Source organism: Astatotilapia calliptera, chromosome 15 (genome assembly GCF_964374335.1).
Source record: "Astatotilapia calliptera chromosome 15, fAstCal68.1, whole genome shotgun sequence".
NCBI classification, from domain to species: domain Eukaryota; kingdom Metazoa; phylum Chordata; class Actinopteri; order Cichliformes; family Cichlidae; genus Astatotilapia; species Astatotilapia calliptera.
In genome coordinates, this window is record NC_137436.1 from 3,072,396 (window position 1) to 3,359,775 (window position 287,380).

At 42.6% G+C, this 287,380-nt stretch overlaps 11 protein-coding genes and 2 long non-coding RNA genes across 23 annotated transcripts; 8 read left to right on the top strand and 5 right to left on the bottom strand.

Annotated features, from left to right (window-relative positions):
• The first annotated feature begins 1,662 nt into the window (after nt 1-1,662).
• On the top strand, nt 1,663-8,288 carry LOC145420569 (cholesterol 24-hydroxylase-like). Its single transcript, XM_080289895.1, has 15 exons — nt 1,663-2,014; nt 2,085-2,162; nt 2,445-2,526; nt 2,863-2,936; nt 3,455-3,541; nt 3,701-3,839; nt 4,003-4,113; nt 4,205-4,367; nt 4,565-4,630; nt 5,172-5,244; nt 5,854-5,938; nt 6,806-6,916; nt 7,105-7,193; nt 7,319-7,385; nt 7,473-8,288. Exons 1-15 carry the CDS (start codon nt 1,866-1,868, stop codon nt 7,629-7,631), a joined length of 1,533 nt encoding a protein of 510 aa, XP_080146021.1. The 5' UTR covers nt 1,663-1,865; the 3' UTR covers nt 7,632-8,288.
• An 8,149-nt stretch (nt 8,289-16,437) lies between these two features.
• LOC145420570 (cholesterol 24-hydroxylase-like) lies at nt 16,438-23,050 on the top strand. The gene is made up of 15 exons (XM_080289896.1): nt 16,438-16,789; nt 16,860-16,937; nt 17,220-17,301; nt 17,626-17,699; nt 18,218-18,304; nt 18,464-18,602; nt 18,766-18,876; nt 18,968-19,130; nt 19,328-19,393; nt 19,935-20,007; nt 20,617-20,701; nt 21,569-21,679; nt 21,868-21,956; nt 22,082-22,148; nt 22,236-23,050. The coding sequence occupies exons 1-15, from the start codon at nt 16,641-16,643 to the stop codon at nt 22,392-22,394; spliced, it is 1,533 nt and encodes a 510-aa protein (XP_080146022.1). The 5' UTR covers nt 16,438-16,640; the 3' UTR covers nt 22,395-23,050.
• Nucleotides 23,051-27,592: 4,542 nt separating this feature from the next.
• LOC145420622 (cholesterol 24-hydroxylase-like) lies at nt 27,593-28,414 on the top strand. The gene is made up of 4 exons (XM_080290027.1): nt 27,593-27,769; nt 27,953-28,041; nt 28,158-28,224; nt 28,307-28,414. The coding sequence occupies exons 1-4, from the start codon at nt 27,608-27,610 to the stop codon at nt 28,412-28,414; spliced, it is 426 nt and encodes a 141-aa protein (XP_080146153.1). The 5' UTR covers nt 27,593-27,607.
• A 654-nt stretch (nt 28,415-29,068) lies between these two features.
• Nucleotides 29,069-34,139, bottom strand: LOC113021038 (uncharacterized). The gene has a single exon (XM_080290028.1). It carries the CDS (start codon nt 34,137-34,139, stop codon nt 29,208-29,210), a length of 4,932 nt encoding a protein of 1,643 aa, XP_080146154.1. The 3' UTR covers nt 29,069-29,207.
• A 4,486-nt stretch (nt 34,140-38,625) lies between these two features.
• LOC113037510 (cholesterol 24-hydroxylase-like) lies at nt 38,626-45,098 on the top strand. The gene is made up of 15 exons (XM_026194695.2): nt 38,626-38,743; nt 38,814-38,891; nt 39,174-39,255; nt 39,580-39,653; nt 40,172-40,258; nt 40,418-40,556; nt 40,720-40,830; nt 40,922-41,084; nt 41,282-41,347; nt 41,889-41,961; nt 42,571-42,655; nt 43,515-43,625; nt 43,814-43,902; nt 44,028-44,094; nt 44,182-45,098. The coding sequence occupies exons 1-15, from the start codon at nt 38,706-38,708 to the stop codon at nt 44,338-44,340; spliced, it is 1,422 nt and encodes a 473-aa protein (XP_026050480.2). The 5' UTR covers nt 38,626-38,705; the 3' UTR covers nt 44,341-45,098.
• Nucleotides 45,099-47,550: 2,452 nt separating this feature from the next.
• Nucleotides 47,551-53,318, top strand: LOC113037513 (cholesterol 24-hydroxylase-like). The gene is made up of 15 exons (XM_026194698.2): nt 47,551-47,782; nt 47,863-47,940; nt 48,041-48,122; nt 48,257-48,330; nt 48,829-48,915; nt 49,091-49,229; nt 49,310-49,420; nt 49,521-49,683; nt 50,185-50,250; nt 51,897-51,969; nt 52,053-52,137; nt 52,365-52,475; nt 52,654-52,742; nt 52,859-52,925; nt 53,008-53,318. Exons 1-15 carry the CDS (start codon nt 47,634-47,636, stop codon nt 53,146-53,148), a joined length of 1,515 nt encoding a protein of 504 aa, XP_026050483.1. The 5' UTR covers nt 47,551-47,633; the 3' UTR covers nt 53,149-53,318.
• A 469-nt stretch (nt 53,319-53,787) lies between these two features.
• LOC113037511 (cholesterol 24-hydroxylase-like) lies at nt 53,788-63,993 on the top strand. Its single transcript, XM_026194696.2, has 15 exons — nt 53,788-54,234; nt 54,305-54,382; nt 54,660-54,741; nt 55,039-55,112; nt 55,594-55,680; nt 55,752-55,890; nt 56,039-56,149; nt 56,241-56,403; nt 56,601-56,666; nt 60,361-60,433; nt 60,940-61,024; nt 61,109-61,219; nt 62,724-62,812; nt 62,937-63,003; nt 63,092-63,993. Exons 1-15 carry the CDS (start codon nt 54,086-54,088, stop codon nt 63,248-63,250), a joined length of 1,533 nt encoding a protein of 510 aa, XP_026050481.2. The 5' UTR covers nt 53,788-54,085; the 3' UTR covers nt 63,251-63,993.
• Nucleotides 63,994-64,130: 137 nt separating this feature from the next.
• ccdc85cb (coiled-coil domain containing 85C, b) lies at nt 64,131-111,726 on the top strand. Of its 5 annotated transcripts, none has more exons than XM_026194064.2 (7): nt 64,131-65,598; nt 96,550-96,629; nt 97,800-97,841; nt 103,798-103,902; nt 108,239-108,331; nt 108,765-108,863; nt 110,663-111,726. In XM_026194064.2, the coding sequence occupies exons 1-7, from the start codon at nt 64,884-64,886 to the stop codon at nt 110,750-110,752; spliced, it is 1,224 nt and encodes a 407-aa protein (XP_026049849.1). In that variant the 5' UTR covers nt 64,131-64,883; the 3' UTR covers nt 110,753-111,726. The 5 variants fall into 5 exon arrangements, with proteins under 5 accessions (XP_026049849.1, XP_026049850.1, XP_026049851.1 ...); XM_026194065.2 differs by having other exon boundaries at nt 103,801-103,902; XM_026194066.2 differs by lacking the exon at nt 97,800-97,841.
• Nucleotides 111,727-115,864: 4,138 nt separating this feature from the next.
• On the bottom strand, nt 115,865-124,328 carry ccnk (cyclin K). 2 transcript variants are annotated; one of them, XM_026143129.2, is made up of 11 exons: nt 124,176-124,328; nt 123,179-123,414; nt 122,206-122,287; nt 121,977-122,108; nt 120,421-120,526; nt 118,731-118,788; nt 118,426-118,595; nt 118,123-118,331; nt 118,005-118,035; nt 117,689-117,760; nt 115,865-117,229 (listed from the first exon to the last, which is right to left on the bottom strand). In XM_026143129.2, exons 1-11 carry the CDS (start codon nt 124,182-124,184, stop codon nt 116,715-116,717), a joined length of 1,620 nt encoding a protein of 539 aa, XP_025998914.1. In that variant the 5' UTR covers nt 124,185-124,328; the 3' UTR covers nt 115,865-116,714. The 2 variants fall into 2 exon arrangements, with proteins under 2 accessions (XP_025998914.1, XP_025998915.1); XM_026143130.2 differs by having other exon boundaries at nt 123,179-123,411; nt 124,176-124,314.
• Nucleotides 124,329-128,066: 3,738 nt separating this feature from the next.
• On the top strand, nt 128,067-165,243 carry bcl11bb (BCL11 transcription factor B b). Of its 3 annotated transcripts, XM_026194448.2 has the most exons (4): nt 128,067-129,011; nt 136,195-136,578; nt 159,944-161,880; nt 162,251-165,243. In XM_026194448.2, exons 1-4 carry the CDS (start codon nt 128,948-128,950, stop codon nt 162,287-162,289), a joined length of 2,424 nt encoding a protein of 807 aa, XP_026050233.1. In that variant the 5' UTR covers nt 128,067-128,947; the 3' UTR covers nt 162,290-165,243. The 3 variants fall into 3 exon arrangements, with proteins under 3 accessions (XP_026050233.1, XP_026050231.1, XP_026050232.1); XM_026194446.2 differs by having other exon boundaries at nt 159,944-165,243; XM_026194447.2 differs by having other exon boundaries at nt 136,198-136,578; nt 159,944-165,243.
• LOC145420297 (uncharacterized) lies at nt 164,745-171,309 on the bottom strand. Of its 2 annotated transcripts, none has more exons than XR_013901592.1 (2): nt 170,975-171,309; nt 164,745-165,379 (listed from the first exon to the last, which is right to left on the bottom strand). It is a non-coding gene; the product is annotated as an uncharacterized LOC145420297 (long non-coding RNA). The 2 variants fall into 2 exon arrangements; XR_013901593.1 differs by lacking the exon at nt 164,745-165,379 and adding an exon at nt 168,500-169,642.
• Nucleotides 171,310-173,011: 1,702 nt separating this feature from the next.
• Nucleotides 173,012-174,046, bottom strand: LOC145420686 (uncharacterized). Of its 3 annotated transcripts, none has more exons than XM_080290128.1 (4): nt 173,945-174,046; nt 173,810-173,865; nt 173,458-173,724; nt 173,012-173,277 (listed from the first exon to the last, which is right to left on the bottom strand). In XM_080290128.1, the coding sequence occupies exons 1-4, from the start codon at nt 173,968-173,970 to the stop codon at nt 173,243-173,245; spliced, it is 384 nt and encodes a 127-aa protein (XP_080146254.1). In that variant the 5' UTR covers nt 173,971-174,046; the 3' UTR covers nt 173,012-173,242. The 3 variants fall into 3 exon arrangements, with proteins under 3 accessions (XP_080146254.1, XP_080146252.1, XP_080146253.1); XM_080290126.1 differs by having other exon boundaries at nt 173,012-173,372; nt 173,945-174,045; XM_080290127.1 differs by having other exon boundaries at nt 173,012-173,372; nt 173,458-173,601; nt 173,945-174,002.
• Nucleotides 174,047-199,703: 25,657 nt separating this feature from the next.
• LOC145420632 (uncharacterized) lies at nt 199,704-208,267 on the bottom strand. The gene is made up of 2 exons (XR_013901953.1): nt 206,113-208,267; nt 199,704-200,085 (listed from the first exon to the last, which is right to left on the bottom strand). It is a non-coding gene; the product is annotated as an uncharacterized LOC145420632 (long non-coding RNA).
• Nucleotides 208,268-287,380: the final 79,113 nt, after the last annotated feature.

Below are 287,380 nucleotides of genomic sequence, written 5' to 3' on the forward strand. Positions count from 1 at the left end.
GATACAACATTTATTTACATCACCAACCACAAGGCGCCAAACTATTTACAACGGGGGGATCGCAACCATGACATACAGAAACACAGGGCTTAAATACATAGAAGGAGCAATTAGGGAATGGACCACAGGAGGGAAACACAGCTGGGGCAAATTAGACCTGACGAGACAAGGAAACGTAAACTGAACACTAAGATAACACAGACTTTCAAAGTAAAACAGGAAACACATAACAGTCACGCCAAAACAAAACGCCTAAAACAATACACTGCCAACGCCGAACCGTAACATACGCCCCCACCCAAAAAAACAAACATTTAAAACATACAACCCCGACGAAAAATGTTTGTTCCATGTCCAGCCCATACGGCACCGGCCGCCGTCCCGCAGGCGACGCTGATGGCCGGACGGGTCCTCCAGTGGAAACGGAAAACTGGAGTGTTGTGCACTTTGAGTCACAGGGATTACAAAAATAAGGCAACATCACATAAGTGGTAGTAGACCATAGAAGAAAATGGGTTACTCTTTACTAATGTAAACAAAAAAAACTCTAAAAGCATTAATGTGATTGTAATTTGATATAATATAATAAAAAAAAACAATAATGAATATTGAATTTTATTATATATTTTTTGATGATCACTGACTTTAATATTCTCTTTACTTTAATGTAGCTCTGTCATTGCTTTTTCATGACTACAACAGGACTTTTAATGCCTGTAACATTAACTTAAAACTCTGACGTCCAGAATTATTAAGTAAAGTTAAAATGAATTAAAAATGTCTCTAAGTCAGATTTTATTTGTGTTAATGGCATTACTGACATCAACAAAAACCAAACCTTCATGGTGAAAAGTACATCAAACACAACTCTATTTAAAATAGAATCATATTTGTGTTCAGCTTTTTGAACAATAAATCACTTGTGAATTACAAGTGAAACAGTATAGAGTGAAAATGTGGAAACAAAATGTTTCATTAAAAAGTGTTTTATGCAGTAATAATAAAAATTTGCAAAAAGTGAATTTACTGAGCACTTTTCAAAATCTGTTCTGTAAATAAGTTGCAAACAGTTCACAAGATTTAATGTCCTTTTACATGGTGAATATCAGAGAGAGAATGAATAGGACTCTAAATCAATAGCAGCACAGAGCTCACCGATGGTCTCGCCTGGATGAATCAGGACAACATCTGTCAATTATCTCATCAGGAGCTCATAATATAATGCTGCCAGCAGTGACACGGGCACCAGCAAAACCAGCCCTTTAAAACCTGAACCATGAAATAACTGCCAGAAATCTTTATTTTTCTGATAATGGAGTGTATGTTGAACCTTTAGACGACATGTATAAAAAATATATAAAATTATAATCTGCATATGTGTTTAAATTGTATCACATTTGCTACATTAGCCATATTTTTGCAACTTAGTCATTAAAATTTGTCATGCAATTTGTATCATTTTTTTGAGGGTAAATAAAGGTCACACAAATAAAACTCACAAAACCACATGTATCAAATACGATACGCTTAGCTTTAAAGGGACTGGGATCGATGAGGAGTGCATTGCAGAGGTCCAGCTGAAAAGCCAGGTTTTCTTGTTGCAGCTCCAATGAACCTCTTGTTGCTTTATTTGCACCAAAGCAGCTGAACTGGAAGCACTATGGTTTCTGCGTCCTAACATATCGATATTCCTGAAGTTTAAGTGGGATACTGTGATGGAGTGTCGTGTTAATGATCTGAACTGCGTAGGCTACTTCAGTCTGAAGAGTCACTGATAACAGGCTCGCTGCTTTTATCTGGCCGTGGACTTTCTAACTGAAAGGACAACCAGCTTTAACACGGACGTCTCCGGGACATTTTCCAGGATGGCACTTTCCAGCCTGCTTCTGAGCCTGGCTGCTCGGGCACTTACGTTTCTCTTCTTTCTGCTCGTCATTGCGTTTCTTGGCTACTGCTTGTACATTAAATACATTCATATGAAGTATGACCACATCCCCGGGCCGCCGAGGGACAGGTAGGAAAGGTCGTCGGCTGAAGCAGTTATGCGGACGTTACTTGAGAGTAACTCGCTGTTTCCTCCTCAGTTTTTTCTTCGGACACTCACCAACGATGTTGAAGGCGATGAAAAATGACGGAATTATACACGACAAATTTCTGGAGTGGTAAGTTTAGCGCAAACAAAGTTTTTATGCGGAAAAAACAACACGTCAAACCATTAAGCTAACACAATATGTAGGTCAGTGTTTGGGACTGCTGCCAGCCAATGCTAGCTAGCCTGGCTGTATTGAACTGACGCAGTTTCCTTTTTCACAGCATATTTTGCCGCTAATTGCCTGTTAATTTCTGCCTATATAACAAATACATTGCAGTTCTTACTGTACTCTTTGTATTACAGTATTAATATCATTCGCCTTTAAAAGATCTAATTAAGATGTCACCTGCAGGGCCGAGAAGTATGGACCTGTTTACAGGATAAATATGTTTCACTACGTTTCACTGTGTACGTACTGTCCAGAGGCCACCAAGGTAAACACTTGTTACTTGACTGTTTTCACATCAGTACACAGGTGTCATTAATAAAGGGTCTATTTCTGTAAATCTGTGAATTATTGTGATTAGCAGTACCTGTGTATCTCTACTGTTTCAGTTTAAAATGACTACAGTGCAACAAACCTGTTGTGTGTGAAAGTGCACCCATCAATCCTGTTGGCAGAGGTCCCTGCTAATAAACAGCGCCAGCTACTGGCCTTTTGGGGACTTGTTCACATTTAAAGCCTTCTTCTTCTTCTTCTTCTTCTTCTTCTTCTTCTTCTTCTTCTTCTTCGTCGTCACACTTTTGTGTCATTTTGTTTCTGATTTCAGGAAATCCTGATGTCCCCAAAGTACCTTAAAGAGAAGTTTGCCTATAAAAGACTCTTCAACCTGTTTGGTCAAAGGTGATGTATCAGATTATCTGTTTCTTTTAGTTATATTGTTGTGGTCAGACTTTCATTCCGTCATCATGGGCATGAATGTCATGGTAATTTTGGGCTTTTGTATTTATATATCCATCCGTTATCGTTCCAACTAAATGAAACTCAGCAATATAAGCTATAGCTCTTTTGCACACATCTGTTTCAAATCTCCATATTTTGTCTCCGTTTCTGTCTTCAGCTATTTATTTGTACTATTTGTATTTATATGTTCTATTTCTATTGTATATATTAATCGGCATCTGTGGGTGGACAGCAAAGAAAGAATTTCATTGCACAAAGAAATGCCTTTCTCTTGTGACACATGACAATAAACACTTTGAATCTTGAAGTATCTTACCATGTTGTGTACCTATGCTAGCAGTAATATAACTGTGAAAATAATAGAAAGCATGCTTTGTGACAGTGTTATGAGTGAAAATCATATTTTGCTATGTTTAATTCTCCTGTTGGTGATTTTTTTTTTTTTGGGTGGGTTTCAGGTTCTTTGGAAATGGTCTGATAACAGCACGAGATCATGAGCAGTGGTACAAACAGCGACGCATCATGGACCCTGCGTTCAGCAGCCTGTGAGTTATGAAATTCTAGCAACGTGTCAGAAAGAAGTGTCTGCTGAGCTACCTGTTTATGTTATGTTCATCCATTATTTACAGTCATACTGGATATAAATCAGTGTTGTTGATAATCCTTTAGTCGCTGTTCCTCTGTCTCAAACTTTTTTTTTCCAGGTATCTGAGAGGTCTAATGGGAACCTTCAATGAGACAGCAGATAAACTGATGGATAAACTTGCAGAGCTTGCTGACAATAAAACAGAAGCTAATATGCTCCATCTTCTCAACTGTGTCACCCTGGATGTTATTAGTAAGGTATCATAGTCAGTTTTACAGATGCAACGTGGGTTTTTTTTGTTGTTTTTTTCATAATTCTGATGAAGGCACAAGCTTTTACGTTTGTTTTAATTTACTGTTAAAAAGTTTCTAAGCGTGTTGTAAGTGTGAGTGCAGGTCCATCCGTGTCTTGATATTTCAGGTTGCCTTCGGGGTGGACTTGGACCTCTTGAAGAATAGTTCACCTTTCCCTAAAGCCATTGAGACATGTCTGAAAGGAATGGTTACCTATGTTAGAGACATATTTTTTGAGGTATTACTTCAGCGTTTGTTGTTATGAAGTATGTCTGCCAACAACATTGTTATCAGGATGCCAGGCTAAACCCTTCAGTCTGCCATTCCAGTACAATCCAAAGAACAGACGATACGTCAATGAGGTGAGGGAAGCGTGCCGCCTGCTCCGTACAACTGGAGCCAAGTGGATCAGTGAGAGAAAGGCCGCCATGCAAAACGGTGACGAGGTCCCCAAAGACATCCTGACACAAATCATCAAAACTGCAAGCCAAGGTTGGAGTCCCCAAATTTCACATTAGACTAGACTAGAGCAATATTTTATTCTCTTTGTGACGAGACAAAGTGAATAGAACAAATGTGACCCACAGTTTTTGATGCCTTCTCAGTTCGGTGCATGTGGTTTGTAAGTAATGTTGGAAACCAGGAGAAGTTAAATATCGATGTATCTGTCCATTCTCTCCTCATTTCAGAGGAAAACATGACTGAAGAAGATGAAGAATTTATGCTGGACAATTTTGTGACATTTTTCATTGCAGGTGAGTCTCTGTTGTTTCAGCTTTGATGTGTGAAATGCAGCTGGAAGCTCCTTTGTAGCGTCAGACGAAGCTCACTGCACTGAAGAGTGTGTTTTATTTTCAGTTTTACACAATGTGGCCACTGTTGTCTGTGAATTGTTGTCACGTGTTCACTTAGCATGGACAAAACTGTCCTTTCTTATCCAGAGGGGCTGCATAATATCTGCACACACACACTGTGTCACAAAACTCTAGTTCCTGTGTTACTGACTGTTTGTCTCAAATGTTTTTAAAAATTACATATTTATTACTCTTTTCAATCTTTATTTGTGACCGGGACCATAACATTTGCAAATAAGTAAAATATCAATCAAGAAAAAGAAACATATGATCTGTTTTTCTTACATAATGATATTATTGATTTTAAGTTAACTAGGCTTTTTAAGACTCAAAGAGTTGTGATGTAGAAATTAGGATTACAACTTCTTGATTAAGAGTTGCATGGCTGTTTCCTTTTGACGTAATATTCTGACACATTATTGACAAACTGGTAACATTTTAGGCCAAGAAACAACAGCCAATCAGCTGTCTTTTTGCGTCATGGAGCTCGGAAGACATCCTGAAATACTGGAGAAGTAAGAAGTCAAACACAACTTCACAATTTACACTTTTCATTTAATTTTTTATTTTAATTTTGATTTGTAATTATTTTATTTCATTTTCTGTATTTCTGCATGAATATAACCTGAAACATCAGCTGACTGAACCTATAAGGTCCTACAAGTAAAGAGGACTTAAACAAAAGTCTGTGAGATCTTCAGAAAGCTTCTTGCTGTGACACACTTGTTGTACAGTCAGTCTGATAGATCCAGTTCTTACAATCAGTGTGTGCCTCAGATCTGACTGTCAACCCATTGTGTGAAAACAACTTCTTCTAATTTGAGCCATCCAAATATCAAACATCAAAAATATTCACAATCCTGAGATTATGATTATATATAGCTATAGATATATAGATATATATAGAAACATATATAGATATGAGAGAGATAGACATAGATGTATAAAATATCAAATGCAATGTCTTTCTCTCATCTGCTTAATTGGGTTCTAGTTTTTTACCCATACGACTTGTGTTAAACTCTAAAGATGTTTTAGGCAATATTTATGCTGTTCTTATTACTGTGTAATATATAGAGAGAATTTTGGTTTTCTAAAATTTTCTAAATATTTTTATTCCTTAGAGCAAAGAAAGAGGTCGATGACGTCATTGGGATGAAATGTGACATAAGCTATGATGACTTAGGAGAGCTGGTCTACCTGTCACAGGTACCTGTTTGTTTATTAAATAATTATTATACCACTCAGCCAGAACACTGATGGCGTGTTGTCGTTGGGCTCACAACTTTGTGAGTACAATAATTTGAGAAAGAAGTCTCTGAGGATTTGCAAATTGATGCCGTGGATCTATCAGGAATTCAAAATTTAGTGACTCTGACCTCAAGGTAAAGGTCAGAGGTCAAGTTTGTTAAGAATCTCGTAAACACAAAAGCTCGAGGAGGTGGTCAACTCAAGAACAGCACTGACTCAAACGGTGCATAGACGTTAATATTATCGATTATCTGTTACCAGTTACAAATACGGAGAGTTGATGTTTATTAAGGATCTTTGACCAAATAAGTATAAACTCTGTTAGGTCGTCTGTATTGTCATGAAAATGTAGGTAAGAATACACTGTGATTAAGAGAGGATTGATACAGTAAGGCCTAAAATATCATGTTTGATTCTGCTGACACAGGTGTTTCAGGGGTCACCCGTCTGGCAGGGAAGCGGTTTATTTATGTATTCAATTATTTATTTATTTATTTTTTGTAAGACATAAGCAGTTTTTAAGTGACTATGAAGGCTGCTTAGTTTGTGAATTAAAAATGATTATTCTTTCCCTAAACTCATCAGTGTCATGTCAAAATCATTTCCTTATGGGAGTGAAAGGACATATTTTAATGTTCCTGCATGCACTAATAAACATGTCAGTCACAGTGAACAGAAAATGATGTGTTGTGGGACTTCCAGGGGATTTCTGCGAGCTAAAAAGTCCACTGGCAGGCGGCTGAGCGGTACCACTGGCCTCTGCCAGTATTTCTTTTAAAACATACCCAACCAAAGTGTGCACCGCTCATTGTGATCTTCCTTCAGGTACTAAAAGAGACTCTGAGAATTTACCCCACAGCTGTGGGCACATCTCGTGATGTTGCTGAAGACATGGTCATTGATGGTGTCCACATACCTGGAGGAGTCGGCGTTTTTGTGAGTTATTTTTCTTCTTAACATGTTTGTAACTCTAAAAGAGAAACTGAGTTTCAGGTTTATATGTATAAAAGGAATTGGCCACAAAAATATTACAAAACAGGTCAACTGTTATTCAACTGTTTCAAATGATTGCAAACAAATACACTTATGATTAAAATGCAAAAATGTAATCTTTTCATGTTTAGTTCAACTCCTATGTGAGCGGGAGACTGGAGAGATTCTTCAAGGATCCACTGAGATTTGATCCAGACAGATTTCACCCAGATGCTCCCAAGTAAGGAACACATTGTTTCACTATGCTGACTTTACATACATTTAATATTTGCACACACTTTATTATCTCAGACTAAATGAGTGAAACGGTTCACAGTAACTGAGGCTGTCTCTTATCTGTTCAAGGCCTTATTACTGCTACTACCCCTTTGCCCTCGGTCCTCGCTCGTGTCTGGGACAGAACTTTGCTCAGGTGAGGATGACAGCGTAAGTCAACATGAAGACCCGCTCACCTATAAACACACTGACTCATCTCTGTGGGCGCTGTTGTGTTTTTTAGATGGAGGCTAAAGTGGTGATGGCCAAACTGCTCCAGAGGTTTGACTTCACTCTCGTCCCGGGACAGACCTTTGACATCCTGGATGCTGGCACACTCAGACCAAAGAGTGGAGTGTTGTGCACTTTGAGTCACAGGGATTACAAAAATAAAGGATCTTAAAGTACTTTACATAAAAAGTGGTCTATTTTTGGTCCCTGAGATATATTAATATAGGGAAAAAGAAAGTACAGCTTCAACACTATGTCTCAGTTTTGCTACATGATTTAGAAATGCTTCTTTAGTAACTGAAATCAGCACAACTCTTTGAGTCTAAATTGTAGAAATAAATGTGTAAAAAGATCCTTGTCAAGAACAGAATGGATTTTCTCTTCTTTTTTAAAATTTTATTTCATTGCCGTAATATTAATGGCCGTGGGCCAATTTGGCCCCCGGGCCTCATGTTTGACACCTCTGGTTTAAAGGGTAAAACTGATTTGATTTTTATTCCTGTCTAAAACTTGTGATTTAAAAAAAAAAAAAAGAATTTAAAGAACAAATTGTGTCATGTATGAACTACACTGTAAATTCATATGAAATGAATGTAATCATGCTTATGTCTTCATTATGATAATATATATGGTAACATCATGGGGAGTGCTGGTATAATAACGTTTGCACTTAGCATTTTAATCTTGCACAAAATCATCACATAGTTTGATGTGACTTTTTTTAATAACCAGTGAGCAAAGGAACCTTTTGTGCCTGCATAGCATCCAAGATTTTCATAAAAGTGCTGCATGTTATGAAAATGAAAATAAATTTTGAGATCCCACAGAATTTTTTTTGTTTAAGTCTGCATGCTTCCAAGATGCTGTGCCATCCTGCTACAAATCACATCATCCCAGCGCCAAAGAAACCCTCAGTCACCTGCTTAAGTGACTATAGCCTTGACATGATGACACGATTGTTCCACAGATTTTTGTATAAATCCTATTAACCCTTTAAGAACTACCATAGAACCAAGTCCGCCAGAGCTTATATTATATTTTTACATGCTGTGGAGCCATTTCTGGGAGCATTTCAAGTTGATATACATCAATACAACCATTATAGCCCAAATTATAATAATATGCATGCATTAAGTGCATTACATAAATTGCAAAAAAGTGCAATAAACTACAAAAAATTTGAAAATTGTTTTTGTTTTTTTAACATATATTTCTAGTTAGAGAAATTTATGAGGCTTATCCCTCAAAACTGCAGATACAATAAAGTTGCACAAAATAGTTTCCCACCACAGGAAATTTATTTTAAATGTCTTCATATTTTTATTTTTGAAATACACCAATTTTTATATACTGCAGGAAAAATGAAAATGAATATTATAATGCAAATTTACAAAAAAAAAAAAGCATATGCATCAAAATAAACTATTTTCAGCAGTGCACCTAACCCTAACCCTAAGCATCCCAGAAACGACACAGAAAGTCATAAAGTCAAACATAACTTTTAAAAACACCATTATAGGCTCATAAAGCCCTGATGGTAAAAAAAAAACTACATTTCCGCAAAATAACGTCACTTCCGGTCTTAGGCAAGTCATGGCGGACATGCGATAGTTCGCGCTGATGGACATAGGAAGTGTTACAAACAGCTGATCTGATCGGCAAAGCGTGTTTCTGGAATATTATGTTTTTGTTGCTGCAAGTGCTTTTTATGCAGTTTTTGCAAAGCTTTATGTGGAAGGAAACTGTGACCGAGGACAAGCTGATGTAAGTACAACTCCTCTTTTAATTTTAACTTTGTTTTATCGTTCGTTTATTGAGTCTGTTTTATCCTTTTGTTTGGTGGCATGGTTTGGTCAGACCTCTGTCACAGAGAAAAACTCTCTAAATCAGATAGTGAGATGGTCCAGTCGTCTGATAGGTGAGCCACAGTCTTGTTTAGCCTCCCTGTACTCCAAGCAGGTACAGAGGATGGCTTTATCAATCCTTAAAAATGGTTCCCATCCGCTAAGGGGTGAATTTCAGCTTCTTTCCTCAGGACGGAGGTTTCTATTTCCGAGATGTAGGACAAAGCATTATAAAAATAGCTTTGTCCCCGTTGCTGTCTTTGAATTAAATAAAAACTGTTTTTGATTCGAAATATTAAATTACTATATATGTGCTACAGGGAGGTTTATATCTTTATTGGGTATGTGTGTTTTTGAAGGGATGCTAAATGCTATCATTTTTTTTTTTTTTTTTTTTTTTGGCCTGTCCCGTTTGGCTCTTTTGCCATCAGAATTGTTGTCTAAAGGCAAAGAAAGATGCCCAACGGATTTACTTTACCAAACTGACCATCCCAGCCTTGCCGTAATGGTCCATTTGATTCACCTTTTATTGTTTATTTTATTTTCACTTACTGAATACGGGACAGACTTGACTGGGGGAAAGAAGGGGAGAAAGAAAGAGGGAAAGAGAAACAGCTGAGAAGAGGGACAGGGGAGAAGGGCAAAAGACAAAAACCAACAGAATGAGCAGAAAAAAAAAGAAGGAAAAAAATGCATATATCAATCACCTGGATCACCTGCTGAGAAAGAAAAAAGAAAACAAGCAGAAGAGAACAAGAGTAATAGAATAAACAACATCACAATGATATATGGGAATATGACAGTAAATACTAAATATTAAACATTATTGTGCAGCACATAAGATCAACAGAACACAGTGTGCTTTGAGGTAGGAGCCAAAAAGGGTGTAGTTTGTGGGTGTGATCACCCGTGTGTACACCTGTGAGCATGGACGCGCTTGTTTTTTTTTTTTTAAAAGGTTCCTTCATGTAATGATCTGCTAGAGGGTGTGGGGGGGCACAGCCCCGTCCTCCAGGGCATGAAGCAGGTATGGAGGAGATCAAAACTCCAGACATCCAGAGGCCCCCAGAACACAAGAGACCAAGGAAGACCAACAGAGGGGCAGCCGCGCCACTGTCCCAGAAAGAGCTGAGGAGAGTCCCAGATGAGGGCTCACTCAGCAGCCGCGGAGCAGAAGCCAGGGGGACTTGCAGTGACGCGCCCGTGAGCTCCGCCGGCAGCCAGCCGTGCCTGAGTGACCGAGCCCCAGGCCGAGAGGCCGGGGGCACCCCACCTCCGAAGTGGCCCGAGCGAGCCCCAGGCTCCAGGCCCCGATAAGCGGCCGCCAAGGAGTGAGCCGGTGTGTACCTGGACGCCCATCCCCGGACACAAAGAACCACCAACGCACCGATGTCTGAGGGAGTCCGCCACCGGCAGGGGAAGTGGTGGTGGGTGGAGATAGGCCTCCAAACCTTGGAGGGCCTGAGATGTCCCCAGAGAGGTGGCGCCTGACACCCAACCTGACATATAGACACAGACATACAGGCACACACAGACACAAACATCCATTCCCACCCTCATGCTCTCATATGCACTTACTCCACACTCAACCAACGTGGAGACAGACATAAAGAGACGTTGTACACACGATCACACTCCCCAAGCGTACTCTACAAACCGGGTCTAGGTACCCTTGCCCCTGGAGGGGGGAACTGCACCCAGACCCAGGTGGTGTTACCCTTTTCCCTGCGGTGGGGGGAGGCAGACCGCCCCGACTCCGCAGCAGCAGGGAGGCCCCACACTCCAGACCGCAGTCGGATGGCCAACTCCTCCTCCTAGTCCCCCCGCTCCAGCAGGTCGCAGAGAACGGGGGTGAGAGAAGACTCCAAACCTCCCTCCACCCGCTCATTGTAGTGTTGATGCATGTGTGTTCTAAGGTGCATTTAAAACCCAGGAGGGCATGGAGCTACCTGCCAGAGAGCAGCAGGTAAGCGCATGGTCCCTCCTGCTAGCCCTCAATGTCTATGTGTATTTAAAATTGAGAGGTGGGCAACGACGCCAGGGGTGGGGTGTACACCCTGATGGTACTTTGGATTCCGTGTATCGTGCCCACCCCCAAGATCCTATATGTATGTGTAATGAGAGTGTGAGTAATGTGAATGTCTAAGTACCTCTCCTGTATCTCCCCCTCCTGCAGAGAGAGCCCCTGAGGAGAGGAAAGCTCCTGCAAGATGTGACAATCTTCCCCACCAGTTGAAGAGCCCCCCAGGTGGCTCGATGCACCGGCGGCACCCTGCTCCAGGGCTGGGCAAGTTTACCTTGCCTATGGGTATAAATAAAGTTACCTTGACCTTGACCTCTGGTTTCATATGCAAAAAAAAAATATTGCGCTAGCTTACGTGGTTGCAGTGCTACCGGGATTTAAAAATAGTTATGCAAAACAGAGCGTGCCCGATCCGACCGGCTTTAAAGGGTTAACTACACTGTGAATACAACAGCCGTGGGTCTGATCCAGGACAGCGATGAGAGATAGTGGAGCTTTTCACAGTGTGGATCAGCAACAACAACTTTCTCCTGAATGTGAATGAAACCAAGAAACTGGTGACTGACTACAGGAAGAAACCCCTCGTTCAGACTGCTCTACATCAACGACACCGCAGCAGAGAGCATGGAGCACATGAACTTCCTGGGAGTTGATGTGATGTATGGTCTGTCCCTGCACACCACCTCACTGATCAAGAAAGGCTGAAAAGGTCACATCTGAGTCCAGATGTTCTCACCACCTCCTAAAGAGGCACCGCTGAGAGTGTGCTGACAAGCAGCATATCTCTAGCATGAGAACGAGGACAAGTGGAGCCACCCTGCCATCTATTTAGGGCCTGGCCCAACAACGCTGCAAAAAACCTTATCAGGGACACCTCACACCCCGACCACGGTCTGTTCTCACTCCTGCTTTCAGGCAGACAGTAACGTAGAGGTGCAGGTCATTGCAGTTCTGTGGAAGCTTCTTTGCAACCACCATCAGACTGTTGCACAGCTCAAACAGCTGCTATTTTGTAGATTATTATACTCTACAAATCTGTCAAGAAAGAATTTCCAGTGCAATCAGCTCATCGGCTCTCTTGTGCAATAATTGAATCATTTTTATTTGTGTTTTCAAATATGCAGCACTGTTTTTTGTTATTTTACATTTATTTATGTCTCACACTTGCCTCTTTTTAAACATCGCAATGAGGTTTTTTGTGTTTTTATTTGAGCTCATGCCACATATTTTTGTTCTGCATCGCTTTCCTGAGGTAGTGCTGAATGACAGTAAAATGAGTTTTGAACCCTGAATCCCTCTGAGTCAGTCTTGAGACCCCTGAAGTAACCAGCGTGATGGAGAACTGCTACTTTTCTTTCTTTCTTTTAACTTTGTGGTAATGTTTTCAGTGTGAATCCATGAGATTAAAAATCAAAGTTTGTCAACTAACAATCAAAGGCTGCATCTCGTGTGTTATGACACAAGACCAGTTTACAGGCAGGGATAGCTCAGTAGTCAGTGGCTGCCCACTGCTTCACTGGGTTAAATGCAGACTAACACATACACATTACACGTATTCCTTGTAATCTTCCCCCAGGTGTTAAAAGAGACTCTGAGAATGTACCCCACAGCTCCGGGCACATCTCGTCATATTGCTGAAGACATGGTGATTGATGGGATCCACATACCTGGAGGATTTGTTGCTCTTGTAAGTTGTGAAGATTTTAAATATGTTTTAATACCTTTTGGTTTGAAGATGGGTGTGTGTATGCGTGTATGCTTCTAATCATTTACTCAAACAGAACCCAAACAGCCCCCCCACCAGCTTAAGTCCTTTAAAAAAAAAAGTTACCTGGAATCGAGATAAATAATAAACTGTTCTAATGTTTAGTTCAGCTCCTATGCGAGTGGGAGACTGGAGAGATTCTTCAAGGATCCACTGAGATTTGATCCAGACAGATTTCACCCAGATGCTCCCAAGTAAGAAACACACTGTTTCACCATGCTGACATGTTTTATTCTTGTTTTCGGTCATTATTACCTAATGAGAAAAATGGTTCACAGTAACTGAGGCTGTCTCTTGTCTGTTCAACAAGGCCTTATTACTGCTACTACCCTTTTTCCCTCGGTCCTCGTGCGTGCCTGGGAAAGAACTTTGCTCAGGTGAGGATGGCTAAATAATGTGAAGACCCGCTCACCTATAAACACACTGACTCATCTCTGTGGGCGCTGTTGTGTTTTTTAGATGGAGGCTAAAGTGGTGATGGCCAAACTGCTCCAAAGGTTTGACTTCACTCTCGTCCCGGGACAGACCTTTGACATCCTGGATGCTGGCTGTTACACCCCGGCCTAGGCAACCGGGGTGCAACGCAGGAAAAATAAAAATAAGGCAAAAACACACGAGACAAAACTAATACGGGCTTCCACAAAAATCATCCCAAAACGAAAGTATCGACCACTATTTTCTTTAAAGCAAAATATGATATTTATTTACATCACAACACAAGGCGCCAAACTATTTACAACGGGGGGGAAGATCGCGACCATGACACACTGAAACACAGGGTTTAAATACCTAGAGGGAGCAATCAGGAAAATGGACAACAAGAGGGAAACACAGCTGGGGCAACTCAGAACTGACGAGACAGGGAAACGCAAACTGAAAACACTAAGATAACACAGACTTTCAAAGTAAGACAGGAAACACATAACAGTCACGCCAAAAACAACACACTGCCAACGCCGAACCGTAACATACGCCCCCACCCAAAGATCAAACATTTAACACCAAGTGAAAAGTTTGATCCAGACAGACGAAGCCGATGAAGGCTGGAGCGGTCCCACTGACCCTCCAGCAGACGACGAAGGCTGGAGCAGTCCCACGGACCCTCCAGCGAAGGCGGATGAAGGCTGGAGCGGTCCCACGGACCCTCCAGCGACGACAAAGGCTGGGGCGGTCCCACGGACCCTCCCCTCAGCGAAGGCAGACGAAGCTGATGAAGGCTGGAGCGGTCCCACTGACCCTCCAGCGACGACGAAGGCTGGAGCGGTCCCACGGACCCTCCAGCGAAGGCGGATGAAGGCTGGAGCGGTCCCACGGACCCTCCAGCGACGACAAAGGCTGGGGCGGTCCCACGGACCCTCCCCTCAGCGAAGGCAGACGAAGCTGATGAAGGCTGGAGCGGTCCCACTGACCCTCCAGCAGACGACGAAGGCTGCAGCGGTCCCTCGGACCCTCCAACGAAGGCGGATGAAGGCTGGAGCGGTCCCACGGACCCTCCAGCGACGACAAAGGCTGGGGCGGTCCCCGGACCCCCCAGCGAAGGCAATCCCGGACGAGCCCCCATATGTTACACCCCGGCCTAGGCAACCGGGGTGCAACGCAGGAAAATAAAAATAAGGCAAAAACACACGAGAAAAAACTAATACGGGCTTCCACAAAAATAATCCCAAAACGAGATTTAAAGCAAGATACAACATTTATTTACATCACCAACCACAAGGCGCCAAACTATTTACAACGGGGGGATCGCAACCATGACATACAGAAACACAGGGCTTAAATACATAGAAGGAGCAATTAGGGAATGGACCACAGGAGGGAAACACAGCTGGGGCAAATTAGACCTGACGAGACAAGGAAACGTAAACTGAACACTAAGATAACACAGACTTTCAAAGTAAAACAGGAAACACATAACAGTCACGCCAAAACAAAACGCCTAAAACAATACACTGCCAACGCCGAACCGTAACATACGCCCCCACCCAAAAAAACAAACATTTAAAACATACAACCCCGACGAAAAATGTTTGTTCCATGTCCAGCCCATACGGCACCGGCCGCCGTCCCGCAGGCGACGCTGATGGCCGGACGGGTCCTCCAGTGGAAACGGAAAACTGGAGTGTTGTGCACTTTGAGTCACAGGGATTACAAAAATAAGGCAACATCACATAAGTGGTAGTAGACCATAGAAGAAAATGGGTTACTCTTTACTAATGTAAACAAAAAAAACTCTAAAAGCATTAATGTGATTGTAATTTGATATAATATAATAAAAAAAAACAATAATGAATATTGAATTTTATTATATATTTTTTGATGATCACTGACTTTAATATTCTCTTTACTTTAATGTAGCTCTGTCATTGCTTTTTCATGACTACAACAGGACTTTTAATGCCTGTAACATTAACTTAAAACTCTGACGTCCAGAATTATTAAGTAAAGTTAAAATGAATTAAAAATGTCTCTAAGTCAGATTTTATTTGTGTTAATGGCATTACTGACATCAACAAAAACCAAACCTTCATGGTGAAAAGTACATCAAACACAACTCTATTTAAAATAGAATCATATTTGTGTTCAGCTTTTTGAACAATAAATCACTTGTGAATTACAAGTGAAACAGTATAGAGTGAAAATGTGGAAACAAAATGTTTCATTAAAAAGTGTTTTATGCAGTAATAATAAAAATTTGCAAAAAGTGAATTTACTGAGCACTTTTCAAAATCTGTTCTGTAAATAAGTTGCAAACAGTTCACAAGATTTAATGTCCTTTTACATGGTGAATATCAGAGAGAGAATGAATAGGACTCTAAATCAATAGCAGCACAGAGCTCACCGATGGTCTCGCCTGGATGAATCAGGACAACATCTGTCAATTATCTCATCAGGAGCTCATAATATAATGCTGCCAGCAGTGACACGGGCACCAGCAAAACCAGCCCTTTAAAACCTGAACCATGAAATAACTGCCAGAAATCTTTATTTTTCTGATAATGGAGTGTATGTTGAACCTTTAGACGACATGTATAAAAAATATATAAAATTATAATCTGCATATGTGTTTAAATTGTATCACATTTGCTACATTAGCCATATTTTTGCAACTTAGTCATTAAAATTTGTCATGCAATTTGTATCATTTTTTTGAGGGTAAATAAAGGTCACACAAATAAAACTCACAAAACCACATGTATCAAATACGATACGCTTAGCTTTAAAGGGACTGGGATCGATGAGGAGTGCATTGCAGAGGTCCAGCTGAAAAGCCAGGTTTTCTTGTTGCAGCTCCAGTGAACCTCTTGTTGCTTTATTTGCACCAAAGCAGCTGAACTGGAAGCACTATGGTTTCTGCGTCCTAACATATCGATATTCCTGAAGTTTAAGTGGGATACTGTGATGGAGTGTCGTGTTAATGATCTGAACTGCGTAGGCTACTTCAGTCTGAAGAGTCACTGATAACAGGCTCGCTGCTTTTATCTGGCCGTGGACTTTCTAACTGAAAGGACAACCAGCTTTAACACGGACGTCTCCGGGACATTTTCCAGGATGGCACTTTCCAGCCTGCTTCTGAGCCTGGCTGCTCGGGCACTTACGTTTCTCTTCTTTCTGCTCGTCATTGCGTTTCTTGGCTACTGCTTGTACATTAAATACATTCATATGAAGTATGACCACATCCCCGGGCCGCCGAGGGACAGGTAGGAAAGGTCGTCGGCTGAAGCAGTTATGCGGACGTTACTTGAGAGTAACTCGCTGTTTCCTCCTCAGTTTTTTCTTCGGACACTCACCAACGATGTTGAAGGCGATGAAAAATGACGGAATTATACACGACAAATTTCTGGAGTGGTAAGTTTAGCGCAAACAAAGTTTTTATGCGGAAAAAACAACACGTCAAACCATTAAGCTAACACAATATGTAGGTCAGTGTTTGGGACTGCTGCCAGCCAATGCTAGCTAGCCTGGCTGTATTGAACTGACGCAGTTTCCTTTTTCACAGCATATTTTGCCGCTAATTGCCTGTTAATTTCTGCCTATATAACAAATACATTGCAGTTCTTACTGTACTCTTTGTATTACAGTATTAATATCATTCGCCTTTAAAAGATCTAATTAAGATGTCACCTGCAGGGCCGAGAAGTATGGACCTGTTTACAGGATAAATATGTTTCACTACGTTTCACTGTGTACGTACTGTCCAGAGGCCACCAAGGTAAACACTTGTTACTTGACTGTTTTCACATCAGTACACAGGTGTCATTAATAAAGGGTCTATTTCTGTAAATCTGTGAATTATTGTGATTAGCAGTACCTGTGTATCTCTACTGTTTCAGTTTAAAATGACTACAGTGCAACAAACCTGTTGTGTGTGAAAGTGCACCCATCAATCCTGTTGGCAGAGGTCCCTGCTAATAAACAGCGCCAGCTACTGGCCTTTTGGGGACTTGTTCACATTTAAAGCCTTCTTCTTCTTCTTCTTCTTCTTCTTCTTCTTCTTCGTCGTCACACTTTTGTGTCATTTTGTTTCTGATTTCAGGAAATCCTGATGTCCCCAAAGTACCTTAAAGAGAAGTTTGCCTATAAAAGACTCTTCAACCTGTTTGGTCAAAGGTGATGTATCAGATTATCTGTTTCTTTTAGTTATATTGTTGTGGTCAGACTTTCATTCCGTCATCATGGGCATGAATGTCATGGTAATTTTGGGCTTTTGTATTTATATATCCATCCGTTATCGTTCCAACTAAATGAAACTCAGCAATATAAGCTATAGCTCTTTTGCACACATCTGTTTCAAATCTCCATATTTTGTCTCCGTTTCTGTCTTCAGCTATTTATTTGTACTATTTGTATTTATATGTTCTATTTCTATTGTATATATTAATCGGCATCTGTGGGTGGACAGCAAAGAAAGAATTTCATTGCACAAAGAAATGCCTTTCTCTTGTGACACATGACAATAAACACTTTGAATCTTGAAGTATCTTACCATGTTGTGTACCTATGCTAGCAGTAATATAACTGTGAAAATAATAGAAAGCATGCTTTGTGACAGTGTTATGAGTGAAAATCATATTTTGCTATGTTTAATTCTCCTGTTGGTGATTTTTTTTTTTTTGGGTGGGTTTCAGGTTCTTTGGAAATGGTCTGATAACAGCACGAGATCATGAGCAGTGGTACAAACAGCGACGCATCATGGACCCTGCGTTCAGCAGCCTGTGAGTTATGAAATTCTAGCAACGTGCCAGAAAGAAGTGTCTGCTGAGCTACCTGTTTATGTTATGTTCATCCATTATTTACAGTCATACTGGATATAAATCAGTGTTGTTGATAATCCTTTAGTCGCTGTTCCTCTGTCTCAAACTTTTTTTTTCCAGGTATCTGAGAGGTCTAATGGGAACCTTCAATGAGACAGCAGATAAACTGATGGATAAACTTGCAGAGCTTGCTGACAATAAAACAGAAGCTAATATGCTCCATCTTCTCAACTGTGTCACCCTGGATGTTATTAGTAAGGTATCATAGTCAGTTTTACAGATGCAACGTGGGTTTTTTTTGTTGTTTTTTTCATAATTCTGATGAAGGCACAAGCTTTTACGTTTGTTTTAATTTACTGTTAAAAAGTTTCTAAGCGTGTTGTAAGTGTGAGTGCAGGTCCATCCGTGTCTTGATATTTCAGGTTGCCTTCGGGGTGGACTTGGACCTCTTGAAGAATAGTTCACCTTTCCCTAAAGCCATTGAGACATGTCTGAAAGGAATGGTTACCTATGTTAGAGACATATTTTTTGAGGTATTACTTCAGCGTTTGTTGTTATGAAGTATGTCTGCCAACAACATTGTTATCAGGATGCCAGGCTAAACCCTTCAGTCTGCCATTCCAGTACAATCCAAAGAACAGACGATACGTCAATGAGGTGAGGGAAGCGTGCCGCCTGCTCCGTACAACTGGAGCCAAGTGGATCAGTGAGAGAAAGGCCGCCATGCAAAACGGTGACGAGGTCCCCAAAGACATCCTGACACAAATCATCAAAACTGCAAGCCAAGGTTGGAGTCCCCAAATTTCACATTAGACTAGACTAGAGCAATATTTTATTCTCTTTGTGACGAGACAGAGTGAATAGAACAAATGTGACCCACAGTTTTTGATGCCTTCTCAGTTCGGTGCATGTGGTTTGTAAGTAATGTTGGAAACCAGGAGAAGTTAAATATCGATGTATCTGTCCATTCTCTCCTCATTTCAGAGGAAAACATGACTGAAGAAGATGAAGAATTTATGCTGGACAATTTTGTGACATTTTTCATTGCAGGTGAGTCTCTGTTGTTTCAGCTTTGATGTGTGAAATGCAGCTGGAAGCTCCTTTGTAGCGTCAGACGAAGCTCACTGCACTGAAGAGTGTGTTTTATTTTCAGTTTTACACAATGTGGCCACTGTTGTCTGTGAATTGTTGTCACGTGTTCACTTAGCATGGACAAAACTGTCCTTTCTTATCCAGAGGGGCTGCATAATATCTGCACACACACACTGTGTCACACAACTCTAGTTCCTGTGTTACTGACTGTTTGTCTCAAATGTTTTTAAAAATTACATATTTATTACTCTTTTCAATCTTTATTTGTGACCGGGACCATAACATTTGCAAATAAGTAAAATATCAATCAAGAAAAAGAAACATATGATCTGTTTTTCTTACATAATGATATTATTGATTTTAAGTTAACTAGGCTTTTTAAGACTCAAAGAGTTGTGATGTAGAAATTAGGATTACAACTTCTTGATTAAGAGTTGCATGGCTGTTTCCTTTTGACGTAATATTCTGACACATTATTGACAAACTGGTAACATTTTAGGCCAAGAAACAACAGCCAATCAGCTGTCTTTTTGCGTCATGGAGCTCGGAAGACATCCTGAAATACTGGAGAAGTAAGAAGTCAAACACAACTTCACAATTTACACTTTTCATTTAATTTTTTATTTTAATTTTGATTTGTAATTATTTTATTTCATTTTCTGTATTTCTGCATGAATATAACCTGAAACATCAGCTGACTGAACCTATAAGGTCCTACAAGTAAAGAGGACTTAAACAAAAGTCTGTGAGATCTTCAGAAAGCTTCTTGCTGTGACACACTTGTTGTACAGTCAGTCTGATAGATCCAGTTCTTACAATCAGTGTGTGCCTCAGATCTGACTGTCAACCCATTGTGTGAAAACAACTTCTTCTAATTTGAGCCATCCAAATATCAAACATCAAAAATATTCACAATCCTGAGATTATGATTATATATAGCTATAGATATATAGATATATATAGAAACATATATAGATATGAGAGAGATAGACATAGATGTATAAAATATCAAATGCAATGTCTTTCTCTCATCTGCTTAATTGGGTTCTAGTTTTTTACCCATACGACTTGTGTTAAACTCTAAAGATGTTTTAGGCAATATTTATGCTGTTCTTATTACTGTGTAATATATAGAGAGAATTTTGGTTTTCTAAAATTTTCTAAATATTTTTATTCCTTAGAGCAAAGAAAGAGGTCGATGACGTCATTGGGATGAAATGTGACATAAGCTATGATGACTTAGGAGAGCTGGTCTACCTGTCACAGGTACCTGTTTGTTTATTAAATAATTATTATACCACTCAGCCAGAACACTGATGGCGTGTTGTCGTTGGGCTCACAACTTTGTGAGTACAATAATTTGAGAAAGAAGTCTCTGAGGATTTGCAAATTGATGCCGTGGATCTATCAGGAATTCAAAATTTAGTGACTCTGACCTCAAGGTAAAGGTCAGAGGTCAAGTTTGTTAAGAATCTCGTAAACACAAAAGCTCGAGGAGGTGGTCAACTCAAGAACAGCACTGACTCAAACGGTGCATAGACGTTAATATTATCGATTATCTGTTACCAGTTACAAATACGGAGAGTTGATGTTTATTAAGGATCTTTGACCAAATAAGTATAAACTCTGTTAGGTCGTCTGTATTGTCATGAAAATGTAGGTAAGAATACACTGTGATTAAGAGAGGATTGATACAGTAAGGCCTAAAATATCATGTTTGATTCTGCTGACACAGGTGTTTCAGGGGTCACCCGTCTGGCAGGGAAGCGGTTTATTTATGTATTCAATTATTTATTTATTTATTTTTTGTAAGACATAAGCAGTTTTTAAGTGACTATGAAGGCTGCTTAGTTTGTGAATTAAAAATGATTATTCTTTCCCTAAACTCATCAGTGTCATGTCAAAATCATTTCCTTATGGGAGTGAAAGGACATATTTTAATGTTCCTGCATGCACTAATAAACATGTCAGTCACAGTGAACAGAAAATGATGTGTTGTGGGACTTCCAGGGGATTTCTGCGAGCTAAAAAGTCCACTGGCAGGCGGCTGAGCGGTACCACTGGCCTCTGCCAGTATTTCTTTTAAAACATACCCAACCAAAGTGTGCACCGCTCATTGTGATCTTCCTTCAGGTACTAAAAGAGACTCTGAGAATTTACCCCACAGCTGTGGGCACATCTCGTGATGTTGCTGAAGACATGGTCATTGATGGTGTCCACATACCTGGAGGAGTCGGCGTTTTTGTGAGTTATTTTTCTTCTTAACATGTTTGTAACTCTAAAAGAGAAACTGAGTTTCAGGTTTATATGTATAAAAGGAATTGGCCACAAAAATATTACAAAACAGGTCAACTGTTATTCAACTGTTTCAAATGATTGCAAACAAATACACTTATGATTAAAATGCAAAAATGTAATCTTTTCATGTTTAGTTCAACTCCTATGTGAGCGGGAGACTGGAGAGATTCTTCAAGGATCCACTGAGATTTGATCCAGACAGATTTCACCCAGATGCTCCCAAGTAAGGAACACATTGTTTCACTATGCTGACTTTACATACATTTAATATTTGCACACACTTTATTATCTCAGACTAAATGAGTGAAACGGTTCACAGTAACTGAGGCTGTCTCTTATCTGTTCAAGGCCTTATTACTGCTACTACCCCTTTGCCCTCGGTCCTCGCTCGTGTCTGGGACAGAACTTTGCTCAGGTGAGGATGACAGCGTAAGTCAACATGAAGACCCGCTCACCTATAAACACACTGACTCATCTCTGTGGGCGCTGTTGTGTTTTTTAGATGGAGGCTAAAGTGGTGATGGCCAAACTGCTCCAGAGGTTTGACTTCACTCTCGTCCCGGGACAGACCTTTGACATCCTGGATGCTGGCACACTCAGACCAAAGAGTGGAGTGTTGTGCACTTTGAGTCACAGGGATTACAAAAATAAAGGATCTTAAAGTACTTTACATAAAAAGTGGTCTATTTTTGGTCCCTGAGATATATTAATATAGGGAAAAAGAAAGTACAGCTTCAACACTATGTCTCAGTTTTGCTACATGATTTAGAAATGCTTCTTTAGTAAGTGAAATCAGCACAACTCTTTGAGTCTAAATTGTAGAAATAAATGTGTAAAAAGATCCTTGTCAAGAACAGAATGGATTTTCTCTTCTTTTTTAAAATTTTATTTCATTGCCGTAATATTAATGGCCGTGGGCCAATTTGGCCCCCGGGCCTCATGTTTGACACCTCTGGTTTAAAGGGTAAAACTGATTTGATTTTTATTCCTGTCTAAAACTTGTGATTTAAAAAAAAAAAAAGAATTTAAAGAACAAATTGTGTCATGTATGAACTACACTGTAAATTCATATGAAATGAATGTAATCATGCTTATGTCTTCATTATGATAATATATATGGTAACATCATGGGGAGTGCTGGTATAATAACGTTTGCACTTAGCATTTTAATCTTGCACAAAATCATCACATAGTTTGATGTGACTTTTTTTAATAACCAGTGAGCAAAGTAACCTTTTGTGCCTGCATAGCATCCAAGATTTTCATAAAAGTGCTGCATGTTATGAAAATGAAAATAAATTTTGAGATCCCACAGAATTTTTTTTGTTTAAGTCTGCATGCTTCCAAGATGCTGTGCCATCCTGCTACAAATCACATCATCCCAGCGCCAAAGAAACCCTCAGTCACCTGCTTAAGTGACTATAGCCTTGACATGATGACACGATTGTTCCACAGATTTTTGTATAAATCCTATTAACCCTTTAAGAACTACCATAGAACCAAGTCCGCCAGAGCTTATATTATATTTTTACATGCTGTGGAGCCATTTCTGGGAGCATTTCAAGTTGATATACATCAATACAACCATTATAGCCCAAATTATAATAATATGCATGCATTAAGTGCATTACATAAATTGCAAAAAAGTGCAATAAACTACAAAAAATTTGAAAATTGTTTTTGTTTTTTTAACATATATTTCTAGTTAGAGAAATTTATGAGGCTTATCCCTCAAAACTGCAAATACAATAAAGTTGCACAAAATAGTTTCCCACCACAGGAAATTTATTTTAAATGTCTTCATATTTTTATTTTTGAAATACACCAATTTTTATATACTGCAGGAAAAATGAAAATGAATATTATAATGCAAATTTACAAAAAAAAAAAAGCATATGCATCAAAATAAACTATTTTCAGCAGTGCACCTAACCCTAACCCTAAGCATCCCAGAAACGACACAGAAAGTCATAAAGTCAAACATAACTTTTAAAAACACCATTATAGGCTCATAAAGCCCTGATGGTAAAAAAAAAACTACATTTCCGCAAAATAACGTCACTTCCGGTCTTAGGCAAGTCATGGCGGACATGCGATAGTTCGCGCTGATGGACATAGGAAGTGTTACAAACAGCTGATCTGATCGGCAAAGCGTGTTTCTGGAATATTATGTTTTTGTTGCTGCAAGTGCTTTTTATGCAGTTTTTGCAAAGCTTTATGTGGAAGGAAACTGTGACCGAGGACAAGCTGATGTAAGTACAACTCCTCTTTTAATTTTAACTTTGTTTTATCGTTCGTTTATTGAGTCTGTTTTATCCTTTTGTTTGGTGGCATGGTTTGGTCAGACCTCTGTCACAGAGAAAAACTCTCTAAATCAGATAGTGAGATGGTCCAGTCGTCTGATAGGTGAGCCACAGTCTTGTTTAGCCTCCCTGTACTCCAAGCAGGTACAGAGGATGGCTTTATCAATCCTTAAAAATGGTTCCCATCCGCTAAGGGGTGAATTTCAGCTTCTTTCCTCAGGACGGAGGTTTCTATTTCCGAGATGTAGGACAAAGCATTATAAAAATAGCTTTGTCCCCGTTGCTGTCTTTGAATTAAATAAAAACTGTTTTTGATTCGAAATATTAAATTACTATATATGTGCTACAGGGAGGTTTATATCTTTATTGGGTATGTGTGTTTTTGAAGGGATGCTAAATGCTATCATTTTTTTTTTTTTTTTTGGCCTGTCCCGTTTGGCTCTTTTGCCATCAGAATTGTTGTCTAAAGGCAAAGAAAGATGCCCAACGGATTTACTTTACCAAATTGACCATCCCAGCCTTGCCGTAATGGTCCATTTGATTCACCTTTTATTGTTTATTTTATTTTCACTTACTGAATACGGGACAGACTTGACTGGGGGAAAGAAGGGGAGAAAGAAAGAGGGAAAGAGAAACAGCTGAGAAGAGGGACGGGGGAGAAGGGCAAAAGACAAAAACCAACAGAATGAGCAGAAAAAAAAAGAAGGAAAAAAATGCATATATCAATCACCTGGATCACCTGCTGAGAAAGAAAAAAGAAAACAAGCAGAAGAGAACAAGAGTAATAGAATAAACAACATCACAATGATATATGGGAATATGACAGTAAATACTAAATATTAAACATTATTGTGCAGCACATAAGATCAACAGAACACAGTGTGCTTTGAGGTAGGAGCCAAAAAGGGTGTAGTTTGTGGGTGTGATCACCCGTGTGTACACCTGTGAGCATGGACACGCTTGTTTTTTTTTTTTTAAAAGGTTCCTTCATGTAATGATCTGCTAGAGGGTGTGGGGGGGCACAGCCCCGTCCTCCAGGGCATGAAGCAGGTATGGAGGAGATCAAAACTCCAGACATCCAGAGGCCCCCAGAACACAAGAGACCAAGGAAGACCAACAGAGGGGCAGCCGCGCCACTGTCCCAGAAAGAGCTGAGGAGAGTCCCAGATGAGGGCTCACTCAGCAGCCGCGGAGCAGAAGCCAGGGGGACTTGCAGTGACGCGCCCGTGAGCTCCGCCGGCAGCCAGCCGTGCCTGAGTGACCGAGCCCCAGGCCGAGAGGCCGGGGGCACCCCACCTCCGAAGTGGCCCGAGCGAGCCCCAGGCTCCAGGCCCCGATAAGCGGCCGCCAAGGAGTGAGCCGGTGTGTACCTGGACGCCCATCCCCGGACACAAAGAACCACCAACGCACCGATGTCTGAGGGAGTCCGCCACCGGCAGGGGAAGTGGTGGTGGGTGGAGATAGGCCTCCAAACCTTGGAGGGCCTGAGATGTCCCCAGAGAGGTGGCGCCTGACACCCAACCTGACATATAGACACAGACATACAGGCACACACAGACACAAACATCCATTCCCACCCTCATGCTCTCATATGCACTTACTCCACACTCAACCAACGTGGAGACAGACATAAAGAGACGTTGTACACACGATCACACTCCCCAAGCGTACTCTACAAACCGGGTCTAGGTACCCTTGCCCCTGGAGGGGGGAACTGCACCCAGACCCAGGTGGTGTTACCCTTTTCCCTGCGGTGGGGGGAGGCAGACCGCCCCGACTCCGCAGCAGCAGGGAGGCCCCACACTCCAGACCGCAGTCGGATGGCCAACTCCTCCTCCTAGTCCCCCCGCTCCAGCAGGTCGCAGAGAACGGGGGTGAGAGAAGACTCCAAACCTCCCTCCACCCGCTCATTGTAGTGTTGATGCATGTGTGTTCTAAGGTGCATTTAAAACCCAGGAGGGCATGGAGCTACCTGCCAGAGAGCAGCAGGTAAGCGCATGGTCCCTCCTGCTAGCCCTCAATGTCTATGTGTATTTAAAATTGAGAGGTGGGCAACGACGCCAGGGGTGGGGTGTACACCCTGATGGTACTTTGGATTCCGTGTATCGTGCCCACCCCCAAGATCCTATATGTATGTGTAATGAGAGTGTGAGTAATGTGAATGTCTAAGTACCTCTCCTGTATCTCCCCCTCCTGCAGAGAGAGCCCCTGAGGAGAGGAAAGCTCCTGCAAGATGTGACAATCTTCCCCACCAGTTGAAGAGCCCCCCAGGTGGCTCGATGCACCGGCGGCACCCTGCTCCAGGGCTGGGCAAGTTTACCTTGCCTATGGGTATAAATAAAGTTACCTTGACCTTGACCTCTGGTTTCATATGCAAAAAAAAAATATTGCGCTAGCTTACGTGGTTGCAGTGCTACCGGGATTTAAAAATAGTTATGCAAAACAGAGCGTGCCCGATCCGACCAGCTTTAAAGGGTTAACTACACTGTGAATACAACAGCCGTGGGTCTGATCCAGGACAGCGATGAGAGATAGTGGAGCTTTTCACAGTGTGGATCAGCAACAACAACTTTCTCCTGAATGTGAATGAAACCAAGAAACTGGTGACTGACTACAGGAAGAAACCCCTCGTTCAGACTGCTCTACATCAACGACACCGCAGCAGAGAGCATGGAGCACATGAACTTCCTGGGAGTTGATGTGATGTATGGTCTGTCCCTGCACACCACCTCACTGATCAAGAAAGGCTGAAAAGGTCACATCTGAGTCCAGATGTTCTCACCACCTCCTAAAGAGGCACCGCTGAGAGTGTGCTGACAAGCAGCATATCTCTAGCATGAGAACGAGGACAAGTGGAGCCACCCTGCCATCTATTTAGGGCCTGGCCCAACAACGCTGCAAAAAACCTTATCAGGGACACCTCACACCCCGACCACGGTCTGTTCTCACTCCTGCTTTCAGGCAGACAGTAACGTAGAGGTGCAGGTCATTGCAGTTCTGTGGAAGCTTCTTTGCAACCACCATCAGACTGTTGCACAGCTCAAACAGCTGCTATTTTGTAGATTATTATACTCTACAAATCTGTCAAGAAAGAATTTCCAGTGCAATCAGCTCATCGGCTCTCTTGTGCAATAATTGAATCATTTTTATTTGTGTTTTCAAATATGCAGCACTGTTTTTTGTTATTTTACATTTATTTATGTCTCACACTTGCCTCTTTTTAAACATCGCAATGAGGTTTTTTGTGTTTTTATTTGAGCTCATGCCACATATTTTTGTTCTGCATCGCTTTCCTGAGGTAGTGCTGAATGACAGTAAAATGAGTTTTGAACCCTGAATCCCTCTGAGTCAGTCTTGAGACCCCTGAAGTAACCAGCGTGATGGAGAACTGCTACTTTTCTTTCTTTCTTTTAACTTTGTGGTAATGTTTTCAGTGTGAATCCATGAGATTAAAAATCAAAGTTTGTCAACTAACAATCAAAGGCTGCATCTCGTGTGTTATGACACAAGACCAGTTTACAGGCAGGGATAGCTCAGTAGTCAGTGGCTGCCCACTGCTTCACTGGGTTAAATGCAGACTAACACATACACATTACACGTATTCCTTGTAATCTTCCCCCAGGTGTTAAAAGAGACTCTGAGAATGTACCCCACAGCTCCGGGCACATCTCGTCATATTGCTGAAGACATGGTGATTGATGGGATCCACATACCTGGAGGATTTGTTGCTCTTGTAAGTTGTGAAGATTTTAAATATGTTTTAATACCTTTTGGTTTGAAGATGGGTGTGTGTATGCGTGTATGCTTCTAATCATTTACTCAAACAGAACCCAAACAGCCCCCCCACCAGCTTAAGTCCTTTAAAAAAAAAAGTTACCTGGAATCGAGATAAATAATAAACTGTTCTAATGTTTAGTTCAGCTCCTATGCGAGTGGGAGACTGGAGAGATTCTTCAAGGATCCACTGAGATTTGATCCAGACAGATTTCACCCAGATGCTCCCAAGTAAGAAACACACTGTTTCACCATGCTGACATGTTTTATTCTTGTTTTCGGTCATTATTACCTAATGAGAAAAATGGTTCACAGTAACTGAGGCTGTCTCTTGTCTGTTCAACAAGGCCTTATTACTGCTACTACCCTTTTTCCCTCGGTCCTCGTGCGTGCCTGGGAAAGAACTTTGCTCAGGTGAGGATGGCTAAATAATGTGAAGACCCACTCACCTATAAACACACTGACTCATCTCTGTGGGCGCTGTTGTGTTTTTTAGATGGAGGCTAAAGTGGTGATGGCCAAACTGCTCCAAAGGTTTGACTTCACTCTCGTCCCGGGACAGACCTTTGACATCCTGGATGCTGGCTGTTACACCCCGGCCTAGGCAACCGGGGTGCAACGCAGGAAAAATAAAAATAAGGCAAAAACACACGAGACAAAACTAATACGGGTGTAGCATCCCTGGCTGAATGATGGTCTCTTATACTGATGCTTCACAGAGGTTTTATTGGAAATGTTTTTATTGAAACATTCAGTGAAGACACCGTAAGAGCTAGGAGCAAAACAAAACCAGCAATATTAATACCATAAGATCAAAGGAAACAAATTTCTCCTGCTCACATATAGCATATACATCAAATTTACATCACTCAATTCATTGTATCACCTCACTAACTTACCACTACACATAAAGGTCAAGTTCAAGGTTAACAATATAAACTCTATTAAACGACATTTTGATTGCATGTAACTTATTCCGTTAAAGAAAACATTAACAAACCTTGTGCCACTGTCAGCCAGGTACTAATTGGCAAAGTAAACGTACATATTTTTCACTTTAAGGCACACTATTTATCATATCCTAAAAGAAACGTTACTAACAGCCCTTTAACGGTTTTGTGCCAGTTTCCTGTTTCAAAATAAAAGCATGGATTTCAAAATAAAACCGAAGTGCCTTTCAAACAAACGTAAAAATATTTACAAATTTAAAGGTCATTTACACTCCCACCAAATCATGAGTGTTTTAACAAAAGGGAGAACCATAACACGAATGATTTTTAAAAACGAATGACCTTAACCACAAGGCCTTTTACATAACGAAAACAAAGAATTATCCATGCATGAGCCTGCAGGTAATGTCCACAAGTCTTCATACAATAAAGGGTATGGTCGTTGTCTTAGACAGCCTCTAAAAGCAAGATCAGTTTCTGAATGGGCCGTTCAACAATGGATGGCTTGCCAGAACATTGACCCTCCCTTTTCATTTTCTGGTCTCCAAGACGAATCTTAACTTTCCTCACAAGCCCATCTTTATCAGCGACTGTTTCTTCAACTCTGGCTAATCTCCACTCGTTCCGTGGCAGATCATCCATCCTTTCGATGACTATGTCACCAACTTTCAGATTCCTTCTAGAAATATGCCAACGTTGTCTAGTGGCAATATTAGAGAGATACTCTCTTCTCCAGCGGTTCCAGAATTGCTCTGCTAGATACTGGATATGGCGCCATCTTTTACGAGCATACATGTCTTCTCTGATGAACGTCCCAGGAGGCGGTAAGGCTCCAGTCGGTTTCACAGTGAGTAGGTGATTAGGAGTCAGCGGTTCTGGACCATTTGGATCATTCAGGTTATCCACAGTGAGTGGACGGCTGTTCACAATAGACATTGCTTCGTAAAACAATGTCCTCAAACAGGCATCATCTAATCTTCCAGGTGAGAGTGAAAGAGTGGACCGAAGTACATTTCTTACTGTTCTGATCTGTCTCTCCCAGACACCTCCAACATGGCTTGAATGGGGAGCATTCATAATGAAGTCGCACTGCCTCTCAGCCAAGAATGCAGTCAGACGATTGACATCCATCTGTTTCAGCGCATTATACATTTCATTCTTAGCTCCAACAAAATTGCTTCCTTGGTCACATCTTATTTGTCGTACTGCTCCTCTTATGGAAACAAAACATCGGAGGCCATTAATGAAGGCATCTGCTGACATATCATTCACCATTTCAATGTGAATTGCTCTACAACAAAGGCATGTGAAAAGCAGACCATAACGCTTATTCACCTTACGCCCTTGCTTTGTAAAAAATGGCCCAAAACAGTCCATTCCGCAATAAGTGAAAGGTGGAGATGGATCCACCCGCTCAGATGGCAGGTCTGCCATTCGTTGCTCTTCCACTGATCCCCTGAGTTTCCTGCATTTGACACACTGATGCACATAAGATGCAACAGCTCTGTTCATTCCTGGGATCCAGTATCCATTTGATCTGATCTCGTTGATGGTTATACCCCTTCCTTGGTGTTTAACCTGTTCATGATGATGAGCTATTATCATCCTCGTTATGTGGTGGTCCTTTGGAATGATCATTGGATGTTTCTGAGAGGCAGGGAGAGATGCATTTTTCAGTCTTCCTCCCACCTTGAGGATTCCATCTTTGTCAAGAAAGGCATCCAATCGAAACAGTTTACTCTGCCGTGAAAGTTGTAAGCCATTACTAAGTAGCTGGATCTCATCTCGATACACTCGTTTCTGTAAATCTCTTATAATGATGCGCTGTGCATCCTCTCGCTCCTGAACTGTGCTGTGACTTGTTGACTTGTCACTCTTGGTTCGGCGAAGAAGTCGCGCAACAGCTTGTTTGACCTTACACCATGAAGAAAACTTTGACAAGCGGTCTGGAAGAGTCACTTGTTCTGCAGACTCCAAATTTAGTGCTTGAACCCTTTTAACTTCAGGGTCCCCAACTGGGATTTCTGGGATTACCTCTACCTCTGGTGATACCTCTTTCTCCCATAAGAACTTGGGTCCAGTAAACCAGTTCGATGTCAGAAGCTTGCTTGCACTAGAACCTCTCGAAGCAAGGTCTGCAGGATTCTTGTCAGTAGAAACATATCGCCACTGCTGAGGAGTTGTACTGAGATGTATTTTCTGAATCCTATTTGATACAAATGTGTGGAAGCGACGTGACTCGTTGTTAATGTACCCCAGTACAACCTTGGAGTCTGTCCAGAAGTATTCATCAATCCCTGAAATTCCCAGTTCTTCCTTTAGAGTATTGCTTGCTGCAACTGATACAACAGCAGCAGTCAGTTCTAACCTGGGGATGGTCACAGCTTTGATTGGAGCAACTCTGGACTTTGCCATAATCAGAGCACAATGAACAGTTCCATTTCCATTCACATGTCTCAAATATGAGCACTGGCCATAACCATACGTGCTTGCATCAGAGAAGTGATGTAGCTCTCTCTTTGTGACCTTTCCAAAGTCAGCTGGTACATAGCATCGGGGTATGGTGATTTTATCCAAATTTGCCAGATCACTCTTCCAGGATCTCCAGACTGGTTGCAGTTTACTGATGAGTGGGTCATCCCAACCTGTACCATGCCTACACATTTCTTGAAGAACCCTTTTCCCAGTTAGCAGGAAAGGAGCAATAAGCCCAAGTGGGTCATAAAGAGAGGCAACAGTGGATAGTATACCACGCCTGGTTTCTGGTTGGTCCTTCAAACGGGCATGAAACCTGAAACTGTCTGACTCAATGTGCCAGTGGATTCCTAAGGCTCTTTCCAGCGATGAATCACTAAAGGCAAGATCAAGAGCCTTTACTTCAGTGGCACGCTCAGATGGTGCTATACTCTCAAGCACCTTCGCATTGTTACACACAAATTTGTGTAGTCGCAGACCACCCATAGCACAGAGCCTTTGGGCTTCTTTTGCAAGCTGAATAGCCTCATCTACATCTGCTATGCTTGTGACACCATCATCCACATAGAAGTCCCTCATAATGAATTGGGAGCCCAGAGGAAACAGGCTCTCGTTCTCCTTAGCGAGATGTTTCAACCCATAGTTGGCACATCCCGGTGAAGATGCAGCACCGAAAAGGTGAACTTTCATACGGAATTCCTGTGGCTCCACACTGAAGTTCCCATCCTTCCACCACAGGAAACGTAGGTAGTCTCTATCCGCTTCGCGCACATGAAACTGATGAAACATCCTTTCGATGTCACACATCAGAGCAACATGGTTCTGTCGAAATCTGATAAGAACACCAGTTAGAGTATTTGTCAAATCTGGGCCCGACAGGAGATGATCATTTAGGCAAGTTCCCTTGTACTTAGCCGAGCAATCAAAAACCACTCTGAGCTTCTCTGGTTTTTTGGAATGATAAACTCCGTGGTGTGGAATATACCATGTTTCACCTTCCTTCTCTTCACAGAGAACTTCTTCAGCATCATTGTTTTTAATTACCTCATTCAAAAACGTTACGTAGTGAGTCTTGTAGTTCTTGTTGTTCAGCAGCTTTCGTTTGAGATGGTTGAGCCGGATGATAGCTAACTGCTTGTTGTTGGGAAGGTAGGGTCTCTCTTTAAAAGGGAGAGGCATCTCATAGTGACCATGGGCGTTCATGTAAATGCTTTCCTTTAGCATATTGAGGAAGAGGATGTCATCTTGAGACACTGTTCTGCTGTCCTTGCTGATGTCCTTAAAGTCAGACTCAAGTACTTTAATGGCATCGGATGGCGTCACTGGAGGAAGCTCTTTGACAGTTACTCTATGGCATATGTTGGCGACAGGAGGAGATTCAAGGTGAGGTGGTGAGCAGCCTATGATGCTCCATCCTAGGTCTGTGCGGACTGCATAAGGTTCATTATCTCTTCCTAGGATGACCTGTCTTGGTGCTAGTGCCTGTGAGCAGTTATAACCTATTAGAAGACCAACTTCACAGTCTAAATGTGGTGGAATATCATCTGCTATTGCTTTGAGATGATTCCAATGCCTCGCCGTTTCACTGGTAGGAATGTGCCTTCGATTCACTGGTATGCAGTCTTTGGTATAGGCAGGAGGGAGATCAATGTGATTTGTGGAGGTATAGCCACGCACTCTGAGACCTGAGACTCTTTCACTGTGTGTTACTGTGTCCTTTCCGATCATGGTGGTTAGCTTTAGCCTTACAGGATAGGTCTTGGTTGTCAAGCTACGACTAACATCTTCATCAATAAACACAGTGTCACTCTGGGTGTCAAGCAGAGCATAGACAAGCCTTTCTATTCCTGGGTTGTTGGAAGAGGAAACCCAGACTGGCAAAATCATGGATGTAGTCATAGATGTGTGCTCAGTCTCTGTATTGAGAGACAATGTCGTAACTGCTTCGTCTGTATTCTGATTAGAGGCTAACACAGCATTCATGTTGGAATATCTGTCGTCATGAAGGCAAGTTGGGTGTCGTCCCTTACAGATATCACATAAGTGTCTGTGGCGGCAGTCTTTAACATTATGGCCTGGTTTCAGACAACCATAGCAGAGTTTGTTTTCCCTTACATACTTTCTTTTCTCTTCCAGAGGCGTTCCTTTAAACTCTGGACAACTATGTAGGCGGTGTTTGTTATCATGACAGAATGTACAAGGGGGCTTTAAGCTTGTCTTGGATGGTACATTCTTCTCATTCTCTGTAAGTGTCTGTGTATGAAGAACAGTAGATTTATTTTTCCTTTCTTTCAGATGATGTTTCTCTGCAGGTAAGTCTGATAAACGTAATGCATGGAGGGAAGTTACTGGGTTACAGGCAATCTCTGCTTCTAATGACATGAAGTTGACAAAGTCCTGAAAGGCTGGAAATTCCTGTCTGTCCTTCATAAACTGGGTCACCTTGCGGTTCCACCTTGAAGCTGCCCACTCAGGTAACTTTTGGACCAGCTTTTGGTTCTCTTCACAGTCATTCAGAATGTCCAGCCCTTTAATATGAGGCATGGCTTGCTGACATGCATGTAGGAAGTCGGCGAATGCTCTGAGTTGTTCTGCATCCTTTGAGTGGATCTTTGGCCAGCTAGCTAGTTTTTCTCTGAAAGCTCTCTGCAAGACGAATGGTTGACCGTACCTGCTATTAAGGCGATCCCATGCATCCTTATACGCTTCATCATCCTCCCTGTAAAAGATACCATCAAGTGTCTTTCGTGCAGGACCTCCCACATATCTTCTCAAGTAATGCAGTTTGTCAGCTGAACATATGTTCCTTTTATCTATGAGGGATATGAATGAAGATTTCCATTCAATGAACTGGATTGGGTCGCCGGTGAATACAGGTGGCTCTGGCATTGGAAGTCTGTTCATGGCTATGCTGTCTTGTACTGCTTGAGCTAAGTGGGACACATCTGTCTGTGGAGGTGAAGCTGGAAATCTTATGAGATGCTGAACTGGAGCCAGAGACACAGCTTGATGTGGGTGCATATGTTCCTGGTTCCTTAGTTTGCTGTTAGCAGAGCACAAGCTGCCCTCCTGCATTACATCTTGGTTGTAAATTGACAATCTTGCTCGTGCTGCTCTTATATCCTTTTCAGCCCTTAGTCTTTCTAGTTCATGTTTTTGAGCTTCAAGATCCCTTTTCTGTTGCTCTACTAAGAGCTGGATCCTTTCCTTTTGTTTTCCTTCCGCCAATAACAACTCATATTCTGCTTCCTTTGCTGCTAATTCTGCTGCAGCATCTGCTCTTTTTACTGCGACAATGGAGTCTATAGTGTGTTGACTTGGAGGTGAAACTGTGGATCCATATATGGAATGAGCATAGTCTCTGTTAAGGAGCTCACGAAGGCGTTCTTTGACTGCTTCACTATCATAGTCTTCGTCTATGCCTGATATTCTTTCATATGCAATTTTAATAATGTCCTTTGTTACGGCCTCACATGCATCAACACGACGTCTCGTTTCACTGGATGGTGTGAGGTGATCTCTGATTTGTACATAAATGTCCGTAATATCATTCATGCATTTCTCTAAGATATCAATGAGAGCTGCGATTTCACTTTCTGGAATGTCTAGCTTTAGCTGATTTCTTGCCTTACGTGCCTGGATCTTCCATTGATCATAAAGGTGCATGAGCCGCTTCTCCCTTTTGTATGCCTCCTCTCTCTGAAATGTAAGCATCTTCTCCGTGGGATTTCTTGGGCGATCAGATCTGCGAAGTTCCTCATCCTTGCTTGCTTGACAGATGTCTTTTATTTGATCTGAGCCTTCTGCTTCTGCAGTTAATATCTGAGATGCTTCCATTTTGAGCGAGTGTCACATTTAGACCATCACAATGAATCCCTCTTCTTTCATCATAGACTTTGGCAGTCAGGTGAAACTCGTGAGGCTGAAGCTCTTACTGTAGCATCCCTGGCTGAATGATGGTCTCTTATACTGATGCTTCACAGAGGTTTTATTGGAAATGTTTTTATTGAAACATTCAGTGAAGACACCGTAAGAGCTAGGAGCAAAACAAAACCAGCAATATTAATACCATAAGATCAAAGGAAACAAATTTCTCCTGCTCACATATAGCATATACATCAAATTTACATCACTCAATTCATTGTATCACCTCACTAACTTACCACTACACATAAAGGTCAAGTTCAAGGTTAACAATATAAACTCTATTAAACGACATTTTGATTGCATGTAACTTATTCCGTTAAAGAAAACATTAACAAACCTTGTGCCACTGTCAGCCAGGTACTAATTGGCAAAGTAAACGTACATATTTTTCACTTTAAGGCACACTATTTATCATATCCTAAAAGAAACGTTACTAACAGCCCTTTAACGGTTTTGTGCCAGTTTCCTGTTTCAAAATAAAAGCATGGATTTCAAAATAAAACCGAAGTGCCTTTCAAACAAACGTAAAAATATTTACAAATTTAAAGGTCATTTACAACGGGCTTCCACAAAAATCATCCCAAAACGAAAGTATCGACCACTATTTTCTTTAAAGCAAAATATGATATTTATTTACATCACAACACAAGGCGCCAAACTATTTACAACGGGGGGGAAGATCGCGACCATGACACACTGAAACACAGGGTTTAAATACCTAGAGGGAGCAATCAGGAAAATGGACAACAAGAGGGAAACACAGCTGGGGCAACTCAGAACTGACGAGACAGGGAAACGCAAACTGAAAACACTAAGATAACACAGACTTTCAAAGTAAGACAGGAAACACATAACAGTCACGCCAAAAACAACACACTGCCAACGCCGAACCGTAACATACGCCCCCACCCAAAGATCAAACATTTAACACCAAGTGAAAAGTTTGATCCAGACAGACGAAGCCGATGAAGGCTGGAGCGGTCCCACTGACCCTCCAGCAGACGACGAAGGCTGGAGCAGTCCCACGGACCCTCCAGCGAAGGCGGATGAAGGCTGGAGCGGTCCCACGGACCCTCCAGCGACGACAAAGGCTGGGGCGGTCCCACGGACCCTCCCCTCAGCGAAGGCAGACGAAGCTGATGAAGGCTGGAGCGGTCCCACTGACCCTCCAGCGACGACGAAGGCTGGAGCGGTCCCACGGACCCTCCAGCGAAGGCGGATGAAGGCTGGAGCGGTCCCACGGACCCTCCAGCGACGACAAAGGCTGGGGCGGTCCCACGGACCCTCCCCTCAGCGAAGGCAGACGAAGCTGATGAAGGCTGGAGCGGTCCCACTGACCCTCCAGCAGACGACGAAGGCTGCAGCGGTCCCTCGGACCCTCCAACGAAGGCGGATGAAGGCTGGAGCGGTCCCACGGACCCTCCAGCGACGACAAAGGCTGGGGCGGTCCCCGGACCCCCCAGCGAAGGCAATCCCGGACGAGCCCCCATATGTTACACCCCGGCCTAGGCAACCGGGGTGCAACGCAGGAAAATAAAAATAAGGCAAAAACACACGAGAAAAAACTAATACGGGCTTCCACAAAAATAATCCCAAAACGAGATTTAAAGCAAGATACAACATTTATTTACATCACCAACCACAAGGCGCCAAACTATTTACAACGGGGGGATCGCAACCATGACATACAGAAACACAGGGCTTAAATACATAGAAGGAGCAATTAGGGAATGGACCACAGGAGGGAAACACAGCTGGGGCAAATTAGACCTGACGAGACAAGGAAACGTAAACTGAACACTAAGATAACACAGACTTTCAAAGTAAAACAGGAAACACATAACAGTCACGCCAAAACAAAACGCCTAAAACAATACACTGCCAACGCCGAACCGTAACATACGCCCCCACCCAAAAAAACAAACATTTAAAACATACAACCCCGACGAAAAATGTTTGTTCCATGTCCAGCCCATACGGCACCGGCCGCCGTCCCGCAGGCGACGCTGATGGCCGGACGGGTCCTCCAGTGGAAACGGAAAACTGGAGTGTTGTGCACTTTGAGTCACAGGGATTACAAAAATAAGGCAACATCACATAAGTGGTAGTAGACCATAGAAGAAAATGGGTTACTCTTTACTAATGTAAACAAAAAAAACTCTAAAAGCATTAATGTGATTGTAATTTGATATAATATAATAAAAAAAAACAATAATGAATATTGAATTTTATTATATATTTTTTGATGATCACTGACTTTAATATTCTCTTTACTTTAATGTAGCTCTGTCATTGCTTTTTCATGACTACAACAGGACTTTTAATGCCTGTAACATTAACTTAAAACTCTGACGTCCAGAATTATTAAGTAAAGTTAAAATGAATTAAAAATGTCTCTAAGTCAGATTTTATTTGTGTTAATGGCATTACTGACATCAACAAAAACCAAACCTTCATGGTGAAAAGTACATCAAACACAACTCTATTTAAAATAGAATCATATTTGTGTTCAGCTTTTTGAACAATAAATCACTTGTGAATTACAAGTGAAACAGTATAGAGTGAAAATGTGGAAACAAAATGTTTCATTAAAAAGTGTTTTATGCAGTAATAATAAAAATTTGCAAAAAGTGAATTTACTGAGCACTTTTCAAAATCTGTTCTGTAAATAAGTTGCAAACAGTTCACAAGATTTAATGTCCTTTTACATGGTGAATATCAGAGAGAGAATGAATAGGACTCTAAATCAATAGCAGCACAGAGCTCACCGATGGTCTCGCCTGGATGAATCAGGACAACATCTGTCAATTATCTCATCAGGAGCTCATAATATAATGCTGCCAGCAGTGACACGGGCACCAGCAAAACCAGCCCTTTAAAACCTGAACCATGAAATAACTGCCAGAAATCTTTATTTTTCTGATAATGGAGTGTATGTTGAACCTTTAGACGACATGTATAAAAAATATATAAAATTATAATCTGCATATGTGTTTAAATTGTATCACATTTGCTACATTAGCCATATTTTTGCAACTTAGTCATTAAAATTTGTCATGCAATTTGTATCATTTTTTTGAGGGTAAATAAAGGTCACACAAATAAAACTCACAAAACCACATGTATCAAATACGATACGCTTAGCTTTAAAGGGACTGGGATCGATGAGGAGTGCATTGCAGAGGTCCAGCTGAAAAGCCAGGTTTTCTTGTTGCAGCTCCAGTGAACCTCTTGTTGCTTTATTTGCACCAAAGCAGCTGAACTGGAAGCACTATGGTTTCTGCGTCCTAACATATCGATATTCCTGAAGTTTAAGTGGGATACTGTGATGGAGTGTCGTGTTAATGATCTGAACTGCGTAGGCTACTTCAGTCTGAAGAGTCACTGATAACAGGCTCGCTGCTTTTATCTGGCCGTGGACTTTCTAACTGAAAGGACAACCAGCTTTAACACGGACGCCTGGCTGCTCGGGCACTTACGTTTCTCTTCTTTCTGCTCGTCATTGCGTTTCTTGGCTACTGCTTGTACATTAAATACATTCATATGAAGTATGACCACATCCCCGGGCCGCCGAGGGACAGGTAGGAAAGGTCGTCGGCTGAAGCAGTTATGCGGACGTTACTTGAGAGTAACTCGCTGTTTCCTCCTCAGTTTTTTCTTCGGACACTCACCAACGATGTTGAAGGCGATGAAAAATGACGGAATTATACACGACAAATTTCTGGAGTGGTAAGTTTAGCGCAAACAAAGTTTTTATGCGGAAAAAACAACACGTCAAACCATTAAGCTAACACAATATGTAGGTCAGTGTTTGGGACTGCTGCCAGCCAATGCTAGCTAGCCTGGCTGTATTGAACTGACGCAGTTTCCTTTTTCACAGCATATTTTGCCGCTAATTGCCTGTTAATTTCTGCCTATATAACAAATACATTGCAGTTCTTACTGTACTCTTTGTATTACAGTATTAATATCATTCGCCTTTAAAAGATCTAATTAAGATGTCACCTGCAGGGCCGAGAAGTATGGACCTGTTTACAGGATAAATATGTTTCACTACGTTTCACTGTGTACGTACTGTCCAGAGGCCACCAAGGTAAACACTTGTTACTTGACTGTTTTCACATCAGTACACAGGTGTCATTAATAAAGGGTCTATTTCTGTAAATCTGTGAATTATTGTGATTAGCAGTACCTGTGTATCTCTACTGTTTCAGTTTAAAATGACTACAGTGCAACAAACCTGTTGTGTGTGAAAGTGCACCCATCAATCCTGTTGGCAGAGGTCCCTGCTAATAAACAGCGCCAGCTACTGGCCTTTTGGGGACTTGTTCACATTTAAAGCCTTCTTCTTCTTCTTCTTCTTCTTCTTCTTCTTCTTCGTCGTCACACTTTTGTGTCATTTTGTTTCTGATTTCAGGAAATCCTGATGTCCCCAAAGTACCTTAAAGAGAAGTTTGCCTATAAAAGACTCTTCAACCTGTTTGGTCAAAGGTGATGTATCAGATTATCTGTTTCTTTTAGTTATATTGTTGTGGTCAGACTTTCATTCCGTCATCATGGGCATGAATGTCATGGTAATTTTGGGCTTTTGTATTTATATATCCATCCGTTATCGTTCCAACTAAATGAAACTCAGCAATATAAGCTATAGCTCTTTTGCACACATCTGTTTCAAATCTCCATATTTTGTCTCCGTTTCTGTCTTCAGCTATTTATTTGTACTATTTGTATTTATATGTTCTATTTCTATTGTATATATTAATCGGCATCTGTGGGTGGACAGCAAAGAAAGAATTTCATTGCACAAAGAAATGCCTTTCTCTTGTGACACATGACAATAAACACTTTGAATCTTGAAGTATCTTACCATGTTGTGTACCTATGCTAGCAGTAATATAACTGTGAAAATAATAGAAAGCATGCTTTGTGACAGTGTTATGAGTGAAAATCATATTTTGCTATGTTTAATTCTCCTGTTGGTGATTTTTTTTTTTTTGGGTGGGTTTCAGGTTCTTTGGAAATGGTCTGATAACAGCACGAGATCATGAGCAGTGGTACAAACAGCGACGCATCATGGACCCTGCGTTCAGCAGCCTGTGAGTTATGAAATTCTAGCAACGTGCCAGAAAGAAGTGTCTGCTGAGCTACCTGTTTATGTTATGTTCATCCATTATTTACAGTCATACTGGATATAAATCAGTGTTGTTGATAATCCTTTAGTCGCTGTTCCTCTGTCTCAAACTTTTTTTTTCCAGGTATCTGAGAGGTCTAATGGGAACCTTCAATGAGACAGCAGAGAAACTGATGGATAAACTTGCAGAGCTTGCTGACAATAAAACAGAAGCTAATATGCTCCATCTTCTCAACTGTGTCACCCTGGATGTTATTAGTAAGGTATCATAGTCAGTTTTACAGATGCAACGTGGGTTTTTTTTTTTGTTTTTTTCATAATTCTGATGAAGGCACAAGCTTTTACGTTTGTTTTAATTTACTGTTAAAAAGTTTCTAAGCGTGTTGTAAGTGTGAGTGCAGGTCCATCCGTGTCTTGATATTTCAGGTTGCCTTCGGGGTGGACTTGGACCTCTTGAAGAATAGTTCACCTTTCCCTAAAGCCATTGAGACATGTCTGAAAGGAATGGTTACCTATGTTAGAGACATATTTTTTGAGGTATTACTTCAGCGTTTGTTGTTATGAAGTATGTCTGCCAACAACATTGTTATCAGGATGCCAGGCTAAACCCTTCAGTCTGCCATTCCAGTACAATCCAAAGAACAGACGATACGTCAATGAGGTGAGGGAAGCGTGCCGCCTGCTCCGTACAACTGGAGCCAAGTGGATCAGTGAGAGAAAGGCCGCCATGCAAAACGGTGACGAGGTCCCCAAAGACATCCTGACACAAATCATCAAAACTGCAAGCCAAGGTTGGAGTCCCCAAATTTCACATTAGACTAGACTAGAGCAATATTTTATTCTCTTTGTGACGAGACAAAGTGAATAGAACAAATGTGACCCACAGTTTTTGATGCCTTCTCAGTTCGGTGCATGTGGTTTGTAAGTAATGTTGGAAACCAGGAGAAGTTAAATATCGATGTATCTGTCCATTCTCTCCTCATTTCAGAGGAAAACATGACTGAAGAAGATGAAGAATTTATGCTGGACAATTTTGTGACATTTTTCATTGCAGGTGAGTCTCTGTTGTTTCAGCTTTGATGTGTGAAATGCAGCTGGAAGCTCCTTTGTAGCGTCAGACGAAGCTCACTGCACTGAAGAGTGTGTTTTATTTTCAGTTTTACACAATGTGGCCACTGTTGTCTGTGAATTGTTGTCACGTGTTCACTTAGCATGGACAAAACTGTCCTTTCTTATCCAGAGGGGCTGCATAATATCTGCACACACACACTGTGTCACACAACTCTAGTTCCTGTGTTACTGACTGTTTGTCTCAAATGTTTTTAAAAATTACATATTTATTACTCTTTTCAATCTTTATTTGTGACCGGGACCATAACATTTGCAAATAAGTAAAATATCAATCAAGAAAAAGAAACATATGATCTGTTTTTCTTACATAATGATATTATTGATTTTAAGTTAACTAGGCTTTTTAAGACTCAAAGAGTTGTGATGTAGAAATTAGGATTACAACTTCTTGATTAAGAGTTGCATGGCTGTTTCCTTTTGACGTAATATTCTGACACATTATTGACAAACTGGTAACATTTTAGGCCAAGAAACAACAGCCAATCAGCTGTCTTTTTGCGTCATGGAGCTCGGAAGACATCCTGAAATACTGGAGAAGTAAGAAGTCAAACACAACTTCACAATTTACACTTTTCATTTAATTTTTTATTTTAATTTTGATTTGTAATTATTTTATTTCATTTTCTGTATTTCTGCATGAATATAACCTGAAACATCAGCTGACTGAACCTATAAGGTCCTACAAGTAAAGAGGACTTAAACAAAAGTCTGTGAGATCTTCAGAAAGCTTCTTGCTGTGACACACTTGTTGTACAGTCAGTCTGATAGATCCAGTTCTTACAATCAGTGTGTGCCTCAGATCTGACTGTCAACCCATTGTGTGAAAACAACTTCTTCTAATTTGAGCCATCCAAATATCAAACATCAAAAATATTCACAATCCTGAGATTATGATTATATATAGCTATAGATATATAGATATATATAGAAACATATATAGATATGAGAGAGATAGACATAGATGTATAAAATATCAAATGCAATGTCTTTCTCTCATCTGCTTAATTGGGTTCTAGTTTTTTACCCATACGACTTGTGTTAAACTCTAAAGATGTTTTAGGCAATATTTATGCTGTTCTTATTACTGTGTAATATATAGAGAGAATTTTGGTTTTCTAAAATTTTCTAAATATTTTTATTCCTTAGAGCAAAGAAAGAGGTCGATGACGTCATTGGGATGAAATGTGACATAAGCTATGATGACTTAGGAGAGCTGGTCTACCTGTCACAGGTACCTGTTTGTTTATTAAATAATTATTATACCACTCAGCCAGAACACTGATGGCGTGTTGTCGTTGGGCTCACAACTTTGTGAGTACAATAATTTGAGAAAGAAGTCTCTGAGGATTTGCAAATTGATGCCGTGGATCTATCAGGAATTCAAAATTTAGTGACTCTGACCTCAAGGTAAAGGTCAGAGGTCAAGTTTGTTAAGAATCTCGTAAACACAAAAGCTCGAGGAGGTGGTCAACTCAAGAACAGCACTGACTCAAACGGTGCATAGACGTTAATATTATCGATTATCTGTTACCAGTTACAAATACGGAGAGTTGATGTTTATTAAGGATCTTTGACCAAATAAGTATAAACTCTGTTAGGTCGTCTGTATTGTCATGAAAATGTAGGTAAGAATACACTGTGATTAAGAGAGGATTGATACAGTAAGGCCTAAAATATCATGTTTGATTCTGCTGACACAGGTGTTTCAGGGGTCACCCGTCTGGCAGGGAAGCGGTTTATTTATTTATTTATTTATTTATTTTTTGTAAGACATAAGCAGTTTTTAAGTGACTATGAAGGCTGCTTAGTTTGTGAATTAAAAATGATTATTCTTTCCCTAAACTCATCAGTGTCATGTCAAAATCATTTCCTTATGGGAGTGAAAGGACATATTTTAATGTTCCTGCATGCACTAATAAACATGTCAGTCACAGTGAACAGAAAATGATGTGTTGTGGGACTTCCAGGGGATTTCTGCGAGCTAAAAAGTCCACTGGCAGGCGGCTGAGCGGTACCACTGGCCTCTGCCAGTATTTCTTTTAAAACATACCCAACCAAAGTGTGCACCGCTCATTGTGATCTTCCTTCAGGTACTAAAAGAGACTCTGAGAATTTACCCCACAGCTGTGGGCACATCTCGTGATGTTGCTGAAGACATGGTCATTGATGGTGTCCACATACCTGGAGGAGTCGGCGTTTTTGTGAGTTATTTTTCTTCTTAACATGTTTGTAACTCTAAAAGAGAAACTGAGTTTCAGGTTTATATGTATAAAAGGAATTGGCCACAAAAATATTACAAAACAGGTCAACTGTTATTCAACTGTTTCAAATGATTGCAAACAAATACACTTATGATTAAAATGCAAAAATGTAATCTTTTCATGTTTAGTTCAACTCCTATGTGAGCGGGAGACTGGAGAGATTCTTCAAGGATCCACTGAGATTTGATCCAGACAGATTTCACCCAGATGCTCCCAAGTAAGAAACACATTGTTTCACTATGCTGACTTTACATACATTTAATATTTGCACACACTTTATTATCTCAGACTAAATGAGTGAAACGGTTCACAGTAACTGAGGCTGTCTCTTATCTGTTCAAGGCCTTATTACTGCTACTACCCCTTTGCCCTCGGTCCTCGCTCGTGTCTGGGACAGAACTTTGCTCAGGTGAGGATGACAGCGTAAGTCAACATGAAGACCCGCTCACCTATAAACACACTGACTCATCTCTGTGGGCGCTGTTGTGTTTTTTAGATGGAGGCTAAAGTGGTGATGGCCAAACTGCTCCAGAGGTTTGACTTCACTCTCGTCCCGGGACAGACCTTTGACATCCTGGATGCTGGCACACTCAGACCAAAGAGTGGAGTGTTGTGCACTTTGAGTCACAGGGATTACAAAAATAAAGGATCTTAAAGGACTTTACATAAAAAGTGGTCTATTTTTGGTCCCTGAGATATATTAATATAGGGAAAAAGAAAGTACAGCTTCAACACTATGTCTCAGTTTTGCTACATGATTTAGAAATGCTTCTTTAGTAACTGAAATCAGCACAACTCTTTGAGTCTAAATTGTAGAAATAAATGTGTAAAAAGATCCTTGTCAAGAACAGAATGGATTTTCTCTTTTAAAAATGTTATTTTACTGAGGACTTTTTGTTTTTGTTGCTGTTTTTGTTTTTACAATAACAAAAACCCTAAACTTTCTGTAGTAGATGTTGAAAAATAGAAACTTTTCTGTCCTTAAATTGTTTACTTACTACTGAATTTCATTGCCGTAATATTAATGGCCGTGGGCCAATTTGGCCCACGGGCCTCATGTTTGACACCTCTGGTTTAAAGGGTAAAACTGATTTGATTTTTATTCCTGTCTAAAACTTGTGATTTAAAAAAAAAAAAAGAATTTAAAGAAAAAATTGTGTCATGTATGAACTACACTGTAAATTCATATGAAATGAATGTAATCATGCTTATGTCTTCATTATGATAATTTATATGGTATAATAACGTTTGCACTTAGCATTTTAATCTTGCACAAAATCATCACATAGTTTGATGTGACTTTTTTTAATAACCAGTGAGCAAAGTAACCTTTTGTGCCTGCATAGCATCCAAGATTTTCATAAAAGTGCTGCATGTTATGAAAATGAAAATAAATTTTGAGATCCCACAGAATTTTTTTTTGTTTAAGTCTGCATGCTTCCAAGATGCTGTGTCATCCTGCTACAAATCACATCATCCCAGCGCCAAAGAAACCCTCAGTCACCTGCTTAAGTGACTATAGCCTTGACATGATGACACGATTGTTCCACAGATTTTTGTATACTGTGAATACAACAGCCGTGGGTCTGATCCAGGACAGCGATGAGAGATAGTGGAGCTTTTCACAGTGTGGATCAGCAACAACAACTTTCTCCTGAATGTGAATGAAACCAAGAAACTGGTGACTGACTACAGGAAGAAACCCCTCGTTCAGACTGCTCTACATCAACGACACCGCAGCAGAGAGCATGGAGCACATGAACTTCCTGGGAGTTGATGTGATGTATGGTCTGTCCCTGCACACCACCTCACTGATCAAGAAAGGCTGAAAAGGTCACATCTGAGTCCAGATGTTCTCACCACCTCCTAAAGAGGCACCGCTGAGAGTGTGCTGACAAGCAGCATATCTCTAGCATGAGAACGAGGACAAGTGGAGCCACCCTGCCATCTATTTAGGGCCTGGCCCAACAACGCTGCAAAAACCTTATCAGGGACACCTCACACCCCGACCACGGTCTGTTCTCACTCCTGCTTTCAGGCAGACAGTAACGTAGAGGTGCAGGTCATTGCAGTTCTGTGGAAGCTTCTTTGCAACCACCATCAGACTGTTGCACAGCTCAAACAGCTGCTATTTTGTAGATTATTATACTCTACAAATCTGTCAAGAAGGAATTTCCAGTGCAATCAGCTCATCGGCTCTCTTGTGCAATAATTGAATCATTTTTATTTGTGTTTTCAAATATGCAGCACTGTTTTTTGTTATTTTACATTTATTTATGTCTCACACTTGCCTCTTTTTAAACATTGCAATGAGGTTTTTTGTGTTTTTATTTGAGCTCATGCCACATATTTTTGTTCTGCATCGCTTTCCTGAGGTAGTGCTGAATGACAGTAAAATGAGTTTTGAACCCTGAATCCCTCTGAGTCAGTCTTGAGACCCCTGAAGTAACCAGCGTGATGGAGAACTGCTACTTTTCTTCTTCTTCTTTTTTTTTAACTTGGCCTAAACTATAAACAAGTACTTTGATGGTGGGTTTCTGGGCAAAGGCTGAGGGAATGGAGAGACTTGCAGAAGGAATGAGAGAAATGGAGAGGACCAGGGGTGCAAAAAATAAAATGAAAACTGTAAATGCTATAATTTTCTACTTTTTTAGGCAGGCATGTATGCGCTTTTCTTAAATTGATATATTCCTTTTAACAGGATGAGCTAGATGACGTCACACAGGTTAAGAACACTGTTACACCCCGGCCTAGGCAACCGGAGTGCAACACGAAAAAAGTAAAAATAAAGAAAGAAAAACACACAAAAAAACCCCCACTAAAGCTCACCACCAAAATCCCAAAACGAAAGTATCGACAAATCTATTTACAGCTATTTACAACAAACTATTTCTTGACAACAAAACACCCAACTATTTACAACGGGGGGGAAGATCGCGACCATGACACACTGAAACACAAGGCTTAAATACATAGAAGGGGCAATCAGGGAATGGACCACAGGAGGGAAACACAGCTGGGGCAAATTAGACCTGACGAGACAGGGAAACGTAAACTGAAAACACTAAGATAACACAGACTTTCAAAGTAAAACAGGAAACACATAACAGTCACGCCAAAAGCAACACACCGACAACACCAAAACGTAACAAACACGCTCCATCAGGCCATGGAAAAACACTATTATCTACAGTTGTCGGCCCAGTGGGAAGCACACATTGTGAGAATGGCTCATTTCAAATGCATTTACTGCTGTGTTGCAGGAGCATGCCCTAGTGTAGTGACGAGGACCCTAAAACTAGAGAAAAGTCAGTCAGGAAAGATGAGGAGAGAGAAATGGACTGTATCCTTCACCCATTGTGGGGGTTGTCTTTCTGTTGCCTCTCCAGCGCACCTGTTCCCACTTCCATTTATTCCATAGCAGGTGACATGGAGACACAATCAGAGGTGCAGTACTATTTGTTTGAGCACCAGAGCACAGCTATTGTTGGAGCTGAGAGGAAGAAGAAGTAATTTGACAGCTTTGATCATTCGGTGTGTCTCTGTACACTGTCCTGCTTGAAGTGTGCTTTAGCAAGGAATTAATTAGAGTACATGTTTAAATATCCTACTTCCTCACTTTGAGGGAAAAAAAGTGGTTTCTATTTTCTGAATGAGTGATTTATATCCTTGAAAGTTACCTGACCTTGTGCCACAGTGCAATGATCAAGTGTTGCATTAACTGCTAGTCTTGGAGTGCTTGATGAACAGCTCATTGTTTACGCAGCAGTGGGTGGATCTGCATGTTTGATTTTGGCACAGATTTTACGCTGGATGCCCTTCTTGACACAACCTTCCTACTAAGAGTACATCAGCTTGTGACCCCCTGAGGCCCCTTTGTGTCGCCTTGTGGGACCTTTTGCGGCGTTATCTGCAGCGGACTTCCTAACAGAAAGGACAACCATCAGGATGGCAGTTTTCAGCACACTTCTGACTTTGGCACTTCAGGCTCTTACATTTCTCTTCTTTCTGCTTATCGTTGCGTTTCTTGCATACTGCTTGTACGTAAAACACATTCATATGAAATATGACCACGTACCCGGCCCACCGAGGGACAGGTAGGTAAAGTTGTTGGGTAAAACACTTGTGCTGACATTATGTGCGACTGATCTTGTTAATTTAAAGCTCTTCTCCCCAGTTTTCTCCTCGGACATTCACCAACGTTTTCAAGGATATTAAAAAATGGTGGAAATGTACATGAACAATTCCTAGAGTGGTAAGTTAAGTACAAACTATGTTTTTGTGCAGTTGAAAATAGCATTTCAGTGTCAATGATGTTTAAGTGTATCATTTAAATGACAGCATGTCGTTTACAGGGCAGAGGAGTATGGGCCTGTGTGCAGGATAAATGCTCTTCATTATGTTCTAGTGTCTGTGTCATATCCAGAAGCAACAAAGGTAAATCCCGCAGTTAACTTCAGAGTGTGAAATAATGAAGTTTGTTTTGTATCAAAAAGCATAACTCTCGATAAAATTGGCACGAAGTCCTCTTTCTGTTAAATGCTTTTCTGTCGTTTTGCTTCTGGCTTCAGGTAATCTTGATGTCCTCAAAGTACTCCAAGGATGCATTTTCTTACAAGAGACTTTCCAACCTGTTTGGTCAGAGGTAACACTGACTTATCAGTCTGCTTCATTCGCTTTTAATTTTTATAAGGATGCACTAATTCAAAAGCAGAGTTAGTAATAAAGACCTGGGTTTAAATCCAACATCTGTCCCGGCCTTTCTGCGTGGGGGTTGCATGTTCTCCATGTGTTTGCTTGGGTTCTGTCTGAGCACAGGTTAGATTAACAGGATGGTGACCTGTCCAGGGTAAATAACACGCTAACCCCCCCCACCACACGCACTTTTTTGAGTTTGGTAAGGCTGATATGAGCAGATACCAGTGTGCGACTTGCGTTCATTTACCAATATTTAGTGGTAGACGTGAGCTTTGTGATGCTGTGGTTAGTTCAATTCCTTTTACTAAGATTAAAACGGATATAATACTATCCTGTAATCTCAGTTTAACAAAGTAAAAATCAGCTGACAAATCCAAACTGTTTAAATCCTTATATTTTTTTTCAAATTTGTGAAAAAGTATTTTGTCAACTGTCTTCTTTGAAGGCTCTTAGGCAATGGGCTGGTAACAGCACGGGATCATGAGCAGTGGTACAAACAGCGCCGGATCATGGACCCTGCGTTCAGCAGCCTGTGAGTTTCAGTTATCACAAAAACACACAACGGTCTCCTTGATTAACCACTTGTTCAGGGTTGGAAACATTTCCCTTTTTTCTGTTGAACATTATCCTTTAATGAATTTCTGTGATGGTTTGTTGGGATGTCCTGGATGTGCTGCTTCTCTGTCTAAAGCTATCATTACTTCCAGGTATCTGAGAGGTCTAATGGGAACCTTCAATGAGAGGGCAGATAAACTGATGGATAAACTTGCAGAGCTTGCTGACAGTAAAACAGAAGCTAATATGCTCCATCTTGTCAACTGTGTCACTCTGGATGTTATTGCTAAGGTTTTATATTACAGTCAATTTTACAGTTTCTACAGGGTGAGTGTGTGTATACTTATATATTTTTTCTTGATAAATTTCAGGTTGCCTTTGGGGTGGACTTGGACCTCTTGAAGAATAGTTCACCTTTCCCTAAAGCCATTGAGACATGTCTGAAAGGAATGGTTACCTATATTAGAGACATATTTTTTGAGGTATTTGAGATGTAGATTCTTTTTTGTTTAGTATGAAGTATGTTTGACAAAAGCCTTGTTAACAGTGTGACATGTTAAATTGTTCAATCTGCAATTCCAGTTCAATCCAAAGAACAGATCATATATTAATGAGGTGAGGGAAGCGTGCCGCCTGCTCCGTACAACTGGAGCTCAGTGGATCCACGAGAGGAAGATCGCCATTGAAAACGGTGACGAGGTTCCCAAGGACATCCTGACACAAATCATCAAAACTGCCAACCAAGGTTGTAGCCCCTAAATCTGACATTTGATTAGACTGGATAAGAGCGATATTATAGATTCTTTGTGGTGGGAAAGAACAGATTTTAAACTGCTATCAATATTACACAAAGAGTAAAGAAATGCAATGAAGATGAATGAAAAGACATCGCATTCTCAGCGTGAGGGACGGCGCCATGCTGCATGGCAGCCTGCTGCATGGCAGCCTGCTGCAGTAGCTCTTGTGTTTTTGTTTGTTTGCTTAATCACTTACTCAGTTATTCTTAATTCTTAGTAAGTTTACTAGTAGTAGTATTTCAGCTGCTGGAACAAAAGAATCTCTAAAATATGCAATAAATTAAATATTTATCATCCTACCATCGTATTAGCCATGGAGGTTTTTGTTTATGTTTATGAATGGAGGCAGAATATAAATACCTGACTGATAATTTTAAAATGCGGGGTAAGTACAGGACAGACAAAGAAATCAAATATTAATTAACATGTCAATGTTCTTATTATTTCAGAGAAAAGCATGACTGAGGAAGATGACCAGTTTATGTTGGACAATTTGGTGACATTCATCATTGCTGGTGAGTTTCTATTTCAGCTTTAATGTTTAAAATGCTGTGTGACAGACCCGTCCCTCCTCCAGTGACGGGCTCCTGCAGCTCGCATAGTGACGTCATGGTCACAATCTTTAGTGTGAATTTTTATATAATTGTATTTATTGGCACGTTTTGCTCCAGTTATTCACAACATGCATATAATGCACACGAACATAAATTACTGACTAAATGAGCTGTGTACATTACAAGACTGTATATAAAAGATGGAAATTCAAGGAAGCGTTGTCATTCTCATCGCATGTTTACATTAGTTGCAACGATTTTATGTACCCACGGTCCCGGTTTTCCATTAACAAGTAATAAAATGGTATCAAATACTAGTAAACTATACAAGTAAGAGAAGTGCAGCAACCTGAGTAACAGTATGGAGTATAGATATAAATATTTTAGCAGCAAAGTATCCGTAGTGATTAAGGCGCTACAGTTGCAGTTTCTCGTCCATTATGTACCGAGAAGTCTCACAGCTTCTGGAATGAAGCCTGTTCTCAGTCTGGAGGTTTTGCATGTAATGCTCCTCAGCCTCCTGCCTGAGGGAGTGGGACAAAGAGTGTGCTGGGTGAGTGGGGTCCTTCATGATACAGGTGCCCCTCTTCCTGCATCAGGTGTATATTTCTGTGATGGTTGGTAGGCTGCCTCTGACAACTCTGTGCAGCCTTCACCTCCCTCTGTAGTTTTCCTCTCTGCCACAGTGCAGTTTCTGTGCCACACGTTGATGCCGGAGCACAGAACACTCTCCACCGCACTTCTGTAAAAGGAGATGTGGACTGAGCTCAAGTCTCTCACACCTCAACCGCCTCAGGAAGCAGAGCCTCTGGTGTGCCTTCCTGATCAGACAGGAAGTGTTGTTTTTCCAGGTGCATACCCAGGTACTTGTAGCTGAGTACTACTTCAACTGCAGAACCTGTGTCTTCCTCTCCTGAAGTCCACAATTTCCTTGGTGGTCTTCCCATTTAAGCAGTTGGTTTTTTTTTTTTTCTTTTTTTTTTTTTTTTTTTTCCTGCCCCAATCCTCCAAGTGCTCCACCTCCTTCCTGTTGCCGGTCTCCTCGTTGTTTGTGATGCATCCGCAAACCTTACAGTTTGACAGCCAGGGTGGTTTGGTGAGCAGTCATATGTAAGAATCGTGAACAGGAGGAGTCCTAGCACACAGCCCTGAGGGGAGCCAGTGCTGAGGAGCATGGAAGATGAGGAGACATTGTGGATCCTCACAGACTGCGGCCTGTTGGTCATGAAGTCCAGAACCCAGTTGGTCTATAAAGACTAAGTTTCTAGGTCTGAAAAGTGACACATGTATTGCAGTGCCTTAAAGCTACATTGTTTATAATGTTGTCTTTGTATAGACATGTATTTATGGTGTCTTTGGTCTTTTCCTCATGAATGTCCAGTGTTCTTGTTTACACTGTCAGATCTACATTCTGACTGACCTCTAGTTTCAAAACCGGTTAAGCAATGGAAAAACAGCAGCGTGTTTCATATATAGTTTGAAACTGCTTTCACTTGATTTTTCAATCAAAAGATTTGTTTCGATATTAAGAATACAAACGCTCGGGTGAGTTGGTTCATTTTAAGGTGGTATTGTGATTCGATTTTAAAGCATTTGTGCTATTTCAGGCCAAGAAACGACAGCCAATCAGCTGGCGTTTTGCATCATGGAACTTGGAAGACATCCTGATATACTGGAAAGGTAAGAACTCAAAATATAGCACATAACAGTTTCCATTAGAACAAGTGAACTTTGGTTTCTTATGGAGTTTTCTCATTTCTCAGAGTGAAGAAAGAAGTGGACGATGTTATTGGGATGAAACGTGAAATAAGCTACGATGACCTGGGCAAGTTGGTCTACCTGTCACAGGTACATGTGGCAATTTGAAAATTGTGGTAATGTTTTTAGTGTGAATCCATGAGATTAAAAATCAAAGTTTGTCAACTAACAATCAAAGGCTGCATCTCGTGTGTTATGACACAAGACCAGTTTACAGGCAGGGATAGCTCAGTAGTCAGTGGCTGCCCACTGCTTCACTGGGTTAAATGCAGACTAACACATACACATTACACGTATTCCTTGTAATCTTCCCCCAGGTGTTAAAAGAGACTCTGAGAATGTACCCCACAGCTCCGGGCACATCTCGTCATATTGCTGAAGACATGGTGATTGATGGGATCCACATACCTGGAGGATTTGTTGCTCTTGTAAGTTGTGAAGATTTTAAATATGTTTTAATACCTTTTGGTTTGAAGATGGGTGTGTGTATGCTTCTAATCATTTACTCAAACAGAACCCAAACAGCCCCCCCACCAGCTTAAGTCCTTTAAAAAAAAAAAAAGTTACCTGGAATCGAGATAAATAATAAACTGTTCTAATGTTTAGTTCAGCTCCTATGCGAGTGGGAGACTGGAGAGATTCTTCAAGGATCCACTGAGATTTGATCCAGACAGATTTCACCCAGATGCTCCCAAGTAAGAAACACACTGTTTCACCATGCTGACATGTTTTATTCTTGTTTTCGGTCATTATTACCTAATGAGAAAAACGGTTCACAGTAACTGAGGCTGTCTCTTGTCTGTTCAACAAGGCCTTATTACTGCTACTACCCTTTTTCCCTCGGTCCTCGTGCGTGCCTGGGAAAGAACTTTGCTCAGGTGAGGATGGCTAAATAATGTGAAGACCCGCTCACCTATAAACACACTGACTCATCTCTGTGGGCGCTGTTGTGTTTTTTAGATGGAGGCTAAAGTGGTGATGGCCAAACTGCTCCAGAGGTTTGACTTCACTCTCGTCCCGGGACAGACCTTTGACATCCTGGATGCTGGCACACTCAGACCAAAGAGTGGAGTGTTGTGCACTTTGATTCACAGGGATTAAAAATAAAATAAGGCAACATCACATAAGTGGTAGTAGACCATAGAAGAAAAATGGGTTACTCTTTACTAATGTAAACAAAAACAAATCTAAAAGCATTAATGTGATTGTACTTTGATATAATAAATCTATTTTTATTATAATAATAAATAAAAAAAACGATAATGAATACAGTTTTATATCTTTTTGATGATCACTGACTTTAATATTCTCTTTACTTTAATGTAGCTCTGTCATTGCTTTTTCATGACTACAACAGGACTTTTAATGCCTGTAACATTAACTCATGATGCTGCCAGCAGTGACACGGGCACCAGCAAAACCAGCCCTTTAAAACCTGAACCATGAAATAACTGCCAGAAATCTTTATTTTTCTGATAATGGAGTGTATGTTGAACCTTTAGACTACATGTATTAAAAAATATTTATATATAAAATTATAATCTGCACATGTGTTTAAATTGTATCACATTTGCTACATTAGCCATATTTTTGCAACTTAGTCATTAAAATTTGTCATGCAATTTGTATCATTTTTTTGAGGGTAAATAAAGGTCACACAAATAAAACTCACAAAACCACATGTATCAAATACGATACGCTTAGCTTTAAAGGGACTGGGATCGATGAGGAGTGCATTGCAGAGGTCCAGCTGAAAAGCCAGGTTTTCTTGTTGCAGCTCCAGTGAACCTCTTGTTGCTTTATTTGCACCAAAGCAGCTGAACTGGAAGCACTATGGTTTCTGCTTCCTAACATATCGATATTCCTGAAGTTTAAGTGGGATACTGTGATGGAGTGTCGTGTTAATGATCTGAACTGCGTAGGCTACTTCAGTCTGAAGAGTCACTGATAACAGGCTCGCTGCTTTTATCTGGCCGTGGACTTTCTAACTGAAAGGACAACCAGCTTTAACACGGACGTCTCCGGGACATTTTCCAGGATGGCACTTTCCAGCCTGCTTCTGAGCCTGGCTGCTCGGGCACTTACGTTTCTCTTCTTTCTGCTCGTCATTGCGTTTCTTGGCTACTGCTTGTACATTAAATACATTCATATGAAGTATGACCACATCCCCGGGCCGCCGAGGGACAGGTAGGAAAGGTCGTCGGCTGAAGCAGTTATGCGGACGTTACTTGAGAGTAACTCGCTGTTTCCTCCTCAGTTTTTTCTTCGGACACTCACCAACGATGTTGAAGGCGATGAAAAATGACGGATTTATACACGACAGATTTCTGGAGTGGTAAGTTTAGCGCAAACAAAGTTTTTATGCAGAAAACACGTCAAACCATTAAGCTAACACAATATGTAGGTCAGTGTTTGGGACTGCTGCCAGCCAATGCTAGCTAGCCTGGCTGTATTGAACTGACGCAGTTTCCTTTTTCACAGCATATTTTGCCGCTAATTGCCTGTTAATTTCTGCCTATATAACAAATACATTGCAGTTCTTACTGTACTCTTTGTATTACAGTATTAATATCATTCGCCTTTAAAAGATCTAATTAAGATGTCACCTGCAGGGCCGAGAAGTATGGACCTGTTTACAGGTTAAATGTGCTTCACTACGTTTCACTGTGTACGTACTGTCCAGAGGCCACCAAGGTAAACACTTGTTACTTGACTGTTTTCACATCAGTACACAGGTGTCATTAATAAAGGGTCTATTTCTGTAAATCTGTGAATTATTGTGATTAACAGTACCTGTGTATCTCTACTGTTTCAGTTTAAAATGACTACAGTGCAACAAACCTGTTGTGTGTGAAAGTGCACCCATCAATCCTGTTGGCAGAGGTCCCTGCTAATAAACAGTGCCAGCTACTGGCCTTTTGGGGACTTGTTCACATTTAAAGCCCTCTTCTTCTTCGTCACACTTTTGTGTCATTTTGTTTCTGGTTTCAGGAAATCCTGATGTCCCCAAAATACCTTAAACAGAAGTCTGTCTATAAAAGACTCTTCAACCTGTTTGGTCAAAGGTGATGTATCAGATTATCTGAGTCACTTTATTGTAGTTGTGTGTACATACCTTATTAGTCACAATGAATAGAACTTGATAGTATTACCATGTTGTGATACTTTCCTTGTGTCACATCTTAGCATTTTATTTAACTCCTGACCTCAGTGATCATATTATAGGAGCCATGTACGAATTTATGATGATGACATTTTCATGCTGTCTATCGTAATTTTTAACAGTGATGTTTGCAGGGTTGTTGTTGTTTTGAAACTCATTGCATAATACTTTTGTGGTTGGTTGGGACAGTGATTGCCAGTATCAGGCACCTGCCTGGCAGGAGAGAGGGTGAATGTGTTGCTATAATTTGTTTAATGTTTTTATTATTTCTTTATTGTCACTGAGTTTTGGATTCTTTTGCCCCTCAGCGACTTTTAGTTTGTTCTTGAAGTCACTTCACAGATTTTTTTTTTTTTTAAATCATTGTCTTAACTGTCTTCAAGGTTTTTAGGTGATGGTCTGATAACAGCACGGGATCATGAGCGGTGGTACAAACAGCGACGCATCATGGACCCTGCGTTCAGCAGCCTGTGAGTTATGAAATTATACATCCTAATCCTTTAGTCGCTGTTCCTCTGTCTCAAACTTTTGTTTTTTCCAGGTATCTGAGAGGTCTAATGGGAACCTTCAATGAGACAGCAGAGAAACTGATGGATAAACTTGCAGAGCTTGCTGACAGTAAAACAGAAGCTAATATGCTCCATCTCATCAACTGTGTCACCCTGGATGTTATTACTAAGGTTTTTAGAGCTTCCTTAACATGCTGTTTTTTTCTTAATACTGAAGAATAAAAAATATGTTTATTCTAACTTTTCTAACTTTTTATAAAGGCTACAATCATGTTCTAAGCGTGAGTGAATTGCTGTGCATGTCTTATCTTGATAACAGGTTGCCTTCGGGGTGGACTTGGACCTCTTGAAGAATAGTTCACCTTTCCCTAAAGCCATTGAGACATGTCTGAAAGGAATGGTTACCTACCTTAGAGACATATTTTTTGAGGTATTACTTCAGCGTTTGTTGTTATGAAGTATGTCTGCCAACAACATTGTTATCAGGATGCCAGGCTAAACCCTTCAGTCTGCCATTCCAGTACAATCCAAAGAACAGACGAAATGTTAATGAGGTGAGGGAAGCGTGCCGCCTGCTCCGTACAACTGGAGCCAAGTGGATCAGTGAGAGAAAGGCCGCCATGCAAAACGGTGACGAGGTCCCCAAAGACATCCTGACACAAATCATCAAAACTGCAAGCCAAGGTTGGAGTCCCCAAATTTCACATTAGACTAGACTAGAGCAATATTTTATTCTCTTTGTGACGAGACAAAGTGAATAGAACAAATGTGACCCACAGTTTTTGATGCCTTCTCAGTTCGGTGCATGTGGTTTGTAAGTAATGTTGGAAACCAGGAGAAGTTAAATATCGATGTATCTGTCCATTCTCTCCTCATTTCAGAGGAAAACATGACTGAAGAAGATGAAGAATTTATGCTGGACAATTTTGTGACATTTTTCATTGCAGGTGAGTCTCTGTTGTTTCAGCTTTGATGTGTGAAATGCAGCTGGAAGCTCCTTTGTAGCGTCAGACGAAGCTCACTGCACTGAAGAGTGTGTTTTATTTTCAGTTTTACACAATGTGGCCACTGTTGTCTGTGAATTGTTGTCACGTGTTCACTTAGCATGGACAAAACTGTCCTTTCTTATCCAGAGGGGCTGCATAATATCTGCACACACACACTGTGTCACACAACTCTAGTTCCTGTGTTACTGACTGTTTGTCCATCCATCCATCCATCTTCATCCGCTTTGTCCGGGGCCGGGTCGCGGGGGCAGCAGCCTAAGCAAAGAGGCCCAGGCCTCCCTCTCCCCAGCCACCTCCTCCAGCTTGTCCGGGGGAATACCAAGGCGTTCCCAGGCCAGCCGAGAGATATAATCTCTCCAGCATTTCCTGGGTCTGCCCCGGGGCCTCCTCCCGGTGGGACATGCCTGGAACACCTCACCCAGGAGGCGCCCAGGGGGCATCCTTGTCAGATGCCCGAACCACCTCAGCTGGCTCCTTTCGATGTGGAGCAGCAGCTGCTCTACTCTGAGCCCCTCCCGGATGGCCGAACTTCTCACCCTATCTCTAAGGGAGAGGCCAGCCACCCTTCGGAGGAAGCTCATTTCTGCCGCTTGTATCCACGATCTCGTTCTTTCGGTCACTACCCACAGCTCGTGGCCATAGGTGAGGGTAGGGACGTAGATCGACCGGTAAATTGAGAGCTTCGCTTTTACACTCAGCTCCCTCTTCACCACGACGGACCGGTGCAGCATTACTGCAGCCGCAGCCCCAATCCGTCTGTCGATATCCGGCTCCCTTCTCCCATCACTCATGAACAAGACTCCAAGATACTTGAACTCCTCCACTTGGGGCAGGAACTCATCCCCGACCCGGAGTAGGCACTCCACCCTTTTCCGGCTGAGAACCATGGCCTCAGATTTGGAGGTGCTGATCCTCATTCCCGCTGCTTCACACTCGGCTGCGAACCGTTCCAGTGCGAGCTGGAGGCCTTCACCCGATGAAGCCAACAGAACCACATCATCTGCAAAAATCAGAGATGAGATTCTGAGGCCACCAAAGCGAAAGCCCTCCGCCACTTGGCTGCGCCTAGAAATCCTGTCCATAAAAATTATGAACAGAACCGGAGACAAAGGGCAGCCCTGGCGAAGCCCATCACCCACCGGGAACGAGTCCGACTTATTGCCGGCAATGCGAACCAAGCTCTTGCAACGGTTGTATAGGGATCGAATGGCCCGTAGCAATGGGCCAGACACCCCATATTCCCGCAACACCTCCCACAGGACACCCCGAGGGACACGGTCGAATGCCTTCTCCAAGTCCACAAAACACATGTAGACTGGTTGGGCAAACTCCCATGCACCCTCAAGTATCCTGGAGAGGATAAAGAGCTGGTCCAGTGTTCCGCGACCAGGACGAAAACCGCATTGTTCCTCCTGTATCCGAGGTTCGACTAACGGACGAACTCTCCTTTCCAGCACCCTGGCATAGACTTTCCCAGGGAGGCTGAGGAGTGTGATCCCCCTGTAGTTGGAACACACCCTCCGGTCCCCTTTCTTAAAGATGGGGACCACCACCCCGGTCTGCCAGTCCACAGGTACTGCCCCTGATCTCCACGCAACATTGCAGAGGCGTGTCAACCAGGACAGCCCTACAACGTCCAGAGCCTTCAGGAACTCGGGGCGGACCTCATCAACACCAGGGGCTCTGCCACCAAGGAGTTGTTTAACTGCCTCAGTGACCTCGCCCCCGGAAATTGGCGGGTCATTCCCCTCATCCCCAGACTCTGCTTCCTCCTCGGAAGACGTGTCAGTGGGATTAAGGAGGTCCTCGAAGTATTCCTTCCACCGCCTGACAATTTTCTCAGTCGACGTCAGCAGCGCTCCGCCAGCACTATACACAGTGCAGGTAGAGCACCGCTTTCCCCTCCTGAGACGTCTGACGGTTTGCCAGAATCTCTTCGAGGCAGTCCGAAAGTCTTTTTCCATGGCCTCTCCGAACTCCTCCCACACCCGAGTTTTTGCTTCAGCCACTGCCCGAGCCGCATTCCGCTTGGCCTGTCGATACCTGTCGGCTGCCTCCGGAGTCCCACAGGCTAACCAAGCCCGATAGGACTCCTTCTTCAGCCTGGTGGCTCCCTTCACCTCTGGTGTCCACCATTTGGTTCGGGGATTACCACCACGGCAAGCACCCACCACCTTGCGGCCGCAGCTCAATGCAGCAGCTTCGGCAATGGAGACGCTGAACATGGTCCATTCGGACTCAATGTCCCCGGTCTCCCTCGGAATGCTGTTGAAGCTCTGCCGGAGGTGTGCGTTGAAGATCTCGCGGACTGGGGCCTCTGCTAGACGTTCCCAGCACACCCTCACTACGCGTTTAGGTGCACCAGGTCTGTCCAGCGTCCTCCCCCGCCACCTGATCCAACTCACCACCAGGTGGTGATCAGTTGACAGCTCAGCCCCTCTCTTTACCTGAATGTCCAGAACATATGGTCGCAGGTCTGCTGATACGATTACAAAATCGATCATCGACCTACGGCCTAGAGCGTCCTGGTGCCACGTGCACTTATGGACACTCTTATGTTCGAACAGGGTGTTCGTTATGGCCAAACTGTGGTTAGCACAGAAGTCCAATAACAGAGCACTGCTCGGGTTCAGATCAGGGAGGCCGTTCCTCCCAATCACGCCCCTCCAGGTCTCGCTGTCGTTTCCCACGTGAGCATTGAAGTCTCCCAGCAGGACAACAGAGTCTCCAGGTGGAGCACCCTCCAGCACCCCCCCCCCCAGGGACTCTAAGAAGGCTGGGTACTCTGAACTGCCACTCGGCGCATAAGCGCAGATGACAGTCAGGACCCGTTCCCCGACCCTAAGGCGCAGGGAACAAACCCTCTCGTCCACCGGGAAAAATCCCAACGTACCGGCAGCAAGCCGAGGGGATATTAGGATACCCACCCCAGCCCGCCGCCTCTCACCAGGGGCAACTCCAGACTGAGACAGAGTCCAGCCCCTCTCCAGGAGACTGGTTCCAGAGCCCAAGCCATGTGTAGAGGTGAGCCCGACTATATCTAGCCGGTACCTCTCAACCTCACGCACTAACTTAGGCTCCTTCCCCACCAGAGAGGTGACATTCCATGTCCCTATTGCCAGTCTTGGCAGCCGGGGGTCAGTCCGCCAGGGCCTCCGCTCCTGGCCGCCACCCGGCACACAATGCACCCGACCCCTATGGCGCCTCCTGCGGGTGGTGGGCCTGCGGGAGGATGGGCCCATGTCTCCTCTTCGGGCTGTGCCCGGCCGGGCCCCATGGACTAAGGCCCGGCCACCAGACGCTCGCCCTCGGGCACCCTCCCCGGGCCTGGCTCCAGGGCGGGGCCCCGGTAACCCTATCCCGGGCAGGGTAAACTTGTTTGTCTCAAATGTAAAAAAAAATACATATTTATTACTCTTTTCAATCTTGACCGGGACCATAACATTTGCAAATGAGTAAAATATCAATCAAGAAAAAGAAACATATGATCTGTTTTTGTTACATAATGATATTATTGATTTTGAGTTAACTAGGCTTTTTAAGACTCAAAGAGTTGTGATGTAGAAATTAGGATTACAACTTCTTGATTGAGGTAATATTCTGATGCATTATTGACAAACTGGCAACATTTTAGGCCAAGAAACAACAGCCAATCAACTGGGTTTTTGCATCATGGCGCTTGGAAGACATCCTGAAATACTGGAGAAGTAAGAAGTCAAACAGAACTCAACAATTTACACTTTCTATTTACAACTTTCTATATCTTTGCATGAATATAACCTGAAACATCATCTGATTGAACCTATAAGTAAAGAGGACTTAAACAAAAGTCTTTGAGATCTTCAGAAAGCTTCTTGCTGTGACACACTTGTTGTACAGTCAGTCTGATAGATCCAGTTCTTACAATCAGTGTGTCCCTCAGATCTGACTGTCAACCCGTTGTGTGAAAACAACTTCTTCTAATTTGATCCATCAAAATATCAAACATCAAAAATATTCCCAATCCTGAGATTATATAAGTCTCAAGCCCACAGACATTTATGTAGATGTGCATTTTTCTCTATAAAAAATGTAGTTTTACATCTGTTTCTACATATTTACTCCTATGACCTGTGTTAACCTCTAAAGATGATTTAGGTAATATTTCTGCAGTTATAACTGTGTAATATATAGAGTGAATTTTGGTTTTCTAAATTGTATTTTTATTTCTTAGAGCGAAGAAAGAGGTCGATGATGTCATTGGGATGAAACGTGACATAAGCTATGACGACTTAGGAGAGCTGGTCTACCTGTCACAGGTACATGTGGTAAATTTAGTTATTCATTTATTTATTTTAATAACTCACCCAAAGTGTGCACTTCTCATTGTAACCTTCCTTCAGGTGTTAAAAGAGACTCTAAGAATTTACCCCCCAGCTCCAGGCACGTCTCGTGATGTTGCTGAAGACATGGTGATTGACGGTATCCACATACCCGGGGGATTTAGCGTTGTTGTGAGTCATTTTCTTTTTAATATGTTTGTAAGTCTAAATGATAACTACATACTAAAGACAACAAATATATGAAGCAAGATATATGGAGTTATGTAGCGAAGAAAAAAAGATAAATAACTCTAAATATGTTTTATAGAGTCCTTCAAGTCCCTTAACTTTGTTGACAGCGCTGTAAACTCTTGGCCTTCTCTCAATGAGCTTCATGATGTAGGCACATGAAGTGGTTTCAATTCACAGGTCTGCCTTTGTCAGGGTTCATTTGTGGTATTTCTCTCCGCCTCAATAGAGTTGGGATAATCAGTTGTGTTGTGCAGAAGTCAGGTTGGTACACAGCTGACAGCCCTTATCTGATTGGTTCTCGCCATAATATGAATTCTAAGTAAAGAAAAAATGACAGTCCTTCATTATTTTAAGAACTGAAAGTCAGTCTGGAAAATTGCTTAAACTTTGGGGACACATTCAAAGATCAGCAAGTGCTACGACGAGACTGACTCACATGAGAACGGCACCAGGAAAGGAAGACCAACAGTCGCCTCTGCTGCTGAGGATCAACTCATCCATGTCACCAGCCTCAGAATTAGCAAGTTAACAGCAGCTCAGATTAGAGCTCAGATAGATGCACACAGAGTTCCAGTAGCAGACACATCTCTACATCAACTGTTCAGAGGAGACTGTGAATCAGGCCTTTATGGTCAAATAGCTGCTAAGAAACCAGGACTAAGGAAAAGCAACAAGCAGAAGAAATTTGTTTGGGCCAAGAAACACAACGAATGGACATCAGACCAGTGGAAATCTGTGCTTTGGTCTGATGAGTGCAAATTTGAGATCTTTGGTTCCACCTGCTGTGTCTTTGTGTGATGCACAAAATGTAACCGGATGGTCTCTACATGAATGGTTCCCACCATGAAGTATGGAGCAGGAGGTGTGATGGTGTGGGGGATTTATTCAGAATTGAAGGCACACTGAACCCCAAACACACCTCCAGGCTGTGTAAGGGCTATTTGACTAAGAAGTAGAGTGATGGTGTGCTGCACCAGATGTCACCTGACCAATGGAGATGGTTTGGGATGAGATGGACCGCAGAGTGAAGGCAAGAGAGTCAACAAGTGCTCAGCATCTCTCGGAACTCCTTCAAGACTGTTGGAAAAACATTTCAGGCGATGACTTCAAGAAGCTCATCAAGAGAATGCAAAGGGTGGCTATTTGGAAGAATCTAAAATATAAACATGTTTTGAGTTATTTCACATTTTTTGTTTACTACATAATGCCATATGTGTTGATTCACAGTTTTGATGTGTTCAGTGAGAATCTGCAATGTAAATAGTCATGAAAAAAAGAAAAACCCATAATAAAGAAAATAAGAAGATATGTCCAAGCCTTTGACTGGTAGCGTATGTATAAACAAAACTGTCACAAAGTTGCCAGAAAAACATAAAAAATGAGGTCTTATTCAAGCAAGAACAAATACATTTATGGTTAAAATGTGAAATTTTTTCCTATTTAGTTCAGCTCCTATGTGAGCGGGAGACTGGACAAATTCTTCGAGGATCCACTAAAATTTGATCCAGACAGATTTCACCCAGATGCTCCCAAGTAAGAAAAACACTGTTTCACCATGCTGACTTTATTACGTTTCATGTTTGCACACACTTTATTATCTCAGACTAAATGAGTGAAACGGTTCACAGTAACTGAGGCTGTCTCTTATCTGTTCAAGGCCTTATTACTGCTACTACCCCTTTGCCCTCGGTCCTCGCTCGTGTCTGGGACAGAACTTTGCTCAGGTGAGGATGACAGCGTAAGTCAACATGAAGACCCGCTCACCTATAAACACACTGACTCATCTCTGTGTGGCGCTGTTGTGTTTTTTAGATGGAGGCTAAAGTGGTGATGGCCAAACTGCTCCAGAGGTTTGACTTCACTCTCGTCCCGGGACAGACCTTTGACATCCTGGATGCTGGCACACTCAGACCAAAGAGTGGAGTGTTGTGCACTTTGAGTCACAGGGATTACAAAAATAAAGGATCTTAAAGGACTTTACATAAAAAGAAATCATAGTGGTCTGTAGGGTAAAACTGTTGATCTACTCCTGCCTAAAAGCTGTGATTAAAAAAATAAATCGTTATAATAAAAACAGTATCAGATATGAATTACATGGTAAAGCGAAATGAAATGATGGTGATAATTATATATTATATATTTTTTTCATTACAATATAATTTAATTTTTTTGAGGGGGACAGCTGGGTTAAATACCATTTGCACTTGTTTGTTAATCATGCACAAACTCATTATATAGCGGTGTGTAGTGTCTTTTTTTTCATAACCACAAACCTCTTTGTGCCTACAAAACTAATATGTGTGTAAATGGAAATCATTTGGAAACAAGCGTGTTTTATATTTCTTTACCCGATTTGCTGTCTTAATGCCTTTACGGACAGTGTCCACATGGGGGCGCTGAGATCTTGCAGAGATCTCTGACTTTTAAAAAGCTGTTTAAATTCAATGTTCAGAAAAAGAACTCTCCCAGAAGTTGTCTCTGGTTTAAACACAGATGATAATATTTTTTTAATCTTTAATCAAATATGCATGTAGCTAAAGCCTACTGTCATAGGTTAAAGTATTTTTGATTTTTAACTAAATGAATATTTTGGGGCTTCATTTCAGTAAACCAGCCCAGCTTTTTAATGCTCAAGTATTGTCAACGAAATCACGGCCATTAAAAGCACACAATACATCTGTGCTTCATTTAACAATAAAGAATAAAAGTCGTGAGGCGTAGTCTGATTTTTCTTCTTTAATGAATCCAGTGTGTTTTTACGGCGAGCGCGTCCTCCTGTACCTTTAAGAAGGCCGAGCCTGAGCTCTGCGAGGCTGCGCCGCACTTTTTCATCTACCTGCTGCCCACTTCTCTCGCGCGTCTTGATTGGTCGTCTCGAGCTGAATCCTCTTGAATGATTTCAAACCCGAGTGTTTGGACAAGAGGGAGGAGAGAGGCGGGGGGTCCACTGATAATTCCGAGGCTGCTGGGTGGAAAGGATTGAGTCGTCCGTCCACTATCACACCGCCTCACTGAAGACGCTTTTATCCGAGGAGACGGTGAAACACGTCCAAGAGGACTTTTCTTATAGGTTGCGCGTTTTACTCGAACATTCGCTGTTTTGCGCGAAATTAGGTTGAATTCACCTAAACATAAAGGAAGAAGCTGGCGGATTTCACGTTTTCCATCATGTGAATGTTGTGATGTCCAGCAGAGACTGTGCACACTGTTACGGGTCGCTGTGTTTTTGCCGACAGGACTCGGTGATCGGAAATCCCTGATAATCGATTTTATATCGCTTGTTTGTTTCTGACCGACTGTGACCACCAACTGTTGTTCCTGTGAGTATTTTTTATTTATTTTACCAGATCAGTGGTGTCATTTCTTTAAAAGCTCGGGTTGTGGAAGCATCACAGTCATATTTGTGTTGTTTATTCTTTCGGTTTTATTATCGGCCTGTTGAAGATCAGGGCATTATCGATACTTTTCAGATTTTTTTCCCCCCTTTTTGGACAATGTATTCATTTTTTAACACGATTCCGCAATTGAGGTTAGGTTAGTGAGTTTCTGAGAGTTAATTTTAAGCAGCTGCATAAACGAACTGAGACTCGCAGCCGCCACAGTCATGGCTAAAAATCCGTCCGAGGGGCCGAAGGATGACCTGAGCCAGCTGACGGACGACGAGCTGCTGCGGTGCAGCAAAGAGGAGCTGGTTAGGAAATTAAGGAGGGTTGACGGCGAGAAAATGAACTTGATGATCGAGCATGGCAACATGATGAAGGACATTAACCGGCGGCTGCAGGTGCACCTTCATGAAATCCGGAACCTGAAGGAAATCAACCAGAAGCTCCAAGATGACAACCACGAGCTCCGGGAACTCTGCTGCTTCCTGGACGACGACCGACAGAAGGGCAAGAAGCTGTCCCGGGAGTGGCAGCGTTTCGGCCGCTACACAGCCAGCGCCATGTGGAAGGAGGTGGGCACCTACATGATGAAGCTCAAGGAGCTGGAAGCCAACCAGGAGACTGTGCTGAGGGAGAACTCTGAACTGAAGGAGATCATCCTCATGCTGGATGAAGAGAGGAATGGGGCAGGGTCCCGGAGCTCCATAGATAGTCAGTCCAGCTTGACCAACCTGAACGGGGGCACCAGCACGGTCAGGGATGTTGGAGATGGGAGTAGCACGTCCAGCACAGGAAGTGCCGGTAGCCCCGATCACCACAATCACAACCACATGCACAAGCCCTCAGAGAACGGTAAGATGGGGACCACGATAAGAAGATCCATGGATGACCTATCAGCACCACATCATCACAGAAGCATCCCCAATGGACTGAATGGTGAGTACATGCACTTGTAAACACACCTGGATGCCACAGTCATCATGCACGCCCCACATTATGGGGTTTCTGTAGGGAAGTAGAGCAGTCGTCAACTAATCGGAATCTAAAAGTTCCTAAATAAAAACTTTGGTCCAATTCTTTCTTAAAACCATAGGTGTCAAACTCTGGCCCGCTGGCCAAATTTGGCCCGCAGCCTAATTACATTTGCCCCTCGAAGCCATACCAAGTTATTATTAGAGCTGGCCTACTGGTATTATACAGCTAATATATATTGTTTAGTATTAAGCTTTGCTTGTTCCATATTCAGTTTTTCAGCAAAACTTGTTTGAGTCCATAAGAAGAGATTCATTCTTAAATCTGGAGGAGATTTATTTTTCAATAAATATTAATGTTAGCCCGCGACCTTGTTCCAGTTTTGAATTTTGGCCCACTGTGTATTTGAGTTTGACACCCCTGCTTTAAACAATGGGGAATTGGCCCTTACACCTGTATTCCTGGGCTCTGCTGCTAATAGAGACACACTGTGTAGTTACTGCGCGTATGTGCTTGCTGTGGCCGCATATGCTGATCAGAACTGTTGGGATGGATTAACACCCATGGGGTCTTGGCTTAACCTCACTGTAAAGTCTTGATTGGGGTGATTATGAAACACACAGCATCTCTTAAGTGGCCTTTTCAGCCCCCACGCCAACCTGTCATTTATGTCTGCACTGATTTAGGTCACTGCACTTGTGCTTCTCAATGAAGGAGACTTATCTTAATAGCTTTCAAAAGGGGATCAAGCAGATTGATTTTTTTTTTTTCTCCTTGGGGTTGTTCACTGATTATCTTTGTTGTCTCTGGCTGTGGGAGAGGACTCATATCTGCTTAGGGCCCCCGGTTGAAATGCGTGGCTTGGGACCAGAAGTCAATGTCCCTGTTTTTAAGACCTAAATACATGACTGAAAGCTGCAAGTGGGGATGAAAAAGCCATGATGGAACAGGAGGACACTAAGCCTCGTTTAGCAAGCACACGGGCTCATAACCCACTGTGATCTGTTTTGTGAGAGGAATAAAGTCTGTTTCACGTGTGTGTGTTTGGGGGGGGGGGGTTGGACCTTATTTTACCCCGATTTACAAGGACAGGGCAACCGCAGCAGAATTTAGGCTCAAAGCAAGCAGCTTCAAATCAGATCACACCGGTCACATGTTATCCATTGGACATTCCTGGAATTGTGCGCTGAGAAAACCGTGAAGGTAACATAATATAAAAGAATGGTTGCATGCACGAGGGGCTCTTAATCCGCAAACACACACGCACGTATACTCGCACAACACGCAACATTTTGGTCTGTGCTCTGCTGTTATTATGTAACATCCACATTGTGTCTGCGGCAGCTTAGCGCCTCTCTCAGCCTTTATGTGCGAGTGTGTGTGTGACATTGTGCGCCCCTGAGTCTCGGGCTCTGTGTGTTCATCACTGACAATGATGTACACATTTCTAACAATACGCTGGCATGGGAAAGGGCCGCCTCATTTGAGAGGTTTATTATCTCATTGTTAAAACCTATGCATTTGTAATGAGACTGACGCTGCGTCGTCCCAAACAACCCTGAGAATCGCAAATTATTCTTGTGCTGTAAACAGCGCGGGTCTGGTAAGTAACAGAACAGCTATTGACATTTCCTAACATGTCAGGAAAAAGCAAGGCTACTCTCATAGGAAGCTGTTATTTACACACGTTAGATTGCTTTACCCAGAAGCGTGCCGGTCGAGCAGGTGTTTCATCGCTTCCACCCCGAGTAAATAATTCTTAAAACCTTGCTCGAATAGCAGCCTGGCTACCTGTTACATGCCAGAGCGAGGCTGAGGGGAGGGTGAGTAGAACGGGCTTCTTCACCGGCACAGATTTAGTCAGTTGGCTGGTTGAAATCCGAGCGGAGTGGCCATCTTTGCGAGGTCAGATCTGGACGTGGTGTGAGGTCTGCAGAGTGGCTTTTTATTTAATGCTGTCCAAATGCCAGTGGCTCCCCTGGGCATTTAGGAGACAAGCTCGAGGATTGCTGCACAAGTGCTAAATGAACAGCATCTGTCAGCTTGCCAGACACACACACACACACACACACACACACACACACACACACACACACACACACACACACACACAGAAAACAAAAAGAAGAGATTTTTTTTGTGTGTCTAAAACGAACAACTTTCTTTTTTTAGCCAAGTTGCCTTAAACTTTTTAATGTCAACTATTTAAATTCGTTTTTCCATCTTGGCTGTTGCACATCTTAAAGATTTTCATCTCCTTTGAGGCAAAAGAGACAACTGGGAAGAGGGTGGGGGGAGGTAGGGGGTGCATGAAAGGGAGCCCAGCAAAGGGTCCTCAGTGGGTCTTGGTGGTGTTGGGGGAGTGGCTGAATGGCGGTAAGGGGTTGGCTGGGAAGCTTGGGAGTGAAGCCGGGACTGTTGGAGGGCACATTGCGCTCAAAGGAGGTTGGGTTGTGGAGCTATCCCGCTGTCTGCTTAATTGAATTTCTTGTGCACTCACATGGCTCACCCCCACCCCGATTCACCCCACCCTACTCCCCCTACCAACTCTTCTTCTTTTGTGGATATAAGGACAATGTGTGTGTGAGACGGGGTGTGCGCCGTTAACTGTGAGGCTCCTGTTTAGAAGTCCTAGAAGAAAAAGCATTGGGGGTTGCTTTGAGTACAGCTCAGTTTTCTAATCTAAAACAGTGACTTATATTTCCAGACTTTTAACGTTTGCATTCGCTTCTGGTGGTCTGGAACTTAGTTCCAGTCAAAGACCGCCTGAAACATGATGCTGTCACAGAGGGCTCGCTTTAGGCTCCCCTACAGTGCCGCACAGATTGCCTGAGACTCACACAGCCACACTCGGTCTCCAAACGAGTCAGGGGGAAAGGCTGTCCAGATGAACTGATTAGGATCCTCTCTGCAGTAGTGCTTCTTTGACCTTTAGACATTCTTACACATTCCACTGACCTTTTAGCTGCCAGGGATTGTAAAGAGCAGTCTGTCGCACACAACGACGTTTACGCCTGATGTCCACAGTTTCCTGACTTTTGCAAGTGCTGCTGAGCACGTTTCAGTCTATAAACTTTAGACATGACACGCTGATAGGAACCATCAGTTTACGTGTCCTTCCTTTTCTGGGAAACAAACGCCTTGATGATGAATTAACTTGACTTGCATTTGCTGCATTCTTTGCAGCACTTATCAAGACTTCCAATCTAATAATCTGCTGAAACTCTCACCTGGACAGGAAATGTTTTCTGTTTTAAAACCGCCCCAGATAATAAGGTGTAAACATGCTACTTGCATGTGTTTGCTTGTAGCTTTAATTATTTTCTACCAGTTTCCACACTACTAATGAGCCAGTTTTGATTTGATAACTCAAACTGTCCGAGCTTTGCCATGTTTAAGGCGAGAGCCACATACTTGATTTAGCACAGAGTTTAAACTGGACGCTCTTCCCATTTTTCCAGGCTTGGGACTGGGTGTAAAGCAGATGTCAAACCACCATGCAGGTGCACACGAATGATCACTATGATAGGACGTGTTATTAGAGATGGAGATGGGTTTTAGTGAAAGTTGTTACTGTGGCTACGGCCCAGCTAACCCGGAGGATCAGGTTTCTCAGACTCAGTTGAAGAAAGAGAGAAATTTACGCTGTCATCGGCATATTTTTGGCCGCTTGTAACATTTTAAGATCTATCCGCAGTATCGCAGCCCCCGCTGTGCTGTGGATTTCACTTCTCATAAATTATTCCCATTCTACAAAAAATCTTCCCTTTCATTGGCTGACACTTGTGTACCAACACAGATGAATAAAACGTGTAGTAAATAAGACTCTGATTCAGTAAATACTTTTAATTGGGCTATGCAGGTGCAGCTGGTTAATCCATTACTTTCACACAGCCTAGTGCGAGTGTTTTCTTTGTAAATGTGTGCGTGCTTGGGGCCAGTGAAATTTGGAATAAAGCCCAATCATTGGTGACACCTGCAGAAGTATACCAAAATGCTGGTATACTTGATTATTAAAACTTTTCCCCTCCCTTTTCCCACAGGCTTGTTTTTACCAGTTCGTATTATTCTAGTCACACTGCTGCAGTGGGTGGGCTCATTTGCTATGAAAAAAAGAAGAAAATTCAGATTGGGTGAGCACCAAGCCATCCAGAGCTGACCTTTGAGCCCTACAGTCCAAAATTCAGGATGTTAGTTTGCTGTTTCACTATAAACATAAAAGTTTGCAGAGCGTTACAGGAAGGCAGAAAGCTGCAAGTATGGCTTCTGAATAAACAATGGGGACTTTGTCTTGCTAGTAGCTTAGTTAATGAGCTGGCTGGCGAGCAATTAGCAAGCTTGGATAGATTATTTTCCTTATTCAGTAAAAATGCTTGAGTGGAATAGTGTGCAAGCTTGAGAACAAAGGGGGGATAAAGTGCACATTGCAGAGAAGCCACAGTAGTGAGTGGCTGACATGTTAGCGACTGGCTCACTAGCTGACGTAGTTCGTCAGCTCTGCGATGAGTTTTCTTTCATTTATTTATTTAGAGTTTGTTACCGCCCAGTGTGTCAGCCCACTCAGCTGTGTGTGCTGCTCGCAGAAACCAGTCAGATAGGTTGGTGATTCACCAGAGATTAAGATGTGTCAAGATACTACTTTTGAATTTTGGTTTAGAGCGTCATGCAAAACACTTGTGCCGCCCGTCTTTTCTTTACGTTTTGGTTCCAGGAAACCAGATTTCTTTGTATATGTTTGTTTATTTGTTTAAAGTGATCTTGAGCAATAGTTCTCCTGGCTTTTGCTCTTTTTTTTTTTTCTTTGACATTGGCTACTTTTCGCTTCATTTGTAACTCAGTCCTTAGAGATAAACAAATAAATGTCAGGATTTAAAACTATCTGTAGCAGACGACCCGTATATGAACATCATGTTCTTAGGAAATAGAAAATGGCCCTCTACTGTTGAAGCATCACCAGAAATGGATTCATTGGAAGGGTGGCTGTCAAGACGCCATTCTTAAGGAAAGCAGGGGGAGAAAAATGCTGATGTGTTGGGTAATTACACCAAATTAGACGAGAACTGGACTGAAAATCAGTGGTGACAGGACTTGTGGAGTGATGAATCTAAACTGAGTGTATACAGAGGAAGTCAGGAGAGTGGGATAACAGTGACTGTCTACAACCATCTTCAAAACACGGAGGCTATCTCATGGTTCAGGGTGCCTTTCAGCCAGTGGTGTTGGAGTTATGAATGCAGATGAATCAGTCTATGTGGAACAGCTTCATTTTTCAGCCTCAAGAAACCTGGAGAACTATTCCTGAAGACTAAAAGAAATGACGAGAAATCTGGTCTAAGATGGTTCTTACTTTTATATACTGTATGTGCATGTATATCTATGTATGTTTGCACTCTATTCAAAACATAACAAAATGGAAAATACTAAGGAGTGGCTCAAACGTTTTCCCCAGTACTCTATATATTGAAGCGTGCCCCGATCTCCTGCAACTACTTTCCCGAGTAAAACGTTTTGTTCCTGAGAAGCTGTGCCTTAGTACAATATGTTTAGTCACTCGGCTGAGTCATCCACCAAACCAACCCACTCAGGCTGAAATTAGGTTCAAATTACTCCTAATTAACTGACTGAGAAGTCATAAAAATGCATGTTTAAACTGGGGTCTTTAGCACCTGCCGTTGCTACATGTATGTGTGCTTTAATGTATGAGGTGCCACAGTCGGTGTGAACTATTCCCCTCTCTCATGTAGCGATCTTCCTCTTTCACTCCGTTTTCATTTCCTTTTTCGTTACCCTTAGGGAGTGACATGACCTAAAAGCTCACAATAAAAGTGTAGAGCCAGCCGTCTTTGTTGGCCACCAGCGTGTGTTTGTATACTTCATCATACTAAAGAAAATTAGTCATGTCCACATTCATGTGTGACAGAAGCAGTTTTCTCTGCGTTATGATTGATCAGTTACTTTAAAAGCAAAGGATCAAGGATTATTTTCATCTCCTCACAGTAGTCCTGAACTAAAACACCCTTTATAGTCAGTTTTTATGGGGAAAATCAGTCTCTGCCTATTTTGTCTGCATTAGTTCAAAGTCTTCATACAGAAGAGTTTGTTACTTCTAAGGAAAGTTGGGTTTTTGAATGGTTCCCATGTTTTTCTTCACTATATCTCAGCCAGCGACTCTGTTTCTCTGTGTGAGCTCCTTTCTTGTTTCAAAGGAAACCGTAGGACCAGCAACACAATGGTGTTTTTCCTCTCTGCTGTCGTTTCAAGTCATTGTGTGGAAGTCTGTGTGGCAGAAAAAGGGCGTCTAAGCAGGAATAGGATGTTTCTGTCACCGATATCCTGTTTGTCCATGCTGAGATTCATGTTTCTGTGTTCCAAGACGCTGAGGTGGTTTCTTGTAACCTCTCCCCTGCTTAGTGGCGCTTTTTCTGGTAAAGATAAACACCTCCATGTTGCCTAGTCAAAACTTAGAGAGCAGCTGCTCTCTGCTGCTAAACTGAAACGGCAGTTTTGAGATCATCATAACTGCCAAAGTGAATAAAGGTTCACCACATCAAATTAAAACAAAACTATAAATCTACGTAAAATTGCCGTGGCTCGCCATTTCATAGTTTGCAAAATACCCCACAAAACATAATTAGACCCAGTGGTGACTTGGGTTGTGTCACATGTCGTGTCCCTGGAGTATAGCCAGCATCTGTGGCTTCTATTCCTCCAGCAAACTATCTGTGTGAAGCCTGCTGGGCTGATAACACAGATAATGGAGAAGAAACACAAACTCACTGATGTACGCAGGACAGGTTAAGAGAGAGAGAGCCTCAGTGGGGAAACTCTCAGCTGTTCACTGTCAATGAAAAGCCTGCCTGTCAGGACGTCCCACATTCCTGAACAAACAAAAGAGGAAGTGGGTCCCGTTCCTCTTTGTGACACAGCAGGAATGAGACTGCGCAGAGAGAGGAGCAGCAGGATGGAAAAAATCGAGGAAAGCGCGTGTCTCTAGGCCGCTTTTTGAACTTTTGCCTCCCCGTCTATTCTTACGTGACAGACTATTCCAGTCGTTGCCTCATCCCTCTCTCTGCCGATTTCTGTGAACCTGCTGTCTTATTCACTGTCCTTTCATTCCCGTCAGCGCAGCACCCGGCCGACAGAATGAGGTTACAGAGCCAGCGTGAGGCTCGCGCATACACACGGGCTGGCTCAGAGATCCAATGCGAGGCCTTTTAATAGAACAAAAAGTTTTACAACACGTCGTGATTGCTTTAATGTTCGTGTGGTCATCAGTGACACCCTGGAATCTATAAAAGTGCCGCTGATGTTGTGATTTAATATAATTAATAAAAGCACTTGGCTCTGTCGTCCTCACGCTGTGCCGCCGTTTTGCGACCGTGCCTATCTAAGAGGCTGTCCTTTTCTTCTGATCATTGGACAGCGGGCTGCTGGAGGGGCTTGGTTGCTCAGTTGCCAAGGCAACAAGCAGTGATCAGTGGGGCGAGTCGATGGCTCCCACGCCTAGCCTCAGAGTCACTGAAGCGGAGAGAGGTAAGGGGTTGGGGGGATGGGGCTTGGTTTGGGCATGGTTGGCCTCCATGGTGGTTGACCCGTGCACAATGATGCCAGCCCAGTGAGGTCAGCTCTGTCTGTGTGTGAGTTACTCGCTCACAATAGACAAGCAGGGCGTGGTTTGTGCGCTTACTCATCACCAGACCACGTTTTATGTGGGCACTGTCGTGTGAAGTTGAACAATATTTTGCGACAGCATTATACAGGTAAAACAGGTCACACTGTAACAATTAAATGTAGAATGCACTTTAAATTTCCTGACATAAACCCTTCCGAGATCATGTCCAAAATCTTTTTTCCTGCTTCTCTTCTAAAATAATGTGGCTAACTTGTCTCGAATGCAGTGCAGTTTAACTCACACCCTCATCATCCCTGGTTGGCGACCTCCTCTCGATTAAAGTCGAGGTAAGCGAAAGACGCTGTGCTCCTGGCGAGACCCTTATCGATTCACGCTTCACGTCAGATGGCACTAGATCCGATAACAAGCTGATTAGGATGCAAATGAGAGCAGCTGGACAGACCTCAATTGGTGCAATTGGCGCGGTGGCAAAAACTCGTCTGGGCCGCGCTGTAAAGTCACCATCAGCAATTTGATTTTGTCTACGCAACACCGCCAGTGACCTTCGAGAGTAGAACAGGTTGCCAAAAGTCAGCAGCTCGTAGATAGAACACTTCTTCATCAGCTCCTTTCGAGGGCCCGGGAGGAACGAGGCGTTTATCTGGATTTTCTGCCTGTCAGCTCTTCTGTTTTGGTCGCTGTGACATTGGAGTCAGCAGATGTCTTCGCCTTGCTTCAGTTTACACAGCGCTGTCACCTTACTCCAGCCTCCAGTCTTAACAGTTATAGATTGTGTTTTTGTGAGTGCTTGGGCTCTTTAAATGGGGCTTTTTCGTTTTGGAGCCAGGAGAATGAACTTTCTTCACTTCTTTGTGAAGAAGGAAAAAGAAAATTAAAGAATTATTGAAACGCTTGCTTTGTTGCTTGGATGAGAATAGCGTCACATTCCTAGTTGGATGTTCACTGGAGCACTTGTAAAATAGTGAAACTGGCCATTGGCCATCGAGATGGATGAGATGATGTGGAGGTCTGACTCTCGGCTAAAACATCTGGAATCAATCGTACAGTCTACAGCACTATTGCTCCATCCTGAGGAATTTTTTATTTTTTTTTTTAGATGGTTTCAGGTAACATTGCTTTGGTTTGCTCTGGAGGCTAATTTCCTCTTGCAGGCTGGGCTGCGTAACTTAAACATCTCTGTTGTGGTTTGGCACGACACTTGAGAAACACATTTCTCTCGGCTATTTCATGTTGGGCGCTGGAAAGAAAGTCCAATTGAAACCATTTGGTTATGCTTTAAAGTAGAGCTTTAATAGTGAAGTGGTCAAGTTGGACAATGACGCAAAGAACTGAACCACCAGGCTTATACATAAAGTCTAGGTGTGCTGGGAAATGCATGTCTGTTTTGAACTTGGATATATAAAGGGAAAAAGATCGTAAAGAGAAAGTTCAACAGATGAAAAGAAGGTAAGTCAGAACGTAGAAGGTCAGAGGTTGGCTTTGAAGCTGCAATACGCATCAAACGTCTTCCCAACACATTAAATATGTATTCATCTGTCTTTTACCACATCCCACTTCTCACCACAAATGCTCAGCGACAAATTGACAGCTGTCGACAGTCCATCAAAAAAGGTATTAAGACCACCCCACTTAACTGAGCTCGGCCTCAGATTATACAGCCTGATCAAAGTCATTATTTATTCAAACCGAGCCAAATGTAGGGCATTTGATTCCACCGTGACAATCGTAAAGAGCTTACATGAAAGCTGATAATCGGGCGAAAATGCAAGCTCACGGGAAGAAAAGGCGTTTACCTGACTAAATCGATGACTGGCAACAGAGGGAGAGTGATGCAGATGCTTTTTATCTGGCATGCGTTTGCCGTTTGTGCTGGTATTAACGGTTATGGACTAGCCGCCAGGGAAAGTCTGTGTGATTATCTGAAAATCTGGACATGTTCCTGGGTCTCCCTCCGATCCTCTTTGACTCCATCAGAGCTAGCTGTGGGTTCTGCAGATGCGCAGATAATGTCTGATTAAGCACAGGCTGCCTGGCTATGGTTGGCCACAATCATGGTTCTTAAAAGGATGTGAGACAATTTGGTTTAAAAGTGTTGCAGTGGGAAACGGAGGGGAAAGAAATCGCCCTCTCTTTTCCGTCTTTTCAAGCCTCTCTGTATAGAGACGGGTTTCGAGCTTGGTGTAAAGTTGGTAGGTGTCATATGAGGCAAATTGAGGCAGTTATTCATCTTCAGAGAGGCATCACACATCATATTTCAAATCTCTTCTAACTCACACACTGAGAGGAGATGACACTTATGACAGCCAATTATAGCCAGCCTATTTCTCCTCCCCAGCTCTGTGGCCTAGTTGGTTCTGATCTGTTCTCCTCGCCTGCTGGTTTTTGTTTTTTTCTTTCTTTTTGGGAAAGTTCAGCATCGGCACATTTTGAGTCAGACATCTGCTTGCAGGGCAAAAGAGGTTGGCTAGCACTTCATCTCGAGTGTTTCTCACAAGGCACCACAAGAACTCATCCTCATCAGGCTCTCGGTACGACTGAAACAGCGATTTCTAACCAGTGGCATAAGTGTGAGGTCCTGCTGCAATAGGAAGGGGGTATGTGGAAAGATTAACTTAGCTATTGCACCGAATGACTGAGCTAAACACATGTAAATGGTAAATGGCCTGCATTTGTATAGCGCTTTACTAGTCCCTAAGGACCCCAAAGTGCTTTACACATCCAGTCATCCACCCATTCACACACACATTCACACACTGGTGATGGCAGCTACATTGTAGCCACAGCCACCCTGGGGCGCACTGACAGAGGTGAGGCTGCCGGACACTGGCGCCACCGGGCCCTCTGACCACCACCAGTAGGCAACGGGTGAAGTGTCCCCCCCCCCCCCAAGAGAGCAAAAACTAGTTATACTGGTTGAAATGGAAAAGTAATTGTCACAAAGTAAATAAATAAGTGTTTGCAAAAGTGTTCTAAAAGTACAGCTATTTAAATGATTTACTAATTTAAAAAAGAAAAATGTAAACATTAGCTAAAAATAATGAATAAACCATTGAAATGGAGTAGCTAAAATTATGAGTAAAACTTTTTTGCTAAATATATGCCTGCAACTTCAAATAAATGTTAAAAAGCTAAAAGCAAACACTAGAAATGAATGTTAGTGAAACACGGGTAGATGTCTTAAAGAAGCAATTAGCTGCTGTAGCCAAAGCTAGCAGGCTAAATCAGTGGTTGCAAGAATAGGCTAATGGTTATCGATGGCTAACTAAGGGAATGATAAGCTGAATGTTATCCAAATTCAGTTAAAGTGAGTTGAGGCTTTTACACACCAGATGCGTAAATGCCGACCGTGTAATTTCACTGGAAAAATTTGCAGAATTTATTTGATTTTAACGCGTTAAGGCCGAGCACTTTGCAGATCTGAAGGTGGGTCCTCGTGTGTCTAAACAAGAAAAGGGTTCACCCATAGTGTTATTTTACAATTTATATATTCAGTACAGGTCGCCGTTTTGAGCTGTGAATGCACATTTAGTAAGACAGTTCTCCGATCAGTCAGATCTGTTTATTCGAGCTTGGTTTGGAAAAATATTTTCCTGAGCGGTACTTCTATTATTATTTTCTGTTTATTAAAAGCCAGTCAAGAATTTGGCGTAAAAGACAACATGTTTGTCACACATAACTCATAAATTTCAGTAACTGTTTAGAAGTCTCACATAAATTTAACGATGGCTTAAAGGTTTAACTTAAAATCAAAATGTGCCTAATCTCAAAGTGTCCAAAAAAAACATCCACAAGCAAAGATGTACTAAAACTAAATATGATATAATCTTCTTGAAATTTACGGAAACGTTGCAGCTGGGATATTTTCTACGCCGTCTGTCTGAGTGGACCGGTTGACCCCACACATCCTCATATGCAGATGCCACAGCACAGAAGGACACAAAGGGCGCTTGCAGAGTGTGTCCTTCACCAAGGCCAACGCTTTAGTTTGTGATTTTCAAGCAAAGTGACTCACCAGAACTGACTTCACTACCTCACCATCAAGTCCAGTCACACTTGGCCTATTAATTTTTGCCCACAAACAAACATCTCGTATTCTAAAACCGTCCTTTTTCTTGAGGAAGCCACTCTGACCCCGTGTCTGTCTTCGCAGACACCCGTCACTATATTTGTAGACGGAGTAGCAAAAGCAGCCTTGGGGAATTTCCAGAGACATTTCGCCCTACGTTATCTCCTGTATACCCACTCCTCTTTGCTAAATCTCCTCTCAGTCTGCAAAACATGGAAGTGGATTAAACCGCTTGATGTTGTAGCTGTGCCACGGATCTCAAACGTGGCAGAGGGTTTGGAGGGGAGGGCTTCTGTTTAAAAAGGATTTGAAGAGCAGGCTCCAGTGCTATATCTCTGCCCACCACTCTTTTGAATACGTGGCATGTAGCCCTGCGTATGATAGGCGCTGAATAAACCGATGCACTCTCTTAAACCCTTTAGATGACATAGCAGTGTTAAATGACATGTGTGCTTGATGAAAGTGCCCCTCACTGGGGTGCAATAGAGTGTCCTAACAGGAAGCGGAAGAATAGCGTATGAGAGAAGGGAGGGGGCTGCTGAGGGGGAACCTCTGTAAGAACGATGCAAGGTTGAAGATCCAGGAGCAACGGAGGACACTGCAGAGCAAGCAGTGTTCCCTTTTTGCCAGTTGCTAGGATACTATACCCTTTTTATTCAGCGTTATGGGGTGTGCTTTACAACGCTTTCTCCACAGAGAGGCACCTCTTTTGCTGTGCTCATTCCTGCCATACATCTCGCTGTACATCTTGACAAATTTCTCCTGTCAGCTTTAGTTATTTTTGTTTTTGGGGGGGGAACTTCTAAACAGGTTGAATCTTGCTGCAGAGGAATGTATCTCGATGGAGGCTGGTGACTTTAAATCAGGCCTCCCTTGAGCAGGAATGTGCGCTCCGTACCTGCGGGGGCCTCCTCGTAGTCAGCACATGTGCACTGAACAATAACTGGGCATTCAGCGGAAAGAGACGAAAAGGGAGGCTGTGCCATGTGGTAGCGGTTTGAGCTCAGTTAAGCTACGTAAGGTGGAGCATTTATACAACGTGTAACAAGATGAAAGATACAGTGTAAGCACTTTCCGTGCAGAAGTTTCATTCACTGTTTGGGAGAAATGCTGGATGAGATAACACTTTCATAGAAAGCCACAAAGTAAAATAAAAGCACAGACATGCAGCTCGCGGTGCAGCAAGCGAGTGGAAAGGCTGACAGAGGAGGTTTTCAGGGAGCTCACGTCAGTGACCATCAGCTGATGAGGGGAAATCTGAGAAATTCTAAAGCTTAAGAAAAATGTGCAAGAGGGAGAGAAGATCTGAGCACATGAACGTGGAAACATGAACAGGAGAGAAAACCAAAAGCATTAAAGGCGCCTAAATAAAGAAGAGACCAAATTATTGGTGGAGCTGATGGGAAGGACGAGGGACAAAGTATAAAAGAAAGAGAGGAAATATCTCACGGCTTTAAAAGAGACAAAACAGGCTATCCACAGTAACCTTAAGTGCTTCTGCTTAAAAAAACGTCTGAAGAAGACGCACAGAAAAAGACTAAGGAGCTAGAAACATCACTACACCTGCAGCGCACTGAACAATGCACATTACTAAGTGCTGAAAAAAGGACTTGGCACTGACTTAACATACTTTCATTTTCAGAGGAGTAAATATTTCACCAGAGGAAAGCCTTTTATCTCTGCTCCACAGCTCCCACTTTATCACTGTGTTTTACATTGGAGGTACAAAGTGCAAGTTACATTCTGCCCTGCATACCTTTTGAGTCACATAAGTGATTCCTAAAGCTCTTCTACCAAGCACCGAACACAGTAAAGTTTTTTTTTGTAAGGAATCTGATGAATCCGCTCAATTTTAATGTATTTTTTTTTTTGTTTTGTTTTTTTTCTACAATATTAGTAATTTAGGCCGGCCCTGCTGGGTGCTGATGATTGGGATTCCACACTGTTCACTTCTTTCCCGATATCAGCCACGCTGTAGGGGACTTGGCACTTCAAGAATTGAGAAACGAAAACTTGTAACACGAGTCGACAATCAGGTGATTGCATTGATGCGCGCACACGGCAGAGGCAGGCATATTTACGTGTTATCGTAGTAAAAATGCAGATGAGTTCTTCTCATATCTGTGCTTTGCATGGATGATCCTGAGACATTTGGCTCTCTGTGTTGATAACAAAGCTGTAAAGTTAATATAACCCAAGAGGGATAAAATAGCTTTAGAAACCTTATTTTTGGGCAGCTGCTTTAAGGTGTTTTTTTTTTTGTTTCTATATATAAAATTTGCCTTGAGATTTCACACATGCAGTTTTGGGTCCTGGTGACCACTGAAACTGTAGTTGTGGCTTTCTCTCCCAATTCATCTATCTCAGGGGTCGGCAACCTGCGGCTCTTTAGTCCTTATAGTGCGGCTCCGCCTGGTTTGGGAAATAAATTAGAAGTATTTAGCTGAAGTGTATTTTATTTATGTTAGTTGGTTTTTTTTTTTTAACTTGTAGTTCTAAATGGGAAGATTATTGTGACATTGAAATATAAAAATAAAATTTCATCGCTCAAAATAAGCGTCACACTCGCGGAAGCCGGTGTACCCGCCGAAACGCCGTGCATTTATCGAGACTTCCAACCCAGCTGTCAGCAGCTGTTCTCCACCGTGAACTATGTTAAAAACAAACACCGCTCACGCCTCACAGATGGCAGCTTACAGTCCTGCGTAAAGATGAAAGCCCTGATTTGCAGACGCTGTGCGCAGAGGTTCAGGAGCAGAAGTCCCGTTGTAAACATATCACGGCAGACCCGACGATGTTTCCATGAACACGCTTTTCAGCATCTCTTTATTGACCACTTTTCACACACGGTTGCTGTACGCATACAGCCGGCTGTATTTTTCAGCTCACAGCCCGACACACACCAACAACAGCATAGAGAGCACAGACGTTAAGGCGGCGAGGCGTGATTGCGGGTGCCGCTCAGGTGCGTCCCCTCCCCTGCAGCGGTGCTGCGACCGCACCCGACCACACACATTAACCTGGTAAAATACTCATTTTTCAGCAGCATCGTGCTTTTTTTTTTTCCCAATTATTTTTTTTTAAAAGTCAGGTCAAGGCTCCAAAAGCCCAAAGGCGATATGAGGGTGGTGGCTCCCAACAGTTTTTGTTTGCTACATGGATCATTTTAGTTCAGCTTTCCTTTGGTTATATTTCTTTAAGAGTTCAAAATGTGTTAATTACATAAATAAAATGTAATTTTCTCTGTAGCACTTCATGGATTTCATAAGCAACACACCTTAGTTGCTCACACAAAGCATAAAGGTAAAAAACAATATATACAGTGTTATCTTATTTTAGATGTCAAAAAGTATTTGCGGCTCAGTGTTTTCGTTTGCGTGGAAACCGGCTCCAAATGGCTCTTTGGGTCTTAAAGGTTGCAGACCCCTGAGCTAGCACCTTCAAAATAACTGCCCGGATAGCTGCCTGGAGGCATTAGCAAGATTAGCTCCCTAATGCTCACTAACCAGTCATTGGAGGCCAGTGTCCCACCGCACAGCTTGTCAGGGTTTGACAGCACTTTGTGAGTGGCGTTACCCTCGGTCTCAGCGATGATTGGCTTATTAAAAGTGCTCCCACGACGCTGATTTGAATGATTGATGCTTTTTAAAGGGCTGGCTTGTACACTCCCCTTTTCACATTCCAGCCTTTAGCGTAATCCACCAAATGCAACGCTATGCAAATCTCTTTTGTAGCCAGGCTTTCATAAACTTGCATATCGCCATCAGTGTGTTTCACAACTGATCCAGCTTGGAGCGGATCCAACTTCTTAACTGCTCTGTCACCATCAGACGTCTCCGTGGTGGTCTGAAGTTCGCTTATTTACATGTTTTTTATAATGTGAATTATGGCTTTCACTGTAAAATATGGAATGTGAACTTGTGATTGCTGCAAGGCCGCAGATGTTAATGGCTCTCGGGTGGGGCCTCTTTGACTCTTTACATTTCTGTGGGAAGTCAATAAGAATGGCGTGCTGACAGGAACTTGGATGAAAGGTGCAGTGAGTGCAGTCTATTGTTGTTACGCTGTTTAAAAAACAAACAGGTGAGTAACGTAACTCTGTGTCTGTGAAGATGCCTTTTTGCTGAGCTGCCTCGTGGGATTCCACATGCGGAAAGAAAAATGTGACAGAAGAGGTCATATTCCACCAGGTGGGAAGGCAAATCGGCCGCTTTGCCTTAATGTCGTCATTTTAATTTCCGTGCTGTGTGAGAGCGTTGAGAATTTTATGCACGGATTCGTTTTTTTTCCACTAGGTTGGCAAGGAAACATTAGAAATGTACGTTAAACTAACTTTTAAACTGGTGAAGACACAGCAGCTGACATCAGTTTGTCAGCCTGCAGCGGTTTAAGTTTTCATTTTTGCGCGTCTTTTTGGTCTCTGTGCGGACACCTCATGGACTGAACACCATCCCATCCATCCCGTCCTGTGCAGCATTGCTTGAAGCTTTCCCGACGCACACTCTGAAGTGAAAGGCCAGGCTGTCACAGGGCTGACACAGACAAGAAGGCCAAGACGCTCACAGCCTGCGTGTTTTTAAACTGAGAGGAAATCTGAAGACGCAGAGCATGAGAACAAAGGAAGAAGAGGGGGGGAAAAAAATCTCCCAACAGGAGAAGCTTCCTCTCGCTGAACACGTTGGATTAAGTGGAATTTTTAAACGGAGACAGACATGAGAATATTGTCAAGGACAAAAAAAAAGCTAACATATGTTCCTGTTTGCTAATCTGGAGCTTTTACAGTAAGATGATTAGAGGTTTGAAAAGCCTCCATTTAAAAATGAAACACAAAAACGCTGAGGGCTGAGTCCAGTTAGAAAGATTTACCTCCCGCTTATGTTTTGGAACTCCTATATACTCTGTTCATCTGTAAGTGTGTGCAAATTTGTTTGCCCCCAGCCTGATCCTCCGTTTTCCTTTTGACACACTAACGTTTTTCCCAACTGGATTCTGTTGGAGATTTACTGCTCACCACCCTCTGTTTTTACTGTAGGCCTGTTAGTACAATCAGTGGAGTCAGAGACCACCTGGTGACCGCTGTCTTGTTCTGATCTGTGTCACTCACTGCTAATCTGAGCTGACACGGCGACTCCCAGAGGACAGCTGGCTCCGCAAACGACAATGGAGGCCAAGCAGCGCGTGACCCAACCGTGCTCGCCGAGATAAAGTTAGCCCCGCTTTTGTTCTTGACTGGTGTCTGGTGCCTTTTGCCTCCCCAGTAGTTCAAACCTTCTGCTTAACAGCGGCGGCCAATCAGGAGAAGAACGGCTAATGGGCTTAATGGGAGAGTTTGCTCCAGATAGCCGATGAACTCGCTGATCAACGTAGCTCGATTTTGTCAACTGAAGTAGGTCGACCGTTCGGTGTGGAGGTGACGCTTCTGTTTAAGCCTGTAAAGTTGTTACTTTTGGACAAGCTGAAATAGTTTTTGCATGAAGTTTCTGGAGACGTTTTGAGGCATTCGTGAAATAAAAATCCAATCCTGGTCGTTAAAATTATTATCCCAGTCCAGTGCATATTTCACTCAACCACCTTCTAAAGTTCAGCGGCTTCAGCAGCCAGCGGCAGCTCCTGCCACACTTATAACTTCCCAGTGAAAAATGGTCCCCTCACATTTTTTTTTCTTCTTCTACATTTTATTTATGACAGCCAGACCCCAAAAAAACATCTTCAAAGATTGCATCTGTCAGATTGACATAAAACGGGCTTCAGATCCTGCCCCCATCAGAGGCTTCAAACCAAACAGCCTGTGTAACCACCCCGCTGTGCGAACGATAGCCATGCATCACGCAGAGAGAAAGTGTGACTTGACGACCAGACGATGGGGTGCCAGGGAGGTCTTGTATAATAAAATTACCAACTGATGAGTTTCCATTAAGCTTTATGAGGCATTTATGTGTGTGTGTCTGTATGTGTGTCTTTTACTGTAGGCTGATTCAAGGCAGGTTAACCATCTGGCCATAAACCTCTACTCTTACTCGCTAATGGAATTTTTTCCTGGGATTCTGAACTCATGCGTGTATGTGTGCGCGTGAACAAGCTACACTAATAAACCTAATGACTGTAAAGTCAGAGGCAGGGTTTAGGCCTATTAAAAGCATGGAGCGCTTCACTGCTACACTGGCACTTATGGAATTGGGACCCTTGTGATGTACCACCGCATGGTGTGTGCGATGGGATTTTAAACTCTCCCTATATGCTGGGTTACAGTTATCTATAATGCTTTAATCCACTCCATTATCCGATTGAATCTAAAGCTCTAAATTTTAGGGTCGGCCGACACGGGTGGCGGCACCGGTGGTCGGCTGGAAGTAGAGTTAATGTTTGCAACGGCACTGCTTCCACGAAGCCGTTCATTAGCTTCATTAGTTAAGTGTTTACTCGTATAATTAATCACCCTCACATGATTGGAGCTGCTTACTTTATTGATTGGGCTTCTTTACAAAGTATTTAAACCTCTGCCAGTACAGAGCGCCGCTCGGGTATTTGTCACCACGGGCTCCATTTCTCTTTAACTTTTTCATTTTAGCATTGAAACAAATCGTTATTGGCATATTGGAATAATATGAAAGCAGTTGTTCTCAACCGGGGGGGGGGTCCGCACTCAATTTATGAGAGAGAGAAAAGGAGCAAATTTCAGTGTTCGCTCAATTCGGCACAGGGATTTTACTAAAGATGCCACTGAAGCAGAGCTATGAAGAGACTAGTGGTCCATCTTGAAGGACACTGGCTCTAGATCAGTTTTAGCTGCACACATTTGGACTGATCAGGCACCTCAGGAAAGCTTAGCAGGCCTGGGCGAGGCCTCAGTGCTGCCCTGCTCTCTCAGGCCTGCCACGTGACCAAAATAACCAGGAGTGGAGCCTAATGTGTGCTTGTCACAACTCGTAATACTTTCTTCCTCAAAGGTCGCCGGCATTTACGCTCACTTGACTCCTCTTCTCCCTCAGGTTTCACACCTTTGACTTTATCTTTCATGCACTTAAATATTAGATGAAGAAGTCTTTTGTTTGTATCCATCTGGAACAGCTAGGTGTCATCTTGCCATCAAAGGGAAAAGGAGGACTTGTTCGCTTCGATTAAATTGTTACTTTGCTGCAGGAACCTCACGTCGGGGAGAGGTTAAACACATCCTGTGTCTGCAAATGTGTTTATTAGCAGCGCGCCCCTGTTTGGACTTGTTATGAACGCTTCTCCTGCAGAAAAGGATGCAGACGTTTCAAAGCTAGACAGACTGGCCAGTTTTACTTGGAGCTAAAAACAACAAAATTGAGGGGATAATATCAGTGGCGTGGATAATGATTCCTGGCTTGTGTTGTTTTCCTCTGTAGTGGAGACTTCAGTCCAGCCAGCTCTAACCATTCATAATGGAGGCTATAATAGAATTCCCTTTGTTATTATGCCTGTTTCTGTCCTGCCTGCACAGTGTCTCCTGTCTCCCTACTGTACGCCTTGCTGTCATTCTCCTGTTTCCTTTCTAATGGCCCTCTTTCCTGACGACTGCAGAGTATAAGTGCTGTCGCCTTCGCTTAGCTTCACCGTTTCTCAAATCACTGTTATGGGAGCGAACTCGGATCCAGCATCAATCCAATTTTAAGCTGTGGTTTGGATGAGATACTGTCTATCTGAACAGCTCTTACATAAGACCTTTTTTCTCTTTGTGGCAGTAACTGTGCCAATAGCCCCTTTTGGTACATCTCCAGATGACTCCAGCGCATGGACAGGCTTTTATGTTCGTTTGTGAGAATTGTCCTCATGCTGTTACAAAACTCTCGACTAGTTGTGCAATTAGAAATGGAGCCCGACTGATGTAGGATGTTTAAGACCGATATCGATACATGCCTAAAAAAGTATGCGTTTAAAAATAATTTAGTTTTTTCATCGCAGGAAGTCATGGATGACTTTGATGCCGTCAGTGACTACTCGAATCAGCTGGTTGATGTTTGCGGTGTTGCGAGCTCACTTTGCAGAGCGTCCTCTGGTGAACAAACGATGCAACGTTAACACTCATAGAAAGTTTGAGTGGTGTTTCCCCGTCTCTGATATCGACTGATAGGACCCATATATTGGTCGAAAACTTTTTCTGACCAGACGCTAAACCGTAAGCGTTGGACAAACTTTCTTGCTTCTTTCTGTCCTTGCACCGGCAGCAGTGAGAGCTGCACCTATACGACTCTGCATTAAGTTAACTTACCCCTTCTTACTTTTATTCTTATGCAAAGTCATTTTCGGGATTTCCTACATGTTGTCACATGTAATTCTTTGTTTTGAGATGTAGTCGACATAAATACCGTCCATGTCGACACATAGCAAGACAGATGTTGTCGGCTCATAGATTAAATAGCGCAGTCACAAGCTGAATCTTGCCCTCATTTTTTTTTCCCGTTTGTTTTCTCCGATTTACATTGCAGTGAAATCACTGGCGGTTGATATTGGCATCAACAGTAATGAAACCTCCGCATGATGTCACTGGAAATGTTATTTTCACAGGATTGGAAGAAAAAGCCCCGCTTTGCGGATTGCATCAGAACCCACACGGGAGATGGGATTTTCAGAGGCCGATAATAAAGGGGTTTCAGTGTTGAACGTCCCCTGTATTTACCATCTAACTGCTCGCTCTTAGACTCTGCTTACATAAGCACAACCTTTGCCAGCTCAGCAGTCAGTCAGACAGGCTTTTAAAAGAATGCAGATTTATGCAAATGAGGCTGCTATTGGGTTTGCGGTGCTGAAACCGTGGTAACGGGAGAGGAATGAGGTTAAATAGGGCCGTGGGCTCTGGGGGGACGTTCTCTACCCACAATGCCCTCTGGTGTTTGTTTACACACTGCGGTGGGTTGTGGGTTGTGCGAGGTAAAGCCAGCCATCTCTTAAGCCTCTTCTGCAAAGCCTTCCGTGGGCACTGTGGGGTTTCACGTTGATGACATCCACATGTTTACAGGCAACATATCTTTGAATCTGTCGTCCAGACTCACGTGTTAAATTGTTGTTTTCGCTGACATTTCCAAAAATGTTCTTTTTATTATTATTTTTTCATTTTATTTTGTTGGCTAAAACATGATTTAACTCAACAAGTAAATATTCATAAAGCACTCCTAATCCCCCGAACAAATCATCCCATCTAAATGGCTGCATTGTACTGGAATGTATTCAGACAAAGGGGATTGTGCAGTTTTGTGTGCTGTTATTTAAAATAAATACACAGAAATGCACTAATTCCACCATCGTCATCTTCTGCGCCAGCAGAAAATGGTTGCTGATCTAGAGGAAGGACGCGTCCCGTCCCCGAGTCAGTCAAGAGTTATGACCCTTGACCTTCATTGTCGAGGGCCTTGAGTGCTGCCGAGCGTGAGATATCGGTAAAGCCTTTTTTGGTCCTTGGAATCAGCATAGACTGAACAGAATATATGGCTCACCCCTGAAAGCTTTAGCGAGCCCTTGACAGCTTCTTAAATTAGTACTGGAGCGCTTTTAATGTCCATTTATCTTGTAGTTTGGCTCCTGACCTTGATCGGCCAGTAAACCAAGGAGTAAAGGATGATTTTAAAAAGGTTTATCTGCTAAATAACAGAACTTACGCGCTGTGCAGGAGTAGGCTGAAGGGTTTCGGGACGGCAGTGTGAAGGCAAACAATAGCTACCAGCTAATCCATCTACAAAATGTCACTAATCTTTTTCTGTTTTGTCTCGCAGTGAATAGCCATCACACACACACGGACAGTAAGGGTGCGGACTAAATTAAGCCCACAGCTTTGATTTCACAGGATTGAACTCAACTAGCTGCCTGATTGCCTTTCTTTTAGCCTAATCAAAAGATTAAGAGCATGGGGCAGTAGTCTGAGAAGTGGCCTAGTACTGTAGAGCACTTAAGCAATGCAAGCGCTAAACCATATGTATTGATTTTTGACAGCCTTGCTAGCAGTCACCCTGGAGATCTCCCATAAAAAAAACATACAAAAATGTCTGTGCGTTAATGTGTGGCCTCATACCGTGTACGTAATCAGTGACGCACACGGATATCACACGTACTGTATTGCAGCCGTATTTTCAGCCCGACGCCCGTAGGTGCAGACGTGCAAAGGCATCCGCTGACCCTGCAAGGGTGGTGATGACGAGCTGAGGAGACAGCGGAGGGAGGCATCACTTTGTCGGGCAGGATGTGCGATGGGAACAAGGCGTGCGTCAGCGTCGCTGTCTGTTGGAGTACCTATAAATAAATCGGGCTTCTCTCCCTCTTTCTCTGCCACCGTCGAAGCAGACAGAGCGATCGATCGTTGGACGTCAGAGAATTAGTTTTCAATTTCCACTCAATGGAAGCGAATAACCTCTGACATTATGAAGAGCCCCAGCTGACCTGTGCGTAACTGTGAATGTCTGAAATTGTCATGATTAGATGCATAACAGGATATGATTACCGTGGGGAATTGGACAAAGTCGATAGGGATTCGATGCCAGCATCCGTTTGTTTATCCAGACAGATTGATCTGCGTTGGAAAATATGAGGCCAGACGAGGATGCAAGAAGCAGGAAACAAGTGGAAAGCCTATGTTGTAATGTGTTTAGACTTCTGGACTGAGAGAACCTTTCCAACTGACAGAGGCCTGTTAGTGTACTTGAAGAGCAGTTTGGGTGTCCCACTGCTTTTCTCTCCAAACTTGTTTTTAACAAGGTTCGGAGGGCCGGCCTTTCCATATGTTTTTATTTATTTGTGAGTTTTGTCCTTCTTTTAACACACAAATATTTTTATGTTTTACTTTGAAAAACTTGATTTTGAAAGTTTTGGTCTTTATTTTGAAATCAGAGAAAAGGGGACGCTGTATTCTGCTGTGATTCGGTGCTTTCACTTTTAGGCATGTGACTTTTTAAAAATTTTTATGTTGTTTTTCTGTCAGGATGGGACACTGAACCAAACTCCATCTTCCATAGGAAGAAAACTGTCCAGAAAACGGCGTGTAAACCAAATATTAACCTTGTAATTGCCGATTTAATTTACTGATGGTCAGATTCATTTCTCTCTTCACAAGTCCTGAAAGTTAATGCTTAGCAGAGAGGAAGACCTGCTGTTACTCTTAAACCGAGAACACAAAGCTTGTTTATTCAGTATTTTTATTGTGGTCAAGGTCCAAGGTGCACTTTACATCCATTCAACTGTCTACTTTCCACTGCATGCCCGCACAATGCTTCGTAAGGCCACGTTATTCATGTGATACACCAAAGTGCGTGAAATATTTATGCCACCCAAAACTCCCCGAGGCAAAAACCTCCTCTAGTAGTTTCTCTCTGCGCTGAAGCCGCGCTGAGCTGTTGGTGTTTGGTTTTGTTTCCAACTGATAAGCAGCAAATGATTAAAGAGCCGATCTCACCTGGTCAGTGTTTAAGCTGTCGACGCGCACGAGCCTTCCCTCTGGAGCTCATTTGACAATTTTAACTTTCACGCTAGTCACTCGGCAGGGGTCGTCTCCCCTCGAGCGTAAAGCAACGCTGCACTGTTGTCACACGCGAAGACACACTTTCACATTTTCATGCACATGACAGAAAACAAAAAAACAAAACATGTTTCGCTTCTCTCCGCAGCACATTCTCCCACGTACACATGCACGGACTCGCGCACGGGGGAGTGCGTGGGGAGGTGAGGCGCTCTCGCTCCCTTGGAGTGGGTGCCATGTCTTGTCAGATGGGGTTAGCTCCCCGCCGGCTGATGAGCCAGTTGAGGCTTTGAAGACCTTCCAGGAGCCCGTGGTTTACGTGGTTGGGTTGCCAGGTTTTGCCATCCCCCTCATTAATGCAGCATGGTTGCACACTTAACTTGTTCTTCTCTGTTCCCTTGGCCAGTTCACCCTGGCTATGACCGATTACTGTGCATCCAAGCAAAGGAACTAACTGGCCAAGTGCATGCCTGTATTTGTGGATTGCAGAATGCAGCACATGAAATGTTAGCTTGTTTTTATTGCAGCTTTTATAAACGTAATTGATAAATTAAAACTGTTCATCTAGAAAGGAAAGCCTGAAACCCTGTTTCTTTGGGTTCCTCAGCCACTCCGGGCTAAAATGTCACAGGAAAAAATAAATAAATCTCAAACATTTAATTTCTTCACTTTTGACACAAATGCACATCAGTAATCAAAAATTCTTTCTTGGACATAACTCTTATAGCTCAACTTTTCCATCTTCAATCTGACATTCCTGACCATTCTAACCAGTCTCCTTAGGGAAGGATTTTCCCAACTAATCTGCCTGAATTGAACATCTAGTTGAGCTGACAGTACACAGTACTACATTATGGAGCACAGAAAGGCTCTGCAGGCAAATGTCACTGAATACTTTTCCTTTTTGTTTCTTTGTTTGTTGAACACAGTTTCCTTTTCCATCATCTTGATGAACTGGCCAATGAATGTTTAATGAAAGTTTCATTTTTACGCAAGGGCGGAGGTTTGTTAGACTTGCAACATCAAGACAAAAAGAAAGCAACGCTGTGAAATGAATGTACCGTCTGTTTGTCATCTTTGCTATCTTAATGTTTGGAAGCCAAAAATGGAAAAAAGCTAATTTCACAATTTTTTTTACATTTTCTTTTTTAATCAACAAATATAGCCACTGGTATCACTCTTAAAAATGCTTTATCAGTCATGCTGCACTCCTCGCCGTTCAAGTGCTACATGGAAAGTTGGAGGCAGCGAGACCCCATCGCAGAAAAGTGAGAGCATCAGTCACGACAGATACACCATTTATTAAGCCAGAAGATGCATTATGAGAAGAGACTGTGGTGAACGGGTGTGTAGCTTGGTATGGGCTAGCATTAATGGTGCCTTCACACCAAACCTGTTTTCGTCATGCTTGATTTCATACAAAGCCTATGTAATCAACTGAGTTGATGCAAATTTGCACCTGGCAACGCAAATGGAGGCTAATCTGTATTCACAGGTTAAAATTTAGCATCTTGTTTTGTGCACACTGTTTAAGAGCAGCTGAAGGTGCTTGAAAAGCCACTTTTAATGTGGCATGTTATGCAAGCAATGCATTTCCAACAGTTACAACACCGTGACTGGAGGTGGTGACTGTACTTCACACACCTTATGGTGACGCACTCATGTAAGCTCCATCCTCACTGGGTTTAAGGGTAAGTTCAGCAATTAATGGGTTTTTACAAAAGCAATAAAGTGATGGAACAATAATTCAAGGAATTACTTTTGCAGCTACTTAGACAAACATTACATTTAAATGTTTACTGCTGCTCTGACTGCTGGCTGGAGGGAGTGGCGTCTCTCCATGTCTTTGATTCTCTTCTGTCTTTGCTCTTTTCCACCCCCTTTTTCAGCTTTTAAGGTGGACCTCTTTCAGATTCCCACCATGAATACGGCTCGTTCCAAACTGAGATTTTTAAAGTTGCCGGTTAATAAAGCTATTTTAGTATAACGATTTAAGCTTTATGTAACCAGTGGAACTGATTTGACCACTGACTCGGGTGTAAGTGTAGAAAAAAGCAGAAACAGTCCATACTGTTTCACTTTCTTCAACATCTTGAGGTAATTGACCCAACCTATTCCCGCCTTGAACACATGTGTATACACACACACACACACACACACACACACACACACACACACACACACACACACACACACACACACACACACACACACACACACACGGGTTAAAAAAAATCCCCTTTCTCGCTCGAACCCTCTCACTCATCCTTTCACCCTCCCACATGAGCTCACACTGTCAGCTTAGACACCCATACAGCCCACATGCATTCCCTGTCTTCAAAATGTTGTGCATAAGCACTCATACATGCTACACACACACAGACACGCACGTCGCTGAGAGAATATACATGTCTCTGCACTAAAACACTGAGATACAGCTGTGAATAGGAGATGAAAGCCAGAGCCGAGCCAGGAATAATAAAAGCAGAGTGATTTCAATGCACTGCAGGCTTTCTAAACAGCCCTGGGATCTGACTTGAAAACATAAGGGGATTCCAAAGCCTGGTCCTTTTTAACCATACTGCTTTACCAAAGCTACTTTGATGTAACAAAGACCTCGGAGGCTGGTTTTTGTAACATTCCCACCACTATCTGCCCAATGTCGATTGTAAATGTATATGTGTGGTCTAATTTTAAGACTCGTCAATATAATTGTTGAAACCCCCTCTTCTGCCGTGACCTCCGATAACATCAGGCGTACCTTTTTGTTCCACTCGGGGGTTTGAAACATATGCACCGAGGGTGTGACAGAGAAAAAGAACTAATAAAGAGATGGAAAAGCAGGCTACAGATTTAAGGAGGAGAATGATATTATACATACGCTATCCATCACAGTGACACTAATTCTGCCATTTCTTGTGGATGATACATTATCATTATGAGGTGATTCAGTGCAGGCTATATAAATCATCCTGGAAGGTAACAGTACTCAAACAGAAACTAAAGGAACTCTCTGGAGGTTTGGCCAGTTGTAGCGCGGCGGAGCACGGTTTTATGAGAGGGTTCACGTTTGTTTGTATTGTGAAATGCTGCAATGTTCCCACCTTGTCCTGCTAATCAGCAGTGTAACGTACAAAATCTCACACTTACTGAAAAGTCTTAAAACTCAGACTGTATATAAAAGATGCACACACACTAACATCACCCATTGGTTTGTGGACTTTTGCTATGAAGCCTAAAGTTGGCTGTTGCTAACTTGTTTTTGTTTGTTTTTATTTATTTGTTTCTAAACCAGATGTTCCACAATTGGGCAAAAGGTTTGGCGTAATTGTTAGCTAGCATTAGCTTTATTAGTTAGCTGCTTAGCTTAAGTTAAAATCACTTACTGACTGAAGTGGACAGCCAGCTTCTTAGATGTCTTCTGGTAGCGACCTGTTTAACTGTTGCTCAAAGTGGCCAAACAACTACCAATTTAAGCCTTAATATATCATTTAAATGGCCAGCATTGACCACCATACTGTTGTTGCAAAAGGAGAAAAATGCAACACCTTTTTTCTTAGAGTTTAAAAGTTTTACAAACTTGTATAAAAAGTTTATAAACTTGTTTATTTGTGCTGTAAAGTTGGTCTTTTAAACATAAGGAGTCTATGCTTGAGTGACTTGTATTTGGAGACGCTCTCAAACGGCTATTTGAAGAACTGCAGTTTTTGGCACGAGTGCACTGGCTGCAGGTTTCAGCCTCGGAGGTTCCAACATTTAAATTATTTTAAAGGTCTTTATTTTTTCATGGCGACAGAAGTCCATTCAACACTGAATAGACATTATGCATTAAATTTCATACTATGAAATGTTACAGTGCGTTACAGTTCATACTATAACACAGCGGTCCCCAACCCCCGGGCCTCGGACCGGTTCCAGTCCGTGAGTCGTTTGGTACCGGGCTGCGAGAGTTGAGGCTCAGGTGTGAAATGTATGGTTTTCAGGGTTTTTATCGGTTTTCAGCGTTATTTTGTTATCCTTAACTCGGTTTTCCTGGGTCTTTTCACGTGTGTTATGAATAAATCGTCTTTTTTTTCAATACCGGTACTAGTTTTATTTTGTTGTATTTATCCGTGACACCTTAAAGGCCGGTCCGTGAAAATATTGTCGGACATAAACCGGTCCGTGGCGCAAAAAAGGTTGGGGACCGCTGCTATAACACATACACTGTCTTGTGCAGTATTAAATTCCACACTTGTTTCACTTGTGATTTGGCTCGCAGATATTTTTGTCTGCTAGAGGCGTGCAGCAAAGACAGCAAGATGGGCTGTTATAGACAGATGGGCATAGGCTGCTTGGAGCCTTGTAGCAACCAAACGGGAGCTAGTGGAGCCCAGACCCTTTTAAAACGGGGTCACAACAACTTTTTGTAACTCTATTTTCAGTCAGATTAACGGCCTCATATGTGTTTTTATTGTTGTGACATAATATCAGGTCAGTCTCTTCAAAACTGCCTCTTTTTTCTTTTTTCTTTCAGAGCAGCAAAAGAGCTGTAATGGAGAGAGTCGTTAAAGTAATGGGATGTAGTGAAATGGAGGGAAAAGTGGGAGTGGAGTGGAGGTAAGGAGGGGAGTGGCTGCTGGAAGTGGGTCACAGTGGCACTGACGTGATAAAAAGCGACGCGCTGAAAGGGGGGATGGACTCGTGCCGCCGTCTGCGTCACCTTTTGTCCGGCGCGCACACAGATATATACAGTCTCACATCAGCTCAGTTCAGCGGGTAAACATCAGTAGCACAGATATAAAAATAGCTCACGTAAAGGCCGGATTTTCCTCTCTCTGTCAGGGCCTCCGGCATTCTCATGCTGCATTGTTTACAGCCTAGTTGGAAATATTTCACTGCTTCACAGCATCTTCTACTCGCTTATTCACCTGTTTAAGATTGCATTCAGGCTGTGCATAAATAATAACAGCCTCTCCCATGATCCTGTTTTTGTTGGGCTGTGTGTGCATGAAAGAGCAGATGCACAGAGCTGGGGTTTGAAAGGCGGTTATTTTGGCTCTGCTGTGTGATCTCTGTATGATCTGTAGCGTTTCCTTGTGGACGAGTGATGCAGGGGAGAGGATGTGTTGCTGGAGGGGCTGCGGGGATGAAAGGATGAAGGAGTGGCAGGGGAGCCAGGGAGCAGTTTAATTGCCTGACCCTTCTCCCACCAGGATGACTCCGGAGCTGGGTGTTAAAGAGAGAGGGTGACGGCTGGATTCCACGAGCAGATCCCCGCAGCTCTGAGCGTGTGTGTGTGTGTGTGTGTGTGTGTGTGTGTGTGTGTGTGTGTGTGTGTGTGTGTGTGTGTGTGTGTGTGTGTTCTTGTGAATTTTCTCACAGCAGATCTGCACATATTTGAGAAAGACAACTTAATCATGCCGTGCGTGATGCTGAAGGGATGCACTTTGAGATTTAGCCTCCTATAACACATCAAAGGCTTGTGGGGAGTAGAAGGGGAGGGATGGTGCTGTGTTATGTGAAGAAGCTGTTCATGCTCGCGTCTGTGGAACCCATCACTTAGGGCCAATTCTGTTTTTGTTTTGTTTTTCTAGTTAAAATGGAAAACTGCATCAATATTTACCTTCGACTGTACATCTTTACATCTTATTGTTATTTATTTGGTCTTAAGAAGATAAAAAATACGAGTTTGTTCGAACACTGATGGTTTAATCTTAATCCCTGTGAATAATCTCAACATACACAACAGTGGGGGAGAAAAGCAGCAGTTAACATCCATTTTCTGCCCCCCCCCTCCCCTTTCAGAGTCTTCTTCGTTTGTTGTTTGCTGACTGAACGCTGAGGAACCTTCATCCTAATCAGCTTGAGATCTGGCTGCAGGTCAGGCAAGCAGATGAATACAGATTAGAGTGTCACAAGGCAGTAAGAGAGGATTACCAGATCTGGCCAGCGTCCCACTGTGGCCTCCTGTAGGTGTCCAGTCACTGGCTAACAAGTGTTGTCTGCACTGGCCCTTCTTAAAAAAAAAAGTCATGGGGTTAGACCGATTGGACTTGGCTCTGTCTGCTTTCAAGTTGTGGGAAAAGATTGATGATCCCGTGGGTTTTTAAAATAGGATATATTTCCCTTTCTTCATACTTGTTTCACATTATTACACAAAGAAAAATGATGCAAAAGAAGATAAAAGACAACAGTAGTTGAATGAAAGACAACGAGGGCTTTACCACTGCTGTTCTGGTAAAGTGCATTTAATACAGAGCACCAATTCTGACATGAGAACACTTACAGGCTCCAGATTCAGTTCTGAAAATGTTGTTCTGCATCTATAATGTAAGGTAGATTTAGGACACCAGTTAAGCATAAGCTTGACCAAAACTTCATGGATCTGCAGACAGCTGAGTGTGTATGCTGTCTGACGTGTTTATGCAAACAGCAGGAGGTTTCTAAAGTATGTCTGAAACTGATAGCATCTGTGGCTGTGTGCATGTAACTGCAAACCTGCTGAATCCAGGTTGGCGTTCGAGTGGGCTGATTTGTGAACAGTGGTGCCCCCTGCTTGCAAAGTGCTTGTCGACTTGCTTAAATGCCTGTTGGACTTGTGAGGGTCATTTAAGTCGAGGCAAACTAAGACGAGAGTTGCCAAACAGATGCGAGAAGCTTTGTTTCATTTGCGTGTGCGGCACCCTGCAGCTGTGAGTCCTCATGTGCATCTTGTTAAACCTCAACCCATCATTTTCATCAGCAGCTTCCCCGCCGTCGCCGCTCTCAGCCTCTCTGTAATTCCACTTAGAAAACAAAACACAATAAAGCCGTGCGTGCGGTGTTGTGCTCCCGAGTAGCTACCAGAGCGCGGCTCCTGTGCGTAACTCGGCTTTGATCTCTCTCTGTAAATTAAACATGCCTTTTTAGATAACAGGCTCCCTGGCACCTGCAGAGTCAAACTGTACCTCCGCGCTTCACATCCGCTCCCGTCCCTGATTTGAACTCGGTAAAGTTGATTCAAGTCAGCACAGTGCCGCTTTATTGGGATCAACCTTGGTTGTGTAAACCTCTGTGGGATAATTAGGCTGCAGTTAGACTGTCAGATGTGCAGATTACAGACAGTTCTGTGACGAATCTCAAATATGACAGTTGACTCTCTTTCATACAGAGAACAGGAGAAATGTGCACCAAGTTGGGAAAGGAAAAAGCGGTCGAGTATGGGGTCAAAAAATGGGTCAGCGTGAACACTGTGCTTGACCTTTGACATCAGCTGCAAGAACTTATTTTGCAAAGCGACCAATAGGCTTGAATTTGAGGATGGAACCAATACTTGGATCAACTAAAATTACTAAAAAATTAAAATTAGGGATGAAATCTTTACTACTATTACAACAATTTTTTTAGCCGTCTAAAAGCTGATGCCATCTTTCTTTTTATGCCAATGTAAGTCACCAGATAAATACCTGATATAAGCCCATACCAACATTTGCATCCATAGTGCATAAATGTAAAAGGTGGGAGAATTTGTACCTTTTGTCTTTTGTTTGGGTGCCAATTTAATATTTTTAGATCTTTGAGTGTCAGAGCTAGCATATTAGCTAATATTAGCTAATATTATAATGCTCTTTCACAAGGATATGATGTGCATCTCAAACTGCACGGCAACCTTTGGAGCTCTCTGTGGTCCTTCTGCCTCAGTGGCCCTGCCTGCCCGTTTTCCGCTTGAGGTCTTTGAAATGCTAATCACTTCTCCTCTTCTCTTTTTTTTCCTCTTCATCTCTCCTCCAGATTCTTCCACCAACTACATCAGGCAGCTGGAGACGAAAGTGCGGATACTGGAAGACGATAACAATAAGCTCCTCTCACAGGTGAGGCTTGCACAAGGACACACACACAGGCACATGTGCCATGCCGCAATTAGCCCACTTGAGTTTCCGTCTAAACTTATACCCTCGCTAAACTCCTCTTGTGCGAATTTTTAACTCATCCTCAACGCATGACAGGAAGCTGCGATGACATAAAATCGTTGCCTAATGCTTCTGTGAAGCTACCCCTTGCAACAGGCTCCCTGTTAGTTGGGGAATATGTTTATCCATGTTTAATTCATAGGGAGTCAGTAAGCTTCAGTAGCGTGCACTGATGTTAGCCCCCGAGGCGAACTGTGGGAGCGGAGCAGAGATGAGAGGAGGAAAAAGAAGGGGAAAGAGGCATTAAGTGACAGTGACAGAGTAAAGGATTTATCCCCAAAGCTGACCTTGCTCTGACTTCTCCCAAATTTGGAGGATGGAGGGCTCGGTGAGGGAGGGGGTGTGTGCAAAAACGGGGTGGGGTGTGTGTGGAATGCTGGTGTGGTTCACCAGAAGGTCACATGTCAGTCTGCGGAGGTGTGTTTACCCAGTCGAGCACAAACAGCAGATGACGAAATCGAAGCACACTAATCTGGTCACGTGAGGGGAAATCTGATTCATGAAGTGTTCGACTAATTATTGGCAACAAAAAAAAACAGCTCAGGCTTTAAGTTTATAATTTGGCCTCTTTAATTTTATCGCATCATTTTATGGTGCGAGTCGGTTCGTTTAATGCAAATCAGGTTGCACAGAGACGAGGCTGAATTTCACACTATAATTTGAAGTCTTCTTTCCCACTTATATCCCAGCAGATTCATGTGTAGGCAGAGTGTAGGCTGTTATCACTGACATGAAACCTAAACGATCCTCATAATTATCTCTTACGCGCTACAGTTAGGTGTTACACATTGTCTCGCAGCAGTCCAAGCATAGAATATGAACTCCCGTCTTATAGTTTTTGTTCACGTTGTTTTCTGCAGACGTGATGTTGGGATATGAATGCGTTCAAGTGCAGTGCAAAATGTGAAACTGTTGAGACTGATTTATTTATTTATTTTTAACAAATACATTACCTTAATTTTATGTGTTTAAATCCATCAGCAAAACAGTTGCTTCCATTGCTGTTCACGGCTCCTCACAGAGCGAAACAACATAATAAACCATTCCACCATTATGTTTTTCTCTCCCTAGGCTTATAGCCGCTATAGCTTATCGCAAATACAGACGAGAAAGGTAATCTTCTGTGATGTCTGTGTTTGTTGGCTCTTCTGCTGGCCGGTTGGTTCAGTCTGTTTGGCCCTTTCACTCTTTTTACTCGTTTGGTGGTGGGACTTTTCACATCTTTGAGCTTCTTGCTTTCTCTTCTGTAGAGGGCTGACACTATCAAAGCAGCAGCTGTACAAGGCAAGGTGACTCTTTGCAGTAATGTTTTATGTTGTGCCTTTCAGACAAGGAATCACCTCTGTGGTAATGTTTAAAGGGTAGGAATATGATGATTTGTTCCCTTGATGGGATTAAGTTATTATGACGCAACAGCCTGTAGTGTTTTTTAGCTTAGCATAAAGGCTAGACGCTAGCTAGACTGCGGCAAAGATCGGGACTGTGACATCATCCACTGGCTTCTGAAGAAACCATTTCCACTTTGGTTAAAGAAATAAATCTAATATGACGAGGAGGGGTGGGTCTGACCGTCAAACCACTTGCTCATCGGCTATGAATTTGTCAATATCAAATCGTTAGCTAATGAGCATACCGCAGATAATCCTCCAGTTTGAAACCTATTAGGACCAGGATTTATGAAATACACTTAATTTTCATGACCAAAAATGAGCGACTGAGCCCATAAACGCAGCTGGAAAGTATTTAAAAAAGTCAACTCAGAAATCCATTTTCACATAAATTACAGGACCTGAAATCATTTTGTTTTTAAGCAAAAACTACAGTGGAACTGAGAGGTCAAACGGACTGCAACTTAAGAAAACCCCAGCAATAAGAAAAACGCTACAAAAGCACACAAAACACAACGGAAATATGAAAAAACTGATTTCCAAAAGCACAAGGGAAGTGTTTCTGGGGAGACAATAACCCGACGGACTATTTGCAGGAAACAAAATATGCCAATAATTTTGCCGATAAACACTTAAAAGAAGTGGAGGATCTATTAGTTTTGTGAGAAAAGAAAAGATGAGAGGTAAGTGTGTTAGCTTAACTATTAGCCTAAAAATCCGTCATCAGTATTTTATGAATCATGAGATTAAAACACACTTACTTAGCATGTTTTGGTTCCTGTAACTCAGGGCTGCCCAATCCCAGTCCTCGAGAGCTACTATCCTGCAGCTTTTAGATGCATCCCTACTCCAACACAGCTGAATCAAATGAATGGCTTGTTATCAGGCCTTTGCCAAACACGATGGCATGCTGAAGAGGTAATCAAACCATTTGATTCAGCTGTGTTGGAGTAGGGATTAGGGCTGGGCGATATATCGAGTTTTTTAAAAATATCGATATATTTTCATACAAGATATAAGATGTGACAATATCGTTTATATCGATATAGTCTATGTTACGTTATAATTATACTTGTGGAGCCGCAGGTTTGCCTCTCTTTCGTCCACTTTTGTCTCTACGCAACGTTACTCGACCTCGCCTCTCCTTCACTGAACACAACTCCGCCTCCCCCATAGCTTCACCTGCAGGCAATGACAAGATGAAAGCGGAAAATCTCCGTTAGCGAGTTACCGTGCGTGGGGCTGGACGGCGTCAACGTGTTAGCGAGCTAACCGCGCTAATGAGCTAACCGCGCTAACGACATGCAGCCAGGAGGGGCTGCACGGCCTAAAATCCTTTCATTTTCTCAAAACTCGACAGTGCGCCTTATGTATGAATTCTGGTTGTGCTTACTGACCGCGAACCGATTTTATGTGGTACACAGCGCTCGGCAATCTGTCAAAAAATGTTTTAATATGACTTTGCTAAGCTACGGAGCTGCACCGCTTGATGGATTGTCTTGGAGGATTAGGGCTACCGGGGAGGAGCCTCGCGGAGTGATACGTACTGTGCTTCAACGTAATATTACCGTACTGTGTGTGTATAAGGACCACAAACGGCACCTGTTCAGAGACGTGGTGCAGCTGTGAAATCTGTCTCTTTGTTACTATGCTCAGCGTCTATTAGTTTACATTTTGACTGCACAATTGTGAGCTTTTTGTTATGCACAAAAAAACATTGTTTTCTTTTATTTATGGACCATGATTATTTAATAAATGCTGATAATTTATTTTTGAATAATTTCTTCATGTACATCTACGCTGTATGTAAATAAAAGCGCCCATATCTGGGACACAGTGTGACTAGAACTCTCTTTTTGTTCTTAACTTATGGCTTTAAAAAAAAAAAAAAATCGAGATATATATCTTATATCGCCATCCAGCTAAAAAATATCGAGATATGAATTCTGGGTCATATCGCCCAGCCCTAGTAGGGATGCATCTAAAAGCTGCAGGACGGTAGCTCTCGAGGACCGGGATTGGGCACCCCTGCTGTAACTGGTCCGTCGGGTTATTGTCTCGCCAGAAACACTTTGTGTGCTTTTGCAGCATTTTTCTTATTTCTTAAGTTGCAGTCCGTTTGGCCTCTCAGGGCCACCGTAAAAACACTTTGGATTTACCCACTGTCTGTGGTTCAAAGTGCTAACATAACAGTATTATTAACACTTAGAACTTCTAATTAACATAATATATCTCATGTTTTATACCATTAAAAAAAGTTAAACAACACATAACTTCTGTTGCTTATCAGTGGTCAAATCATGAGAGAGCGTGTTATCAGACTCAAACTAGCTTTGTCCCCATCACTCCCTCTCGTCCTGTAGTGCTAAACTAACCGGTTTCTGGTTGTGACTTCATATCATTGATACACACCTAATATTGATATTGATCTCCAACTTTTCGTAATACAGTAAAGTGCATTGACAAACATCACCACAGAAATGATTCACCTTGTGATTGTGCCGGTTTTCCGAGAACACGGGAAGTTAAATGCACCGCCTTGCAGGGTTGTGGCTTCTGTGTCCAGGGGTTTCCTTTCTGTGCTGCTAGCATGCTGTGCTAATGAATGAACACAGGTGGCCCTTGCTTGTACGTGGCCTTTCTTGGCAAGAAAGCTTTTATCTGTCCTTGGAACTGCTCCGCACAGTGTTTGGTACAAGGTAACTTAAGTGAATGAATGCTATATTGTGCTTTGGTGCATAAATGACACACGCATGTCCTAGCTTGTGTTGACGTCTGGAGGGCTGAATAATTAAAGATCCGGGGGGCAAGCCAGGTAGATTCAGGCATCTGTTATGCATGGCCGAAACCTTTGTGGGAGTGCAACTGAACAATGAAGGACTGTCAATCTGAAGCTGAAAAATATGAATCTGTAATCTCTGGTTGTTGTTACTAAACATGACTTTCCCACAGAGGTGATAACAGGAAAATATTGGGTGAAAATAAGAATTACTGAAGTTTACCATTCAGTTAGATTTCATGATATCCTACCTGATGACGTGTGTGCATATTAGCAGGTTCAATTGTTACAATGGATTATCTTCCCCAGTGGATTGTATTGCCTAACTTCCTGTGTTATGAAACCGGCCCAGCGAAACTTGTGTTCAGCTAGAGGAAACAATGGCCTCTTAGTGCAGGAATGCTGACCCTCCAGACCAGCTTGGCTGAGGTATTTTAACCATACTCAAGGGAGCGTGGAGGGAGTTAACAGCAGGATCCCACAGTGGATATTAACATTAACAAGGGCCTACGCAGCCCAGGTGTAAACACAATTAGAAAAACAGGTGTGTGCACTCAGATGCACACATTCAGACATGCTCAGACACGCGCATCCTCCTCAGGCTTTCTCCCACTAAGCTCTCCCATTTCTTCCAGCTGTTACTTGTCTCTAGTCGAGCTCGCACACGAACTCCGGACGATGTTGAGATAATCTGGTCCGGACGTTGTCGGAAGTTCACTCTTGGTAAATACTGTTTGGTTTAGGTCAGGGTGAGTCAGGCATCTTGTAAACTTTGCATTTGGGAGCTTGCAACCCAAAGCACTTTTATCACCCAATGTCAGAAATTTGCGCCGTCGTTGAGAGAGGCTCAGACCTGTGGAGAAAATATCTTTTGTCAACTCACTACAGTGTGTGAAGCACTCATGCGCTCCTCCTCAATCCACACTGACACTTTGTCATGAAACTGACAAGTGTAAGCACGTAATGATCTGTATATCAGATGATGCTCCGTCCCCTGAGTCACTGCAATAAGCCCCAAACTCTCAAACACTTAATGTTATGGCTGTCAGGCTTTGCATTCATGGCATAATTAGGTAACAATAATGATGGAAGAGCGACGTATTTAAGTTTAAAGACCAGGTCATTGATTTCAGATGCAAAAATACTGAGGCTAAAGCTGCTTGTCCCAGATTAGCATCCATACTGCACCGGCATATGATGTACAGCCCAACTGTCTAACGGTGTAACTGTGATAAGGAAACGCCTCTTATTTCAGTCTAGCACGAGTTACTCTGATTTAACAGTTTCCATCCTGTATTTGATTAAATCACGGCTCTGGAGGAGCATCCCGCTGTCCTTCCTACCCTTTTGTCAAAGTGGCATCACCCCTGCCCCTCATAATTCAAACAGGAAACGATGCAAGACACCCACAGCATCTTCCCGTCAGCACCAAGAACATTGTGATGGATGGATAAGATGCAGGGCCCCTGAATTTTAGCCAGGAAGACTGCAGCGAGCCAACTGTCCTCAGCTGTCTGGCAAACAAATGGCTTTGCTGGTCTCAGCGGTCAAGGTCATGTCGGGGTGGGAAGTAAAGTTGGAGATGTGTGATGGTTAAATGAAAAGCTAGACTCAGGGAGAGGTCTGCATCGGTAACATAAAACTCTTTAGCAAGCCTTCTTATTCAGGTGATCAACTATGCGTTTATGTCACCCCTCTTGATTTTGACATTTAAGGTTACCAGACACAAAGCTTATAGAGATGTCAAAAAAGATGCACTATTGAGGGCATGAATATGGAAACTGAAAGGATAGATCAAGAAGCGCCAGGGGGAGGACTGGAAAAGGTTAGAGGAACATTACAAGGATACTGAGTTGGAGGAGAGAAGAGGAGCAGGAATATCAAAGGACGGGGAAGACGAGGGGAATGCTGATTGTGGCTTTGTGCGTGCGAGCGTGCACCTGAGTGCGTCACACACACACACACACACACACACACACACACACACACACACACACACACACACACACAGATAATACAAAGGCAGACAACACAGCACAATGTCCGGGCATTCATAGACACACACCCACAGCTCAACGGGTTATTTATAGCTGAGCGCTCCCAGGCATCACGTGTGTTCATGCACCGCGCCACGCACAGAGGGAACACTAGTGCGCGACACGAGAAATGTCACAAGAAACAGTGGTGTTTGCCGTGTCCCTGCCTGCAGAGCGAAGCTGGGCTGGTAACTGCCCCCCAGGAACCAGTGGTCTTTGGCTGCTAATGAGGACAAATTTTAGGCATGTTGCCCCTATGTAGTGAACCTCAATGAAGGCAAAACGGGATACTTCCGCACACGAGCAATGGCGTGAGAGTGATGAGGAAAAGTGCCTTGTATGGTGAGGGAGACACAGCCAAAGACTTTAATAAACCCCCTTGGATGGAAATACCAACGGGCAAAACCTGGGTAGTAACAAAGATGCTAGTAGTTGTGCGTCTAGTGACACAGATGCAAGAAGAGAAAATTGGTGTAAAATTGCTTCACAGGCAGTGTTTTCTCTGTTTATGTGCACAAAACTGGGCTAATCTCTATCAAATGTTGGTGATGGTACTTGCGAGTACCTCAGGATTTTGAGTATTTGAGTAAAAAGTGGCCGTTTTTATGTTAAAATATCTCTCATAGAGGCAAATACATTGATTTTTGTCAACATTGTCAGAATGAATATTAAAGTCAAATTAGTGCCAAAGTGAACAAACTGACAGGATTCCCTGTGTGTTTGCACTCTGTCTTGGATTATTAACTTTGATTTATTAGTATGCAGTGAAGCCACTCTTTGGGTAATTTTAGGTAAAACTCACATTGAAGTCTTATTTTTCTTTTCTTTTTTCCTTTGGTGTTTGTTTTGTGACCGTTTGTGTCCAGCAGTGTAACCCAGGTGACCTTCGTGCCCTGAGGAAGGGAATGACTCTGTACCACTCAGAGTCCCAGCTGTCCTCACTGCCCCAGCGCCAGGAAGCCATGCACATGGTCAGTAATGAGAAGACTGACACACACGCACACATACGCAAACACACAAATTTGGAGAAGGCTAACCACCTATACTAAGATTCACACTGACACGCTTAGATGAATACCCGCTCACACTAACCGCTAAGACAATAGTCACAGCAATCAGTCAGCGCTATGACACTGCTTATACAGATGTGGTTACATAAAGAGACAGGGCTTAATTGCACACAGACATGCACATGCTTAATTGTAGGGAGCGCTATGCCAGTGCCTCCACGGCAAAGTCAAGTCAGCTCTAATTCACTTTACTTCTCACACTCCAATTAAACCTCCACAGGCAACCTCGCTCTCGCTTACACGTGACAGGAAGAAGAAAAAAGAGAGAGGGAGAAGAAAAGGAATGAAAGGAAATGGGGCATAAGGGGGATGATCCAGACAGAGTCTTAGACAGAAGAGAAACTAAGGCAGAGACCAGGATAGAAATTTAGCATAGTCAGCACTCTTCCTCATATCCTGTCCCTGCTTTTTCTTCCTCCCTGGAGCTTGTTTGAACCAAATTCCACTATGAAAATAATAATCCTCTCCACTCCACCTCCACCCTTAACCCTGCCAATGTCTTCAGGAGGAGAGGATTGGCAATTAAGGAAGGTCAGAGTCGGGCTGTGCCGCTCCTCAGAAGACTAAATCTTCCTTGTGTTAAAAAAAAATATTTTTTTTTTTTGTTTTAATCACAGGGTTATTTTGCAGCACAGAGGTAAATTGTGAATTGTAGGTTCCCCATATTTACAGTGTAGTTTTATATGAAATAAGGTCAAACTTTTGATGTGCTATGAATAAGACATTTAACAGGCATGTGTTGTGAAAAAATATGCTGGATATAAAAATGTTGGATATATTTGATTAAATCATCATGTAACTATATTTTTGCTTTAGCATCATGAATTTGGTATTAAAATAGATTTTTATGTATTGTTAAATTAGAATTATTAGCAGCAGCGCCTTTTATTCATTGTTTCATTTATTCATCATTTCATTGTGTATTTAGTGGTGCGTCTTAAAAATTCAGTCCACACCAATTTTGGTGACTGTTAAATTATGTATGGGTGACGTACGCCGAACAAACGCAAGCGATGATTAAATGTACATAATATATCAGAAAAGAACATATTTATATTTATGTTACATCCATAAGAATTGGGATGTAATATAAATCGAAAAAATGTATAGATATTAATAAGTATGTGTGACAATATTTCAAAGTTCTTTCTTAACTGTCGCTCTGTTAAGGAGGAGATAGTTTATGTATGTACACATCCTATGATCGTTATAGTAACATTTTCCTGAAAACTAGCTGCTACGCTTTGCTAATGTTTAGATTTAGATTATTATTTTATGCTTTATATTTATATTTAAATATTTCTAAGATTATATATGTTGCTCTTTAGATTGAACAACTTAACTCGAAATTTCGAGTTACTTTTCTCAAAATTTCGAGTTAATAACTCTAAATTTCAAGTTAGCTCTGCCAATCAGTGATCTATGTAGAATTCGCACTCAAAACCAGATCGTAACAAATTGGTGCTTTTGAGAGTACGTTTGGTGATAGTAACGCCATGTGATTCAGCTATTAACACAAAGATTTCATCATTTGTGAAGCCACGCTGAAAATTATCAGTAATTTGTGCATTCATGACTGGCTGTAATACTAGTAGTTTAGCTGTAGCATTTGTAGCTGAGGGCTTCAGCTTCCGGTTAACAAGGAAATGACATAATTCACGTACAGTAGATTACTGATTGGCAGCGCTAACTCGAAGTTTCGAGTTACTTTTCTCAAAATATTGAGTTATTAACTCGAAATTTCGAGTTAAGTCGTTCAATCTAAAGAGCAACATATATAATCTTAGAAATATTTAAATATAAATATAAAGCATAAAATAATAATCTAAATCTAAACATTAGCAAAGCGTAGCAGCTAGTATATGCTTATATAAATATAAAAAGCTGTGAAACTCTTATTCAGAGAGAGAAGAGAGGAAGTAAAGAGAGTGGCAAGCTAATAGCTGCTAGTTGTCAGTTAGCCTAGCTTAGCTTAGCTTAGCTTAGTGATAAAGCGGTGAGAAATGGCTCGTCTGGAGCTATTTGACAGTAAAATAATCCACCACCATGACTGTAATATGTTCTTGTGGGTTTATAAATTGTACAATAAAGGCAGATTTTTTTTATTTTATTTATTTATTTTTAGCTTTTTCTGCTAATGGCCTTGTTTCTGACAAGCCCACAGAACAGCACTAACGTTGAGCTCTGTAGTTTGCCCAGTTCATGTTGAGGAGCAGGGAAAGAAGGCATAAAATCGAAGATGAGATGTGGGACTTCAGAATGACTTCAGTGAAGTGGACTCTTAGTTGTGTGTGTCCCTCCCAATCGATCAGCTCATCCTCTATATTCACTTCTTTGTCTTACTCAAAGTTTCAGGTCAGTGAGCGTACATGAGATTGTCAAATAGAAGACGCTCAACAGTCTGTGCTCATTTTCGTATGTTTAAACTTCAAACCATTGCTCCTGACAGTGTTTGTCCCCCTGCCTGCCTCCTGCTGCAATGACCCAAATCAGCCCTGTTAATGCAGGAGATGCTTACAGTTACGAGCAGTAAACACTGCCCCGAGCTATCTGTGTCCAAATCCTTTTCTTGACTGCACTGCTCTTGGCAAATGCTTGCAGTGAATGTTTACATATTTCAAATATTAAATATCACAAAAGGCTTAACGATGAATTATACATTCATACTTTCAGTCAGACCAAAGTCCACTTCACTGTATGGAAGCTGTTACCTTTTGTTGGTATAAAGATACAGTCTTAACTCACTGGAAAATTGAAGCGCTTGTAAAGTATGGATGGGTCTTTGTGATGCACACACAGATAATTGGATATCATAAATGGCATAAATTTTAAAAACAACTCCATTTGTCTTTTGTATTACGTGTTTTTACACACAAAGTTTTGCAAGCGTGATTTTTAGGTCAAACATGAGCGAGCAGCTGTTGCAACGAGCGAACTCAACTGTGTCTGTGGAATACTAAACAAAATGTTTCCCTCGGATGTCTGGATGAATTTGCTGTGTTGTTTAGCTGCTCTTTGATCAGACAGTTGCAGATTTAAAGAGAAACCTTGGAATCCACACAGGCAAAAACAAAACGGTGGGTAAATTTAATATACTAAATATGTGCAAAAAAGGGGGCTTGGACTGGCATCTGCACTGGATTACATCAAGTATCAAACCAGTCCAAGCTTTTCTGGTACTGTATGTAATTAAGTGGATGTCATAAATGGTTGTTTTGATGTAGTTACTAAACTAAGACACTGCGTCAGTTCAAGTGCTGGCAAAATGTGCAAATGTACACTCACATTCACTTTCATCCTATTTTTCTCATGTCAGAGCTTGTAAATATAATGCTCAACCTGTCTGAGGATAACATCAAATTATGCTTAAAAACATGGAAACGTGCCGTTAAGCTCTTTTGCCACTTTGACCTTTTCTTGTCCAATGGTTGAAAGAATACTTTTCTTATTGGTTTGTATGGCCAAAAGCCTCTAGATGTAAATCAGTGCTTTGTGCGGTTTATGTGATGTGAATAAACTGCTGGGCAGTTTCCACAAATCGGTCCTCTTGGGTGCAGTGGGATTATTATTTTATCTCCGTGCTATCAGGTTACGTGGGATCATTCTGGCACCCAAATGGGGCCAGCGGGCATGGAGGGAGCTGACAGGCGCATCACTAGCGAGCAGAGAATTTAACCCAGGCTAACAGAGCCAGGGATCTGTGTCTAATGCAAGACCCCGATGCCAGGTTACGGTGAATGGGACCCATTGTGTATCCCAGTGATCTCTGTGTCCCTCAGACAGAGACCCACTGTCTGGAACTACCCGGGAGGGGGGTGGTGATGAGTCAAGCAAACTCCCCCTCAGTCTCTTTCCTGGCTGGCTGCTCCCATCACACCAGGTTAAATCACTCTGTGCAGGTAGCAGACCAGAGGAGGGAGTGGAATACAAAAGAAACAGGGAAGAAAAACACCAGTGGAGGATTGGTGATTTGAGCTGGTATGAAGGGGGTGACATTTTCAGTGTGACAGTACAGGAATACTCTCTTTTTAAATCCGAACAGGTGCCCCCTGATGGGACGAGTGGGGCCTCTTTTTTGGTATCTTGACTCAAATGAAGAGCTCTTTGCAGATGTCCTGGCTGGTGCAGGTTTGCACCTGCCTCTTAACCTCTGTCACAGTTCTCCCGCTCCCTAACATCTTCATCATTGTTATGTTATTGTTTCTTTCTCTCACTCTCTGTTTTTCTCTCCCCTTAGGGGACTGGACGCCTACCAACTAGCGAGTCCTCTCCAGCTACAGGCTATTTGTCCTGCGTCCAAAAGCCTGAGGCTGTGGTCCATGCCATGAAGGTAATATTAGTCAGGGAAATCAATCACAGGGTGTAATTGTTGGTAAACAGTGTTACAGCTTTTGTATCATTGATGCAGCTGTGATGCTATCATAGTGCTGTTCCTGGAGAATTTGCAGGATGATGCCTGAAGGCTATTATGGTATAGCTGCGACCAGCGTGACAGTTCAAATGTGGGAAAAACACATTTGTTGCTAATGTAATGTTACTTTCTTTTAAATGGTTAAAAGGGGGTAGCATTATATTAGCAGATAAAGTAGTACCAGACCATGCCTAGAAGTACTTAACCATGTTCAAGTGGGTCAGGCTGGTAGCGCTATGGAAAAAAACAAGAACACATTGGCAGTTAGGCTGGAAGATAACAGCGTTGCCTAGTGTAGTTCTGTAAATACAGAAGGAAAATAAGACGTGTCCAACCCTGTGTCTGCCATCAGGTGCTGGAGGTCCACGAGAACTTGGATAAGCAGGTTCCTGAGGACTATGAGGATGATCTCAGCGAGAAAGAGAAGGCCATTGTGCGAGAGATGTGCAATGTAAGTGCACCTCCTGCTCCCACAGATGTACTCGCATCCCGGTCTTTATTCTAATTGTCTGTGTGTTGTCATGATTATTGGAGAGCCTGAAAGTGGGGGGCTAGGTGGGTGTCTGAGCTCTCACACAGGTCTGTTGCCATCACTGCAGAACCACTTAGCTAATCACACCACAGGTTTGTCACTGATGTAGTGCCAATAATATAAAATGCACTATATGCAGACCATTAGTGTAACAATGGAAAAATGAGGAATTTGATAGTTGTAAATTCAGTCTGTTCATTAGCTTTTTTAATTCATTATACTGGATTCAAATCAGGTCAGTTTTGAGCCTTTTTGGCTAATGAGGAACTCGTTTGGGCTCATTTGGTTTGGAATGACACAGCAGCTCTGCCTCTTTCTTTCTTTCTATCCATCCCTCTGTCTCTCTTTTTGTGCCCCCCTTTTCCACTCCAAAGCTGAAAGCCCAAAGTATAGAGGCTCATAGTTGAGCTGTCAGAGCAATTAAACTGGTGCGGCAGGAAAAAGAGCACCACCCCCTCCTCCCTCCCAATAGCACTCCTCCACCTCACCCTTCTATTCTTCCACCTCTCATTTTCCCCTCATCTTTCTCTGTCTGTGCTGAAAAGGCCTTTCCCAGGATAAAAAGGTCTGCTGATTAGAGCGAGTACGAGAGTGGGGTTATCTGGGCCCTGCAGAGGTATGTGACAGGCCAGGAATGGGGAAGCACTACAATAGTACCTCTGTAACATCACCGGGGTCTCGCGGGGGCCCCTCTCACTCTCATAGAGAGATTTCAGCACCGGAGAGACGACACGGACTGAGATAGAGTCCCGTTCTTGTCTTTATGCTTTGATAGAATTGGAAAATGGGTGCAGTGCTTCATTGAAATGTTCAAACATATACAGTGTATAAGATAACAGTTGGGATAACTCCAAAGAGCTTAAAAGTCAATATTCGATCTGTCCACCTTTATTCCTTAATAACTCTCTTAAGCAGCATTTCTTAAAGTGGTGTTTGGGAATAGTTCTCCAGGCTTCCTGAAGGCCATTCATGGCTGCTTTTTGATCCCACGCTGTTTCAGTAATGTTGAAGAGGAAGGCCTGTTCATGACTGATACGGCTCCATTGTGTGCTTTTTTCCATCCGTGTACGCTTTTACTGCACTGGGAGTGTGTTTGGGATCGTTGTCATGCTGAAAAATGAAGCTGTTGCCAGTCAGACATTTTCCAGATGGTGCTACACGGTGGGTTAAAACCTCACTGTGCTTTTCTCCCTTTAAAATTCCATAAATCTCCAACACCACTGGCTGAAACGCTGCCCAAAACCATGACAGGGCCTCCACCGTGTTGTACACATGGCTGTTGTCCCTCTCTCCTGACCTCGGCCATACATACACACCCTGCCTTTCTTAAGAATGGGCCACCCCTTCTACTGAAGCCATTTCTGATCAGGTTTCAGTGAACAGTAGACGTATCAACTGAAGAATGAGTCCAAAGAAACACTTTGAAAGACCTTCAGAAAGGCTGCAGGACTGTTGCTCAAGACCACTTAAAAAAATTATGAGAAAATCCGGCTTCTTGAAAGCAAAATATAAAGAAGCTCGAGACTTCTGCACTGCACTGAAGCTCTACTGTAGTGTGAGTGTGTGTAGTCCTCCCAGCTCAAAGCCAAACTGTGGGCATTTGAAGTTTTCCCTCTTGAAGAAGAAAGTCTTTTCTTTCCAGCCTCTGTGTCTGCCCGTCTTTCTCTCGCTGTTCCTCTTCCTCGCTCAGCTCCTCTTCTCTCCTCTTCTGTTCGCAGGTGGTGTGGAGAAAACTGGGTGATGCAGCAGGATCAAAGCTGTCCGTCAGACAGCACCTCTCTGGTAACCAGTTCAAAGGCCCGCTGTAGCATATCAGCCCTAGAGAGAGACGGAGAGATATCAGGATCCACACTCACCTGAAACGCCACCTTCCCACCTGCACCTACACGGACCCGTCACGCCACCGTGCTCCCACCTGCCGACAGCACCCGGCATTCCTCCGGCGAACGCTCTCTTTTTAGACTGGCTACAGAATGGACCTGTTAGTCTCGTTGTTGCCTGTATACGTTTTTGGATCTCTGCGCTGACATGTTGACAGCCGGCAGCTAGTGTCACCAACCCGCCACTTTTCTGCATCGGTTTGGAGGCTTTCTCTTTTCTCTCTGTAAACAAACACCCGCTTTCGCTCCTTTAGAGCTTAGCTGAGCTGTAATAAGCTAGGGATGAGACGTGGTTTCGAGCACAGGTGACGGGGGTGGGGGGGCAGAAGTTGGCAACAGTGAGGCGATTAATACTAGTTTCTATGGAGAGAGACACCCCCATCCCCTCCCGAGCTCCTGTCACATGTATGACCCCGCCTCCCCACTTCCTCCAGCGGTCAATGAGTATAACTAGCATTAGCATTCTATAATGTTAGCCAAGTGAAACCCACTGTGACCTAGCGCCTTTTTGCTCGTAAGACAAGTCTATGGATAATAAAGTCTAGAGATCGCTGTTAACTCGTGTATATTATGTATAAAACCATAGCATTACGTCATTGTTTCTGTTGATTTGACTTTATTTTGTATTCTAGCGTGGCCATGTGATCAACAATTGAGTTTTAAAAAGCACACACATACACACCTACATATACAAACACACACAGACCTCAAACAGGGTTTGCTTTTGGTAATACTCTTTTTTTTTTTTGTTATTGTCATTGTTATCATTATCATTCTTTTCCAGATGAATTGCTCTTACTCCTTCTCTCTGTAATGTTCGTTCAAATGTATCCGGGCCATTCTGAATCTGCCGTCTCGCTCTGTTTATTAAGGAACAGATAAATTTTCTTACTTTTGTGAAACGGGCTAAAAATTGTATGCTGTGTGCATGCTTGACAATCATTCTCTCAGGTTGGGAGGGCTACAGCTTTACCTTTGCCCATCTGTGACCGTGCGCGCATGTGTGTGAGTGTGTTTAAGAGTGTGAGTCTGTGTGGGAGGAGACTGAATGGTTGGAGCTGTAGCATCTGCCTGTGAATCCTCTTTTTTTGGGCCATTGAACCCTGGTTACAGCCCGATTGAAGGCTGCTGAAGACATTTTCTGAATCCATCCAAAATAAAATGTAATTCAATAACTAAAATATCCTGAACCTCCCCACTCAGTTTGATCTGCTCTGAAACTTTTTTTATACAGTGGTTTGAAAAGTGCATGTTTGTCACAGTTGCAGGTTTCAGATCATCAAACTAATTTAAATATTAGATAAAGAAAACACAAGTAAACACAAAATGCAGTTTCTAAATTAAGGTGTTTATTATTAATGGGGAAAAAATCCAAACCTGCATGGGCCTGTGTGCAAAAAGTGATAACTGGTAACCTAATAACTGGTTGGGCCAGCAAAAACCGCAATAAAGCAGCAACAACTGCAATCAAGCATTCACAATAACTGGCAATGAGTCTTTGACAGCGCTGTGGAGGAATGTTGGCCCTCTCATCTTTGCCGAATTGTTGTAATTCAGTCACATTGGAGGGTTTTCGAGCATGAGCCGCCTTTTTAGGGTCCTGCCACAGCATCTCAATCGGATTCTGGTCAGGACTCATTTTACTTTGCTTAAGCCATTCAGAGGTGGTATTGCTGGCGTGTTTTGGGTCACTGTCCTACTGCAGAACCCAAGTGCGCTTCAGCTTGAGGTCACAAACAGATGGCCGGACAGTTGTAGGATGGTTTGGTAGACGACAGAATTCATGGCTCCATTTACAACAGCCAGTCTTCCTCCTGAGGCGGATTAGCAGCTCCAGCCCATCACACTACCGCTGTGACCCTTTCCAGACTGAAAGCTGTCAGTGTCTTTGTTTCTCAGGTGTTTCTTCGAGTCGTAGCATGATGTCTTGCTTTTTGAGATCTTTTAGCCTGCTCCACTTTGTCAGACAGGTTCTATTTAAGTGATTTCTCGATTCAACAGGTCTGCCAATAATCAGGCCAGAGTGTGTTTAGTGAAACTGAACTGTGTGGGGGGGTTTTTTGGGGTTTTTTTGTTTTTGTTTTTTTTTTTAACTGAACTGTGGTTAATCACAGTTAATTCCTGATTTAACAACAGGGGCAATTACTTTTTCACACAGGAACTGGTAGGTTTGGATAACTTTTCTCCCCTAATCAGTGAAATCACCATTTAAAAACAGTGTTTTATACTTACTCGGGCTGTTTTTGCCTAATATTAAAATGTGTTTGATGATCCAAAACATGTAAGTGTAACAAATATGCAAAACACTGGGAAATCAGGAAGGGGGCAAAGACTTTTTCACACCACTGTATCTCTGACGATAAGGGTAGGGAAAGAAAAGTCACATAGATGGATATTAGACCGTTTCTCGCATCATGGATTCAGCAGGTGTGTTTATGCAGTGCGTGTTTTATTGAAGTTATTTTTTCTTTTTTAGAATATGAGATAAGTCTTCCCCTTGATGTCTCCGTACCATAAAACACTAACATTTAAAACAAAAAACTTTTCTTGATGTCAGAATGAACAAATACTGTTTGTCGGTGTATTTATTGCCAGGTGTAACATAGTGAGATAGAGATGGGAGCGCAGTTGGTAACTGAACGGTCACGTTTTAAACTCATCAGACGGATTTCGTGTTATTAAAGTTGTCTGATGAGTTTGCCGAGTGACTCGACAGCTCAGGCTCTCCCATCTCTAGTGTTATTTGTTCCAAATTAGAACATTTCTGAGGCTACCCGTTTGTCCACCTTGGTACTCTCAATTAAAGGGTTAAAATATATAGATATATATAATAATAATAATCAAAGTATGATTTTTTTTAAGTGTCCTTTTTCTAGGAACCGATTTCAAGCCATTATACAATTTTGAATACTTTATATATGGCAAATGATTTGAGACGTGCCACACTGTTTTCTTTATTGTGTTTTAATTTGGACCCAGCTGTATATTTGAAGAAAAAAAAAAAAAAAAAGCATCTGTAGTGTTTTTTTTCCTGCCTATATGCTAAAGCCACAATACAGAAACCTAGAATCTACAGTGTAAATGTATATTCCTTTAGTAACTAGCATGACTGGAACCTCTTTTCGTGGTTTCACCAATAAAGGAGAATATTTCGCTGGTGAGACCGAAAACATGAAATAGTCCACTTTTAGAAACATTTGGAAGAAAATAAACAAGTTGCTTAATGATGTTGTGAACGGCTCTTTATTTAAGCATGCGCTACATTTTTTTTTTTTCACTAGCTGGGGTAGGCTGCCCTCTGGTGGCGGAACGGTGGAAATGAAAATGTAAAACCAAAAACTGGAATGCGCACCACTGGCCAATTTATTAGGTTCCCCTGTTCCCTTCAAATCTGCCTTCATTCTTGGCGTAGATGTTGAAAACAAAACAGTGATTTTGGTCCACGTTGGCAGGATAGGATGACACAGTTTCTGCACATTTATGGTGAAAAATGGACATGTAAGTAAAGTTTATTTATATAGCACCTTTCACAGACATATGTCACAAAGTGCTTTACAAGGTAAAAACATAATACAGTCATAAAATACATCATAAAAACCCTGGTCTGCAACAATACTCACACAGGCTTTTAAATCTGGCATTTAAATGATGCTCATAGCTATAGGTTGTGCTGGATCAGGTGACCCATGATGCACTGAGTGTTTCTTCTTCAGTCACCTTTCTCAATAAATCTCTGTCTCTCTTCCACAGCATGTCTTTATCCTGTCTTCCTTCTCTCTCCCCAACCAATCACAGCAGATGGCCCCGCCCCTCCCTGAGCCTTCTGCTGGAGGTTTCTTCCTGTTAAAAGGGAGTTTTTCCTTCCCACTGTCTTACTTGCTCATAGTGTGTCATGTGATTGTTGGGTTTTTCTCTGTATGTATTATGATGGGGTCTACCTTACAATATAAAGCGCCTTGAGACTGTTGTTGTGATTTGGCGCTGTATAATATAATTGTATGTTCAGAGATGCTCTTCTGCATACCTTGGTTGTAATGACTGGTTATTTGAGTCAGTGTAGCCTTCCTATCATCTCAAAGCATTCTCCTCTGACCTCTGGCATCAACTACGTATTTTTGCCAAGAGATCTGCTGCTCACTTTCTTTCCCATTTAACTTCACCAGGTCATCATGACTACGTCTATCTGCCTAAATGCTCTGGGTTGCTGCTATGCGATTGATTAGATATTTGCGTCAATAAGCAGTTGAATGGGTGGACTGAAGAAGTGGGGGAGTATCATTTTCACTGCTAAAACCGATTAGTGGAAAAGGTATCTGCTCATCTGTCTGTATCCTGGCCTCTGTTCATAAACATTTGACTGGTGGAGATAAAGAGGAACATGAGCTGGTGTGTAAAGGGTGGGAGAAATCTAAGAAGCAACACCTTCTCTCTTCACACAGACCCCATTTTCAGCTATGAAGAGCAGGTGACGAGAACTTTTCTTACACCTAAACCAAAGCACAGAGTAGTCTAAGGCAGTTTTATACAGAAGTGCTCAAAAAAACTGAAATCTACACTTGCAAACTGTCCAGTGTTAGTTGTGGTTGATCTGTGTGTGTTTCCTGCAGTGCAAGGAAATAAAAGGTGCTTAAAAGTAAGCTGGTGGTGCAGCGGTTAGCACTGTGGCCTCACACCCAGGTTTTGCTTGTTCTTCCTGTGTCTCTTTTCTCAGAGTACTTAGATTCACTCAAAAGATGCTATTTTTTATTTTTATAGTTGTTTTTATGTGTGGCTGTAGGAAAGTTGTCACTGTTTACTGATGACCTGCCCAGGCTGTAACCTTCCGCTCTTCCAAAAAGCAGTTTTTCATCCTTTTAACTATTAGTGTTCTGCGTGTGTGTTCCCACTGCAGGAACAGCCACTCAGAGGTACCTAACCCAGAGGAAGTACTTCGCTCTGCTTTCTTTGATGAACTTTTGACTCTTTTAAACTTACGGCCATAAAAAGTACCATTTAAAAAAAATAGAACCAAAGCAAAACCCAGATAAAGAACAGCTGAAGTCAGTTTTTCTTTTCTTCTTTATTGGGCTTCTTAGACCAGTGACAGTGAATGAGGAAATTATTGTTTTAATGTTTACTGCTCTGGGTGCAGAAGCAGATGAGAAGATGGGTGGTGACATGAGGGGGGAAAAGCAGCAGAAATGTCTTGCAACACTACCTCAGTGTTATCAGAGTAAAATGTAAAAAACAAACAAAAGAAAAAACGCTGTTTAAACCACAAAAAATATACAGCATGTGTCTGTTCAAGTCTTTCAATACGACAGTCCCACAGCATATTCAACCACCTTAAGATTTTATTACACTGCTCTCAGCAGAACAATGAGAATGTGGAGAAGAGAACACAAAGTGAAGGGAGGTGTATTCAGGAAAACCAATAAAGGTGACAGAATAAAGGAAGGAACACAAGACCCAACCTTAGATCCACTCAAAGGCTGAATGAAACTGGAACATTTCACCATCCCACAATTAGTGAGAGTGCATGTATGACAACAGAAAAAAAAATCTCTTATTTCCTGATAAATTTCCAGAAAAAAACTAATAAAAACAATGACTGGACAGTGTTTCTCATAAGCTCCTGGAACTGGGCACTGTGAGTACCTATCCTCTACATATTTGCTAATTTGTTAACCTTCCTATCACCTCCCATAACAAAACTGTCCAGACCTCACTTTATCTTTACAGTCCATTTACCTACACGCTTTCTTTCACAACCCTGCACCTCTCTATCAGAAGTTAAGTCATGAAGCAGCTCCGCTTTTCCTGTTTTGCTCCAAGATAACAAGATCCTGGTTGTTTTTATTCGCCCCAGTTGTGGCTCTGCACAAGCTCAGTTCACAGACTTATCACATTCTCATCTCATCCATGCGCCACGGTTCATAGGCATACCAGGCGGAGGGGGCAAGGGCACCTGTGACTGTCCTGGAGGCACTGGAGGTGGAGGAGGGTACCCAGTGGGTGGAAGGGCCATCCCTGGTGGAGGCACGTGGCCTGGTGGCATGCGTGGAGGCGGTGGCGGGGGGTAGTTGTTGTAGACCGGTGGTGGATAGGATGGTGGCAAGCTGGGTGGTGGGTATGTGGAGGGAGGAGGTGGTGGCCCAGGAGGAGGTGCTGAAGGTGGTGGATAGACGTGATACATTGGGGGTGCGTAGCTGGGCGGCATGGAGTAGGAGGGACCCTCAGTCTTCATCATGGACTGTAGGCTCTGGTAGCCTTCACCAGACATATAAGAGCTCGTTGTGGACATCAAGTAGTTGGAAGGTGGTGGAGGAGGAGGGCGGTGGGGCAGCGGAGGAGGCTGGTGTGGAGGTGGAGCCTGTGGGGGAGGAGGAGCTGTTTCATTTCCTGGTTCTGCTTCTGCGGGAGGAGCTGGAGTGAAAGGACAAAGTAAAGAGAAACGACTTGTTAATAAAAATCAGCTTCCCTACTGCAAAGATCTAAAATGAAGCTCTCCATTCTCAGACAGTGAGCACACGGGCAGACCAAAACTACCAGGCTTAGCCACATAGGAGGTCTCATTATGAGGCTCAAGCACTAATCAGATTGGTCTGGGATAGGTTAGGGGTATGCGTGTCTTGGGAAATAATGTCCAGACGAGATGTGGTTACGTAAGCAGACTGAAAGGACTAACGACTGTGGGCTGCTTCTAAGCTCGAGCTGCAGGCAGGGGGTCCTGGCTGCTCATTATTGGTTGCTGTGGTGGCGCACGCAAACAGAGTATTAAGAGGACGCCAGCACGTAACGATATTTTGATCCAGCTCTAAATCATTTGAACTTCCTGGACAGTGTAAAGAATGCAGATGACGTAAGCTACACAGTCACGCTTACCTGGGGGTGGCTGCGTTGTGGGTAGAGGAGGCATGGGGCTCTCCAGTCGAGGAATCTTTGATCCAACTTGTTCTGTGAATTAAATAGAAGCTTTTTAAGACAAAACAAAACTGTAACTGCGTAAGCAAATGCTTCTGTGCTCCTGGATAATCATAAAAACCTCAACCCTGCCAGGAAAATCTAACTGCCGTCTTTCATCTTTCTCTAAACTGCTCTTCGTTGACATTAATTTGTTGCTTTCTTGGAGACATTTCAGTTTAATTTCATCAGATTTTAACAGCTTTAAAATCTGCCTAATCATTAATAAACATGTTACCTGGAGCCTTTGGTTCATCTTTGGGGGACGTCTGTAACACAGAGGAAATAAAATATGAGCCCCGTGCATGAATCATGTTAAACACGAGTTGTACAGCACAGGCTGAATGTATACTTACATGTGAGCGTTTAAGCTGGCGTGACGGGCTACCACCCTGAGGGGAAGTCTTTTTTGGTGGTGGGGGAGGAGGGTTAGCGGCTGGCGGTTGTCCCTGTGGAGCTGGAGGAGCAGAGATCGGAGCAGCAGGTGCCCTCTCCTTCTCCTGCATCTGCTGAGGGATGGGTTTGTTTCCCTGAGAGTACAGGTCCAGGATCTGGTGGCAAATGTCTGGAAGGCAAAGACATGTTTTTTTTGGTAAAGACAAAAAAAAAAAAAAATACAAAGGAAGAGGCTTTAAGTGGAACGTCTTTATGCTGAGTACCTTCAAGTAGCTCCACTGGAACGTCCTGGACAAACTGCTCCCACCAGCGGCGTGTAGACTGCTTGTTGGTCCATTCCTGGATGTCGAATTTGCACAGGCGGCCAGCCAGGTACATGACAGCGACCGCGATGATCTCCGGCTCCCACTGCAGAGACAGCATGGTGCACAGGCTGCAAACAACACGAGAGGTGGTTTGAGTTTTTGCCCGTTGAAGCACCAGGTTATTGTGACATCACCATATAACTTTGCATTCCTTACAAATGAAAACTAACCAGGCTGTAAAACCTGACGCACAAAATCCTCACCTGTCGTTGACAAAGGTCCAAGCCATTTGCAGCACCTTGCACACTTTATTCTTCTCCCCTGTAACGTGAAACAGGTCAGAGTTTGCCCACAGGACCATCATTTCTCACGCTCTGTGGAGCTGGGGCCCGTTCTTCGTACCTCGCTAAGTAGGTTAGCCGGATTAGATTGTTGACGATTTCGCGTGATCCTGGATCAGTCGGTTCCCCGAAGCTCATCCGGGACTTGCTGTCATAGCAACAGAGCCGTAAGCGTAAACCTGCTCGGGAGCAGGTTTACTTTATGTAAACAGGATTAGATCGCGGCCACGCAGGTATGTCCGCTTCATTTATACGAAAGCAACAGCGATATTTTTCCACTGTTTCACCATAAATAAATATTATCAATGTAACTAAAGATAATGCAGCACTTGATCCTTTTATTGATGTCACACAGATACATACAGGTCATTTCCTAAAAAAGGGAAATGAACTATTAACATTCTATTACATGTATGTGATTATTACAGATGTAATTCATATTTCAGAGTAGTAATTGTAAATTACTTCGTGTAATCAAGATGAGAGACCACGGCTATAAAAGCGAAGGTGGATTTGGGAAGCCTGTCGCAGCCATGTCCTGTCCGTATACGCGACCAACCCATTGCGGAAGGTGCAAGATTGATAAGGAGAGTCCTCAGAATTCAGCGTATATTGCGGGATAGACAGGATCCTTTAGCTCAGCGCGACAGTGTGCTCATAGAGAGATATCGATATTCCCGTGAGGGTATTATTTACTTAACCAACTTGTTGACGAGGGGGTGCAGGACCACCACCTGTCTTTTTTTCCTCTGCCCCTTTCTTGGTTGCTGTTATGAACAAACTAACAGAGTATTACAGGCCAGTATTACCTTGCCAAGAGACGCAAAGCAATCTAAGAGATAAATATTACCATTCTGTAGAATACTCCTGTATTCCACTTTTACTTGTTCCCATGTTCTTGTGGGTCCTGTTGTGGCTCTAATGTGAAAGGGGATATAATATAACATATTATAATATAATATAATGCCATATGATATTGGACAATATAGTGTCATATGATAGATCTACCCTACCGCCTACTGGTGTTGGCCAGAGGGGCCGATGGCGCGATATGGCAGCCTGGCTACAACCGTAGCTGCCTCCACCAGTGTGTGAATGTGGGAGTGAATGAATAGTGGTATCGTAAAGCGCTTTGGGTGCCTTGGAAAGCGCTATATAAATCCAATCCATTATTATTATTATTATTATTAAATTACCTACGAGTTTGATTTGTCAGCAACTTTCTGCCAGCCCTCTCTCCTTGCTTTTGCAGCCTTTGCAGTGTTCTCTTGCGTTTTAATTAAACTCTGAAACTCCTGAAATCCCTCACTCAAGAGTTCTTGCTCTGCTGCCGGAAAATACCGAGCACGCCCCTTCGACATTTTCGCCGACCAATCAGCGGGTTGCCGATCAATGTTTCTACTATCGATGCGTAGCCCCTTTTACGACACCCAGTGATGTCACATTCCTGCGTCCAGCTGTAGTAATCGTCAACAGCAGGTGTGTTCGGGGAACCGGATTAGCGAGCTCACGGTTAGCGCGATGATTTGATCTTGGATGTGTCATTTGATCTTGGATGTAGTAAGCGACGTACGAAGAACGGGCCCCTGATGTCATACTTATCCTATCTCACCTTTGAGCTGCTTGACATAGCGCAGCAGGAACATGTAGGGGTGCTCCACCTGCAGGTCAAACTTGATCGTCTGGAGCAAAATTCTCTCTAACACCATCACCTCTTCCTGTTAAAACAAGCAGGCTAATTAAAAGCTTACTGCTGTGTCAGAGTATCGTTCTTCCAAAAAACACCCTGCTCGTAAATGTGGAGGCAGTCTCTAAAAACGCTGTAGGTGCTGGAAATCCTGCACATGTTAAAAACATGAAAGCTCACAACTAGATTGCATGTGTGGTCGTTTTCTCTGGATGTTGCCATTTGTTGTGGCAATGAATGACAAAAAATTCTCCTTTTAAAAAATGTAACAATAATATTGTCTTTTGGAAAAATCCTAATTTTAGTGGCTTAACAAGACAAGTTCCCATTACCTTTACTTCCAATTAGTAACGATAAGCCAGATGAGAGTCGAATAGCTAAACTTTTCATTTAAAAACACTTAAGTAAGAAAGAAGCTGATGTACAATTCTGACTTAATGACAGTAGTTAAGCTACTAAAAACTGGTGAGAAAAGCCAGGACACTGATGGTGGCTTATAACTAAAAGGCTGATATCCAAATACCAATGAGGTATTTGGTATGACTGCAAATGATTGGCAGTAAAAGCCCTCTATAAGTTAAAGCTATTGGACTAAAGGCTTCAGCTCAACTGAGTAAAGCACTCAGGCTCATGTTTTGGGAGAAACTGGCTAATTCTAGCATGATGCTAAATAAGCTAAAGAGCGACTGGGAAAGCAAACAAGCCGTCTGTAAGATGCTTGTGCCGCTTCATGTGAGTGCTGTAAATGTGTCTAACAAAGTGACAAGTTATAAGCCAGGTCCAGATGTCACAGATCTATCAGCTCTATCAAAAGTACTCAAGGTTAAGTGAAACAGAGGCTACTTCAAGTTAATAGATATTTTAGCTCGCCAACTGGTAAGAGGAAAAAGAAAATCTTGAATGTTGAGAGGGAGTTTTTAATAGCAAAGACGTGAAGCGGCATAATGACATAATCATATTCCACTGCATTTACAGCTTGTTCTTGTTTGGTTTTGACCCCGTGAGAGCTGCCGGTTTGATTACTGTCTCTGTGAGTCAGGGCACATAAAGCTGTGTTGAGTGACGCTCTGATGACCTCGCTGATGTGTTTAAAGAATGAGTCATGGCTCACTGTGGTATTACACACCTAATGTACCAGCTTAAAACTAAAGAAATGTAAGCGTGTTTGAGCAAAGCTTTGTATGCAAGTGAACACAGACAGTTATTCTAATAAAAGCGAGGAATAAAAGTTTGTTTGTAATGCAAGCCTGCTTCGCTTACAGGCAGCAATGGTAAATAAAAGCCCTGATCACTAAAAAAATAAGTAAGGAACTTTTTAGGTTATTGGAAACTTCAGTTTTACCAGGACCTCATTTATTCTGCCTGTATCAGTGAGCGCTGTTACACACCACCTGTTTTTAAACAGGTATTCACACCCATTCTGCTTCTGCAATCACAAGTGAAAAACCTCTCAAAACAAAGGTCAATACAAGGAACTGCACCTTGGGATCATCTCCAAACTGGGCAAACTGCACATCATTCAGGAGGCTGCGGGCAGTTTTAATGATATCTTTGCACTTCTTTGGGGTTTCCTCTACTTTACCAGCCAAGAAAAGACAACAAGCTCCCGTCACCTGTCGAGACACATATCACACCATTACTTCACCATTACAAACATCAGGTCTGCTTCCAGGAGTGAAACAAACAGAGACCATTATCAGATTGACTTACATATCTGGGAAACTGCTTGAAGGAGTGAAACATGTAGAAGCGGTGGAAATATATGATGCCCGTTGCCAGTGTGTCATAGTGTCTGAATGCAGGTCAAGGACTCACAAAGACTATTAACGGTTTGCAAAATATCAGCTTTAACATGTGACTCTTTAAATTAAAAAAAAAATTCTTTTAATAATGCTTCCACAAACATCATTATATATAAGTATTAGGGGTGCAACGATACACAAAATTCACGGTTCGGTTCGGTTCGATACTTTGGTGTCACGGTTCGATATTTTTTCGATACAAAAAAATGTTCATGCCTTTTTAATTTGTCATTTATTAAAATTATAAATATATATTTTAACTCAAAAGTACAGTTTTTAAATTTAACCCTAACCCTTGTGCGTGTTTTTTATTTTGACAGCGAATGCGCACCAGATCTGAATGAGGGTGGGGGAGATCCATTTTGCAAGGAGAGTTTAACTTCTGTCTCGCTAGCTTGCCCTGCGCTCTTCCTTCTGACGATGCTGTCTGTGTTGAGCGCTCAGTGAATCTGTGTTCGACTACTCCGCCTAGGCTGCACTGTCGAGCCTAGGCGGAGTAGTCGAACACAGATTCACTGAGCGCTCAACACAGACAGCATCGTCAGAAGGAAAGTTGATAAAATAAATTAAAAATTTTGTATTGTTCGATACATATGCGTACCGAACCGAAAGCACTGTATCGAACGGTTCAATATCGATACGAATATCGTTGCACCCCTAATAAGTATATATCAGACAGACCCTGTAAAAATGTTCACATTCACATCAAAGTAGGTTCTGTGAGAAAGGACAAGACAGCCATAAAAGGCGTTTTCAGATGTATTGCTTTTTAAAAGTCTCTTTATCTTTAACTATAAAACTGAAGCATGTGGCACTGATTAATCTTGTGACCCTTTCTCTTGTAGCTGTAGCAATGAATCTATCATCTAAATCAAGGATACAAGCCAAGTCGGGTCCCCACGTCGAATATGAAGCGAGCCCCTTCTCTGCGATAACGGGCCTCTGTGCCAGGGTCCAGACCCTCAGACTGAGAGGGCGTGTGGGCTAAATCCTTCTTGTCCCAGTACCAGCATGGTTTTATATGGTCCAAGATTGCCTGGCCCGTCATTGACGAGTTTTCCTTGGATTCCTTCATTGATTGAGGAGAGGCGGTGGATGGACCCGCTGTGCTGGACTGCTGAGATAAAAATAAAAAGGATCATCACTAAGGGCAGCAAAGCATTAAATAGCATAGCTCACACGAGTAGATATTTACGTTCAGGCAAAGAGTACCACAAATCCTGTCTCTTTCTTAAAAAGGATCTGTCTATAACCTGGCCACCAGTGTATTCTGTGAGGGCCATAGCGCAGTTTTATACACACTCAGGCTTATAAAAAGTGTAATTAGCTTGTAGTCCACGGTGTGAGACGCTAAAGAGCAGTAAACATTTCTGAGCTACACTGAGCTCCAAGTCCAGGCTCGTTGTAAACAAATCGATGATTAAAATGGATTCAGATAGCAACATAATATATTTCTATAGTTTTCACGGATCTGTGAATGTCGGCTCCCAGTGTGCATACAGCAGAATCAACAGTCGAGTTTACACACAGCGAATAATGCTTTGCAAAGAACCCGCTACTGCTGGCACTGTTAGCTGTGATGGTAACTTAGCTTCGTAAAACTAAAAAAGCCGCTAGAGGCGGAGATTAGGGTAACACGAGCCACACACTCGAAGCGGCTTAAACGCACCGACAGGCTAACATCTATGAAACACTCAAGCTGAGGGCAACCAACGCCGTCACATCAACAGGGCCACTCTGCACCAGCCTCGGCTAGCTAAACCTCGGCTAGCAAACTTGCTCCACTCGGTGTAACGCCGAAGCTTCCGACATGTCACAAGTAGTTCAGAATTCAGCCTCTTCACCTCCCCGCCGCTTCCAACGAGACACAACTCTTACCTTTAACATGTAGACGTCCGAATAAATCGCCTGAATCAGGCAGTTGTAGCAATAATCCACAGTTGATCACAATAAGTTGGCTAACAAGTGAACAACAGACCCCATTGTAACAAGGGCACCACCATTTTGCGGTACGTCAGACCGTTGGATGACGTCATCACGCAGGCACTGAGGTACACGTGCTCTCGGGTCACATTTTTCTTTCCATTTCCACTGCTAAATTAATTTCATTCGTGTTTTGAGTCTATCTAGCGCTGCTGGAAACAGCCCGCCTTTCCTGAAAACATTTTAAATTCTTATATTCTTGATAATAATCTAAAGGATGATATTCCCAATAATATCCACTAGAGGGAGACACAGAATCTCTCTTGGACTTTGGCGGTCAGCATTGACCAAATAGTTTACATGTGCAAATTACAAACAAGCAAGCAAATATTATTTACATTGTGCTAAATAGTCACCGGTTATTTTCACACCTGGTGAGTCCTGCAGCAGGTAACACCCAAACATAGAAATATGCTCCTCATAAGAAATATCACTCGATGTAGCAGTAGCAGGATGTTTAAGGAACCCAACCAAACAAGTATGAGTTGTGACCAGTATAAATGCGAATCTGCAGGTAAGTTAAAAATTAAATTAAAAAGAAAAAATGACAAGGTAAAACACGTATAATACATAAACTGAAGCAGATTTTCCTTTGATACCTATAGATCTTTATACATCTGTATGTGTTACAAACATACTTCTGATGCACAACTGGATCTAAGAGTAGATGAGTTTTGCCGGTGTTTGCCTGATAGTGCACATACTAAAGAACACTGAGCCAAAATCTACTCTGTCTGACTCCCTAAAATAAACATCACTGGTTTATTTTACTGATTAAACACAAGAAAATCCCTCATTCTTTTACCTCAGTGCCGGCGTTATCTTCTATATTACTCGTGAGTTATTTATATCTAATCAAACAATACGTACACGTTTAAAATTAACTTAAATATTGGTTTTGAGCTGTATGCACAGAATGACGATGATATTAATTAATACGCAAAACAATATATGCACATGAGATTCAAACTGCAAATAATTATCATGTATTATCTGTCGCTATGGCTTCTGAGTTCAAACATGAAGGTTGTGAAACAGGACAGATTAGGAAAGTTTACCACCTCATCCTGCTGCAAAGGAGAAGGCGAGAAAAGGGACTGATTAGGACAAAAAAAAGATGTGTTTATTGGTAATGGAAACTTGCTATCATATTAACCAAAAAGGAATTTTAAGCAGGAAAATGAAAATATTAGAAAAGTAATTTTCCTTTAGGCTCCTGTTGTTGACACGTGAAAGGTGCAGCATCATCTGTGCTTGTTTAAATGTCACTGCATAAGAGCGGGGCTTGCAAGTAACATCTTGTGCCCTCTGCATCCCCCTCCCGCCCAGTCTCACTTCTGAGAAAAGCCAGCATTGAATCATTTACTCCGTCCAAATTAAAATTTGGAATCTGCATGCATTATATATTCACCCCTGCTCGGACAAATCCTCTTAACTGTGGGAGAAATTGTCAGGATGTGTCCTGTAGAAAAGTAAGAGCCTTGTCTAGTTGTATTGCCTGTAGCAAGGGAGCATCTCAATCTGTCACTCAAATCCACACACACACACACACACCAGCCACCGTAAATCAGCTTATGAATAATATATACTTATACTTTCTTTATTAATATTAAACATTGCATAATGAAGCGCCGACTATAAGCAAATCCCAGAGCAATATTCATATTACCCCAGCTCTCCTGGAGTGGACCTTTCATTGTTTATGTCAGCTCTGTCACGCTGTGGTTAAACGCGTTGAAGCGACTGCCTCCAAAGGTCTGCACGCTTAACCCTAAAAACTGTATAAAGTCCAGTTTCCGTCATGTACATTAGTCTATTTTAGGACTATATTAATGTCTTTGTTGTATTCTTTGGAGAGTAAATAAATGGGAGGGACATGAAAAATGGAAGACGTAAGGGATGCAATGATGGAGGTGACCCAGAGTCAAAGCCGGGGGAGTCGCGTGTCCACACAAATGCAAAAGCTTCTAATTTTTAAAAAAAAACTTTGTTATCGGGCTCATTATTTTAATGCTTAACTGTAAGTTACAAACAAGGCAGATCTTTCTAAAGTCAGTAGATTGCATGTCAGCACCGTGGCCCCTTGTAAGTTGGACAAAACTTTCACATCTTGCTTGGATGTTGCCCCGTGGTGTGTTCAGGTACCTCCTCTTGAGCGACCGCACTTAGCATGAGAGATGCATGTCTCCTTAGAGGCAACATTTGGACTTAAAACCTTTCCTGTGTCCACAAGTGGGGTATTTGTGGTATGTTGGCCCCATGCAGCCCAGCTTTAAACTGCCTTTGCCCAGAGCCTGCAGTTACAAGCTATAATGGAGACATTGATGTATTATTGAGAAACCCATGGGTAAGGATCAAGGAGCTGCTCGCAGCCGGCAGGGATGGCAAGAGAGAGAGCGAGAGAGAGAGAGAGCGTGTGTGAACTCAGGATAATGTTTTCCTTCAGCATTCAATATGTCCGCGACTGCTGTTGCTCTCTTGGCCCGACGCGGAGTCGAAGACACTCCGTGTAATATCACATATCGAATTTATGCGCTCCAGTCAAAGCAATATGCTCGACAACATGCTTGGCCTATCTGTGAAAGATAGCTGTTGTGCCGTAGTGTTTCCATGTGGCGTCTGCTGAGGTTACGTCTACTTGAGCCAGAGCTGAGATGACATTTCATTTATATAAATAATTACTGTCCTGAAAGTCCCCTAGGCCTGCCCCGAAGCAATCAAACTTCTAATGCTCTTAAAATTGCCCACCATGTTTTATTAATGGCGGGCTGTAAAATGTATTGCTATGGCTGCACACTTCTCTGCTGATCTACGAGGAAACAGTGTCAACTTTAAACGGCCGTGTGAGGCTATTATTTTTATTCGACAATGTATTTCAAGCAAATTACGGCACGGCACCACTTTGGACTGTATGGTGTGGTGGCATTAGAGCTGTACTAACCTGTATCTCAATGCAGACCCGTACGTGTGCAATTACCTTCCCTTAGTGCTATTAATTGCCTCTCAGTGAACCCGATCTGCTTTTCCAAGGACTCTCTCTCAGACGCTGAACTGTATAAATGGCAAATTAAGGAGGCTTCATTCTAAAAATAGGGATGGAGTTTAGTAATGCTGCATTAAGGTATCACCGCCTAAACAGGTTCTCCAGACTGTGCCAACAGAGGGTACTGTTGCCTCACAACATATTTAAATGATCCCCAACAACAAAGCTACAGCATGGGTTTTCCACCCTCTGACTCAAATGTGAGTAAATACTACATGTATGGTGCCATGTGTCCTGTGCATTGCTTCACCGTTTACACAGCCGACAAACGCACAGCAACACAAAGGATTAATTGTCTAAATTAAAGGTGACCCTTCATCCAAGTTTGACTTGGACCTGATCGAGGTGTTTGCTGTTCTTGTTTTAAGATCATTTCCATCTGGCGTGCCTGTGAGGCTTCTGTAAGCAAGGATGATGAGGTGGTGGTTCTAAATAGGTAAAAGGTGAAATGACCAGATTGATTTACTTCATACTATTTGTGATAGAATTACCAAAAAGAAAAAAGAAAGTCAAGGTGAATTTTGGCTGCTAACTCGACACTGCTTCCAATAGCCAGACATGAGCGTGTCTGTGAAGTAGCCACTGCTGAGTGATGTTTGCGTCTGAAGCTGGTGGTGGAGCTCTGGGGAGCCACTGCTGGTTGCCCCCCGCAAATTGTCTCTGTGTTGTTTGCCGTTCACACCTCTGTAGTGGCTGATGTCTTGGACGCACTTAAACTTGAATGAGGCAACACCAACCACACACACAAACACCCACACACACATGCGGGTCGCCCCAAACAGGGCATGTTTCGTCGTGTGAGCTGCAAAGACGGCTCAATAGGAGACACTGGAGCTTGTTGGAAGGAGGGGAGGGAGGTGTCTCTTGTCCGTCTGCCCGCCTGCGCTCTCTCTCTCTCTCTCTCTCTCTGTCGCTTTCTCTCCCTCTCTCAATCAACGCGGCTACTGCCACGAGAGCCAAGAGTTGCCGTTTCTGCGCACCGATGCCAAAACGCGCGAGGGGAGTCAGTGCCAAAGGGTCATTGTAGCGCGCCACTGCTGAGATGGAAGGACTGTAGGGAATCCTAAACTAAAGAGCCACCATTTGAACCCAGATGATATAATTATATCATTAAAATTAAAGAAAAGGAGAGGAGTTAAATAGGTGACAACATCCATCACTGGTGGAGTGCTCCGTAGGCTACTTAATCTGTCACCGCGGTCGCTGCAGAAGCGGACAGTCCAGGATTTTTTTTCCTTTCCTTGTCCTATTTGGTTAATCTGCAAAAGCTCACTTTACCGGCGCACTCATTAAGTCATCGGTTGTCTGCAGACGCTTCCTTGCTAAAACTACACTTTTTTGGCGTCCTTAATCCAAGTGTTGCTTCCTCCGAGGCGCAGCAGGACACCGTGGACTGAGCGGTCCTTCATCCTTATCGCGCTGCTGTCCGACTGGTGATCTTTCCAAAAGAAAAAAAAAAAGAAACAAAAAAAGACGATTTCCAGCTAAAGACTGTGAAAAGCAGCAGGGGAATACAAAAGGGAGCGGGAAGTCGGGGACCTGTGATCCAGAGAGGACCGACACCACGGTCCAAGCCGACTCCAAGTGCCGTTCACCGGGCGATGCCAGAGTAGATGCCGGGGCAATGTCCCGCCGCAAGCAGGTGAACCCGCAGCACTTATCGTTGACGCACAGGGAGACAATACAAGGTGAGGTTAAAATCTTTACACGCTTATCACTTCCTTTATCGTAACATTTACTGCTTTGCAATTTTGTCAATATTATTATTTAGCCCGATTCGGACTTTCGGGCCAATATAAATAAATAAAGAACTAAACGTGATTAATAACGCACTTTTCTTTTTAGTAAAACACGAAGACAGCACGTTGTTTTCAGTGATTGCAAAAAATGCGCCGAACAAGAAAAAATAAATAGATCATGTGATATCACTAATGCACAAACAATAAAAAATAGTAGGTATACCGTGCAGCTGCTTATTTAAAACTAAACTTTTAGACTCGATGCTAGTGACTGCATGGTTTCTAAACTATTTTATCATTTGTATCAGTGTAAGTGAGACCGTTTTTACATGCGCCTTTTTCGGCTTCAGTGGATTTTACTACAAGGGACGATCCTGTGACAGCTACAACTGGGGTGTCTGCTTGATTGTGTGTGTGAGTAGCACTCACACACACACACACACACACACACACACACACACACACACACACACACACACACACACACACACACACACACACACGTGCACTGAGGTTGTACTCTAACAATTCATATTCAATTTTACGTTTTCTCTTCTCCCGGGATGTGTCACATTTGCGCGTGGATACTTTGTTAAACATTTCCACAGAGGGTGAGTTTGCACGATTAAAGTTATTTTTCTTTCTTAAAAAATAGCCTCTTTCTCTTTCTCTCTCACTTTTTGTCACACACTCTAACATTTTGGCACAAAGCATCAAACTTAAAATGATTTTTTTGCGACACACCGGCCCACAAGAAGAATATTTAAGAATGGAGCAGGGCACGAAAATAAACACACACACACACGGGGAAGATCACTATTTTTTTATTTGTACTATATTTGCTAATCTTATTATTACGTGGGCCACATTTTAGGATCCGTAGGGTCACAACTTCTTTTCACGAGTGCGGCAAAAAAAAAAAAAACTGCGCAGGATTTTTCCTTTTTCTTTCTTTCTTTCTTTTTTTTTTAGGGAGGCGAGCATATGATTAAAAAGTCTTATAATCCAATTTCAAATCAATTATATCAATCTAACCTTCATCTCCCAGCGCTCTGCTGTGCCTAAATCCAATTTCATAGAGGCCTAATCTGGGTAATTCATTGCAGAAGTTCATGATGTAATCTTTGGCCAATCTGTTTTGCGTTGAAAACGGTTAGGTGCATTCCGTCCCACCCGACACATTTAACATTTAGACTCATCACTATTCACTTTGGCACTCTCTCATTGACTTTCCCCTCTGAAGTTTTTTTTCTTTTTGTTTTTGTTGTTGCTGAAATTGTTTCGCCAATTTCAGACACAGAGAGCGATCTGAGAGACACATCCAGATATAAGCGGTTGGTTTTTTGTTAAATTAATGGAATTATTTTTATTTGTGATAACGTGCAGCACCACGTTAAGCTGATGCTTGGCTATGGTGCAGCTATTGATGTGAAGGCTGATTCTCTCTGTTGTCGCTCTGGCTGTCTGATAATTAATTCAGGTGGAGATGATTTCAGCCCCAGTCGTACATTTTTTCGACTGAACCGAAAAACAAACAAACAAAAATTTGCAAAACTTTGTTTGCACCTCAGGCACTGCTTTTGTGTGTTTAACACTTAATCTGGATAAAGTGTGTCTAACAATTGCAGCTTTTTTTCACCCTCTTTTTTACATAACATCCCTCTGTTATTAGTCAACTCATACAAATTAAGGCTAAAATAATATTTGCTTCTGCTTCTGCACCTGCTGAATGTCATTAGGCTGATAATTAGCTGTCACAGATCAGCTTTCATTTTCTTAATTTCTCTGTCCAAGCTCTCAAGCTGCGCTGAAATGTCCCCAGGATTCATTTGCTCTTGCCTGAAGCTTTAAATGACTGGATTTAGAAATCTTTTTAATCATCTCTGGCTTGGTCTTTAAAAACAAAAAAACAAAACTTGCAAGTGTCACAAAACAACTTAATATCTCTAAATGCTGACAAATGTTTTGGTGCTTAGCCTAATAACACAGGGGTGGTCGAGTACAGGGTGGAGGAAAGGAGGGGAAATGTGTGGAGAGAGGGCCTGGCTCTCATCTTCTTTCAGTGTCACCTACTTAAAAAAAACATACTCCAGCAGTGGCAAAGACCTGAGAGGCTCAGGTTCAAGAGGGAGGACTTGGACCTGTGTCCACAACTCAGGCTGGAGGACAAAGAGGGGCAGTGGGAGGAAAGCCAACTTGTTATTTGATTAAGTCAACACATGTACGGAGATACTGCCAAAGAAAAAGAAAGAAAGACGAGAAGAAAGAAGTACATTTCTGAAAAAAGAAAGTTTGATTTTAATATCACTTTGCAGCTCGACGGTTTCACATTTTCTGTATCAACTGTCGAGACCAGTCTCGGCGTATCTCTTTATAAAAGGAATGATATTTAGCTTCTGCAGGGCACCAGCATTCATCAAAACACACGTCATGGCTCACTGTAACAGAACACAGCCTTGTGCCAGCTGCAGGACTACAGGTCATGCACTACTTATGAACAGAACCTGAATATCTGCATATTTCTGGACAGGCTTAGCAGAAGCCTGTGTACTTGCCAGGCCAGACATCTAAAGGGGTGAACAAGCGACTGTAACTGCAGTCGAGGCACTCAGTGCGCAAGTATGCAGCAAGGAAGGAACACGCTGACTCTATGTAGATCTGCCTATACTGTGCAACTGCAGAAAGAACCACGCTCAGAATACATCAGCACGTATCTGTTTATGCTCTCACTGTGACAAATGCAGCAGGCCGATTCAGTCGGCGCAGTTTATAGTTCATTCTCGGTTTCCTTACAGGGAAATCATCCCTATAGGCTTTTTCAGGCTCGGTGATTCAGCTTCGGAGTCACATCCGTGACAAAGAGAGACCTGTCACACAAATATCCTTATGAATTAGTCAAATTAATGTGGAACGACTGGCGTTTAGCATCCCAGGTTTGCTCCCCCCCCCTTTCTTCAGAGAGTGGTGCATTTGCAATCTCGAATCAGATTTATTACTGTGAATTCTTCTCTGGATTCAGCCGTGGAAACGCCTCGTGATAACTGTTTACCCTCCGAATTGGCATGCTACTTGTGAAACAGTTAATGTTTTCTTCTTTATGCACACCATATGGCTGTCAAATGATGGGGAGAAACCCACCGTACGCAGTCTTACGCCACAGTAAATATGCACACACATTGTGGTAACCGGATGATAATCTCACAGGGGAGATGACTGTTGAGCGATTTATGATTCACTGCGAGGCAGTGCTGCAGTTTGTTCGCCGATTTTCCTTCTATATTTCAATATTATCGAACACGTTTAATCCGTTTTGCAATGCTTATAAAGCGGCTTTTTTAAATTATTATTATTATGATATCTCTAAAATTGTTTGTCAAATTTGATTTATATCACCAAATGTCATGCCTCAGAGGTTGCAAGTCATTTATAGCGATTTAGTGACAAGTCACAGTCAGCTGCAGTTGTATTTTGCTCACTTTCAGGCCTGATAATCTAAGATTTATGATAAGAAATAGGGCTGCTACAGATTAAATGGTGATATGATAATGAAACACACAGGCCTGGCCTTTCACAACGCACACTGTTGCAGCTCTCCTTGGCAATCGCTGCTGAGAAAAAAGGGGAGAGGCTAAGCGAGGCCGCTTGTCGTTTGAATTTTTGATTGCAACCATCTGCGTCGTTGCTGGTGTCATTTATTTTCAACGACAGCGTGAATCTTTCCCAACTTTCCCCTTTGGGGGTTTCTGTGTGTGTGCATGTGTTCTCAGCTCAGCAAAATGGAAAGGGGGAAAACAAAGAGAGGGAGACAGGTCTGAACCCATACGCTATGGCCGACTGTCATACGAGTGCCCATGGCCTTCCTCTGCCTTTCAACTGCCGAACAGAGCGCGCAGCTGGTATTAAAGTGTTGTGTAAGACCAGCGGAAAATAGTTTCGTGGTTTTCTGTTCTGACACTGCTTCTTCGGGGCATTTCGTCAAATTCAAATAAAAAAAAGAAAAAAGAAAATTGTGTCTTATCCAAAAAAAATTGACTCCCCCCCTCCTCTCCTCCTTTTATTCCGTTGGGAAGAGTAGAGCTTGTTTTGCCGTGCTGTCAAATTTCCTTGCTTTTGCCCTCACCTCGGGCACAGTGAAACTGCGAGAGAGTCGTCATGTATAAGAACATATAAGAACAAACACAATAGTTGAGGATTAGAAGGACTTATAGGTGCAATTAATGTCTGAGGACATGACTGGAGGCCAGAGTCCTCCTATATGCACTCTGGCAGGTTTCACCCACCTAGCTGGTTTTACCCAGCCGCTAACTTTTTACCAGTTTAATCACCGCTCGAGCATAGCCAAACTACACGGGATCAATTTCAGCATTTGCACTTAAAAGTATCTAAAAAATCCCAAAAATATTTTTTTATTAAGTGTTTTCTGGCCTTTGAACAGCTTTTTTTGACCTTCTACAAAGATGGAAATTTTGGTGAAAGAGGCCCATTGTCTTGAGCTCCCATCTGGTACATATTGTGCAGTGGCTGTGTGCAGCAGCAGCAGCAGCAGTAGTAATAGTGGAGTGAATGACTGACTCTCTCCTCATCAAACTGATAGGGGGTGCTCTAAGGCTGCCTCAGTTAACTCACACTTGATAAGGCAGAGTAGCAGGACTGTCACAGGGTGAATATAACTCCAAGTTTATATGTGTGTGTATGTGAGAAACAGAAGAAGAAGAAGAGACAGAAATAAAGTATGTGTGCTATCATGTCAGACAGCCCGGTTTCATTGCCATCATCACGCCTTCCCCAACGATGGCATGTTTGACAGCGTGTCAGCTATGCTCCTTTACCTATCAAGCTTGTTCCTCTCACATAGGAGTTTATACTGAGGAATTAGACACTGTCTGTCACCGTGATCGGCTACATTAGTCTGTTATTCTTTCACGTTTCCATTTTGCCGTGCTTGTGTCCAAGATTTTTTTATTTTTTTATTTTTGTACCACCCTCCCGCCCCGCAAGCATTCCACGTTTGGTTCCTTCTTGCACACATGTTTTTCTCACACAGGTGAGCCTCGGGACAGATGAGTGCGCGGGTTTCAGAGAGGGGTGCGGTTTTCAGAAGATGTCCGACTGATATTCCAGATATTCACAGTCACGGTGCCAACTCCTGCTAATTTACTGCTTTCAGCCTCGGGCCGTGTTACTCAACCGTAGGCTAACAAACAGGCCTTTTCACTATTTGTCTCTGTCTCTCACAGGGAGAGAGAGTCGAGTTCAAATGCCCAGGTGTCTGTCAGCTCGCTGACTTGTAGTTGTCTTTTTTTTTCTTTTCATTTTCGCATTTCTCACACGAGGATCCGTGCCTCATGCCACCTGTCTTCTTTCTTTTCTCTTTTGTTTTTTTTTTCCCCAAAGTAAAAAAAAATAAATAAAAAAAATAACGTTAGCAGAAAGATCTCCTGCACCGTCCTACTTGTATGCATTGCACATACATGCAGAGTTACATTGCCTGCGCGAGCGAATCATGGTCACAAGCTGTGAACTGTAGGTAAATATGCGGCTGTGTTCCTTCTTTGCCGCCAAAAGATTATGAGATGGAAATTATTTGGCGGGCATCCAGGAAGCCATCGCCATTTAGAGAAAAGATATTTGGCATCGGATCATCACTCCAGGGTGGAATGAGAGGACTGGAAAGTGTGTATGAGTGTATACGTGGGCGGATGGGTGATTTGGTAAAGGGGGTGGTGGTGGGGGGGATCATAGTTACAAAGAAATATTTGAAAATGATAAATAATAATAATAATAATAATGATAATTTGGGGAAAAAAGGGATGCGTTAGTATTCATCCCCAATCCTGCCCGAGTTTAAGCATTATGACAGCGACGCAATGCTTCCCTGACAGAGTGAGATGGCTGATAAGAAGGTTTAGGATCTTTGGTCTGATAAATACAGCAGAACAAAAAAAAGAAAAAAGAAGAAGAGAGCGAGAGCACACACCCTCTTTGTCTAATCTTTGCAATTATTAGGGTGTCAGGAAAAGAGAAAAGGAGGCAAAGAAGAAGGGGTGTAGGGGGAGGGGTGTGGGGGCGTGGGTAGGGGGGGAGATACGGGCGCTAGAAGTGGAGACGCAGCAGACAGGCAAGTGCTGCTATGCTTCTCTCCCAGGCATCAACACCTCTCCCTGGGTACCCGCTCACTCAGACACGCCTTCAGTCTCTGGAGCTTCAGGTTTCCTCGGGGCTCTTTAGAAGAGGACACATTTCCATACTGGTGCATGAGGGTAGATTTTTAAAATGTAAAAAAAAATGGAGGTTGTCCATGAGGGATTTACGTTAAGCTGAGGGACAGAGTCTGCGCCATCGGGGAGGAACAGAGGGAAGAATGTGTAAATGTTATTAATGACCGTGTCAGATCTGTAAAGAATGAGATTTACTCTCCTAACAGGACCCCGGGTTTGGCTTTATAGATTTTCTGTCTGTGGAGAATACACTGTTCAAACTCACCTGATCCATTCATGTACACACACGCACTTAGACATGGCCCTTTTTTTTCTCTTCTCTCTCCTTTTAATTTTTCTTCTCGCTGTCTTATTCTAGGATGCACACAAACACGAACACACACGCACGCGCGCACACACAGGGTGGTGGATGTGGCCTACGTTACTCTACACTTTGTTCTGCACAAGCTGGGGCTCCCGTGGTGTAGGGAGCCGTCTAGCTATGACAGCTTAGTGCAGCAAAAGGCCCTCACCGGAAACCAAGCCTGCACTGTGAGATGAATAGCTTCCTGGCCACACACACAATCACACAGGCTGATATGCACACAGACACACATACACGTGGAGTTTATGTGTTGGGTGCAGCCCACGCAGATCTCTCACGGATAAGCAGTGCAGGTGTTTGCCTAGGCGAAGCAACTTAACAGCGGCGTTGTTTCATGCCATGAAAGTGACACACAGTTGTGACTGTAATGATCATCTTGTGTGGTAGGAAGAGATGGCTTTCATCAGGTAATGGTTTCAGGGATAACTAAACTCGTTGGGTGTTTTTTCCCTTTACCTCTCTATATTTGGCTCTAACTATCTTACTCCTATCTTTCTTAAAATAACATCACTGACTGACATCTTTTACCTTCCCCTTCTTATTTCGGCAGCAGAGGCCAATCATGACTCAGGGGCAGGATCTCCATCTCCTGAGCTGTCCACCCCGAGCCCTCGGAGGAGAGCATCTGGAGAGCATGACCTCTTGACCTGCGGCCAGTGCCAGACTAACTTCCCTCTGGGTGATATCCTGGTTTTCATCGAGCACAAGCGCCGTCTGTGCCGGGGGCCCATTGGCGGACTGGGGTCCTTCTCCAAACCTGGGGCAGCTGGCGGGGTTATGGGCCTTCCCATCTCTCCGAGGGCCAGGTCACTGGAGCTGGGAAGAGGGGCTGTTCCGGTGGAAGTGGGCGTCCAGGTGACCCCAGGAGGGGAGGAGGATCAGGCGAGGAGGCTGACCCCAGCCAAAGGGATCTGCCCGAAACAAGAGAGAGGAGGTAAAGAGATTGTAGCGCACCAGTACACATCGAGCCCATAAACACAGAGGTCGGGAAAGAGCTCTCTTGTCACACAAGAGGCGCACTTAAATAAATGAGCATTCACATCCACATATAGAGTTTTATATCTGTGACTTCAGAGGACTTGCTGTCGACTTGCTTTCATTTTACTACACTTACCCAAACCTTAACCTGCTGTGTTGAAAATATCATGTTTTTTGTCCCTGTCAGTAAGACACTTGGCCTATCATGGCAGAGCAAACGGATTTAGGTCCCCACAACATGAGTAATACCTGGATCGGGCACACGGGCACACACACGTCTCTCACCTGTCCGAGACAGATAGCTCTCTTTAAAGAATCCCAGCTGTTTGTTATTTTGACAGTGGCCTTCAGGAGGGATTAATGTAGCCTGAGATGATTTTATTAGAGTGAGTGAGAGCTGCACTGTGTGTCTATTCTGCTCCATTTTAAGTAAAACATCACACACACACCAGAACACACACAAACATACACGGGCACGGGCACACACACACACACACACACACACACACACACACACACACACACACACACACACACACACACGCACAAACACACACACACACACACACGCACACACACACACACACACACACACACACACACGCACACACTTGCAGGCCTCAAGGACTTCTTCAGCTGAAACCAATTGTGAAAGAAGGTGATAGAGGAGCCGCCCCCAGAATGTGTGTGTCTATTTGTGTGTGCCTGTATTTTTTCCTTCTTCTTCTTCTTCTTTTTTTGAGTGCACCTCACGTGTCTGAACGTTTGTATAGAAATCCTGCAGCATATGAAGAGGTTAAGAAAGCTGATTAAAATTCATCTGTGTGCGTGGTGAGGAGAAGGGGATTAATAAAGCAGCAAGGCCGTTCATCTGGCTATGAGGGGAAGGGAAAGGCGGAGGGGTGGGGGGCAAGGCCTGGAGAGTGCCAGCGCCGGAGGGAAACCAATTCAAAGTTATCAGGAGAGAGACAGTCACCATCACACCCGAGAGCTGGGAAGGGTATCCAGGATTACACAGACTCCAGTAGAGTCAGAAAGGGCTGGTTAGAAGAGGGAAGATGGCTTCACTGTGAAAGTTACCGAGTAGAATTACATGCGAGATTATGCAGTTAATGCAGGAGCCGGTCAGCACAATGTTATATTGTTACGTCCTCGTGTAACAAGTGCTGTGACACACTAATTTATAATATATTTACACACATGTACAGTAGAAGCGACTGTGAACTGTGAAGTATTTGATCCCAAACTTGATGAGATTCAGTCACCACAGTTACAAACCAGGCAGGTGGTCAAAATACAGAGAGGCACTATTATGACCCTGAGTAAACCTCACTAAGTTTGTAACATTATTTTTTATTTTTTTTAAAGATTGTAGCGACCGAGCTGATATGTGAAACAGTATCTTACCCAATAACCTCACTATGACACTTTAGAGCTCCACTGGCTGCTGTCATTTGACAACCACACCATATTTACAGCGACTCTAACCTAAATTGGGTGAAAGACAAAACACAACTCCTATGAGAGAGAAGAACTGCAAAGACATGCATGCACGGTTAGTGAAACCATCAATGATGCACCACTATCACAGTAAAACAGGATGCTGCATCACATACAGACACCACAACGGCCAAATCAATGTCATTATGAGAGCAACGAGTACAGGGCTCACAACAATCAGTAACTTTTACAGACGCAGCAAAAAGGCAAAGACGCCAGGCGCAGAATAGCACACTCGGCCGTAGCAGCTGCACTGCCTAACTGCACACACACACACAGGCACACACGCACACACACACACACACACACACGCAGAGTCAAAGGCACAGACAGGCCACTTGATCTGAACATCATACACGCCAGCAGCACCGATCTAATGTAAGCAATGACAATAACTCAAGCACAGCCAGTAACAGGCTGCTGTGTGCTTCTTTATTTCAGCACTGTGGACAGCGCGGGGTCATTTAAGCACAACCCGCCTTGCTTGCACCTAAAATACAATTTCTTATACGAAAAAAAGCAGTCGAACTTTACAAAGGCGTCTGCGATGATTCTCAGTGGAGGAGACATGAAGTCCATGCCATCTTATTTTTCTGAACAAACATACATGATCCCTGTTGTCTAAAGTAGGCTGCCACCTGTTTAGGCCTCTGTGTGTGCTGGATAAGTGTGTAAATCTTTGCTGAAAAGCACAACAGCTATAGTACGATGTGTTTTTGTGCAAAGACATGAAGATAGCTTTCAGATATCGTTCGTCATATGTCAGTGGAGTTGAAGAAGCTGTGAGGTCCTGGGCTAAATGGAGACAAAGCAGGCTTGCACCAGTGTTCAGGCTCTTAATGTTTACCACGTCGATTAAATTAGAGCTTCCTTTTGTCCAGAAACATGAATATATCGGTATTTTTCCTCTTTTCTGCCTGCATGGTTTACCTTCTCTCAGTCTCACCATGGCTAAGCGTCTCTCAGCAGTTCCATTAACTTCCACGTTTACTTGTTAGACCCACTGATATGTGCCCATTTTTCAGTACTGCCCTTTTCTGCAAGTGTCCCACCCTCCTTTCTATGTCCTTCTACTAAGCATGCTGTGCTATCTCTTTTACTAGTGTGCATTAAAAATATCTTTTGATAAAGGAAAAACAAATTCAGATTCTTCAGAACAACATCAAAGGATTGAAATGTAAAGTTTGACGTAACGCTACGTGGTTGGCAAACGTTACCTTTTCCTTTCATTCAAAAAGAGAACTGCTAGCAGGCAGCCCCTAAACCTCCTCCGCCTTTGTTTGTGAAGACTTGAAATCTGATTAATGTGATATTTAAATACAGTTTAAAATTTCTAAACCTTTCATATATTCTAAGCCTTACCTTATATACCGCCCACTTATGGATCGTAAAGGAACTTCAGACAGTAAAGGGAAACGAAGAATTTGTTACATACTGAAATAAATAAAATAAGTGAATAAAAAATAGATAAACTTTACTAATTAAAGATTCTTAATGTAAAGATTTTTTTTTGTTAATAACGTGTGGAGTAACAGATACAAATTACAAAACAGCATTTGTCCTTATCAATTAAACACACTCCTTCCTGTTTAGTGAAACAATGTTGCATAAAGTTGCATCCAGCTGAATAAACTTACACTTTGAGTAAATTATTAAAATTTATATTTTGATGTATTTTCATATGTGCAATATTTTGCTATAAACTTTCAAAAACATTTGTTCTTGATTTAAAAATATACAGTCGTGACCAGCGTTGCACTGTGAATACATTTATATATCAAATATATTAGAAGAAAAAAAAATTAGCAATGATACTTTTCATATTTTTTAAATATACTTTCAAAATACCCATCATTCAATGTGTCAGGCGTTACAGAGTTAAAGACTATTACAGGTTGCAGCTGCATGTACCACTATCACACAGATTGGTTAATATCTACTGACCACAAACCTGCGACAGCTTGTTTTTGATGTACCTGCTAATTTTAGTGTACAACGATGTTGTTTCCCTTTACTAAGACTTTACCCAGTAGTGGATAAAAAATCAATTACAAAATAACCAACCAGCACTGATAATAGCAAAAGCTTTTTTAACTGTCTAGTTTGTTCCCATTAGACTGAGTGTGAAGCATTGAGTAGCAACACGAGTGCAAAAATAGTGTTTTGAAAGCAAAAAAAAAACAAAGATGCTATACATTTTACAGAGGTGCTGAGTGAATGTTTAAAGGAGGGGGGTGAGTCAACCTGTTACAGCAGCAGTCAGTTAGTCATTCACACAGACAGTCTTATCACTAAGAGAACAGAACATGAAAGCACTCGAAGCCCCAAATGAAAGAAAGGAGGATGGCTTTGTTCAACACATTATACTGCCACTCAAGGCAGTCTCAAGTTTCAACCAAATTGGATTACATTATTAGGTCTAATTACGTCCAGTGTGTTAGCAGCTCTCACATTTGTACACGCACACACTGTAAGGAAACATCGCATTGGCTTACACGTGGTATCGAGGAAGTTTGGGGTGCGCAACCAGATGCACGCAAATATTTGCAGCACAGGAGTCGACACAAAACACACAGGTAAATTAGAGTGTGTATCTGACTTGCGGGAAGATGAAATAAGCTTTAATGTAAGCATGCTGATAATGCATGAAATGCCTGGGCCGTCCCTGCATATCTAACATTATTAACCCTCTGCCTTCCTCCCCCCGGTCCTGGATTTATTTTTTTTTACTCCTCACCTGGCTGTGTTTTATAACATCCTGTCTGGCCTCTTTGTCTGTCAGCTTCCTTGCTTAAACTGCAATCATGCTGCAAGGCTAGCAGATTCAACCCCAAAAGCTGCACGCAGACACACACAAACACACGCGTGCACACACACATGCACGCAAGCAAATGCATACTCGACGGCGTAGATGAAAAATGGCCCTTCTGTGCCCTGTTTGTATTTTTTCCAGAGTTTCTCTTGCTGATGCATGCACTATGTGTGCATGTGTGTGTCAGAGCTTTGTCAGACTATGTTAATATGCGTGCGTGTGTGCCTGGGATGAATTTGTATATGTGTATGTGTGGGTGAAGAATGATGCGTGTCATCCAGAAAGCGAGAGGTTGTCGCAAGGGGAGTGTTAGTGTACTAAGACGACCCTGGCCCCGCTTTGAACTCCTCCTAGGACTGCTGTTGGGCCCCCTTGGAGCACTTTAAGACATCCAGCACAGACGGGTGAAGTCGCATCATGACAGCCTCTTTCTTTTTCTATCTCATTCTCTACCGCGCGCGCAAACACGTTGCGAGGAGCTCAAAGTAAATATTTCATGAGGTGATGTGAACGACAGTGACATCCTCAAACGTCTTTCTGTGTTTCTCTCTTCGGCCCACCTCTGATCCCCCTGCTTTCGCTTTAGTGGGCATGTCACTACACTGAGATAAAGATTTTGCGCTGCTTTTTTTTTCTCCTTCTTTTTTCTTCTTCTTCACAAACTCAATACGATACCGATACTTCTTTTCTTAACTGAGCCAAAGTAGCGCTGGATTCATGATCAAAGAATTCAAATGAGGCACCCGCCACTCTAGAACCGTCACACCTACATTTTCTGCAGGTGCAAAAACACGCAGAGGCATTTTAACGTAAAACACGTCTTTTTTAGTCCTAATGAAACGGGGATTTTTTTTTACGTTTTCTATTTTTTTTACCTGAAATGAGTCATTATGGTTTCTAGATAAAGGCCTGTGGAGTAACCTACAAAAGCAACACTGACCTTTGCTATCAAAGAGGTCAAAACTGCCACAAAATAACGGTGACATTCCTGTTTCCACACCTCTACATTAGATTTGAAGGTGTCCCTCTCCTCTCTCCTCTTCTTTCCTCTCTCTGTTTCTCCCTCCCCACCCTGATTTTTTTCTTCTTTTTTTTTGCCCCACCACCCAATGTTCCTTTAATCACCTGGCTTGCTCTCATTTCCATATTAAATAGGCTTTAATCATGAAAAGCAATCAGGCTTTTGCATATTCATACCTTCCCCTGTTCGCCGGCTTCCCTGTCTCGCTCCAGTGCCAAGCAGCCAGTAATCAGTAGGCAGGCGGCGTAATGCCATAGCCCCGGCCCATCGCATGAAAACACACACACTGCGTGAGTTAGAAATAACTTCACATGCTACTTATGTATTATCTCTACTCCAAAAGAGAGAGAGAGGGAAAGCAGGAGAGAGAGAGAGAGAGAGAGAGGGGTAAGAGATAAAAAAAGAAAGATGGCGAGACTGATCCCTGATTTGAGCTGCGAATATTTGTACAGAGGCTCAAGGAAAAGTCGATTTGCATAATGACTTTGTAGTTTTGCATTAATCACATTTGCATATGAAAATGCGTTAATTACTCCTGATGATTTTTTTTTCAACTTGCTTCATTTGATGTCCAAGCTCTGGGGTTGTGATTAGGGGTCACATGGTGGGAGTTGTGGAGGTAGCGTGTGTGTGTGTGTGTGTCTTTTGCTGCGGTCTGAGTGTGTTTCTCTGTCCTTACATGAGTGTTTTGAATGCTTGCCAAGGAATTTATCTTGTGTCTGCTGTTAGGCATGTGCGTCTATTTTAATTTGTGTGTGTGTGTGTGTGTTTCCTAGTTTCTACGAGTGGCAAATATTTCCTTATTCCTCTGCAGGGGGAAAAAAAAACGGCGAACACTCCCTCCTCTATTTAAACACACAACACTGAGTAACACAAATTCACAGTATCAGTTGCATTAATAAATAAAACATGTTTGGCTCGGTTTTACATTTGAAACACTGAAGTCAATTGCAAAATACGTCCAGCACGTGCATAGAAAAGTATTTCTATTTTATGCAGTTTGGTCTGGAGAGTTGGCGCGCACGCTTTTGTTTGGTGCTTTTGCACAAAGCTGCACGTAAATCTTCTCAAGTCATCCTTTCTGCACAGCTACAGGCGGTTGCAGGCTGAAAGCAAAAATAATTGGCCACTTATTTATTTGCAATTTTCAGCTTCTAACATGTTAATGAAAGAGCGAGAAGCACGCTGGACTGTGTGTTTTCTAGGAGCTGCACATGCATAGTAATACTGAACCTGTGAAAACACAGCAAATGTAGTTCCTGCCTCAGCTTTAAATTTAGGTTAAAATAATTAAATCCTTTGTGGTGGTTAAAATCTAATTTTTTTGCCTGTGTGTGTGTGTGTGTGTGTGTGTGTGTGTGTGTGTGTGTGTGTGTGTGTGTGTGTGTGTGTGTGCGTGCGCACAATTACCGTATGTGTTCCTGCCTGTGTATGGGCCCCTAGTGTTGTTGGCCCATAACACCGCGACTCAGACAGGACCACCCCAGGGGCCGTCTGACTCTGCTTGTGTCTGTCTGTCTGCTCTATGCAGCAGGGTCAACTAGGTCTATAAGCAAGCTGCTAAATGGCACAGCTGCACATGCACACTGCCACAGCATCCAACGCACACACACACACGCAGAGATTTCAAGAAACCATTTGCATGTGTGTGCAGGAAAGTAGAAACATAAACTGATAAGAGCCACACACACATAGAAAACATATGTGCATGCAAGAATTCATACAGGGACTCTCATCTTCCATTAAGGCCTGCATCTCCCACCAAACACGCACGCGGGCATACACACACGGCTTAAAGGCTCCCACATGAAGGCATCAAACACTCCAGAGCCGGCTTTATGGCACTCATATGGCAACAGATTTGATATTTTCCTACCACAGCGGGGGAATAAAACTCGCCACTAATTTGGACTGCGAGCGCCACCGCTAACTTTCAGCATGTGCTGACTGACTGTGTCTTCCAGATGTGTGGACTCTTTGCTCCTTAACGGCCTTACTGAAGAGGCATTAGGAACCTCACACCCCTGGTCCCTGCTCTATATATATGTGTACGTACGCACGGCGAGTGATGATGGCGCTTTGGGATTCCGACACAGGCGCAAGAGTTTGAGGGAAGTGAAGACCTTACGTTGTGCCAGTGGGAATCTGAATGTGTTTATGCTCTTTGTGTAAATAGCTATAATCAAGGTGTTTCCACCGCTGAACTTGAGCTACCCCTCGCTTCCCCTCGCTGGTGGTGACAATTGATAACAGGTGTGCTTTTATCAGTGATGGGCAATGTTGCAAATCTTTTAAAGAACCTACAGTACGTGCTTATAATTAAAGTATACACGTGCATGGACCTTAAATGGGAACTTGCACATAAACCTTCTCCCACTCTGGAAACACTTCTCGGAGAAACCTTCAAGTAAACATGCGGATAAAATCCTCACATGTGTGCTCAGCTATCGCGGAGACATTAGTGCGTAAACATATCATATGCCCCTTTCAGACATAAACGGGGAAATTTTCGCTCCCATTTTCCTATTGAAAAGTTGTGTGTGTTTGCCTTTGGGGGAGGAAAAGTGGGGCTAGCATTAGGTGTTTGTGAAAAGAAAAAGAGATGGTGCTTGTTAGCCAGTCAGACAGGGGTAATCCTACTTGCCACACCGCTGTTGTTCCTTTCCTCTTATCTTATTAGCGTCCTGCCTCTGATTGGGTGGGATGGTCGCGAGAAGAAAATAAGGAGACAGCGTTTATGTCGTTTTTTTTTCCACCCCTTTTTTGCAGGCTGCTTCACCGCAAGAGATATTGGAAGCCTTTCATGGTGCAATTCCTTTTATTTCATCTACTTATTTGTCTTGAGCAATTATGCCGGGAGAGAACACTAGACACAGACAAACACGTGCTGAACGCGGGCTGCCTTTATGCTGGTCTACCACTTAAGTATAAATCAGGAGTGCTCCTAGAGCAATGCTGTGATATACATGCTACTAATACCGCCTTCTTCCTACACGCTACGCAATCAGCAACGATTTACTGTAAGCAGGAAAAAGGAGGGAAGGAAAAAGCATGGGTGCAAAGGTCACCGTCGCCTCTGTTTTTTACACTTTCATTTCTTTCAGTGTCAGTTTTCTTCACTTACCAAATCAGTCATCTGATTTCATTCACTCACTCAGATTTGAGATACAGATTTCTGGGTTGAATGGCTCCACCCCATTGCATGAGAAATGACTACTACAAAAAAAAAACTTAAAAAAATAATAAAATAAAATATAAATTTTTTCTTTTTTACATTGTAAAAATTATCTCCATGTTAGAGACTTTTTTTGGTGAAGTCTGGAATTACCCAGACTACAGGGGACATTTAACGGACTGACATTTAATTTATTTCTTCAGCACTTTGAGCAAACACACCCTCTAGATGAAAGGTTCATAGTTGTCCTTCTGGCCTTATTCATTATCTTTTATTATTATGTTACCTTATAAAAACTGTGTTTCCATCTATAAGAATGGAGAAGAAACATCAGCTCTGGCCTGGTCTTTTTTTTCTTGGGATGAAAGAGGGCTTGCACTGTCATGTCCATAGATGGCATTGAAGACAGGGGAGTTAACTGCTCAAGGCTAAGGGGCTACACTCTCCCCGTATACTGGCTTAATTCATTCTTTTCCAGAAAGCCCTCTTGCATGTGCCGGTCTTTCCCAGAGCAAAACAGAGCAAGCCAAAATGAAATAAAGCCTAAGATGTTATCAGGGTGATTGGTGCCAGCGGAGCTTGTCTGGGCCTGTGGTCTGGCAGGGCAGTGCTGGCCTGTACCAGTGATTGTATATGTGTGTGTGTGTGTGAGTATAGGTGTGAGTGTGTTTATGTGTGTGTGTGTGTGTGTGTGTGTGTGTGTGTGTGTGTGTGTGTGTGTGTGTGTGTGTGTGTGTGTGTGTGTGTGAACGAGTGTGTGTGTGTCCTAGAGGCACTGGATAGATGAAAGCTTTCTTTAACCATAAGCTATGCAGGAGCTGTGCCAGGAGCAGGAAATGTATCAGCGTGATAAGAGACAGAGAGAAAAACGAAAAAGAGAAAGAAAGAAAGGAGAGAGGGAAAGAGGTCTGGAGCCAAACTCAGCCCTTCATAAAAATGTGTTAGGTGCACTGGCGGCTAATGCTAAAAAAATTTGTGAGTGCAGACACACTGAAAATCACACAATCAGTAATGTGTGACTAGATAAAAGCCACTTGACACAGGATATATCCATGTATTAATGCTGCTTATTGGCTAGGAATAAAAAAAAGAAAGAAGGAAAGTCACTGTTAGCCCCTGTAGTAAGGTACCACTGATCGGGGACTTCAAGTGTGAACACCACCAAACACTCACAAAGCAAAACTGAACCTATTTAAGAGCACCAATAATACGTGAGACATTAGAAAATAATCACGTTATCACGGTAAAACTACGATGTAGTTATCAAACTTTTTGAAACCAGTCATTTATCTGTAAATTTTAAAAAAAAATCTTGAATTAAAAAAAATTGAAAATGAATTTTCTTTTTAAACTCTTTGAGAAATATTTGTTCTCATTTTGAATTTGATACCAGATTAGCAGAGGACTCCTCTGGACAACCCTCTGGAATTCCTTTGGACTGCTGCAGCTTTGAAAGAAACCTGTTTAATGATTCCTGATTGTGTTAAGATTTGAGCTGCTTAACAGATTCCATGATTTTTTCTCTCATAATGTGCCGAGTGTTTTCTGTGGGTGGCAGGAAAGGACGAACACTACTGTCGAGTTACGCTGTTGGAATGCATGCACGTGTGACTTGACATTTTCTTGCTGAAATAAGCAAGATCTTCTTTTTAAGAGATGCTATCAGGATATAAGATGCTTCAAACCCTCTATTTAAGAAGGAGTGACTTTTGCTGCTCCACAGCGGGTGGCTCCGCATGGCTTGTTTTGGCAGATTTCTACCCTTCGTGATGCAACCCCAGAGGGACGTACGATTCAGTATTAATGGGGCCTTCATGTTTGTGCAGGTTATCCAGTCCATGTCCAATAATGCAGTCATAAATCCCGTTATGTTTCTTTCACTTTTGCAGTTATTTCCACAACAAAATCATTGGATTTTTAATGCAGGAGCTGAAAATTACCCCATTTAGTAATGTGTGTAAACATATGTACACACATTTAGCAATCATAGATAATCTCTCTCTGGGATGTACTTTTTATACCTAATCATATTATTTATTTACCCTATTAATTGTGAGATAATCCACTAGGTGCTAACCTTTTCCTGCCGCATGCCAAAATCTTTTGAAAGATGCCATCAAATTTTAAAGCTTGTGAGTTTATATATTTTACAATCAAATTCCTCAGTTTCAGTATTTATCATGCTGTCATTTGTGAATCGATCACATTACCAGTTAAAATGTGTATTTTCAAAACTCAAAGAAATGCCAGTGAAGTGTGTCAAATACACGCTCCTGAATCCATTTAATATTTGTTCAGACATTTTACTGCCTAACATAAACCAAAACTCAAGTCAAAAAAGACTTAAAACAAAACACCACCCTGTCATGCTGCCCAAACACTGGCCAGCACATTTCTCAATTACATTCTGGTTAAAGTAAGTCATCTCTTTTCCGCTGACAGCACGGCCAATGCATTCAGCCTCTCCTGGGTTACAGGACAGGAAAAGTCTGAATTCTTGTGGAGGTTGAAAATACCTCAGAGCTTCTGCTGTCGTCACAGATATGGTGTAGGGCTGGGAAATACGGATCAAAAATCAGTCCTCTGCATTGTCAGTCTGAATGGTGATACAGGATATGTGAATCTCAGCATTTACTGCCAAAGTTAATGTGAGTGTTCACGAGCGAAAATCAATATCACACAACATATTTATTTTTTGTTTTTTTGCCAGAAGCTTTTTCAATTTTCATTTTACATACGTCACCATCATTTTTTAAAATAACAACCACTTTACTTTGTTTTCACTCCTTTAGGCATAGTTTGGTTCCTTTGAAGTGGGGTAGTATGAGGTACTTATCTATAGTCAGTTTATTCCCTACAGCGAATGAACGGCACACAGAAGAGCTGCTTCTTAAAACTTACATCAATTTAGTGTGCACTATATTTAAGGGCATGTTTACCACAAACAGCCCATTTAACAAGCAGCTAAAGCTATTATATTGCTCTTGTCAAAGCCTCTAGATTCCACTAACAAAAGCTTGCAGAACATAGAGGTGCTGGGTCGTTGGGTTGTGAGATTCTTGTTCAGATTTATTGACTAAATCTTTGAAGAGAGCCACTGCTTTCTTGAGACCCATTTGGTATGTAAAGGCATGTGCAAATTAAAAACCTCCAGCCAGTGATATTGTTCACATTGGACAAAGAAGTCAATAGTCCCATGCGGTATGACATCAGTGAGTCTAAACAGGCACTATGGCAGCTGGCACGAGATCAAGAAGTCAAAAAACTATATTTAAAAAAAGGATTTAATGGTTTTGCTGTGGTGACATGAACCATTGTCGAGTCCTAGTGAGAAAAAGTCTAATTCTTCATGGTGTGTGTAGTGGGAAGAACCATTGTCAACTAACATGTTGTTAGCGTATGCCTTTAAACTCTGAATTGCTACTTATTGCACTGACTTTTGCTTTCCCACCATGCTGCAGGAAAAAAATTATGAGAGATGCAAAGGAAGGGGTAGAAGTTGGAGAGATACAAACGCTGGCATAGTTTTATGGGATAAACAGATCATCTCACCCAAATTTAATTTTAACCCTAATTTTAATTTGACACCTTATCCAGCCCTAGTGCAGTGACGAGATCCGCGTAGATTGACCGTCTCTGAAAACTCTACTTCAAGGTTCTTCTACAGAGACAGCCTTCATGGATCATCAGCAAACAGGTGGTGAGCTTAGCCTTGCCTTCAGCTTACCTCCACTGAGGCCTTCAGGGTGTTTCTCATCTTGTACCGTTCAAATCTTTCAAACTGTGGCAATAACAAGGTGGTGTGTGAAGGAGAATCAGTCCCTATTGTGTCCCAGTCTGGCATCGCAGACCTACACAGAAAAGAATAAAAACACCATATTATGCAGTGCAGATAAAATATTCTCCATTTAAAAATGACCATCCACCTACCTATTCTTCTTCTCAATCTCTTATCTTCTTCTCGCCTGGAAAAATTGCCCGTCAATCACAGAGCTGACACAGAAAGGCAATCATTTGTGCTCACCTTCACACCTACAGCCAATTTAGAACCTTCCATGCATGTCTTTGGACTGTGGGAGGAAGCTGGAGAACTCTACACCACTAAAACTCATCCTCTCATTGGCAGAGAACCTGCACAGAACACAGTCAGCAGGTCTGAATCATGCCTGTGTTGTTGTGAGGTGACAGGGCTAACCATACCTCCACCATGCTGCTGATGACCAACTAACGGTCAAGTATTCATCTACACATGGAATAACGCAATTAGATTTTACTGTTATAGTTTATAAACAGGTAAAGTAAACTTGAATAAATAGATAACTTTAACATAGTTTGTCAGGTGATTTTGAAAATTTGTGAGGAAATGCTTTTTATTTTCCATCTTCAATCTTTCAAAGAGAAATACAAGCAGATGATTAAAACATCCTGCCACAGAACAGATGTAGGCATCAAAGCCTCAATTAATGTGGGGTAAAACAAATCATTGTTCTATGTTAATATTTTGTCAAAGCTAAGGAAAAGAGACTGTTGCTGTTCTGCAATTCCATTTTTTTAAAACTGAGATTATGTCCCACTTTGCAGTAAGATATGTAAATGTTGCACATAACTGCTTAAATCCTGCAGAAAAAAATGTATGTACATACATTTTACTTTTAGGATTTTACTTTACAATATATATATATATATATATATATATATATATATATATATATATATATATATATAAACGAAATCCGTGCAAACATTAGATTAGCTAGATAATACTTCCTAATAATATAGGATAAAATGTTCCAGTTAGTCTCTGGCTACCTTTAACCTCCATGTAAAAATGGCCAACCCCATTTTCAGAATTGTGTATTAGTATCTGTCCACTTACGCCCACTATTAGTGATTACATGGGCTAGATAATTATTTGAACAGATTAACCTTATTCAGCCTCTAATGCTCTGCTCTCTTTGTGTCTCCCCTCACCTGTGCTTAGCGACATATAAGCCCACACCTGTCATTTGTTCCTTCTGTTTGAGAATTGTTAGCTCTTAATTTAGTACAGATTAAAATCCTCTCGAAACCCTAAACACTGACCAGAGGATTGTCCAGGCTCCTGTTCTTCATGTTATCTGCCTAATAAAAGCTAGACTGACACCTCTTGCTACTTTTCTGCCATCTAATTACACAGAATATTAGTAGTTTAGCCTCTGTTAGCTTGCTGAATAGCATTAGCACTTAGCATTATTTACGAAGCCTTTGCTACTTAGACTTTACCTGAAATGTATCCATAAATGTCTTCTGCCAGCATTTTGAAACAGCTCGAGTGCAGTCTTTGTTCTCCACAACTGCAGGCTTTGTAAACTATCCTTTCTGGCAAGATAACATTTAGAATTTTTTACTCTGGAAAAAATGTTGTATGCACCTGAAATTTCTTAGCTTAGCAAAGTACCCAAGGTCAGCTAATCTACAGCACATCTATGTCTACTCTCTCCCTACCTGCAAAGGCTGCTGCTTATTGGAGCCAGTGGCAGAGTTATAGAATTATATTGAAAAGAAAAAAAACTCTACTCAGACATTCCTTATTGTTGTGAAGCAGCAACACCAAGATTTCTCATTTATGTAGTAACTTCCAGGAGGCCTTACCAAGATCGTCTATTTTGAGTTACTTTAGCACTACCAAAGATTACATCAGCTGCAATCTTCAGAAATTAATATTACATTTGACATAAATTACTTGTAAAATATTAGAGAGGAAAATATATAATATTACTTAAAATATAAAAAAGACAACATTATATTCATGTTATAAAAATGGAACAGTGATTTTGATATTGGCAAAATATAAGTTAAATCACAAAAGGCATGAATTAACTCTAGTCATGCTCGCAGAAATGATAGTAAAATGTATTCAACATTAATAAAATGGGTTAGCAATGATTTAATACACTGAATTTCCACAAAATACTTTTAAAATGTTTGAAAAAAAATTAGTATCCTGTTTTGACTTGTCCTTGTGTCAGAAGAAGTCTTCGGTAGATTATGTGGTTTCGATGAACTGTAGTTATTTTTATTTTTTTCAGATCTTCGTGCTTACATTTTTTTTACATGAGGTAATTCGAGAGGCTTTGTTTTTAGACACAATGTGGGACAGGAGATGGTTTGACATACAGAGGCATTCTTCAGAACTGATAGGAGATAAAAAACAGAATTCCCCCTGGAGACATGACAGCTACAACTACAAATAACGTTTAGCATTTTGCTGCTGGCCTTTACTGGATCACAAGACATTATATAGCTGGGAGAGATGCATAAATACATGGGGGGGGGGGGGGGGGGGGGCACAGAGGCTGATTGGTTTTAATTCATTTATTTGCATATAGAGACAGTAATAATGAAAATAAACTTTACTGATATCTTGTTTTTTGTGCGCAGTGGAGTGTAATTAATTTGATCTCAAGTATCAAACTCCAAATATTTTCCCTTTCTGTTGGTGAAAAAAGTACAAAACCTTCAATAAACTTTTACATTTACCAACCATCCATTTACACAATAGCTGATAAACTGAAATGTTTTAAGAAAAAAAAAGCAATTTTAAAACTATGTTGCAGTTTTTTCCACATTCCATGACCCTTTTATCTTTGAAGGCAAAAAATCTCAACATGTAGAGATTTGGAACATTTTTCCTTTAAAAAGAAGATCTTTAGAAAAAAAAAATTTATTTTCCGTACATGCTCACTCCTGTGCTGTAATGCTGGCATCAGTGCGTTTTTTCGTGATAAATCACAGTGATACACACGAGGTATACACAGTGGCATCTGTGGCTCAACATGCTGGTTAAGGGAATAGCATAACAGATCTCAAATCATCCCCTGTAGACGCCTGCATGCATGTGATGCTTCGGGGCCCTTTACGGTCACGTTTAATTGCATTTTGGGTAGTGCTAAGCATGATTTTTCAAACCCCAGGTTTAAATTTGTGAATTTTCCCAAATGTATCCAAGAAGTTCACAAAAAAAAATGCAAAGCACGAAGCCCTCAAAACGAACATCACCCAACTGAAAAATGGATGCTTTAGGTGAAAAAACAGCCCAACAAGATAACAGCAGAAGAAAAGGTAAACAGCCAAATGGAAACAAAGGGCAAATAAGAGCAAAGCAAACACCTCCGAAATGAGACGCGAACCGCTGTTTCCTGTTTGATAAAATGGCCGCATGTGACTATGATATGAGAGCGTGTTGGAAAACCCAACTATACCACAAATCTAAGAGAAGCCCGTCAGCTTTAAAGCTTTCTAAGTTATATCTCGTTTATTTAATCCATATGAGCTGAAGTGTGAAAATGACTGCCCAAGCTCCCCGTTTTTCCGCTGTGCTGAGTTTTTCTGTTAACCAAGTGCACAATTTCCTGGCTTTAGCCTCATATTTGATGAACAAATATGTACACTACCTTTCGACCCCGAGTTAGATAAGAAAAATGTAAATCTGTGGTCCAACTTTACCCCCCCGTAACACAACTTTAGTGAACTAGCACTAATTACATGCAATCGTTGTTGTAGTCTCTCTTGTTGCCTCTGCTTTGTTCCTGAAATAGGGGAACAGAATTGATCGTTTATATAGAAAAGGTGTTCATTAATAGTAACTCAGATCACGAAGGTCTTCTCCTTTGTGACATGCAAGAGGCGAGTTTTATAGTAAGGTAATTAGATTGGAAGGACTTGTGTTCCATTCAAGGCCATGCTGGTGTCTTCCTGTGGGCTGTTAGTTAAGCGGGACTGGCTTCTTGGCTCCAGTGGGCAGAAGCCAGCTGGGAATCATTACTACTGCTGAAAGAATATTTCACCCCTTCACAGAATGGTAGACCGAGATATACACACAATAACAAGGGGCGCATGCATGCAAACACATATAGGGCACATGGAATGCCACATAGATACACATACATCATAAAACCGAGGCACAGTAGCAACATTGCAAAAGATATGTCTGTCAATGCAGACGGCTCATCCATTTGCAAAAGGATGTGCTCTTTAATACAAGTCAGGACAAACACTACATTTCAGCATGTTCGCCATATTAAAGCTCACATTTTCACATCATTTTATAATGCCTACATTGTTTTAATTACGCACATTTCGCTCACATGTCACAAGTCAATTTGCTATTTAGCGCCGCTGAATAGCAAATTGGCTCTGTGGACAAAGTGTCCCTGTGGGTATAAGTGAAACTCATTTGGATGTAAAACCTCCAACGAACCGGTGATATCTGCCGTTTGCTCCTCATGTCTGAGACAATACGTGAAAATATTCAGGATGTTTCTATTTTAGGACATTGTAAAAGTATGAGTAAAAAAACATTTACACCCATAAATTGTGACCGTGTGATGCAATTCAAGTCTCGTCTCAATTCTTTGTAGTTTCGCTTGCTGTTTCAGTAGATTGCTGTAAAACTGATTGGGTAATTTTAGGAAAAAAATTAATTGCTTGGGTTTGTTAGAAAGCTCAGTTTTCTAGGTTAAGAGTGTTTAGAAACCTGCTCCGTGTGAAAATGTTGACACGGGCGAGCGTTTTACTCATTCACGTGGCGGCTACAGGTGGCTAAACTTTGAAAACAACTGGAGGTTGTAAAAACCGCCTTCATGAATGACGTATTTGCCCATTTTAGAGGGAAGGACATTTTCAACAAACCTTGTGCGAATCCACTAACTCAATTTCTCAATTTGTTTGTGAAAGTGGTTTTTGAGTTCTCGTATTATTTCTGTTGGAATTTTCCCTTCATCACCCCCACCCGGTGACGCCACCGCTACTGGGTCCTTTTTTTTAAGTTTTAAGTTTATGTTTTGTCTGTTTTTCGCGCTTCTGTGTCATGGTAAAATGGGTAGGAGATGGAACAAGAGATTAAAGTGGATGTAATTTTTGCCTGAAAATTGAAATGCATGTGATAAAGACAAAGACAAAACAACAAAAACAAAGTGCGATTCTGTTTTCTTTCCACGCTGCGTGCAGTTCTACTTTTTCCACTTCTTTTCCTCTCCTCCCTCCTTCAATCCCCTTTTCCATCTCACTCCGACTTTCTTGCATCTTCTTTCAACCACAAGCACGACTGAGTGTCATCCATTTGTCATCATCACGTGATAGACAGCAGACTCCACAAGTGTGTTCAAAGACCCCCAAAACACACACACGCACACACACACACACACACACACAGGCACTGGGACCAGTTAGGAGCTGATAGCGATGAGTCAGGCTTAGAGAAATGGCACAGAGGGCTTAGCTAATGCACTTTATGGAGCTCCCTTTTTCTTTTTATTCTCCCCTTTTACTTTATATCGTTCCCTCTTTCTCCCTCTTTGTCCTAGAACCTGAGCCAAAGTCATAGCTCTTTACTGACGGAGAGGTCTTGCCAGTTATTTTTCACAGCGTGTCCTCCGTGCCCTGGCTGGGATAGCTTGCCTCATGGTGGTAACATTCTCCCTCAGTCGTGCTACATGAGAGCCTCCTCCACTCATGCATTGCTGTGCAGCTGGACCTAGTCAGTGTGTGTGTGTGCGTGTCTGTGATCAAGTTGTTGGAGATACCCGATCCCTTATATTGTTCATTTGACCCACATAGCAAAAGGCATGAGGGTCAGGGTGGAGTACCCAGATAGCATGTACAGGTGCTTAGTGTGTGCGTGAGAGAAAAAGAAAGACAGGGAAAAGAGAGAAAACACGCAGACAAGTGAAGAGATTAAAAAAAGAAAGGAGGCCATAGTAAAACACATCATAATAAATATTTATATATATTTTGTGTGTGGCTCTGAGTTTGCCACAATTTAAAAAGAGTGCTGTTTCTTTAAAATCCCATCTGAGGCTGTCAGGCATTTCAGCTGGTCATATTGGCTGCAGACACATACACACACACACAGATGTATATGGTTAGCAGGCTAAAGCTGGTTTGAGTTAGCATGGAGCCAGCCACACTGTGTGAGAGCCTTACCCCCTGCCTACTACTGCCACCCTCCACAGTCTCTCCACTTATTTCTTTCTTTCCATCTCCCTCTTTCTTTACCCACCTATGTGTGACTGTCAGCGGGGGCTGTACTGTAGTTTACCGTCCAAACTCCCTATCTCCTGTGAAGCAGACACACACACACACACACACACACACACACACACACACACACACACACACACACACACACACACACACACACACACAGTTGATCTGCGTGGCCCTGTGTCTCCTGATTAGTCTGCTTCATGACAAACAAGCCATCAAGAGCAGAAAGGGAGTGCAGCACAGAAGAAGGAGGAGGAGGACGACGAGCGAGAGGGATAGTTGGGAGAAGTGAGGAGGAGGAGGAAGAGGAGGAGGAGAGGAGCAGAGGTTTGTGGGGGGGCAAGGGGTGAGGTGAGGAGGCTGGGACCCCTGGGGACCCCTAGATCACAGCCATGCTAATGAGAAGCTGCTTTGCCAGCAGCAGAGGTGTCAGCTAACCCCTGACAGGTGCACACATGCGTACTCCCAGGGCTTGTGCAGGCGTGTGCACGGGCATCAGAGGCAGTGTGAGTGCGTGCACAGAGGTGGAGAGGAGAGGAGGGGCTGCAGGGGCGCAGGTTTGTGTCCCAGTGGCCTAGCCGGCGGGCGGCTTTGTTCTGTATGCAAATCTGTCGCTGTGGCGTTCTGTCGCCCTTGATGGAATGTTGGAGCAGTACAGCGAACGTGAACCCCAGGAATGCTGCAGTGTGTGGGTGTGTGTGTGTGTGTGAGACGTCGAGTATAGCACATCCTCTCTACCCCAGTTGTTTTCTTGTTAACAACCAAAAACCTGCACTGGGTTATTCTTTTTTGGGTTGTTTTACATTAAAACAACTTTGTTCTACACTTTTCATTCATGCTGTTTGGTTTGGTGCTGTCCAGAAGTTGACGGTCTGGAATTCATCGCTACTTATTTTCAGTTATGATTGTATTTCCCTGAGCTTTCTGAGAGTTAATTTGGCATCAGTGAGGATTCATTAGCATCCACTCGCTGTTCTCACTCAGCAGAGAGGCTCCTGTTTGCCCCTCTCGTTGAAGGCTGAGCCTGTGGAATTCTGTTATCCTTCTGTGGTCTTATTATAAGTCCGTGTGGATTAGCACACCCGATAAAGGCCTCATAATGTAAGTGTAATGTAAATGGAGGAAGCCCATGCTTTGAAATATAAATCAGACAAGCTGGAGAGATGGAATATGTGAATTAAACACAACTCCATATGTCTCCGCCATACACCTGGTGTCTACGTCAACCCTTACCAGCCAACTACACTGGCCATATGCAAGCAGTCAATGTCATGGCTCCCCTTCCTTCACTGGCATTTTGTTTGTACTTTTTAAGGCAAAATAATGGCTATAAAAGGCAATCTGGAAAGAATAAAATCTGATGTAAAGCTCAGATCTTAGTCCCCGAAGTCTGGGTTAATTGGCCTGGTGGTTTAGTAAAAAAAAAAAAAACAACCCAGGAGAGAAGGAGAGCATTATTACTGGCCCACCTCAGCTCCACGCATGTGCCAATGTTTTAATAACTTCCTCCAGGCCTCCTGGCCCTTAGCCCTTGTTTTGTTGCACAGGACAAAGAGTTGCCCTCCTAAGCTGGTCTCAGTTCTGTATTGTGTTCCTCTCTTTCATGGGAAAAGTCTGCTGGAGTGAACACCTGGGCTGGGAGTCTTTTCGAGGTGAATCCCATTACACTAGAACATTTACAAACCACACTATTGCTAGCAAAATGAAGAAGAAAAAAACAGCAAAATGCACTGTACCACATTACCGAATCCTGCTGTGACTCCATTTCATTTAACCTCTCTTCTCAGTCTCATTCACACACACGCTGAATGTGTGTGTGTGTGTAAAGGCTGCGTGTGTCTGTGCGCGCATGGCGTGCTGGAGTAAATTGGGCGATTAGGTCCAGCATCAGCGATCGCGTAGAGAGCAGAATGTAACTATTCTAACTGGTAGTTGACCTTGGCGGTCAGCGGTGGAGGGGTCCCTGCCTGTGTGTCAGGCAGACGACTGTAATTACCACAAACTGAAGCATGACACGGCCCACCGTGATTCTTTAATGAAGGCTTTTATTGGCCGGAGCACTGTCGAGCGACGCTCTCTCAGCATGTGTGGAAGTCTTTATATAAGAGGAAAGAATGGAGAGAGGATGTCTGTAACATAACTTATTTGTGCAGCTGTGTGTGTCATGGCTCGTAGTCGGCGAGCAACAAGAAGGTAGTGCCCTGTGATGTTACTCATAAGGGAGGCTGCAGGCTTTGTTTTACCGCTCTCGTCCCTTTGGTGATTCCTAGATGTACCAACACTGGCATTGGTATCAGATTGATACTAGAATGATAGGATTGATACTTTGTTTCTATCCTGTGAGTTCACTGAATTGTGTTAGATTGTGTTATTCACCTCATACACTACAAAAATGTCTGATTTTTCTTTTTGCTGTCTTTCAAGTTTATTTTATTTATAGTTTATGACATGTTTAGCCACAGTCCTTTAGAGACAGGCTCCCAAAAAAACGCAGTTTCAAAATATATGAAAAGCTGTGTTTTGTTGTGTTAATTAATTATTATTAAAGTAAAAATCACATTGATTTAGCGGTCGTTAAAATGAGTTCAGAACTCGCAAATCATTGATTCATCTCATAAGTCATGACACACTGATCTCCATTACATAAGCTGGCTTTATGGGTTAAAAGTAACAGTATTGGTATCGATATCGACAACACCGGTGCCGTATTTACTTGATACCAAAATTGGCAGCACAGCACTTGCTTTCTATTCTTTTCCCCTGTCTCGGTTTCCCCCCTCCCCCACCCGGCTTGCTTCCTTCCTTGCTTGCTTGTTTGGGAAGTTGATGAAATTTGTCTTTGGCCGTCATTAGGCAGCAGCCATCAGCTGCCACTCTATTAGCTGCCACGCTTCCTTTAACAGCATATGGCACGGCTGTGTAAGATATGACAAGATGCAAATGTGTTGTTGTAACGGTGGGGGGCTGGAAGGTTGTGGGACTGGTGTTGTTTGATTGGATAACTTGTACTGATGAGGCCTTGTGCGCTGACAAAAATGTAGACAAAACTGGAAAAAAAGAAATCACCAGTCCTTCTCTTAAACTCACATTTTCATCTAATATTGATCCTTGTGCATTGATGAGATTATTCAGTCTATACACCTAACTTGCTCCCTGGGGACATGTAAGCAGCCCCCGTGTGTGCGTATGTGTGCTGTCTGTGTGTATGCGTACGTGCACGCGTGTTTAGCCAAGCACGTCTGGCCCTTAAAGTCCCTCCACCTCTCTTCTTACCCCCTCTCCTCCTCCTCCTCCTTTCCCCTTCCCTCTCTCGCTCTCTTCTCCCCGTCCAAGCTGTTAAGCTGTCCAGCTCTCTGCTGCCAAGCGGCCGTGTGAAGCTTAGCCAAACTAAACACGGGCAGGCAGCCCGCCACTCGCCCCACACATACACACAGGCGTACGCAAAAAAAATACATCCACATACATGTCCGCACACACGTTCACAAACACACGCTCGAGCATACGCATTAAGTAGCGGGAGTCAGGTCGTGTCCCACCCCACACAAATAGCGAGAGCGATGGCTACACCAGAGCACCACTAATAGCAGAGAAAAACAGACAGAATCAGTAAATGAGCCCCTCATTAACTCTTTCTGACCCTCTCTCCCCTGGGGAAAGCCAAACCAATCACACCGCCAAATCAGCTTCCTGTACTAGACACTGATCCAACATCAGCTTTCGCTCATCTGTTCTCCACAGCGCGAGTGTATGTGTGAATCTGTGCGAGTGTGTACAGAGGTGTAGAGAGAAGGGAGACGATGAGTGAAAAAGGAAATGGGAAAAAGGGGAAATGTGTGTTTTATATTCGTCAGCCAATGGTTCAGGACTGCTTTCTTGATCACACAAAACTTTGAGCGCTACTAACTTCCCCGTCTTTGTTTTGTCCCTGGCGGGCTTCAAACTTTGGGACCACCGTACCAACTCGACTCCGCTCGCGGTAGCCACTGATGATAAAGTAGATGCAGATGGTTTGTGAGCAAACACGAGAAATGTGGAAATGCCTCTCCAGCACGAGCCTGTGTTGAATTAGATGAATCTCTACGAAGGCCCTTTTTATGAGTCACAAGCAGGCTGACAGGGCCACGCCACAGTGACTGATAGATTCATTTGGCATTATTAAGTCTCAACATTTAAAGGGCCAATTTGTCAGTGTGTGGCATATAGCTCTGTGCGTGTGTTTGCATGCGGAGTCACAACAGATCACTTTACTGCTGTTATTACATCCGTGACGTAGAGCTTTATTTAATGTGGATACAGTGTCGGCTCTTGCTGTTTACACGTCGTCTCGCTCTTCCTTCCTTCCTTTTGAGTGGCTTTCTTTCTCTAGTTCCACATCTCACCTCCCTTCCCCAGCTGCCGCCCCCACCTCCCTTCTTCCCCCTTTTCCACTGCTGCCTACCCTTTCTTCATATGGAAATGACAAAGTAGACGAGATGGATCTGTATATTAAAGCCAAGCTGACATTAGAATTAGCATAATATGCTATGGCCTAAGGGCAATACCTGCCACCTACACTAGCCTGTAGACACATGCCCTGACTGCACATGTATTTCATACACTACACACACAGAGACAACACAAAAGCCCACAGAAGACACTCACACTCACACACCGAAAAACAATGCGCAGTTCATTTGCTTGTGTTTAATAAAATATTATGGGTTGGTTTAGTTGTCGAAGGAAAAAAATGATTTTTGAGTTTCTTGTTTCATCACTGATGGTGATTTTTTTCCTCTCTTGGTCCACAGAAAAAGATGAGCCATCCAGCTACATCTGTACTACGTGTAAGCAGACCTTCACCAGTGCCTGGTTTCTGCTTCAGCACGCCCAGCACACCCATGGCATCCGCATTTACCTGGACAACCACCCAGTCAACTGCTCCCTCACTCCCCGCATGGCTCTTCCTCCACCCCCAGGAGCTGACGCCTTGCCCCGTTCCCCTCTCCCCACTTTCCTTGGTGATGCCAGCAACCCATTCCACCTCCTCCGCATGGCTGGACCCCAGCTCAGGGATCACCCCCATCCTCCGGGTTACATGGAGACGCGGCTGCCCGCGACACCGCCCTTTGTCAGCCCACCGCCTCCCCCAAGACCACCTCGTGAGCGGCTGGGCCCAGAGGAAATGGGGCTGCTGTCACAGCACCCCAGTGCCTTCGAGAGGGTGATGCGAATGACCCCCATGGAGCACCCGCCCATGGACTTCTCCCGTCGGCTGAGGGAACTGGCAGGCAACACAACCAACAACGGTGGACCCACGCCTCCTCTCTCACCCAACCGTGTGCCACCCATGCATCGCCTCCTGAGTCCCACGCTTTTCCAGCCCGGATCCCAGCTCTCGCCGTTTCTTACCTATCCCCCTCAGCCACCCACCTCTCAGGGGGGACACGGCTCTTCAAGCCCTCCTGACACACAGGGTCAGAATCAGGCCCCGGGGAAATCGAAATCCTGCGAGTTCTGTGGCAAGATTTTCAAGTTCCAGAGCAACCTGATCGTCCACAGACGCAGTCACACAGGTGAGAGGCCGTACAAGTGTCATCTATGTGATCACGCCTGCTCTCAGGCCAGCAAGCTTAAAAGGCACATGAAGACACATATGCACAACAAGTCTGGGGCCATAACCGGCTCACCAGAACAGGGAAATAGAGGGGAGGGGGGAGAGGGTGAAGAGAAGAATAGGGAGGGAGATGCAAGAGGAATGGGGATGGACAATGAGGAGGAGGAGGAAGAAGAGGAAGAAGAAGAGGAGGAGGAAGAGGAAGAGGAGGAAGAACTGCAAAATGGCAGTCGGCCAGATTCCAACTTAAGCGAGGACTCCCAAGAGTTCACCCAGAACAGAGAAAATGGCTCAAGACAGTCTCCCAGTGAGAAGCCCCCGAGTGGGGATAGAGTAAACGACAGTGGTGGGGTGGGCATCATGCACCCCTACAACCATCTGGACAATCACCTTAGACTTAACCCTAACAAGAGAAGCTTGGAGAGACAACCTAACGGCGACGGCGGAGAGGGGGTTGAAGGAGAACGAGAACGAGAAAATGAGAGGGAACCTGACAGACAGCGAGAGGAGCAGGAGGACCAGAGGCCTGTGATGAATGGCAGAATCAGCGTATCTGAAGCAGAGTGCTTTCCCGGGCTGTTCCAGAGGCGGCCCACCCCCATCACCAGCCCGAGCCCCTCCAACAACAAGAGGATCAAGATCGAGAAAGAACAGCTGGAGATTCCCCCGACCATACCTCTCATTTCCCCGGAAAACGTCTACTCTCAGCTGCTGGCTGGCTACGCTGCTTCGCGCCACTTCATCAGAGAACCTTTCTTGGGATTCACTGACTCCCGTCAGTCGCCGTTTGCCACCTCCTCGGAGCACTCCTCTTCAGAAACGGGAAGCCTCCGTTTCTCCACCCCACCTGGGGAGCTAATGGAAGGCGGGAGTGCCTCAGGGCGCAGTGGCAGCAGCACCCCACACCTCCTGCGGGGACCCGGACCTGGCAGGCCTCCAAGCTCCAAAGAGAGGAGGAATGACACCTGTGAGTTCTGCGGCAAGGTGTTCAAGAACTGCAGCAACCTGACGGTGCACCGACGCAGCCACACGGGGGAACGGCCCTACAAGTGTGACCTGTGCAGCTACGCCTGCGCCCAGAGCTCCAAGCTGACGCGCCATATGAAGACCCACGGGCAATATGGAAAAGAGGTATACCGTTGCGACATCTGCCACATGCCCTTCAGTGTCTACAGCACACTGGAGAAACACATGAAGAAATGGCATGGTGAACACTTGATGGCCAGCGAGGTCAAATTGGAGCAAGCAGACAGAAGTTAAGCCAGCAACCATTAGTTACACAGCATACAGTGTACCCAAACACACACACACACACACACACACACACACACACACACACACACACACACACACACACACACACACACACACACACACACACACAAAATCCTTATAACCACTTTCTGCAATGGGGCTTGGCTGGATAATCTCTCTAGAAAATGTTTTGATTGATGATTGATGTTCATCCTTTTTTCTTTCTTCTTTCTTTTCCTCGTCACAGAAACTGCCACCTGAGAATATAAACAAAGGGAAACTTTAATGAGAACTTGCCTAGAATGCCTAACTAGGTGTTTCTTGGCAAACCGTCTGAGGATTTTATCAGTTAGGAATCCATGGAGCCTTTCTACTGTGCAATAATTTCTGTATTTATTGGATTTTTGTAATGATATTTGGCATGTGCAGGTACATCTTTGTGGGATTTCATATGGAGTTAGTTTTGAAATGTGCTTAAAAAAAATAGAATTTTCTTTACAAAAATGTGATAAAAGAAGTCACCCTTAATACAAATTTTCATTCTTTTTTCCTGTAAGGAAGCTTATTATCAAGTGAGAATAAATTTGTGTGAAGCAGATAGCTTTTAAAAGTAAGATAAATAAATAAATAATTGTTTTCTATATTAACTGCAGCAGCGGACTACAATCCATTCCCTTCGTACAGGCTCAAAGCACTGAATGTCAGCCTGACAATAAAACAATATGGCGGATTTTAAAAAAAATCCAGCATTACCATAGAGATCTGGTGAGTTCCTATTAATTTATTCAGGGAATTATTATTATTTTTTGTCCTTTTCAACATTGGCATGTGAATAATTTGAAAATGCAGTTACTGTATTGCTGTCCTTGCTTCACAAAGGACATAAATAAAGGTTGCACTTGATGGAGAAACCCTTAACTGATGCTCAGTACATTCCCAGTGTAGGTTAAAACCACCATATTTAATATGTTGAATAAATTGAGACTACTTGTGATTAATGTGAGAAGGAGAACAGTCCTGTTTATGGTTTGTAAATATATTATTTTTTTTTATATATGTAAAAGTAGCCCTGACTGACCATGAAATATGGCCGAGACTAAACAATCAGAAGACCAGCTGCTTGCGTCATCCACAGTATATGCTAAATGTAACTACCATACATTATTGCTTTATCAGACTGTCCGAGTACCCACGACCCCACCTGATGTGTGCTTTACTTAAAGGTAATTTGTTAATCCAAACCTGCTTCAACACTCTCTAAATCGTTCTCCATCTCCCACTCATGTCTGGCACGGCGACTCTCTCTGACCCAGGTCGACTTCCTGTGTTCCCCTCACGGCGCACAAAATGGTTTCAGATGAAATTCATATCAGTCCGTGTTGGGCGTGCGTTCTCCTCTCGGCAGCGCGCTCTAAGCCCTTCTCTGTGACGGCGTCTTTTCACAGTTCACTAGCTCAGATTCGTGTATTAGCGCTGCTTTTAAAGGGAAGCCTGTTCATTCGCCTCACAAAGTGATACGGGTTTAACTGTCAGTAACAGATTTTGAGACAGTGTGCGAGTTCGTGTCTTCTGGGGATTGGAGTTTTTATTTTCTGCATCGTTCATTCTGAAATGAATCTGTAATATATATATATATATATATATATATATAAAGAGAGGCTGAATGAGTTATGATAATTTTGAGCACAGCTGCACTAAGGGATGGCCGGCCGACCTTGAGTAGGGGGCTATTCTCAGAGCATAAAATGAAAGATTGGAACTGAGAAATGGAGATGCGAGAGAAAGAAATGGAGGGAGAGAGAGCAAGACCTTGACCAGGGAGAATAGTCATTCAAATGAAATTGGGAGCATATGAAAAGTGTATTTTTTTTCTGTAACCAAATGCACATCTACTCGCCACATCTTATAACAGACCATCAGAGTCAGACAGAGTGAGCGTGAGAGGGGAGGGAGACAGCAAAGCCACATGAAAGGAGGTTGAGAATACATCTTTCATTTTACTACTGCAAATCTCAATCATCAAAAGCATTGTCACTTGAAGATTTGACCTCCCATTTTGGCCTATTTTCAGATTTTATCTGTGCCATTTAGTTTTTTAAAGAAACTGAACTACGCGGTACCTTGAATTCAAAGCGCTCTTTGTTTCTTTTAATGATTTTCGAAAAGGAACAAGCTGTCGAGCTCTTCATAAGCTATCCACTTACCTGCTAGTTTGACATATTTTATCACATCGACTTGAAAAGCGAGACTGCCTGAAGAGCTACTTTCAGTTTGCTTACACGTGTTGACGCACGACTGCAAAAGAATCAAGGTTCTGTCGAGAACGCGCACGTTCCCCCGAAAGCCCAGTTTCAGACTTAGGCCAAAGTGAGTCGTGCAACTGGAAGAGTGGAGCCCTCACAGTGTCCCAAACACACACACACACATGGACATTCAGTCTTACAATATGTTTACAGTGTTGAAGTATGCCATTAATGAAATACTCTGTGTAAGTGTTTAAAAATGATAATAAACTATTGTTTTCCTCCAATGTTTTCTCAAATGATTTGAATGCCATAGCAGTTTTTGTATGATTGTCCTGGTGGAGGGATTTTATCTACATGAATATATTTCTGTATGATTGCTTGTTCACTCTATGAACAGATTTTTTGGTTTATTTTTTAATGTAATATTGCAGAATCATGCCAGGTTATCATTTTTTTCTAACAGTGGTGCCATTATTGACTTTTGGTATCTTCATCTTTTTAAGTATTTTTTTTTTCACTTTTCTTTTTTTTTAATGAATTTGCTGTTTTTTGGTGAAGCTATGCTCCACGGGTGTAAAATAAAATGATTTTCAAAACTGAGAAAAACGAATACAGTGGTTTTGTGCAGGAATACTTTTATCGAATCATTTTATCAGACATTCATGGACTCCTTCTTCTTCTTCTTTTTTTTGGTGTTTATCCTCATGGTTGGTTGAAGGTCTTGTGCTAGCACATTAAAATGTAATTTTAAATACATTTTCATATTTCACTTTTCACAACTTTCACTTACACTCTTTGTACAAAATAGTTTCCTTGTTCTCTTTTTTTGGGGCGAGGGTGGGGGGAGGGGGGTGCATCCTTGTGAAAAAATAAGTGATTTCAGAACAGTACACATCTGCTGTTTTGAACATATATGTATTTTTGTAATGTGTTGAAAAATCAATACAAGAAAGCCAACACTTCAATAAATGTTGCAATTGCTCTATGATTGAAACAATTTTCCTCTCTGATTATTTCTTCTTCCTTTGACTCGGACGCGGCCGTGGAACAGCTACTGTGCGCGACTTTTAATTTTAGTGCACGTCTAAAATGTGAATAGTCATCCATTTTCGGAACTGCGGCAGGCATCTCTGTAAGGCATTAAGAAAAAGTTATTTTTTAAATCATTTCGCTGGGCCGACACACACGAGAAACTGACTTCTGCATACACTTATGTACAAACCAACAGAAACAGCTGCTCATAATTTAGTATAACCTCATAATCTGATGTTGGTTCCAAGTGTGCTGCTGATCTGCAGATTGCAACATGAATGAAAACTATACAAAGCACACGCCAGCCAAACAGAAACCCAATTACTCTTACCTTTAATCTAAATGTTTATAGAAAGAAAGGTTTGATTCCACGGTCCAAAAACATGCACGATGGGTTAATCTGTGTCTTTAAAGTTGCTGTTTGTATATGAATGGTTGGACTTGATTGGACCTGTGCAGAGTGTGCAGCTGTGATAGGCTCCAGCCACCATTATGGCCCTGCATGGACTGATGAGCCAAAACATTATTCCTACTCCTCAGTGAATCTTTGCTTATCCTTATATGCTTTATTGCATTTTGTCAAAAAAAAAACAAAAAAAAAAAACACACCAAACTCTGGCCACCGATTACGGATATTACTGATGTGGTAAACTGTTAAAGCAAGGAGTCATGTCTTATGATCATATTTAAGTATGAAGTGAAACTGCTGGAACAGAAGACAAAAAAAGAAGGCCAGATCAGATAATCCATTCTGACTCACAACAACAGAAGACAAAACATATTCAAAAGGGTTATGACACTGTGCATGGCGAGCTGGACTACTGCGCTGCTGGATTTGTCAAATTCTTTGTGAGATACTATAAGTGCATAATTAAGCATTTCTCTGATGCTGTCCAGTTTTAAGTTATATTTCCTGTGCTTACAGTGGAAGAGAGAAATCTCCTACTAAATCAGCCATGTTCAATCTCGAGATTTATATAGCACCAAATCACAACAACAGTCACCTCAAGGTGGGGTAGATTGTAAAGTGAAAACCCAACAATAATAGGGAGAAAACCCCAACTATCAGATGACCCCCTATGAACAAGCACTTGGCAACAGTGGGAAAGAAAAACTCCCTTTTGACAGGAAGAAACCATGCACAGGGAGGGGCAACCATCTGCCACGACCGATAAAATTGAATTGAATTGAAATTGAATGTCCTGCTGACTGAACTGCAGTCTCAGCTGGATCTCTCCAAGTTGATATCTTTATGGTTGAAATTCAAGAAATACCTATCATGCTGTCAGTGAGAAATCTCGCTGCCTCGCAGACATTTGGCCGAAGGCTGGGGCAAGACAAGACACAGATGGATGGTAAGTACAGAATCTTGATTAGAATCTGATAAACCATATTTCACAGCGCGCTAGCACACCAGCTCACGGGTAAACAAAACACCTTACATGGAACCTCAGCGATAACTGCTAGTAGAACTCCTTTGTTCTTATTGAGAGTAATGCTATGAATGTGACTCATAGGTTTTTATTTCTGAAGATGGCTGTTGACGGTCTCACGCTTCATAAATGAGTCTTGGCATGAGTGCAGGGACCCATCAGGTATTTCTTGATATGAGGCCAACAGCAGTCAAGTCTGTCCTCACTTGAGCCTCCAGGCCATTGGATAGCATAACAGAAATAGTGCGTGTGCAGGACGCGCGTGCTCAAAGAGAAAGTTCGAGAAGGGAGAGGAGAAACGCCACAATAGGGCGGAGGTGGTGGAGTAACGTAAGGAAAAGAGGCGCGCGCTGGGTGGGTTTGTGTGAGAAAGTCGAATCAGGAGGAGCTCTCGGCGCAAAGGCCGAAACAAAATGTCCCAAAGTTGCGAGCGATTCGGTGTGTAAAATGTGATTATTACTGTAAAATATTCTCTGGATTGCCAGATAAGAAGCTACAAATACTCAGATGATGGATTTGGTGCTTGAAGAAATCTGACTGTGATTTTGCTGACTCTGTGTGTGTGTTTGTGCCTGAAGGCTGACATCTGGGTACCATGTTGACGATTCTGGTCAGCAGAAATGTGCATGTTGAGAAGATGTCACATTCCCACAGCTCTTATCCTAGCAATGGCATAACTATTGACATAACAATTGGAACAGTGTGACTGTGCGATTGTTTGTGGCTGCAGATGTTTTTAATGACAGAAATAAAATACAAATAGATTGATCAAAGTTAATATTTGCTCAGACTATTTCTCACCAACTACACGGCGGACGCGTTTTCTATGGTTTTCCTAAACATTTTCTTTTCAGATGGACAAGTTTGAATACAAAGCTGTGAGTTTCCACTTGCAAAACTGTAAATCACGTTACAACCCTAAACATCTTATTATACAGCTTATTTTGGTGCAACCTTGTGCCCATATTGAACTGTCTCTTTTTTCAAAAGGGCTGCTCTCCATGTAATCAGAGACATCCCAGCCACTTCTCTGACACCGGCTCACAGTACACATGTCACACGAGTTTAAAAAGCTCTCTTTTAAGCTCGTGCAGAAGAAGGCCCCCTCCTGCGTGCCCAGCTTCGTGGGGGAAATGTGGCCACAAGCACCGCTAGTGAGGTGGCGTTGTATCCTCTTCGCTAGAAAGCGCTGGGCAGAGGCCTGCAGTCACAGACAGTCTGTCGCGGAGCAGTTGATGGGAAATCACGATTTGGAGTAAAACCGCGTCCTCGGAGAACAGGGTGTCAGCAGGGATTGTGGTTCGTGTCCTGGGCCCCACAGAACCACGGGGTCACCGCAGAGACCCCGCTTTCCAGTGGATGACAGGGCTCAGGCCCCACTGGCCTCTCTGTAGATATCCAGTTAGTAATCTGCCAGCCCTGACCAGGACCCAGTCAAATGACGCTGCCCGCCCAAAGAGCAGACGGCGCTTCGCCCTGCGACATGCCGACCAGAGTAAATCCAGCCCAGCTGGCTGCTCTTGGGAAAAGAAGGAAAAAGGGGTGGAAAGAGGCATGGAAGTAGGGGAAGGGTGGAGGGAGGACTGGATAGAGAGAAGAGCAATTTAGAAGGGTGGTCAGAAGACAGAAAGCAGTGTGGTCGATGGTGGTCATTCAACAGCTGTGGCTGGGGACGATTCTCTCTTCTGGGAGAATCTGACCCAGAGGAACAAAGGCTTTGTGGTTGTGTTGAGTGTTTAACTAGAGGACAGGAAATGCAGACTTTTTTTTACAGTGGGAAGAAAACTCAAAAGCCGCTCAGTGGGAGGTTTTGGTCGTTTACAGCATAACCATGTCGTCAAGCATCATAACAGCACCCACCTCAAAACAGAAATGACAACTTTCAGATGCTATAATTGCTCCAACCTATATTCAAAGGATTCCTCGGCTACAGTAAGCCTGAAATCTATTGTTTGACAATTAGTCATTAGAGTTTCCGTTATTTTCACAAACGCTCTTTTCACTTGAACAGTGATTTTTTCCCCCTTTTTGTCCTCGAGTGATTCGGGTTTTTTAAGCGCTTATACAAACTTAGTGGGTCGTGACTGCACAAGTCCTCCTAACCACTGGCCGACACCTCACCATGGAGACACAGTCAAGCAAAACGTTTATTTATCTTCACGCTCCAGCCACACCCTCGCTGTCTGCATATTAAAGTCTGCTGCTTCTCTTTCTCTTTTCATTCAGTCACTTCATCACTTGCTCATAACATCGCTTCTTTCATTCTCGGCTCTTTGTTTTCTGTTTCCTCTCCTTCCTGTCCTTCAGCTAGATTAACCTCTTCTTGATCATTTTTTTCCTCATACGTCGAGTTCCCCCTCTCCTTCTTCCTTCTTTCTATTTCTTAGATAAACTCTTCCTCCTCTCTACTCCCCTCTGTCCCACTGTCAGTGTAATTCCACTGGTGTCAGACCTCCCAGGTAGGCTCCTACACAGGTAGATAGCTGCTGTGGTGGGGAAGCTTCTGTGCTGTCGGCTTCCTGACGCCTGACCTGCCCCCCCCCTCCCCTCCCTCAAACACACACACACACACACCCTCACACTCATACACATGCACACCTTGCCTCAGGGGGGTCAGTGTCATTGTTGACATTGGACACATGCTCGTTGTGGTGCAATATTAAATCTTCTCATTTGATTTGGACTGTAATTATGTCGTAAAAACAAACTGGCTGTGAAGCCATGGCCCGCCAGTGTGATCTACTTTCATCAAGTGCAGACTGGCTTAATTACAGAGTGCGCCATACACCCATCTTTCACTGGGCAGCTTTTCCTGCAGCTTCTTTAAGCCATCACATTCTTTTATTGTGCGTTAATCACAAGGCAATTTGGCCGTTTGCAATGGCTGAGGGTAGATTTTAACACTGGTCTGTACACATCCTGTGGATTCTGGGGGGGAAAAAAGTCAAGAGTTAAGCAGATGTACATGGTAATGGAATACGATGCCTCTTCTATTTCTGCGGTGCACTTAATGATATGGTTTTCATCCCACAAAGGTATTCAAATTCTCTGGTGAGAATAAAGGGGCTTTTTTTCCTGGTCTTTGTACACTTCAAATTGACTGTGTGAAGTCAGACAGATAAGTAAACTTAACAATAAATGAGTAAATCTCATCAAACGAAATCACACTGATGTGTGAACGCCTTTAAATAAACCGTGGCTCTTTTATCTCGTGCATTATCTTAGGACGGAGCCATAAAACACACAAAATAATACACGTGTATTATCTATGAATTTTATGGGCAAATTATTTCCACATAGGGCTTCAGCTCTTTATCTGGTCTTTACAGCCACGCAACTGAAATACATGTTTGTTTAGGCCCACATTTGCCAAATGGTTAAGTCGAACCAGATTTCACCTTCACATCAATGCACACAGCAGGATGCCAGATGCCCAATCACAGCATATGGTAACAAAGTGTGAATTTTTGGGGGGGGTTGTAATTCATGGAGTATATTTTGAAGCAATGCTCATGCTCTGATACAACAAATATTCCAGCCAAATAAATACACTGGCTGCTTGCGGAGTCTGTCAGAAACAACAGGAGTGTTTCCAGTTAAGAGGACAAAGTGGACATCAGAGCCTGCGAAACCTCCACGCACCACTTTCAACCAGGAGAAATGTGGTTTGAGTCTCTTGTGAGACCATTTGTTTGGTTTTCACTCACAGTTTGCTCAAATTTAGGCACCAAAACTCTTCGACCCCCTGAGGTCAGTTAATCTTAAAATGTAACCATGGGTTACAACAAACTGCCTCCACACACAACCTGCACATTTGTTGATTTACAGGGGAAGAGTTTGAGCAGCGTAAGAGACGTAAAATGCAACAAGTCCAGTGTAAGCGACTGGCATGGTTGTGTTTGGTTCTACACAGATGCACACATGGCTTTGCAGATATTCGTCTAGACACGAGTGTTACAACTTGTAACCAGGGTGTAAAATCCACAAATGTACGGCAGCCCCGAGAGAGAAAAAACAAAACTTACTGCAAGTTAAGAAAACAAGAGGAAATAGAAACATGTTGGAAAAAACATGCAAATGATCACAGCTGGTCCGTTGCATTATTGTCTCCAAAAAAATCTTGTGTTACATTTTGTGTGCTTTTGCAGGATTTTTCTATTTGCTCTTGTTTTCATTTAGTTGCAGTGCCTTTCGGGTCACCATACACGTGCTCAAATTTGATCTCAGTAATGTGTGTATGAAAACCTATAAATAAAGCACCTTAAAATTCTTCCTTATGTTTTCGTTTACGGTGGCACAGTTGGTAGGACTGTTGCGTCACAGCAAGAAGGTCCTGGCTTTGAATCCACCATCTGGGCGCAGACTTCCTGTGTAGAGTTTCCATGTTTTTGCCGTGTCAGTGTGGATTCTCTTTGGGTTCTCTGGCTCCCTTCCACAGTCCAATGCAGGCGTTTAGTGGGTTTACGTTACCTGGAGATTCTAGGTGTGAATGGTTGTCGGTCTCTCTGTGTTAGCCCTGTGACAGACTGGCCACCTGTCCAGTGTGTACCCCACCTCTTGCCCCGTGGTAGTTGGGATGGGTTTCAGTCCGATCCTGGATTGGATAATTGGAAGAGAAGGTATGGATAGACCATTCAGTTAAAAGAGGTATCCTACAGTGGATTGTATAAATGTACACATTTAATGGATTTACTAACCAGATGATGAACAGCCTCAGATGTCTTAAAAATAAGTAAGTATTTAAACAATAAGTTTATTGTTCACAGTGTGGCAGGGGATATGACTTGTCAATATGAAGGCTGTGAAACTGATAATATAGGGTTCATGATCCATTCTTCAAGATTTACAACACAGCATTTCCTGGTGTAAAATACAATGAAGTCAAAACATTGTACCCACCGTCTCTGCAAAGCCACTCAGTGGGCTGGTTTGGACCCACTGACAAACTGGCTCTGGTCCCAATTTAACTCATGAAACCATCACTCAGAAAAATAATACACCAATACAGCAAATACATGCTACAGTCATGTCAGTGGGTACTGATAAGCCATAGAATATGGACACGGCAGGGTTCATGTTAGCGATGAGTGAGTGAGGGAGGGATAAAGGATGGATCTGTCTGGGGACTCACCCTTTTATGTCTTAATAGATGAAAAAGAAAGACTGAAAGCTGAAGGGTCACAAAGGGAAAATCCCCTTGTTTTTGTCCCTCTCTGCCGGCCTTTTAAGATGGGTTCATCAGCGTTGTGACAGGTATGTGAAGTGGACATCTTACTAGAGGTAATTGCCATTTTTCTCCTGTGGGTCATTGTTTGTCCCTACGCCCAACAAGACCATTACAGAAAGAGGATTTTAGATTGTTACAGCAGCAGAGCTTCGGATAAAGGCTCTGCAATTCTGTCGTTCTCTCGTGAATAAGAACCACAAAGATAAAAAAAGTCAAAATCTTCCAAGCAGATCCATTAGCAATGTGCTGCGCTGTACATAAACACAGTAAACACTCCCCACTGATGCGGTTCTTAGAACAGACTGCTGTGGCTTCACTGCAGAAACTATTACGGTGCCACCGAGGAGTCATAAAGGTGATTAACAGCCGCCTCTAATTAAAGATCAATGGAGAGTCTTTCCGAGCCGATTTGTTATGTGAATTAGAATGGTGTCCATTAATGTTGTCAGGCAATATCACTGTAAGACTGGGTATTGATGTGCCCTTGCTTGAGAAATAGCACAGTCTAAACTGTAGCTCATGACATTAGGATTTGCTCATTAATGTCCTTTATTCGTAGCACGGCGAACTGCGAGCAGCCTCCTAGATGAGTTTACAAATGCATGGGATACGAGTCATCAGAAGACTGATAAGCAGCATACATCTTTCTGCTGGGTTTTAGGTAGTTGTATGCAGTCGCATTGAAGTTTATAAGCTAATCTGGTGTGGGCTGAAGTGCACCATTAAGTGCACATAATGCACAATTCTAATAAATCTGCTTGTTCAAGCTCAAAAGCTTTGAACCATCGGTTCAAGTGTTATGAGCATCTAATTCTAGGGGTGTTGTAGAAAATGGTTAGACGAGATGCTTTTAGCATTTGCCCCATTAAACAGCTTCCGTCATTATTGGATATGTGAATCCCCAATGGCCTTCACATGTTTCTGCTGAAATTTGTGAGTGGACTACAAACCATAAATTTAGAAATCTTAAGTGTCAGTTTAAGTAATGTCTTTTGCCATGTCAACTCATTTAGATGAGTGTACTGAAAAAGGGTGAAAAAAAAAAAAAAGAACCCATAGAGAGCACAGTATTAGTGAATCAGATCTTTATTGGGCAACATTAAAGTTGGCCTGAGCTGTAGTGAGTGACTGTGCCTGGGGGATACTTGCCAGTAAGCAATATGTAGCCCAAAAAAGGGTTTTCAGACCAAAACCCATCAAGGTCTGATGACAGAGGGTCACTGAAGTCCTCATTGAAACCTTCAGCATCAGGATAAGACTCAAAGCCTTGCATTTCAGTTTCAGATTCTGAGTTGCCATGCTCAAAGGCCCTCTCCACACGAGACAGTTCGCCTTTCTGGAACACAGGGGGAAGAGGGTCTGGTGCTCCCACATAGAAAGGTGGAAATTTGTCAGATTGAGGGTTGGGAGGCATAACTGCCCAGCTGAAGTCTGAGCACAAAAGTTAAAGGAGGGATGTTGAGTATTATGGCAAGCTTGTATTAAGAGTTTATTTCTACATGTCTGTACTAGTTACCGTGATTTAAGCCCAGCTGAAAACTCGGTTGTGTCGAGTCTGCGTGGGAGTCACTACTGTGTCCCGAGTATGCAGACGCAGGATAAGCATCAGAGCTGTGAGAGCTGCCTGCTGATCCACTCGCAGCACTACTTTCAGGGTGATCTGAATTTGGGACAACCCAAGAATCAGATGACACGGGCGCAAACACAGCAGAAGGTACTTCCCAATCAGAATCAGCAGGAGATTTAAAGTAACCACTGCTGGAGGAGACGTCAGGATCCGTACCTGCACAGCAAGAGAAGTCATTAGTACAACTTTAAAGCAGACTTAACATTTAGAATTAGAAATGCTGAGACTTGTTGAATTTTACCTCTCTTCACAGAGTAGCTGTAACTATCGCCACTCAGCATGACAAGCAGCAAAGCCCTGTCGACACAGAAAAAATATTAACTACAGCAACTTGGCAACAACTAAGACCCCTCAGAAAATATAACCACTCACTTACCCTAAGGAAAGCCAAACACCCATCATGTTGAACGAGCTTCTTAATATCCACTGCTGCCCTGTCAAAGCTTTATAAATGCTACAAATGACCTGCCCTGACCAATCACAGCATAACAAGTTAACCACGCACAGCTGCACAGATAAAGGCGGAGCCCTCAACCTGAAATTTAAGCTGGTCCAGTTGCAATGATTTTGTTCAGTGCTACAGTACGTGCAAAACGTTTTCTTTACATACAGTTTTGTGCCTCACTGCGTGTTGGCCCAGTGATTTTGATTGGTCACTTGTTTTATCATGGTTAACGTGCACCAGTAATTCAGCAGCATGTCCATACTGTAATGAGACGGACACCTATCTAACTGAATTCCTCAGAGTCTTGGGTTGTTAAAGATAAATAACATTTTAAAACACAAGAAAGATGTCCTATGCTGGTGGAGCTAAAGTGCCAAAAGGCCCGTCACACGGCTCCCTCGTAAAATATTAGATTTCCGAAAGATTTTTACAGCAAACAAATCATCGGCGCCAACCAAAAACTGGGGTGCAGCAATTTGTTTTCTTGTCACAAAACTTTAACTCGAAGAACATATCCTGTGGAAATTGATAAACAGCGCAACTATATGAGAAAGCTCAATGCATTTGATAGAGCACATCCCTTCATTAAGATCTTATTCCTCCATACCCAGCTTGAGACTGTGCCAAATGTGCCGCGGTTCTGCATTGTGACAATTTCCGGCTCTTCAGATGTGTATTTCCTGGCTTTCTAATCAGAATGTTATTTTGTATCTCAAAAGGGGCTCCATTCAGCCCAACATTAACAACCCTCGTCTGAGATAATGTGGATGCTTCGGGCCATAGGCCACCAGCTGCATCCACTTGTCAGTCTTTGGTACAGATGCCCTGTCTGTCTGCTGTGCGAATGAAACTCATGGACTAAATTGGCACTTATTGTGCAGAATCATTTTATGTACGCATTTTAATGTGCCTCATCCAATTCCTTAACACGGTTTAATTTTATCTGCTGACAGCTATCTCGGATTTTAAACTGATTTAAATAGAAGGCTCCTGTCCCGCTTGTAATTTATGTCTTTGAGTGGCCAGTGGAGGCCACGTAGAAACGTTATGGATCTTTGGATTAAGCTCAAATACTCTCAGGCAATTTAGTCAAATCTGCTGTATTTTCTGTGCATCATATTAGTTTCTCATACAAATCAAATGAAGAGAACTCAATTATGATGGATCAATAATTCAGCATTCTCAATTATGCTTTAATTGTAAGAAGCAATATCATCCAATCTTATTGTGTGGATAGGTGTTGTTGCTCTGCAGAGCTTTAGCTGATTGTTTGTATGAGATTAGGGCTGTGTATCAAGGAAAAGATCAGGCAATGTCACAGAGCCTTAGATAGCCGGCAAGTGATGCGCATAGACACACTCCCGCAGACACTCGGATACACTCCCAAATACACACAGACTCTTAATGACATGAACACATAACATAAAGCCAAATGCTGCCACTAAAATTTGCATGGTGCTCAGTAATGCATTAGTGAACATCACTTGGCAATCTGTTCATACGGGCTTAATTGGATTTTAATACCGCCTCTGATCTTGTTTTCTAATTAACGGCGGTGGCTGGCAACCAAGCAGAACCATGCACCCAGCAACACCTTTGATCCCGGCCATATGGAGTTCCTCCAAGCACGCCGGGGATGTAAAAATCCCTCACCTAGACGTGGGCGAACAACAGGCCCCCGTATCAAAATGGATGGGGTGAGGAAAATGAAGGAGGGTGGAGAATGGAGGAGTGCGGCGAGAGGGTGCCGAGGGCGGTGGGGGCCAGCTCGGCGGCGGTGGGGGGCGGGCAGTGGCATGTGTCATCCACACATCCTGGCGGCATTGTTATTGATTAATTTCGCTCACGATCGGTTGTGATCACAGATACATAAAACATGAGAGGGGGGACTAAATGCCTGTACACCTTATCATCCCCGCTGCCATTCGACACCCCTTCCTTGCTACAGGGAAATGTCAATAGCTTTTCTAATCTGTTTACTTCTCCCCTTGTGGCCACTGCTTTATGCTTTTGATGAAGGGCTGCCAAAAATGTGTCCTTTTTTTACCCTTGCTTTTCCTGTTTTGGCAGACAAAGTGTGGGTATTAAACTTTACATCTGCGTAGTCACCTCAGCTGTCACGTCTTCTATTTTGCTATTTATCAGGAGATCACTTATAGGTCCTGTGTCGTTTTAAAAGTGCCGGACTCGTGGTTTTTCTTTACGTCATCAGCCTGACAGAACGCAGGCAAAAGCCAACCTGGATCCTTGGCAGAAAGGGGACAAAAATCCAACAAATAGCCAAAATATAAAGCACGCCACATAAACCATGTCAGAAATTGCACCACAAAAGCAAAAGCAGACAAGAAAGAGAGATGCCGTGATCTTGACCCTACCGGTATTATCATCTAATCACTATCATCTGTATTGCATGTTTTCTGTTAGTGTAATTGAAAGAGCACAAATTCCTTTGTGAATTCTAACGAAAAAAAGCAATTATATCCCTTGGAAACTGCTGGATATTTGACATGTGTGAAACAGTAACTGCAAGTAACATCATAACAACACTGCAGGGAAAATGAGCTTTTTCAATCATCTATTGAAGAAAAATTTCAATGTTATTCTGCAGACAGAATTAGACCCCTTCCCTCAGAAGCTAGAATTGCCTCTTTAGCAGAAATCACTCATTCCTCATCAGCTTGCTGAAAATTTTGACCACTCTTACATTCAAAATTCCTTCGGTTGTGAGATTCATGAAAGTTTTCTTGGATGTACTACCTATTTCAAATCCTCCCACAACATTATGATGGTATTAAATCTGGGCTCAGGCAATGCCATTCCATAACCTTTCATTCCTTCTTTTTGAGGTATTCTGTGGTGGATTTGCTTGTTTGCTTAGGATCGCGATCCCGTTGAAACGTCGTCTTCCATTTCAGCTTCGCTTTTCGGACAGATGGCCTCAAAGTAACTTCGAGCCCCTCTCGCATGATGCAGAAAGCGTAGCCGAATCAGTGCCTGCGTGCAGACCTGTCCTCGAGGCAGTGAAGCAACCCCAAACCAGAACATTTTTGGAGTGCAAAGACATTTTCCATTTCATTTAAATTTGGGCAAACTCTTTGTGTAGACATTCAGCAGAGGTTGTCAATAGATGCACTTTGACACCAGTAGTTGCAAAAGTTACCCGCACGTCCTGGAGAGGTTTTGAGTCTGCTTTTAGGTTGAAATTACTGTGCAGGCCAGTCTTGGAATTACTGGCAGTCATTTAAAAAATCTTCACCACTTGGAGATGATTTTCCTTACCGTGGACTGATTTATTCCCAAAAAAAACCTGGAGATCTTTTAAAATCCCCTGCCAGACTCATGGGCATCCACAACCTCCCCCCCCCCTCTCCCCCCAGAAGCTTTAGAGAGCTCTTTAGATCTTGGCGTGTTGACACCACACACTTCAATAACAAAGAGAACAGCAGACCCAAGACGTCTGAGGTTGAACTAGCTCCCTAAGAAAGCTGTACCGTTGGCTCCGGAGCTGGAAACCCTGATAATTTTATGAATTTGAATGTGTGATAAAAGCAGGGGTGCTTGTGACATGTGATGTTTCGGTTTTGTCTATTCTTTCATATTATTATGAAAATAACAAAAAATGCCAACAATCTGTAATTTGTTTGAGGATCTCATCTGTAGACATGTTTGTTTCTTTTTAAAGAGATTAAGACTTTCCTGAAAAACTGACATGGGATGTACAAACATGTGTTTTTTCACATGACAGATTGGATCTTTGTAATCATTTTATCAATAGCATCTCAGTAAAACATGCGCTGCACTTTTATGTAGAGGATTTTGACTCTTGTGTGCAGGATACATATAAAGTGGGCAAATTAACTTAGCAACAGGCTACTAGCCAAGCGTATTTAATGATCACCAATATACCAAAACAGCCAAAACATTAAATACAAACCTATAACAGAATAGCCTAAATACAGTAGTACAGCTTGATAAAATGAAATAAATATCATAAAATGGAGCAAATGTCAAACATTACAAATCTAGAAAAAAGACAATAAAGGTAAAAATAACATTTATACAGTTATTCATATAAAAAAAATAGCAAAAAGATCCATCCATCCATTTTCTTCCTCTTATCCAATTCAAGGTCTCAGGGGGGATGGAGCCTATCCCAGTTGCCACAGGGCAAGTGGCACGATGCACCCTGGAGAGGTTCTCAGTCTGTCACACAGCTCACACAGAGAGACAGACAACCATTTACGCTCCCACTCAAACCTGCAGCCAAATTCGATTCACCGGTGTTCACCTAAATTCATGTCTTTGGACTGGTGGAAGAAGCCAGGGTACCCTGAAAAAGCCCACGCAAGCACGGACTGAGCTTACGAGCGCCACAAAGAGAGACCCCGACGGGCTGGTGGATTTCAGCTGAGGACCTTCTTGCTGTGACGCGATGGTGCTAACCACCGCGCTGCTCTAATGAAGTGACAACAAAGTCAGATAGCGCAGTAAATTCACCAAAGCAGAATAAAAGAGGCTTGCTAAATGTTGTAAAAAAAAACAACAAAACAGGCACAGCAGATGTCAGATGACGTTCAAGTGGCTTAAGAATATCAGCGTTAAGTGTTGTGACATTGCAGGGTTGAATTAAACTCTTAACATGAGAGAAGAGATGAGTCTCTGCTACACAGATGTGTTGCAATGTAAAGACCTAGAGGGCGAAGTATGGGAGATTTCCTGCATCTGTCCAATACGGCAGCAGAGCTGAATCAGTCTGTCAGGGTCAGTGCTCTGCTGACTGTCCAGTAGGTGGTGCAGGGGGTGGTCAGGATTATCCTGCACTCACTTATAATCACCCCCATCCTGATCAGTTTATTCAGACACACTATTCACACTATACACCTTTAGGATAATTTGTCGATGTACAAGTTCATCCAGTAGGGCTACAGCTGTGATAAGACGACTGAGAAAAGTGCTCCCATGGTGCTGCAGGTTGTATAATTGTGGTAACTAAGGGAATATTTGGGAAGCTGGCTGCAGAGAAGTTTGGCCTCTCAATGCTGGGAAAGTGAGGATTTTAAGCCTGACCCTAAGCAAACCTTGCCTGATTAAGAACAGGCAAAATCTATCTTCTTACACTTATCTATCATTTATCAGGTCTCTAATCTGCCACAGGACGACATTTCACGCTCACCTGCACACAATAAAGTAAAATAAAGTAAAATTTTTGTTTTGTTTTTTTTAGTAGGAATATCAGAGGGCGTAAAAACTCGTCTGACTGGTAGGAGAGGCCACCAGTATTTAGTTTCTATGGGTTATTATAGATTTGACATCAAGTGTGAGTAATGATAATACATAAGACAATATGGCAACCAGCCATGCGTGGTGATGCTGGTTAGTTCAGCAAGCTGCCATTTTACTGCTGTCTGACAGAAAGAAGCTAATTAACTATGCATATTAATTAAAAACCTGAGATCTATAACAGGTGATTGACAACCGGAGGTGGGGTAGGGGGGTGTTTTTAAAGGGTGTCATTTTTTCCCCCAAACTAGCAGAGTGTTTTTTGTAAGTTTAGATTAACACACCCAGTTTGAAACAATATCATTAGACTAAGGATCGTGATTCTTGGATACGTGTTGATCATAGCAGCAGCAGCAGCAGCTCTGATCGAAGACTGTTTAAATCCACACAGGCGCTCGTGCTGCTGTTTGGCAAATCGCTCAGACACTCTGACATCAGATGGCCTTCTGCAACAATGGCAAAGAAGAGGGAAGGCCTGAAAGTCCCTGCCAGTGATTTCACCTAAATAATGATGCCTTTTACATGGTGCTTGTTTGTCCTTCACAGGGTAATTATTTGAACAATGTGTATATATTCTTTTAAAGAGGGCTGTGACATATTGTGCCCTGGATAATGACTAGAAATGCATTAAGACTAAAGTGGGGTTTCTAATGAAGATGGTTGACAAGGTCTGAAGGCCTTCTCTTTCTCTTTATATGGCACTCTTTCTTTCTTTATGAAAAGAGAAATCCTTGCCCTCCCTAAATTATCAAATTGTCCTTCGACCTTAGCGTATCACAAAGTTTCTCATCTTTTTATCAAAGATGCTTTCGAGCGCACTGAATGTTGCCTTTGCTTAAGTGCCGCATTTGATTTAAAAGTCCTTTCTTTTAAAACGTAATGGATGGCAGAAGTGGAAAGTGGTCGCAAGCAATCATATGCTAATGTCTACCTCGTGCTAGCGCTGCTGTACGTGTGCCACCTCCAAGTGAGAAAAAGTCAATAGAGAAAGCGACCGCAAGCTCTGAATGTCTCACACACTAGAAATTCATCATTAGCCAATTTTTTTTAAACAATATTGTCTTTTAATCACTTCCACGCATTCTCCAGCATCTTTTCATGTCACAACGGTGAGTATTACCACTGTACCGTTTTCATCTTCTGCCACAACGCATTGTATTTTCTCCAATCCTCCAACTTTAAAAGGCCATGTTTCCTTAAATTAATGGACATAGAAACTTGTGGTAAATTTTTTAATACATGGCCGAATAAAGTTTTATATACAAAACGTACAACGTTCACAAGGCCCATTGTGTCGTCTCCAGATGTACGGCATGTGTCCATATGATACCCAAACTCATCCCGTACTTTTGCAGGCTTGTCTGGAGTCACTGCACCCGCTGTTGTTGTGATGCTACCTACCTGCAAGCCCGTGAAAGTCGTGAATCCATTTCCCCGAGCTGCAGAATTAAAGCATTTTTTGACACCCTGGCCACACCCTGCATATTGATTGCCTGAGAATTGGGATCTATATAGGTTTGAAATCTCAAAAACATAAAGATTTGTTTCACTCACTGGGCCCACGTTCTCATTTTAGGTTTGACAGCATTCCCCATTTGGGGATGGCGGCTCCCGTGCCTCGCTGATCCCCATGTAAGAAGTTAAAGAAAAGGGGGGGAACGTGGGGCACGTAAACGAGAACGAACAGCTTGCAGAACTGGGGGAACCTATATAGATGAGGACCGGAAGGAGCGTGTTTGGAGGCGTGGTCCCGCTCCTGAAATTCAGATACTGTATCTCCAATTGTGCAATTGTGCTTTTGTTTATAGCTTTTGTTGCCAAAAAAAGAAGAAAAATCTTGTTATGGAATGTAGCAGAGGTTAGAGTGAACTTGAAGCCAGCATTTACTCAGTGGATTAAAGATTTGCTAAAAACTAGCTGGTCTTTGGGACAGTGGCAGTGGGGAAGGGCTTGTGGAAACTGATAGTGGCTGAGAGGAAGCTGTCTTTTTGCAATTTTAAGGTTGTGCACGTTCCAGAAATGTATCCAATTGGCATCATCTCATCAAAAACATATTTTAAAGGATAATAATTAAATTAAAAAACTTTTTATGCCTTGAGAAATAAACGACTTGGTGTTAAGACTCTGATTAAGCTACATAACACAACACAGATGTTGGGAGGTAGGTCAGGACTTGGAGGAGGATCCGTACATGGTCAGGATAAGTTAGGCGACGTGGGTGGAGCCAATTGGAATGAATTAAGCGAGGAAGAGCGGAGGGATGTAAAGGATAGCCTAACAGCCTGAACACCCTGCAATGCAGGCAGATGAGTGAACACAGATCTTCCTTACTAAACTTAACATAAGCTGCCAGTTCTCCTGACACGACGCACAGACCTGTCAAAAGGGTTTTTTAATGTGATATCAGTGAAGGTGTTTAATTTAGCTGACAAGAACAAAGGAGACTGTTGATGGGATTAATCAAAAGCTCAAAAAATGGGCACGCTGCATGGATGTGAGATTTTGTATTTAAATATATTAAAAGGTACAGTTGCATATGTTAGGCTATAGTTGCCATTAGAATAAGTCCCTAAAATCATCTGAGTTATGCGACTATGACTTTTTTCTCCCCCTTATATCGTCCGACAGTATTTGATTGATCTTTAGAAAGGGACTGAAACTGAGGTCTGGATACAGTGCTGTTGTCAACTCAGAGATCAAGGTAGTTCAGGTATAAAATACCTGAGGCTGCACTTAAAAATACACGGAATTAAAGTTGCCGCTTTGAGCCGACTTGCCCCCGCAAAAGCAGAGCTCAGTTTGTAAATCAAGATGATAATATAACCATAACATGATAATTGTGGGATAGTGAGATGAAACGGGAGCAGATTTAAAGTGATCCCAGGCTTAATCACAGACAGTAAAAGACAGATGAAAACACCCACATGGGATCACCTTTAAATTTCTGCTGAAGATAAATGTAGTGTACTCTGCAGTGTTTTCTGTGTATAGTACATATGCATTCTGCAAATACTCCCGTGTGTCTGAGTCAAAGTCATGACCTAATTATGGGTTTCACAGGATGGACAAAAAAATAAAAAATCCCTTCCCTCTTCTTCTCACACACTCACAAGCTACAACGTCCGCAGTAGTGCACACACCCATTGTACTTAGCCCAGAGAGATTTGGCACAGATACAATAACCAAAAGGCAAGTCATATCAGCAATGCAAACTGTCCCTCAGGTCAAAAGTGATCAACATCAGTGAAATACCGCGGTGAGGCACAGACAAGCAGTTGGATTCACTGGAACGAGACACCCTGCTCAATCATCGTTATGAAACAGAGGGTCATAAACAAGCATTCAAGCGTAATTTTGATTTATGCCATCTGCCTTTTATTAGACCGTTAGTGTCAAGCTGGAATTTCATGTTCCGTCCCCATCCGTCCTCCTGTTAGGAACCTCGTGCAGCCAGGAGGAGGGGAAAAAAGCAAAGTTTTAGTGAAGCTGCAAAGTGAGCACTGCACAATGGTATCGGCAGTCTTGTGCGAGCACCGCACAGGTTGTCTCCCATACCAGAGGAAGGAATTTCTAAAGAACATGGTCAAGTCAGAAACCCTTTTGTCGCATGGCAATTCACTCCTTTTCTGCCTGCCGTCAAAGAGGAGATTAAGTTGTCAAAATGCATGTCCTGGTCCAGACTGGTCTGTTGAGTGGATATTCTCTAGTCTGATCTCTGCCACTGCTAATAGACAGAGCTCAAAGGGGAGCAGCGAGAACAGGGGAGGGAGAGGGGTAAGAAGGCTTTAGGATCACTTTACCTGGATTCGGCAGTGTGGCGCTGGTGGATTAGTGCCCGGGGCTTCATGGCACGCTAGTCTGCAAACACCCTATAACACTCTATGACAGGTAAAAAGCACACACACACACACGCAGGCTAATTTAGAGCACAAGCACAGCAAGCTGACACACAGTTAATGGCTCATTTTGCACTTAGGGTCACTTCCAAACGCACCTATGCGCCGTATCCTTGCACGTGTGCAAACATACCAAGATCCTAAAACATGAAAAAAGGAGAAAAACACCAGCAGTCTCTAAAGCTTCACTCTAACTCAGCCTTACACAGCATCATCCAAGATAAAACAACTACTCTTAATTTCAGCAGCTTATAAAACTTATTTCTGGCTTCGGTACAGTTGGGATGCCTCACATAAACTTTCTTCGACATCCTAGAAGCTCTGAGAAGTCTGTTCCCGGTCTGATACCACTGTGTAAGGTCACTCACTCATCCAGAACTGCAAAACCATAACCCATAAAGGAGAAAATACAGGTTGTTCTTGGCAGGGAGGAAAGAAACCCGCCACAGCTTCCATCCCTCTCTGCCGCCTCTGCCTGCTCTCCCCCCCAGTCACTACCTGATGACTTCTCCATCCGTTTTAATTGGTAATTATTTTGCGGGGTTTAATGCCTTTATTCAGACTGTCAGTGTGGAGTCAGGAGAGGAGGATTAGGTGCCCCAGGGGGACGAGACACTGGCACGGCCAGGACAGCTCATTTTTACACGGGCAGGGGAGGAGGACAGCTCATCTTTGATCCGGTTGGGGCTTCGCAGGCCAGAGGGGTGACAGCTGCACTTTCTTTAGCCCACATTTGAATTTGAATTCTATCTTAGGATGCAGCGCGCCGCGGACTTGGCAGGGCAGTGGGGTAATCTGCTCGGCACAAACGCCCGGGCCTTTTCTTCCTGTGTGCCCTCGCAGAGATTGGAGTAATTAAAGTTAAATGGAATGCATTAAAAACTCACTTGTGCCGAGGCTGTGGCGGCCGTGCCAACAGTGAATGGGCTGGGGCTGTCCTTTTACGCTGCTCTAATCCTGCGGAATATATGTGTGCCCCGTGACTTTGATGCTACGCTACCAAAGCATCGGAAACGGCTACCAGTGGAGCTACAACTGACTGCTGGCTTTCACCTCAGAAGAACATCTTGGAAAGCAAATTCAGCTGGATTCTGACATTGGCAGGAGGTTGGATGGAATCAGCTCAGGGAGGCTATTAGCACTTTCCAGACATGTCACTTTCAAATTGCTACGCTTTGATGTATGGTCTATTTAAATACCCACACGCTGCCTTTCTCCTGACCTGTGGTAATATTTAGAGTGAATCCTGACTAGCTGTCCATAAGTAGCACATAAAGCACTCGTGCTGTCAGTTGTTTCAGAAAAGGTTGGCCTGTACATGCAGAACAGCGTTCGGTGCCAAAGAAAATTGCCGGCTTCACACATACAACTTTGTTGAAGAGATGGGCAACTCCCAGGTTTCAGCCATTTTAACGTGGACAGTAATTGGGGCAAACGACAAACCTGCTCCCAAAGCCGCAGTGAGCCAGACCTGCTCTACCAGGTAGATGTCAAAAGACTTGAGGCATCAGACATGAAGATAATTGTTGCCGCCTTTCATTTCAGAGGAATGTGGACAGAGACGGGGGGGCAGGCAACAAAACTATCATCATCATCTTTTCCTGGCTTTGTGTGGGATCCTTGAGCCCTTTTAAAGGCAGAAGATAGGACACGGGGAAACATAGGGGTGTGGGAGGAGGGGGAAATGGGAGAGGTGATTTTTTTGGGGGGTGTGGGGGAATGCAGAATAGAGCGAGTAGCAAAGATGCCAATCGATGCACGGGGAAAATTCTTGCACACTCACTGGTTAATTTTGCGGTTAACGAGGCATCGAAAGCTAATTAACAAACACATGAATCAACAAGTCAGTAGTTCAGTTGGTGACTGGGTTAACTAACGCTGCAGACCACACAAAGAACTCCCTGGCCAGGAAAAAAAAGTCAGAGGAATGGATTGTGCCAGCAAACATTCATTACATGGATGTTTCCCAGGTTTCACAATGAATGCCTGAACCCACAAGCATTCGCCAGTTTGTCTGATAACACCGAGTGCTACACCAAATATTTCCTGTTAAGCCCATCAAGGGACCAAGGGGTATGAACATGATGGCTACCTAGTTTTGACATTAATATCTGACATTTCATGTAGGATCATTACTTTTTTGATACCAGACAATAGTTTGTCCAAAACACGCCAAACACAGCAAGCCAAAACTTGCACAGAGCCAAATTTTGTGCATTGGAAATTCTTGGAAGGGCAGAAATTCAAAATGTCACTGACTTCCACAGTTTTCAGAACTTCCAGATTTGAATGGCCTTTACCTCACCACAAGCTTTCATGACATCCTGCCTGGCTACATCAAACATCTCCCTGCTCCTTTTTTTCCTCTATTCTTTTCAGTGTTTGCTGTAGCCAAGGATAAAATGCCACTACTGGTTAAGGTGTCAACATCGCCTCTATGATAAAATTTGGATGGGATAAAAATGTGAAGGCTGGAGCGCTCGTTGCATTTCTGAGGTTCAAGTAGGAAACCACAGTTTGTTTCATTTCATTTCATTGCCTGTAATCACAATCTTTACTTGCCATAAGGAAACATATTTAACTCAGCCCTGCTATAGTCAAAAGAAGGCTGATATCTCTATCTGCAGTAATTCATATTTGGCAGCGAAGCGCTCCATGCACATATATGGAAAGTTTAAGAGGCAGCAGCAAGACCCGTATCACAGAACAGTCCAGGGATCAGTGACAACAGTGGTGACATTAAACAGTGGGTTGCAAAGTGGCTTGTGCAGCAACTGTGGACAGGCTAAAGCATATGAGATAGCAAACTGGATATGGAAGTTATTAGTTGATGTGAACTGCTTGATCAAATACTGCGCTCGATTTGTTGCATAAACTGAAGTTTTCTTTTTGGAAGTTGGACCACCAAAGCTTATCATATTTTAACTGATAAAGAAGAAATGGAAGAAGAAGCTGCAAGGTTGGATCAATCCACTCCACTGAGCTGATGGGTGGGACTTAAGGTGTCAAATAAATCATGCACAGGGCCAATACTATTTAATATTATCCTTTATGTCTGCTGCAGAGAAAGTGAAGGAACACGCTGGTCTGCTTTTAGTCTTTTAGTAAAAACGGTCTAATATCAAAGAGGTATAATATCTAATATGATGCTGAGGTGACAGGCCAAACTGATCCTTGGCTGAGTTCAGGGACTGCCTAGCAACCTATCTGTAACGGAGCAAGTCCTTGGATTTATTCATGCAAACCTGCGATTCGTGGACAACCCACTCTACCACCTGAGCCACAGCTGCTCCTGGGTGTTCTTGTAGTTTGTTGTACAAAAAGGAGATTTCAAAATAAATTTGCATATATGTGTAAAAACTACTGAGCTAGAAATGCTTATGAGGCATTTTACTGAGATTATCATGAAATGACAACTAATGCGCTCTACAAATTCAACATATGTAAAATGTAACCCTTCCACTAATTAATCCGTCTTTGATCATTGTGAGGAATTGATAAAAAAATCTTGTAAAATCATGTAATTTCCTCCTTGAGAACACGTGTTATTTTAAACTGAGTCAGTCTCCTGTTCTTGTTGCCTCAAATATATTTTATCAAGAACCTAAATTGGATTTTCCAAGACAGCTGATCTGACAAAGTCTTCAGGCAGATTAGATGAAAGATCGGCAAAGAACGGGGATCCAGACACGCTGAACCCACAAACCAGACAGACTGACAGACCATAACAGAGAACGAGGCAATGCACAGACCAAACAGACAGCCATCTCAACCTTGTCCTGCCTTATTGTACACATACCCATGGATTTGAACATCGCAGGTTACAATCAAATACCTCTGCGATGCATACGTCCTCTCTTTAATGGCAAAATCGGGTGCCATCATTACAATCACACTGCTATTGTCTGTAATAAACAGGCGAGCTCGCGCTGCTTCGGAGGAGGGATTCAAGTGCCTGTTCACTTAAAAGTGAAAAGAATCCCTGAATAACTAATTAAAAAGAATCCGAATACCAGTGTAAGACCTTGGTTTATACTTCTGTGGATTTGATTAGTGGTGATTTGTATATTCGCTGACAGATGCTTGATGTTGGTGAGATAAGGGGGAAAAAAGCCAAAGCTTTTGGCTGAGAAGCCCTATTATTCATGGGCAGAAGTTGAGTGTGTATTTCCATTAGATGTGCGAAGGCCTCTAAGGTCTAAGAATGCACTTTAATAGATACCTGTCAAATGTAATTAACTATGTTTTTCCTATATCATACACTTTCCCATTGCCTCCAGCCAGAGGCTCCACAGTGTGTTTGTGTGTGTGTGTGTGTGTGTGTGCATATGCAAGCACACAGGCATATGTGTGTCTGTGTGTGAGAGAGACAAGAGTCTGTCTCAGCGCCTTTTGCCACCCAGCGATTGGAGACAGTTTTAATTGCAGCATGACAACCACAAGAAAGGACCAGAAGCCCCATAAAAGCCAAAGCAAGCTGGCAGCTGGCCCACAGAAGAAAGCTAGCCATGCCATAATTACAGGTAAAAAGACCTCTAGCACTGTAGCTCAGCACCGTGTTTATTTGACACCAATCATGCAACTATGCAGGTATCCCAACAATAACGTTCTCTGTCCCGACAGGACTGAGGTGCCTCCGAGAAAGACTTGGACATCACCGGCAATCAAGGAATGTCTTGTGGCTTGGAGGCTGAGCCCTCGTCAGAACATGAAAGCGAACAGAGAGACCTTGATTTTAAAGAGCTCAGATGAATTCACCAGCGCAATGTTACATTGTTCTCAGTCAGCGAGGAGCCTCGCATGGCATCAATAATTCATTTTACAAGGCTCACTTCTGCCTCCAGTGAGCAGGTCGATTTAAGTGTTTTGATATCCTTGTCCAAGGGTGAAACTGGCTACATTAAAGACACATTAGTGAAGTTGGTGACACTTCCAGGTAAAGAGGGACTTCATTCTTTCCTTGACTAAAGCAGGAGCACCTCCTGTACTATCGTAGCAGGAATTCTGAAGTATATCACCGTCTTTTTTCTGCAGTTACAGAGAATTTGGTTACACAAGCAAATAGATCTTTTTAGCCTACGTACATGAGGAGCAGGGAGGAAAAGGACCCCGGGGTGCTCCGTACTACACATTATAAAGAAATGTGTTGGCGCTAACCAGGGACCCTCCTTTAGCATACACTCGCAAACATTTTAACTGCGCTCACCTCTTTCCATTCAAACTCCGGTGTTAAGCAATCACATTGGTATTCTGCCCGTGCCAATACATTCGCTGTGTAAATCACAAACACTTTAGAGACAGCATCGGTCTCTATTTGGAAATCCAGACCCCAGCACATAAATCTCACCTCTGTAAGTACTTAACGAGAGCACAATGTGTGTTTTATGTGTTCTTTATGAGTGTGGAAAGGCCACATCTTGAATGACACTCACTTCCAGAGCTATTGGAGGGGGTCCGGAGAGAAGAAATACGAAAACGTTTTACAAGCTCATTTTCTGTAACATATGCTCACTTTCCACTTACAATGAGTTTGTGTAAAAATACTCAGCAACATGTTTCCTCTTGCTGTTTAGTGGAGTTATTCAATCACTGACTCTCCTATTTACTTGCATCCTGTTTGTGGTGATTTACTAGTTAGGTAATGACTGTCAAAGCTATTGGCTGCTAAAGTGGTGGACTGGGGCTCAACCGAAGGACAGTGTTAATCACAGTATTGACTTTCTGACAACGGTGCCACAGACTCTTTTGTCATTACGCCTGGGCCACTAGAAACAGCTGGCAAAGGCAGGTCACATGACCCACAAGTTCATCCTATTTTTATTCTTTAACTCGTTCTTTTTTTAGAATTAGGTTGCTCCCCAATACGAAATATGTACATATGTACACTTTTTGGAAGAGGAAGTTGGTTTCATTTACACTATCCCTTTGTTCCCAGGGGAGCGCACCACTTTAAAACATGTGGCGTCCATCTGTCTGTGTATTTTGCAAATATGTCTACTGTCAAACTGAATAGGTAAAGATATTAGTTTGCAACCAGCTCTGCAGTTGATACGAAGTGATGATAATTCTGGGCAGTTAAACTCAGCACTCCATACATTGTTGTCTGTAATAAATAAATGGTTACTGCCAATATCTATAAGAGTCACAGCAACTGAAGCAGGAAGGTACAACCATTCCAGGCTCTCCATCTCACGTTTTCACAGCACTGTTATATGCATTTATACAGGTTTTCACATGTGGCCTACTGCAGTGGCAGGAGTGGGTCTGCCTAGTGTGGTTGACATAGGCAGATATGCAGAATGCAGATAATGTTAAGACCCTGGTGCCTTTGTTTGCTTCAAAGAACCACAAAGAAAAAAAAACAGTTCTCACGCAGGACAAATGCTCAAATACTGCTGTTTTGGCCGACAGCAAGGAAGATGTACACACAAGCTGCCCTCTGGCATTGTTGTCCTTGGCAAACTGTTGGCGGCTATATACAGTATGCATTTGAGTACATGACAAATATAGACACACCTTAAATACCTAAACAGTACATGCAAACGTTCTCAGAGACTCTGACTTACTTAAATGCTCCTGCTTTGCTGTTATTTTGCAATACTCAACTATGCATTTCTCAGCACACACACACACACACACACACTTGTTCTCTCTCATGACTATAAATTAGCATATCTAGAAAGTATTTCCTGGTAAGTAGAGCAATGGCAGCTCTCAGGAGAGGCACAGACACAGATAGAAATTTGTATTAAGAAGAAGAAACATCGAAGCAAAAAAAAAAAGAAAAAGAAGAAGAACAAAACCTCAGTACACCATTACTTTAATGATTCATCATGTTCAAAGGAAACGTATTCATAATTCTACTCCAATAAACAAGGGAATGAAACGCTGGTGTAAAGTGCTTTTCATTTGGTGCTGGCATGCAGCAGATGTTTGCTCTTCAGTCGTCTTTTTGTCTAATTTTTAAACCATATTTCCTCCATCGAGTCTTCTAGCCAGTGCGCATTTGCACTTTTCCTCCCGACAGCTCAGTACACGGTAGGTTCATGTTTGAAAGGCTACAAGCCCCCTGAGGGTGTCAACATCATTACCCTTGAGTGCATCAAATTGACCCAGAGGGCTTCCCTAGTCTTTACATAACCTGTGACCTCTGGCTGCTTTGGACACTCCCTCTCTGTGCGCCGTTCCCTCTCCAGATTCTTTCATGGCTTTTAGGGTTCAAGTTCACCATCAGCGCAGCCCAGACATGTTGAGACTATGCAGGACTCTGAGTGAAGCCAAACAAAGATACATTTTTTTTAACCTGTGGAAAATTTAGTCTCCAAAGTACAGAAATTAAACAAAAGCAAATAAAACATGATCACAGATTTTGTACTTATAACAGAGAGTGTCATTCTTCTTCTTCTTCGGCAATCCTAAAATGACAATGAACATCAGCTATTGTGTGTGCATTTGAAAAAAAAAACCCCTGATAGATCTTGTTGCAACTATTCTGGGCTGTTCATAATGTGCTTTGTGTTTGTATTAAGGTTGTCATGCTTTAGAGATTAAATTGGGGGAGTGGGCGTGACCCATGAGCTAAATGAATTTAAATGTTTTAGTCTTTTGAAAAGTCAAAGTTTAATCAACAAAAGGTTTAGGTTCATGTTAATTTCAGGTGTTAGAATAACAAGATTTGAGACTATTTGAGGCATTTTAGAGCTTTTTTCAGTGAGACCACGTGATCTTTATTAGCAGATAACATGTTACTGTTTCTGAGCAACTTTCTTATTCAAGATGGAAAAGGGATACAAATCTGTAAGGCATAAAAGTTAAGGCGTAAGTGATTTAGAGCTCCGCAAAAAGCATCAACTTAGTGGTGATATCAACAATATATCAGATGTGGAGGCTGTTCTGTTTAAGGCTACCTAATACCCCTGTAGCCTAATAAGCACTGCGTCAAGTGACACCGCTGACACCAATGAAACCAATGAAACCATGTGTACAAGCTGGATTTGCTTCAGGATCCCTCTTCTCCTCTCCACGCCTCCTTCTGTTTAACGCCTGATTATTTAAGTGATAAGTGACTGTGATGGATGGCCTGAGCTTTGTGTAATTATTGTCCTGGTTATCATTGTCACTGCTGATAGCATACATCACGGTGTCCCAGCCCATTTTGCATGTGATAAATAACCATAGTCAGAAAAATACATTCAAATCATTTGTGAACAGACCCCTGGAATGTAAACACATGGGCAGGCTAATGGAGGGTCCTGGTAGGTACGAGAGTGAGTGCTGATGGTTTGAAATCGGGGCCATTGCGCCATGTTTTCTGGATTGCATTGTTTTTACTGTCTATTTGCTGGAGAATGCCAAATGAGCAAAGCAATGGACAGGAGAGCCACACACGCTAGCTTTCTATCACCTCAAAGCTTTACTCACTCACTGCATGTCCTAGCTTATCCAAACAAAGCTTCTTTTAAAGAGAATCCATTCATTCATTTTATATACTCTTTCAGAGACGATTAGCTCATTCTGGAGGTTTACCGTGCATCTGTGCTACTTGACAGTCCTTAGGTGATGTAATCTCTGAGGATGATTTATGGATTATGGCAATTAGTGCTCAAATAAAGGCTATTATTAGAGATAATTTGCCTTTTACAAATGACTGTGTGCAATCTAATGCCTTTTTGAAGATTTACATAGTATGTGTATGAATACAGGATCCAGTGCAAGATATGAAGTGACACGAGGAAGTTTGTGTTTAATCTACAAAGATATCTAGATGTTGCTTTGTCGTTATTGCACGGGTGTGATTTCACCTTTCTTTTAGGGCTGTGTCATATCATGTCATCTGCAGTAATACCGGTCTAATTTTTTGCATGACATAAAAGTGTCGCGATATCTTTGCTATGGAGTTTACGTTCGTAGACGAGCCCAGTCATGTCTGAGATCAAGAGCTGTGTGCCAGCTTCCCATGATAACGTAGTGCCTAAAAATGGAGCTACATTAACAGCTTCCTAGAAAGACTGAGTTTCAATCGGGAACGCGCCCTCAACTCAGATTTCCCACTCGGAAAGTTGGAGCAGTCCCGGCAACCCAGAATTAACAGTATTAACAGCAAGAATTAAGGTGTAACGCTAGTGGATACATGAATGGATTTACCTCGCTAAGAACCAAAACAAATCCTTTTTCCTTGCATTGTCGTTTATTAAAAAAAATCCCGTCCACACGTGCAGTTTTGAAAAAAATTTCCGTCCACATGTAAACGCTAAAAACGAAATCTTGGCCAATCAGAAGTCTAGAAGCCTGGGAGGGAAGGAGTAAACAGGGTTTGAAAAGTTTTTGTTTTTCTGTTAATTTTGTGTTACTTTTCAAGTGCCTTCATCAATTTAAACTGTGTGTGTATCTGTAAGCGTGTAAAAACTACAGATAGTAAGATTAACAGCAACGGTATTTTGTAGAAATTCATCTCATGTAAACAATAATTTGGCGCACAGCTTGATGTCAAAATGGGGCACACCTTTGACGTTGCACGAGTCTGCTAATAAAATTTAGAAGAAGAATAAGATGTTTCTTGAGTAAATCTCCGTTTTCCTCGTCCACACCTAAATGCAAAAATTTTCAGTGACCCAAAACTGCATTTACGTGTGGACGAAAGGACCAAACACATAGAAAAATGTGCGTTTTCAAAAATACCCGTGTACGTGTGGACGTAGCCTCAAAACAGCTAGCTGCACTTGTTAGCAGCAGAGGACAGAAGTCACTGATGCAGTTATATGGAGGAAAAGCAGCTGGTGAAAAAGATACAACATCCCAGGTGGAAAACATCTTTTTTTGTTTTATTATGTGACAGTATTATATAGATTCTTGATAAGTCACAAGGTTTTGTAGCTTTATTTACTGTTTAGCTGCTGTTATCTTACTTAAAATTGATGAGCACAGTTAATTTTTACTTAAAAGCACTACCTACGGTACTTTTGTGCCTACATTTGACTTACGCCGTGTTACTGAATATAAAGCTGTTTCACTACTATTGCTCTACAAAGCTTCTGCTGGCACCTTGATTCAGTACATTCACTTTTCAAAATCAGGAAGTGTGTCACTGATGACAGCAGCACATTGAAGATGCCTTCATTTACGTACACTTGCAAGTGCTGTTGCCTGGAAGCATTCTCTTTTGTAAAATCTTATCAAAACTATCATTACTGCAATTTTCTTGAAATATCACAATATAATTTTGAGGCTACATTGCCCACCACCACTCTCTGTTACACATTTGCATATATTTAATGTAATATTGTAATGGAAGTTTCTTCCAGCTTTAAATTTCCCACAATAACATGAGCCCAGAAAAAGTCAATATTCTTTGCTCTCTTCTTTTGCCTGGCTGCCTGTGTCAAGCTCTCATTCTCTCCCAGACTAAAGGAACACGACCTTTGACCCTGAGGTAAATGCCTGACCGAGGTGCTAATTGGCCATGTAACAATAAATCAGACTGTGATATACTGCCATTTAAAAATGTGAAAGAAAAAACCTCATTGTGGTCTAATTGCCGTTGCCAGTTCTTACTCGAGTAAACTCACCTTTCACCCAGAAGGTATCCTTTAAGCATTCTCACGTCACATTCATTGTGATACATTGTGATCCTCCACAGTTTTGCAGACTTTTTTCTTCTTCTTACTGAAGTGAATAATTACTCTATAATTGTGTAATTCTGTTTTGTATCACTAGACTTGAAATAAAAGCTAAACATATACAAGCTGCGTCACACTGAATGACATTTCTCGCTTCACAAAAAGCGCTTTTTATACAGCTGGAGAGCAGATTTAAGTTTTTTTAAACAAACATTAAAGGTACAGTCTAGTTAATAAGAACGTTTTCAGAGGACTCAGTCCTGTGCAAAACAAGTCTTACATTAGTCTAATATGAGGCCATCTGTCTGAAAGCTAAAGCAGCAAAACTGCAACAGAATGGCTGAAAAAGCAAAGAATCGAGGTGTTGCAATGACCCAGTAAAAGACCTCAACCTGACAGAAATGCTGTGGCAGCACCTTAAGACCTGCACACAAGTTAATGCCCGCAAACCTAAATAAATCGGAGCAAGGCTGCTTGATGTGAGAAACTGATAAACTCATATAGAAAATGATTACTTCCTCTGATTGTTGCTAAAGATGGTTCTAAATCATGGGCTGTACTTTGGGATTGTATAGAGTTTTCTCTTTCATATGACTGTAAATTGCATTTTTACACTGTGTAGCAAAGATAGTCAACCTACAGCAAAAACAGCAGCGAGTTCAGCAATCACCCTGTCACTTAATCCTAGGTCCGCGCAACTCATCAAGGAGCCTGTCCTCCTACACTTATGAAATGCCATCTGATAGCATCAATCGCATTGTGCTCTCCATCACACCTAATGAATGTTTAGGAGAAGCTTTACAGCCAGTCAAAAGGTTAAAAGACCTTTCAAATGATCCCCGCGGATCAATTAAGAAAAAAGTGACCTAACATCAAAACAAAAAATAAAGAAATCCTCCAAAAAACCCAAAACAAAACAATTTAAAAAATAGTATAAAAAATATGTGACTGGCTTCCTGTTTACTCCTGGTATGGAGTGTCCTATAATGACACGACTGCAATGTGAAACATTTAACAGCAAACATATTGTCAGTTTTATCCTTTAAACAGTTTATCCAGTCATACATCCAATCATACAATAAATCTCTAAATTGTAAACTTTTAAATCAGTTATATAATCATGCTTGCATTCACTGCAGTAAACATAACAAACAGCACAATAGTTGGAGTTACATAATTTTCCTTTGACAGTCAGGCAATGTTGCAGTGACACTTTTGAGCATATCAGTGTTGATGTTTACAGTAAAAAACCAAAAAACTTTAGATGTAAAATAAGTGAGAAAACGCATGTTTCCAGTTGAACATGCAAATGCGAGACACGTGAAGCAGTTTTTAAGGCTGGAGGTGTAACACTGTGTCAGCAGATAAAGGTTGGTGTGAATGCATCATTCTCCTCTTAAGACTTTATAACAAGATCAGGTTTCAGTGAAGGAATCACCGATTTTTTGTTCCCTGTCTGCAGAAGAGACACGCAGCAATTTAAAGGCCCTGAAGGCAGATCAATCAATGCTGCTCTGTGGAAGTTGAACTGTTGGATAGGTCAGACGGGTCAGGGAGCACCGAGAGTTCACTGCTGACTGCCTAAAGCTGTCTCGCCATCGAGTTGAACAGCAGGTCATTGTCACAGGCCGACAGAGACGGTTATTAGCTGAGAACTTGCGTGTTTTTTTCCTGGAATATTTTGAGTGAAAATCACATGTATACAGGTGCACACACCATAATGGATGTCCTGAAATGACGGCAGCTTGGATACATGAGCCATTAAGTACCCCATAAAGCACCTTCACACCTCTCCTCTCTCTTTCTCTCTTTCGCCGTCTCACTTTCTGCCCCCCTCCATCTGTTTCTTTCTATTGCCCCGTCTCACTCTCTCACTCTCCCATTTTTTTCCTCCTGCTTCTTCTTCATAGACAGATGATATGCTGTCCTCTTTCCAGCACCCTCGCAGTAGCATATTTCTCTCCCTGGAGCAAGTAACTCTGCCTCTTGCCTGTGTCCACACTCCTGCCCCCCCCTCCTCAAACAACACAGCCCAGGACAAGCATGGCCTGCAGCTTCGATGGCCCTCCGCGGAACAAAAACGCACGCTGCCTCTCAAAAGCCTCCTTTATCCGGGACGAACAAAAAGAAGGCTTCACCTCCGCACTGTTCCCACCATTAGGCCCTGGCCTGGGCCCTTTTATTTTATTTTTCTGTCCCCTCCTCTCTCTCCTCCTGCTAACACCCTCACTGGCTTCTTTCAGCATGGCGTGGTGGGGGTGTGAGGTATGCCCTTTATGCTCACATGTGTCCATGCTGCTCGACTCTGTCAGACTTGCCCCCTTCACAATAGCTGTGCAAAAAGATTGACCAGCAACTTTTGACACATCCATCCCCCCCACTGAGTAAGCATGGGTGGAAAATCCCACGTGCACCTTTATGCACGGGGGATTCACAGCGAATCCGTGAAAATCAATTGGGATTGGGCGATTTTGAATGAGAAGAACTTGACCAAGCAGTCTGATTTATATTTGTAAAGAAAGAAAGAAAAGGTGGTGGGGGTTTTAAACCTTTAACTGTCATAATATTTTGATATCATGAGCAAATTATATGTTCTCTTGTTCAACATACGGGAGCAGCACTCAATCAACGAGATCTAACGACGCGGTGGCAAATTTGCGTCGCGTGAATACAAAGTGGGTCATTTGGAAGCGTTACTGGCATGTGGACCTCGTCATAAAAGCAAACGCATTTACATACTCAGTAAATGCCCCTGTTCGGTGTAATGTTCACCCTTACATTCATTCCTCTGTAAAAAAGAAAAAGAAAAACCCGAACGAGGTGCCCGGGCCATTTGACTCTGACTAGGTCCATGAAGAAATCATTATCCCCATGACCCGAAGCTATTAATTCTATCTCTCACTCCTCCCTCCGTCTCTCATTTCTCTCATTCTCTCGACAAATTCATTTACATGAAAGACCACTCACACTGGTACGGGCCTGCAGGTAAATGACAATGATAACCAATGATTTCAAGTAATATTACCATTTCTCAGCCGCACACGCGGTCCACGGCTGCGGTAAGTGTATCATTAATAAATCTGCCCCTTTCCCATGACTGAAGGGATCAACATGTTTTAATTATCCCGCCGTGATTTGAACTCGATCAGCCTAGCGTTCACTTACACAAACATTCCACCAAGCGAGCCAGATAAACACTGCCTGCGCGCTCTGCATACAGAGAGCAGCGCAGGGACAAGGTAAGACACGGCCAGAGTCTCTTTTCTTCTGTTTTTTCTTCTTTCTGTCTCGGTGTCTCAGCGTTGCTGTAGCGAAGCTCGATGGTTTGTTTAGCGCAGCAGAGAGGCAGACGGTGTATCCTGACAAGTCTGGATCTGTTTGTGTCTGATCAGCCACAGCAGTGCAGACGTAGAAATAGAACAGTGGGGGGGAGAAATCTATAAGTAATGTTTAAGAATGTAAATCAAGTCAAGATAGAGAGCTGAGTTCCTTTTGTGTGCACTAGCGCCCATCCCGTGGGGTCACGACCCTTTGAAATCTGTGGCTATCATCGCAAATGATAAAAGATTAGGAACCCCTGATCCACAGCTAGAATAGCTGTCTTGCTGTTATATTGATCAGCTATATGTAGTAATTAACCACTTTTAGGTGCAATTCACAATAACCAGCAAAAATACCTGGACTGGGACCACAGCATTACACAGGAACAGGCTCAGGCGGTAAGTCAGTCGACCTGCGGCCGCATGCGTGTTTTCCCAGCTTCTGACCAGGAAATGCTGCAGGCTTTCTCTTTGTTTTGTTTTGTTTTCTGCCGCTTTGGCATCTAAGGTGCATGGGACGATGGACAGCTTGCGCAGTTCACAGAAACACAAGTACAAAGTAGACACACACACACACCCACACACTTACACTGGAAACACACTCACGCAAGAAGGAACCTGTTATCAAAAGCTCGTCCCACTGGCTGGCTGCCAAAAGAAACGTGCTGAGGCGAACACTAATCCACTTTAAATTACAACAGTACTGAAAGCCTGTGACCACAGCCAAATATTGATATGGGGTCATTAGTCAATTATGGCTGGGGCTCTCGCTGAGTGATCAGAGGGGAGGAACTGGGGGCAGAGGTGGCCGAGCAGGAGGTGTCAGAAGCGGTCCGAGAGGAGGAGGTCATTCCAGGGGGATTATGGTATTAGCAGGCAGAGGGTGAAACTGCTACACGCCAAAGTTAGTGGAGACGAAGCTGTAGCAGTAACACAAGTAGTCGTGTGATCACATTCTCACATTCTTTTTTTTCTCTCGCTTTCTTTTCATTATCTGCTTTAAAACGCAGCCACATTCTACATGTAGGTGTGTGTGTGTGTGTGTGTGTGTGTGTGTGTGTGTGTGTGTGTGTGTGTGTGAGTGTGAGTCACTGAAAGACAAGATTTTTTTGCTTCACTTTCCAATGCATACCAACCCTGCGTTCTAGCCTGGGCCAAAAAGCATCACCACCCCCCCTAGTGGCACATCAGGTTTTAGTCTTTTATTGCTGTGCTTCTTCTTCCAAAATGTATCACAACCCATTAAAATAACACATATCTAAGAAAATGAAATTCGGCCTGTCTTCAGAACACTTCTCCTCCAATTATCGCCAATTATCATAACCTGTTATTGAGTTTGGTGTGATTGATATAAGTTTTTGTTTAATTTTTACCTGGTTTTATTTCCTTAAATTGATATGTAAGGCACTCGGTTCTCCTCTTCAATTGTAATTAGTATAAAGATGGATAGAAAATCTAAAGGAATCTAATCATTCAATTAGGACCATAGTGTTTCAGGCTAAGTGAAACTACATCAATGCCTTGACACAGATGATACCATTAATTTCCTCTGGGTTAGTAATTTGATAAGGCATCAAATTGGAGAGATTGCATTGCAAAGGGCATCATCACAGCCAAGCCAATTTAGACACTGCATGGGGCAAATGCTGCAGCAAGAAGATTAAAGAATAGATGATAAAAAGACGAGTTGGGTTTAATTTTAATCGTTTTTCTTGTTAATTCTTAAATCACCGGATTTTGTTTGACTCTGCGTCACGTGTCACGGCATTTTGCCACAGTAAAGCGAGTGAGCAGATTGCGGCTGAAGTTTGCACGTGTAGAATTTGTCCTTGACGAACACTGAGATACATAAAGAGCGTTCATTGTCCAGTAACTTTTCCGGCTTGCGCATAAACAGTGGAGCGTCTGCAGCTCTGAGTGCCACTAATAAGAAAAAGAAAAAAACAAACAAAAAAAATGCCCAGTAACAGACCACCAGTAAAGTAGAGACCACCTATAAATGCTTTCCATCGGTGGGTTCACAGAAGCACTTCAGCTGTAATACTTTAATTGCTCAGGGACTCAAAGTCTAATAAGGTTTCTAAATCGAGCTGCTTTATTTGTTTTCCTTTGACTCGCGGCTAGAGCAAAAATGCAGCCACTCTAATTGCAGTGCCGTCATTAAGAGCTGTGGGTATTAAAAGTTTCTTCCTCCAAAAAACGAGCGTGTTGCAATGTTTTGCTTTTTTTGTACTCTCGAACTGAATTATGGGGCCCTTTTCGTCAAGGCCAGGTTCACGCAGGAAGTAATTGAGTTTAATAGAAGATATATAAAAAAAAAACCAAACACAAATGTTGAAATACAGAGGAAGAGAGCTCATTTGCTGTTTTTACTAGTGGTGTTTGAGGCCGTTTCATGACAGTTATCTGGTCCCTAATAACTTCCAAAATAGTGAGTGTCTGCTCATGGCGAAGAAGGAGTGTTTTCATGTTTCATTCATCTATTGGTTACTGACTCGATGATAAATCTCTGCCACAAAGAAGTGAAACATCCAGGAAAACTAAAAAAAACCAAACCCGTCTCCGACGATACATTTGCGAGGATCACAGATCTGTATTTTTATTCACATTTTAATCAAACTCATCGCCTTCCACATCGAGCTGCTTACTTTTAATTGAGTTTGCATTGCAGCAATTATCAAGTGAGAAGGAAACGAAGTATCTGTCAGCTCGACGTGTCACAGGTACACTCTCACGTCGACACGAGAAGGGTGGAGGGTGGTCTTGTTCATCCCCTGATGAGGCACACAATGGCAATCACAACTCAATTAACACTTTCTATATATACAGTTGTGCGCGCAGGGAAACACACACTCGCATGCACTCGCACACAAACAGCGGGGGCGGTGGGGGGTGAAGAAGCTGTTTTCCAACCCTTCCTATCGATCCCGGGGCTTTGACAGCTACATGTGTTGTAGGACCTGCAAAAAAAATTCAACAGGAAGACACGACGTGAGTTGGTTGATGCCACTCATTTTCCCTTTGTTGTCATCCTCTGTTATGTAAGTTAACGTGACACAAAAGAAAAAGTACAGAAAAAATACATTTAAAAAATGTGTCAAATGATATGATTAATAACTGCAAATGCACATATGTAAAGCACACATGAGCACCGCTGAAACCCCTTTTTATGCTTGATGGACACATTTTCTGCATTACTGTACATGTATTACCTGCATAAATGTCTTTGGTCTGGCTTCTATTTCATTTATAGATTTCCTGCATGGAGTCACAGTTGGCCAACCTTCCTTTATGCTACACCTGATCTACTTTATAGGGCCTAGTCAGAGAAATCCACCTGAAGTTATTGCAAATACTTTGTCCTTCCACTCCCCGCATGCCTTTCTTCTCCCCCCCCAATCTTCTGCCTCTGTTCCCCTCTCCGGCCCCCACCCTTTCTTTCTGTCTAAACTTGCTTTCCTTGATGAGTCCTAGCAGGGAATCACAGGCTCGGAAAAAAGGTAGGGGCCTGACAGAGATTGATGTCTGAGCGCTCCCCCTGATTCGCTGATTAAACCCATCAATCAATATGCAGAGGAGGTGTCCAATGCAAATGGATCCAATCAGGCGGAACGGAGGGGTATTGTCTGTGCGTTGTGGCGAGTGGTAAAGTTAGAGGTGGAGGACGGGCACTTCAGCCCGCTTTGTCTCGCTAGGTCAGGGACTAAAAATAGCCTCAAAAGGAGAAACAGGACAACAATTTAGGATTGCAAAGATCGAGACGGGCAGCAGTAGTAGCAGCAGCGTTAGTGAAACATAACAGAGTCAACTGTGACGCCCACAACTCTCACCTGTTCTTTCATTTCACAAACAAATATGTTCTCCCTCTCTTCTTGTGTAAACAAGAGAAAAATAGGCTTGTGTGACTAAGGGTACTAATTTCACCTATCACGCACTATCTTACTACCTCTTGGATATACAAAACCTGCACAGGCTCATGCGCATAGATCATTGGAGGGGGGGGCGTCTCCTTGCGCCATCCCCATCCACTCGCACACACGCCATCATATTTTCCATGTTTCCATCTTCATCCAATCTTACTGTAATGGTGCAGCAGGGACTGCGGCTGGATCTCCCCTCTGGGCCCGGCTGCTCCCTGAAGTATCTGCCTTGCTCTCACTTCAACCCTCATTTGAATACAAGTAGCATCCTTGGTCATTACCGTGAGAGTGTGTGTCCTGCTTGCCTGTCATTGAGATTGGTGTGTGTGTGTGCGTCATAGTCTATACGGCAGCACAGTCAGAACAGATACCACTGTACCCAGGGGTCACGTAGGCCTCTGAGAGCCACTCTGCATGCAGTCGTTTCGACTTGTCGAAAAACACGCCGGCTGTCGCAATCACGCAGACCAGCTTTTATTTCTGTCCAGTTCAAGTTCATTATTCATGATTGTTCCATCAGTGTTCTATCTCTATCATTCGGCAGCCTCACCCTCCTCATTCAAACCCCACGGAAAGTGAAGGCTGATCATTTGTTTCAGTAAATGACACAGATGCCTCTCACTCTGCTTATAGACTTATTCCTCCCCTTTTTGGAGTAAAGGGGGTGGGGGTGAGGCGGTGGCGCATGTGAGGGAATGATACCATGACACGTTCTTCCCTCCCTTTTTCCTCCTCCTTCATCTCCTCCTTTCTCTCCCCCACCCCGTCGACCACTCTATCCATCGCTCTACTCCTCCTCCTCCTTCCCCCCCCCAGCTCCAGTAGGAGACAACAAGCCCCCAAAATGGCTGCCTTGGTGCCAGGGGGACCACAGGCTGCTCTCCCATCTCCCATAATCACCGGGGCGATGCTCGGATGCCTCCCCCATTTGCATAATGCCATCCTGACACTTTCACTTCCGCCATCCATCACCGGCGGCGTGAGTCCCGCGGCCTGCTCCGTCGCTCCGTCTCCCCCTGATTGCGTCCTGTGTTTATCTGCCCAAGCACAAAAGATTGATTCCCCGCTGTCTCTCGGCCTTATGTTCAGCAGATAGGGATTTTCGCCGAATGATGAAGCACCCAGTCAGCTAATGATAAACAGAAAACACATATTCAAAAGGACGGTCTCCCCCCTCTCTCTGGCTTTAGTGTGGCTGCCGCTCGCCTTGCCTTCTCCTCTGCCATGTGTGGGGAAGGGAGGGATGTCAGGTTAAGGAAGTGAACACACTCTGCAGGGAGTTCAATTTGAAACGCAATTGTTTTCCTGTCAGTCCTTTTACATTTTTTCTGTTGATTTGCTCCAGGGGTAAGGGAAAATGAAGGACCGGGAGGAAAGGGAGATAGCAATTAAAATAAAACTGTCGTCTTGATGGCTGCTCTTGTTCTTGTGCACACCACAGTGCAGGCGGATCTGACAGACCGTGCTTTAAGAACATATCCTGGCTGAAAGATAAAAGCATACATGAGTGCAGCCCAGTAGCTTTTAAGAGGACGGAATTGGTACAAGAGGCTCCTTATATTGCAAGTGAAATAGGTACAAACCAAACCCGATAGGTGCACTATCTTTAATTACTAAGCATCTAACACGATGTTGTCTTTAACCTCTCAATGACAATGTAGCAGCCAATCAGTGCGTGCTGCAACCGAGGCACATTACATTATTACATCCATTAAATCGGCGCGTGAAATGTTTTGACATCACGCTTCACTTTAATCAGGTGGGCCGGAGTCACATTTCTTTAAATGTACCGGTGCACGGTTTACAACACGATAAGCGTTCCTCACTACTGCAGGCGACTGTACGCTGCTGCAGAATGCCAATGCAAAGCATTTCAGCAAGTGCACTAAGTCTGCAAAGTTTCACTCCACGATAACAAAATACTATTAGCTGCTGTCACGTACAGGAGAAGAGAGATTATTTTATTTATTGAAATGAGATTGAAATGATAAATCTCTCTCCCCATGATAAAACACTGGGACTCATAAGCCTAGTGTGGGGGATAGGGATTAGAAAAAGATGGAGGCGAGAGAGAGAGAGAGGGAGAAAGAGAGGGAGGAGTGAGAGGGGAAGAAATTCATAATGCATAATAAAACAAAAGGTGTCGTGGGAAACATCACTGATATTAAAATCAGAGGCAGACAGATCTATATGAAAAATGCAGATTTGAAAATGTAAATAACCATGGCCCTAGGGGGGAGGGGGAGTGATTCAAAGATAGGATGACAACATGAAGAGAAAGGCATTTATATGGAGGCTTTGATGTTTCTCACATCCAAATTTATGCTTCTGATGACCAAAATAATGCCACTGAAGGGGATTTTTTTTTACACAGTGCACTGCTGGCCCTGCTTCATACCATGATGATATAAAACACATTATGTTTCGCATTATCTCAGTGTGAGAATGCCTGGTAATGAGATGATTCACATTCAAGAGGGATACTTAAGATTGCATTTTCAACATCTCCAAACAACAACATGTTATCTTCACATTAAAGCCCCTTTCCGAAAACAAAAGGCATTTGATCCCAGCGCTGCTTCAACGGGAAATCCACACACTGCACCTAACCTTAGCCTCCGAGGATGACCTTCTCACTTTAGCCCAAATGCATGCAAGATTGCCTCCCCCCAAGATTTGGGGGGAAAATGCTGGACCGAGACCCCGCTTGGATGCAATATATCCCCCAAATTACATAAGCTGTATACATAAGCTGATTTCCTCCCCCTATTAAAGCTCAGGAGAAGACACTAACAAACTGTGCTCCTTTCCTGTGCCCGTTTGGCCAAGATGACAATGCACTTAAGTGAAATCTGAATTCCTGCAGCATTAAAGTTTTACATATGTGAAAGTATAATTTCGCCCTGTTTTCAGATCCACTGTCTTCGTAAATCTCGATCCTCTTTGGTGCTTTCTCTCTCCCATGATAGTGTTGCATTTGACAGAAGGTTTGTGGGAGTGTGAAAAAAAACTATACTAGGACACCGTGTGGACTATTGCAAATCTTTTATGTGCAGAAACGCGCCCCTCCCGCCACCCCCCACTCCCGGATATTGAGGAAAAGAGTGGGAGTCGCTGGCTATTTCCTCATGTAAATCCACCGCACAAGTTTAGCCTTGTCGCGGTTCTTTACAATACTCAGCTCCTGAATATTGCCATTAGGGAGCTCTCTCACTGCCATTATATTGAATATATTATTATTCTGGCAGCACTATCACTTCCAGCTCATCGCCATTACTCTCTCTCCCTCTCCATCCTTTTTTTTTTTTGTCTTGAATAGATAAAAGCTTCATGAAAAGACAGCATCAAGTCACTTGAATTACTGACCGGACTCATTTGCTCGTGAGGTTTACTATGTTACTACTTGGTTTTGATTGTAAGATCTCTTTTATCCCACTAGGGCCTTAAGTATCAAGGTTTATGTTACATCGCTCACGATTAAGCTCCTGCTGGTTTCTCAGAAGCTGGATTTGATTGCCGATATTGTTTTCAGTATTGGGAAGCTCAGCGGGGAAATAAACCTGGGATATCAATTAATTCTTGGCTTTGCAAATCTTAACGAATTCTTTACAAACCATTATATATCAGTTAGGAGTTTTACTGAAACATGTTTAGGCTTTGAGCTTAATAAATAAAATGCACAGTGAGAAAGGTTGTAAATGGCTGCACAGAATTCATAAAAACTTTTGAAGTGTTCATTCATGAGAGCCAAATTGTAAAAAAGGAAAAGCAATAGTAAATTTGTTTTTCTCCCTTATAGACTGATCTAAAAAAAAAAGAAAGAAAGAAATTATTAATAAAGCAATTTATTACAGGGTATAAACCATTTAAAAAGGGTGTTTTTTTAAATGTGGTCTCATTTGGAAGGAAAAAAAATCAATGTATATAGCAAAAATGCAATTCAACGTTGCAGTGTTACGTTCATTCATCTCAGTAATTACTTTGGTGAGTACAAGTTATCAGAGAACCAGCATTCAAGGCCGCATAAATAAGACCCAATTAACCGTAGGTAATGCTAAAGTGTTTAAGAGTGGAGCTCTATGCCAAGTTTGCTAACGTGGGCTTCTTAGCGCTACCACGTGTAGCTCTGCTGAGGTCAGTCTTGGTGAGCCCTTAAGAGCAAACAGGGCCTTCACTCCAGCTCACTCCACAGCTGCTTTTAGTCAAAGCCTGAGGTCCCACCATACTCCCCCCTCCTCCCTCCTCCCCCCTCCCCATCCTGTTCCATCCCTTCTGCCCCTCGGCTTTCTGTTCTTTTGCCAGGACTGTAATCAAGCCTTCAGCTTGTGGCCAGGGCCTACCCCCCTCTCAGCCCAAAAAGCCACCAACAGACTAAACTATGAGAGAAATGAAGGGTAGAGACATAAGAAAGTGAGCGGGGTGTGAGAGAAAGTCGTTAAAATTGGTCCCCGTATACTGAGAGAACAGCTAACTGTAATGCTGTAAATGAAGGAATTGCTGTTCATTGTTTTAAGGAGGGAGAAAAACACAAACAAAAACAAAAAAACACATTACTGGCAAAATGTCTGCCACCGTTAAAGCTGCAATGCAGGAACGGTACACAAGTGAGCGCTAATCAAAAACACGTGCATCTCAAATTCCACTCATAGCACTGTCTGATTAGCCTTTGTCAAAACAGGGATGGGCAAGTTTCCTGCTTTAACGTATCACTATAAGAGTCACTACTTACCCCGGCTCTGTTTCGATTTAGATTTAGATGCACTTTCAGTGTGCAGCTCTGTTTGCCACCAGCTACACTCTCACAGAAAAATGCAGGAGCTGATTGCTAAAATGCTCGAGAGCTACAATGCCGGACGCTGGAAAAACAAGAGTAGTTGTTGAAACTTTGTGTTTTTGAAGGAGGCACAGCGGGTGAGGGGTGTGGGGGATATACTCGCCTTTGTCCCTGTTTGTTGGGTTAATATTTGCGACTGGGAAAATTGTGTACACAGTCTACATCTTTCAGAGGAGCTAGCCTTTTTGCTCAGGAGGGCAGCACTTAGAGTTTTTCTCGGGGGCAATCTTTACCTGTTTTTGTGTGCTTTCATCCTTCGCAGTGTCATTTTCCACGGCCGCAGGGGATGGTGTACCCGCCGCGGTCATGTCCAAACAAACCCCCATCATATTCCTTGCTGTGGCTCCTGAATACAACGCCCTCTCAGATGACATGACTGCAACAGCAGCCCATTATTCTGGACAGCCTCTTGGTTTGCTCAAGGATGTGATGTTGTCAGTGCTGCCTTTCAAGGCTGGGGGAAAAACAATGCTGTGGAACATTACACAGATACAGGGAGAAATCATCATAAAGTGTTGCGTGCCGTTAATCTTCAGTGGTTCTTGGTACTCATTCTCCAAGTCTCTTGAAGTCTACTAGAGGGTTGGACCCCCCCACCTCTTGCCTTTTGTTTTGTTTAAAAGATTGCAGTTGAGATTGTGGCCTAATGCAGGATGTTACGTAGGATGTTAACTGAAGAAAAGCTTTGGAGACACACTTACTTGCTGTCCTCCAAAATGCAACCAACATGTAGCATGACTGCAATGCTCGGCTGCCTACATGTAGAACACTTCTTTTATTTAAACAAGTCTCTTGATTGGAGTTCAGCATGGAGAGAAGAAAAAACTAAAAGAAAAAAAGGAAGAAATAACCCACCAAAGTCCAAAAAACACAGGTGAGAAGAACACTGTCACTATTTTGTTATTTTAAAGACTCATTAAGTTCTTTGTATATCAACATCTTTATCTTCTCCGGCAGGAGTTAAACTACATGACTGACCGTTCCAGATATTTTTGAGACTAACCCCTTGAAACCTGTAGGCAAAACTTGTGTAACACCTGCGGACTGCTAGTGTAACATGCTCTAGATCAAACATCTCCCTCAGGCCTCTGGTTGCTATGGAAAAGTGTGTGTGTTCTAGGGCTGGTTGGTCAGTGGTTGTTGGAAAGAGGTAGACGATGCTCCACCGAAAACCACCATGTGATGCGATTGTTCTGGTCATTAGCAGGTTGCCGTGGTCACCCGTAACTTGCACAGAAGACGCCCACTTGGAGACTTGCAGACAAATGTGTCCCAATCTGTTTGTGAGCAAGCCGGTTTGTGGTACAGCATCTCCTTTGCTCTTTTCACCCAGTTTCACCCAGCAACCCTGCCAACTGGTTGGGGAATACGCATTTTTCCCTAGCGACCAGTAGTTGCCAAGATGTTGCTGACCAGTCTAGGCTTGCATCACTGAAGCCTTAGGTGTTTATTTGGCTAATACTTGTTGACTATGAGAGCCAAAGAAATTCATATCATTTTAATACCCCAGATAATCAGACCAGGGAAAACATGTAGCCAAATCATATCATCATAACAGTGAGAATCAAGGGTTCAAACTTTAATTTGTCTGTTTGTTTGGCTATGATCTACTTTTATTGCAAGCAGACACACTGAGCATCACAGAGCCACACGGGTTATACGGTGATGATGATCCAGTTGATAGACTTTGGATTTGACTCAAGCGAAAGTTCATCTCCCATAAAAAAAAAAAAAGATTAGGCAGGAAAGTAAATGCCAGTATGGGCAAAAAAATTCATATAAAGTTGGGTACCTACTTCAGAAGATCCCTACTCAATATTTTTAGCATCTAAATATTTGTTTGCCTCTTTAAACCGAATTTAAATAAAATAGGTTCACTTTATTTTCTAAAGACATTTGTAAAGGAAAATCCATGGCAGGAAATCCGCCCAAATCCTTGGAAAATCCAATAATATTTGCATAGAGCTTAAAACATGCAAAGTCTCTGCGTACGAATTAAGCTGGAAAGGAAAGCCCTGCTGGTTATGCATTAAAATGGATTGGAAGCAGGGTTTGACTCCTACAGGTAAAACCCTCGGAGTGACTGATTCTGCACTTTGAGGAGACAAAAACCAGAGATGTCCCTTCAGTCCTGTCCAACTCCTCACTGTGCTGCTGGATAATCGGTTTGGCGACGCTGCGCACTTCTCGGTGACCCTCTCCAGCTTTCACACTTACTTCTTCAATAGATACAAAGAAGAAATCCCTCTGGCACAATGCCACCGATGTACGGCGCAAAATGTAATGGCCAGATTCCACTGCGATGAAAACAAGAGGAGACAAATGTTGCCACAATAGGCAAGGAGCGCGTAAAGTTGCAGAGAGGAGAACATGGAAGGGTTTTCTTTAGTTGAGGTTCTTCCAAGGCCAGTGCTGATTACAGGGCAAGGCTTGAGACAATGTGCCTGTGTGCTGTCAACTTGGGGAAAACAAACATGGAATTTATAGCACATTAAGAATTCAACAGGCAATCTATTCAAGCAATTAATGGCGTATGAAAATAAGCTCTGTTGGCATTGAAAGCGCTGCAACATGAATGTAGGCTACGACTGTTGTGTGCTTTTGTTTTCTGCTGATTCGCCCTTGAGGATCACAGTTCCAGAGCTCGCACTCTTCACAAAGCCTCCCTGAAAGTTGTTGTGCCCCTCTTTCATACAGCATATCTACAATTACAGTTCCTCCTCTGTTTGCCCACAAAGCGCAGTCAAGGTGATTTCGATTATACCAAACAATGTTTGACATTGACAAGATAGTCGGGACACGACGTCTCGTGACATCTCAGAACTGAAACATTACACCAATTTGACTAAGCTGTCATCTGACAGTTAAAATAGGCCCACGGTGGGGAGGGGGGCCAAGGTGTAAACACACACACACACACACTGTTGATATTTTATTAAAACAACGTAAATTACTGGACATTCAGCTCCCCCAAATTTCCCTGTTAGCTTTGGTGTGTTTATCATTCTTATCTAATTACTGGTTTTGGCAGAAATTGTGATCCTGTAGCTCACTGATGAGTTGCAACCACAAAAATCTACAGCACACACACACACACACACACACACACACACACGAAAATAGGGAAAGAGATACAAACAAGCCCTAGGCCTGAGGGTGCTCGTGTACTGTAAAGTAACCTCTGGCCTCTCTATGTTTTCTTTGCACTGTACTCCTGTCACGAGTCATTCCTGCCATACTTCTGAGGCCGTGCATCAGGGCCCCTGTGAGGCTGATCTACCCCTTTTCTGATGTCTGTCAAACACAGGTTCACAGACTGTATATAAAAGATGGACACAGTGTCTGTGACATCACCCACTGGTAAGTGAGATCCTCCTATCTCGAAGCTTTTATCAGAACATGTTTGGGTATAGGCGTGGTGAAGTTTTGAGCTAATCTGACTGAAATATTTGATTTGAAGATCATAGAAACGATCAGATTTCACTGATCAGGGCAGCTGAAGGTTAACTTCCCATAAAGCTGTACACAATGGATGTTTTCAGGAGTAACTCTGTATTGGAAAAAAAAAAAGTCCTGCATTGATATCACATTTCAGGTATGGAAGATACTTCCATTTTTTTATATACAGTCTATCAGCTAGACATTAGAAAACAGTTCATAGAGTAACTTTATACACAATCCAACAATATTTACTTCCTCGCATTTATGCTGGAGCAAACATATTGCTGTCACTGGATAAACTGAACCAGGCATGTTGGTCAAACCTAATGAAACTAATGATTTAATATAACAAAAGTGTTGACTCTGCCTACAGTAAAAATACAACTTAATAAATAAACCATACAGTTAGCTGAATTCTGACACTGTGCCCTGACCCATGAGAGGTGAGAGAGGTGTTCCACAACAAGCACTTAAGACAGGAATCCTGCCTGTGGTCCTAAGGGAATGGGTGCATGTGTGTGTGTGTGATTTAAAGCCCCTTCTTTTGCTTGAGGTATTTCTCCCGTTGATCACAGTAAAAAACAGCCATGATGGGTTTTTGAAGGTTGCAGCTCCTCATATATATCCCATCAAGTGATTTCCAAGAAAAGGTTAATGTTGTGCACACAGGCTGCAGTGCTCCTATGCAGATGAAAAAGTGTGGAGAGTCTCTACCACCCCTTTTTGTATGGGTGGCCCATTAAAGAGAGCACATTTCACTTCCCCGTTGCCAGATCCACTGATTCACACACGATGATTCAGAAGATTCACACATGAATGACGCAAAGTGATCATTTCGGCTCTTCACACATGCACAACATTAGTTTCACATGTTGTAGTCTCATAAAATGACTCTCAAGGAGAGCCTGGCAGAGATTAACACAGTATACATTATAGACCACTGATGCCTCCCTGACATGTGACCGAAATTAATCAGATTTAGATTCAAGTGATCAAAATGTAATTAATCATGTGAAGAGGGAAATGATCCTTGACGCGGCTCCAGCTGCGAGATGCCTCTGTTTGGTCCCGCGTGCCCCTCTTACAGGGGGTCCACCGGGGCTACATTAAGAGGCTTTGTGCCAATGTCACCTAAATTACAGTCACTTAACACAACAGATGTACTGAATGTCGAGCAAATGATGTGCTCGGGTTGGGGCGGCACATTCGCATGCATGGAATAAATTTTACCCAATGTATCAAATGTGTTTTTGTTGCATCCTCTCCCCCTCTCAGTAAATTTGCATGTTGCTTATATACATATCATGCTCCACTAACCCACACTGTCTTGCATCTCCGTCTCCATACAACTCCAATCGACGGCTCTTTTTATTTGACGGCCTCTACGGTCTGCAATGCCGCTTCCGCGCCGGTAAATTAAGCGTATTTATTTCAGTGCATCAGTTTGAGGAGATTTTCTCCGCACTTATAGACTCAGCAGTGGATACGCCAGACAAGCTTAGTTCAGAAGATTATTTCCTCTTTGTGTGTCAGGCTCGTCAGCAGAGGCAGAGGCAGATACAGGTATTCAGATGGGAGCCAGCGTGGACCCGTCCATTGTGCTCCTCTGCACACGGGAACAGAGAGTTCTGGCATTGCAGGTACAAAGGGGGGACAAAAAACCCGGGGTTGCAGGCACAAATTACATTCATCAAGTTTATCAATAGCAAGTGGAGATTTAAGCCAACAGGCTCCCTCTGCAGCGCCTCCTCTCCATCGTCCATAAGTCTGGCTTTCAACGCACAAGTTAATTCTGCATACCCCGAAAAAAAATTCTCTTCTTGCAATTATGCCTCTTTGGATGGATGTGTTATGAAACCAACACAGCTACCGCTACTACTCTGACAACAATCCCTGAACATGATCTCTATTCTGTTCATAAATACTAAGGCAATGCACTGATAGCGAAGCCCCTCTTTTTATATGACAGATAGGGAGAGAGAGAGATTATAGGCAGTTTAAAAGATGATGCCCTTCAACAGTTTGTAATTGTACTTTCCTGGGAGAAAGAAAAAAAAAAGTAAGAGGAGATATATTCTGAAAAATCATAAGCCATTATGCTCCAAAAAGGGTTTGCGGGGCGGGGCGGGGCGTATATTCACATAAAGCAGCGCCGAGAACCTCCAGCAAATTACCCCGCAGGCCTGCGAGGAGGGGGAAATATCACTAATTGCCCTCCATTCTGTCAGGTCAATTGACTCTAATTGGAAAAATAATAAAAAGCATACTACCCCGGGAGCAGCAAGCTCTGAAAACGACAGGGTCCTTTTTTGGTTGGAAGAAAGCAAAGGGGGAGAGGAAAAAAACTCAAATTCCTCAGTGCAAATATGCCATCTGAAATCTATCTTTGCCACTGCCATTCCTCCCTCAAAGACAATTACAGCGTGCCTTCCTTCTGCCACTTGGCTGTAATTACAGGAAAAAGGGCATGGGTTACATACCGAGTGAGTATAATAAAAATGACATGTGATTAGGCATTAATGTGCTTAATCCGGCTCTTTTTACACCTTAATGTGTGATCTTTTATAGTAATTGAGAGAAAGAGTGCAGACTTGTGCAAAGGGTGGGGGTAGGGGCGGTGGGTGGGGGTCTTTTGGTCAGCTGCTATTGAATTATCTCCCCGGAGAACTTGGCAATTTGGAGTCAAATGAGCATAGCAGGGAGTCCAGGCCACCTACAACAATATACAGTAAGAGAACAAGGAGGCATTGAATATGAGCTATGCCCCAGGTGTTGGCAGACAATGGGGAATAGAGCTAATCTACTATCTACATTACTAAATTATTGGAGATGAATGTCTCTGCTAATATAATCTCCCACCCCGGGGGGGGTCTGATCCTAAGATTAAGGGTCTGACTCAGTATTCATTGCAGTATTCAGCTCTTTGAGTCACTCAAAAGTTGTAATTTTGTTTAAGCCTGGTGCTTACCACAAACCAGAGGAAAGTTCCCCAACTCCCCACTTAGCAACAAATATAAGCGGACTCACCATATAGAGTATTTTTCTTTATCTTCTCCTGCAAAGCTGAATAACTGATGAGCTGAATCACAGTGTTCAGTGTGTGTGTGTCTAAGCATTATTGGTATTTTCAACTATGCTTTTCTGCATCTGTCCGAAAAAACAAACAAAAAAACCCCACGACTTTTTGTAGAACACCGACTTGGCGTTCGGCCCGTGCTGTGCTCCTTTCTCACCTCGGTATCACAAGTGACATTTCTGCTTCCTTTCTCCCGTCCTGCCATTTTACGTCTGACTTGAACTGAATTGACTTGAGATTTAACTTCAGTAAGCGAGTAGTTAAAATGGCCAAGATCTACTGAAACTTCTCTGACAGACAGTTTTTAGATTCATTTGGATTCAGGTGCTTGTTATTAATTCACCGGCATGTAAGGCTTCTAGATGACAAAGACATTCTCCGGTGAGACCCACTGGCACATCCCCCGCTAGCGACGTCTTGCCCCTAGAGACAAACTTGGGATAAAACAATGACAGGAGCCCCACAGCACACAAACCGGTGCCAAACAGCACACCCACCTGCTTATGATCAATGAAACCTCACTGTATACTATCTCTGCATACCATGCCAGCCGCTGATGAAAGGCCTCATCGTTAGTGACCGTCTTTGATCGGCTCATCGCCTGTTTTGAAATGTAAATTGACAGGAAAAGGAAAGGGCTCCGTGAAGGAGTGGCATGAAGAGGAGAAAGGGGGACCCTACCCTCTGGGGAGATTAACGCCACCCCAGTCAGACATGTGTCAAGTGGGGCTTGATGAATCCTGGGAAAAAAAAAAAAAGATATGAAAAAAGAGAGACAGAGGAAAGAAAGCCCTTTCTCTTTCCTTCTTGCATCCTTCTGCACATCTCTGCCTCTCAGATCATCATCTCCCGCCCTTATTCTGTCAACGCCCTTCTTGATGGTTACTGTCAGAGGTGCGCATCTCTTTTGTAGTGTGGTGTTTTGCTGCTGCCACAGCGGAGATGCTTCCTGCCTCTGCATATGCACAAGCAAGGCAGGGGTGGGTGGGAGGGTACTGGATGGGGAGGGGAGGTGGCGAGGCAAAGACGCCTGTAATATCTGCTGATCATGACACACCTTTGGGAATCAGAAACCAAAGGACAGAGGGAATGCTTCTCGAGATGGAGTGGGAGAATCGGCATGGGAGTAGAGGGAATTTGGGTGTTGGCGGGTGTGTCGCAAGGGCAAGGCACGCAACTTTGACATTGTGCAAGATGACACAGAGGTGTCAGCTAGCAAGCCGTTTGAAAAATCCTTCTTCAAATGGGGATAGGTACCAAGAAGACAAACTTTTAAAGGTGCAATTCCAGCCCGCAGGCGGTCAATAGGGTGCAGTAAAGATAGGGCAAGCCACGGATGAACGGCCCGAGTCGTTCTCGCTCGTGAAGAGGAATGCCTCTCCTGCCACTGAAGGGCGGAGGTGTCACCTTCTCGGCTCAGCCCTGTCTCTGCCTGCCTGTTCCTGAAAAGGCCATTGCATCATTTGAAGCGACGATGAAATAGAATAGCTAAATAATGTCCCAGCAGGAGGCGGCTTGCCGAGATGATACAATGCACAGGGCCCGCAAACTAATGGCCAGCTGTCTTATAATGAGCTTGGCGATCCAGGCCCCCCCTCCTCGCCCCGCTGCCGTCCCCACCGCAAGACATTATGTGGGGGAAAGGAGCGTAGAGGTGGAAGATGAGGGTGGGACAGTCCCTCGCTCTCACAGCTCACCCCCCCCCCCCCCCCCCCCCAAGCCTTCCATCACCACTACTGAGCACCAAAACCCTCTCAGTTAACGAACTCTGAGCCATCTAATTAGAGCTCAAAAATTCATGAGGGTCCTCATTAATATTGAATATCTGTTGTGGGCCACGACTTCAAAATAAGCACTCGCATATGCAGATGGAAGGTGAGGGAGATAGGAGCGAACGAGGGAAGGAGTGCGCCGCGCGCCGCCGAAGTAAAGGTAGCGAGGTAAAGGACGAGGGAAGGAGGTAGAGAGGATCTAAGGGCGCAGGGAGTGGGAAGTACATGAAAAGAAGGGCGACGGACTGGGAAACAGACGAGGAGACGAGGTGGAGGGAGAGCGGAGAAGAGGAAAGGGGAGGAGAGAGAAAAAGGATGAGAAAAAGTGAAGGACCCCAGAGAGCTGTACCTGTGGAGAAGAGTTGTAATGTTGGAGGACTCTCCTGGGAGAATATGCATGGTCTTTAATGAGGAGGGTGGAGCGCAATGGTGAAGAATAACAAGAAAAAAGAAAGAAAAAAACATTCTGCTCTTAATCCCTCGCTGAGGAAAAAAAACACCTCTTTCAAGCAGGTACGCAGAGGTATCACTTTTCAAGTCCCTCACTCCTTCTGTTTTACCCTGGAAAAGGGTACACAGATAAAAGATACAGTCATTTGAAGATTGTCTGCTACCAACAACCATCATTTGCCTTTGAGATAAATCTGGGTATTCCACTTCAGATTTTAGAGGCATATGGGTAAGGCAGAGGAGGGGGGATACACTACATTAACTATATGTCAGCCACTCTGGAAGACATCAAGAAAGTCATTTCACAGTGAAGAGAGAAAAAAAAGCTGATACAAATAAACAATTTTTCTTCACATTGCTAGTAGATGCTTGAGTTTTGTCTTTTGTATAACTGCAGCAACATTTCTGTGAGGAACTGTTTTGAAGAGTTTACGTGCCTGCCCTCAGGCCTCGATAAGGGCACCAAGTTTTGGGACCGAGTAGGCCTTTTTATTTTCACATTTTAAAGCCCAGTGTAACCGAACCCTCACTCAAAACCCTTTGGTTTGCCCTTCTGTCTTTCTTCATGTCTGACTGCATCTTGTCTTTACGTGAGACAAATTGGGGTCGGGGTCTGCACAGTCCAAAGGATGATGCTACACCTGAAGCTGTTTGGTAACAATCCCCAAATAGCAACTATGTCAAAATAACATGTGCAAAAAGTTTAGCTGTGTAGCTAATCACACATGACAAGGGCACTCAGGGTGGGGAGGAGGGGAGTACGGCTTATGTATGCATCTGGGAGAAACAGTTGCACTAACTACTTTTCAACATCTGGCTAGAATGCATTTGAAAGCAGATGGATTTAAAGCCATCCCTTAATGCATCCCGGAAGCCTTGATTTGTGTTCTGCCGAGTATCGGACTAGTGTGTGATTCGGGAAGCGTGTTCATGTAACAAAAGGGGAACATTTTTTCCTTTTCTCGCATGCATTTTATCCGGAGAACGATAGCACCGGCATGAGGTTGCTGTGTGCCAGCATTCTCCTTTGACCCTACGGGACAAAGCTCTGAAATAGTCTTTTAGAGCAACAGTATTTAAACTCTGCATACCTGTAAAGATGCAAACATAAATGCGCGTGTACGCATACACATGTGAGGGCAAGTCTGGCGGCATCAGCTCAGGCGGCTGTTTGCCCATGTGTGCTCAGCACTTTGCTTGTGTCCATGTGTGTACGTGCTAGTGTTTGCGAGTGAGGTGACTGTGGTTGGGGCCAACCTTAGCGCTCCTTCTTAATGTGTCTGGGAGGTCCAGGGGAGTCGATGGCTTTGGAGGGCGTGGATATGTCTGCACCGAGAGATTTATAGGCTTCAGCCAGGATCACTCTCTTTTTCTGGTGCCAAGTTAAGCAGTAGCATAATTAAAACCTCAGAGGAATCCTTTTGAAGTCAACAATGGGCTCTTAGGCGAACCTTAATGCAAACACACATACTGTACACAAACACACACACTGAAGTCATGCACACACTTGCGCTCCGTCTTTGCTCTCACACTTGCAGAGATACACTTACGACCGACCACACACATATACTGCATGTCCGTGTATCTTCACACACTCTGGAAAGATGCAGGGTAGATTAGATTAGAGCTCTATTTGTTGTCGAGGAGGAAATTCATTTCCACAGCCAGCCAGTTGCAGGTACATTCATACAAGACAGTTATTACTCTGGCACATGATTTGACACAGACCAACACACCATCATAGAGGGAATGCACTCATAACAAGAAGACACTGCTGTAGAGAGCGAGAAAAAAAAGCAGTCCGGGGTGTTGACGGCATACGGAGCAAAATTATGCATCAATAGTAAATGTGAGATAGTATACGAGCATATAGAAAGCACATTTGCCTAAATGCTTTCCCTGAGTGTATGCTAAGGTTGGCCGTCTGAACACACACACACACTTACACGCACATGCTCGCAAGCATACTGTATAGGACAATTACTCACATTAAACACCAACAGATGCCATCTTGATTAAATTTGACCGCACAAACACAAATGGAGGCGAGTGGGTCTGCGTCAAGGGTTCCCAGAGCATATGCCATGCAGGTCGTCGGGAGCCCGGGAAAGTAAGCAGGATCTCAAACCGCCTGCTGCTGTTGCCTTGCTGACAACACACCATGGAAAGTACCCTCAGACCCCCCCACCCGCAGCCTCCCTTGAGACGCCACAGGAGCATGACCCACCATCCGGCCCTGCTTCGAGATTCGGTCCAGAGATGTAAACACAGGTGAAGGAACTATGTTAGAAATTCACCGTACGGTTAGCTGCTGACCTTGTTAATAGCAATGCTGCAGAGACACGGTGGAGGTGTAAATTGGACAATCATTTTTTTTACTTTTTTTTCTATAATGAGCTATTTCTGTGTTTTTCACAGCTTCTGGCTCCACATCAAAGTGAGAAACGGTACAACTTGTTTATCCCAAGGTTGCAAAGTCAAGTAAGATTCATGCCCCCGACCTATACCAGCACAGATCAAAAGTATTGGGCCTTGTAATATGATCACAGTGGGAGTGCACAACGTGAGTTAACTCGCTCTTTCGAGGGGAGGGTGAAAATAAATGTGTGATCCTTATCTTGCATTGCCCATAACCCATGCAGGCACGGTGGTGGCATGCATCGATAAACTCATAAACAAACTGTAATTACTAGCCCATTAGAGTCAGGCCCTCCCAAACACAGGCTCATAATCCGCACACAGGAGAAACGGAGGCTCGTCGCTCATTTTCATATAACCCACTGAGCGAAAAAAAATACTAAATGATTTGTGACTGGGGGACAAATAAACCAGTTTGATATAAGGAGCTTACACCCTCTCAAAAGAGATGTTGCAATATTGACGCTCGTGCTCATCGTTTGGCTGTTTGAATTTCAGCGCGGCTTAATTTATAAAGGGAGGTGATCACAAAACAGAAGGCAAATTGTTGTTTTATTTGAGGTAACTAAACATGTACTCCTCAGCCGGGAGTAATCAGGAAAATAATCACTTCAGGCTTGAGTGAGTATGAGGATGATAGCCTTGTTGTTTGAACTGGACCTCGCGGAGTGCAGTTTGTTTTCCCCTTAACGTCTAGACAGAAAGTCTCTTGACAGTCCAGGCCATGCTTTACTCGGAGACAAACCCAAGTCCAGAGGGATCTGAGGCGGGAACTCTGAGTTCACTCATTATACCAGGCAAGTATCTCACTGGCTCTAGATGTCACTCTGCAAGCCTGAGCCAGGCCTGTCGCACTTTGAATGATACAGTGGCCTTTCTGTGACATTTTGGACATTAATATTGCAGGGATTCTTTATATCCCCTCTCCATACCCTTATGCCTTCTTACCGAGTCCTTCAAAGGCAACGGTCAAGTCCTCTAACCTGAGAAATATGGAATTGTGCGTCTTTCCTTTACCTGCTAGTCGGATAGAAGGGATATGCTGTGATCCACTAAGACTGTGTGTGTGTTTGTTTGCATGTCTATAAGCTATGAGAGCATATTCTGCCCAAATCACCTCACTTCTAACCTTCAATGGACGCAGTATGACTGAGTGATCAAGCCCACATCTACCTCAGCGCCTTTCTGTGGTGACATTTCGCCAAACCACAGGCAATCGAGGCCACCCTGATCTTCCTCAGCCCATGTTTATTCAAGAGCAAGGTGGACCATCTGAGTCGGGGTGCGTGTGACGACGGGAACAGCTTGAAAAAGAAGAAGTTTATCCAAGGAACACAAGTAAAATTGCTAATAGCGTGAGGGTAGAGATGAAGACAAAATCAGTGTGCATAGCAAAACAGGGCGAAAGCTATATATAAATATACAGTAATCTCAGTTGGTTTGTTAAAATACAAAGCAAATCTGCTGATCTGCAACTACGAAATTTTTGCTTTTGTCTTTAAAACACGTCCTTTCTATTTTGGGACTCCTCAAAGGATCTGATCGTTGATTATTCATTACATTTATATAAAATGTTTTTTTAAAAATGCAAACAAACATTTAAAAAACGGCAGGAATTATCTCACTGCATCGTGCCTCCATGACTGATTCTTCAAAGTGTCATTTTCCAATAATTAGCTGGCAACTAGATGTCTTAAAAATTGCACTACATTGCGGAGTATTACTAAAGTCAGAAAAACAGGAGAGAAAGCTTGTGCTCCCTTGCATCAGGAATAAAAATGCCTTTAGGCCGCATGTAGTAAATAATAACTGCCGATGCTTGAGGGAGCAGAGAGGTAGTTATTAATTATACCACGATGTGTTCAAGCACAAGGTATTAGCCTCTCCTGCACTAACCGCTAACCGGTGTTTGACCGGCACTGAGCTCTATAATACGTCTGCAGGGACACAGGAGGTTCTAATTAATCCTGAGCTGACGGCCAAGCCAGGACGTCCCTCGGGAGGCATCGGGGAAAGCAAGGAGTATCAGCACGCTTATCCACCGATTAGACTCGCCGTCCTCGCCGGGATGCTGGAAGGCGATGCTGGGCTTAAGGGCCGCAACTGTTCTCCTCTGACCTGGTTAAGTGAAGCGATGGTGCTTTGCTAAATGTCTCGTTTAAAGACAAAAAGTGAAAGTGATCAGCTTTTATAACTAATCTGTCAGTCAATCGAAAGCATCGCGAGCGCGTGTCATTAATACATAAAACAGAATATTCATATCCTGTCTGACTCACTCAAACTTTCCTCTGCTGAAAAGGTTGTGTGACAGAGGATGAATCTCATGCATGTTTGTCAATATAATTTGTTCTCCCCTTCACCCCAGAGGACTACGCCAGTCCCTTAAGGTTCCCGACTCAAATGCCAACATCTGTCTGGCAACGGAGCCAGAACGAGACAGACTAGGACACCTTCATCAGAGGTATTCTCTGGTTGACAGAAGCCACAAGGTGGAATCAGAGAGATGAAATTATGGGCGAGCCGAAAGAACCTCGAGTATGCAAATCCCTCCCTGCATGTTAAACCATCCATCTTGATTAATATTTCATGGGATGAAAATCTATTAATTAGGAAAAAGTAGAAACTTTTCTGGAAGTAGCTAAGGCCTTTGTTTTATTGTTTTTGTGTTTTTTTCTGATGTATGTCTCTGATGCCATTTCCTGGACGCTCATCTTGGAAAAATGGAGACAAAACATCAAGTAATAACGGGCCAAAAAAGCACCGCCAGCTTCTCCTCCGCCTGGAATTTATGACGCGCTGTGCAAAGCGAGGCCAAATATGCTGTAGGTCCAAAAGCACTGATATCCACAAACAATTTGGCATGGCCACTCACACTTCTCCCCATTCACTAACATTTTATGTGTGTTTTACTTGGCACCATCCACCCCCTCCTCCCCCAAGCCCACTCAGCTGATAGCAGTGGGTGAGAGCGACACATCGCAGTGCCACGCACTTTCTACCCCACCGCTTTCATTATATTGTCATTTTGAATTATCAGCAGCAATGGACTGGCAAGGATGACTGACACATTCCTGCGAGCGGCAGCAGCTACAGCCTGGCTCACCGGCGTGTTCTGGCAAGCCCCGCTTTGCGCCGTGCCAGACAGGAGAGGGCCGGCCAAGTGTCTGGCCAAGGGGCTGCACTAATACCGCATAAATAGAGGGGGGAATCCCCTGCCCCTATACTGGCTGAAAACAATACATCTGTGTTGAAGTGGAAGGTGGTATTACCTGTAAAGACATGTGCTCATCCTAAGATTATATGTAACTGAGGAGAAAAGTCACATGAAGACGCTGCGATGCAGATGTGGTAGGGTGAGTACATTTTAATAACAGCACTGGATCCATTACCAAATGTCAATTTCAAGTCAAGTGATATAATTGAATAAAACACATGCTCTCTTTGCCAGAAATATGAGGCACTATAACTAATGTGTCAGTGAAAACCTATCTGAAACAAGCAGGGGTGACAGAAAAGATATCACTATAAAATGCGGTTTTAGCAGTAAATTAGATCGTGGAGCAACGGATTTCACCATAATTTGCATTCTGCATGTAAGCAGTGTCGAGCCAAAAATACTTGGCGCAACACCACAGCGGCGGTCTCAGAGGGCTTAACAGCACAAGCGGAGAGCAAAAAGTGGGAGAGAAAGACAATGAAAATGAAGAAGGGGTGGGGGGGTGGTAGCTGAGAAAGTGAGAAAAAAAAGAAAGGACTTGCTAATAAAAAAAGGAGTCCCAGTACAGCGGGGCGATGGCCAGGATGGAGTCTTGTGGGACGTTACATTTCACAAGACGCTGGGATCCACATCAACCAGTTAGCAGCGGTTTTACAGCTATGACTGTGGTGAAAACCACTTTGTTGCCTAGGATGTAAATTACGTGTTCATACAGAATCACGGGCTCTGACACTGAAAGGATCCAAAATACTGATCCTCTGTGTTTTCCACTCACCAGACATGAATATGTATTATAAAGCCATAAAGAAAAAAAGTATTCAGATGTCTCATATTTGGAAAGTCTGGGCATTATTACGGCTCGAGTTGCCGGGTAGGACTCGCTCAATGAACATGAAAATCGTTGAGCCACTTACTGTCTTTGTGTGCGACTTCGATGACATGAGGCTGCACTCTGGCTGTGCACTTTCCCAGGACTGCAGCTCCTTAAAGACACTTCATCGGCTCGTCCTGCGGTTCACTTAAGAGTAGTTGTTAGTGAAGTTGTTAACAGTTACGTTTAAGCTGATTTGTCAAGCAGACGCAGGGCAATTTGTTGACAACCGAGACCGCAAGGTTACGTGAAGACATGAATCTGTCTGAATGACTGTTCTCAAAGCTGTAATCGAACTTAATCTGGAAAGGAGAGAGAAATATGTATAGGTGAAAAAAGGAGAGATTAGATGAATCCTGTTTGCTTCTCTTGGAAAACTATCTCACTGTTTAATATTCCAAGATTGTGCTTTAGAAAAGCTTTCTAAAAGACACATTTTAAACGTCTTTCTTCCCACTTTTGACACGTAAATCAGGAAAATATTAAGAGTCTGATTGGTTGCATTTAATTCAAACAAGTGTTTGTCTAAGGGAAACGGGGTTCTCCCAGATGTGGGCCCCAAACACACACACAGCACCGCAGCTTACCCTGGTTGTGTAAGTGCTAACTGCTGTGGGTGAGCGTTTTTTTTTTTCCCCTAGTTTAAAATCTCATTGTGGAGTTTTCATGTCAGCCCATCCACACCTCTCTGTGATTCTTGGAAAAGCACTCAGACTGCTGTCAAACTTATTGAAATCAGGGTGAGGCAGATAGGACGGTGCTGTAAGCCATCGGCTCCTATTCTGGCACACGCGCACATCGAGAAAATGCGCTTTGGGGCCAGCGCTTGGGCTCCCGAGTTGCAGGAATGAAGTTGTTGCTGTTAAACAATTCAATTTACAGACAGAAAGTCGTCCTTTGATTTTGGTATGAACAGATTTTCTTCCTCCGAGAGTTGAAAATGAACATGCTTGTTTTTTTTTTGTCTTTCGTTCTTTCTTTCTACGTAATTTCAGTATTAAAGGGAATGAGTGTTTAAGGCCACAGCTGAACTGACTTGAGGACCAGTCGCTTAAACTAACTCTGCCCATAAACATCCTGACGCCAGTTAATTGTTGGTTTGAAGATCAGCAGCCCCCCCACCCCATCCCTTTCCCACCTCCCCTCTCAACTCTGCTTTCCTTTTTTCTCACACTTACTCCGTCTTTTCATTCCATCCTTAAACAATGAATGTAATTTTTATAGCGAAAGTCAGATAGAGCGGGCGAGGCGCGGAGACAGAAACAAAGTAATGGGAGCGAGGGAGCGACTGAGCAGCGGTGGTGTGAGAAGGGGCGTATGGCACCCATTATCTTGTTTATTAAAAGCAAGTTTCTTTCCTTCGCTCCCTCCTCCCCATGCAGCTGACCGCAGATATTTCCAAGGGCCTCGCTCTGCTGTTCTGTGCCTACTTCACAGGCAGCTGGAAGGGTCACAGAAGTTGAAACCAGAGGGTGTCAATCGCCTGTTTCGCTTTGTGACCCACTGGAGGCATCTCAAAGCCAAAGAGAAGAGTGCATGTGTACGAGCGGTATGCGCCTGTTTGCATGTGCGTGTGTATAGCTGAGCATAATTTATGTGTGCATGTGCATCTAGTGATGAAGCTCCAATAAAACAAACTATGAGGAAAGGGAGAGACTGCGCGCACTGGAAACTGCAAGACCTGCAGCTCCCGACGAAGCTGGAGCTCATCGTTCAGAGAGAACTGCGTCAAGAACGTGTTTAACCATGCAGTTAAGCATTTATTTTTCTCTTTCTCACCAATTAGTTGTTAAGGATTTAGGTGCTGTTGTAGTGCTGTGTAACTCGCCAACTGCTAAATCGTGCTTAGCTGCTAATCAGCAGTTACTAGCACGTGAAAATAATGCTGGACTCAACTGATTTGAAGTAATCGAAAGTCTTTTTTTTTAAAGCAGTTCCTTGTTCCTTTCAAACAGACAAAGATAAAAACAGACCTCTCATTGCAAGGCATCACCTGTCTCCTTTGTAAGCATGGTTTAGCTGCCATACAGCTAGTTAGCTAATTAAGTTTGCATGTCTATAAGCACACAGATCGATCTATGAAGTAAGCATACAGATTGACAAAACTGTTTTGTGTTAAAGTAAATCAAAGTAATATGACATGCAAGTACCACAAAGGCACATGGAGAAGTTAGCTAAACAGCAGCAGTTTAGCTAGGCTCTTTAGCTAAACTGCTGCTTTAGCTAAAGAAGATCCATTCACAGGCTGTCTGTGCTCAGTTTTCTATTCTGTTCAGCAATTTATAAAGTTTACTAATCGTTATCCACACATTTTTATATGTCCTGTATCACCCTTTAATATGAAATAAAGATTTTCTTAAAAAACTGATTGTGATGAAGAAACATGTTGCAGGAGAGTGCAAAGGCCAAAAGACGCAAACTCTCAGCGCTCTTTGGCAGGTGAGCCTACAGGACATTTCCACCGCTCAAGCCTTGCACCAACTGATTTGACTCTGTAACCTCTTTACCAGGGAATCAAATGCAACTGCGGTTAGTCTGGACTTCCTGGGAGTGAATCAGGAGCGCTGGGAGCAGTGCTGTGCTTCACAAAGAGATGAGATAGAGGACACCTTTTTGTTTACCAAGTTGTCGTTTTTTCATACACTGCGACTGTTTCTCACACTCTCTTCACACGACTGTATAAAAATAATAGACTACATGAATATGAGGATGAATAAATTGTTTGTCTTTGTCTGTTCTGTGGACTTCTCACTCTGCCCATCTGGATATTACTATTGTCTAGTCCTCAGCACCACCTCCTGCCCTACATCCATGAATCTTCTCCGTGGCCTCCCTGTTTTCCTCCCTGGCAGCTTTAACATCCTTTGCTCAGTATATTCGGTATCTCTCCCTTTTTTGCACTGAAATCACTGTAGTTACTATAAGGTTGCACTGGGAAGCAATACGAGGTTAAACATTATAAATCTACTATTAAAACAGCCATTGGCTTAGTGTTTTTAGGTCATCAGTTGGTCTATGTATGGATTTCTGGCATAAAACAAAAACCATGTATAACATTTCAGACAGCTAACACAAGTCCAAGATGTTAAACACAAACAGCATAAATGAAACACACAAGGCAGCCCAGAAACAAAGCAATAATATTTAATAGTGAATAAAAACAAAAGTAAAATATAAATTAAACATTAGGACCTACTTGTTCTGGAGGCTTCGCAGTAAATCCACGTCCAGCATGACTCAGTCATTTAGAGGTAAATTCACATGTTATCCAAATGTTTTTTCATGTCATCCAACACAGAGTTCATGGCTGTGTTTTATATGTTTTCCATACTGTATCAAGATGCCCACATGTTACCCTGCAGACACTGAGCAGTACTACTGTATATGAAGTGAGGCAATTTTACTGCTGGTAAAACTGGCTGTAAAACATCTGAAGCATTTCTGTATCTCCTCCATCTCCTGCTACAGCAAATGGGTTTCAGACTTGAAGCATTAACAGTGGAAATCTGCACAGAAACTTAATTCATATGGTTTTATTGGCGTTGTCATCAGTTCACGATATGAATTGTTCACATGAATGAATTAATCGCGTGGCTTTAAAAAAGGCACTCGTGATGCTGCTTGTGTATCCTGCATAGATGAAGTGTCGAGGCTGGGTTCTCAGGGCGATTTTCTTGTGTTGTGGGTATTTTCTTCTGGAGAACTGTTAACACAATACAGATTTCAAAAAGAATTTATGAGAGATTTAAATAAATATATTTTTGCCAGTCGTGTATTCACTGCAGTTGTCGCAGCTCCAGATCATCTCTGTCATAAACATCACAAATTAGCATTCTGGTATGTGTGGTTTGCAGTTTTGGGAGAGACTTGGTCATGTTTGCATACACAGACTGGAGTGTCATCAGGAGATCATTAGAGTAAGTAATATTTCAGCTTTTGGGCCACAGTTTTCATGTTGAAAGACCTTGACCTTCGTTCGACACTCAAAATTATATTTGACATGGTTTTATCATCTTGATTCTTTGTGACGTTCCATAACTGTATGAGAATTTATTGTAAAAACATGGCTTTTAAATTATGCTTCAGAAGTTTATTACTGGAGAAAAAACATTACTTCCAACCTCCAAGTTGAAAAACGAGGCTAATGTTGAAGAATAAAGCTGGAGTTCCTCTTATTTCCCCTTGAGGCTGGTTAAAACAAGGCAACTCAATACAGAATCACATGTTAAAATACAGCAAGAGAATGCTTTCCCCATCACAACATCTCTACAGGAAGCGATTTAGTCCTAGCCAAAGAATAGTATCGATACCAACTCTGGTATCAACATCGGGTCTATACTAGCACTTTGTTTTTATCCCTAAGATTCAGTATGTAGCAAATTATGTTAAATAAATTTTTTGGGAAATGAAAAAATATACCTTAATCATGCACTGTGAAAAACGATGAAACCTTTTATTTATAGCCTGCAGCAGATTTAAACAACAGAAGTTGACCCAAAGTGCTTTAGGCTACGTCCACACGTACACGGTCCTTTTGTCCACACGTAAACAGCGTTTTGGATCACTGAAAACTGAGATTTTTAAAAACTCCTTCCAGGGTGGAGATGTTTTGAAAACTTTTAGCATTCACCCGTGGACGCAACGTCAAAGGTGTGCGCCTTTTATGACGTCACTCTGTGCGCCATGTTATTGTTTACATGAGATTAATTTCAACATTAGCGGGTACAGACAAAATACTGTTGCAGTTAATCTTACTATGTACAGTTTTTACACACATGTACACACACAGTTACTGTCCCTCCATTTAGAAAGACGTCAGCGTGAACTTCGGATGTGGCTTCTACAGTCAACACAGAGCTCTCACAACCCAAATCACAACATTGGTTTTGAATAAATTTAATTTTTTAACATTAAACTTATGTATGCTGTATGTGTTTTGTCCATTCCTTAAGTTGTGAGTCTACACCAGCCAAAATACTGTCGTTAGTTATTAACATTTGAAATGATGAAGGCACTTGAAAAGTAACACAAAATTAGCTGCCCTCCCAGAAAAACACAAAAACTTTTCAGAAGTACTTAAGGCACAAAACCCTGTTTACTCTTTCCCTCCCAGGCTACTAGATTTTGGATTGGCCAACATTTCTGCATTGTTAGGATTTGGCATTCACATGTGGACGGAGATATTTTTTCAAAACTGCACGTGTGGACGGGATTTAAAAAAATACTTGTGTATGTGTGGATGTAGCCTTAGATGCAGGCCTGCTTATGTTCCTGGTCTTCAAAAAAATGTGCACTTTTGATTCTTCTCATAGCTCATGACACACTGCTCCCCTGTAGCTTCCTCTACTGCCCTACAGTGGCTTGGTTTCGGCTCGGCTTTCGGTAGAGTTTGGGGAGGGGACACTTTGAATTACTTACCTGTCAATCAGTCAAAGAGACCCAGAGATGAGGCAAAGCTCAGGTGAACAACAGGTGAGATTAAAACTGTCAGCAATACCTGTCTACAGTACTATGCTTGCCAGTGGGCTTTATTACTTGGTAACACCATTAGATGCACCAGAGCTAATGTTGCATTTGAAGTTGTGTACTTAACTCATATTGAAATGCTTTTCCTGCATCTGATCTGTGCAGCTCACTAGCACATTCACTTAGCTTTATTAGATTTTATCGGACTAACTGCAAGGGGCCACACTTTCATTTTGTCATATTTATTTAACTCCAAAATATTATAAACGTTTGATATAATCAAATGGCCTCAATTAATCTGCAGGTAAATAATGAGGATAAAGTCTGGCTCTGCTTGATAATCGGATAGTTTGCTCTCATATGTTCTCTTTAAAAGGCAAGAAGAAAGTCTGCATTTAGGAACTGTGGAGGACTGTGAGAAGCGTCAGCCTTCCACACCAGAGAGCTAAGTTTGAGTCACACACATTTTTAGAACATATCATTAATTACAAATATGTCGATTGGTTAGGTTTACTTAAAAAAATTGCTTTAGAAAAATATCCTCCTTCGATGTTAAAAAATTAAGTCTTTTATAACTTTGCCTTTTGTTGGTTTCCATGGTGACACACTACTTTTTGTGTGCATGTATTTGTGTTTTTTTTTAGAATTTGCATGAGTTTTAGGAAATTATATTTCCTATTGAAGTTTTTTTTAATTTTTCGTGACCGTTAAGTCACGTAACGCTCTCCTACGTTGAGCGTATCACATGACAGAAACACAAACGGAGAACTTAACACATAGATGATAATAACTGCTGTATATCTGACGATGTCCATGCAAAGTTTCTCAGCAGAAAAGTTTTTATTATTATGTAAATTTTTGGGCAACCATTTACTCACCACGAGTTAAGTAGGTAGCTTTGCTAAGCTAAGCGTGTTAGCTAAGTGTGGGTAGTTTTCCAGTTTGGCCATTTTAATACAGGTTTTCTCGGTAACCATCTCAGGACCAGAATGCATTATCAAACTATTTTATTTTATTTATTATTTACTATTTAATTTAAAATATAGACATTGGGTATACACATGAAACATCGGGATACTAAACTGGATTGATGTTTTTTCCTTCCATCCCTAATATACAGATATATACACTACAATCTTTATAGTCTTTCTAAAAAGAAAATGAGGCTGTTAAATCAGGCATTAACAGCTCTACGCAACTATCACCACATGGGCACAATACTGTGGAGGTTTATATCACATTTTCATTATCTGTTATAGAATTATTAAACCCCCCGAACCATTTAAATTTAAAAGCGTGAAATAACCTCCAGAAGTTTCTTGAAAATAGAGGGTTGACATTTTTCTCAAATATTTAAATATTCATCCGCTTATATGAGTTTTAATATGCATAATACTTGCTAAGTCTTTTCAGGATTAGATTTCAGGATTCACTGAGGTTTTCAGGGAGGGAAATCACACATGATGATAGAAGAGTCATAAACCCATGAATCAACTATGACACACTAGTGAAAATACCCCCCCCCCCCCCCCCCCCCCGAGTTAGTGAAGTTTGTTTGTATTTGTGTTACTAGAGTTTGATCACAAACGTTCAAGGTCAGCAGAAAACACACATTTAGAGGAAACAGCAATTAGCTTCAGTCTGCGGGACCTCAGACAATGAGGAAGAAAAGCCAAAGTCACCCAAACAATAGGGCCAAGTTTTTTGAATTGTAACACGAGGAGCAGAAAGACACACAATGACCTGCGCACAAACACACTGTGTGCAGGTCATTGTGCAGTATCATTATCTAATACATCTACAGCAGGAAAACAACCGTTATTCAATTTGCACCAAGCAAATCTCTAAGGCTGTTCAATTCATCAGGGCCAATTACTGATACAAAGTGCTGGAGGTTATCTTCTCTCGCCACATACTGCACTCATTCAGACATAGACCATCAGCTCTGTTATGAATCAAGGTGCTGCCTGTGTGGCTGCACAATGGGCTTTTGGTGGGGCTGGAAGCTGGGTGGTCCGACTATTTTACACTGCCCAGCGCAGTCGTACCGTAATCCCCGTGATGTTTCTCAGGGACGCAGATTTCAAATCAGTTTGCCTTAGATGAAGTCCTTATTCATTAGGAGGAATGCCGATAACGGATCAGCACCAGGGAAAGCGAGGCGATAGCTAGGTTGCCTGCAGCCACAGCAGGGCGCCGCACCTTCAGATCTGGTCTGTTGGGTTCTGTTTGCACGTCCTGCTTCGTGATCCCTTCTAATTGGCCATCATTACACCCCACATTACCCTATCAGGGCATGGCTAGAGGGGGAAACAGACCATGGTGGTGGATGGTACGCTTTGGTAAGTCTGAATTACACAACTCCGGGGCCATGACAAATATTGGTGCAGTCGATAACTGCTAATGTAAGCAATGGAACAGATGCCCACAGTGGAATAACAACAAATATAGTCCGGTTAACCTTCTCGCAAGGCTGCCTTTGACCAGTCAGAGAGGCGCAGGCTCGGTCAAGCGCACATGATGGCTCTCATTCAGCTGTGATTGTGTTTCACTCTGTTGTGTTAAGTGTTTATTAGTTTTAGTTTTTTGTTTGTGTGTGCGTGTGGCTGCACAGGCACATTTCTCCACGTGTGTGTGTGCTAGGTGTCTCCTGTTCTGTGCGGTCAATTGTAGTGTGATTTAATTGCAGCCGGTGTTTATGAAATCCACTACCACAACTTTAAAAATGGAAAGGCAATCCTTTATGGTAATAATCGGTCCTCGGCCGAACAAACAAAAGTGTGTATACACAAGTAAACGCACGGAGCAAGGAATCACTTGAGAGCGGCCAGAAAGTAAGATAAAGACGAAACAACAAAGATTACTTCCATATTTTTGTGTGACTCACGGGTTTAATTGTTTGTTTTTGCTCAGAGTCTCTGCTTATGTTAATTACACTCTGTGCTGTTTCAGAAGAATAAGAGTCAAAAAATATTTTTCTGTGCAAACACAAACACCCCCCCAACACACACACACACATTTATCCACACCTCTTAGCCCCACTGCTCACACACTGACGGAAATTAAACATCTGTCTTTTCTCTTCCTCACTCCTGCAAAACTTGGCATCTTTCAGTAATTTTTCTTTCTTCCTTTTTTTCCTGGTCAGGTCTGGGATTCCCTTACTGCAGCTGAATTCAATTTACTGCACTTTTATTTATTCTTTTGAGGGGGGGGGGGTGCCCAGTTTGTCTCATACAGAAGACTTGGGGCGCAGGGGGGTAGGGGATAGCAGTGCCCGGTCCAAACCGCTACAGGACAGCCTTTCAGTCAGTTCAGACCCGAAAGATGAGACTGTAGCCTTGACCCATGTGCTGAGCTGCCGGGCTGCTTGATTGAAGTGCACCACACTTGAGAACATCAGCGCCTTGCATCCATTGAAATAATAAGCTGACCCAGAGAGCTGCTCGCCTTTGAGCTGCAGCCAAACCATCTGAATCCACTCTGTCCAAATGAGGGCTTATTTTTCAAAGCGTCCCTCTCATGTGCGCTGGCCGACCCTGCCCTGCGTTCGCTGCGCGCTATATGTGTGCGGGTTAGTGAGAGAAAGGGCGGCAAAGGGCCGTATTGGAAAGGCGCTGATCACGTTTGTGGCTAAGCAGTTTGTATGGTGAGTCACATGTTCCTGCAGAGCTGTGTTTTCACAGTTTGGCTAAGGAAGAGTTTTTCTTTCCAGCTGCTGACCGCAAGTTTTGTTTGTTGTTTGTTCTTAACCTTTAAGCCTTAAAGACGTTTATCTGGTGTTTCTAGTTTTTAATGTAAGACACAGGATGGGATGTAATGCAAGCAGACGGTTAAGGAGCGTTTCCTGACTTTATATGTCAGTTTAACTTTTGTTATATGTATTTTTTATGCATCATGTAAAAAAACAGCATTGATCTCTTTGGTTTGTGCCAGATTAGCTACTAGCTGCTTTCCATCTGCATCTATAAAATACAGTCAGAGTGTATCTTGTTATGTTGAACTATTCGCATATTTTGCACAGCCGGGACTTTTAAAAGATTACAGATGACTAAGGATTCGTTTAAATAAGCGTCTAACACATAAAGCTGAGAAGTAAAGATGTTATTAACTCCTAACCTGCAACTAAACGGTGTAAGGTCACTTAATGCTGCGCTTATATTCAGTTGTGCAAGGTTTATTTTTTTTATTTTTTGTCTTTTGTGGAAAACTGAACATCTTTAACTGTGCTCAACTCGTTTGTATCCGTCACCTTGGGCTTTAGAGAAATTGTGTTAACCTGTGACATTTAATGGACACGAACTAATTGTCTATCTGACTGATTTATAGGGTGGCCCTGAGAGGTCACATTTGCACTGCAACTTTAGAAAACACCAGGAGCTAGAAAACTGCTGCAAAAGTACACAAAGACAAGAGAAATAATATTTTTAAAGTTACTGCAATAAGAGTGCAGTTAAGAGGAGTTTATTGCATTTGAAGCATGTGTAAAGGTAGCCTGTTATATCTCTTGCAGTACTGTCCTAAATCTACATTTAGCTTATTTTACAGTGCACATGTTGCAATCTAAGAGTGGTTATAAAACTGACATTTTCTGAATCTCTAAAGAGTATACTGATTTAACTGTATTTTGTTTTGGACACATTTTCAGTGTTATTTTAGTTCACTACTTCCAGGAGGTTAGAGTTCAGACTTGTGATGTCATCAGTAAGCGCAGAAGGAAAAAAGAAAAACAGTGTGTGAGACGTGAGAGCGTCGGTTGCTGATGATAAGGAGAATGGAGTCATGTCTCTCTGACGGTGCAACACACAGCATGTGTGACTCCAAGTCCAACTGTGCACACAGATGATAGCATGATAGCATAAATATACTTTATTAAAAAATGAAACAGCAAAGTGAGTTGAGCCAAAAGAGCCCTTGTCAGTGGTGGTTGCCTGTCCAGCTCATGTGCTTTGTTAGGGATAATCTGGTGCTTCTTAGATGTTGTAGGGTAGCATGGTTTGGGTGCACCTGCCTACCTGAATGAAGAGGGGGGGAGGAGCACAGGATGGGTTGATGAGTATTACCAAGAAGTACTTCATAAGCTGTGGCCTTTGCAGCTGCCTCACCTCAACCAAACTGGACAGATATGGGAGATTTTGGACTGACAGTTATGTACAGAGAAATCATCAGAAAACACACGTGCTCGAACTAATTGTTGCTGTTGCGCACTGTAAATGTTTTTTTCAGTGGTTCTGCTTCAATCTGTTGAGTTTCTGTGACATTTTCTCCCTTTTTTGAGTTGATGAAACAGATTCTTCGTTTGTAGTTTCAGTTCTTATTCTTTTCTATTTTGTGTTCGTATTATAACTCGCACTAATCCATTAATACTGCAGTGTCCAGAGTGGAAGTTTGTAAGTTTGCAAGTTATGGACATTAAATATTCTGCCTGCTCGGTCATGCTGAGTTGTTCCATTACGATCACGGTTCAGCAGCTGAGGTTGTCTTTATGTGCCGTCGTGTTAGAATATCAAAGCTGTAGCAGAGTGAGGTGCGTAACTGGGATATTGACTGCAGATCTAGTAGCACACAGTGTGCAGAGTGCTACTTTGCTCATTGTAACAAATGAAAAAAACGGGAAGATTTTGGAATTTAACTTCAAGATCTCTTACTGATGCTCAGAAGCGGGTAATCAGTCAACAGAAGTTTTATGTAAGGCAGCACTAATGATTTATGATTGCGTTTAGATATAAGTAATTGCCACATTTAATTTAAGAAGGTATACATTACTCATAGCTGCCTAAAGTAATGGAGCTACAGTGCTTTTACGCAAATAAAATAATTAAAGGAGAAATTGTGAAAACAAAGTCACATTAACTGAAAATATCTGAGTTGACTTAATCAGCCCTTTAATTTAAGGCTTAATTAAATAGTACATATAGCATGCAATCAAAATATTTAAATTTGGAAAGCTTTTGTCTTTTAAGTTAATCAGCTTAAGAAATAAAGCAATCAGTAGCCGTGATTTTAAAAAACTTTATATGGGCGTGCAGCTTATTATGACGAACAAATGTAAAATCTCGCCTTCATAAAATTTACACGACAGCCTGATGTGTCATTAAACAGTCGCTCGGCAGAAAAAGGTCACGGAAAGTTAATCTTACCTTTCCCATCCTATTTAAGTTTTCCATGATAAACCTATGGAAGCTGTGAGTAATTTCATGTGGCCCACTGAGATTTGTCAGGCTTCCCTAATGACGCTCCTCGCCAATGTGTCCCAGCATTCCCTCTGCCCCTGTGTTTTTGAGAAGTCTTTACAACATCTGACATGTGTTTGAATTCAAAAGGTCAAGTGGAGACTCCACTTTTTCCATGCTCATCTTTTCATTTGCTTTCTCTCACCCCTTTTTTTTCTCGCATCTTTTCTGCATTTCGCTCCTGATTAGAGCTGTCGGTGGGCCATCGTCACACGTCCCGCCCCACCCACGCAGGCTGCAGTACAGTAGTCACTCAGCTGATTACATGATTGAGAATTACTCCGGAGTGGACTTTTGGAAGAGCGGCACAGTTTTTTTTTGTTTTTTCTTTAGTTCAGTTAGATGCATGGAAAAACTGAGAAACCTATCAATCAGTGGCCACTCGCAACACCTTCTGAGGAGAAAAAGAAGAAGTGCAAGAAGAGAAGGAACAGAGAGAGAGAGAGGAGAAAGACGTCACCATGCAATCTGCTCCCTCAGCACAGCGTCTCAGATGTGGTCTGGCTCCTAGTTCACAAAGCCAACCAGATCCACACATTGCCTTCATATATCTCTGGAAACGGGGTGAGCGGAGGGCGTGTGATGGGGAATGAGAGCAAGAGACAGAAACTGGGAGCGGGTGACAGGGGAGGAGGGGTGGATGGTGGTGCTTGTGGGTGGATGTGTGTGTGAGGGGGGGTGAAGAAGAAAGGGAAGAGCAAGTCTTTTGTGTTTACTCACACCGAGTCGCTGCCAGAAACTTTAGACCACATAAGCGATTCACTTTTGTCATCTTTGCTGACCCAGTCCCATGTAAAAGATTGATGAGCGAGATGATGAACCAAAATAAACCAATCTCACAGTCACTCACACAGACAGACAGCCAGGGAGGCAGGCGAGCAGCCAGGCAGACCCTCTTCAGTGAGCAAAACCAGACCCAGATTCTCTCTGGCCAAATCTCGCTCTCTCCTTTTTCCCTTCTTTTTCCTTTTTTTTTGTTTTTTCCTCAGTGGTCATTCAGCAGCAGCCTGCTGCCCTCTTTTGTCAGTGTCATGGCTGTGCTGGACTGTTGTTTTGATCGGAGCATTCAAAGGCTTGCAGAGAAAAAACTCGGTGGTCAAACTGACGATCCGAGAACAGTTTAAATGTTGGACACATTTTCTTCTTTCAGATCATTTAACCTGTTAAAATCTGCTCCTTCGTTTTCTTAATATATTCCTCTCGCTGGAACGATTACGTAACTAAATAAATGGTATTCTAAGGAACACGATGCGACTGTGCGCTGCTTCCCCTCACCCTGAAATGCTCCTCGGCAGTATGCACAAGCGCAGCTTTTTATGAATCCATAAAATGATGTCTTGTTTTAACGAGAAAAGAAATTCATTGCTACCGTAATTGGTAAGTGCCCAAATCATTAAGCCCTAATGCAGGGCATTTCCTTTGGAGGTAGTTTCCATTTAAGAGACAAGTGTCTAATTGGTGAGTTGCTGAAAAGCAAGCGCTACCTCCCCAGAGATCGTTTCTGAAATCATATAGAGGATAATTCCCTTTCAATTAAAAGCTACAGTATTCCAGGTTTTGATTTAATTGAATGAGGGTTTTTTTCCTTCAAATCGAGGGGGACTTGGTTGGGGAGGGGTGGCAGCGCCGTGATTCCATTAAGGGTGGTGTAATATTACGAGACCAGTGTGAAAATATCACTCCGTCTGAGGAAAATAGAGCAATATCAGAAACAGATTGCTTGAAAAACAGAACACTCCAAAGTAGACGGCGGCTGGTCGGCATGGGTGCAGATTGAATAAACAACGTTGGGCGTGGAAAGTATAATGCTGAATAAAGATGACCCGCTGCTGCCAACGCCGCCGCCGCTGCATTTGAATATTATTGGAATTAATTTGTCAGACGATACCGAACATCGACTATTTGTCAGGAGACTGAAGAGATTTCCCGCAGTTTTCAAAGAAATGTGCGCGCGCATGTGTGGACTGTAGCGAGGGGGGATTGTTTCTTGGATAAAACGTTCAAACGTGGGTGCCAACCCCGGCCTCGCAGCTTTTGTTTTTTCGTTTTTCCCAGCTTCGTTCATTACGGTGCAAGAAAGGCTAAAAGAGACTTGATAGTCAAATTACGAGCCTATCCTCTGAAAAGTTATCTTGTTGTCTCTGTTTCTTCTGTCAGCTCTCCTGCTCCCTCTCTCTCTTTCTGCACCCCCCCACCCCCCCTCTTCCTCCCTCTCTCTCCCTGGCAGGTGTCACACCCACACTGTGGCCTCTGGGCTGCAGTAGCAGTGCAGCGCGCAGAGATAAGGGCTGTACGGAGACAAGCGCACATCCTGTATGAGGTTAGGGCCCCACCAGCGCAGCACTCCGCTGCAATGTATATTTGTGTGTGTACAAGTGTGTATGTGTGTGTGTGACCGCAGGCTCCTTCCCGTCTCCACGCCAATGAGGACAGAGCCTGCGGTTGCCAGGCGCAGGTGTGTGTGTGTATGTGCGGCGACAAAGACAGACCTGAGAAACTCCGCCGTGTTCTGATCTCATGGTCGTTTTGATAAGTCTCTAAGCAAACAAGGTCAGGAGGGGTGAGGCGGCCCTACCGTTATGACGGCGGTCTACAGATGTCGTGATCTCACTGTACTCTTTCAACTCCCCTCACTTGAGGCTCGTCTGCGGTTTTGAGATGACACTGTTCAATACAAAGGTTTCTGTCTCTATTTCATTGTCAAATATCGTCACTGATCTTTTTGTGCCACTTGGCACTTTAGGAGGGGGAGGACGCCTGTGAAACTTGTTGGTGGCCCGGGATTGAAATTCAAATCAGAGTCGCAAACCCATTTGTCAAAGGCAACGTGTGCATGAGCTGAACTTTGACAGGCAAAAACCAAGTTTGCTCACAGTTTCTTCACACATCTGGGACTGCAATGCCCTCTCATGGCTGCACGAGCACACACCCAGAGAGCAGTTTAAATGGAGAGGGGGGAAAAAAGTGAAAGCAAGCCTCCCGCAATGTGAGCGAGATATTGTGTCGAACGAGGGTGGACGTGTTCGGGGAGCGGGGGGGTTCACATGTTGTCAGTATGGAAAGGATTTCGAGCCTCCCGCTCTGTACTGTAAATTGCTCTGCTCTTCATCCAAGCCGTGCTGCGAGCAAGGGGCGGCTAATGCGTGCATCATCGCCGCCGTTGACGTTCGCACGTGTGTGTGTGTGTATTTAAAGGAAACCTGTGTTTACCAGCTTTGTGTGAACTTATGAATTTATGTATGTGCACATGTGATAACAAATTTTCCAATATTCCTAAAAGCTGTGATATTGCTCGAAACTACTGAAGACTCGCGCGGCACGCTCGCACGCACACGTGCGCGGCACGCTCGCGCTCACACCGGATATCATCTGCAGGCCATCTCACAGGCCATCCCATCAAAGGAGCCACTATTTCTCCCAGTCCCTGTCTGGCTTTTTCTCTCTAAATCTGACACTGCTCTCATAATAAGCAGCCTTGCATATCAGCTCCTTGGAAAGAGATGCAACTGCTCAACTGAAGGGAAGAAGGCAGGAGAGGAGGAAAAGAGGGGGTAGGGAAAGGAAGGAGGGAGAGATGGGGAGGGGATAGAAATCGCGAAGACTTCTGTCACTTCATGAAAAATAGCTTCCCCTTTGGACGGAACTTCACAGGCCACAATCAAGCGGTGCCAAGACGCTGCAATCGTGGCAAATCAAGTCAGCATCTATTAATAATATTTCTGGGGCTGCTGCGGTGAGTGCGCGGCGTGTCCTCCCGCTGTCACAGCCCCGTGATGGAGCGCTGCCTTTATCTCAGCCCTGGCACGCTTCTGTCACCGTGATAAACAATTCACACACAAATATGAATAAGGATCCTCCCAGTAGGCCCCATACACACCCTGCCTTTTTCCCCTCATTTTCTAGATGGGGGGAATTGTAATCTTCGGGCTTGGTCTTCCTCTCTTTTTCCTCCCCTTTCACACTCTCTCCATCGCTCTCTCTTCCTCTCCATCTATCTCCCTTCTTCCCACCCTCCCCTTCGCCCCTCTCCTTTCTCTTTCTTTTCAATCTGTCTTTCAAAGATATGTAAATGACCTCGAGATGGGACCCCAGTGCGTAGGTGGTGTAGCGTGAATGTCAAAGCCTGGGCCTGTGAACCCTGCACGCAGACGGGCACGTACACGTGCACACACCTGCACTGTACTCATGCATGTTCATTCACAATCATAAGTTAGAGCTGGCTGTGTGAACAGACACTCACACACACACACACACACACTCACACACACACACACACACACACACACTCACACACACACACTCACACACACATATCTGAAGGAGAGCAGTTTTCTGATTTTGTTATTCACTGTCACATTCCAGTCACAGTCCAGTTGTGTCACAACCATTGTGAAGATACCAATTATATTTTCTTGAAATTAGTGAGTGAAAGAGTGATAATTAATGGATGAGCCTTTGTGTTTCGTTTCACTGCCTCCCAGCTGTGCCGACTGTCATCTCGAGCGCCACCTTTAATGCTTTATTCGTCTGAGATCGTTCCTTCTTTAAAACGTGTTTTTAAAAAACCGATGCACAATATCACGTGTCCAAGGGAGATCAGAGCAATAGAGTGCTTACAAGAGAGTACACTCAAAGAGTACACGTTACAGTAAGTTACCTTTAATTCCCTCTGCTGCCACCGATGCATTCAACACATCACAGTCTCAAAGCAGCAAAGGGAAATCTGGTGGAACAAACAAGCCATGTAAGGTTGGTTAGTGACACTAATGTGATATGTAAAGGTAAGCTGTATTTCACACTTATTTTAATGAAATAAAATTTTAGTGAAATAATGCTTGTAATTGACAAGAAAGTCGAGGTGTTAAAGTAAAATGAGCAGCAGATATCATACCTGACAGAGTAAAAGCGTTTAAGCAGGAATTTTTAAAAAAGGAAAAGAGTAAACAAATGATTTGATTTCATTCTAAAACAAAGAAAACAACTACTGATTTAAAATAGCTGAGAGTTGCCGCAGACCTGTAGTCAGTGCTTATAACGGTTCCACGTGTCCTTTTCCTTTTCTGTAAACTCACCGTGCAAAACAAAACAGGGCTAATTTAAGGATTTGCCAAACCAATACTCTAAAATCTCATTGCTGCTCCATGAATCCATAACTAAGTCTCATTTGTGGTGTAAATCTTACAGAAATGAAAATGGACTCCAGTTTTAGCTGCTTTGCGGTCTAATTCTCAAGTCAACTTAAGCCATTTTTAATGAATAACCTGGTGTAGAATGTAACTAAGTACAATTACTCACGCAGTCCGTTTGCATATCATGTTGAGGTGCTTTGGCTGTATGCTATTTCATGCTTGACAACATATATCAGAGGCAAACAATGGACATTTGTATTATTTCTTTGCAATTTTACACACAAATTAATCATTAACAGCATCATACACTCACCTCATCAACAATTTATTAATCCAAATATCCAATCAGCTGATTATGTGGTAGAAACTCAGTGCGTTTAGGCATGTAGACACGGTCAAGACAAGATGCTGAACTTGTCGAGCAGCAGAATGAGAAGAAAGGTGATTTAAGTGGCTTTGAATGTGCCACAGTAGCTGGAGCCAGACAGGCTGGTCTGAGCATTTCAAAACAGCTGATATGTTAGTTTTTGCAGAGAATATTCAGAAAAAGAGGAGAAAACCCAGTGAAAATGCCTTGTTGGTGCCAGAGGTCAAAGGTGAATGGCCTGACTGCTGCAAGCTGATAGGAAGGCGACAGGAACTCAAAGAACCACTCATTACATACACGGTGTGCAGAAGAGCATCTCTGAATATACAACACAAAGCAGTCCCTGGCTGATCAGTCTCAATTTCTGTGAACGCATGGATCCATCCTAATTTTAATCAGCAGTTCAGGGTGCTGGTAATAGTGTGGGGGTATTTTCTTGGTACAGTTTAGGCTCATTTGCAAGCAAGCAAATGAGCATTATTTAAACTCCACAGCCTACCATGTTCATCCTTTGATGACCCCAGATCATCAGTGTATCAGTCAAATCAGTGATCACAAATCAAATTTTTTTGAGTTCACTGCACTCAAATGGCCTCGATATTTACCAGATTTTAATCCAGTGAAGCACCTTTGGGATGTGATGGAGCTGGAGATGGACCAAAATCTCTGAGGAATGTTTTAAGCACCTTGTTGATTCTAATGCCATGAAGATTTAGGGCAGATCTGAAGGAAAAATGGGGCCAGGTAAAGGTAAATGTAACTAAAAAGGGGGACGGTTTAAATGTTAAACTATCCACAATCTACGGTTCTACAGCTAGATAGAGTTTTTAAATACTGTGCTCTTCTTCATTGGTGTGCAGCGACACAGTTCATACCTGGTCTGTTTGGTGTCTAATTGTCAGTGGCTGCTCCCCGCCAAGCCCGGTCCCTCCATGTCCGTGATGTAATTGCGTATTTCCGCAGTGAAACATCCAAAGAGGCCTAAATGAGATTTCACTCAGCAGGACGGAGCCTGCGGTGGGGTGCTGATGATGAATGTATTGTAAGATTGATTAGCGCCAGTAAGAAGTGTGGCGGATATGGCCACCAGAGGTGTGCGTGCGCGTTTGTGTGTAGTCTGGGTATCACTCATGTTGTGGGGACTCGAATCAGTTTACACAGTCGCATTATGGGAATGTCTCTTTCCAGTGGAGGACAAAAAAAAGAGGTTATGATAAAGGTTAGCGGTAGGTGAGCAGTTACGACTAAGGTTGCAGGAAATTAATGTATATGGGTGAAAGGTCTTTTGAAGTCATGAATATACCGTGACGTGTGTGTGTGTGTTTGTGTGCATGAGGGGAAAAAAAGGTTAGTGTGCAAGTGAATAGGTGTGTGCGACGTGTCGCTGTGCTCATTTGTGCATGTGTGTTTGGAATGGCTGCGGAGAGTATCATTTAGGTGAGAGATGAGAGATGGTGGAATCAAAAAAACTGAGGAAAGGGGAAAAACAGATAAGCTTCATAAACTCATTAGTGGAGGCAATCAAACAGTGAACGCAAAACAATCCAAACAAGTGACTTTATTTAGCATTCATTCTTAAATAAAACATATCTGAGTGGCCCGAGATGCCTTTACAGTTTTCAAGTTTTCAATAATTGGGTATCACCTGTCATGTTCTATATAATGCCTGAGTGATGCGTCTTATTCTGCAGTGTTTCAAAGAAGAGAGCGAACCCCGTGCAGGGAAAACTTGAGAAATTATTACAAGGCCGTGTTCGCTTTGTCAGAGCTGATCAGGGTTTTGGCACTAAATATGAGACTAAATGATTTTTATGAGGAAGTGTGTTTTTACAACGTATTCGCCAAACTCGCGCAAACACACAATGCGAGTAGGGCATCTGTTGTACGTTGAATAATTAAGTTCAATTTTTCAGCCTCAGAAATCGTTAAAAACAATCTCTTTCCTCTCCTTTGATTGTCATTTTTAAAAGTTGCCCGTGACAGATCAAACTTGGTCTTTGTTTAAAAAGAAAGCCGTTATGCAGCCACAGCGAGATCGCTCCGAGCATGTTTACACCTGTTTTTGTGCAGCCGCACTAATCGCGAGCATGCTTTTTTTTTTTTAATTATTTACAAAAAAGCCTTCATATCTCTAAGATTCCATATTCTGGTGCAAATACATGTTTTCCACAATTATTTTTGGCGACTTAAAGGTCAAATGAGATAAAGATGACTTCTCATGTGGTGGATGTGCCGTTTAGCATCGACAGAAAAGGTTGTGGTTTTGTTTCTTTTTCTGTTTTAGCACTTATACAGTCAGTTGGAACAAACCACAATGATGAAATAATGACAAGAACTGAAACGCTAGCAAAATGATCTATTTACCAGAAAAAAAACCTCTTATTTGAAGCGTTACCTCTCGGGTATTTGTAGTAATCAAGAGGTCTGACAGTAGTTAAAGAGTCCCAGCAGTAACAGAGGTTATACTAATGGTGGAGCAACTTATTAACTAAAGTTAATAATGTAGAAGGACAACGTCTCCGATTTGCCAAGAAAAAAATAGAGGAGCCAAACTGGAATCCATGTCAGCTACATGAAATCAAATATGCCAGTAACACATGACGAATATTGAATTTCAGCATCAAAGACTGGCATTTGTAGACAAACCTTTAATAGTCAATTAAAAAAAAGAAGCTTCAAAAGTCTGTCAGATATAACAGAAACATGCACGCTGTACAAACATGTTTACATTTACTTTGATTACATTTGATCGTCATTCTGTTTGGCACTGCCAGTTTAGCGCAGACGGTGAAAAGGCTGTGTGCTGGATTCAGCCCACTGTGGTTTGAAACTGCAGTGCACCTCTTTCCACAGAGCCAAAACACCTGCACCTACACCGGCGCTCGTGATCTCAGCTGCAAGATACATGCAACTAATACTGGTAGACATTTCTTTCATACGCTCGGATGTTGACGTTCTGCCGAAAATCTGTACGTTTTGCAGAGTTTCGGGCCATTGTCGCCTGCACAAACCTGACAAACACGGTTACGTGTTCCCGCAAGCAAGCAAACGAGCCCTCAGATTCCATTTAAGGCTGGCTGTGCCATTGTAGGACACGAGGCCTCTGGGTTTGGCACGGGATCACTGTACCTCCTTCGTAAGAGGGAAATGTCTGTGCAACCCTTTCTGCTGGAACCTAGCCACCGCACAGAGAGCCAAGAACGCTGCACGGACAATTCCCTCCACTCCGTTTTTAATGGTGGTACACAGAGGCAATAATCATAAAAAGCCAGGGTCTCTTTCTGAATGGTTACTGACATTCGTCTTCTACAGTAACCACAGCCCCAACGCTGGGCAATTTCCCCTCAACATGCAAAACTGTGGGGACAAAATGTGGGACCTGCCATTCTCCATGCATATTAAAGACACTTGTCATCAAGACGTCACCCAGGAGCTATGAGAACAAGAGGTACAGTTCCTCCGAGACAGACTCACTCACCATCAAAACCATGAAATTAGACCCGGGAAAATATCCTTGTGATGGGAAAAATGCTACACTTTAGTGCATTTTGCATATAAAAAAAAAAAACTGAAACGGATGCATGTAAATTGCCCGTGCCACAAAGACAAATTGGTAATTCAGGTTTGGAATGAAAATGACACTAAAGTGCAAAAAGGAAATGGTGCAGCGTGAAAGGAATAAGGGTTGTTAAAATGTCACATTTGAGATTCTGTGCCTTTAGGAATCGAGATGTATTGTTAGAGGAAATGTGATAAACACGAGCCAAATGTACGGGTAGCAAATAGAGCTCCGTGTATACCACGTTGTCTTAGTCAACGTGCTCAGAACGACGCCCACAGAACAGAAGCAAACTGATGAATGCACAATTTGTGGTTATATACTTCCTTGCACCTTTCTCTTAGGAACTCATGCATTTTCTCTATAATGACAAAAAAAGCAACATGTACGCACATAATGACATTCAGAGCATAAATGAAAGCCCCGTGTTGAGTTGTTCAGAGAGCTGACAAATTAGAGAAATACAACACGTGCTCGTGCACTTCCATCGAGAGCAGCTGCACAGACATGTTAATCTACGGCCCAAATAGATTTATAATTTTTTTACTTGTTCAGTCCATATTCAACACTGCAGGTGATGTTTCAGCTGCTCAACACTCACTTGAAACAGTGTTGCTGGAGATTTTACTTGTGTGTTTGTTGTGTGTATACCGTAAGGACGGCAGATTAGTCCCCCCCACACTCCCTGATATGGGTGCTGGTGACACAATCCCCCCCTCAGTTTGTCCCTGTACTCCTCAGGGCCCAAGACCAGTGCCCTCCAAGATGACAAATGGCCTTAATGAAATTGGACAACTCAGCATACATGCATAAGAGGATGTTAAATATTGATAGTGAAGATCAACGTAGCGGTGCATATTCCACTCTTTAATATTTTAAGTGTCAGACAGACCTATTGTCTATCTATTGGGGAGGGGAGGGTAAATCACTGTCTGCGTCCCCCAGGTCTCTTTGAGAGACACATGGGATGGCCGGGGTAGCATTTACGCGGTTACGGATGAGAGCAGCCAGGTCTGCGTTTTTTTGCATATATGCTCGACAAAAGTGAGTCAAGGCCGAGCATCTCTTTCATAAATTTTCATTCCGATGTAGCAGGTTTATGCGATTGCGCGTGCAAGCAGGCAAATGAAAACCATATATTTATTTAGAGTTTAAACTGCCACACTCAAAGGCGCCGCTCTGATTCTGATTCAATTTAAGCCCGATTGTGATCGGCTGAGGAGATGACTCTTCAGATTACGCATTAATCCGCGCCCCGCAATTTCCCTCGTATCCCCTAACTTGTAACGTATTAATCGTTTTACATTTCTCGAGTTATGAAACAACGTGTAATATCAAACTGTGTGTGCGCATGCCAGCACTTGGGCGTACAGTGCACTTATCACAGTGGCAGCGCTGCACCTTGAGGGCGTGTCGTTGCGTGGCACAGTAGCAAAGGCAAAGATCACATGAATAACCATTATTCAAATCGATTCAAATTAGGGGAGCACTCAAAGTAATCGGCTAATATCCTACCAAAAAAAAAAAAAAAATCAATTCCACTCCCATTTGGACACAATTGAATGCGTCTGAAGAGGGCAATTATTAAACACACAGATCAGATCCATAATTGGCGGGGGAGGGGGATATATTGTCATGGGGGCTAATGCACTTCCACTGAGCCAAGAGTCACAGAAGACACTTAGTGCAAGCTAGGCTGGGTGGCAGGGGTAGCTGGAGCTGGCAGCAGATAGGCTGATGAACTGCCAGGAGTTTAGGAGGGGCCGCGAAGGTTGGAGTTGGTGGAGGTGGCGGTGCGGGGGGCACCTGAGGACTATGCCTAGTGCAGCCCATTCCCCTGCAACCTTCCCCTTAGCTCTCCTACCCCGCCCCGACGCCCTCCACCCCCACCCATCTTCTTCTACATCCCCTGGAGGCTTGCTTCAGAACGGGTCCCTGACACACCAGAGGGATGACCCTGGGAATCTCATTATGCATACAACCAAAGTGTGCCCCCCCCTCACCACCAACGACAGAACCACTGCCGCCGCCACCCTCAACCCTACTGCCCGCCACCCCCCACTAATGCATTTGCATACAGAAGACAGACCAAATAAGGTAATAAATCAGCGGCCTATATTCAAATGGTTTGCAGGGGAGATTGAAACCCCTGCATACGCTACCTCGAGTAAATTCACCCACATGCTGTGGAGCTAGATACCCATTCTCATCAGCGGACACAGGCACTGCGTCCACCGGACACGAGATATAAATATATATGCTGCATCGTTGCATTGCCGAGGGACGAACTACCTCAATATATCAATATACATATGCTTATATCTCATATGCCTTAGGCAAACTAACTGCCTCGGTTATAAGGCTGGGCTTTCATGGCACCCGAAGGTCACAGCTCATACTGAGAGAGGGGGTACAATTTAAATATTGCACTTAATGTAGGTCTTTGGACACCACCTCTGCCAATTCACTTTGCCTCATCAATAATGGAATTGCCATGAACATGGAAATCAGAGTAATTTCCTTTTAGGTGGGATTACAGAGGGTTTCAATTTTCTTACACCAGGCCAACGTGTAATCGAGCCCCGCTTTTTGTGCGGGGCAACAAAAGTGATACTTTACTTTAAACGAATGTGAGTCGCATGCGACGCGAAGGAAGTGTGTAACCGCGTTGCACATGCTTGATATGGTTGATTATAACAGTCTGAGAATAAATAAATAGGAATGTCGGGCTGTTGTGCATGCTTGAATAGGACACAGTGAGATGGAATAATAAAATCAAATCCTAAACGGAGTAAGAAACATTTTCTGCATGTGTGTCTGTGTGTGTGCACATGTGCTGACTGGCACAATAAAGCGGACCCACTATGATTGCATTATGATCTGGTGGAAAATGAATTCTGCTTAACAAGGCCCCCACCACCACCACCACCACCAACACCGCCCTACCCTGCACACTGCCAGCCCCACCTACACGCACTTACTGCCATTCCATTATTTTCAATGAAAATGTGGCGAAAAAAAGATGCATTTTAAGATACATGCAAATAGCTATCCATCAATCAATTTGTTGGTCCCAAAACTACCATCAAAGGGGCAGAGGCTGTGAAGTATGCAATTCCCCATCAACAAATGGAGGATTGAAACTGAATCCTTCAAGCTTAATTAATGGGAAGTCTGCCACTATTACTTGGTTTGTTTAACGCGCCTCACACAGAGGGCAAGTTGTCCTTTTTTTGAATCACTGCACCGAATTCCACTTGTTCAACATCACTGAACTGCTTTTCATGCAAAAAAACAATCCATCTCATTTTTAATCCTTTCCTCTCATGGGTCGACATGTCATTATTTTGATCCCCACATACAATGGATTCACACATTCATATTGCATCACTTGGAGAGTGTGTGGCAGTAATTATCACGAGGCAGAGATTTCTATTTGTAGAATAACTACCTGCAATTAGGCAGAGGCATTGAGGCAGTAATTTCTGTCTCATCCCAAAGTTCAGCCCAACACCAAATACCTCTCTACTCCAGATAGCCAATTACATCTCGGTAAACAGTCACTGGAAATCCTATTTTTACCGAAGCATCATTGCAAATCTATAATAAAAACTAATAAGAAAAAACACAGTTTGTTCAAAAATGTCAAGCTTGAACTTTCTGTAGGGAACTAAAATGGAAATGAGTCAATGTAAATAATGGTTTAATAAAATCCCCTCCAGTGTAAATCCAATGTGAAATTCGCCAAAATATGGGAAACTTTTCGCCCTCTTGAGCTAATAACTGGCGACAGGAAGAGGGCTTAAACAAAAGATCAGTCAAGCGTTCATCTGAATATTCAAATCCTTTTTAATAAAACTCGACTTGATTCATTTCCCATAGATTTGCCAAAAACACTCATTTGGAATTGGAGAGAACATCATTTAAATTTCTTGCAGGGGAAAAAGACAGACAAAGAAGGAGACACTGGTATGCACCTGTTTAAGGTTATTGTACCAAAGTATGAACTTTAGCAGATGTCAAAATCATAAACGCAACACTCCTGCCTGCACAAAAACAACTCAAAACCGCTTTCACGTGTTCGTGGACATTACACGGCGGAGGTGCATGTGAGGACGCAATTATCCTCGCGGCTGGATCGGACATTAAATGATCTTTAACCCGCCGGCACGCCACGGCACAAAATCTGTGCGGTTTCTGATTGCGCCGTTGTAAGAGTAGCACGGGTAATTTGCAGCGAGTGATTGGCCGTCATGTGTCCTGCATGCTCAACGCAGGTGGATTATTTCCAGGCGTTACCACGCAGCTGACGCCAGCTATCTCCCATTAACTGTGGCGTGTGAGAGAGAGAGCAACTGCTCTGTGCCAGCAAATGCCGCGACCCGATCCCACCGCGGTTTTCCGGACTTCACAGATTAAGTGTGCAGAAGAGTTTCTCGAACCATTGTTTGCCGATAGACTTGTTGTCATCGATCCACTTTGTAGTTTGATATGGATTAGGGATAGGAAAAGAACCTCTCCCATAACGCAACACGATATTGTTATTTTAAAAGACTCCCTCCATGTTTTTTTCTGGTTCCTTCAGAACCAGAGAGAAGCTGGCAAGTAAAAGCACATGTGCTTGTATTTCCTGAAAGAAGGCTACTACTACTTGGACTACCTTGCTAGATGGCTAATTTGTTAGCATGTACTACTTGTTTACTATTATCGGCTGCACGCTATTATGCTAATGCTGCTCGTGATGGGAAAACTCGGGTCTCTCATTCAGTCATCAGCGAGAGGTTTCTCTGAATTTCTTGAACACCCACTCTCTTGTCATATAGCCCACTCCTTTAGCTCCTTAAACTATCGTTAAAACCTTTCCGTAGGTGTACAATTTCTGTTTCGGTTAGTTTCCAGTCATTTGGCATTCAGCGCCCCTTTCAATACCTTACTGGCTCTGACTGGCCACGGCTGACGACAGTGGCAGGTTTCAAGTTGCATGTCTGACAATCGGATGAAAGAAAGGTATGAACCAGCGCGGGGAGAAAAGTGGTTCCTGTAAACAGGAATTTGCGAATGTCACACCTCTAAATGTTATCCTACAGATGACACAGGCGCGACGCCCAGCTGGCAAAGACACTAAAACTAGCTCGCTAACACCTTCAGCTATCCTCATCTCTCACATTATTCTTGCCTGGCATGTCATAGCAGCCGCTTAAGAACCTCCCAACATGCAGGTTTTGCACACAAACTTCCTGGTTCAACCCGAACCTACTGTACTCGACGTAAGTTGTGCACACAAACACACACACTCTTCCTGAGAGACATCTCGGGTTTGCTCACATTCGCTTGGTGGTTCAGACTTCTGATAGCTCGTGTCATGCCCGCCCCCCCACCTTGCAGGATCATTGCAGCGCTCCCTGGTACAATGTTATCAAAAGAGATAGAAACAATGACATGAGTGGTGTTACACCACAATTATAGTTTCATGTCTACGGTTCAAAATCAAATGGTGCACTTCCGCAGCACTGCGGCTAAACTGCACACCGGGAATTTCTCCTCCTCTTTGGTGTGAACAGGCCTCCCTTTTTGACTCCCCTGTTCTCAGGGCCTCAGCACTCATAAACAAAGTGATTTATTCAAACTTTCCATATCAGAATTCTGCTATCTAATTACTTCAGGGGGGGCAGCATATTCCACTTGCCTATGAGTTATGGAGAACCTTCTTTATGAGTGAAGTTGATGGAGGATCAGGCGAAGAGCTCATCATAAATCCTCAATAATGCAAACGTTTGAGGAATATCTCAAAATAAAAATGCAAATGTGATTAAGAATGGGTTAGCCTGTGCTGATATGGCAGCTTGTATCATCTAAAGAGATGCAGAGCACCTACGGGGGGGAAGAAAAGTGCCACATACTAAGGAGGCACTCAAATAAATAAATAACATTGACTAGCATAGATGCTGTATGGTAATATCAGCTTTACAGCATGCGAAAATGCACACGTGCCCTAGACATGTAGACGCACACATACAAATGCAACACACTTGCGCGCAGTCAGTACGCTTACGAAAATGAAAGTGTGCCCAACATTTTAATCTCACACCTACGTGGCCCTAACGAGGAGGCATAAACTTTTAGGAGGCAGGATGAAGTGGAGGCTTGCAGATGCAAATGGAGCACGTGGAAAATGGCGGAGGTACAATGCAGAAGCTTGTTAGTGACTGAGAGGCGAACAGTGAGGACGATCGCGACAACTCGTCACTCGCCTTTTATCTCTCGTCACCGGCAGATGAAAAATCACTGTGAATCCGCCACATCCGTCTGCATTAACATAACAAAGCCTCCGAGGGTGGGGTGTGGGGGGCGAGAGGTAGAAAGAGAAAGACAGAAAGAGAAAGGCCACAGTAACTGTCCTTCTTAAATCAACCCAAAGTCCAACCCCCGATGTGCAGAATTGACAAATTCACCAGGCTTTTTTTTTTTTTTAGCTATTATTATTTATTCTCTTTTTCCTTTTAGCTTCTTTCTTTCTTTCTCTGTGCTACTCTTTCACACACATACATTCACACAGGATACAGACAGTGAGAACAGATGTCGAGCAGCCACCTAAAGAAGATCCTCCCCAATCTTAGCATCATCTCACCACTCAGCCCCGTCTTGTCAGCACAATAGACAGGACAGAATTACAGATGGATCTCTCTCTTTCTTTCTTTAAAAAAAAAAAGGCACAATAAAGAGGGACTCATCACCTTTCTCTTTTTTCTGTCTTGCCTTTTCTCTCCATTGCCACCTCTCTCCCCATCCCTCCATACAAAGCTCACCGGATGGAAAAAAGAGAGGGAGGGAGAGAGAAAGAGGAATGGGAAGGGGGGCTGAAAGACATTATGCATATGAAAATGTCCTGAAAGAGGTGTGATTTATGTATGCATTAGATGCAGATTCCATTACGGGCCAGTGGCTCAAGTGAGATCTTTCCAGGAACACAGAGGCGACCTGATCAGACTCAGTCTCATTACTGGCCATATGGGCAACAGGGAAACTACTGACGGAGGAGAGAAAAAAAAGAGAGAGGAGGCATATTTACAACCTGAACACACACACCTCACCCACAGGGAGAGAGTAAATTGCAATCTGCCCTCCAAGACCGCGGCGGATCACAGACAGGCGTTCGCCTGAAAGACGAGTGGGAGAGAAAGAGAGGAGCAGGGAGAAAAAGATGGCAAGAAAAGTGTGAATATGTGTCCGTGGATAACTGTGGTCAACTGTGCACATTGTTGGGCTGTGTTTGGATCCCGGTTTACCACGCAGATGCATCATTTTCAGCCAAAAAGGGCCTCACAGCACTAAAGTACGTGTTGCAATCCATATGCATTCTTAAAAAAAGTTTAAAAAAAAAAAAAAAATATATATATATATATATATATATATGCATATATATATTTATATTTATATATATGCATATATATAAATATAAATATATATATGCATATATATATATATATATATATATATATATGCATATATATATATATATATATATATGCATATATATATATATATATATATATATATATATATGCATATATATATTTATATTTATATATATGCAAGTGCACGCCTGTAGGAAGCCGACTGGTGGAGAAGGAGGAGGCTTGTTTGGCTTGATAATCACGTGCCTGCTCGAGATAAGGAAAAAGTGTTTTGTGAAAAGAAAACATGGGCGGCAGTCCTCCATCCCGGCTGACCCCGGCGCTGTAGCCCTTGTGATTGGGGTCAGCCTGGAGATTCCTCTCTGGCCAGCTAATGTGATTGCATCGGAGCAATCCCCTTAAACGCCATCAGCTCTGATCTGCATAGTAATTGGCTCGACTCTCCTTGGACGTGACCTTGGGGAGGGGCGCTGTCACTCCTGCCGCTCTCTCCTGTACTGGCAATCATACACACATATACAAACTCGCACACGCACACGCAGTGGCAACATGGCCACGCATGCATGCACAGACAAGGTGAGGAGCGCAGGTTTGGAAACCGACTGCAAACTGACGGAGAAATTCAGGTGACAGGTGTTAATAAACTACGAGGAAATGGGCGATATCAACACGTATTATAAGATAATGACAAACTAAGTGTCGCGCATTGACACAGGTGTCTGTCACTGTGTCGGTGGAGCATCCTAAGTGAGTTAGCAGGGGTTGCAGACCAAAGTCATCCGCTCTGGAAACCCACGACAGAGTGTGGCAAATGGCGCCGAAAGTGCCCCTCAAAGCTTCTTTAAGTATAAATGAGCCTGTTGCTGTGATTAGCAGTAATTCATAAAGGAACAGGCGGGGGTTAAGTCATCCTGCTGCAATTCTATTTTTCAAACACCCCGTAACCTTCTCTCTTTTTGTCCTTCTTGCATCAGCACTATTTGTTGAAGATCTTAACGAAAGACAAAGAAGCAAATGTATATTTTATGAATGTATGCCTCTGGTTTATCTTCCTTTGTGGGGCTTGTGTATACAACCGAAACCAGCTCTCGCAGAGAAAAGCGCCTTTTCTTCTCCTGTCCCCCGATGTCAACGACAAGGTAAGTTGTGGCTTTGGCTGGCTTTTTGATATGCATTTCAAACGGGGGAAAAAACTTCACAACCATAGAGGCTAATTTGCAATGGAGATTTTTTTTTCTTTTTTTTTATTATTATTATCGTTCTCTCTGCTTCGGAAAGCAAAACAGTCAAGGGTGTCAAGCGAGTGACAAGTTTGTTTTCCTGTAATGATTTCCGCAAACTTGAGGTCTGTTCTGTTTTGTTCCTTAGACAGTTTGACCTAGTTGGAGTGCAGGCACGTCCCCTCTCTCTTTCCCTCACTCATGCATTGTTAAAGCCGTGGGCCCATATTAGGTACTCCCAAGTCATCACATGTCAGAAGGAGCTAATATAAACTGTGTATGTGTCTGTGTGCAACTGGAAATGCGAGGTTTTATTTGCATTACGAAGGAGAAAAAAAAGCACCTTCTTTTTTTTTTAACTAAGTTTGAGCTAAAGAAAAAACTCATCAAGGATCAAGACAATTTTATGAAATGACTTTAAAGCGGCTGAAGCAGGCTGTCACCGCTGTGCAGCACAACACGAGTAGAGTGACAATCCCTCAGCTGCAAGTTTGACATTAAACCGGCATCTATCCTTACTCCCCAAGTAACCCCTCTGCATGGCCGCAGCAGCATTGCAATATTCATTTGAAACATCAGCACTGAAACAGGCCCGATATCTGCGAGAAAAACTTTCTGAGGCATCCTCAAATGGCTGAGGGGGAAGACTGGGGGCCCAGAGGATTCGACTGGAGCACACCCAGCAATACTCAAGGAAAAAAAAAAGGAAAAAAAGAAGTGCTTTGTTAGAAGAACGAGAGGCATCCCTTGGGCTGTCTCTTTGAATAAGCCGGGAGTAAAGCATCCACCAGCACCACCGAGCCCGCACACCCTCCACTTCTCCTCTCACTCACTCACTCTTGCTCTGTACCCACCATCTCCTTTCTCCCCCCTGCTACCCCCGTTCCCCACCACGCTTCCCCCGCCCCTCCCTCCCCTTCTGTCTTCAGAGCGACAGAGGTATAATTGTGCCACAGGGTTTTAGGTGGTGTGACATATCTGTCACCTGGAGACGTGCCGTATCGTGCTCTCCGGAGAAGCCTCACCTTCCTGTTGGGTGTCGTGGGGGTAGACGGAGAGAGAGCGGAGCGAGGGAGAGAGATGCTGGCTGGCTGGGGTTGTTTGTTGACTTTTGTCACTGTATTGATGCTTCGTAAACTTTCCGCCACCCCAAAGTTTTGTTGCCATGCTCCGGTACACGAGGCGGACACATGTGTGCGCAATGGCTCGGGCTCTTCTGTGAGTGTCATTAAATCTAATATAAAGCCTCTGAGAGCAAACAATGTCAGCGTGCTTTCATAAAAAAATCAGAGGAGCACCAGGTATCCTTGCAAAGGCACGTCACGCTTCTCGGCACATGCTTGACAATAAGGCTCTTGTTGTTGTCCCTCCTAAGAGGACAGCCTGACTCTAAATGAAAAGCCCAGTTTTTTACATAAATTATGAAATGTATGCGGTCCTGAGCTGTCTCTCTCAAATAGGCCTCCATTTCCTTTCTTTCGCCCTCTCACTTCACAGCCAAATCAAGAATTCTGTTGGCAGTGAAATATATTGAATTTGACAACTCCAAGAAAGACTTTCTGGAGGATAGCGTTTTATTTTGGGTGACCTAATTGTACGCTCCCCATGGCTGCTCCTTGTGCGGTATCTCACTCACTCCTGAAACAGCTTCATTTCTACATTCAAATTATTCATCATCGCCTGGATTTATTTCCTCCTTTCTTCACTTTTCATACCTTTGGTGTTCTCTGCGGGGATTTGAGATGAGGAGGGAGGAAAAAAAAAGTGCTTCTTTGTTTTTTTTGTTTTTTTTCCTTTGCCTGTTTTTTTTTTCTTCATGAGCTATTGTTGAAACACCTTAAGTCTCTTGTGTACGGCGGAAAACTGAAGTGATAGACAGGGCTGCCCTATTTACAGCCAGATTAAAAAGAATCACACAGGAAGACAGTGTTAAATGATGATTGTCTATGACATTTAACAATTGATTAAAGAAAGATAAGTTTTAATAGGTGGTGGTGGTGATGCGGGTGTAGAGGGAAGGAGGGAGGGATTCTTCTCAGCAACAATGTTTCCTGTGCACACCGCACTCTCCTGCTGGTAACAATGAAATGATAAATTTAACATAAAAGATCTAAAGTGTATCAAAAACATAAAAAGTATTGAAGCAAATGAGGTGTTTTAAAAACTTTTTTTTTTGCATATAGTAATCACCCTTTTTTTGACGACTTACTTTTTGGTACATGACACATTTTTGACTTTAAAAAGTTGAACATGTTACATTTGCTGTCACTGAAATGCAACAAGATAAAAAAAGAAAGAAAGGAATGACTCAGCAAAGCGTTAAATAAAGCTGTTCTGTTTTTAACACTGACGTCTCCATCTATTATTCTTTTATTAGCTTGTTTTTACCTCTCCATTGTTCTGCCCATTTATTTCCCCAAATTTTCATTTTTGAATTTCTAGGCATTTCCGCTTCATTATGCAAATGAGGGAGGCTGTCATTCAAAGCACCTCGAGGGACCTATTGGTTGATCGACGTCAGGCTCGCAGCAGAAAAGGCTTAGGAAATAAAAATAAATAAAATGCAAAATTAAACATCAAAGAGGAAATACTGGGTATGATATTCATTAAAAAAACAGAAATATTTTAAGCCAATTTTGCAAGTCTGCATTTTTTGGTATATTTTTGTGTATTTGTTGACATTTTTAATTTTCTTTAACACATTTATTTATTTATTTATTTGTGATTTTGGCATTTTAGGTCCTCCATAAACATAAAAACAAAAAAACACCCACCTCTACAATGACTTCTCTAACTGATGCAGACTTTAATTTGACTGGTGTTTTATAAAATATGCATTAAGAAAAATAAAATACAATGCATTTATGAGAGCACAATGACCAGACAATGAAACATTTTGGAAGCACTGTGGAAAAGTTGTGTATCTTTCTTATTGTTTTATTTTGCATGAATATTGCCGTCTTCAGCTTGAGAAGTTTGATGTTTATAAAAAAAAAAAATCTTGTTTCCAACATGCCGAGACTAGCATCACCTCTGTTTGGCTGGACTATTTTTAAACTTCTTTATGCTTCATCTACACCGAACCTTTCCACGAATCATAATCTAGTTGAGTGTGTGCATTAGTAATGTCTGTCAGCGTTGTCAAGTTTCGCGTCGGTCTGTCTCGCAGCATGTTAATTACGTGTACAAAAGAGAGCATTAGAACAAGGACACCTGACACAACCGTAGATAGAAACACTCTGAGAGAAACAGGCAAGCAGGAGAAGCACGCTGACAAGGATGCAGACAGACGGAAAGACAGGGGAGACACATAGGCAGAAAGTCATTGGTGGAGAAGTTACTCAGCTAAGTGAAACTCTACTGTTTTCACAACTGAAAGGACAAAAGTGACAGATAGCGTGGGATCGTCGTGTTTTCAGAAATAGAATGACAAAGAGGCCGTCAGAGGAGGGCTGCCGGCAAATGTCTAGGTCAGTTATTATCAAAGTCTGACTCAGAACTCAAGGTAGAAATTTGAAAGAAAGATATGGGTAATATTTTTAGAAAGTTTTTCCAAGGTACAAGTATGACAAACTCCAAATTCAAAAGAAAAAAGGTCTGCGTGGTATACTGAATAATATACTCCTCACCAGTGTGCAGTGCTCTGACATGAAAAATGTTTGATATATGATGCCCACACAGACGCATGTATAATTTCAGGAGGAAGGAAATATCTTAGAATTGGGTGCGAGAAGGTTTTGGGAGCAAAATAAAAGCCAATATTTTCAGTTCGTAACTACAGAGTCATATAGGAGGAAATACCGATTTAAATTAGATTTAAATTACGCTTGTAATGACGTGCCAGCTAAGTGCCTTCCACCCCAAACTAAAAAACAAAGCAGTGGATGTCGAATTTTTATCGAAACAAATGAAGTTTCCTGCTAAGAGTCAACACTGACTAATGCAACTTCATCTGAGAGTTTAATGAGTTGAATTGTATTGTGCTGTAAATAGTCTCTCTCCGTAGGGCACTGCGTTGGCCTGCGGACGGTTCCTGGCATGTCTGTGAAGTGTGGCGGTGCCCTGTGGGGACGGGAACGCGCACACACACACACACACACACACACACACACACACACACACACACACACACACACACACCAGCCCCACCAGCATCCCCCCTCGCAACAGCTGCCGTGCTGCAGGAGGCAGCCGTACCCCTCGCTGATCAAATCTTGTCCGTCACATTTCCCCTAATTAACGGGCATCTGCTTCCCCCATTTTCCCTACATGGCTACACCCTTTCCCTCTGTAGTTCCAATCATCTGATCGTTATGACCTTTAACCCCGCCGAGCTCGTCTGCCTCGGAGTGTGCCTGCGTCGTTCGCTCGCCTGGCTGCTGGCACAGGCAGCCCTCCTTCCTGCTTACCTGCCTGCCGCACACACCAGCTGGGGAGACGCAAGGGCACGCAAACAAACACAACAATGAGACAGTGTTCATCTGGAAGACAGACATCCCACTTCTGTGTTTTACAGCAGTTGTTGTCCCTGCCAAACATCTGATAGAATTTACTCATTTTCTCAAACAATAACATACAAAACAAAAATGACTGAGACTTACAGAACCAGGACTCCCCTTTATGCTTAGCTTGGGTAGGTTTTTATCTCAGAGAGCTGCGACTCTATCGGCACAGTCAGAACACATACCGAGCGGAAAAAAAGAGAAGAGGGGGAGCAGACAGAAACCGACCCAAAACTTAGCTCATCTTAAAATCCTATTTTCCATTTCTCTCCTTGCTGCTCTCAGAAAAAGCCGCAGCCCTTCCATTTAGTTAAGGAAACTTGTCTATCGCTGCTGTAATGATTTTTATTTCACTAAGAGGAATGAAATAATTAAAAGTGCAGCAAAAAGCCTGGATTAAGAAAAGTCATTCAAACAGCAAGCACTGGGAGGAAATCTCTTTTTCTTGGGAGGGTTTACGGTGGGGGGCCAAAGGACGATGATGGTGATGATGAGGATGTGTGTGTGTGTGTGTGTGTGTGTGTGTGTGTGTGTGTGTGTGTGTGTGTGTGTGTGCGCGCGCATTCCGTCATTCACAACACACAGAAGCACCTGAGCAAGCACCAGCTGGCAATGTGAGAGGTGCGCTCTAATTTAAAATGCATCTCATTAGAAGCAACCCATAGCCTGTCACTGTACTCTCTCTATATATAAAGACACAGTGCGAAATTATTAATTTCCTCAAAAAAAAGAAACCGCAAGAAACGACTGTGGAGATGCTCCTCTCAATAAATGTGTTACACGGGGAGGGAACTGCAGTCAGTGAGCAATTTTTTCGCTTTAACCAGTAGGAATTTGCGTCGATCTTTCCCCGTTGAAGTTTGACCTTGAATTATGTTGCATTTCTATTGAGCAGAGATTGTAGGCTTTTGTTTGTTTGTTGCTATTGTTTAAAACCCATTTCCCATTTGCAGGGAGAAATATACTTAAGAGAAGTGTTTATTCATTTGTAGAGATGGCTCCACTGCCAAGGAGAAGAGACTTGATGGAAGCTCAGATTCATTAAAACTTAATTAATATGCATCATTATGTAAATGAGGGTGCAGTTAATGAGTTTTTAAAAGAAGCATTCCTTAATTAGTTCACTTTTAATGGCATCATCATTTATCTTTTTCTTCTTTGAAGCAGAATGATGCACTAGATGCAGGCAGTTCTAAAATGCTAATCTACGTTTTATCATCTTATTTTTCTGATTTCCATGTGATAGCGATGACATCTCGAATCTTGTCACTAATGAGGGACGTTTACGCGTTTTAATGTCAGATATTTCAATTCAAGCCACTGTAAAGAAAAAAAAATTATTTAAAAAAAAAAGCGAGGGGCGATGGGGGGAGGGGCTCCAAACAAACACAGAATGCTTATCGCATATTCAGAGAAAAAAAAAGATAATTAAAAATGTATCGACCAGGAGAAGTTAAATCCAGACCCTTAGGGTACTCACGGATGCAGTGATTTTTTTTTTTCCATCCCGGTTTTTTTTGGGGGTGGGGGGGAAGAAAAAAACCCTCAACAGTTCCATTTCCCAGAGAACAACACTGGCAGGGTGTCAGAAGACTTGACAAAACCCGGAGACTTCTGACAGCGTCACACTTCTGGATAATTGGTCTCCGGCACTTCCTGTAAAAGCAGGCAAACTTCCTCTTTTTACAAAGGTCCCGATAAAACTTTCTTCGCAGCGTTGCACCTTAGCCAACACCACATTTTCTGACTCATTGTTATGCATGCCACATCGTAGTTTAAGCCGTAATGTAAACTGAACAGGAAGTGTTTTTCTTTTGTTTTGATGACAGATTTCAGTCAATCAGTTTCTGAGAAAGTGTGAGTACAGACGTGTCAGGTGACGGCTTGTAATCTGAAACTTATCTTTCCTTTGTTTTTCTGTGTGTGTAAATGAATCCAACACTGTTCCACTTTTTTATTTTAAAGAATAAATAAATAAATAAAATAAGCAGTTACTTCAGGTCTAAGGGTTTTCATGAGGTGTTTTACACTCCCCCCAAAAAAACTGTAGAGTGTATGGGTTCATCCAGCCGGCACATCCCCACCCTTTCCCATCTTCTACTCTGATGAACATTTTGATTGTTCCGCCTGAGAAGGAGAATCAGTTGCATCATTTCTCCTAGGGCTCCGGCACTGGGCGGTACAAGCCTTTTGCATTAACAATAAATTTATCATGCATGAGTGTGGTCCTCTCCTGCGAATTCATAAGTGGATGTGAATAGGATAATGCGGCACTGGCTTGAAAAGTGGAGGAGGGATGAAGTGACACAAGTGAGCCGCAAAGTCCAAAGTGGACACTAACGTCATAACGAATCTCATGAGGGATGTTTGACAATCTTCAGTTTTATACCCAGCTGCACGAGTTTAACGATAATACAGCGTCCTCATTAGAGGATGTTTGCTGAACTTGTTTAGTTTCCGGTAACAGCGGATTAAATCCCCGTACTTAACTCCTATTGTTATTATTACTATTATTATTAGCATTATTATTATTATTATCCCTGCTTGTGCTGCTGTTGTTGTTGAATTGCCTTTGTTTTGCTATTATTATCTCTCTGCTTCTTCTAATAGATGAAATGCAGCAGTTTCTCTCATTATTTAGATGTGCATTCCTGTGGAATCAATTCTCATAGACACATATAAATTATTGTTTAACGAGAAGCTGTATCCTATAAATTATTCAAAGCACCTGGGATTACAATACGAGATCAAATGATAGGAAAGAAAGAGCACTCTGCTGGAGGCAGCCCGCACACGAGCCATCACATCCCCAGTTTGATGTTCCACACAATCTGCTTATGCAGGAATAATTGGGGAGTAACAGACACCATGTGTACAGATACACCGGCCCCGCTTTTGTACGCCGTATTTGGAGAGAGGTAATTGGGCCGCTGGACATGGTCAGCAATGTCACCCAGACTCGTGTACGCGTTTGTCCTCTGCGCTTGGCAAAGTTAGCGAGTAAGCCCCAGGATAACAAGAAAAAAAATAATAATCAGCTTGTTTATTCGCTCCGGCGGGAAGCCTTACAAAACTTGCAAAGAAAAGAATGAAAGTTGAGGAGGAGCTACTTGTTTACAGCTATGTCAGTGACATACAGAGGAGCAAACTGTAATATTTTTTCATAGCCACTACACCCCCCACCCGCTCCCCCTTCCAAGATGAGTTTAAACCGCAGGTTTCAGTAGGTAACAATACAGAAACAGTAGAATTTATTGGTGTGTTATGGTGCCCTGATGTGCTGTAAAAAGGACACTCCAGTAGATAAGGAGAAAGCAATTGTGTGGCATGTGACTGATGGAGAAAGGGGGATTTAAATTGAGTTCTCAGTCATAAAATAAATAATGTGCGTGTCACCAAAGTGGGGAGCGGATGGAAGAGATAGAAGAGAAAGATGGCAGCGATGCGCTCTCACAGGAACACGGGGCGTTGTAGGCCGGTAGACGGAGGGCATTGTGGGACTGTTAGAAACATGAGGGATGCAGGTGCACTGAGGGATGAATGTGGTTTTGCTGAGTGTGTGTGGCTTCACTGGGATGAGAGGGGGGCACATAATTGCCCCCACACAGATGGGTGAAGTGTAAAGAGGCAAGAGGCGGGTGTGTGGAAGAAGCGGGGAGCAAGTGTGTGTGCAAGTGTGTGTGCCATGGGTGCACCAACTACCGTGTGTGCATGGTTTTTTTGGGCTTTTGGTAAACCTCAAGCAAATGACTTAAGAGCGCATCTCATGTGGAATGGAAAAAGAAAATGTCAGAGTGAAATATTAAAACTTCAGCGAGCAGAGGAAGAAGAATTGGATAAAGAGTTTTGTGCATGTGTCCAAAACAAGCACAAGGTATAAAAGATGTGAATTACTCTTTCTACAAAGAGCAGCGAGTTTAACAGGTGCTGCAATACCCACACTGGGGCTACTTTTTCCTCTCCTTATGACTGTGAAACTGAACTTTCAAAAAAAACACAGAACAAAAAAACCCCCAAAAAACAGAAAGTTGAAAACTCAAGGAGGAAGAGGGATTAAGATGAAGGAGGACGGGCCGTGGGGAAGGAGAGAGTAAGAGAAACAAAGATACAAGGAAGGATAGAGGGAGAGAGAAGTGTGGGAGGGAAACAGGAAGAGGGAGATCACAGCGAGGGAAAAGAAGAAGACCCAAAGATCATAAGAGATGGATATGCATTTGCACACGAGAGAGGGAGAGAGAAAGAGGGGGAGAGGGGAGCAGGAGACCGTAGGGGACTGTCCCCAATTCCTGCACCCCACGCTGAGAGCCTCCTCTCCTCGACCGTGCCACTTCCGATCAGCCACAGTGACGAGCCTCAGCCCCCACGACAGAGCTGCCGAGACTGACGGTGCCGGCTGAAAAGCTGGATCCCCACTGAATACGCTGACGAGAGAGCAAGAAGTTTGGGCTCTCTGTAGACGTGTTCCTCCCTCTCTGATTCATTTCAATTACAAGGGGCTTGTATTCCTGCAGGGCAAGGCCGTGTCGTGTGATCCACTGTAACGCAGCGAGGGCGACACGGAGAAGACACGCTGATGCACCATTATCTGCATATTATATGGAGCCGGGTACATTAGCGGGCTAGAGCATGTGGGGGAAACAGGCAGGAAGTCTTAGCTGAAAGGTGAAAGAAGCTTAAGTGATGATGTAAACATGTAAACAGCAGATATAAAAAAACCCACACACACACACACAAGACAAATTGGTTTAACGCATCTAGAGCACTACTATAGAAATGCTTCATTTATGGCGGGACTGCAATTGATGCACCTTGTTCTGGACTCAAGTAGTACCCAGCAGCAGCACTTGAAATATATGAAGCCGAATTTAAATATATTTGAGATCCCAAAATGCTTTGATTTATGGACGCAAACACTTGAGGTGTGAATGCTTTGCAAAATGTGCCTCTCATATGAATTGTGCGCTGCTGGTGGAAAACGCACACACACAGCGGGCACGCGTAAAAACTCGCACACACTCACGCACTGCAATCCGAGCAAAGCATTGTTTCGCTTCTTTTGTTCGAGTGCAGAATTTTTTTTAAGAAAATAGATTGAGATTTTAGGTCTTCGTGGATCACACATTGTATCGATTAATCTCCAACTCAGACATCCTTTCCAAAGGAGGAAAAAGATATTTAGAGGTTCTTCTACCTGAAGTCATTTACTTCCTATAATCTTTGGCTCAATTTCAGAGAAATGTGGCTGTTTTGTAGTGCGACTTCCTTTTCAGCAAGGCTTCTCTTTGTGCACGCGGCGAATGTGTTTTATTTGTATTTATGCATATGAATAGCATACGCTGAATGCCAATGATTAGATGGCTTAAGTTCCCCTTCAGAGTTCATATCCTCCATAAAACTGTCCAATTATCTGTTCATGAGCCGAGGGCAGGATATGTATGCACGCGTCTGAAAGCATGCCCAACAGTGCCACCTAGCCCTTGAGAGCAGAGGGGGAGCGGTTTTTAATATCTTCCTCTTGTTTCTGCATTTCATTTTTATGATCCATGAGGAAATCGCTGAAGTCACTATTATTGGTGTGTGTGTGTGTGTGTGTTTTCAGACAAATTTTTGTGCCAAATTTTCATCTCTTACACCTGGCAGTTGTTTTGGAAAGTACGCTGCATGCAATTCAAAGTCGATACATTTAAATGTTTCTTTTTTTTTAATCATCAGGGGTGATACTAATCATTTTCTTTTCCTTCAAAACAGGAACCAACCCCACTCTATTGTGAAAATTCTAGTGAAATTCCTACACAGTATATAATATTCATACCGTGTCAGTGGTGAAATATAATACCTCACAGTGAGCGAGTGAGTAATTTTTCGCTGTGTGACTCTGAGTCTGAGCAGGGGAGTTATTCTCTGCCTGATAACTGCCAAAATAACAGCAGATAATTAGGCCCTTTAGAGCGCTGGGTGTCTCTTAACAAAGGCACCTGCGTTTCCTGTGGTGTTTGCCGTGCACCCCGAGTGATTGTCATTTTTAATCTAGCACTCCCGCTGAGACTTCTTCGGGAGCAGTCTAGTCTGTAGGGTGCCAAAGGTACCTGCATGGGAAGCACGTGGGTGTGGGTGTGCGTGCGCACGTGCACGCGAAAGCCAACACACGTAGAAAGAAAAAGGAAAAAAAATAATAATCATGGATGCCTTTTTAACTCGTGCGCCTGCGTGTTTACGCGCAGTCGGTTCGACCCTATCGGGTGTTTAAAATCTGGAATTTGTTTCATAACTACGCCGGTAATTGCCTCAAGTTAAAACGGTTGACATTAAAATTGACATCACACTCCGGAGGTTAATGTTATCAGCCAGCCTCCACAAAGCAAATGACTTCCCCGACGTTCAGGTTTGTGTGTTCATAAATGCGGTTTATGCTCGGGACTGGCAACTCCGACAGCAAATGTTTGCAAATGTGAAAGAATGATTTTTTAGTTCATCTGAATGAAATAATTTGTTCTGAACATCCTCCCTCATCTAACTGCTCTGACAAGAAACAGACACCCTCCTCCTCCTCCCGCCTCGTTCTTTTTACTCTCTCCCTCTCTCTCGCTCTCTTCTCCCAATAAAGAAACAAACAGAGAGCCAAATAAACCCGTTGCAGTTCCTCTCCTGTGCAGCCATCCACATCCTGGACTGTGCCAGGTTGGGGAAATCATTGGAATTGTTTACCCCCACCCGCTACTCACCCACCCTCACACACACACACGCCTCCCATCTTCATCTCCCTCTCCTCCTTCTTCCTCCCCCCCTTCCTCCCCCCCCCCCCACCCCCACGCAACCCCTCCTTCTTCTTCTTCTCCTCTACAAAATGAGATGCCCGTGTCTGATCGCCTGAGCCAATTTGCAGACCCATGTGGCACCCTTCCCTTCAGACCTGGGCATTGTGCCTCTCGCTCCCTGGCAAAGAGGCGAGGAATTATTTTTATCCCCCAAACACGTGGATATGCACCGATGATTTCAAATGCCTGCCTCGCACATTGTCAGGGATGATTTTGGCCAGGTGCCAAACCTATTATATTGATCTCTCTTTCTCTGTATTTCAATAGCCGCAGACAATGCAGATTTACTGCAGAACATATTAGGGAAATAAAAATCAGCTACTAAACTCGGTGATACTGACGGCATGCGAGTGAGGGTCGGTGTGTCTATCCGCTTTTCCCTGAATGTTGTTAAACATCCTAATATCCTCAGGTTTAGGTGAACCGTCACGGCAGCCTAGCATCCGGTGATTTCATCAGTTTACCAACCGAATGTCTAATTACATTCTGACATATTCGCGTCTTGTAATTGAGTATCATAACATTTGAGCCATTATTTCTTTCTACCTCATCTTATTGCTTTGGCATCTAGATCTTTTTCCTTGGAGTGCATTGCTGGCAAGTCGGCTCTGGCTTTGGTTGGAAACGATGAGACCTCCGATGTTTGCCGAGGTCCACACGGGAATATTCAAATGTTGAAACTGGCAGAGAACGGGCTGTCAGCTAATGAGCGTGTCTACGAGAAAATGATTTGGTTGTTTCCTGAGAGGGAAATCACAGAGAATGGCTAAATGGGAGCTCTCCGAAGAGACTCCGCAAAGGCACGGTGTATATGGCGACGAGACCGTGTTGGGAGGCCAGCGGATAGGATGAACGCTGTCTCTGTGCGTCTGTGCCAATGTCATTAGTGCTGAGGACTGAGAAAGGCCGCCACGTCCCTTTTGATCGCCATTAGAGCCTGGAGCAAGACAAAGAAGCAAACAAAAGGCCCTGAATAGATTTGGAGTGGAGGTCATGCCAGCCACACAGACACATCAATAGCGGCGCTTCTGGTGTCCCTTAGACCAGCGATTTTCAGCCTGTTGGCACACTGGAAAACAACAACAAAACAAAACATACTGTATCAATCATGCACAGTAAATTGATTAATCATACACAGTTGACCGTTTTATGTAAAACCCTTCTAGCTAATCCCAGAAAATGTGCATACTGAAAACAAACAGCTATCAAACAAAGGTGTTTTATGTGGCTAAACAACGAAGGTCTATGAATTCATTTGATTGCTGTGGAGAAAAAAAATATCATTCGATACTGTTTTTTTCTGTGATCTTAATTTGAGTTAAGGTGCACTGCAGAGGTTTGGCTGGTAGGGGATTTGAGATCAACACCTCTGTGTTAGGGGGTCATCTACTAATCAGAAGGTCAGTGGTTTGATCCCCCAGTTTACATGTCAGAGCATCCTTGGACAAGATGCTGAACCTCGAGTTGCCCTCGATGCATTGTGCGAGCGTGTGCATGTGCATGAATGATGGGATAAATAAGGCATTTAGACACAGATTTTGTATGAATGCGACTGGGTGAATGGGGCTTGTCGAGCTTCAAGTGCTCAATTAGAGCAGGAAAGTGCTCTATAAGTACTAGGCCATAATAAACTGTATATAAAAGAGGCATGTAGTCACTGTGACATCACCTACGGCTTTCAGAAATCCTATCTTGAAGCCTTGATGAGCAATTTGGAACATTTTAATGTTCTGACTCTGAGCTGGACGAGTCTAATTGGGAAACTAAGAGAACACTGCATCTTTATCATCCTTTGCAACTCTAACTGGGACCATTGTTTACAAAATGAACATGGAGTTGTATTCAACAAACTGATGTTATAGGCTTTCCCATAGTGTTCTATACAATCAGACTTGTCTCTGAAACCAGAGCAGTCGCCCTCTGCTGGCCTTTAGCGAGAATGGCGTTTTAAGACTCTTCTGCATTTCTAAATAGCGTATGGTAGCGATTAGAAAAATTCCCTTTGTCACAGGGGCCTCAATCATTAGCAGTGGTTATAAAAAGGCAATGAAAGGCAGGAAATAAATTAAAATGCACAAATGCATTTGCGTGTACGTGTGTACTTTTGAGAAGCTTTCAAAAATCAAAGCAGCAACGGGGTCTTACATGACCACATTGTTATACAGTTTAAACAGCGTTGTCATTTTTGTCTCCAGTCCAAAGATATCGGTTTCACGCACCAATCACACTTTACCGTCATTTTCATCAACATTTTGCCCGGAGATGCAGGGTTGTTTATTTATGCACTCATGCTGCCCCCCACTCTCAATCAAACATGATTAAACAAATACACACAGCCCTGATGTAACAGATTATTCAACTTTGCGGCATTTTTATTTACGTTTTCAAATTCGACTGCATTTTCTTTCCTTCAGTTGTGCATATTCAGTGTCTGAGAGAAGCTTTTCAGTGGGCTAGAAAATACAAGATTCACAGAGCCATTAGCATGTCTTTAAGCCTCCCCCTGACCAGACACGCTAACCACGCATGGTCAGCCATGACGTTACACAAATGTCTGCATTATTATTGTTGGTTTCACTTCATTTGCTGTGTAAATTTACTGCTGCTGTGGAATCAATTGCAAAAACTCACTTTGGACCGCATTAGGGTGCTGCAGTTCTAACTGTACAGTTTACTGCAAAGACAGAATCGGGTGGTCTTGCACTTGTTACATGCAAGAATACTTCAGTTATATTTTAAATAATTTAGTAAAATCTCTGTAGTCTTGCTTTCTAGACTCTATGATTGCATCCTTGCCTCCTCAACATCTGAACTTTGGACAGTCCAATAAAATCTGCATTTATGATGCCTATAACCTTCAGCTTTTGTTCGTGATGTCCCAGAGGTGTTAATTATATAATTAAAGCTCCAAGGTTAGTTATGCAGGCTGCTGGACTGAAATAAATGCAAACTTTTTTTTTGGCTCAAACAAACACAGCTCGCTTCTTTTCTTCCCGGTGAGGGTGATTTATTGTGTGTCGTCTCTTTATGATATAACATTTCACTGCATACGCGACCCCAGCTACAATTAGGTTGGACGGGTCACCTTCATTTCTTTGCACCAGTGTTTTAAATGTAAAACATTCACAGCCCAGAATAAAGAAACTGTTAATGAGAGCTTGCACCGACTCCTGAGCATCTCTGACAAGAAGACCACCTCATTGTTTGGCCTTGAGTTCTCACTCGCTTGTTTAGACAGACGTCCTCTGGTAATTGGGGTCAGAATGTCTTCGCCACGGTAGACGTTGCACTATGTGGTGATTTTTGCGCTGATATTTCTTTCATCCCTTAAGTGATGACCAGGTGCAATAGCCTTTTTAGAGCGTGAACGTAATTTGCAAGAGGTTGTTTTTCTGCTTGTGCCTGGTCATTCCCATTGTGACTGTATCCTATTCATTACAAAGTATACAGAACAGCTGCTATAGATTGAGAACAGACACATCTAACCAGAGTTGAATGTGTCTGTTCTCAAACAGCCCAATGACAAGAAAGAAAGATTTGTGGTGCTTACTACTGAGCTATAGGATGAAATGTTTTGTATAATATTTGTGCTTTTCTATGATTTTTTGCATATGTTCTTTGCAGGATCTCCTTGCAGATCCCGTAGGACTCCTTTGGCTGTCGTCCCATCAGAACTCCTCTCTTCAAGGAGAGACGGCTCGATGGTGCTCAGATGGAGAGAGCGCTGTCAGAGGAGTGGCATGTGACTAATCAGGTCTGGGCTCGGCTCCCTGCTTCCCAAACCCTATTCTGCTGATTCAAAAGGCCACTGAGACTCCGTGGTAATGGGAAAGCATGATGGGAATCAGAGAAAGTCGAGAAGTATCGCAGCTGATGTAGCTTTCCTTGGCGTCTGACATAATATGGGGTAATATATCAGGAGAGCTGTTGATAGTCATTATGGGATTCATTATATGATGTGCATAAACAACTGATTCATTCGCCCTGGTGTGAAAATTCAGCAAGAAACCAAGTTACAGATCAAATACAGGTTATTCGCTTCTACCCAGCAGCCCGTGTTGCTGCTGTTGTTGCCGTCTGCCATATGCTACCCATCTCCCTGCGTCTATCTTTTTCTCACTCCCTTTATTTTATCTCTTCCTTTCCTCTCCCTCCCTCTCTCCGGTCATTCTCTGCTGTGCTCCGTGCCTCCACACACATAAAATGGAGGGCAGCGGTGAGGTTCCAATTCAGAACTCATTTGTGGTGCTGCCGGCCCCCTACCCGCTCAGCAGTTGCCGAGGGGACCCAGGGGAGCCCTATCACAGCTCTATATGCAAATGTCCTTGCACCTGGGCAACAGCGTGGGCATGCTGGGACTAGGAGCTTATTTATGCAAATCTCAGGGAGACAGTCACAGCACAACACAGAGCCGGCCACAGACACCGGTGGCCATATCTCGCCACCAGCACAAAAAAAAGAAATAGTGCAGAAAACATGAAAGATGTGGACTGAGTGGCAAGAGGAGGATTGGAGTGACAAAGTCAAGGAGATTAAGAAATATATGGAGCTTATGGTAAATAAAATGCATGAGTGATACAGATAGGTGTGCGGCGTTTAGGGATTTGGCGTGCTGTTTTCTCTGCATTTCAAAGATGCGCGAGGCGCCTTGATTAAATGGTGTGTGCAAAGTAACAATTAATGAGTGAGAGAAGCAATGACAAAAAGCTAGGGGGTTTTTGTGCATTCGTTTTTTGGGGGGGATTTTGGCACAACGCAGAGAGTCTCGTGGAAGAGAACACACACACACACCTGCATACACACGCCCCGCAAAGGTGTTTGTTTACCATCACAACACCACTGACAAGAGGCAATAACGCTGAATGTGTTAAAGTGCTCCACAGCGAAAGGAGAACAAAACCAATCTTTGTGTCTCAGCTGGCCCTGCCTCCCGACTGGGCCGCACCACTGTGGGAGACATCACACAGGAAAACGCAGCCCTCTCCACATACAACAGGCCACATTAATGTGCAAATGTATGCAAGAAATTTTCAGAAAAGCCAAAATTACTGAGCCAAATGAGGTAGCTGCACTCAAATTGTTGGGATTATGAATAATTACTGCACGTTTTCTGGAACTTTCCTCATTTTTTTTCCCTTTTTGACAGAAACAATGACTTCAGTGGTTTAATTGAGGAAAATCCAAACGCGGTGTGAAGTTGCTGTGTTTTCGTGGCTCGGTGTAGGAGCTACCAACAAGCAGTTTTATATGCTGAATCAGTGGGCAAGAAGGAGTAAGTAGTAACAGCCATGCTCAATTATTCCCTATATTTAATGCGTATTCTGTTATCTTTCTTCTCTCACTTCTTTTCACACTGTACGTGTTTATACACCACTCTTAGTTATTATTAATCTCTGGCTCTCTTCAGCAGTGAGTCTTTTGTCCTGTCTCCCTCCCCTTACCCATAACTTGTTGTGGCAGATGACTGCCCTTTCCCTGAGCCTGGTTCTTCCTGCTAAAAGGGAGTTTTTCCCTCCCACTGTCACCAGCGCTCGCTCAACGGAGGTTCAATTGATTTGTTGTGGTTTTCTCTGTATTATTGTAGAGACTTTACCTTACAATATAAGGTAAAGTTTCATTTGATTTGGTGCTATATAAATAAAATCAAATTGAACTAATCCCTCCCATCTTTTCGGAAAAACCTTGATATCTTAAATCTCGTTTAGCTAAAGTAACAATACAATTTACTTATAATGTTTTACAAAACTGCAAAGTCACACAGCTGCAAAACGGCTAAAAAAATTAGATTACCTTTTTTTTTTTTTACTGACAAGTAACCAAATAGATAAATCCCAAGTAACGCTTCCTTGTAAGGAATACTCATTACCTGGGGATTCAATTCGATTTATTTATACAGCGCCAAATCACAACAGCAGTCGCCTCAAGGCGCTTTATATTGTAAGGTAGATCCTACAATAATACACAGAGAAAAACCCAACTCCCACTTTGGCGACAGTGGGAAGGAAAAACTCCCTTTTAACAGGAAGAAACCTCCGGCAGAACCAGGCTCAGGGAGGGGCGGGGCCATCTGCTGTGATTGGTTGGGGTGAGAGAAGGAAGACAGGATAAAGACATGCTGTGGAAGAGAGACAGAGGTTAATAACAGATATGATTCAATGCAGAGAGGTCTGTTAACACATAGTGAGTGAAGAAGAAACACCCAGTGCATCATGGGAACCCCCCAGAAGCCTAAACCTACTGCAGCGTAACTAAGGGAGGATTCAGGGTCACCTGGTCCAGCCCTAACTATATGCTTTAGCAAAAAGGAAAGTTTGAAGCCTAATCTTGAAAGTAGAGATAGTGTCTGTCTCCTGAATCCAAACTGGAAGCTGGTTCCACAGAAGAGGGGCCTGAAAACTGAAGGCTCCGCCTCCCATTCTACTTTTAAATACTCTAGGAACAACAAGTAGGCCTACAGGGCGAGAGCGAAGTGGGATGATCATTGTGGTTTGGTGGAAAGACTGGTGTGGTGGATTAGCTGGGTAGTAGGGGACTTGAACCAAGCGCCAGCCTCTGGGGCTGACAAAAAGGAAGTGAGAAAGGTGCACTTCCTGGAATGACCACTTGACCACAGGCTAGTCCCTAAAGAGAGCAAATCCCCGTAGACTTCCATATCAAAATGCCAGCTAAACACCATTAAAAAGCTTTTTTACATCCTGGTATAAAAACGGTTTTGGTCTGTTGTGGAAATGGAGACAACTTGGCCGAAAGGTCATTTACGTTTTAAGTCTTTGTAGTTGTATTGTAGATGCAATCAATTCTGCGCGGTCACAGAGAACAGGCAGCCCTCCTGACGTCCGCTCCACAGTTATGTTCGTTTATTTCAGTTTGGTTTCAGTTAGTTATCAGAGTCAGCTTGCTCATTTCAATTTTGTTTTTAGTGTTTGAACTTTTTTATCTTTAGTTTAGTTTTTATTAGTTTCAATGTCAGTCAAGTCTTGTTTAGTATTACCAGCAAACATTTTGCTTTATCAATGGGTCAAAAGCCATTTACTGATAAATGTACCAGAATTTCTTAGATGTTGCACTCTGAACAAAATAAATATGTAAAATGAAGAATATATCAAAATAATATTTATTATTATTATGTAATTATTATTATAATTTCAATAGAATCATCAGATAAATAATATAGTATGCTTAAAAATATCTTATTGCATTTGACCTGCGTAGTTTGTGGATGCAGCTTGCTAACCAAGCTTGCTACCGTTAGTTATCGTAACACTCGACCTTGAACCTACCAACACAAACGCCAAACCCATTATTCTTAGCGAGCTTTCTTATGTTAACAACTAACAGGCTGACATTCAGGAATAATCTGGTTTTATTTGACCTGCTTTGTTGGTGTTTTAAAGGCACCTTTGACCGCGCTGAGCTAAGAAGCACAATAAGTACAAGTTATTTGTGCAACTAGGGAATTATTAAAATTCTGTAATTACCTTTAATAATGATATATCTCACGTAACTTACCAAACACTGATAATCCAAACTAAAATCTTGCTAATGTCTCTATTCCACCGTAATCCACTGAAATTCCCGTTTCAAGGAAAGTCCTGCCAAAACTTAACCGACGCTGCTTTAATCTGAGTGTTTGAAACGCAGGACCAGGTGAGAGCGGGGCGTCTTCATAGTAATTAGGCTGCCGATTGACGTGCTGTGCCTGTAACAGCAGTGGCCGTGGACAAAAGGGCTCTCGTAGTGCTGTAATTCACCTCGAGAATGATGCGCCAGCCTTGGGGCTGACTGGCAGCTTTGATGCTCTGATCACCAGTACGCTACCTCTCTCACCTTACGGTTCGAAACCTGGGGAGGGGGAAAAAAAGAAGACAAGAAACGAGCTGGTTAAGAGTGATGGCTTCCGACTCTTTGTGGTTTGATTGAGAGAAGCAACAAACTCGGATATGACGTAAAAGCGCTTTAAAAAAATGTAAATGAGTCCATCATGAAAAGCAGATGAAAGGAGTCTTTGGTGATGTGGACCAAGAAAGAAAAATGTCAGAGAAGAAAATGACTTAAAGAAGGAAGTAGAAAATGGAGGGGAGGGGATGAAGGTGGGCTAGGACGGTTGTTGTTATTGTGTTTGATGTAGTGCTTGACAAGATAGAGTTTAGAAATTCTTGTGTAGTACGAGGCAGAGGAAGAGAGGGTTCATTTAAATGCATGCTCACTCAGGGCCCATACGGAGTGGGTGTCTGCTGAGAATTCATCATGGCCTCACTGATAAAGCCTCAGCCTCTTAGTGAGAGGAGAGGAGAGACAGATCACTCTCTCGAGGTGAGATTGCCTCGTGGATGGACACTTGTTATGTAGAAATACACAACACTGACGGATATTGCCATGGCACTTTCGGACTGGTTAGTCATCCCTCCATCCTCCATCCATAGCTGCATCCATCTATTCTGACATTACCCGCGGTCGAATGCAAAGTATTCTCAGGGGACTGTACGCTGCAGACGGCTTCAGAGATTAAAGCGTCACAATTAGGAGAGAAGTTTTGAGGGAAGAGTATCCATCTTTGCAAAAACACCCAAGTTTACAATTACAAAAACCCATTTTGAATATGATTGGATATTCAGAGCGCAGTCACATGAAGCCCTTGCAATTGGGATAGATAAGGCCTGCTGCTCCCTTTAATGCTACATTAGCATGTTAACTTCCAACATATAAAAGACGGACCTATCCATCATTATGTGGTAGGGTAGGTGAAGTCCTGCTGAAAAGCCTTAATTTTGCCATCGGCGTCCTCGTGTTTTGAACATGCCAAACAAAGCGTGGATCTGACTGTGAAACCGAGGACACTGCATTGGTTCACTAACAACTCTAGAAAATTGCCTTTGTGATTTTAATGACCGTAATTTAAAAAATGAAGACTTTGTGAGTATAAACTTAAACTAGCAGAAATCCAGAAAGTTTTCAGGAAAGCGCTGACTAAGATCACAGAATGAGGTTAATGCCCCTCACTTCACTTTGTATACCCAAAAGCTGTGAGTCTAAAAAGACCAAAAACAATTAAATGATAAGTTCAGTACTGGTACGTTCATGAGATCATGAAATGAATTTAACCTGTGTTTTTTCACGACTCTGTTTGGTTCCACTGATAAGACTGAAAAATCACAGAGCGTGACTCCAGATCTGGAAAACAGACAGCCTTATCAGCCTTAAGACTGGTGTTTTACAATGTGTGCCAACAGCTTTTGTCAGAAAACTGCTTGATTACATACACTAGGCTGCTTTACGGGACGAAACAGATGTTTTGAAGCTCAGCTGGGGCCATGCATAGACGGCTTACGGCAATATCAGATGCAAATGGCAGGCAAATGAAAGATCACAGAACAAAACAATTGTCTTAACAGCAACAGTTACTGTGAACAGCTCAAGTGTTACGGTTGACAGGAATCATACGACGGTACTACATATATTTTGGCACTTACAGATATTCAAATTAATGTGGTTAAAGGCAAATTTAGAGATTTGTACATTGCAAATAAGCTTTCTGTTACACTGTACTACGTATTTTAGTGACATCATTTAGGGAACGAGGAGCTATTAGCACACACCTGCAAAAATGGACCAAAGGACAATAGCTATAGGTGGCAAGTTCTGATTATGTGTGTTTCTTTGCTTTGTGTTAATTTTTCATTTGCGGGCTTTAAAAGTACCACATGTATGTTTGACTTAAATCTTCTTTATGATCATGAGATATAATATATCCACTATCAAAGGGATTCATTTTAAATCTTAGCTAACATTATCAAAGACGCTCCGCTTGATTTATTTACCTAAATTACATTAGTGTTGGTTGTAAGGATACATTCATCGTCATTGCTTTGGATTTTCTGATGTATTTATTCAGAGTGAATATAATTCTTTGTGCAGTTGTCCCTGGTAATTGCAGTTTGTAAGTAAAACTCGTTGCCTGACTGGACTAAAGTATGCCTGTGACACAGTTGTTATATAATGCAGGTACAGCTGAGGTCGTCTTTAAGCTGAGTCAGCAACCTGTGCTTTTTCTTGTTTGCTTGCTCTGGCAATTAGCTTCTGAACCGCCATCGTGTCCTTGGACAGAACCGTCCTATCTACGTGCATCTGTGCCTCCGGAGAACACTACAAATGCTTATCGCAGTGAAATTTCACAAGCAAAAAACCTCTAACTAGGTTTTGCTCTACTTAATCACATATGTACAAAAATAAGTCAAAACTAATTCAAAGGCCGTATTCCATCTGCTTCCACTTCAATGTCCTGAAAAAGTTACAGATTTTTACGTTTTTTCCTTTTTTTTCCCCTCATTACTAATGTGATAGACGGGCAAACTTTTTTGAGTGCAAGGGGTTTGGGGGGCTGGCATGGCTGCGGTGGTGGCGGCAGTGGTGAAGTAGGCAGCAATTAGCGTTGCGCTAATGAACTCCCTCTCATTATCAGTGAATCAACAGGCCTGTGCTAATTACGGTTAGCAGGACAGACTCCTCTCTCCCACTGCGACGGGCTTCAAGGTCCCTCCGGAGCTGCAACACACCGAATGGTCTGCCAGCAGCCACAGGTGCAAAGCACTCACTGCCAATGTTAAAAACAGAACATTACACATGCACACACACACACACACAAACACAGGGACATACACATGCAGACACCAATATCAACTCTATCATGTAGCGGTCATCTCATGCAGATGGCCACACCACTGTCTTTTTTCTGTTTGCTTGTGGGTTTGTTTGTTTTTTTTTTTTACATATTTGTGTGAATTAAGCACTTCATAACTCAGGAGAGAGGTATTCCTACTGAGAGGAGTCACCTATTACTTACACACTTAAACAAAGCAAAAAAAAGCTTCAGAGCCACAGTGTCTCTGCTGCAGAAATAGGTACAAGTAGAAATGGAGACTAGCCTGATTATTCACTACAGCCAAGCTCTGGCAGCTGGGCTGGGGTCAGCATACACTCAGCTTTAACATCACTCTGCATTCTTTGTTAGCGTCATGCTACATTCATTGCTAGCTTAGCATGCTCTCTGTGCAGACACTTACAAAGAGATGCTGTCGTGTTAGCAAAACCATGCAGCTGTTTCTGCCCTTAATGCATTTTGCGCTCTTGTCCTTTAGTGCAGTAAGAATAACATTAATGTCCATGTCTCCTCTCCTCGAAAGTTGTAGACCGCTCCATCCATTGTCCGCCTACCCACAGAAGAATCAGCTGATTTGTCTTTCTTCTTTCATCCATCGGGCATGCAGAAAAGAATAAAAACTTTTGCAACACATGTAACAACCTAATCTTGACTGTAATGAGATTGCTGAATTTAGTGCAGTAACTCATTAGATTACAGCATTACTGAAAAATGTAATTACAGTCACGTGTTACTTTGGAACATCTTGTGCCCAGAGTCAGTTTTGGAAACATTCCAATAATATTTTCTCCATTTTCTAACAATTCAGTCATCCACCCATGAACACAAACATTTACTATATTAAGCTGAGTGAGGTTGTATTTTGTCAATAGTTAGCAAGCTAGCTAGTTTGAGGAAATAGGTATTCTATAAAAAGCAAAATCAGACTTCACGTGTGTTGAAAGTGGACTGCATTAACTTTCAACACAAATAACGGTAAAAAAAAACAAAAATAAAAAACTACCAGGTAGCTTTTGGAGGCTTACTCTAGTTAGGCTAACTGTTTGTAGTTTGCCACCTTGGTTGCTAACACTGCTTTGATTTTGTAAGTGTGTTTTTCTGGTCAGTTTCTTTCAAGTTATTAAAAATATCTGCATGACGTGTCGTAGGTATAAATGAGTGTGTTTGCTAACTGAGATGTAGAGGTGCCTGACCAGGCTATTTGTGTCCCTAGTGGGGCATTTCGTGGCTTTCAGATGATTGGCTCCAGGCTGAGGAAAACAGTCTACACCAGGGGTGTCAAACTCAAATACACAGTGGGCCAAAATTCAAAACTAGAACAAGGTCGCGGGCTAACATTAATATTTATTGAAAAATATCTTCCTCCAGATTTAAGAATGAATCTCTTCTTATGGACTCAAACAAGTTTTGCTGAAAAACTGAATGTGGAACAAGCAAAGCTTAATACTAAACAATGTATATATTAACTGTATAATACCAGTAGGCCAGCTCTAATAGTAATTTGGTATGGCTTCGCGGGCCAAATGTAATTAGGCTGCGGGCCAAATTTGGCCCGCGGGCCAGAGTTTGACACCTATGGTCTACACTAAGAGCCAAGACAACAATAGCTCCAGATTCTGTATGAAGTAAGGTCAACATACCCAGGATATATTTCCGTTATCTGCATTCACTTATCCTAACACTGGCAATCAGGCTAAAGTGACACAAAGGTAGATATCGCCTCAATACATTAATCCAGAGCTTCACCGTCTAGCTAAAATCACGCTCACATGAAAAGGATAGTGTCAGCAGCAAGTGGCCAATCACGAACAAGGAGTTTACTGCCAACGCAGTAACTGGTTTAAAAGGGAAGATAAAAGTATAGTTTTACTAAAATGCGACCAATTAAGCACATATTAAAGGATAAAAATAACCAAACAAATCTGCAGTGTGAGAGTTTGTTTTAGGAAATGTACAGTAGCATAGAATTAGAACGGGTATGCACACTGGACAAGAGCTTGTATATTAATAAAGTTTAGCCTATTTGAAGTCAGGAAGCAAAGCCAACAAAAATGCTGACTGTGTGAGTTTACATACATACAGAATATTGCAGCTCTGTTGTAACAGGGAAACAAGAGAATCTGATGTGTTACGTCATTCCATTAAATTCATCTTTAGATGTGCACTGGACAGTTTTAGCTTTCACTCTTTCAGCTGCAGCCCTGGTGGTGTTTAAAGATCTGAGAGAAAAATATAAACGGTTTAGGATAATGTACACAATAATAAAACTGTAAAGGCTTCAAGGAATAATCAAAGAATAAACTTGCATCAAAAATTCTATAATTACCACAGATTATCATAATGAAAAGGCAAACAATTTAAAGACTCTCACTCTCTCCCCTTTTACTATCTTACCATCCCCTTTAGAGGTCCCAGGGATCTTTCAGGAATGTAGATGCAATTTTCCAAAGAACCGACTGGTCAGTAGGAAGTGATTTCCATATCTGCCGATCTCTAATCGCTAACATAACCTGCTCCAGAGCAGCTTAGATCTGCATAAGCACAAGTTAACATGGCAAAGTATGCCAGTAAGACTTCTCAAAGCCCAATTCATAGTAAAGGACTCAAGTCAACCTGCCATGCATCTTTCTACCTGTTGTTGTTATTTTAATCTGAAGCAGTCTGAAGCAGTTTTCAGTGGTGAGCTGCCATTTATTTTGTTGAACTGGGTTTCTCCTGTAAGGTGTTTTCCTGTATTATGACGAATGGGAACTTCTTGTAAAGGTTAACTAATTTCAACACTTGCTTTTTGGAAACACAGCATATATCAATTTTAAAACAACCAAGTTGTGCCTTTGGGAAAGAGGAAGATGGATTTTTAGTTGCATTTCAGCACTAGGTATAGATGTACTGTTAGGCTCGTAAACGCAGCTGAGTAAGGGTTAACGTCTTCTTTAATTAATGTACATGCTGAGGGTCACTCAGTGAGTGCACAATCAGCAGAAACAAATGTCACTGCAAAGCAGGAAGAATACACCAAAAATGAACAATGCTGTGTTAGTAATGAATATGTTACTGTGTGGTTGTAATTATTAGGCACCAAAAACCCCAGGTTGAGTCTGATTTTCATCACACAAGCCAGGATATTACACATTACTGATTGTTACATACATTAGGGGTGCAACGATACACAAAATTCACGGTTCGGTTCGATACTTTGGTGTCACGGTTCGATATTTTTTCGATACAAAAAAAATGTTCACACCTTTTTAATTTGTCATTTATTAAAATTATAAATATATATTTTAACTCAAAAGTACAGTTTTTAAATTTAATGTTGCTGAAACAACAAAATAATAAAAAAATTTATCTATCCGATCGAGAAATCACTCATCTTTGGAAAAGAGAGTTTATTACAGAGAAATGTCTCTTTCCAAAATAAAAGCTATACTATACACTTCTTCTGGGCTATATTCTCAGCAGCATATTAAACATATCAGGTCCCCATAAGGAGAATCCTGTGCTAACGGCTGTCTAAATGACTCGGGTAAAGTTTGTAGCATGCATGCTTGTTGTTTTTGTCTGCTTCCACTTGTCTTTGCACTAGGATGATGTCGTTGTAAATGTGCAGTCATATTCGTTGTGTTCCCACTAGTGCTGTCAGCGTTAATCTGAAATGACGTTAACGCCACAACACGGCAAATCTCCGTTAACGAGCTACCGCGGATCGCCCCGTGCGTGGGGCTGGACGGCCAACACGTTAACGAGCTAACTGCGCTAACGCACTAGTTCCCACCATGTAATTGAGCATTGTGTGGCACATCCAACATACTGTTTTACTTTAGTCCATGACGCGCTTACCTTCAGGGTCATACGTCACATGAAAACCAAAATAGTTCCAAACGCCAGATCTGAATGAGGGTGGGGGAGGTTCAATTTGCCATGTTGCAAGGAGAGCTTAGCTTCTGTCTCACTAGCTTGCCCTGCGCTCAGTGAATCTGCGTTCGACTACTCCGCCTAGGCTGCACTGTCGAGCACAGATCCACTGAGCGCTCAACACAGACAGCATCGTCAGAAGGAAAGTTGATCAAATAAATTTAAAATTTTGTATTGTTCGATACATATGCGTACCGAACCAAAAGCACTGTATCGAACGGTTCAATATCAATATGAGTATTGTTGCACCCCTAATAAATATATATATACAGTATATGAGTTCAGGTACCCTGCTGGGGTAATAGGCTGGCCAAAAGAGGAGATAGAAGCCACTGACATCAAGACAAGAAAGCTCCTTACGATGCATGGAGGGTTTCACCCCAAGTCCAGCACCCTGAGGCTGTACGCTAAGCGGAAGGAAGGGGACCGGGGACTGGTGAGTGTCAGCACCACAGTCCAGGATGAGACAACGAACATCCACGAATACATCACAAAGATGGCCCCAACTGACCGAGTGCTCAGTGAATACCTCAGGCAGCAGAAACCCAAGAAAGAGGAGGGAGACGAGGAACCATCATGGAAGGACAGGCCCCTGCACGGTATGTACCACCGGCAGATAGAGGAGGTGGCTGATATCCAGAAATCCTACCAGTGGCTGGACAAAGCTGGACTGAAAGACAGCACAGAGGCACTAATCATGGCAGCACAAGCTCTGAGTACAAGATCCATAGAGGCTGGGGTCTATCACACTAGGCAACACCCCAGGTGCAGGCTGTGTAAAGATGCCCCAGAGACAATCCAGCACATAACAGCAGGGTGCAAGATGCTAGCAGGCAAGGCATACATGGAACGCCATAACCAAGTGGCCGGCATAGTGTACAGGAACATCTGTGCCGAGTATAACCTGGAAGTCCCAACGTCAAAATGGGAGATGCCCCCAAGGGTGGTGGAGAATGACCGAGCTAAGATCCTGTGGGACTTCCAGATACAGACGGACAAAATGGTGGTGGCTAACCAACCGGACATAGTGGTGGTAGGCAAACAGAAGAAGACGGCCGTAGTGATCGATGTAGCGGTTCCGAATGACAGCAACATCAGGAAGAAGGAACACGAGAAGCTTGAGAAATGTTTGGTGGGTGTTTTATATATACATATATATAATATATATAACATATATATATGTTATATATATATATGTTAAATCTTTTTATTTCCCTTTTTATCAGCCTGCCATTCAGATAATTGGAGGACATCCGTATCACACCTTAACTACATCACATTGTAATTGTAACATTGTAACAATTTTTTATCACATCAATGTGTTACAAATTGTTATTTAATGCATTAACATCATTTAACAAAAGGACAGCTGTATAATCTTCAGGACTTGTGTCTATTAAAAAAGACAACAACAAAAATGAGGAACACAGCACCGGTGCACAAAACAAGAGCTGTGACTGGCACATTAGAGGCAAATTACAAACAGTATAACAAACAGATACAAGGACACAGAAAAATGCAGAGGTTTTAAAGCAGCGTTAACATTTTCACATTATCAGTGGATTACATGAGTATGCGCTTTGTGAAAATGCTGTACACTTTGTGGAGCCTCGCCATCATTCTTTTTAAAATTGCCCTGATGGTTTGAACTATAAAGTAAATACAAGGACTTTTTTAAAAACAGATAAAGAAACTGAATGCTACCGGCTCAGCACCAGACAGCAGCAATGTTAGCACTTAAATGGTGAGCATAGTAATGATAATCATTTGCTTTCCTCAGTTGTGATGATCTAAACAGAACTAGATGAATACTGCAAATATTACTCGTATTTAAAGGTATTTTAGCCACAACACATCAGTGATATAAATGTGTAATTTAGCAGTTTTAGCTAAGCCTCTTACTCCCAAGCAAGATAAAGGGAAAAATAAACTGCTGTAAACAAACTCTTTGCAAATCTTCCTGATAATATTGACATATGATTTCCATTTCAATTTGATATATATTTCATGAGAGCACAGTTCCAAAATAAACTAGTTAAGCTTATCTAAGCCACAGTTACAACATATAATTTTTAAATTAGCTTCCTCTTTGGCTAATTAAACCTCTTTATAGTGACATTGCCATAGATCTCAATAATATCAGCATAAGGAGCTTTTATAATGAACTGTAAGGAAAATAATGCCTTAAAAGTCTACATTTGGCTGCTGCTGTCATTTGATCTGTATAGGTCCTGTACTGAGTTTGGTTTCTATTAAGCACCATATTACCACAAGATCTGTCCTCTATCTTACAACAACCTCCCAACATTCCCCTGCTCGGCAAACAAGTGTTTTACAATAGGCACAGCGAGATCCATTAATCAAATGTCACTTGTAAGCCAGCAGTGGCCCTCGCCTATCAAACACTTAGACTTATTGAAAAGCACAAGTTCTGACTCCATTGATAAAGGGACTAGAGGCTTTTCAGTGAGTCACTGAGGCGAACAAACACCAAAAAGATTTTCCGTGTCAGCCCACAGCATGAGCCATAAGATGAGACCTGAGCATGTAAAATAGACCACCCCTCCTTTTCCATCCATAACTTAAGCAGAGATCAGTGGCTAACACTCTTAATCCCAAGGGGGTGCTTTCTGAGCTGTAATTTAAAAATAGCGTTTTAATAACACACCACTGCTACAGTACATTAATCTCAGAATTAATTATCTACCCCACCCCCAGCCTATTTGCTTGAAAGAGGCTCTTTGCTGCATTTCTTGTGTTTTAGTTCTATTTATTCCACGAATGAGTGGATAAAGAGATGCATGTGGAGTGTCTTGTGTCGAGTGCAGTAATTACGCAGTTGCTAGTATATTACCAGCATGTATATGAAAACCAGCAAGCGAATTAGAGGTTGTCATCGGCATAAATGGTCAGCAAGGTGAGTTGCTCTTAAGTGGCTGAGTCTAGTTTGTGCAACATAAACAAAAAAAAAACAGCCCAATTAAAAAGTGCTTTAAATAAAGACGTGGGCGTAATCTAAAGATATTGTAGCAAACAGCTGCAGCGTGGAGACTAACTTCATGTTCGTTTTACATTTTTATGCGAGAAAATGTTTTTAATCACACGTCACTCCGAGCAACAGAAAGTCAATTCCAAAGAGAAATTAAGGAACATAATGTGACTGCAAGGCAGGCCAAAAGGCAGCGCAAATATTCAAAAACAATATTAAACCGCAATAAATAAAATATGAACCTTCTTTGGCAATATAGCGCTCAAGTATCAGGGGACGTGGGCACTTAATGCAAGTTAATGAAACACAAGAATCGCTTTTAAAGGCTCGGCAATCGCTGAGCGTTTGTCGAAAGGTGATGATCGTGCTGCTGAGCCCTCTGGCAGAAGTTGCCAGCTGACAAGAGATCAAGTTGAACACTGACAGTAATTATTAGGATATAAGCTTAAGAAGGTCTCGTGGAGAGAGAGAGAGAGAAAAGGACAAATCATTTTTCTCTGTTCCTGATTGACTGGCTGACTGACCTCTATTGTCAGAGCTCCACAGCTGACAGTGATCTGCACACATACATCACTTTGTATGTTCGCCGCCGAAATGTGCGCATACTCTGCATGAGGCAGGTGCCCCCGGGTCTGTGTATCACAGATAACCTTTACAGGAGGTGCAGTTCACGCCTCCCGGCCCCCGCACCTTCCTGCTATCACATCAAAGGATCTGGATGTGGTTAAATTCAGACACTGGAGAGACGGTCGGGGCTTGGCATGCATGATTGATGTCGAGTTTGTAACATTAGCTATCATAAAGTGTAACACAGAAGATAGTGTGAAGTGTAAGATAGCGTAAGAGCATGCTGAAGGAAATGGGAAACTGTTTGACAGCTTTTGCTGTTTTATGCTTTCCTGTTGGTCTCTCTTTGCTCTGGACTAAAGCTATTAAAAAGTAGGACCTGCAGTAATTTGCGTTATGCAATGTGGCAGGTCTCAGTGCCCTTATAGAAACTCCTCACACATGCACAGAATCCCTTTCAGACTCTAATGTTTCAATTAATGCTGAACGAGCTATGAAATATACAAGACTTGGAACCAAACTATGAAAAAAAAAAATGACACACATTTTGGTTGTTTGTGACATGACTCTACTCAGATTTCTGTGTCTCCAACATGACATCCTATTAATTTTGTTTATATCGAGGCAGGTGGTTGTCAGTAAAAGTCATTTCGTCAATCAATTTTTTTTTCGAACTGACTATTTTTCAAATGAAAAAATAAGTTGCTAATTTTGTCAGTGCTCTTTCTAGACACTGCAGGTTTAATTGCTAATTGTTAACTGGGAATGAATGCATTTACATATTAATTAGTTAGCCCATTTGCATTTTTAATTTGCTGCCTTCAAAGGGGGTGAGATAAAAGGTCGCACAATTCTGAATAATTTAAATAATTTATGCTCCATTGGTGAAAAGAAGCTGAACAGAAGTGTTCTGCGGATATTAACCCCTGAGAGCTTTTACCGAATAAAGCACTCCAAAAATTGTTTTAACAAATCTAATTAAACGGAAAAAGGTCTGAACACACAACCACCCAGAGCACCAGGAGCTAGAGTGTGTCCTCGGGAACAAAAAACGCTCAGGAGAGAGTGATGGAGGGTGTATGGCTATGGAGGACGAGACTTCCAACCCTCCATCCGGATATGAAGGCCTCTCGTAGTCTTTTCATCATTCAGATTGATCAAATACCCCTACAGGAATGCTGATGGAGCCAGTGCTTGGTAATAGGAATTCTCTATGAAGTTAAGCTGCTCTTTGCAACATGACATGCTCCATAAGCAATCAAAGAGATGCATGTACTGTGGCGGATCCTTGAAAGTTAGCCGAGTGCGTGTCCAAGTTGTCATTTTAATGAATGGACAGCACCGGCACGAGTACCTTTATCAGATCATCGCAACAAAGTACTAACAAATAGACAGCGCCTATAACTTTAACTTTAACTTCCGTCTCCTCTTCTAACTACTCAAGTGTCCATTATAAAAATAAAAAAAAACTTCTTTTCCATTTTTGGTGCAAGGAGCTGATATTTTCACTCCCTCGTCTTCAACCAGGTCCCGACTGCATTGTGAAACTGTCTCCTCGCCTTTGTCCCAGTGATCTTAATTACAGGCCCTGGGCCCTGTGCAGAGAAGCCCATTTAAATCAGAACACATCCAGCTTCCATTATGGGCTTGGCATTTGGTCTTTGTGCCCATGCTCTTAAATTACATGCTGCCAATCCTAGTGGGCACGGGCAAGATGAGGAGCGGAGGATGGGTGAGAGATGAGGTGAAAGGGGGATGAGAGAAAAGAGAGAGGGGGCTGAGAGCAAAAGCGGAGGGGGCCACAGGCTGCACTTGTAGACAGAAAGCTCACCCCTCCCTCTCTTCTTCTGCCCTCTTTATCACCAGATAACTTATGTAAAGTAGCAGATGAAACCCATTCCCATTCACGTCGGCCTGATTGTCAGAATAAGCTTGCATTCCTTTGAAAAGTGATTGACCGTCTGAAAGGGTACAAATTAGGGGCCTGTTCGTCTTTTCTTCTCTGGTCGTGGGGTTTATTTGCGGCAGATTCACCCAGGCCCAAAATTAAGTGAACTCAGGCAGGGATGAATGGGAGTGCTCTGATTGAATAATTGATTTCCTTTGTGCGGCCTGTGTTTAAGAGGGATAACTAGACATCCTTTGGAGTGTAATGATTGTAATTACTGCGATGACTGGTCATGTCAAATATGACACAGGAAAGGACTGTTATTAACCTTTATTCTCCACTTAGAAAAAAAAAAACGAACCCAATATCCTCTTGTCTCTTCAGTCTGCATATGGGTTTCACCTCTGGTATAGGCATGGCTGCTGTAGGTTGAATGCATGGATGAACTCATTCCCTGTCTTCCACTCCTGTCCCATGAAAGGTAGATGGGTAATTGACTGTGCAGTCAGAGTCACTGGTGTGTCAATGACTCACACGGCTAGTGAGCCTTGGGGTAACTCTCAAAGTACAATGCATTATGGCTCCAGAATTTAAGTGCAAAAGATAGGAGTTATTGCCATGTTCATGATATCTGTCAGATTCCCATATGCCTTGACCTCTCAAGCAGCGCAGCCTGAAATGGGCTTTAGTGCACTTGACGCATTTGAGGACCTCAGTGAAACAGACATTCATCTTGTAGTCATCAGACACAGTCTGCTGAAGTTACTGGACATGTGGTCAATTCGAGCTACCGTGTAGCCAAAACAGTGAAGCTTAAAGCCCCAGCTTTAAAGCTACACATGCAGGCTTAACTGATGGTTGCAGTCAAGTCTGCACATGCAGCTGTCTCCGTGCAAAGGTCAGACATAAATTCTCTCTGACTTGTCCGATGTACAACTCAATTTTACACACAGAGACTCTCAAAGTTCTTTTTTTTCAAGAAACTATGCTTCATTCATTGAATATTTCAAAAGTCTTTCATTTTTTAAATGTTATTTTGGTTACTTACAAATAAAATGTCAAGTTGTAAAGGCAAAGAATTGGCCCCTCAGAAGTTTTGCCTCCAGGGTTTCCACATCCAGCACACCTAGAGCAGGGTTAGCATTCTTTTGTCTTCATGTTTCCAGCACCTTTTTGCTAATAGCCAGTCAGGATACAGAGTTTTTTTATAAAAACTTTAACCACGCAAACTGCAGTTGTTGTTTTTTTAAAGGTTCATGAGAACTAAACCAAAATATGTTAAATGAGGTGTATGAGGCTCTCTCATGCCTCATGCAATGAAACATTTATAACTGCATTTAATTTCTGGCATTAAAGTATTCACCTTTAAATTGAGTTTAAAATTTTAAATGAAACAGTAGACATACAATATTTTATTAATATTATATCAAATGGTAATTCTGCTTGAATATATAGAGACAACAGTTTAAAAAAGACTACAGTCAAAGTCTTTGAAGTGTCATTAAATCGAAAGTTAAAGAAGCATAAGAAAACCATAGCCTCTATAAAAAGGCGTTCTCAACTTGGCAACTTGGTTTCTTTATTTTATTATTATTATTATTACTTTCCCACCGCCATGTTGGGCTTTTTAGAGACAGAAGTGACCATACATAGGTAAGCACATAAAATAATGAGTCATCAGCTAATGCTAATAAAGCACCAAATTAGACCACACCCTTAGCTCGAGGCTTTAACAAAATCCAAACATGTCAGTTATTAGAAATGAGTTAGTTAACTGTTTTTGTTGGTTTAGTCGATGTTTTTCTAGACAGATGCTCCCCGTGAAGACCAGCTTTTTGTGCTAAACACTCGTGTGGTTAATCCAGAAAGGGCAGTTTCTGTCCCTTCTGAATTGACTTCATTCTCGGCCCCAGAGGACACGGCGTGGGAAAAACCTGAACTAGTAAGGCAGTCTGTTTGATCATGTAAATGGGCAGCAATTAACTTGTTTGCCCCCATGACATTTATCAGTCCAGGGTAATAAAGTTGGTAAACAGTGAATGAAAACACTGAAATTTAAAGCTAAAAGTCATATAAATAAATAAACGCCATCAGCTATCTGTGGGATTTGAACATAAAGTCTCTTAAGTGTATGTTAACATGAGCGATGAGCCAGCTCATGCTGTTTTTGTAGCACTGTGAAACAGCAAGGAGCTTACAATACTACTGTTTTGTAGAATTGGATAAGAATTTTCAATATCATGATTTTCTCACTTAATGCTCTCAGGGAATATTTGTGTGTATGTGCTCACACACATCCGCACAATCCAAAAATGGGAGATCTTTGTGTCCATAAACATAGAAAGAACAATAGACTCAATATTGGATGTATTTTGACAAAGTGACATGAGACTGCGTTTGTGTTAACAGATGGAAATCAGCTAAAGTTCAAAGACTCAAGAAATGCAGGGCCAGAGGAAAACCTTATAGTAGCCGTTGGATATTTAAATAGTTTTGTGTAACTGTGTCGCATTTCAACAGCTGGCCCAGAGGCTATAACTGACAAGAGCTAACTTTTACCACTTTTCTGTCACGCACAGCCCATCTATCTCCAGGCAAGTCATGAAAGAGGCCCAACCTCCAGGTGAAAATGTCCAGACATAGTAACACCTGTTCAAATTTTCAGTTTATCCAATATTTTGGTTTGTTATTAAATTTCTACAAAACCAAACTACTCTGCAGAGTAGGATGCTTGAATAGCTTTCAAAGAAGATTTTTTTTTTGCACTAAAAATCTTGCAGATGGATGACCAAAAAGAAACAGTGTAACATTTTTCAGTTCTGTGTTTCATGTTTCACGGTGACCTTTCAAAAAACAAGGAAAACAAATATTGAATTTAATTGGAACTTTTTAAAAAAAAATCTTTTTTTAGCAATTTGGTAATGATCTGAAAGTGAGATTTAATAAAGAGCCCAAAGCTGATGAGACAGTCTGAATTTCAAATGTAAATATGATCAATTATGAATTGAGAAAAAAGTCTTTTTCCCCCCACGCTCATAAGTCTGCAAATGAAGACACAAATTTAGTCTGGAGTTGGTTGCGACTGTGCCATCCTGCTATTTGTGTTCCTTAATGACTTTCTAATTCCTTATCAGTGGGTAGCTAGCCTCCACAGCAGGCAGACAGCGAGCAATGGCAGGGTGCCATCCAGGAACAGGTGCTCTTCCATGTTGTGCTTATGGTGTCCGTAGGCCTCAATTACATCCTTCAGGTTGCTTTTGAATTGAGAGAATCCCAGTGGGTTCAGCGCCTTGCTCTGAGCTTAACTTTTTCTCCTTACACATTTCAGAGCTTGACATTGACTTCAGTTACCACTTTGTTGCCCTGCTGGAAACTTGGCTATAGGGTTTGTTTTAATTTGGCGGAATCGTTATCCCATTGCAGAACCAAAAGAGGTGCCATTAACTCAACTGAACTCCGGTGGACGTACCTGACAGCTTTACATTTATTTATGATGTTTTTTTATGACCGCCATCACATTTGAGCTTCATTCTACTGGAAATCTTTATAAGCGTGGTTGCTTTGAAAAGGTACAATTATTTTGTTTCAGCTTTGCTTAAACATGGTCATTTGAACCAATTACAGTTACAGGTTTAAACACCAACCAGTGTTTCTAGACTTGTGCTGTGAAAAGGTGTAAACGCAGAATTTTAAACAGGTGGCAACACATTGTCATCCCGGAACGTCCAATGAGACAAAAGTACAAGGTGTCTCTTGGCTTTGGTGTGTAACCAACACCAGGCTGTGGTTCGTGTCACGTTTGCACCTGTGACTCCTGAGCCTTTTTTGAGTGTGGTAGGTATTTTCCCTTTCACTTGCTGGTTAGGTTTAGCCATTGAGAAATATTTGGAAAGGTTACCAAAAACTACTAGTTTAGGTTGAGGGAAAGATGGTAGTTTGTGTTAAAACACGCTGCTTCCCATGATTAAACACACACATCAGAAAATGGTGTTTAACAAGTGCCTTTAAATGAAGGACTGAGTTGGGAGTGACAGACCCACCTCATTACTCATTTTTTTCTCCTTTATTTTATTCTTTTTAGCGTTTTCAACCTTCATTAGAAAGAGCAGTCATACAGTAGCACTCCTATAACTGCATATCTATATTTGAGACTACTGTTTCTACTGAAATGTGTTTGATGTTCTGTCAATAAGAAAAGTTCATTTACAAAAGGTTTACATCAGGGGTGTCAAACATAAGGCTTGGGGTCCAGAATCAGCCCTGCAAAGACTCCAGTCTGGCCCACTGGATAGCTTTAAAAAATGTGGTGAAGTGCACAGATTTACATTGTGGGCTTTCTGTGGCACACAGTTAAGCTTGAATCAAACAAAGCACCCTCCTGCCCTCTGGGAGGCGCTGTAGGATCTCACTGATCTCGACTGCACTACTGTAAATGCTGTATTCATACTGTACAATACAATAATTATAGTTTTAGAACTGTTTATTAATACTCGCAATTCTATATCTATGATCTGCTGTAGCTTTTTGTATTTATAACCATACATATAACCTGTTCATAGCTTGTACATACTCATAACATACCTTCATACTGTGTACATTGTATCTATAATAGATCTATATTCTGTAATATATCTATATCACGGCTAAAGCACTTTCTGGATGAATGCAAACTGCATTTCGTTGCCTTGTACCTGTGATGTGTACAATGACAATGAAGTTGAATTCAATTCTAATTATATTCTATTCCATTGTGTTTAGTGCCAGGGTTCCTCTTTGATACTGGTACAGTAATTGCTGAAATCATTTACATGATATTAAATAATATTAATTAAAGTCATTGGCACGTGTCGATCAAAACTAAGCCACCTTTTAAACCAGGATATTTACATTAAGTCTTACGCTGCACTCATTTACATGTGGCTGAAAAGTGTTTAGAGGAGCATATGAAAGTTGTTTATTGTCAACAGTAATAAGTAGACTTCAGAAAGAGGTCTGAATGGAGCTTTGTATCAGACTTTTTGACTTCACCTGTTGTCAAGAATTTTGCTTGACACAAGTTCACAGGCTGTGACTAATTTAAAAGATCGTTATTCGTCCCGATGTATACGTCAGCCTTTGCTGCAAAGCAGACACTGAGCGTTTTCTTTGCTTTTTAGGACAGTTTTCCAATTCCATAATTTCCAGACGACTGTCAGAATAATTTAGATACATCCTGATATTAGTCTATTATTAACACTCTTGTTTTCATTTGTGGAGCATAAGCAGGTCACACTTTACAAACAGACAATATTTTGACTGTCAGAATCACTAAGCTGATATCTACTCTCATTAATGCAGAAATTACAATCCATAAACACAAACAGCCAAATGCTTTTATTTCTCTTTCACTGTTTTTGAGCTTTAATCTATCCAAGTTTCCTATTTTGTCCTATAATTTCCTTACTTGGGGACATTTAGAGGACATACATGAATGTTTCTTATAAAAAAGACTCAGACTCATATAAATTAGAGGCACACTGTGACCAGCACCTGGA

Excerpts from the sequence above, each read along its gene's own strand:
- LOC145420569 (XM_080289895.1), top strand. The coding sequence starts at position 1,866 with ATGGCACTTTCCAGCCTGCTTCTGAGCCTGGCTGCTCGGGCACTTACG. Across the intron at positions 2,163-2,444 it reads CACGACAAATTTCTGGAGTG|GGCCGAGAAGTATGGACCTG; the intron begins GTAAGTTTAGCG and ends TGTCACCTGCAG. Across the intron at positions 7,194-7,318 it reads TTTCACCCAGATGCTCCCAA|GCCTTATTACTGCTACTACC; the intron begins GTAAGGAACACA and ends TATCTGTTCAAG.
- LOC145420570 (XM_080289896.1), top strand. The coding sequence starts at position 16,641 with ATGGCACTTTCCAGCCTGCTTCTGAGCCTGGCTGCTCGGGCACTTACG. Across the intron at positions 17,700-18,217 it reads TTCAACCTGTTTGGTCAAAG|GTTCTTTGGAAATGGTCTGA; the intron begins GTGATGTATCAG and ends GGTGGGTTTCAG. Across the intron at positions 19,131-19,327 it reads CATCAAAACTGCAAGCCAAG|AGGAAAACATGACTGAAGAA; the intron begins GTTGGAGTCCCC and ends TCCTCATTTCAG.
- LOC145420622 (XM_080290027.1), top strand. The coding sequence starts at position 27,608 with ATGCAGACTAACACATACACATTACACGTATTCCTTGTAATCTTCCCC. Across the intron at positions 27,770-27,952 it reads CTGGAGGATTTGTTGCTCTT|TTCAGCTCCTATGCGAGTGG; the intron begins GTAAGTTGTGAA and ends TCTAATGTTTAG. Across the intron at positions 28,225-28,306 it reads TGGGAAAGAACTTTGCTCAG|ATGGAGGCTAAAGTGGTGAT; the intron begins GTGAGGATGGCT and ends TGTGTTTTTTAG.
- LOC113021038 (XM_080290028.1), bottom strand. The coding sequence starts at position 34,139 with ATGAACAGACTTCCAATGCCAGAGCCACCTGTATTCACCGGCGACCCA.
- LOC113037510 (XM_026194695.2), top strand. The coding sequence starts at position 38,706 with ATGAAGTATGACCACATCCCCGGGCCGCCGAGGGACAG. Across the intron at positions 39,654-40,171 it reads TTCAACCTGTTTGGTCAAAG|GTTCTTTGGAAATGGTCTGA; the intron begins GTGATGTATCAG and ends GGTGGGTTTCAG. Across the intron at positions 41,962-42,570 it reads CATCCTGAAATACTGGAGAA|AGCAAAGAAAGAGGTCGATG; the intron begins GTAAGAAGTCAA and ends TTTATTCCTTAG.
- LOC113037513 (XM_026194698.2), top strand. The coding sequence starts at position 47,634 with ATGGCAGTTTTCAGCACACTTCTGACTTTGGCACTTCAGGCTCTTACA. Across the intron at positions 52,138-52,364 it reads AGTTGGTCTACCTGTCACAG|GTGTTAAAAGAGACTCTGAG; the intron begins GTACATGTGGCA and ends ATCTTCCCCCAG. Across the intron at positions 52,476-52,653 it reads CTGGAGGATTTGTTGCTCTT|TTCAGCTCCTATGCGAGTGG; the intron begins GTAAGTTGTGAA and ends TCTAATGTTTAG.
- LOC113037511 (XM_026194696.2), top strand. The coding sequence starts at position 54,086 with ATGGCACTTTCCAGCCTGCTTCTGAGCCTGGCTGCTCGGGCACTTACG. Across the intron at positions 54,383-54,659 it reads CACGACAGATTTCTGGAGTG|GGCCGAGAAGTATGGACCTG; the intron begins GTAAGTTTAGCG and ends TGTCACCTGCAG. Across the intron at positions 61,025-61,108 it reads AGCTGGTCTACCTGTCACAG|GTGTTAAAAGAGACTCTAAG; the intron begins GTACATGTGGTA and ends ACCTTCCTTCAG.
- ccdc85cb (XM_026194064.2), top strand. The coding sequence starts at position 64,884 with ATGGCTAAAAATCCGTCCGAGGGGCCGAAGGATGACCTGAGCCAGCTG. Across the intron at positions 65,599-96,549 it reads CATCCCCAATGGACTGAATG|ATTCTTCCACCAACTACATC; the intron begins GTGAGTACATGC and ends TCTCTCCTCCAG. Across the intron at positions 97,842-103,797 it reads CGCAAATACAGACGAGAAAG|CAGTGTAACCCAGGTGACCT; the intron begins GTAATCTTCTGT and ends GTTTGTGTCCAG.
- ccnk (XM_026143129.2), bottom strand. Across the intron at positions 120,527-121,976 it reads AGTTTGGAGATGATCCCAAG|GAAGAGGTGATGGTGTTAGA; the intron begins GTGCAGTTCCTT and ends TTGTTTTAACAG. Across the intron at positions 118,036-118,122 it reads GCCAGCTTAAACGCTCACAT|ACGTCCCCCAAAGATGAACC; the intron begins GTAAGTATACAT and ends TCTGTGTTACAG.
- bcl11bb (XM_026194446.2), top strand. The coding sequence starts at position 128,948 with ATGTCCCGCCGCAAGCAGGTGAACCCGCAGCACTTATCGTTGACGCAC. Across the intron at positions 129,012-136,194 it reads GCACAGGGAGACAATACAAG|CAGAGGCCAATCATGACTCA; the intron begins GTGAGGTTAAAA and ends TTATTTCGGCAG. Across the intron at positions 136,579-159,943 it reads CCCGAAACAAGAGAGAGGAG|AAAAAGATGAGCCATCCAGC; the intron begins GTAAAGAGATTG and ends CTTGGTCCACAG.
- LOC145420686 (XM_080290126.1), bottom strand. The coding sequence starts at position 173,970 with ATGATGGGTGTTTGGCTTTCCTTAGG. Across the intron at positions 173,866-173,944 it reads GGTGTTTGGCTTTCCTTAGG|GGCTTTGCTGCTTGTCATGC; the intron begins GTAAGTGAGTGG and ends CTGTGTCGACAG. Across the intron at positions 173,373-173,457 it reads TCAGCTGGGCTTAAATCACG|ACTTCAGCTGGGCAGTTATG; the intron begins GTAACTAGTACA and ends TTTTGTGCTCAG.